The 215,098-nt window shown below is 43.5% G+C and overlaps 5 protein-coding genes and 1 non-coding gene across 12 annotated transcripts; 3 read left to right on the top strand and 3 right to left on the bottom strand.

Moving 5' to 3' along the window:
* Positions 1 to 12,921: 12,921 nt before the first annotated feature.
* On the top strand, positions 12,922 to 65,232 carry Limd1 (LIM domain containing 1). The gene is made up of 8 exons (XM_021646548.2): positions 12,922 to 14,807; positions 37,367 to 37,468; positions 55,191 to 55,258; positions 55,833 to 55,895; positions 60,006 to 60,136; positions 60,571 to 60,622; positions 61,253 to 61,321; positions 62,758 to 65,232. The coding sequence occupies exons 1-8, from the start codon at positions 13,430 to 13,432 to the stop codon at positions 62,893 to 62,895; spliced, it is 2,001 nt and encodes a 666-aa protein (XP_021502223.2). The 5' UTR covers positions 12,922 to 13,429; the 3' UTR covers positions 62,896 to 65,232.
* A 10,497-nt stretch (positions 65,233 to 75,729) lies between these two features.
* On the bottom strand, positions 75,730 to 75,802 carry Trnar-acg (transfer RNA arginine (anticodon ACG)). Its single transcript has one exon. It is a non-coding gene; the product is annotated as a tRNA-Arg (tRNA).
* A 212-nt stretch (positions 75,803 to 76,014) lies between these two features.
* On the top strand, positions 76,015 to 126,755 carry Sacm1l (SAC1 like phosphatidylinositide phosphatase). Of its 2 annotated transcripts, none has more exons than XM_060384992.1 (20): positions 76,015 to 76,182; positions 87,230 to 87,327; positions 88,366 to 88,440; positions 90,448 to 90,575; positions 94,988 to 95,137; positions 97,253 to 97,312; positions 98,998 to 99,031; positions 105,101 to 105,202; positions 106,689 to 106,774; positions 108,051 to 108,137; positions 108,603 to 108,671; positions 111,372 to 111,451; positions 113,284 to 113,382; positions 116,063 to 116,201; positions 119,021 to 119,090; positions 119,210 to 119,282; positions 120,235 to 120,328; positions 120,467 to 120,559; positions 121,223 to 121,280; positions 124,968 to 126,755. In XM_060384992.1, the coding sequence occupies exons 1-20, from the start codon at positions 76,151 to 76,153 to the stop codon at positions 125,102 to 125,104; spliced, it is 1,764 nt and encodes a 587-aa protein (XP_060240975.1). In that variant the 5' UTR covers positions 76,015 to 76,150; the 3' UTR covers positions 125,105 to 126,755. The 2 variants fall into 2 exon arrangements, with proteins under 2 accessions (XP_060240975.1, XP_060240976.1); XM_060384993.1 differs by lacking the exon at positions 76,015 to 76,182 and adding an exon at positions 76,354 to 76,535.
* On the top strand, positions 85,217 to 85,542 carry LOC110554133 (small ribosomal subunit protein eS28-like). Its single transcript, XM_060384994.1, has one exon. The coding sequence runs from the start codon at positions 85,257 to 85,259 to the stop codon at positions 85,464 to 85,466; it is 210 nt and encodes a 69-aa protein (XP_060240977.1). The 5' UTR covers positions 85,217 to 85,256; the 3' UTR covers positions 85,467 to 85,542.
* Positions 126,756 to 131,811: 5,056 nt separating the features above from the next.
* On the bottom strand, positions 131,812 to 167,745 carry LOC110554131 (sodium- and chloride-dependent transporter XTRP3B). Of its 4 annotated transcripts, XM_060384989.1 has the most exons (12): positions 166,857 to 167,275; positions 156,051 to 156,191; positions 154,383 to 154,474; positions 151,382 to 151,609; positions 149,965 to 150,075; positions 147,576 to 147,817; positions 146,586 to 146,748; positions 138,685 to 138,889; positions 137,507 to 137,666; positions 134,821 to 134,986; positions 133,815 to 134,000; positions 131,812 to 132,689 (listed from the first exon to the last, which is right to left on the bottom strand). In XM_060384989.1, the coding sequence occupies exons 1-11, from the start codon at positions 167,104 to 167,106 to the stop codon at positions 133,851 to 133,853; spliced, it is 1,908 nt and encodes a 635-aa protein (XP_060240972.1). In that variant the 5' UTR covers positions 167,107 to 167,275; the 3' UTR covers positions 131,812 to 132,689; positions 133,815 to 133,850. The 4 variants fall into 4 exon arrangements, with proteins under 4 accessions (XP_060240972.1, XP_060240973.1, XP_060240971.1 ...); XM_060384990.1 differs by lacking the exon at positions 166,857 to 167,275 and adding an exon at positions 167,729 to 167,745 and having other exon boundaries at positions 131,812 to 134,000; XM_060384988.1 differs by having other exon boundaries at positions 131,812 to 134,000.
* A 3,351-nt stretch (positions 167,746 to 171,096) lies between these two features.
* Positions 171,097 to 212,396, bottom strand: LOC110554132 (sodium- and chloride-dependent transporter XTRP3). 3 transcript variants are annotated; one of them, XM_060384985.1, is made up of 11 exons: positions 212,197 to 212,396; positions 196,176 to 196,316; positions 194,683 to 194,774; positions 192,138 to 192,365; positions 189,211 to 189,321; positions 187,941 to 188,182; positions 186,712 to 186,874; positions 176,657 to 176,861; positions 175,488 to 175,647; positions 172,742 to 172,907; positions 171,097 to 172,143 (listed from the first exon to the last, which is right to left on the bottom strand). In XM_060384985.1, exons 1-11 carry the CDS (start codon positions 212,315 to 212,317, stop codon positions 171,994 to 171,996), a joined length of 1,779 nt encoding a protein of 592 aa, XP_060240968.1. In that variant the 5' UTR covers positions 212,318 to 212,396; the 3' UTR covers positions 171,097 to 171,993. The 3 variants fall into 3 exon arrangements, with proteins under 3 accessions (XP_060240968.1, XP_060240969.1, XP_060240970.1); XM_060384986.1 differs by lacking the exon at positions 194,683 to 194,774 and having other exon boundaries at positions 212,197 to 212,370; XM_060384987.1 differs by lacking the exons at positions 194,683 to 194,774; positions 196,176 to 196,316 and having other exon boundaries at positions 212,197 to 212,370.
* Positions 212,397 to 215,098: the final 2,702 nt, after the last annotated feature.

Raw genomic sequence — 215,098 nt, 5'->3', positions numbered from 1 at the left:
CCAATAAAATCTGTAGGCTGCCGGGATGACACATTGGGCATTGAAGAATGTTCTCTCCATGGGGATGAAACTTGGAAATACAAGCTCATTGGTACTCTAGGAGACAGTTGAGATGACAGAACAATTGGACAGAAAATTGCTCCTGGGGGTGAGTACATGGGGTGGGGTGTGAGCTGAGTCAGAAACTCATTACCTCAGTTAGTTTCTACCAAAACCCTAGAGTAAGGAATTGTTTTCATGAATGTGAAGAAACCCCAGGCTTAGAGGCTCAGTAATTTGCCTAGATTTCAAAGCTAATGTGTGAAAGCGGCAGGGTGCACACTCACATCTGGCTTCTCTTAATGCTGTCCTGTGTCACCAGGCCTTCACCTAAATACCCATCTTGCTTGTTGTGTGACAACATGATGAGGTGCCAGCCTTTCCGGCAGCCTGGCTGGGGCTCTCCTTATGGGAAACTAGTCAGTCTCTAAGTCTGGGAAACCACAACAATGGTGCCTACTCTGCTGGATGGTTGGTGAGAGGCCGGGAGCCTGGGCTTGGTTCTATAGGGCTAGGATGAAGGTTGTTGCTAGCTTCAGAGAGATTCAGGCTCCAAATGGATGAAGGCTATTTGTGTTGGGGAAGCAGATGAAGAGAATTTGTTAGCAAGGAAAATTGTGCCCTAAATGGATCCTGCCAGAGTGGGCTTCTGCCAAAGAAAATGAAACTGACTCCAAGAAGAAAACATTAAGTAAGGTGGTAAACTGCCCAGGCATTCCTCATCCCAGCCAGAATACACTCCTTCAGAGAACAGGTCATTACAAATATGAGCATCCAGTCAGTGGAAGAAAAGGCAGCCAATGAAAGACAGTTTTTAAAATTGTGACATGGAAATTTTCTCATAACTAAAAGCAAGATACCCTAGATAATGCGATCCTAACCTTTTGTTTTGTGTCAGCCTCACTCCACAGCCCAAGTTGATATTCCTGCTTCATCCTCCTGAGTAGTGGGGTTTCAGACAAGCATCGCCATAATTTAACATATTTATGTGCATATGTGTGTGCTAGCTTGTCTGTATGTATACCATATGCATGTAGGTGGCTGTAGCATCCTGGAACTAGAGTTACAGGAGGTTGGGAGCCATCCTGTATGGGTGCTGGGAACTGAACCTGAGTCCTCTGTAAGAGCAGCAAGGTCTTTTAACTGCCGAGCTATCTCTTCCACCCCTACAAATCACTTGGTAAGGGTCTTTTTTTCTGCTTATGATTTTGCATTTCTTTCTCTTTTTTTGTCATCAAGTATTTCAATAATAGAGAAGATATAAATATGTGTAATGTCAGGTCAATGTGGTGGTATATACTTTTAATTTCAGCATTGGGAAGCCTAAGCAGGAAGGTGGTATGTCTGAAGCCTCCTGGGATAGTAAATGAATGAAGCAAAATAACAGTATGATATTGTGAAGATGCACATAAATTAGTAGCCTGGCCCCTTGCATTACGGGATCTTCTAGGTCAGGGTAACCCACTCTGAGAATATGGGTACAGGTGGGGAATGTTCCTTCCTTTGTGCGGAATCGAATCCAGAGTCACAGCAGTGCTTGAAGTCAGTGTTGCCCTAGGTACTGGGTCTGAAGAGAAAGGGAGCTTCTTGTAGGCCAGCCTTGTGGTGTTGTAGAAGACACTCCTGTTTTCATGGTGAACAAGGCCTCCTGCCCATCTGCTAGCAGTCAAGATTGCAGATGAGATCAGCTTCGCCTGTGTCAAGACCTGTTTCCATGTGTTGTGACTGGCTTGAGACCAGTCATAGTATGATGAGCTATCTTGAGCTCCTCGCTCCACAAATACCCCACTTATAGAGCCTTTTGCAGAAGCCTTGTGTTGCTTCAGGAGCATGAGTACAGTATTGTGAGTGGGAATTAGTCACGCCCTATAGCTCATGGGAAGGTGGAGGGGAGGGGAGTGAGAAGAGCAAGCTGAGAACAGCTACTTACTTTGTGGGAGGCTGAAGGCTTGTGTCCAAGCTGATGAGTTTGTAAAATGGAATCTGAGATGATCAGTGGACAAGTGCTGAGTCCCCATGGAGTATGGTGGGTGGGGATGACCCTGACCATACAGTTGAGGACAGGACAGGCCTAAGACAAAGATCCAGGCCTAAGAGCCAGGTCTGAGGCCACCTGGGAAGCAGGTGAGTTCCCAAAGTTGACCCTCCCCCTCATCTGGAGAAGAAAAGTAGGTACGGGAATAGGGAGGCCCGAGGGGAGAAGGCCAGACCTGCTGCAACTCAAAACCTGTGATTTACCTCCCTGACTGACACCCTGAACCTGAATTTCAGTGTTTTGTTTGGCCTCTGGAAGAGCACAGCTAAGCCAGTCAGCCTCAGTGTCAGGACGCTGTGGGCTGTGAACCCTGCTGATGGCAACAGCCGGGCTTTCTGTCTGTCACTGTGGCCTGTGGGCAAGGCTAATCCGTATACATAAGAGCCTTACTCAGGACCATAGAGAGAAGATCACAACTTGCTCCACTGCTTTATTGGAGGAAGCCCTGTACCTTCTGGATTTCCCAAGGCAGACCTGGTGTCTCTCAGGTCCCCAAATGACCCTAGGACCTGCTGAATGTACATTTCCCAACCTGTGAATGAAAAAGTTGGACAGTGTTGATAAACAGCCTAGCTTGGCACACCTGAACCAGAGACTATCCAATCTGAAGAGTCGTTACGCCTGGCAGGCAGAATTAGTCTACCCTGAGCACTGTCTCCAGGACTCAGACATCCGGAAGTCACCCTGGCTTGGCTGCACATACTACTGAAAAGTTTGTGGAAGGGGAAGCTGGAAAGTTGGATGGGGCTTGCTAGCAGTGTTTCTCGAAATTCCCATAGGACATCCTTTCCACAGACATTGAAGAGCCTGTCTGGGATTCCTAAGGCGTGGCCTGCCCCAGAGTCAGGAGATGGATCCTAGAAAGAAGTCCCCCTTCACAGGCACTGTGAGAAGGGTGAGCTTGTTATACCCAGTTCGCGAGCCCCCAAAAGATCTTCAGGAATTGACTCCGTTGCAAAACACATGAGGGTCTTTTTATTGTAAATTACAAGCTGCAGCTCGGGCCTACACAGCCCCACCGCCGAAGTGGTGGGAGCTGAGCGTGCCGCCCCAGGTTAGTTGGGTGATTTATAGATTCTGGTCCATCCCAGCATGCCCAAGGCAGGGGCAATTCCTTCCTGGCAAGCATCTATTGGTCAAGATGCTACATTTTGAATTGATTGGCTATAGGAAGGTTCCCAGACCATTAATGACCAGGTGTCCCTCCCTAGGGGGAGGGTCCAGTTTCCTAGCAACTGTATCTCTAGTGGGTGGGGAAAGAACACAGCGAGGTAGCTCTTCCCTCAGGGAATTTACTAACTGCTATACCGCACCTACTCTACATAGTTTTAACGATCGCTGCTTATCTTTTGGTCTCTCAGGCTGAGGGGGAAAGTGTGGGTGCCATTGCCCTGGGAAGGGGAGGCAGGCTCCCAGGTGATATCACTCCTGAACGTTAAGGGCAAGAACTTCCCAGAACAGGATTCCGGCTCTTGTATACAGGTGCTCCCACCATCGGACAGTGGCTGGCCCTGACCCTCACCACCGAGGTGCTTAGTTCTGGCTATCGGCTTAGGCCCTGAGTGTCTGAAGGTGACCTGGGACTCTATGAAAACTCATAGACCTGTGATGCATGAAGTTGTTTGTTTGATAACATTCACAGATACAGGAGAAGCCCGTGCCATGCATGCCGGAGCCCGCCAGCAGAGTCGAACGGTTCTTGAGTTGGGCGTGAGGGTTAAAATTTATAAGCTAACACACAACACCTTTCTGAGAGACTCTAGTGGAGAGTAGCCTGGCTTTATTTCAGACTGCTTTTAAGCCAGAGTAAAAACAGCTCAGCACAATGGGTTAAATTCACAAGGAGGTGAAACAAGAGGTATGATTTTGACAAGCTCTCCCACCTGCTGTCACAAACAAAAGGAGATGGACTTGGAAATTCTTCCCTGACTTCAGTGAAGGCCTGGTAAAACCAGTCTTTCCGCTGAGATTTAAATATCAAAGCAGCTGCTAGAACAGCGGCTCCCAACAGGTGCATATACCCCTATTGCACGAGAACCCTAACTCTGGCCAGTAGGGGCTGTTTGAGCAACTAATTGCTCTGTTCTAGCCATTTCATCCCTGGAAATGCCTCTGTTTCAGTTACCGTTATGTCACTGTACAATCTTTTATCTAGTAACACAAGAACTTGGAACTCCCCCCCACCTCCTTGGTTCTTTTCCTCAATTGAACCCCCACCTGCCTTGGTTCTTCCTTGTTTGTCCTCAGCACTCTCCAGATTTAAATGTCACCTCCGCTGAGTTCTTCAATTGTATACTTTCTCAGCCATGCCTGCCTCTCCCGCCTACTTCCCCTGAGAACTGTGTTCCTCGACACAGTCAGGGCGACACTTCATCCGCTCAGCAGTTTGATGTTCGCCTGCTTCTGTTAAGTGGGGGTGCCATGGGGCAGCATTGACCTGCCTTGCTGTGCAGCAGGTGTAACCCTATGGAGGTGCTGGGTAAATGCTTGGAAGTGAAATGCTGTCGTCTTCCCAGTTCTGCCTTCTGGGCCTCTAAATATTCACAGTGAGGCTAGTTAAAGCAGAACGAAAGCACTGCCAGGAACCAACTGACCACTGTGCTTGGATTTTGTATTATTATTATTTCTTTAAGGCTGCTTGAAAAAGTACCACAAACAAGGTGATTTAAAAAATAAACAGCCATCCTCTCCTCTCATACTGCTAGAGGCCATGAGTCCAAGCCAGGGTTTGGTGAGCCATCAGCTGTCCTGCTTTCTGGCCAGCTGGTGTGTTCCCTAGCTTGAAGCCACATCGCTCCAGTTCTTGAGCATCACCTCATGTACGAGTGAGGATGACTTTCCCTCGGAGATAAGCTAGACCTCAACCCATAGGGGGAAAAGTCACACTGCACAGCAGCTTGACTGTGTTCACAGAGCTGGCGGGACAGCATGTGGCCAACCACTGAAATGGAAAAACAAGATCATCCAGGAGCAGCTAGAGTCAGTGTGACCACCTGTTATACCCAGTTCGCGAGCCCCCAAAAGATCTCCAGGAATCGACTCCGTTACAAAACACATGAGAGTCTTTTTATTGTAAATTACAAGCTGCAGCTCAGGCCTACACAGCCCCACCACCAAAGCGGTGGGAGCTGAGCACCCCGCGCCCAGGTTAGTTGGGTGATTTATAGATTCTGGTCCATCCCAGCATGCCCAAGGCAGGGGCAATTCCTGCCTGGCAAGCATCTATTGGTCAAGGTGCTACATTTTGAATCGATTGGCTATAGGAAGGTTCCCAGACTATTAATGACCAGGTGTCCCTCCCTAGGGGGAGGGTCCAGTTTCGTAGCAACTGTATCTCTAGTGGGTGGGGAAAGGACACAACGAGGCGGTCCTTCCCCTCAGGGCATTACTAGCTTTACCGCGCCTACTCTACATAGTCCTAACAATCGCTGCTTATCTTTTGGTCTCTCACACCAAGAAGACCACCCACTGTCGTTTGCTTCATCACAGTGGCATTCCACATCTACCTTGCAGGATCGTCTGCTCTCATCATCATATACCGGACACCACAACACATCCAGAAAACTGGATGGAATGGGAAGAGGAGGTAAAGCTTCCCAGGTAACCTAGACCCACCCACTCCTGGAATACCCTGTCTTTCTTATGCTTGAACTCATAAAAAATTCTTCCTTGCCAGGTAAGCTATCCAAAATCTTGGGGGAGGTGGCCTTCTCTCTTGGTGTGCACTTTTTCGTGAGTGGGTACTTTTGTCCTGAAATAAAACTCCCCCATTTGTCTCAATTCTGAATTCTTTTTCAGCTGTATAACTTATTTCCAATAACTTATTTCCAATAACTCCCTCTTCTCCCCCTCCTCTTCTCTTTCCCCTCCCTCTCTCTCTAAAAAAGGCCTCACTTGCATTCCCTCCTGAACTCCACTTCCCATCCTTTTGCTTCTTCTACCTCCTAAGTGCAGGATTAAGTAAGATCCACCTGTTTAGCTAACCTTTCATACTGCTTTTTATTTTTGAGACAGGGTCTCTCTATATAGACTTGGTTGTCCTAGAACTGTGGAGACCTTCCGTAATTCTCTGTGTATAAGTGTTTTGCCTATGCCCATGGAAGTATAAAGAGGGCATTGGATCCCCCGGAACTGGACTTACAGGTGGTTGTGAGTCACCATAAGGATGCTTGGAATTTAACCTGGATCCTCTGTAAGAGCAACCAGTGTTCTTAACCATTTTTTTTTTAACTGGAACTTTCTAGAAGAAAAGTTAGATCAGAAGCCAAGTGTGGTAGATAATAGCTTTTGACCCAACACTCAGAAGGATCTCTATGAGTTCAAGGATAGCCTGGGTTCCAGGCCAGCCATCTAGCCTCGGACCTTGTAGCTCTCTACAGGGGTCAACTGTAGCATCCCCAAAGGAGCTGACTCAACACAGCTCTGGTGATAGGTCTGTAACCATCCTACCTGCATTCAAACCCCAGATTCACCACTTCCAGGCTGTGGACTTTAAGCAAACCCTTTTTCTCTCCACCACCTGTTTCCATATCAAAGAAGCGGCGCATGGGGCTTCTGGGCTGGGCTGGTTGAAGTACAGTAGGTGCCAATGGCCTGTTAGCAGTTAGAATCCATGGTTCTTCCACTGACCATGACTGGGATGGTAAGAGGGAAAACATGAAGTCCTGTGTGTTCAGGAAGATTGAATCCTTTCAGCTGCATTATGGAGCTGCTGAGAGAAAACAGTGTTCCTCTGCCAATGGTGGGATTACGTTCCTAACAAAGCCACGCTGTATGGAAAGAATCAGAAGTTGAAAATGTATTTACTACCCCAGTAAACAGCATGACCCAAAGCAAGCTGGGGAGGAAAGAGTTTATTTAGCTTAGGCTTCATGCTCCATCATTGAAGGAAGTCAGAAAAGGAACTCAAACAGGGTGGGAACCTGGAGGCAGGAGCTGATGCAGAGGCCATGGAGGGTGCTGCCCACTGGCTTACCCAGCATGGCCTACTCAGACTGCTTTATTATAGAACTCAGGACCAGCTCAGGGGTAACACTACCAACAGTGGGCTGGGCCTTCCCCTTCAATCACTAATTACGAAAATGCCAATCCTGTCTTGAAAAACAACCACCACCACCACCACCACCACCACCCCAAAAAAAGAAAGAAAGGAATGCCCCTACATTTTCTCAGTTGAGGGTCCCTCCTTTCGGATGATTGCATCTGTGTCAAGCTAATATGATATTCACCAGAACACCAGGAACTGTAGCTTCGTTTGCTACTTTGTGGGTTTTCTTTTTCCCACCCTTCTCCACCCTTTTTCTTCTTCCCTTTCAACCCCCTAACACTAGATATGGGGGGGGGTGGAGAACAGAAAGGAAACGGGGAGATGTTATCGTTAGACTTCTTGTATTAGGGCTATTGAGCTCCTTGGGGCGAGTTTGATCTTCGCCATCAGAACATCTAATTTCTTCTTCTTGCTTCTTCTTTGTGCATGACTACCTAACCAACAGCAACCCACCCATCAGGGCCCTAGGATTTATATATCCTCTGAAAGTCCCCAGAATTCCAGATGTCACCCAATCGCAGAAACTATCTGCAGCTGGCAAAGCCATGCCTCTGCTAGAGCCTGAGGCAAATCACAGCCAGTTGCTGCAAAGCAGCCCCACATCCCCACACCTGAGATTAAAACAAAACATATTCTTATACTATTTCTGTGTTTTTTAAAGAAACCAAAATTCCATAATTCTCACTGTTGGGACCAGTAAGCAGGCACTTCTATGGCCAGCCCCCAAGGGACCTAATAGACCGGTTATCAGGCATTTGTGAAGACACCCTGACCACCTGAAATTATCTTCGCATGCCCTGGATCACCCTATAAGAGAACTGGAGCCCTCCCCCCCTTCTTCCTCTTCCGCTCTCTGGCTCTGTCTCTCTCATTATCTCTCTTCCTCTCTCTTCTCCTCTCTCTCTTCCTTTCTCTGTCTCTGCTCCCCTCACCCCTTTCCCTTAATAAACCTCCCACGTGGAACGATCTCGTGGTGTGATTTGTGGACCCGCGTGTAACCTCCACAGGCGCACTGGCACATGTTTCCTAACACTCACTACAGGAACCATGTCTGTGAGGAGACTGTTGAGTGGCTCCTGAGTCAACCAAGGAGGGGAATGCCAGCTGCACAGGGAGCAAAGTGAGATTTCTGAAATAATTGTTCAGTGCAAAAAGCCATAAGCAGGGAACTTACAAACTTTTTGCTTAAAAAGAAGGATGAGCAAGGTGGTGGCGGTACACGCCTTTCATCCCAGCACTCGGAGACAGAAGCTGGGAGACAGAAGCAGGCAGATTTCTGAGTTAAAGGCCAAGCCTGGTCTCAGAGTGACCAGCTAAGGCTACACAGAGAAACTTTGTCTCAAAAAAACAAAGACAAAAAAGATGAGCATGTCTCCATGCGTGGGGGCGTGATTGTGCCAGGTTCTGCAGGGACACTGCTGGCTGAGGCTTGGGGTAGGAAGGACATTTTAGCTACTGAGTGCTCATTTGTACCTTTTGAATTGGAAGTCACACTGGTGCGTTATTTTGTGTGTTTATATGTGCATGTGGGTATGGAGGCCAGAGTTCAACCTTATGAGCCATCTGCCAGGCTTTTTTGAGGCAGTCTCGAATAGGCTAGAGCTCCCCAAATAGGCGAGGTTGGCTGGGCAAAGCCTTAGAGATCTACGGCTTCATAGTTGGGATCCCAAGAGTGTGCCACCATGACGGGCTTTTTACGTGGGTTTGGGAGTGAAAACTTAGGTCCTCATTCTAACCGAGTCAAACTGGCAGCTGTAGTGGGCCAACTCGGCCAGCTTACCGCGTCTCGTTCAGTACCTCCGTTGCTCTTGGCTGGTTGGTGTTAGACAGTGTGGCCAGGCACATGGATCCAGCCAGGCTGCTCATGGGCTGCGGTACTGGGGCACGAGGGGCTAGGAAGGAGAGGAGATTTTCTGGCCTGGCATAGGCCACACACAGAGAGCAAGGTCACAGTCCTAAATAATGCATCTAACCTGGCAGCATTCCAGGGCAGAAAATGATGAAATGAAAGTTCATTACAGGCAGCAGGAAAGGGCAGCTGCTTCTCGCCATTCATGGGATTGTTCCTCAGGGAGGCTTGGGGCCAGAGAGGCCTGAGGTTCAAGAAGCAGGTTTGGAGCAGCCAGCACTTCCTGGCCTGCTCTGGGCATCAGTGGGATGGAAAGAGCTCAAAGGAACCTTAGTGGCTAATTCTTTATCCATCTCCTTGGCTGAAATATAAAGATTCTATTCAGAGCTGTCCTTGCAGTGGAGCATACTTTGGGACACACATAGCATTGTGCACAGGGACATTTCCTATAGCCAAGAACAAGCCACAGAAAGGCCTTTTCAGTTCCCTGCAAAGTAAGCAGGACTCTATTCAAGCCAGAGGATCTTTGCCTCCTGGGTCTGGTAGCTCTGTGAACACAGAGACTACTGGACTTGAGTTTTCAGATAGCCCTAAGTCTATAGTTCTTTAAACATGCCTATATTAAAAACATGTATGTCTGCATGTAAGCAGGGGGGTTTTGTTGTTGTTGTTCTTTGTTGTTTTTTTCTGTGCAGGACTCAAACCAAGAGTTACACATGCCAGGCAACCACTCTTCCACTGAACTACATGCTGATCCTCTCTACACTTTGGAGACAGGGTCTTCCTCTAGCCCGGACTGACTGGAACTCACTGTCCAGCTCAGCTTAGCCTCAGACTAGATGGTTCTTCCCAGCTTTCTGAAATTACATACATTTGTAATTTCAATCTCAGTTTGGAAACAGAGATTCTTAAATATATTTTACATTTAAATGTACACACATACCTGTATGGAATCACACTATTTCTCATCCTTTCTTCTTTATTTCTCATCCTTTCTTCTTTGCTCTTACTTTTGTTTTGTAGGACAGAGTTTCATGGAGCCCAGGTAGGATTCAGACACTCTTATGCAGTAGGGGATGACCATTAAGCCTTGATCTTCTTGCTCCTCCCACATTCTAGGATTACAGGCATAGACCCCCCGCATCTGACTGGAGTCATCTTCCTGACTATGCATCATTAACATGCATGAACTATACTTTGGATCAAATATTTGGTTACAAGATAGTTAAGAGTTACAGGATTGCGGAGAAACAGGGATAACAATATGGCTTTTAGTTTGTATTTCTACAAGTTTGAGTCACCGATTAAGTTTTCTACCTGTAGGTGGCAACACCTGTAGCTCCATTTTCTACTGTGAGTACCAATTTTTTCACCTTTTTTGGTGGTGGTGTCACTGTCACATATCAGGTACTATTTTGAGTTCTTGGGTACAACAGTGAAGGAAACCATCAAAGAAAATGGTTTGGCATTTAGTGAGGAGGCTGATAAAAACAACCAACACAGAAAATGTTCCCTGTGTGTCAGGGAGAACTGTGATAGACAGGGGTGTTGGGAAGGGCTTGAATGGGACCTGGGCATTTTGTATCTTGGAAGGAAATGCCTACTCTTGGTATATTGCTCCTAGCTGGCCAAATGGGTCCTGGTTAGACGCAACTCCCCCTCTCTGCAATCCCTCCATGTGCTCAAATGGACGTGAACTAGAGATATACAACTATCATGGTGAACCCACTTGGTGACTCCAGGTGGGGCTGGGCAGCTCAGAGGACCTTCCTGTCTTCTGGGTCACTTACACTCTCACCCCACAAGATGGCCAGTTTCCAAAAGGCACTTCCTATTTCACTGAAAAAATCTCAGCCATTAGAATGGCTTCCATTCTGTTCATAAGGTCTCAAAAGTCACTAGCCTAAACACTGGCTAGTGTTTACTAGCCCATTGCTTGCTCAAAATCCTTCCTCTCTGTTACCACGCATGACAGTGCGTGGGAGCTCAGGCCCTGTCTCTGCGGGATGTCATGCCATATGATCCTCTTGCTTTCTCTCGATGCTTCTATTCATTGGATCATTCCTGTCAGCTTTGAAACAGACCATACTATCTCCAACATGTTTTCAATTTCTAATTTTTGGGGTGCTGATGTTCAAACTTTGGGCCTTGCTATGCTAGGCAAATAGTCTCCCACTGAGATAAATCTCCAGCCCTCTTTTTAGTTTTAATTTTGAGACAGGGTCTTACTAAACTGTCTGTGCTAGCTTTCAATTTACTTTTTAGCCCAAGCAGGCCTTGGCTGTATGACTCTCCTGCCTTACTCTCTTGAGTAACTGGGATCACACCACCAGATCTAACAGTATTTTGCTTTTTAAACAACTGATAGGCAAGAATGAAGACATCTTTAAAAAAATATCTACCCAGCCAGGTGTAGTGGCACACACCTGTAATCCCAGCACTTGGGGAGGCAGAGGCAGAGGCAGGCGGGTCTCTGTGAGTTGGAGGCCAGCCTGGTCTACAAAGCAAGTCCAGGACAGCCAAGGCTACACAGAGAAACCCTGCCTCGAAAAAAAAATCCACTCATTTATTCATCCATCAATTTATCCCTTCATTTAATGTATGTGTGTGCTGTAGGAGTTGGAGCTACCATAGAGTTTTTGGAAATAAAACTCTGGTCATCAGGTCAACAAGTGTCTTTAGCTACAAGGTACTTTTAGCTACCATCTCACTAGCCCTGAATACATCCTTGAAATACTAGTCAACAGAAGTTTCCAAGTACGTGAATCAGACAAACGTGGCCTCCATTAAATAATTGTGGCTGGGATTCTAAATGTTGTACACAGAATCAGAATTATCTTGGTCTCTTCAGTACTGAACAGCAGCACTAAAGCAGTCTCAGCCTCCTGACCATTTTGAACATTGTGTGTGGGTGTTTTGGTCACGCAGAGGAACGGCTGAACTTAGCCCTCCACATCCAGGGCTCCGCATCTGACCGACAAGAGTGAAAAATACTCAGAAAAAAAAAAAAGTTTTTGTGCTGAACACGTACTCATTTTATTTTCTTGTCATGATTCCTGAAGGGGTGGGGGGGACAAGCTAACAGCTATTTGCATACTATTTACATCTCATTAGGTAGCTTGCAGGTTAGTGGCTTCAGCGTCAGCAGGAAATGAAGGGGTTTGTGGGGTGGTGGTTACTTCAAGGGGAGGTGATTTTAGCTGGGAAGGAAAGGAGGGCCACCAGAAGTTCATCAGCAGTCTCTAGGCAGGCACTAGAAGGTTCCCTCGGCCAGAGTTCAGGGAGGGAAGACCCTAAGCCAGGGGAGGTAGACGGGGCGGCCAAGCCTGAGTGCAGCAAGTGAAGGCACGTTTTCAAACTAAGTCGTGAATAAGCCTTGAGGGTTGAAGTTTACGACTGACAAGCCTAGGGTTTGTTTGAGATCACTCTGATGGCCGTGTGGGAAAGTAAACTATCACAGGTCATCCGGGAGCTGTGTAGGGTGTCCACGGCACCTTGGAGTGGTAAGGACCAGCTTGGGTTTCAAGAGACCCCTAAGGGACGACAAGCCTCTCTGGGCACATGGAGGAGGTCAGGCACCACTTTAATGACCCCGGCTCCCTTCTCTTTCTTTCAGAGGCTCTGGAAGGGCCTCCTATGCTTTGCTGGTTGTATGGACCCCTGGGGCGCTTGTCCTTTCTTGCCCCCTCGTCTCTGTTAAAGAGAACCGGCCACGGCAACATCCTAGGTTTGCCGGAGTCGCGTGAGGGCACCCGCGGGAACCCCGGCGCGCCCTCGGCTCTCAGGAGGCGGCGGGAAGCTCCGCACAGCCCGCCGCCCCGCGGGCCTCTCTCGGGTGTCGGCGGGGGCCGCGGGGCGCGGCGTGCGCGTCTCGGCCTGCAGGGGGCGCCCGCCCCGTCCCGCCCTCCACGCCTCCGCCCGCTCCCCCGCGCACCGGGGCGGGCGCAGCCGGCCAGCCAGCTCCGGGCCGGACGAGTCGCGCGCTCACTTCCGCGTCCCGCCGCCGGCCGCCGCCATCGGACAATGGGCCGCGCGCCGCGGTGAGCCCTGCTGGAGCCGGCTGCCGGCCCCAGGCCAGCCTGATGCCCAGCAGGTCGGGTTGCCCGACGTGGATGTGAGTTTGCTGTTTCTGTTTCCGTTCTCTGTCTTCTTTGATCTGTTTTTGGTTTTCTGGCTTGGAGAAGAGAACTTTTCTGAGCAGGTCGGGCACCGCCGAAGGCTACTCTGCCCCCACGTGGACGCTCCTCAGGGGAAAAGAAGTCTGGAAGTAAACTTAGCCCCGCTGGCCTGAAGGCCTCAACTTTGGCCGGACTGTAAGTTTTGGAGTCATGACCTTCTCGCTGGGCAGGTGGGAGTCTTTATCTGCCTCGGGCTGGACCTGAGCCTCGGCCAGCACACAGATCTCCCCACCCCATTCACGTCTTGTACCAGGGCTAGGCCCCGGACACTGATCTGCAACATGGATAAATATGATGACCTGGGCCTTGAGGCCAGTAAGTTCATCGAGGACCTGAACATGTATGAGGCCTCCAAGGATGGGCTCTTCCGGGTGGACAAGGGTGCTGGCAACAACCCTGAATTTGAGGAAACTCGAAGGGTGTTCGCGACCAAGATGGCCAAAATCCACCTCCAGCAGCAGCAGCAGCAGCAGCTCCTACAGGAGGAAGCCCTACCTAGGGCAGGCAGAAGCCCTGTCAACGGTGGGAGCCGTCAGGGTGTGAGCGGCAAGCTGGCTGCGGATGACGCGGCCAAGCCCCCTCTAGCCGCGCCAGCACCTGGATTCGCTACCACCACTGTGGCTGTGCAGCCCTCATACCCTTCTCAAGAGCAGAGGACCAGGCCATCTGCCCACGGTACAAGGCCTGGCAGTCAGAATTGTGGTTCCAGGGAGGGGCCTGTGAGTTCCCAGAGGCCTGCTTTCCGCGGTCTGGGTCCCTGTGAAGACCCTTCCTGCCTCACTCATGGAGACTATTATGACAATTTCTCTTTGGCAAGCCCACAGTGGGGCGATAAACCAGAAGTGTCCCCCAGCATGGGTCTGAGTGTAGGGAGTGGGTGGCCTGCTTGCCCAGGGAATGATTCCACATTGCCCAGGTCCCTGAGTGGGGACAGTCAGCCTTACCAGCCACAGCTCTCTATGTGCTCTGGCAAGTCTTTTGAAAGTGGCATTAGTGGCCAGGATGGTGGCATTGGTGGCCACAGCAATGAGAAGCCAACAGGCCGTTGGTCCACAGCCTCCTCTCAGCGCGTGAACCTCGGCTTTTCTTCCCTGGGCTTGGAGAATGGGGCCCCAGCTCAACCCAGGAGCCCCACGGTTTCGGCACCCCTGGTCTCTAGCAGCACCAGCCAAGGGGGTTATCTGAGAAAGGATTCTGGTCTGGGATGTGAGGCTTCAGACAGGGTCTTCAAACCCACTGTGGATGCTCAGCCTTGGCTCCGGGATGAACCCAAGTCTTACCTCTCTGCTTCTGCTCCGTTATCCTCAACAACTGGCAAGGATGACAGTGTCCAGCCAGGTCTGACCCCTGGGCTAGTTCCTAAGCCTGGATGCGTGGAGTCTGGTTCCGGTCCCAAGCCCAGCCCCACCAGCCTTGTCCATCCCGTGATGACCACTCCGTCTGAGTTGTCTTGTAAAGAGAGTCCTCCCAGCTGGCCCACTGACAGTAGCCTGGGACCTGTGCTCCCAGAGAGCCCCACCCCCTCCAGGGTGAGGTTGCCCTGCCAGACCCTGGCACCAGGCCCTGAGCTTGGACCCTCCACTGCCGAGTTGAAATTAGAAGCCCTCACCCAGCGTCTGGAGAGAGAGATGGATGCTCACCCCAAAGCAGACTACTTCGGTAAGTGAGATGCTTTGGAGTTGCCCACGGTGAGGTGATGGTGCCTCCACCAGAATGTTACGGCTGATCTTGAAGTAGCCTGCTATTATTTTTTCCTTCCTCTTTCAACCGCTTCTGCGTGTGGAGAAACTTGAAAGCAGTTGTGGGCAGAAGTAGCCCTCATAAATGGGAGTTACCCATGTGTGCAGGGTGAAGCTGGGTGGAGCAGGGTGGGATTGCTCACAACTGCTCTCAAAAAAGGGAACTGAAGCCAGGTGGCGGTGGAGACTTTAATCCCAGCACTTGGGAGGCGGAGGCTCTGTGATTTGGAGGCCAGCCTGGTCTACAAATCAAACTCCAGGACAGCTGGGGCTACACAGAGAAATCCTGTCTTGAGAAACCAAAATGAAAAAAGAGGGAAATGCTGTGACTTTGGGTTTCAAGGGTTCAAGGTACCATTTCAGGCCTCTTGCTGTGATTGATTTGAGCTGGACTTGAACTGGAGCATTTTCCCCAGGGCCAGATATGTGGTCGCTGTACTCTCGGTCACCATGTGTGTAAGTGTGTGGAATGTGTGGCTGTTGGACTTGTCTGCTGTTCAGTGTGGTGGTTCTGCAGGTAGACCTGGACCAGCATCTTCTCTTTGCCTAGATGCTGGTTACAAATGGAAATCTGCTGCAGCAGGAACTCAGGGTAGGACCCAAGAAGAAGATTCTACAGATCACTAGAGCACTAGGTCGGGTGCCTCTTGACTCAGCCCATGCCCAGGTACTAGTCAAGCAGGTGATACCCACGGGTGTGGCTTGAAATAAGATGAAGGTTGCTTTTTGAAGTTTATACTCAAACTTGCAGAATTTCGTTCTCTCTTCTAGAAAATCACAAACTCTTTACAGACTGCTGGCTTCAATTTTTTTCTCTGCATGAGATTGGAAGCAACAAGAAAATAGCTGTATTCCTCTGATGAAAACAATTGCCCATCTTATGGGGGAGTGGCTTGGAAAGAAATCCTGTGCTTAGGATCTGTGGCTTTTTTCATGTTTTTAATTTTTTTATCTCCATTTTTGGTCTCTGAGTAATGGGTTCATGATTTCTCCAAAGGCCTACCAAGTATCTTCATCAATAGAGGAGGGCTGGGGGAGGGAAGGCCTTTTGAAGGAAAGATGTTGGCTTTCTCCCATTCTCTAAATGACCAAGTTTGTCCTGAGGCTACAGGAGGGTCAGGAGTCCAAGGAGCTGGGTATGGGCATATATGCAGTCTATAGCAGCACTGGTGGGGTTTGCTCATGGTGAGCAGCGCTGGGAACTAGTGCTCATGACACTCAGCAGTGAAAGAGTCACTGTGAACTGGTTTCTTCTTAGACTTATTTATTTTGTTATCCTATGTATATGAGTGGTTTTTTTCTTTGTGTATGTATGTGCACCATGTGTGTGTCTGATGCTAGCAAAAGTCAGAAGAGGGCATCAGGTTGCCTGGGACTGAAGTTACAGATGCTTATATGCCCCAATGTATATGATAGGAAATGAACCTTGGGCCTCTGCAACAGGTGCTCTTAACTGCTGAGCTACCTCTCCAGCTCCTGGTTTATTTTTTTAAAGCACAAAGTACTATCCTGCTATGAACGATGTCATCTTGTTTGCAAAGCATGGCCTTGAAAATTAATATTTAGCTGGAGATGCAGTGGATCTCTTAATTGAAACTTATTTATTTATCTATTATTTGGTGTTTTGAGACACGGTTTTTCTGTGTAGCCTTGGCTGTCCTGGACTTACTTTGTAGACCAGGCAGGCTAACCTTGAACTCAAAAAGATCCACCTTCCTGAGTGCTGGTATTAAAGGTGGGTCTACCATTCCCAGCTCTTACTTAGTTTTTAATTCAGAGCTTGTGGAACAAAAACGTTTATTCAGGGGAGCTAGTTTATGTTCATCCTTAAAGCAATGCTATTGACCCATACTGTTTATAGCTTCCACCTTGTGTGGGGTTGTGCCCTAGGCTTGGCCCTGGGAATACACAGTGGATACAGCCAACGCAGTACAAGCAGCAGGAAATGACCAAGTACTAGGGAGAGAAATATTAGAAATATCCCTAAATAGAGAATTAGGGATAAGCCTTGTCCTGTGGGTTCCATTTCTTGTTTTTGAATTGGGTCATAAAGTGAGATCTCAGCTGAGATGGCATTTAGGCAGAAGCTTGAAGGGAACAAGGGATGACAGGACCACTGTGTGCCTTCGCAAGGAAAGGGCTGAGTTTGTGGCGCTCCTGCTGGGGGAGAGTCTGCTCTGTGGCTGCTTTGATGGTGGAGTGTCTGCCTGTCTCCTCTGACTGGTCATGTGGCAGGAGAGTTCCTTCCTTTAGGACTCAGCAGGCACGGTTTAACAGACACTGTGCTTTCCTAGGCAGCACCTTCTTGCCTATAAACCTGTTGATTAGGCCTATCCCCCTCCCTAGGTCCCATAGCGCTTGCAAGATTCAGTATGTATTAAACCATGGTTAACTTTTACCTCCGGGTAGAATGGCACAGCATGAGGGGAGCTGAGGTGTTCTCCCCCTGTCAGTCAGTAGAACTCTAGTTAGAAGCAGAGAAGAGTGATACTTGGGTTGTTAGCCTAGTTCCTTTCCTGAGCCAGACTGAAGGTCTGCAATCAGCTTCTGACTCCTTCCCTCCATGGCCTGTGAATGCTGTTGGATTCTGAAGATGCCTGGTTTCTGGTCATTTAATGGTTTTTAAATTCTTATTAATGGGGGAGGCGTGGGTGGGTACTGCGTGTCATGATGGGGAGTGGGGGGGTCAGAGGAAAACTTGAAGGAATCAGTTCTCTCATTCTACCATGTGGACCCTGGGGGCAGGATTGGCATCAATGCCTTCGCCTTTTGAGCTATCTTGCTGGCCCTGGATTTTGGTTATTTGTTAGCTCAGCACTAAGGGTTACTTCTAGAACTTTGCATGGATTTTGTTGTGTATATGTGTGTGTCTTTTTTTTTTCTATCATCTATCTATCTATCTATCTATCTATCTATCTATCTATCTATCTAGAGATAAGGTCTCACTCTATAGCTTAGCCTGTAGCTCTCAATGACCTTCCATTCACAGCTTCCTGAGTGCTGGGACTATAGATGCCAGCTCCTGCACTGGCTTCTTTATGTGTCTACAAAGGCTACATTTTTTTCCCCACTCATCCCACTGTGCATCTGTGTTCTCTAGGACTCTCCTATGGCTCTTTCTTGTCCATAAGGAAAAATGTAGTGACCATTTTTGGTTTCGATCTGACACCCAATGATTGTGTATATTTATGATGTAATGAGCATACCATTTCAGTACAAAGTACAGGAAGCAGGTAGGGCACCTGGCATTGTCACACCTCCTGTCCAGCCCTAGCCTATCCTCTCTGCACCCTACCCAGTCCCTGCTCTGCTCTGGTAACCACTGGTCTAGTCTCTGCTTCTTTGAGATCAACCCTTAAACTCTTAGGGCTGAATGACGTAGGTGGTATTCCTGTTTCTCTGCCTGATTTACTTCATTTCACATGGTGAAAGAAGCTGTTAAGGCTATGTCAGAGATGCTTTTGGGCTCCCAGATTCCACGGTGCTTGATGCTCTGGGGAGATACCGGTCTTTCACTGCAGCTCCTGTTCTCATGGAGCTGCTCATGCCACAGAGAGGAGCTGGAGAGTCAGGGTGACACAGCCTTGTTTAGTTAGGCCCCGACTTTTCCTCCCCACTCTGGTCCTCTCCTCCCTTGGTAAGGAAAGGGGTCCAAATAAAACGCTCATCTCAGCCTGGCTTTCTTGGAAGCTAATCTGAGACTTTATTTTGCACAGTGGTGCTCTTGGGGTCTACATCTGACCCCACAGGGAGGTAGCAAAGTCCAACGTCATCCTGACCTGGCTTTCACACACTTCCTCCAGGGGTCAGCCACTGGATGTGGGCTTCCCTGGGAGTAGGGTGACCTTGGATGAAGTGTCTTGGTGCAGCTGGGGCAGTCCCCCTAGGACTGATGATAGGTGTAAGTTGCCTGCCAGTCTCACACTATCATCTTAGGCACTGCTCCATCAGTGAAGCCCCACCCCAGCCCCACTTCTGGTGTTGGAAAGAACAGGTGACCTTGGCAACCCTGGTTCTGATAGTAGCTGCTCTCTGCTGAAGGCCAGGCATTGGGTTAATTGCTTGGGGACACCATTGCCAGCTAATCCTCACATGGCACAGGTACCATTGTCCTCCCTTATGGCAAAAAGGTTCAGTAATTTGCCCCAGAGAGCCTTAGCTTTTTCTTCCAAGGGGGGTCTAGTTGGTCTGCCCCAGCTGGGAGAAGGCTCTGCCCCTCTGCTAGGAATTTGAGTGAGGGTCTGAAGGTGAGAATACATAGGTTTCAGAGGCTCTTTTCCCCAGAAGTAGAGAATGGACCCTTCCCCACCTGCAGACTCAGAGAGACTGACCCTCTCTTCAACTTCAACCCTGTCTTCAACTTTTCAGTGCTTGACCCAGAGTCATGCAGACACCAAGGACACAAGATGTGATTTCCCCTGGGAATGGTTCGGCCTGGGCCCAGCAAGCCCCACTGGTTTCATTTTAGTGGGAGGTGAATTGAGCAGTGTAAACAAGAAGCAGGCACAAGCTGTCCTGTTTGTTCCTCTGTGTGATATTTTTCTTGTTTTTCTTTCCTTTTTTGAGACAGGGTCTTATGTAGCCCAGGCTAGCCTTGAGCTCTCTAGGTAGCTGAGGATGACCTTGGACTGTTGATGTTCCTGCCTCCACCTGAGTGCTAGAATTACACACACACACACACACACACACACACACACACACGCCAATCTCTCTGTCTTATGACCTTTTAAACACATCTTATCTGACTTTGTTAGTGGCAGATATGAAGCATGGGGCTGAAATCCAGTCTAGGTGGAAATAATAGGCTAGATACGCAATAGAAGAGCATCTCCCGAATCCCAAATAAGGCAACTACTCACAGAACAGACATAACCTATCCTTAGCGTGAGGTGACTACGGAGCACAGCATTCCCCAGAAGCCTCTGGAGTCATTACAGTCATTGTGCTCTCTGGAATCCACAGCAGAAAGCATCTGATTTGAGAGTGTGGCATGACATGAAAAATGTGAAAACATATCCTAGGGTGTTTGGAGGTGAGGGAAAAATTCCATGGGTCATCTGAATGAAGTGAGGCCTTCGGATGGCCAGAAGTTGGTGACATTGGCACACAGAAAGCTCTGCTGCAGGCTCTGACGTGGGGAAGTGACAGAGGTGTCCTCTGTGTGGTCAGTGGTCAGGATGCAGACATTTTGGCCCTCTGTGTCTTCTGAAAGGCTGTGACTTCTCACCCACACTTCAGCCCTGTGCCTGCCAGCAGCAATATGATGGCATCTCCCTTCAGAAATGTCAGGGGTACATGACCAGGCAGCCTCCAGGCCTCACTTAGAGCTGTGTACCCCCCCATCAGTGCATAGGTATATGGGCACCTGTGGCAGTCCCTGATGGGCCCTCTGCACATGGCTGGTTTGTTTGGGAAGGACACAGGGCTCAGAGTCCGGTCTGGCGCCTGTGCTAAAGTCTGCACTTCCAAGCCCCTTTGCTCACTCTGCAACCTCACTCCCACCCTCACTGGTGTTCCCCAACCTGCCCCGGCTGCTCCCAACAGCTACCTGCCTGCTGATCACCTTTCAGGCAGCCTGGTTTTTCTGCAAACGAGCACTAACTGACCCGGGTTCCTCACCAGCAGCTGCCTGCCCTCATGCCTTCCCTCTGAGGTCCTCCCACTCCTTGGGAGAGCATATTCCTCTTTTTCCTTTGTGACCAGAAAAGAATACCACTTCCCCCATTTTCACGTTTCAGAGCATGAAGCTCATCTTTTGACATAACCATTCTTGCCAGAGCTTCTATTTGTTGCCTGCTTGCTGCTACGGAGGAGGCAGAACTGTGGAAAAGAGGTTGCACCTGGAAGTCAGAAAGCCAGGTGTTCTGGACTTATGCTCCAGCAGCCAGAGGCTGACGACAGGCAAGTCCTCATCTCTGTTGAGTGTCTTGTTCAGGCCTAGAAGCCTTGAGGTGTGGCACTGGGTTTGATCAACATCTGGATTTTAGCTGGTCAGTCAACAGAGTCTGAGCAATAGCATTCGTCCTTGCGGACAGTGGGAACCACCTGAAGAAATCTGGATTTGGATTCCTAGATCCATCTCCTTTCCAAACTGCTACTGAATTAGTAGAAGCTTTGTTTTTAGTTACATTTTCCATGACAAGTAGCAGCCATTTTTACTTTGTATATTCTGGAAAACACAATTAGTTTTGGTCTTTTTTTGAGACAGGTGCTCACTATGTGTCTCTGGCTGGCCTAGAACTCACTGTGTAGATCAGGCTGGCCTTGAACTCACAGAGATACACCTGTCTTTGCCTCTAGAGTGCTGGGATTAAAGCAGTGGTTCTCAACCTTCCTAATGCTGTGACCCTTTAATACAGTTCTTCATATTGTGGTAACCCCACCAACCATAAAACTTTCGTTGCTACTTTATAACTGTAATTTTGCTATTGTTATGAATCATAATGTAAGTATCTGATATTCGACCCCTTTGACCCACAGGTTGAGAACTAGTGGATCAAAGGAATTAGCCACTACCACCGGCTGGGAAAACAATTAAAAGGTGTGTGGGGGGATTACACACCTATAATCTCAGTATTTTGTAAGAGCATTACTCTAGGTTCAAGACCAGCCTGGGCTACGTCACGAGACCTTGCCTAAATAGATAAATAAATAAATAAAACAGAGCACAATTAAAAGTGCATTAGCTGTCACACAGATGGCTTAGTGGATACGGATGCTTGCTGCCATCCCTAATGACCCACATAGTGGAAATGGAGAGCTGACTCACATAAATTGTCTTTGCACCTTCATATGCATGCTGTGATATGAGCAAGTGTGTGTCTGTACATATTAATTAAATAATTAATTATTAAAAAGCAAACAAAAATAACTGCTTTAGAAAGAACTCGGAGTTTATCTTAAGAATAGTCCTTGGTTCAGGAACAACTGGGCCACAAGTTTGTGATACTTGCTGTCTTTTTTTTTTTTTTTTTTTTTTTTTTACTGGCATATTCCTGGCCACCTCACTGGATGCCTATGGCATTCTAGACAATGCTGGGCCTGAATAGATCCTCTGGTCCTGGGTAATGGCCTGGAGCCTCACACTGTCTACGCTGGTCTTTCCTTCTGTGTCCCAGTGCTTCACAGTGGATTGGGCTGTAGAAATGGAAGGATGCTTGTTAGGGTGGGAGGGAAAGGACTGGGTTAGCACACTTCATAGTTACATAAAATTTGTCAGGAAGTTACTTTTCATAGCATTCCACATGTATTGCTTTTTAATTCTCTCTGCAACCCTACTACCCCCCCCCCTTTTATAGATGGGGAAAGTGAGACACACAGGAGTTCAGTAATCTGCTTTAGTCCACTGACCCAGCATCTTTGCTGGGCCTGGATGCTGAGCTGCAGACCTTGACCTCCATCCAGTGTTCCTGGAAGTTCAAGGGCTTTCTGAACAAAATGCCTACTGGAGCCCCCCTCTTCACTGGCGCCCACACTGCCTAGAGCATCTGGATCTTTGTCTTGTAGCCCTGACCAGCATCTATGTCCTCTCCTGCCCAGGAGCCTGTTCCTCAGGAGTGCCTCCCTACCATGCTGTGATGGGGCCCCCAGTACAGGGAACATGGTACCCAATGCCCTGCCCGACTGCTCTTGTTCCACTCAGGCATGTGGGCCATGATGAGACCACACCACTGGGAGTGCTTAGGTGACCTCCCAGAGCACTGGAGGCAGAGCTGCAGTGTGGAAGCATTCTGTATACTCGTTTCCAGGCAGTGTCCAGAGGGACATGAACCAGACTTAGATGAAACTATGCTGAGTATATCTAGCAAACAACAGAAGCTTTACCCTGAAACAAAACAGGTCACCAGAGTTCCCAAAGCAGGGAGCATCGGCCAGGGAATATTATATCTACTCCAGAGTTTGTTTTTCATTTTATCTCTCATGGGGAAACCAGCTGAACGTGGGATCCGAGAACCACGCTGTGGAAGAGTTTCTACTTGACCATTTCAAGTGGATGACTTTAAAGCCCACAGCTGAGTTATTTTTAGGTTTTATAAGCTTTGAGTGTAGACTTGGTCAAGTTCCTTCTTCATATTTCCTGCTCTGTGTTGACTTATCTCTGTCTTGGTAGAGGGAGAACAGATTACTCTTGCTTATTGGAGATTTATGGAGAACATATCAGGAGCCTGTTGCACATAGAAAGTTCTGGAAGCCATGATGCTGCTTGTCTTTTAAGTGGTGAGAGTTATAGTGACCAAGGTCCTTGAGGACCTAGTGGACTACCCACTCCACCACGCAGACCCTGAGTCAGGGGTGACTGCATTACAGCAGCCCTGTGCTGCAAGACAGGTGGTGACCATTTCAGACAATGTCAGGAGTGGATTTGCCTCTGGTGCCTTCTGACCTGAACTGTAGCTTCCCCTTTCTCCTGAGCCTCCAGGCTTTCCTTTTTAGCAGGGTGGGACCATGTTGCCTCGCATAAATGGTCAGGGCACACCCTGAGGTTTTTGAATCTGCTGAAGTCTCTTACTCTTCTTCCACCGGTTTGTAATGTTTCCTGATGACTCAGTACAATGGCAATTTTAGAAAGAGCTGGACCGCAGGGGCAGCGGTGGTGGCTGGCTCCACAGAGTTTGCTGACAGCTGTCCTTGGTATTAACCAACTGCTTGGAGAGCAGAATCAGAGTGTGCTGCTTGTGGACTGTGTGAGCTTGAGCATTCTGCTTCCATTTTCTGCCCTTGGATTGCTCAACTTATGGGGACTAAATGACCTGAGGTTCTTAGGCTGTGAGGGTTTTTCCTACTTTGACTAGGAGGACATTCCCATCTCTGAGAAAGACAGTGGCTTAGGCAGACTCTTCAGATGATGATGGTATGTGTGTGTGTGTGTGCATTTGTTGGTTAACTTGGACAAAATTTTCTTTAGACACTGTGTGTATACATATATATTCATCACCTGGGATGGAGGAGCAAGTGTATGAGCTTGAGAACTTTCCCCTTCTGCTCACAGAGAAGCCAGCTAACAGTGCGGCGGCCTGCTAGGGAGGGTGTGAAACGTGTGCACACAGTGCTCCGATGAATTTGCTTATATCCATGAAATCACACAGGGTGTGGGGCTCCTTGTGAGGTGTGTTGTGTTTGTTTTGGCTCTGATCAGGCTCGCGTCACTGGCTGACGTACTAGGAGTCACATCTCTCACTTCTGGTTCCTTGGAGTGTCCTTCGGATGGTTGACATCTCATAGTGAGGCATTGCGTTCTGGAGAGACTTTGGGGATAAGCCAAGAGTCCTACAGTGAACTGGGAGATAGGGATGGGGTGAAGTGGAGAGCAGTTGAAGGGCCTCTCATGCTACCCTAAGGTGCTCTTTGTATCACCTCCAAAGTCTCCCAGCAGCCCAGGCCAGGACCCTAAGACTATGTGGGGGTTGGCTATCCAGAACAGATGTGATAGAAAGTAATTTCTAAAGACTGCTCTAGGGAGAAAGATTGGCTCAGGATGTGAGGTGACTGGACAGAGGAAGAAGTCAAGGAATCTACAGGCAGCTTAGGCAGTCACACAGGGTGGGGGTAGGGCAGCTTCCTCCTGGTCCTTTGGAGAATCCCTCAGATCCCCCAGGGACAAGCTCATCAAATCCCAGGCAGATTAGGGTGAAGCAGAGCTACATGATGGCTGGAACATGTAGTCCTCTCTGAAGAGACATTCCTATTACACCAAGTCAGGCTTGGATCTGTTTGTGGGAATGCAGACTCTCCCATGCGTGTGGCTCTTGCATCTGTCTGCTCTGCTGCTTCTGATTTCCCATAAGTAAAATGAGCATCTGGTTGTAGGCTAGTGTAGTGTAATTCTGAGCTATCCAGCATGGAAACTGAGGACAGGTAGCTGTTAAGTGTATCACAAGGTGGTTTGTCTGAGCTGAGATGTGCTTTAGGCATGACATGTACCCTGGGGTTTGAAGATCTGGTGCAAAGGAAGAGTACTTATTGGGACTTCTTTATGAGCTGGTTGTGGGTGGTGCTGTTTTCAAACTCTGCCTCATTTGGGGTTCCTTAAGCCTCTACCTCCCTTCCAACTCCCTGACCCTATGTGGGAGAGAAAGAAGGTTAATGGGGAGAGGGGCTGTAGTTCTCTTTGGCTGCTTCCTGCCTTTTAGGGTCTTTGGGTTCCTTGGGGCAAGTCCAATCTTTGTTTTAGAATAACTTCTCGTCAAACTGCATTAACAGCAACCAGGAACAGCAGAGGGGAGCATCAGCAGCCTTCTTCCTTCTCAGAGTTCCCCCCCTCTCTCTCTGTGCTCTGGCATTTATTCCCTCTCCAGAGTCTGCAGAATTACACTATCTACAGCTGGCAAAGCCCCTTTCAGAGCCCACGTGAGGCAAATAGTTTGCTGCTGTGGACAGTCTCACACCTGGCATTAAAAGAAAAACACATTTACAGTAATATAACTGAGTTTTTAATGACAACAAAACTTCCACTACAGGTTGTGGTGACTCAGACCTGTGATCCCAGCACTTGGGAGATAAAAGCAGGAAAATAACAGAGTTAAAAGGTCAGTTTGGGCTCAATCTGCTGTCAAATAGTGTGTGTGTGTGTGTGTGTGTGTGTGTGTGTGTGTGTTCTATGTTAAAGTGAGTCTGTGTTAAAGTGAGGCTTTTGGACATGACAGGCTAAGCAAAATGTTATTGAAAATAGTTTCACTCTTAAGTGTGGCTGTTTGAAAATGTGAGGTCATATCTAGCCTGTCTCAAATTTTGAAGCACTCAGAACAGAATATGGCAGATAGAGTGGATTCCTTGCTGTTTAAGATGCAGTACTGTATTTGCAAAAGTACCAAAGCATTGTTATCCCACCTGAAAGATGATGCCGATTGATGTGTTAAAGATTTCAGGGTTGCCACCCACCTCACAGCCTGTGAGTGCCTCTGTGGCACAGAGGCATTCAGATGGTGCCTCCCGGAGTGTGTTCCCTGGGGAAAGGTATAGAAGGTCTGAAGCTGCTGCCTGCATAGAGGAGCGTGGAGTAGTGGTGATGACTGCACAGATAACTTGCTGGTTCTTTAAATGTTCTCTTCTGTTTAGTGAGTGAAGGCAGAGCACCTAAGACTGATGGTCCCACAGGGTCTAGTATGACAAAAATAGCATTTCCTGTCCAGAAAAGAGGATGATTGGGAATTGGCTTACTGGAGACCGCAGGCTACCAGTCTGCTTGTGTATGCTTTACTGTGGAGCTCTGTATCCTTGCCTAGGCTTAAGCCTCCCAAGAGGCCTCGGGAGGGAAGGTGGCAGGCAGCCAAGTTGGGGCACAGGCTGGAAGGTGTTCCAGGCAGCTTCCATGCTTGGCCTGACAGAGCTGCGTCTGTGCTCTCAGGTGGCAGAGGTTTAACAGAGGCCCCTTGTTGACCAGCCAGAGGTCAGTGTGAGAAACTGTGAATAGACTGGAGCTGGCAGCAACCCCTCTTCTGCTTGTAGTCCTTGACTGCAGCTCTCTGTCTGGCCCGTGCTGGGAGGTGGGTGTCTGCTGTGTGGAAGAGACAGCTCTACCCAAGTTCACAGAGAGCAGAGAAAAAAAGGTGGGGGAAGGAAGGATGGAAATGGTACTTTGGGAGGTCTTTGCCTGCACTGAATGCTCAGGGTCAAGTATGTACCTTTACTCCCTTTTCTGGCCCAACTCTGGAGGTCATTTAGTTAAAGTTCACATCTGGTAGGCTGTGTCCACTCTTAGCAGTCACAGCCTCCCACACCCACCCTCATCAGAGGAAAGTCTAGGAATTTGTGACTGTGGCTTTTTTGTTTGTTCGGTTGGTTGGTTTTCTTTTGGTTTTTGAGACAGGGTTTCTCTGTGTATAGGTCATGGAACTTGCTTTTTTTGAGGCTGGCCCCAGACTCAGGTCTGCCTGCCTCTGCCTCCTAAATGAGTACTGGGACTAAAGGCATACGCCACCATGCCCAGCTGTGATTGTGGTTTTTAAGGACCTTGTTTCCATGCAGCAAAATGTGTAGGTTGGTATGTTTTTGACACTTGCACACTCCCAACAAGACAGAATAATTCTGTCCCTCAGAAAGTTACCTCTTGCCTTTTCCAAATTAGTGCCCATCCACAGGTAACCATTCATCACTTTTTATTTTAACATTATTTAAGAGTTAAGTTTTTAAAAATTACTTTAATTATATATGTGTGTCTGCATGTGGGTGTTTGCACATGAGTACAGATGCTCACGGAGGCTAGAGGCTAAACACACTGGATTCCCTGGACCTGGGGTGATAGGTAAGTGTGAGCTGCTTGATATGAGTGCTGGGAACTGACCTTGGGCCCTCTGAGAAAACAGTACATGCTCTTAACCATTGAGTCATCTCTCTAGCCCCATCTGAGAGGTTTGTTTGTGTGTGTGGAGGCACACATACTACAGCATGCCCTTGGAAGACACAGAACAACTTTCAGGCTTTATTGCTCTCCTTCTATCATATGGGTTCTGGGGATCATGTTCAGGTTGTCAGCTATATTAGTCAGGGTTCTAGAGAAGAACAGAACTGGTAAGAATGAATCCTATCTGTCTGTCTGTCTGTCTGTCTGTCTATCCGTCTATCCGTCTATCTATCTTCTAGCTATCAATCATTATCATCATCTATCCAGAGAGAGGACTTATTAGAATGGCTTACAGGCTGTGGTTCAGCTAGTCCAACAATGGTGTCTACCAATGGAAGGTCCAAGAATCCAGTAATTGTTCGGTCCATGAGGCTAGATGTCTCAGAAAGCACAAGGCAGGGTGAAGCAAAGCTAGCAGCTTATAAAATGTTTAGACAGAGAACTATTAGACTGGAGAGAGAGCAGTTTTGAATGTTTCCTGCTCTGGTAGAAGACCCAGGTGTGGATACTAGCATCCGCATCAGGCGGGTTACAATGACCTGCAACTCCAGCTCCAGGGCAGTCCACCAACGTCCTCTTCTGAGCCAAGGCCACTTGACTCATACATCTACATACTACACACATGATTAAAATAAATCTGCAGACTAGTTGTTCTGAACCTGTGGGTCTCAGCCCGTTTGGGGATTGAACAACCCTTTCACAGGAGTTGTATATTTACATTATAATTCATAACAGTAGCAAAATTACAGTTTTGAAGTAGCAAAGAAAATTATTTTATGGTTGGGGTCAGCATAACATGAGGAACTATATTAAAGGGTCTAGCATTAGGAAGGTTGGGAACCACTGCTTTAGCAAAGAGACGTGCAGGTAAAGGAGAGTGGACATTCAGAAAACATGGGTGTCAGCTTCTTGAAAGAGAACCACACTCAGGCGTCTTTCTAATTTAAATTGTTCAAAGGATCTAATTATAATAAAGTTTAGAGATTAAGGGAAGCTTAAATTTGAGTAAAGTTTTAAAAAAATAAATAAAAATCTATGAACTAGCTTACTTATTTCTCGGAAAGCATTTCCTTTTACAGGGCCAAGAATGGCTCAGTAGGTAATGGTGCTTGCTGTCTAGCGTGAACACCTGAGTTTTCTCCCTGGAATCCACATGGTGGAAGAAAATTGTCTACTGCAAGTTGTCCTCTGACCTCCACACGCAGCACACATGCTGCATAATCCATAAATAAATGTAACAAAAGAAAATTTTCCCTTATAAATGAAATCGAAAGGTGGCCTTATGAAGTACTTTTAAGGATGAGAGAGGAGTGCTAACAGTTAAATTAAGTGACAATTTAAATTCTGGCCCTAAGTGAACATAGTTCATATGTGTTTTTAGCATCCTTGTTTGAGATGTCTTCAGGAAAACAAGTACCATCACTATATGCTGTCTGAGCACTCTATGCCAGAAACACAGACAAAGTGAGAATTCAATAAGTAATAATGAACCCACAAGCTCTGGCCATTTTGTTTGTTACAATTTGCCAAATGTCCTGCTTTCTCCAGTAGCTGGTACTGGCAAACACAGACTCTTTCATTCCTTTTTAAATTACTGATATTAACTCTTAGGTCATACATTTCATACCTTCATGTAGTAATTCTCTCTCACTCTCCCTCTTGCGTGTGTGTGTGTGTGTGTGTGTGTGTGTGTGTGTGTGTGTGGTGTAGTGGAGAGTGGCTACAAAAGATTAAAGAGGCTGCATCAGAATTCAGTGTATTCAGTGGCTTCACTGGAGACAGGAAGAGCCAACACAGGTGCAGAGAGTTATTGCAAGGGTTAGGTAAGGTGTTAATGAGCCCAGTTTGAGGGGTTCTGGAGGCAGGCAGAGCTAAGCCACAGTGTTGCAGGGTTGAGCTGGCTTCAGAGGTAAGGTGTAGGATTTCAGGGACCATAGAGATGAGCTGCATCTGGGTGAATGGATGGAGAGACGACATTTTAAGTAGGCAGTGTCAGTGGTAGAGACTGAGCCGAACTGAAGCCCCTGAGTTCTCTCACCTGCCAGCCCCTTGACACCTCAGCTGGTCAGATGACAGGTCAGTGGATTGGTCGCTGCTGTTGTACTGTTAGATGTCCTTCTCTTTTGGGGTTCAGGTTCTCAGCTGGAATCCCATATTTGAAGTGGGTTTTATCTCCTGATACAAGGAGGACAACTTTTTTTAAAAAAGATTTTATTTAAAAAAATTTCATGTATGTGGATATATGTGTGTGTGTTTGTCTGGGTGTATGGTGTGTGTGAGAGTGCCTAAGAAGGCTACAAGAGAGCATCAGATCCCCTGGACCTGGAGTTACAGGTGGTTGTGTGGTTCCCGATATGGGTGTGGGAGATGACCTCAAGTCTTCTACCGAGCAACAGGGTTCTGAACCACGGAGCCATCTTTCTATCCCCAGGGAGGCCTCTTTTACAAGTGTTTCTTTTCCCTTTTTTCTCCATCCCTCTCTCTCTTTCTTCTCCCTCTCCCCCATCTGTGTGTGTGTGTTGGGGGTCACTCATGGCAGGTACCTGTGGAGGTCAGGAGATGATTTTGTAGAGTTGGTTCTCTCCTTCCACCTTTATGTGGATTCCGGGGGTGGAGCTCAGGTTGTCAGGCTTTCGTCATTGGCTTTCAAGTGCCTTTACCCACTGAGCCACTATGCCAGCCCCTTGACAGGTTTGGGTTTTGTTTGCTATGTTTTTTTTTTTTTAATGTTTTCTAACTGTGTGTGTGTGTGTGTGTGTGTGTGTGTGTGTGTGTGTTTCAGTGCCAAACTAGATAAACTAAACAAACATTGTGCCCCAGCGAAGCACATCTTCAGCTCCTATTTGTGTGCTTTCAAATGCCTTAACTCAGAATGATCCTGTATCAGAGGGACCTGTTTGAGGGAACACGCTCTTCTACCCTTCAGAAGACTTTTAAGGATAAAAACCAGAGTTGGAAGCCTGTGAATAAAGCGATGGTTGGAAAAGTCATTTCCATCTGGTTTCTGAGATTTCCTGGGACTCATTTGAGTTCCCTCCCCCACTCCCATAGCCAGATCCCCGTTTATGCAAGTAACTTTGAACTCAGACTTTAGAGTACAGTGTCTGACACCCCCTGCCCCAACAATGACATTCTCTTTGGGTACCTAGGACTACTGTCAGGCAGACACTTTCATTGTTAGGAAGAGTCCCCCTGTCCAGCCATCGGTCTTTCTAAAGCTCTGACAATCAGCAGTCAGATGCATCCTGTTAAAATCTGAAACAAGGTCTTCTACTGCCTTCAGCCCCACCCTCTTTCCTCCTGGGGCATTGGCACCTGGGAACCCATCTCTGTTCCAGTTTCCTTCCTCTGGACAGGGTTGTCTTCTGCTCTTCCTGAAAGATGGCATGACACTCATGTCTGTGCATGGTACACAGCTCGTTTACTCTACCAGTTTTAAGCTGGGCAGTCTTACTAAGCAAGATTTTCCTAGGAAAAAGATCCTTAATGATTTGCCCTGTATTCTACTCTAAGCTTTGTATAAAATTGATCTTAAAGTCTCATTTTGGGGCTGGGGAAATGTCTCAATGGTTGAAGTGTTTGTCCCATAAGCAAGCATGAGGAGTGGAGTTTGGTTTCCCACAACTCACGTAAATTCTGGGGAGATGTGGCAGTCTGCCTTTAAATTCCAGCTTTGGAAGGTGGAGACAGGGAATCTCCAGAGCCAGACTGGCCATATAGGCGATCTCTGGGTTTGATGAGGGACTTTATCACAATGAATAAGATGGAAGAAAGATGGAGTATGTACGGTTCTGGTATCAGCCGTGGCTCTCCGCGTGCATGTTCACAGAAACTGGTCCGAGCAGCAGAACTATTTGTTCTAAGAAGCTTGGGAAGAGACCTGTGCTTGTCACTGCTCTCCCTCATAGCATTGCTCTCCTGAGTCTACTTCTGTTTCTCTAATTTTTTAAAGAATTTCTTTTATTTTAAGTTGTATTTGTGTTGAGGATCCAGAAGTCGACAGTGGCTCCCCCTGGCACAGGAGTTATGGGAAGTTATGAAGTGCCAGATGTGGGTACTGGGAATGGAACTTTGGTCCTTTGCAAGAGCAGTACATGCTCTTAACCTCTGAGCTATCTCTCCAGCCTTGTTAGTATTGTTTTTATGAGCATATTGGATTTTTTTCCCCTTCAGGAAGAATTCACTGAAATTATTGGGTCACATAGTATGAGTTAAAAAAAAAAAAAAAAGTAATGGGTCAGATTGTCTCCTAAAAATGTGATTTATCCTTTTGGTTCCCTTAGAAGAGTATGTGCAGAAATTCAAGGCGTTGCCTAGTAGCGGGCTGCCAGTGGGTTTAGTGGAAGAAGTGAGGTGAGGTGTCTTAAACTCCCTCTTCCTTTGGGGGGGGGACGACATTAAGGCCAGAAGCTGGAGAGCAAGAACAAATTTACAGTGATTGGGAAATTGCCATCAGAACTTCCTTTCCCACTGAGTGAAGTGAGGCCTTTGCTAGCTTTGAGGCCATGTGTTTGGTGGCAGCTGAAGAAAGCAGGCTAGTGTAATGGCTGTAGCCCCAAGTGGCCTTAAGTACTTCCTTTGTGGGTTAGTGATGGCCTCACCAATTGACTCAGGAACTGCAGAGTTCATGGGAGAGGGTAGAAGCAGGGGTACCCAGAGAATCAGGCAGTGCTAGATTGTGTTGTCTGCATATTCAAGTCTCATTTTCCCTGTCTGGAAAAACTAAAACCAAACCAAAATAAGATCAAATATATGACCCTGTGGAGATCATTGCTATTCAAAGCACCACAGCATCTTTGACTGGGGGCCCGGACTCTCACAGTAGAGTCCACGGCTGTGATATCCAGTGGCAGGAATAGAGAGTGCAGCTCCAAGAGACTGCCCTTCTCACTGCTCAAGGAGCTAAGGTGGGGCAGGCTGGGAAGATGAACCTCTAGGTTTTTGTTTTTTTTTTTTTTTTTTTTTGGGGGGGGGGGTTGTTGTTGAGTTCAGATCCTCAGCCTTAGTCTCCTGATGGCATCAGAAGCCTTCACCTCACAGGTTGCCATCCGAGTTGGCCCTGAACTGGGCCAAAGGAACTTTTAGGGTCTGCTTAAGCCTTAAGTGATGGACAGAGAGGCAGTAAGGATTCTGTTCTAACTGAACTTCTTCTTGGTAGCTTTCACCTTTACACAGAGTAGGGAAGATGCCAGGGCCAGAAATTGAATTTTTTTTTCGGCTCTGAGAGTGTGGGAGATAATATCAATTTGAAGCAACTGCTTTCCCAAAGAATGTTGAAGATGAGGCTGGGTTGAATCTGCATTTGATCCATTCCACTGTGTGACTAGCTTTTTGTTATTCTTCCTGGAACTGCTTGCAGGGCCTGAAAAGGCTCCCTACCATAAACCATATCTATAACCTTTTGTCCATTAAGTATTTAAGAAATACTTATTTTACTTTCTGCATATGTGCTTAGTGTTTGTATACCACATGTATGCAAGAGTCCAAGGAGTTCAGAATAGGTATTAGATCCTTTGGAACTGGAGTTACAGATGGATGTGAGCTGCTCTGTGGGTACTGGAAGCCAAACCCAGGTCTTCTGCAAGAGCAGTATAGTGCTCTTAACTGCTGAGCTATCTTTCCAGCCCCAGTAATGCAATTATTTATTTTATGTGTATTGGTATGCATACAATGACCAGGAGGCCAGAAGAGGGCGTTGCATTTTCTGTAACTTAAGTTCCAGAGAAATGACTCAGAGACAGCTACATCACCAAAGCCCACCTCATCATGGGTGACAGCTCTCAAAGCTGGGAACCTGGAGCATACTGTACAGCCTGCATGCAGCCCAGCAGAGACTGGAACATCAGACTGGATTGATCTTTGGCCTAAAACAGCTCAAAATAAAAAAAAAAAAAAGAAAGAAAGAAAGAAAATAAAAGAAAGGAAAGGAAGGAAAGAAAGAAAGAAAGAAAGAAAGAAAGAAAGAAAGAAAGAAAGAAAGAAAGAAAGGTAAACAGAGCATAGGAACCAAAGGTTTTCCTGAGACTTGGGCACAACAGTAGTTGCTAGAAAAATGCAGCTAAGGCCACAGTGAGGTTCTACCATACCCCTGTTAGAACAGGTAGCATTACAAGTTAACTGTGCCAAGTGCTGGCATGTATGTGGAGAAACTAAGTCTCCTAAACTGCTGGTGGAATGTCAGATGACCTTCCTTCTTCAGAAGACAGTAGGGCATTTGATGGAGTACTTGCCTAGCATGGAGGATGTCCTGAGAAGCCCTGTGTTCCATCGCCAGCACATATATGTATTCTCAGTATGTGATGGTGAAAGGACCAGGCTTGACCCTTCCCCCCAAAAGTCATCAGTCTCAAGAACTAAGCCATAGGTCACCAATTCCAGGAATAAGAAAGCCATAAAATTCCCTAACCTAGGAATAGCCTGGAGGTAATCACAGGAATGGGAAGGTATCTTGTCTCAGGGTGGGCATCTGTGCTGGGCAGCCCACCAACCTAACATTCCTGAGGTCGATAGATAGCTTGCTCAGTGTTAGTTATGTTAGTTGGCAATCACTTTGTAACAAGCCTGCCCTTGCTGAATGTCATCCAACTGTGTGACTGCGAAGCTGGGAATTCGGGTTCTTGCTCAACCCCCAAATAAAAACCCTGCCATGTAGCTGCTCAGGGCTGTCCTCTCTGATCCACTGCATTGGTGATGAGGGAGAGACCAAGCTTAAGCCTGAATAAAGCTCTTTGCTCTTGCACACATGGTTCGGCCCCTGGTGGTCTTTGGGGACCTTAAGATCTGGGCACAGCGCCGGGACAGTGGAAGCAGGAGGTCCCAAGAGTCACAGCTATTCCTGGGTATTTGGACAGTTTGAGGCTCGCCTGGGTCATGCCAGACCTTGGGAGTTCTTTGTTTTGTTTGTTTTTGAGACAGGGTTTCTCTGTATAGCATTGGCTGGCCTGGAACTCACTCGCTCTGTAGACAAGGCTGGCTTTGAACTCAGAGATCCACCTGTCTCTGCCTCCCAAGTGATGGGAAAGGGTTGCTCCACCACTGCTCAGCTGAGATCCTGGTTTGTTTGTTTGTTTGTTTAAAAAAGTAAATGGTTGGATAGCTTCATAGGAAGTTAACCATACCATACACCAGCTGTGATACCCACCCATTCCACTTCTAGGACTTCATATGCAGACATTGATAGCAGCAGTGTGTAAGAGCGCTCAAGTGGAAACATCTTTGTGATTGGATGAGTGGGCAATTGCAGTGTAGTCTGTTTCTACCCCGAATACTCAGCAAACAGGAACAAACTGTTGATATCCTCCAGGACAAGAGTAGATCCCAAAATAATTATGCTGTGACAGAAGCCAGATAAAGAGGTATAGTCCAGGTCTGCTTATATAAACTCGTGACATAAACTAATCTGGGTTGATAATAAACAGATCCGTGGAAGGGAGTGCGAGAGTGGATTACAAAGGGAAAGTAGGACGTGGGACTCGCTAGGGTGGCTGGTATTCTTGCTTTTTTCATTGTGCGGATTATGTCGGTGTTTATCATTGTCGACATGTGTCAGTTCACACCTTTAAATGTAGATGACGAGGTGGCAAGATGCTCAGCGAGTAACAGCAGGTACTGCTAAGTCTGCTGACCTAACACTCTGTCCCTAAAACTCACATGATGAAGGTAGAGAACAGACTCCCAAAGTTCTTTTCTGACTTCCAAATGCAAACCATGCTCTGCACACACATAAACACAAATGCACACACACAGAATAAATGTGTAGACAATTCGCTGAATGTCACACCTCACAAAAGCTGTTCTTACACACCTGCACACCTTGCACTCAGGAGGCTGATAGGAGTTTTGCTAAGAGTTTGAGGTTAGCTCAGGCTGTAGAGTGAGATTTTGTCTCAAAAAAGCAAAAAATACATTAGTAAATTAATCAGTCTCTCAGTTAGGTGAATGGATTAAAGGGCAGCTAGTTTGCGGGGGGGGGGGGGGGAGGGGACACACCCATTTTCCCTCTCTTTATGCCTCCCTTATTTTCCTCTTGACTCAGTGATAGCTGTTGACATTTTCTTTCTTTTGGGATATTTGTTCAAATCTTGTGGCCTCAGGATTGTGTCTGAAGAAAGTCAACAGCTTTTTCTTTTCCTCTTGGATTGAGTGGATTGAGGCCACTTTGTAAGGCCTCATGCAGGACCCAGTAAAGTTGGGGAGCCCCTTTACCCACTGTGGGAGAACAGTTTCCCCCAGGGTAGTCTGAATCCAGTCACCTTTGCTCTTCATCCCATTGCAGCATCTGGAAAGTCTGACTCCAAGTGATAGAGAAATGTTTATATTGAACAAGTGCTGTCTAGACTACCGGGCAAAGGGACAGGGCACAGGACTGCAGCCATTTGCAGAAGGATACATTTTTATGGGAGGGAACATGTGGCTGTGGCTGAAGTTTTAGACGAATGGCTTTTGGTGTGGGCATGGGGGGCAACAAGACAAAATGGGAAGGTCGCACAGAGATAAGATGGGCCCAGATGTTGTCTTGCAGACCTACTAGTAGTATAACTTTTCCAGACTTTGGCTTGCAGGGGGCGGGGAGACAGTAGGGCCTCTTTTATGAAGGTCTGCATGATAGGCACATGTTTCCCAGAGATGAACTATGACTCACTTTTTTTTCTCCTACCTTTTCTCTCCAAGAGGAACTTTTCTATCCATTTACCACTCATCACCCACACCAAACATCTGTCCTGATGATACAGCTTTGCATGCAATGTTCCTTACTTCATGAACAACAGTTTGAACATGGAGCTTTCCTACTTGCTTTTTGTCTGTGCTTGGCTGTCCACATGGTAAGGAACAATGCTTGCAGCCCAAGGAAATGAATTCAAGATCTGAAAGGGAGACAGGAGGCTGGAGACAGTAGGTAACAGGCCTCAGATAAGGAAGAACTAGGAGGGAACATTGGCAGGGTTCAGAGAGTGGGGAAGGCTTGTTCCCTGGGTAGTCCTGGGAGGCTGGTGGCCATGAGGTTCCTTTTGGAGATGCCATCCATCTTTGCCCTAATCCTTATAGCAAGGTTTGATGGCTATCTGACCTTTTCTCCCCCTGAGCCTTAATGAGAGGCGTTCACCTCTTGGGTGTAGGCTGGCAGATGTATGTAATGTGCAGTGTATGTATATATGTGTTTTGTCTTTGCCTGAGTGGTTGATTTGGGGACATTTTATAAAGAGTGTAGTACCTAAGACCTTCTTAGTGGTGATTGGTTTGTCAATTTAAAATCAGCTGTGGCTGGGCATAGTGGTACATGCTTTTTATCCCAGCATGTATGAATTAGAGGCAGGCAGATTTCTATGAATTCAAGGCCAACCTCGTCTACATAGTGAGTTCCAGGACAATGCGCTACATAGAAAGACCCTGTCTTGAGAAGGGGTTAAAAAAAGGAACTCTGAGGCAGAGGCAAGTGGATCTCTTCAAGTTCTTCAGGATCTCTGAATTCAAGGTCAGCCTGGTCTACATAGCAAGTTCCAGGATAGCCAGGGGCTACATAGAGAGACTTTATCTCAACAAATCATCAATCAATCAATTAATAAAAAAAATAGGAGCTCTGGAACAATGCAATAAGTTGGTTACCTGCTTGAGTACTAGGAAAGCTCCAAAACATATACAAATAATTTATATAAAATTAAAATTCTAGCCAAGCATGCTGACACGTACCTGTAATCCTAGCACTCAGGAGACTGAGGTAGGAGAATTGTCATATATTTGTATATGTATATGTCATATATATATGATATATACATGCCATTGTGAGTTATATAAACAGTTCTAGGCAAGGCTGGGCTACAGAGTAAGACCTTGTCTCAATATGTTTAAGCATATTCAGATACTTTTGAGATTAGATCCTCCCAGCTATGTTATAGTCATAGTTTGGTTAGGGTTTGGTTTTCTGAATCGTGGGAGCCTTTGAAAGCTCTGGGCAGGTGTGGGGTCAGTGTGTGTGTATGTGGGGTATTGATGGTAGCTGTTTTTTCACTTGTAAGGACTGAGCACTGAAAAATTTGTAGATGTGGTATTGTGGTATGGGAGGGTGTTCTGCTTTGCTCATTGGCATTTTCATGACTTTTTAATCCCAGTTCTCTCCTGACTTGTATTTTCTTGCCTTTTAGGAGCCTGTGTGAAGTGCAGCAAAGGGGTGTTTGGAGCTGGCCAGGCCTGTCAGGCCATGGGGGACCTCTACCACGATGCATGCTTCACCTGTGCAGCCTGCAGTAAGTGTGCAGCAGCCGGGGTGGAAAGAGGGACTGAAGACCAAGAGGGAAGGCTGTAGGGATGGAGCCTCATGCTTCCTACATCCTAGACAGTTGCTCTACCGTGGAGTCACACTCCAGCTGGAGTATCGGTTAGAGCAAGGGTGCTTAACCCCCAGCACAAGGCTAATGAGGTGAGGTGACATCTCTAAATACTTAAGAGAGTCGTGGTAAGTTGAGTGGTTTCAAAGTCATCCTTAACAACATTAGGGAAGAGATGCTCAGTGCCCTGTCGCTTATCTCCCCTACTTTGGAGGCCACACAAGTAGAGACTGTTAATCAGTTACTATTCCTGGTGTGAGGTGATGGGTTGAACTGATGGCAGCTGCTTATTGTGGAGTCTGTCAGACATGATGTTTGCATGTCTGACTCAGTTGTGGATTATGTTGATGGTCTCTGCTGAAGAATAATATAAAGGAGGTTTTGTAAAAGTTCCTTTCTCCTCCCTCCCTTTTTCCTGCCCTTCCTTCCTGTTTTGAAAGTTATCTCTTAGCTTGAGCCCTGGTGCCACATATAATCCCAGAATTCAGCACTTGGGGTGGCGGGAGGGGGGTGGATTTCAGTTCAGCCAGTCTGGTCTACAGAGTGAGTTCTAAGACAGCCAGGGCTACACAGAGAAACCTTGACTCAGAGGTGGGGGGAAGTGGAGAGGGAGGGAAGAAGTCATCTCTTTACTGGGTCATAATGCCACACAAAAAACAATTTCTGCCATTCTGTCTTAATTCCCATAAGGAGCCTTCCTGTCAACTCAACCTTTTCTGTGCATATATTCTACTCCATGAGTGTGATCATTGGTTCCGGGCAATTTGGCAAAGTGAGCCAACTCTGTTGAAGTGGACGGTGGCAAGACACTGATGTGTCACCGTCTTTGCATGTGAACAATGAGAGCATAACACATAAGTGTCAGAGAAAAATTAGGAACAGCATGTAGATAACATATATATGAAATATGTTAGGCAAAGTTTCTTTGGTGGGGCTGAAGAGATGGTTGATAGTAACCCAGTGGCTACTTTTAGAGAAGGGCATGGGTTTCTTTCCCGGCACCTACAGAGTGGCTCAGAACTGCCTGCAACTCCAGCTCCAGGGAATCTGATGCCTCCTCTGGCCTCCATAGGGCCAGGAGTGTACATGGTGCGTAGACGTACATGCAGGCAAACACCCAGACATGTATAAAAAAATGAAATCATAACATATTTTTTGAAATGTCATTGGTGGCAGGGAGACACAGCCCAGGACTGCAGCCACAGCCCTAGGGACTTCCCACTCAGATTAAGCCAGGTCCTTGACCACATAAAAGGAAATTTAAGATGGATCAATGTGAAGTAAAGTTAGTGAATTTGTTAAGCAGAGATGAGATTAGTACATGCTTCAAGTTAAAGCATGATGGAGAGAGAAAAAAGGGGGAGGGAGGGAAGGAATCCTATAGACTAAATGGTAGAGTACTCGTGTAGCGTGCATTGAAGTCCTGGGCTCAGTTCCCAGTACCAGATAAATCAAGCATGATGGCGAACAGCTATAATCCCAGCGTGCAGATCCAGAGGTCAGGATCTCCTTTGCTACATAGCAAGTTCAAGGATAACCTGAGCAACGTGTGCAAAATAAAAATTATCTTTGATCTTTGGCTCTTACAACTGTTTTTCTTTTATTTTTGAGGTTATAATATAATTAAATCATTTTTCCTTTCCCTTTCCTCCAAATACTTCAATATACTCATTTACTCCTCCTTGCCGCCTTTCAAATTGATGTCCTTTTTTTTTTTTTCATTAAATGTTGTTACCTAGGTGTGTGAGTGTGAGAGTGTATTTCTAAATACAGCCTTCTGCAGCCTGTAGGAAGTTGCTTGTATGTTTGTTTTGAGGACTGACATTTGCCAATTAGTATGCTCTTCCCTGGGAAGACTAACAACTCTTCTTAATATTTGCTCTGTTTACCAGGAGAAAGGAAAGATATACCAAGGAGAGACTTTTTTCCTTTAAAAACAAAAATCTCAGGCAGTTGTTTGAACTGGGAAAGCTGTTGGCAGGTGGAAGCCTACTGATGATTATGGGACCCGCCGTAACAAAGTGCCATGGACCAAGTGGCTGGTGAACAGCTGCCTGGCTGTTCACAGGGAGGCCCTGGACAGCACCGGCATAGTTAGTGTTTGAGGGGGCCTGCTTCCTGGTTCATAGATGGCCTTTCTGAAGTCCTCACAGAAGGGGGATGGAAGCTCTCAGAAAGGGACTTCTCTGAGTGGTCCTAGAGCCCTGGCCTATTTCACAAAACTGTCTCCCAACACCTGACCTTTAGTATGAACACTTTGGAGCTTGGCATCTCATCATAAGAATATTAGGGAAACACAGACATTCAGTCCTGTGTAGATGCACCAACCATTTTTACCTGTGGTTGTGTGAATAGCATCTATTCCTTAATGAACTATTTAGACTGCCTCAAATGGTAGAACACAGACACTTATGGACTAAGGTGGAACCTGGGCTCTTCTAAGTTTTGAATATAACTTTCATTGTGTTTTTGCTTGAGGGCTTTTTTCCACTAAGGCCAGAGTCATTGCTGGTAGAATTTGGGTTTTGAGGCTGGAGCTCCCAATTGCTTTATAGTAAGATGGCAGACCTCTGTCGTTCTTAGGTGCCTTTATTGCCTTTGGCCTCAGCAAAGTCCCCTTTAGCAGATGTTGCCTTTCCACCTGGGACATTTAGAACTGTGAGCTGAATAACCTTTTATTCTTTATAACTACTCAGGCTGTGCTATTTAGTGATAGCATAGAAAACAGACCAAACTGAAAAGAGTATGGCATATGTGCCACCTTGCTGGGTCCTTATCCTAACGTTAAAGGAATGACACGTGCAGAAGAACTTGGAGGACACTGAGAAACAATCTCACACTGTGGCCAAGGAGGTCAGTGGACACTCTATTCTGGTCATTGGCCAGAAGGCCTCATATCTCTGTAAAAATGAGAGGATGGAAGCAAGCTCCCTCTTACCTTCTTTGTGTTTAGGAAGCTACATACAAGGCATTCTGCCAAGACTAAGGGCAGACCTTTGTCTCTCTAGGTATGGGCATGATGAGGGATTCCCATGCATAGATTTGCACATTCACCCAGGCCTTGATGAATAGCTGTGTTTATTTTTAGTAATGAGAACCACAAAGACCAAGTTAAAGACAGAATAAACCTATTGCTTTAGCCTTGTAGTGCATCTGTCTCCACTTTGGTGTTCCCCTTCAGTTTTTATCCAAATCTGTACACTTTTTATATTTGTGACCAGAATATAATCACGGTGCACCCTCTTATTTAGCAGCTGTAATTGCACCAGTACTCACATCATAACCCCTCTTAGTCACTCCACAGTCTATGGTATTCAGCTCCTTCTGGCTTATGAGTTATTAAATGTTTCGTTCAGTTTTTTCCTTCTACTGGGCTGTTTCCTTGGAGTTTCTTCCTGTAAGTAGGCTTTCTGGGAGTGGAAGTGTAAGCATTGGGTTGTTCTTGTTTCTTGATGAGCTCCTCAGCCCTTGAGTGTTTGGTTGCCATAGAGACATGTGCCATGGTCTTACTTCTGCGACTAATGTCCTATGAACCTGTGGTGGCTATGGCCCCAACAGGAGGCTTTTAGGAAGCTATTGGAAAAAACAGGAGCTCCTCGGCAATGCTGGCTTACACTATCAAGAAACTTGGCTAAGCATTCATCTCTGGTGGAAGTGGGTTTAGCATGAGAAGGAAGGAGTGTGCTGACTTGTGCGGGTCTTGTGGAGTTTCCTTTGGCACTTTCTAGGACAGGCTAAAAGGGAGAAAGTTGGCAAGGCCTTATATAATCCCAGGCAGTTTGTGTCAGGAAAAGTAAGATTGTTGTTGTTTGGGTCAGAATGTATGTGTGCATCTGTGGGAATAGTTGTAGAGGCCAGGGGGAAACTGTGGGTACTGGCTATCAGGAGCTGTCCATTTTGATTTTCTTCTTTTATTATGTTTCTTTTGTGTGGGTGAGTGAATTCAACAAGTACACTTGTAGACTTGGTTCTATTATACAATTTGTAGAGTTGGGTCTCTTGTAGGGTTAGTTCTCTTGTAGTGTTGGTTCTATTGTAGACTTGGTTCTTTTATACAACTTGGAGAGTTGTATGATAACTTAGAGAGTTGGCTCTCTCTCTCTTTTCTACCATGTGCCTTTTGAAGATCAAACTCAAGCTATCAGACGTGGTGACCAGCATTGTTTACCCACTGAGCCATTTTTTGGCCCATCTACCTTGTCTTTTGAGATGAGATTTCTCATTAGCCCAGGGGTCACCAATTAGGCTAGATTAGCTGGCCAGTGAGCCCATTGGATTGTCTGTCCCCAACTTCCCAGCAGTGGGATTATAACACACTCAACAATGCCTGTTTGTTTTTGTTTGTTTGTTTGTTTTTGTTTTTAATGTGGATTTAGAGACCAGGTCTTCAGGTTTACACAGCAAGTACTTTCCCAATTTAATATCTCCCCACCCCAAGCAGGTTCTAGTCAGCCATTTTGTTTTCCTTATCAAGTCTCAATCTGCCTCTGAGATCCAGAACCCTTTTCCTTGACTTTATTCATGACCTTACCAACCCAGCTTTGGAAACACTCATATATTCTGAATTAATGGAACTTGAACCAACAAATTTGTGGCAAGCCTGCTCTCTCAATAGAGGCACTGTAATACTGCAGGTAATGTGATGTTACATCTAGCTTACCATGGGTGTGATGCTCCAAGTGCCTCACTAAGTCCTTATTATGATCCAGGGAGTTCTGCTATTGCTCTCATTTTACAACCCAGCCTGGTATGTTGAGTCTGTCATCCCAAACAGCTTGATTCAGAATCTTGTGGATCCTCAGCCCTTCCTCATCACCCCTGAGCTCAACTCCCTTTACTGAGAGAGTATACTAGCCAGAGGAGGGAGCTGGTACTGAGTGGCCATCTTGCCTTGATGGTCAAGCTGCTGAGTTGGGCAGGGCCTTGTGATAACAGGCTTGGTGTACAGACCCTCTCAAGTGAGTGTGGAAGGTAGCCTAGACTAATGGTACTCAAGAGGAGACCCTCTTCCTGTAGGAAAGTGAAGGACTCATTTCCAATGGTGGTTTGAACTTTGTGGCCTTTGAGTTCCCAGCTGTCCCAGAATTCTTCACTGTGTTCAACACCTAAGTCTGAGTTGAGTGAGTTAGCTGAAGGTCAAGAATGTAAGAAAGGAAGGAGATGAAACAGTAAGGGGTGGGCCAGAAAGAACCCCAAACAGGCTGGAGCTGGGCAGAGAGTGGACAGGTCAGGAAACCCAAGAGAGGTGGCCAGAACATAGTGTGCGTTCAGAGTCCCTATGCTCCTCTCAAGGTTACACTAAACTAGATGACCATGCATGGTTTCCCAGGCTAGACTAAGATGTCCCAGGGACCATGAAGTCTTCAACTGGGAGAGGTCATCGGATTCTTCATGCTTCTTCCCAGGCTTGGCCAAGCCTGGGAAATGTATCCAGGAGGTATGCTTGGTGTGACCCCCCCTTACTGCTACATCCCCATTCAAAGCGCCTCTTGTTGCACAGTTGTGTGGAAATTGTCATCTTTTCCCTGTCAGCACCTTAGGTACCCCAGTGTCTCATCTGCCTCTCCAGCTTTAAGGGAAGCCTCTCATATCTCAGCTGTCACACCAGGTGCTGGGGTTCTACTCTTAGGTGTCCTTGGCTCTCCAGTTGTCCAAACTGTCCTTCTCCCTCTGTTTCTAAGATGTCCTCTTAAATATTTGTTTTCCCTCTGGCTCCCCCTCCCCTTTCTTGGTTCCTTCACCAACATCTCTGCACCTGCTGGTGGTGATGTCTGTCTCATTACCACTGTTGTAATGTGTGTCACCATGAAGCCCTCACTCCATCTTCTCATGCCTGTCTGTTGCCTTCCAGCCATATTCATGTCACACAATAGGACCTGGGGCCTCAATGTGAGCGGGGAGTTAGAAAATGATCAAGTCCACAGTTTGTCTTGTTACTCCTTATGGCATTTGTGTTCCTGACCTTCTTTGTGAGTGGCTTTCAGCCTCAAGGAGCCTGTTAGAGCAGAGGCTTCCTTGCTCCCTGCAGAGATGGGTCTTGACACATGGCCCAGGGCTCACACCCATGGCCAGCATCCTGAGGGCTCACCAAAGGCTGCTGGAATCTTGGTCTGTGTTCCTGGAGTTGACCTTACTTATCCCTCTATCTTGTGGCTTTCCAGCCCTCGGGCTCCTCCTCCTCTCTAGACCTACACTGTTCACAGCAGCAGCCACTGGCCACACGTATGCTAAGGTGACTGAGGTACTAAATATTTCATTTTACTTAATTAATTAGTCAAACTCGAGTTATGACATGTAGCTAGTGGCTACTGTTTGAACAGTGCATGTGAAACCTTTGATTTTGCATCTTTTCTAATCAGAGTTTATTCATTAGTGATAAATTATCAGTAAAATTTATTTTTGTGTTTTCTATGTCACAAATTTAGTATAGTCACATTGTATAAAACAAAAAATGACTGTGGATACACTCACATGTAGCTCAGTACCAGGAAAACATCAACTCACCTGTACTGTGGAGACAGTTTCCTACTGATATGATCTGTGTTTGCTTTTATGCCCATTTTTTTCCACTTAGGACATCCCACGTCTTTTCCCTCTTGCATCGTCATCTTCAGAACCACCTGCTACACAAGATTCTGTTGTTTATGACTTTGGTGAGCCCTTGGTTTGCTTTTTGGCAGATTAAAAAGTCGAGGGGGAGAGATCACCATGTGTACTCCAAACAGCAGGAGGGTCGAGGGTGGGTGTGGGCCCTGAGGCACAGTTTTCAGGAGCAAGACATGCTTTCAGGTCTCTGAACAGCCTGGGAGTCTGACAAATACAACTCCTGGACAGAGGCCATAGGCTTCTCAGTGGCCAGAGCAAAGCCACCCCACGTCAGCAACCCCTGCAGCAGACGCTGCCCAGCCGTGTACTGTGTGGACACTGAGAAGGGAGTAGAGAAGTAGTGGGGTATGTATGAGTGGTTTCCTCGGGTAGGTTTCTCTAAGCAGACGTATAGCCTAACAGGGTCTGGTACAATGCTAGGCTTTCCTGTCTGCCAGGATCCCTGCTTCTGTCATTTTCTAGAAATCTGCTAAGGAGTCCAGAGGCAAGAGGACTCCAGAGGAGGCCTGAGTGTTTCTACTTTCCGCCTTGTCCTGGGCCAGGCGAGCTTTCAAGGCCAGTGAGACTATGAAGTGCACTAAGATCCGCTCATTTTAGCTTCGTGGATGTTACTGATTTGTCAGGCATCATGGCGCACATTTGTTATCCTACCACTCAGAAGGCTGAGGCAAAAGGAGTGAGAGTTCCAGGCTAGCTGAGCTAGAGTGACATGCTGTCTCCAACAATAGCAGCAATAAAATAAATTATTTCTTCCTGTTTTACTTTGTGTTTAGCAGTACGCTGTAAGAGCAAACCTCTTCTGGAAAAGGCTGTTTATCAATCCCCCAGTCACAGCTGGTCACCAGGTCCTCAGAATATACTCATTCAGCCTAGAGCTCAACTAACGTTCTTTCATTTTTAGAGACAGGGTCTTCCTACTCTTAGCCCAGCCTGGGCTTGAATTGAGTGCTGTGTAAGTCTGCCCTTGATGTTGTGGTAATCCTGCTGTCTCAGCCTCCTGAATGCTAGGATTATAGACCATATTATTATACACCACACTTGTCCTGGAGCTGAATTGTTTTTATCCCTTGGAGTTGCAGTTAACAAGCAGTTGTGAGGTGCCTAGCTCCTTATGTGGGTTCTGGGATCTGAATTCTGGTCCTCATGATTGTGCAGTTGATGGCTTTAACCACTAGGCCATCTCTTTGGCCCAGAACTGGACTTTTTTATTTGCTTGTTTTTTTGTTTTGTTTTGTTTTGTTTTGAGACAGGATTTCTCTGTGTAGCCTTGACTGTCCTGGGCTTGCTTTGTAGACTAAGCTGGCCTTGAACTCACAAAGATCTGCCTGCCTCTGCCTCCCTGAGTGCTGGGATTAAAGGTGTGTACCACCATGCCCAGCTCAGAACTGAACTTTTACTATTACTATTAATTACATTTATATGTGAATTTACATTTACATTTATAGTCTCATGGGCCTGTTAGCCACTGTGGACAACACAAGACATAAACTAATCTAGATGACTGCTAATTTTTACTTCCTTTAATGATAAACTCATCTCCTTGCTGGGAAACCTTTGCAGTTTTAGCCGTCAAGAAAACATTTGTAGTGAAGTTAGCCAATAGCCAACTACTTTTTTTAGAATTTTTTTTCTCTCATTCCTATTTCTAGAAGAGAGGATGCTGTTATTGCTTGTCAGATAAAATGGCCTTTTTGTGCCCCCTCAGTGCTGCCCCTGTCACGTATCCACTGGTTTTATCTATTGAGGTACTCTGAAGGCTAATGTGAAATATTTATGTACTACATGTACAGGAAATGGTTTTGAATGGCTTTCTTGAACATTTATCAGTCGACATTTTATAAACTATGTGGTAATAGAAACATTAAGAATTTCTTTGACTTGTATTCCCCAACTCAGGGAAAATGTTATTTGGTACATAGCTAGTGTTCATACCTCCAGCTGTGTCCAACCTGGGGGGATTCCTCTTATGGAAACTTTTTTTTTTTTCTCTTTTAAGACAGGGTTTTATGTAGCCCAAGCTGACCTAAAACTTTTGAAGTAGAGAGACTGGTCTTGAACTCCTGAGTTTCCTGTTTCTGCCTCCTAAGTGCGTGGAATGTAGGAATGCATCTTCTTACCTAGCTGGAAAACAGGAGATTCCAAGTCTAGAATTCTAAAGTTACAGCACTGACTCCTATCCGGATGTATGTGTGCTTGATGCTTGTCATCCAGTGCTATGATTTGACCACAATGCATTGCACCAGATGAAATCCTGGTTCAGAGACAAGGCCAGAGGCATTCTCTGGCCCAGTGGTTTTCAGTGATCCCCGAATAAGTCTGTCATTGGTAGATGGAACTTACTAGGAACATGGGTTATCAGCATCTTCGCATCCATACTCGAACCAGGAACTCGGGGGTGGGCCAGCACTAACAGATCCACAGGTGGTGGCATGTGGGTGTGGAGAGTTGTGTGTTTACAGGTGTGACTCCATAAAGGACATTTGATGGCCTTACTGTTGTGCTCTGCCTGATTCTCTTGAGACAGGTCTCTCACTGAACTTGGAGCTAGGTTGGTAGCCACCAAGTCCCACTGTTCCTCCTGTCTTCCCTCTGCTTCAGCCCTTGTAGAGTCAGTGTTTGCATTGCAGCACCAGCTTTTACCCTGAGTTCTAGAGCTGGGGACTCATGTCTGCATACAGATGCAGCACATAGTCTTTCTCCCTGAGCCAGTGCCACAAGCCCACATATAGGTGGTTTCAAAACATGGATGAAACTTGCTCACCCTGCTGTTTGTTCTGTCCTGTCTGTGTTAGCAGTAGCAGCTCCTTGATGACATGCTATTAAGGATGAGCTTCTAGAAGAGGTAAAACAGTGTCATATCTCATGCCCAGATGAGCAGAGTGGGGATGAAATTTTGCAGGCAATAGCAAGAAATCCAACATCTTCCCTGGAATGGAATGAAGTATGTATTCTCCCAAATTTTGTGCTGACCTCAGTGTGATGGTGTTTTGAGGTAGGGGATTAGGGAGATGGTACCCTTTAATGAGAATAGAGAGATAGTAGTTTTCTTGGCACCACATGAGGACAAAGCAAGAAGATAGCCATCAACAAACTAGTGAAGGGTCCTTACTGGGAGCCCAACCCTCTCACCCCCAGCACTTGGGAAAAAGCCCCTGGCAAAGGCTGCTTGAAGAAGTAGCTCAGAGTCCAGACTGTATGACAACATAGATGTCCTACAGCCTTGTGGTCTCAGTGCCCATCAAGTACTTGGAAAACACTCTTAACCCTTAAAGTTACTTTAATTAAATTCACGTGTGGATAGCCGCCGATGGCAGTAGCTGCCTTCTCCTCCCCCATGTTCCCTATTCTGAGAGAGCGTCCTCAGAGAACAGAAACGAGAGAGGTTGTGTAGTGTGAAGAGACTGTTGCCCTGGGAAGACTCTAATTTCAACTCCAGCCTTTAAGTTTGACTTCTTTAGTATTTATTTACCCATCAGCAAAGGAGGACTCAGTAAAAATGCAGTTAAGTTAGGCTCAAATGCCTAAAGTGGAGAGTTGCATTTTTGCAAGATAAATGAAATCTATGCCACCTCCTTACACTCCTGCCAGTTTGGGGCTCTCAGGTAAATGGATTCTCTCAGTCTGTCCTGCTCCTGCCTGGGTTTAGCACCACCTAGTGGTAGCTGTGTGCTCTGGCCGTTAGCATCTGTGGTCGTGGCCCGATCTGGAGTGACGGATCCTGGATCAAGCCTTCTTTGCCTTCCTGCTCCCAAGACTGACTGACTGCTGTTTCCTGACGCCCTCCCTTCGTGTCTTCTTGCTCTAAACAGGTTGCCTACAAATATGATGTGGAGCTAGTCTTGCTCTGTGCAAATGTATACCATTGGAGAACTCTGATTACACTCACCAGCGACAGTGTAGTAAAGGCCCCAAGTGTGAAGAATGTTGTAAATAGTGATATCTTTTGCATTCACTGAGGAAAGGACAGTGTAGGTTTGTCTTCTACAAAAATTAGGACTGGGGGGTGGCCGAAAGAAGCAGCTCCTCAGGCACCTTTGGAACCAGATGAAACTGCCCACTTGTTACTTGGATGAGTGTAGGATTCCCCATTTGTGATGCTTTTGATGAGATTATAGTTCAGCAGCAGAGTACCTGCCTGTCACATACAAGGTTCTGGTTCCATACCATTACTGGGGTAATTACATTTTTGTGGGAAGAAAGGAAACCCCAAAGTTGAGAGTGCTCTGGAGATATGGTTCCATGTTACTCTGAGAAGTAATCAGTTCTGCACTGCTCTGCTCAGGGGTAGTAGCAGGCCTGTGCTTTATTTCTGCTTCATCTACTGAGTCATTTGCCCAATCTGAAGCCTAGAGTAGAAGATGATGTTGAGAAAATGACTGTAGAGTTCCTGAAAGGCCAGTGACAAGACAGAGTCAGCACTGGGTTTAAAACTGCTGCCTTAAAATGTACAAAGCCAGGGCTGGAGAGATGGTTAAAAGCACTGTCTGCTCTTCCAGGTCATGAGTTCTAGTCCCAGCGACCACGTGGTGGCTCACAACCATCTATAATGTGAACTGATTCCCTCTTCTGGCAGATGTAAATACAAATAGAACACTCATAGACATAAAATAAGTAAATCTTTAAAATATATATATACAAAGCACAGCCAGATGTGATTGCACATGCCTTGATCCCAGCACTCAGGGAGGCAGAGGCAGGCAGATCTCTGTGAGTTCAAAGCCAGCCTGGTCTACAAAGTGAGTCCAGGACAGCCAAGGCCATGCAGAGAAAACCTGTCTTGAAAAACCAATATATATGTATATATGTATGTATGTATGTATATATATATGTATATATTTGTGTGTGTGTATATATAAATACATACAAAGCCCCGACTAAAGAGGTGTATCAGGGGTAAAGAGCATACCCATGTTAAGCAGCTCACAACTGCCTGCCCCTCCAGCTCCAGGGGATCTAATATCCTTTGACCTCCCTGGGTATATATATACACATGGTACATATATACATAGACACATACATGTACATATAAACTTTAAAAATAAAAACAATTTTTAAACATTAGAAAGACTACAAAGACTCCAGACAAACCGTGAAGCATGAAGGACAATTAGCAGGTGGTATTTTGTCTTTTCTCACTCAGACGGAGTAAAGCAAATAAACAGTCTCTAGCCCGAAGTGAGGACTGGAGTTTAAGTTCTCTGGCGCAGACCCATTCCCACCGTCTTGGGTCTCTGCAGGTGGCTAGCGTGTAGACTGAGAACAGAGAGCAAGCAGATGTACCCTCTGAGCTTCTCCCTGACCTGTCCTGTCTGGGGAAAAAACCTCTCCACCCAGGGCTGGCAGCAAGAACACTTGTCAACCAGCTGGTGGTTTCTAAGATACCCGGATTTAATATTCAAGGCCATCCAAGGCTACATAGTGAGTTCAGGACCAACCTGGGCCATGTGGCAAGACACTGACTTAAAAAAAAAAAAAAAAGAAATCCCAGCAGTGCCTGCTTGTTGTTAAGCATTTGGTGACCCGTAGGAAAGAAGAAAAAAGCGAATCTGCCTCCATTCTGCAGGTGCTGTACCTATCTGCCCCTGGGCACCCTCACACAGGGACCGTCTCACGTGGTTGAGACATTTACATCTTACTTTTCTTTTTCTTTTCACATTATAATATTACATTTAAAAAATAGTAGCATAGCATTTTAAAATTAAATTAGTATTTTTATGTTATACATAATTCCAAAAAAACGTACAAAGTAAAAAAAATGAAAATTCTAATACCGTTTGTCAGGTATGTTAGAAGTAAATAAAGTGGACAGTCGCTTCTACCTATTACATTTTCACCATTGCTGGCCACTCTTCCTCTTCTCACTGCTTTGTATCAGTGCTGTGTTTGATATTTACCAAAACGGAACTGTGCTGTGAATACACGTGTCTGGCTTGCTTTCTTTACTCACTAATGTGTTCTGACAATCTTTTTAAAGCATAAGCATTTTATGGTACCATTAAAACATGATTCATGTGGTATTTTAAAAGACTGTGTAACAGTTCATCAGTTAGATGCACTGTTTTATGTAATCGTTTCTTTGAGTAAATATTTATCGACATTTTTTTAATTCTGTCCCAAAGCCAAGTCAGCCTCATGTCGAGATAAACATCTTAAAACTTCCTTTCCAGGAAGAGTCTGTCATTTTACACTTACTCAGTAGCTTAGGAAGATATGCAGTGACAGAGATCATGAACACCTCACAGTCCTTGGTGATGTTACAGATCTTTGTGTAACATTTGTGTGTGTTTATGTGCTTGGAGATTTAATATCTCTGCATGTTATTGGTCTTTGTGGGTTTTAGGATAGAGCTTTCTTTCCCCTATTAAGATTTTTTTTAGATGTGCATGGTGTTTTGCCAAGTGTTCCATGTGTACCCCCTCATGCAGGGTGCACACAGAGGCCAGAAGAGGGCGTTAGATTCCCTGGAACTAGGGTCACTGCTCACTGTGCACCAGCATGTGAGTCCTGGGAATGCAACCTATTGTCTTCTCCAAGAGCAGCAAATTCTTTCAGCTGCTGAGCCATCTCCCCAGCTCCTCTACCCTTATTAAAACCAAGCATTGGTTTTAGCTCAGGTTCCCTTTCACTTTCCATCCCATTCTGGAAGCAGAGCTGATGTTTGGTGTTTTTCATACATAAGATGAAGTTTCCTGGTGGCACCTTTGCTCCCTCTAGTGGTCCACCTGCAACCACACCCCCTATGGGGTTCAGTGTCTTAACTGGTTCATCCCCTGGGAAGTCTAAGGACAAATCAGGGAAATGTGGGTGCTCCATGGGTTAGATTGGACTAGAATTCAGTCATCAGTGTGTGACTTGATGGAAGGACAAGTGTCAAAGTCTGGATGTGAAATTAAACAATATGGATAGATCCAGTTCTTTAACTTTGGTCAGTGTTTAGTGTATCCATTGATGTTCTAGGATATTTGATTCCATTGTGAACTCTGAGACTGTGAGCTGAAAAAAACCATTTTTTTTTTTTTGTTGTTGTTGTGGCTCAGCCCTCACACACAACTTTAATTCAAGAACTTTCTGTTATTGAAAACAGGTGATTGTGGTATGGCTCAGCCCTAGCATAGGATTGATTTCTCTGTGTATGTACCCTTGGCTGTCCTGGACTCACTTTGTAGACCAGGCTGGCCTCAAACTCACAGAAATTCACCTGCTTCTGCCTCCTTGAGTGCTGGGATTACAGGCCTGTGCCACCATGCCTGGTTTGAATCTACTCTTAAACTATAGAGCTGCTAGAGCTAAAAAGCTTACATTAGTATAGATCTTTTTATGTTGTTACAAAATTATGGTTATATTTGTTCACACTGTTACAGATCTTTGTATATTGACACAAAGTTAGGTTTATATTTTGGTATTGTACCTATGTACTTAGAAATGCTATGTGAAGTTCTAGTCCTTTTGAAAGCTACTATCACAAACTGTTTAGGATAAGTAAGAAATGCAAGTTAATATTTCAGTCTATCAAACTTACGGTTTTGTTAGGTACTAGTTTAGTTAATCACAGGTGTTTTCTAAGTTAATCAGATAGTAAATAGCTAGAGAAGCAACATTTGCCTGTTCAAATATACTGAGATAGAGAGGTGGTCTTCAGAAGCCTCTGAGATCTATAGAATGTGGCATTTAAAGTTGTTTTATTAATTTAAGACTTTTTTGACAATAAGTCATGTCAGCTTTTGGCAGTACCCCCATTCCACTTTAAAGAGGATCAAACAACCTCCATGTGGGGTTTGCTTCATATGTAGTAAGCTAGCCACTGGACAAACTGTATGCAGGAAAGTGGACTGTTGAGCTTTGCAAGGACAAGGTAGGCAAGTCCTTCATAATATCTACTTCACAGAAAAGTCTGTCAGATATTCTGAGTTAGAAGGCTGAAGATGATGCTCCAACGTTATAGAGAAATTTTGGGGGACTGTCCAGGCAGCCAACCATCTGTCATTTCTATAGTTTTGGAAGCTGCTTGCTCTCCACTTCCTGCTTATTCAGAGAATATTTATCCTTCTCAGGTCTCTGATGGGGCTGAAGACTAGATAGTTTATAGGCTTGCAATAAGGCTTAGCTGTTTAGACTGTAAGATATTTTAGGTCTAAAAAGATGTTTTTTGATTGTAAGATATTTTAGGTCTAAAAAGATGTTTTTTGATTGATAATTCAAGTCATGATGGAAATTGAGTTAGGTAAAGAACTTTAAACACACCAAGATAAATAGTAGAGTACTTTCTTCCAGGTTGTTAAATACCTATGCACTGGACATTGTGAATGTAATTTTTACCTGATAGGATATAGTTTATTGATGTTAGAGAAAAAGTCTTTTTATTTAGACAAAAAAAAAAAAAAAAAAGTCGCAGGATATTTGATCTCATTTGAACCCTGAGATTGTGAATTGTAAAAACCTGTTTGTTGTTTGCTGTGGCACAGCTCTGGCACTCACCTGTAATCCTTTCTGTAAATAGGATTAAGTAAAGTTAACCCTCGGTCAAGAGATGGAGCAAGAAACCAGCTGACAGGGAGTAAACAGAAAGGAGGGGCATTGAGTTGAGGGGTGTTTAAGACTGTGGAGGAGAAGGGGCTTTTGGCTTTTTCCTTCTGGGTTGTCTTCTGAGTAGGGAGGTCAGCTGGGTGCTTTCTCTGCCTCTCCAAGCTAGTAGGTTTTTACCCCAATATCTGGCTCCTGAGTCTTTATTGGTAAAATCGAATGATTGGAATTCTCATTCTTTATAACAACACATTGAATATAATTCTATGTTCTTCATTGGCTTACCAGTTCTTCAGTCTCCAGGACATTGGAGATGCTTCTGTTTTGTCTGTAGACCATGTTGTGTCCTTTTGCACATGGATTTCAGTGCTTGTGGCTACTGACAGATGACTCCCAGGAAAGTTACTTCCTTGGATACTCCTCCAGTGTTCACCTGGATTAGTAAACTTTCTTGTGTTCCTGGGTATGCTGGCCCACATCTTTAATCCCAGCGCTCAGGAGGAAGATGCTGGAGAATCTCTGTGAGTTGGAGACCAGCCTAGTCTACAAACTAAATTGATGGCTAGCCAGGGCTACATGGGGAGGCCTTGTCTCTGCCTCCTGAGTACTGGAATTACTGGTGTGCACCACCATGCCCAGCCAGATTTACTACTTTGCCAATTATGAGAGGAATATAGAATTTTGTTGTGGTTCTGTATTACATACTCTCAATTACAGGTGGAATTAACATCTTTATATATTACCTGGTAGATATTAGGTTGCTATTAGTAACCCAGATTATTATGGAGATGATGTAACAGGCTTCTTCTGATGTTTCTCATCCTTCTCCTTCAAACTCATAATCCTCCTCCTTAGCCTTTTAAGTGCTGGGATAACAAGCCTGTGCCGCTGTGCTTTGTGACATCCCTGACATGGTGGTCAGGTTAGGTCCTTGACTCCAGGATCTTGACTTCATCCAGTGCCAAGAATTCATTAGGATTTTGGGACTTCTGGGGGGCCTGTGGGCTTTCTGCAGTTGGGTACCAAGAACACTAGGAGTCCAAGCACGGCAGAGCCTCGTCTGCGTGCTCCGGAGAGGTGCTGTGTTTGAATTTCCCAAGGGTGTGTCCTGGCTCTTTACTCATTTGTGTCAAAAGATGTTGATTACGTTTTTCTTTTTTCTTTCTTTCCTTTTTAGTTGTTATTGGTGTTGTTTGGCGTTTCGAGACAGGGTTTCTCTGGCTGTCCTGGAACTTGCTTAGTAGACCAGGCTGTCCTGGAGTTCACAGAGATCTGCCTGCCTATGCCTCCTAACCTTAGAGTGCTGGGATTAAAGGCATGTGCCACCACACTGAGAATGTTTTTCTGATCAGTGTATCAGCCTCATAGAATCAGAAATCTAAGAGTTCATGCTTTGAAGTCCCATACCCACACCATTTACATCAAGAGAAAAATACAACATATCCTTCCCTGTGGCTTTTTATAGTCACCATTTTGTAGCAAGCTGGTAGGTTGTCATGGGTGATTATCCGTAGTGCCTCAGGAGAGACTTCTGCCAGGGCCTTGTGCTGGCGTGCCTCCTCTAGCCTGTCACGGAGGTTCATTGATGGATCTCTAAGAAGGAGATGTATGGTGGACTCAAGCTGGCTTCAAATCTGCCTGTTAAACAGCACCAACCAAGAAACCTTCCTGGATTTGGTCTGTTCTTTGCTGAGGGCCGCACTGTCACTCACTGTATAGCCTAGGCTGACCTCAGACTTGTGGTGAGCCTCCTGTCTTTGCCTCTCAAATGCTAGGATTACAGGTGTCGAGCACCACACCCAGCTAATATCATCCTTTAATTAAAAAAAACCAAAACTGTCATTAACAGTTGACATTTCCACCAGTCCCTAACACTGTTAATGATACTCTGCTATGCTTGTGGACAGGAACCTTATCAGAGTTGTCCTCTTAGAGGCTACAGTGAGCAACAGTTCGAAACAGATGCTGAGACTCACAGCCAAACATTGGGTGAAGCATACAGAGTCTAGTGAAAGGGGGGGGGGGGTAAAAAGACCTAGAGGTGACAGGAGCACCACAAGAAGACCAACAGAGCCAACTAACCAGGGCCCAGATGGGCCTGTGGAGTCTGAAGCACCAAGCAAGGACCATGCATGGACTGGACCTAGGTCCTCTACATATTTTTAGCCGATGGGCAGCTCAGGCTTCATGTGGGTCCTCTAGTAAGCGGAGCGGGGACCGACTCTGACGTGGACTATGTTGCCTGCTTTTGACCACTTTCCCTACCAGGCCACAGGGGAGAAGATGAACTCAGTCCTCATGTGAACAGATGAGCAGGGTGGGGGGGGGGGTAGGGGGGCTCCCCTTTTCTGAGGAATCAGGGAGGAGGATGCAGGAGGGCGGGGATGGAAGTGAATAAATAATTTAAAATAATAATAATAAACCAGTTGGCATTTCCTATGTGTGGTTTCTTCAATGCTATCTTTATTATATAGTAACCTTTTCCTTTTACCCCATCTTCCTGTTTTTACTTCAGGCAGGAAGTTAAGAGGAAAAGCTTTCTATTTTGTCAATGGCAAAGTATTCTGTGAGGAAGACTTTTTGGTGAGTATATTATGCAGACTGCATAGGCAGGGTTGCCTAGGGCAGGCTCCTGAGAGGCCTGGAAACTGTTTTTCTGCACTCCTGGCCATTCCCTCCTTATGGACGCCTGGGTAACCTGATTCTTGGAAGAGAAGACAAGCCACGGCTTCATGCTTGTGTGCATGTGCCTCTCCCCCAGCACGTGGGGGGGGGGGGGGAGCGTGCGCGTTTGTGTACATGTGTGTCAGTGTGCATGCGCTTGTCAAGCTCCAGCCCTGCCTCCAGTTCAGTAAATCTGAGGTGGGACCTATAAACTTATATTTGTTTCAAGTTTCCAAATCTTAAGGATTTTGTGATTCAAAGATTCTCTGGGAGTCTTTGAGATGGGGATTAAAGTCTCTGTGTTTGTCACATAAAGCCTGACACAGAGACGGGCCCAGATGCAGCTGCTAGAATGGGGAGCCCAGCACTGTGCAGACTCAGCACACAGCTGCACACCCTCAGGGGAATCACACATTTCTCAGAAGTCCATCATTCTCTCTGTTGTGGGGAGGTAGCTGACTCGTCTTTTCTCTCTCTCTCTCTCTCTCAACAGTACTCTGGCTTTCAGCAGTCTGCAGATAGGTGCTTTCTTTGTGGACATCTGATCATGGACATGGTGAGTATTCAGCAAGATCATGGCACCTTGGAAGGAGGATAAAAAGTTAACAACTGAACACCATGTTTTCTTTCTGGTTGTGGTCACTGTTAGTTACATTTAAGTCCTTGCACAGTGCAGCCACTTCTAATAGGAGCTGCCATTGGCTTGACCACTGCAGTCTTAAGTGTGCATACTGCAGTGACTGCTCACACTGGCTGACCTCTGGTTTCTCCGTGATCCTTACCTTTCCCAGTGAGGTGCTAGGACCAGCTCATTTTACTTTCAGAAATCTCAGCTGCCTGGTTGTCAGGTGCAGTCAGAAGAATGCAGTTGTTTTTACTTCCAGCACAGACCATTCCTAAGAAAGCCTTTGGCGTTCATACAGACAGGGCCCAAGCGTGGCCCACTGTGCTCAGCCAGTGGCTCTTCTAGGTTGTCTGAGTCTTTGTTTCATAAGTGAGAATAAGGTTCCCTGGGGAATCAGGTACTAAGTTAAGGAATCTTTTATCATCGGAAACTAGCCTTTAAGAATTTAAGAGCTAAGCTGGGTGGTGGTGGCACATGCCTTTAATTCCAGCATTTGGAAGGCACAAGCAGGTAAATCTCTGAGTTCAAGACTAGCCTGGTCTACAGAGCTTGGCATTATGAGATTCATTGTTCCTGCTATTCGTTTTTGGTTTTTGTTTTTTTTAATTTCTGTTGTATGTCATATGAACTTGAGTGTTTGCCATTTTGAGCTACCTGTGCACAAAGCTTCAACCATTTCAGAGCACTCTTGTTCACATGGTTTTTGTTTTGTTTTGAGATGGTCTCAGACTTTCTAAGTGGTTGAGATTACCTTAAATTTCTGGCTTTTCCACCTCTGCCTCAGAATGGTAGGATTACAGGTGTGAATCACCACTGGTTGTATGTGGTGCTAGTTTTTTGTTTGTTTTGATTTTTTGAAACAAGGTCTCACTATGTTGTCTTGGCTTTGCTATGTAGACCAGCTTGGCTCAAACTTATAGAGATATACCTGTCTCTGTTTTCTCAGAGCTGGGATTAAAGAAATGTTCCACAATGCCTGGCCTAGTGCTGGGTATTGAACCCTGAACCTCATGCATGCTAGGCAAGATCTCTGCTAACTGAGCTACATTCTCAGTCCTTGTACATGTCTTTAATGGATGTGCTTTATTTCTGGTTCTATACTAACATTTACAAAGCAAGAGTGAACAGAACAACTGTTGTCATCTAGGCCTGGAATACAGCAGAGCTTAGCCCTAGGACAGCTGTGGCCTCACTACTAGCCAAAGCCTCCAGGAGTCTAAATTAATTTTTTATTATTGTAAAAAGACAGCATGACTAAGTTAACTTATAGAAGAAACAGTTTAGTGGGGCCTTACAATTCTAGAGGGTGAGTTCATGACTATCTTGGCAAGAAGCATAGCAGGCAGGCATGGTACTAGAGCAGTAACTAAGAGCTTACATCCTTGTCTAAAAGTAGGAGGCAGAAAGAGCTAACTGGGAACGATCTGGGCTTTTAACACCTTAAAGACCCAGTGACACACCTCCTAACTCCTCCCAAAACATCCTTCCAAAACAGTTCCATCAACTTCCAAAACATCCTTCCAAAACAGTTCCATCAGCTAGGGACCATGTATTCAAATATATGAGCCTATGAGGCCCATTCTAATTCACACTACCATATTGAGCAATGTAGCTTTTTGCCACATATTACCGGTGTGTGTGTGTGTGTGTGTGTGTGTGTGTGTACTTGTGGGTGTACAGCCATATCTCTTCACCTGTTTAAGAGTGATGTGACGCCAAGCTTTAAAAAAGAACTCTCACCTGCTGCCAAGAATTCTAAAAATGAAGAGTCCTTTTAAAAAATATATTTTAAATATTTTTCTTTTTTAAAAATTATGTGTATGCATGTGCGTTTGTGAAGTGATATGAACATCTGAATTTAGTTGTACTTGTATGCGTGTGTGCGTGTGTGCGTGTGTGTCTGTTCGTATGTGCACATGTATGTGAGTGCCCATAGAGGACAGAGGAAGGTGTCAGGACCCCTGGAGCTGGAGTTCCAGTGTCTGTGAGTCACCAGTTGTGGGTTCTGGAAACTGAACTCAGGTCCTCTGTCTTATCTGATGAGCAGACTCTCTTACCTCAGAAAGACTCTAGCCAACACCCACTTACTCTGTAGCAGAGCATGCTGTCCAACTGTATAAGCTGTCTGTTTGAATACACTGTTACTAAAGGGGTATCTTCTGAAATAAATCCTATTCCTCAATGCTAGAATTTAAGAATCTAGCCAGGGTGTAGCAAAATGGCATTTTCTGTCATATTGACTTGAGGCGCAGTGAAGATTAACTTAATCTAAGGATCTCTTTCTGCCTTTAAGAGGACATGCATTCCCGTTGCCAGGTAGACTTTGGGAGTTGTCCCTCCGTGGCAGTGTGCTGCAGTGGAGAGGGCCTTTAGAGGTAGTACAACCCAGTAGGGCACGAGGAAGTGAGATCCAGTCTGGGGTGGCAGATTAGTTGGCCTATGCCACAGTTGTTTACTCAAACCGTGGAAGGACCTGGGTCGCAGCATCTCCTCCACAGTCTCACAGTGTCCTGCAGAGCCTGCGGAAGTTCCAGGGCCCCTTCCTTAGGCCTGTTTGAAGGCTTTCTTCTTGGCTTAATACCCACCCGGTGTTTTCCCTGTGGACTGGTGTTGGGTGCTCCTGTTCATGGTGATGTCACAGTTCTGTTATTTTTGCTATTTCATGGCCCAGGTAATTGCAGAAGTAAATCTCCCACTGAATCAGCAAATATGCTTTCAACTACAAATGACAGAGGTCTCTGACTCTAATAGTATGCATCTAATTATCTTAAGCCATCAGCTGTTAAACATCATCCTGGTGATTCTGAATAAGGAGATCTGGGGTGGGGACTGGGGATGTGTGTTTTTGTTTTTGTTTTGTCTTTTTACCAAGTTCTCAGGTAGTACTAAAAGTTGCAGATTGAGGGGCTGCACTTTGAGATTAGGACTTCACAGCCATACCTGACAACATTGTGACCCACTGACTTCACCAAAGATATGCTGTTCTTGTTTCTTTTCCTTTCTTCTATTTTTCCCTTTCTTCACAATGCCTCTCCTTCTTCCCTTTCTCCCTCTCCCCTTCCTACCCTCTCCTCATTCTCTTCCTTCCCTCCCTTCCTCTCCCCTCTTCCCCCACTCTCTTAAACCTCCTCCCCTCTCTCCTCCTCCCTGTCTCCCTCCCTCTTCTCTTCTCTTTGCTCTCCTCCCCCTCCCTCTCCTTCATAACCCCTCTCATCTCCTTTCCCCTTCCCTTTCTATCTTCTTTCCCCTCAACACCCTCTCTTTTCTCCTTTCCCCTCCTCTCTCCTCAATTCCCTCTTTCTTCTCCTTTCCCCTCGCCCTCCCTTTTCTCTCTCCTCTCCTCCCCTTCCTTCCCCACTCCTCTCCTTCTTTCCTTTCCTCATTTTTGTTTGCCTCCTCTCCTCCCTCTGTTTCTTGGTTGTTTTTGTTTTGAAAGGGCCCTAGTAGTTCAAGTTACCACATCTAAATCAAATGACATTTAGAGCAAGGAGGCCTTTGGGGCTTTCCCTTCATTGTGTTTTAAAAAACGACAACAACAGAGATGTTTTTCTATTTTATTTGGATTTGAGATGATCAGGGCTCCAGCCATGCTTCTAGGTTGTCACGCTGCAGAATCAAAGCCGAATGGAAGGGATCTTAGGATGTGAGAAGGTTTTGTTTAAGTTCTAGCTCCATCTGGAATTTGCTTTCATTCTTTTATATACCTGCTGCTTTCCATATCAGGGTTAGATGCTTTTGTGACCAGACTTGACTGGTTTATTGCTTTTTCCCAAGGTTCTGGTCCCAGGACAGGCTCAGCCTTTCCTAGCATTGCTATAAAGAAGGGTTAGAGTCTCTTTATTTCCTCCCAGTCAGTAACTGAGAGTTTGCATAGGTCCCTGTTTGATCCTCTCCTGTTGATGTGTCTAAGCAGACTAGCCCTCTCTTGACCTTTGTCCAGGTTAAACTCTGAGCTGGGTGGAGCCTCTGCCAATATGTTCCTCTTTCTCCATGTCCCTTCCTTCCTTTCATCTTCATGAATAGTTTTCTTTGTGTCCTCAGATCCTGCAGGCCCTAGGGAAGTCCTATCACCCTGGCTGTTTCCGCTGTGTCATCTGTAATGAATGTCTGGACGGGGTGCCTTTCACTGTGGACTCAGAAAACAAGATCTACTGTGTCCGAGATTATCACAAGTAAGGAGAGGAGTTAGATGACAACCTGTGCCCAGGCCCCACTGAGCTCAGCAGAATGGAAAGTATGTAGAAATTGTTTAAAAACCTGTTTAGTGATAGAGCAGAACACAAAATGGTAATCAGAGGAATCCGACCACCCATATCTCCAGCTTTACCTACTTTCACCAGGCACCAAGTCAGTCTTAGCACCTACCATGCTCTCTACTTGTCAGACCAGACCAGCTAGCCATGAAGGGAGCAAACGAGCTTCTTATTCCTAGGGGAGCATGAGGCAGCCAGATGTCCCTGTAGCAGCCAGCAATAATGTTCATATTAAAGAGAGTGATCCTAGCTCTACATAAGCCTGAGGGCTGGCTCCCAGCAGGCCCTGGTTGCCATTTCTGTGCTGGTAACAACACAGCTATGTGCTATGTTCCCCCTTTGTTTCTCCCCAGAGTACTGGCCCCGAAGTGTGCAGCCTGTGGACTTCCCATCCTTCCCCCAGAGGTAAGATGCCTTTCTAGATCTGCCCTAGGTCTCTAAAGACTGGGCTCTCTTCCTTGAGTCACTCAGATGTGTAATCTGTTCTTACACCTTTCAGCATACCCTTCTAATGCCTGACATTGTCTCTTTTTCCTGGGCTGGCTTCCTAGCCCCATGTCCTTCTTATGCCTATTTGTCCCAATAGCCAGATCAAACTGTCTTAGATTAACAGAGGGCAGAAAGCTTTTTTTCCTTTATTCATCTTTAAAAATAAATATCTGTGAACCCTGCCTCAGTGAATAAAATAGAGGCTTTCATATGCATGTACATACCATGTGTGCCTGTCTACATCAAAGGCATGTACACACACGTGTGTGCCTGCCCACATATGGTCATGTGTATATTACACATGCAAAAAAAATTATAAAATTAAACAAAATGTTCCCACTGGTCCTTTTTTCAGTGTTGTCTTCGGCAGCCCAGAAGATCACCCTGCCCCCATCTCCTCTCACATCCACGGAATTCTTTTTTCTACAAGTGTTTAATATTGACTGTTAGTTGATTTATATTCCTCCCCCAAGGCCTCCTGTTGTTCCCACAGTCTCTTCCCACCCTGCCCCATTGTTGGCTGTATTTCCTTTTCTTTTGTCCCAGGGCTCAGATGAGACCATCCGTGTTGTGTCTATGGACAGAGACTACCACGTGGAATGCTACCACTGTGAGGTAGGCGCCTCCCCGCTAAGGCCTAACGCCTACTCCAGAAGGCCTCCTAGGCCTTGGGACTGAGGTGACCGAGAGACCAAGTTTTCTCTGAGGTCTGTCCGCAAGAGCTGATTGTATGGGGGTGATAACAGAGCTTGGTGTGACGGTCTGTGCCATTTTTTACAAATTCAAAATGAGAAAGTTCTGAAGCTTCCAACTGCTACCCTGAAGCTGCAGAGCTCAGAGGATTGTGTAGGGCCTGAGAGTCTCTGTCACTTAAGTGTGTAATGAGGGTTGAGGGAGGAGGTGTCCTTCCCTCCTGGGTGCAGAATGTTCTATCTGAAATGAGCCCTGGAAATCATGGAGAACCCCCTTTTGGAGACAGGCACATCAATTAGCAAGGTGTCGGGGGGCTTTTCTTCTCTGACCAACATTGAAGAAACCTTAAGTCCCTTATGACTGCCAGAAAAGCCAGCAGTCACTGCACTAATCTTCAATGCATACTGAGTATGCATAGAAATAGACAAGACTCACTTGTGATCTTGGAGATAGGGAGAGCAGAGAGTATGGGTTCCGTGAAGATCGATCTCACAGCCAGCACTGAGAGTGGGCATCATGGCTGACATCATGAGCCAGAAGAAGAGAGTGAAGACTTAACAAGCTTCTCTTCACATTTGTGACCCTGGATGGCCACTAAAAATAGGAGTGCCTTGCCAGGCAGTGGTAGTGCATGCCTTTGATCACAGCACTTGCAGAGGCAAAGGCAGGTGGATCTCTAAGTTCAAGGCCAGCCTAGTCTGCAGAATGAGTTCCAGGACAGCCAGGGATGTCTTGAAAAACAAACAAACAAACAGAACAACAAAATACAAGGGCCACAGTTGAAATTACGTGTGTCCTTCCTGCTTTTTTAGTAGCCACATTCGAACAGTTGAAAGAAACAGCTTGGGGCTGCTGGTGATGTGTTGGTAGAGTGCTTGCCTATGATGCAGAGAGTCCTGGGCTCAGTATGAAGCATCACAAAAACTATGAGTGGTAATGCACACCTGTAAGCTCAGCACTTATGCTGAGGCAGGAAGATCAAAAGTGACTACAGAGCATATCTGGCCTGGCTACATGAAACACTATCTCAAAAGAGGGGAGATGTGTGGGGTTAATTAACCAACCCAAAAGATGCACAATATTATCATTTCAACTTGTAATCCATATAAAAAATATTCATGATATTTTTCTATCTTCTTTGAGTCATGGAAGCCTGTTACGTATTTGTTCTGAAGCTACATCTTAGTTTTAACCAATCCCATTTGAAGAGCTTCATGGTGGCAGGTAGCCATTGGTTCTTTCACTGGACAGGAGCTGCCCACAACCACACAGCAGCCTTTGCTGACTGGGTGAATTGTGGTTTCATGTTGCTCTTGCAGTCTCTTTTGTCTTCATGGAACATTCTTGCCTCCTTGTAGGACTGTGGTCTGGAGCTCAATGATGAGGATGGCCGCCGCTGCTACCCACTGGAGGACCACCTGTTCTGTCACTCCTGCCATGTCAAGAGACTGGAGGAAGGGCCCTCACCTGCAGCCCTCCCCCAGCACCACTTCTAGCCAGAGACACAGTGGGGATGCGGGCCAGGGCTGCCCAGGGAGCTCTCTGCGCAGTACTTCTGGGCCCCCAGAACTGGTACACAGGAAGAAGAGGACCAGGAGGTCAAGTTCCTGTGTGTGTGTGGAGGGTAGCTTTCCTTTAACCACAGCAGTGTGCATGCCCCTCCAGTCCATGTATTTTTCAAGTGCTTTTCCCCATTGCCACACCCTCGACAAGTCACTCAGGAAGATGTCTTAGCTCAAACATGGCACATGACACTTGTGTAACTGTGTAACTGTAAATGTGTAACTGGACATTCTACTCCCTGGAAAAAGTTCATGTTTCACGGGGACAGGTTTTCAGATCCTGTTGAGCACACGTCACAGTGTCCTTAAGGAGAAACAGTGATGGAGATGAGCAGCACTTCCTTCCCCTAGGAAAAGGCCTGCTCCCAGGTAACTCTCACACACCCTATGGCGTGCTTTAACAGTTTCCACCTCAGAGCTTTAGTTCTTCTGAGAGTGCTGCAAACTCTTAGTTGCATTACAGCAAGAAAGAAGCATTGCACATACTTTGTACCCTTGGAGACTGCTTGGTAAACCAGAGCCAAGTTTAGACGTCTGGGAGGCTGGGTCTCCCTCTTGTGCCTTTCCTCCCAGCAGAGCTGTGGCAGAGGCCTGCCCCTCCTACTCCACCAGCTTTGAGAGAACTGGTGCAGGCACCAGGCTTCTTGCCCACTGCTTGGTGCTGTTTTCCTCATCACTTCCTCCAGTCTGTGGCATTGGAGTTGTGTCCTCAAGGTGACCTCAGAGTCACCCTGACCCTGACACCTTTTTTAGCTTATTTGCGCATGACCTTTGGGAATCACAGTCCATATCTTGGGAGAGAGCTCCTTCTGAAAGGAAAATTTCTGTGTATGAAATCTCAGAGCTAGCACCAGAAGGAGTGCCAAAGAGGTTGCCAAGCTGTTTCAGAGGTATCTCTCTTGCCCACTTCTCAGCAGAGACATGCATTCGGTTTGAAGAAACCAATATAAGGTACACTTTTTTGTCTCTTTTTTCCTCATTACTTCTCTACTTTTTTCTACACACAAAACATACCTCACAGATAGTTTTCACCAGATCACAGATCAAAGAGGAATTAACACATCATATTGGAGACTGTTGGTGTGTTAGCTGTGGCCAGTCTCCCACTCTTGACTGCAGCTAAGCAGTTGCAAAGCAAGGTCATCTGAGACCAGATGCAACTGAAATCATCACTCTGGCCCCATGGACCTCTACGCAGTAGCTCCTAGGGTAGCTGGGCTAAGAGAGAGATCACATGCTGACAAAATATCAAGACCACGTCTGAGCTGGGTATGTGGGCGCACCTGTCCTCTTAATATTTGAGAGGCTAAAGTTTGTGAAGTAGGAGTTTAAGGCAGTTCTCAACTATAGGAGACTCTGACCCACATAAAAATTTAGAATTAAGAAAAAGAAAGAGAGAAAAAACAACAAAAACCTACCCAGCACTGAAGAACATAATTAACTCTTCCTATCACTTCCTGAGGCCAAAGCTCATTGCCTCCTTGGTAGTTCCAATGGGTAAAACTGGAAAAACAAAAAACAAAATGGGTTTCTATCTGCCCTCTTATCTTCAGGGAGTGCCACCTGGCTCGTGGCAGGAAGTCGGGCTGGGTACCAGCAACTGGCCTAGGCGATGGAGCATGGTCAGTAGAGCCTACCGCACGTGAGTGTGGACCCCTGACTGGGCCCTGGCTCTACCTGTGGGCTGTTTAATCCTGCTGGCCTCCATTACCTGTGAGGTCAGAATTAGCACTGTGGACCAGGACCATCTTTTTCATTTTTGTAAGGTTCATTCTGTTGAGATCCTTTGGCCAGAGGTACTTCTTTGTTTCCTATTCTAGAGCCCCCTTTAAAAACCTATGAATACGTGGGGCTATGGAGCTAGACCCCGAGGCCAGTCCTGTTTCTTCCCTTCAAGTTATCTAGCTTGGCTTTGGCAAGGCTGGCAGGGAAAGAAAATCAGCCAGTATGTCTTTGCCATCTTTGATGTTCTGGTCTAGTCTTTGCCATCTTTGATGTTCTGGTCTAGTCTTTGCCATCTTTGATGTTCTGGTCTAGTCTCTGCCATCTTTGATGTTCTGGTCTAGTCTTAATTTTAAGTCAAGATGATTGAAGAAAATTGCAGTGGAATCCATGTCAGACGTAGAAAGGATTTGTTCGCAAACTAAATAATTTAAAACTCTGATTAATTTTTGAATGAAATTCCTGATGGAGGTGATTCAGATGTGTTTGCAAATACTACATTTTATATTATTGAAAAGAACAATAAAGGAATTTACAGACTTCCCAGAACCCCTAGGACTGTTTTCTCTGGCTGTTTTCTGGAGAAGTCACCACTAGGGGTCTCATATTTCTTGTTTCTCTCCATCTCAGGCCTGTGCACTAACAAGAAGACATGTGCACTTCTCTGGGATTTTACATCTACTATGAATTTTGGCCAGATAGAGCTGTAAGGAGATTATACTTATGGGCATGTGGGAAGAAAACCCAGGGACTTGGGAGGGACTGTTTTAAAAATTAAAACATAGCGTTTTCAAGATTCCTGTACAACTCTTGTACATTGGATAAAACAAAGGAGGTGACAGGTGATCCAGGGCTAGCCTCTGCCATCACCTTCCTCATTCTGTCCTGTAGGTTTCAGAAGAACTGCCAGCCTTAACAGAGTTATTGGCTACATGTTAAGCAAGACAGGACTTTCCATTCCCCTGGCTAGTGCCTCAGTGAACCACCTTTCAGCTGAGTCCTGTGAGGGTCCATGTTGGATCTGAGGTGGCTGAAAGAAGAATCAAAATGTTCTGAACACCCTCAAGTACTGCTGTGGCTTTGTTTGCATGGCCTTCAGTCATACAGAACACAAAACAGGATTGTTTAAGAAGATTCAGAACCAGTCCTTTGCAGACATTACTGTTCTGTAATACCTTTTTCTCACTTAGTAAAGTGTTGTCGACCAGTTAGATCCCTTTCAAAGAATAGTGTGAGACTTGACTCCAAATTGTGGTTGCACAATATACTTGTAAAAACCCAGGAAGAGAGATCTCAGTCAGCCAAGTGCTTCCATGAGGACTTCAGTTTGGCTCACCAGATGCAGTAGTGTGCTCTTTTAATACAGTTCTGGGGCTTGATGGCTAACTAGTTGAGCCCAATTAGTGAGCACTAGGCTGCAAGACCTTGTTTCCAAGGAGGTGGAAACCTGAGGTTGTCCTTTGGGTTCCATAGGCCTACATGCCTACACATACTTGGGCACACACATTAAGAAAACCTCCAAGAGACCAATTTTTTTTTTTTTTTTTTTTTGGTATTTTTCTTTGCCAAGAATCGGGCCTAATTTTGTTCTCGGCTAGCGCCTGAAGTAATTTTAACAGAAAAGAGTAAATAAAATATACTAAGCTATATTTTGTTCTGGGTACAAACAGGACAGATGGGACTCATCTCTCCAGTGTGTATGAAAATGTCACTGCATAGGGATATAATTTTCTTCTATCTCTTACAAAAAAGTTATTGAAAGTTTCACTCTTACATAAAAATTATTCCAGGTGGTGTGACAATAAAGCTACATGAGTTTGTAGGCTATGACAGTCTCTCTTCATGGCGGTTAGGGAGTATTTTGTGTCTAGGGTAAACAGACAGTATTTTTGCTGGTACGTAGCTGAGACTGGCCTTGAACTTATGATCCACCTGCCTCTACTTCATATGCTGAGAATACAGGTGTGCACCATCATGCCTAGCATGGAGCTCTAAAATCCATGGGTATTGTATTAGTTAGTTTTGAGTTGCTGTGGCCAAATTGCTGACAGAAACAAAGGAGGAAAGATTTATTTTGGCTCACAGTTTCAGGAGACTTAAGTCTGTCATAGCAGGGAGGCATGATGGAACAGTTTCATTCTTGGCAAAGGGGGCATGAAACAGCAGTTTTTATGTCATGGTAGACCAGGAAGCAGAGCAAGTAGACCAGAACCAGATGTCATGCCATAACCTTTTTAAAGGCTCCATAGCCTTTCAACAAGCAATCACAACAAGAGCCCTCGGAGTTTCAGAGTAAAATCACAGCAGGAGTTAAATGGGAAACATCTGGGATTTTGCTCTTTGTGGGGCTCTGCTGAATAAGGTTGAAGTCACCTCCAGATAGCCAATTATTTGCACTTGGTCTATGATAGACTCCCTTTTCTCAGTTCTGAAAGTCTCCCCTGATCTGGGTAACCTCAGGTCTTGTATGGAGCTAAAGAGCATCACATAGCCCTCAGGACAGATTACAGCCAGACCCTTCCTTGATAAGGAAACTGCTCTAGCATCTAGGAATTCCTAGGAATGCCCCACCCTGTTAAGGATCTTAGTCCAGCAGTGACCTTCAGTTGTACTTGGAGATTCCCCTACCCTATAGGATTACTGTATTTTCCTTCTTGTGATAGGACCCCTGTCCCCAGCAAATCAAACACATTCACCCTCAAAATCCCTTCCTCTGCCCAGGGTTTATATTGCCCTTGATTTCAAAGAATAAAGGTACGATTCAATATGGCTGAGACTCCTCTATTTGGAGGGAAGAATCGCAGCTGAACACCTGAACTTGGGCTGCCTGTGTGGACCACTCCCTGGCCACCGCCATAAGTTCCTTAACCACCCGAGTCTTGATTGCCCGTGCTGCCAGCTGCAGCGGTCAGCAGCTGTTGACTCGTGTCTCACCGGATCTGCCTTCAGGTTGGTCTTTGGCCTTTGTGGTGCTCAGCACAGCAGCTCAGCCAAGAGCTGTAACACTCTGGTATTGCCATAGGCTCTGGGACGCCCCAGATTCCATTGCAACTGGGGATCTCATTCTAAAAGAGCTTAAACTGTAACACTCAGCACATTCAGACCTCAACCTAAAGGCTCTAGCTTCCCCTAAGAGAAACCAAACCCCTGGTTCTCCATCCAAAGGCCAAGCTCCAGGACCCCCCTCAGAATGGAGAACGCCAGCTCTTAAGTATTGGCTTGTAAATTAGCATGCTGTGGTTTCATAGATCCTGGCAGCAGTTAGGGAACTCAGGTGGACAAAGAGCAGCTTTTTGCTAGTAATAACAGTAGCAGGCAGACTGTCAGCATTTCCACTGGTTCTCTGAAGAGAGCCAGTCAGTGCCGTTGCAGTGGGCTGCAGTAGGGTGTGATGGTGGGAGCCTCTAATCCTAGCACTCGGGAGCCAGAAGCAAGAGGATCTATGAGTTCAAGAATAGCTGGTCTACAAAGTGAGTTCCAGGAGAGGTTGGCCTTCATAGAGAAAACCTGTCTCAAAAAACAAAACAGAAGAATCTGGTCTTCCTAGTGTGCACTGTCTGCCTGGCTTGCTCTAAGTGAACAGACAAAACAACCCGCTACCAAGCGGGCTTCATTCCAGCTGACCCACCATTGGGCCAGTCTGACTACGCGACAGGCTTTAGTCTTAACTTTGCCTGACTAGTCTTGAGTTTTGGTTTTGGTTTCCAAAAAGAGAAATCAGAGGGAAAGGGCAGCCAATCAGATCATCCCCAATGTCTGGCTAGGCCAAAATTCATAGCTACTTGGGAAAGTCCCTAAGCCCCTGGCCAATCAGGATTGGCCCCGTACCCCTTGACTGGCTGCCCACCAATCAAGGTAAAGTTCGCCTACTCATCCCTGCAGTTCCCCTGACTGTCAATAAATAGGGCCTGTGTCAAGGTGGAGACCCCATCATGCTGGAGTTCTGCAGAAAGTAAAGGTTCTCTGCTGTTTGCATACTAGGTGAGTCTAGGATCAGGGAAATTCGGACCCTAACACTACCATCCAAGATTATTCACCATCCTGACATCCCTGAAGATGCAGGCATGTCCAACTGCCATCCTTGGGTATTGGTAAGAACAGCTATGGATTCTGCCAAACATAAAAACTGTAAACTTAAAATACTAAGAGCTTTGTGTTACAATTGATTTATTTGTAACTCAGTGCTCAGTCCGTTGCCGTGAACTTTGCAGTGGATGAGGTTGTGCTATGTCAGAAGGTTGGCTCTGGAATGAAGGTAGACATGCTCTATGCTCATGAGATAGAAGAAATCGTCTCAGGGATCCTATTCCAAGGATGGAAGCTTCCTTAACTAGTTCTTCCGTGCCTGTCAGCACGGTAGTCATTTTCTTTGTTGGGTTTGTTACTGCTAAGGTCTCAGCCAGATGAGCCTAGAGGTGAGTGACCCTTTGGTTTGAAGCAGCCACACTTCGGGGTGGGGGGGGGCGTGCAGTGATGGAGCCAAGTGGGTGACTACAGCCATTGGGGTACACAGGTGATACAGACACTTGTCATTCACTGTTCTCTGGTTTCTTCTCCATGACGGCCATGTCTGATGCTCTAAGGACACAAGATCCCTGCAAGTAAGGTGCTAAGCACAGTGCTGTGAGGAGAGCAGCTAGTCAGATTTCACACACAGGCTCCTCTTGATGGTGAGGATGGTGTTACAGGAAAGTGGGGACATGTGATGTACTGTCAGTCAGCTCTCTGGGGAGAAAAAAACTCTGATAGGAAGTGTGTGCTGGTTTCCATCTCATAAATGCTGCTACCACTGTCAATTCCACTCTGTGACATGACACCCTGGACCTTGGAAATACCAACCTCCCTCAGGCATTTGAACACCTTGGAGCCAAGACAGTAGGAAAATCCTGTTCAGTTCCATGATTGAAACAGTAGCATCAGTAACTGTGTCTCCTTCCAGATTATTCCACACACCCTATGTTCTTAATCAGTCATCATTCTGTAGACACCTAAGACATGAAAAGGAAAGCGAGCCCTCAAAAATGAGTGATCCGTAAACAGTGGGAACAAGACCAGGCCCGTTCCAGGCAGCCATCCAGATACCTATTGACTACTATGGCTTCTGGGGAGAAGGTCATGTTTTATGGTGTTTTTCATTAAAGCTTGTCTGTAAAACCTTATTAACCTCATTATGAGGCTGTGAGGAAGACCTAATCACTTTTCTCTGCTTGGGTTTGTATTGGTTTCCTATTCTGTTCTAGTCAGTTACTCAAACCTAATGGCTTAGAACACAAATGTATTCTAATTCTGGAGAAATGGCTCCTGTAGGAATGCTAGGTCCTTTCAGGGATGCTAGGGAAGACTCATTCTATCTCCAGCAGTACTTTTCTTGTTGCTGTGACAGAATGCTTGGCAGAAGGAAGGAATGAGAGGTTTGTTTGGGCTCAGGGTTTCAAGGGACACAGAGAAGGTGTGATGACTGGCCACTCAGCAGCAGTGGAATCATGAGGACAGAAGCTCTTTGCATCCTGACAGATCAGGAGGCAGAGTGTAGAGAGGAACCAGAAGTGGATGTCTTGAAGGCCTGCTCCCAAAGACCCACTTCCATTAGCTAAATCACAGACTTTCCACAACTTTCCCAAACAGCACTACCTTCTGGACACCAACTATTCAAACAAATGTGTTTTCAGCTCAGGGCAGGGTGTGGCTGGGTCTGTATCTCTCTGTGGCTCCTGTCATACCTCTGCCTCCTGTAATGAATTAATGACTTTTGGGATTACATTGAGCTCATCCAGATAATCTAGAATAATCTCCCTATTTCAGGATCCTTAATCTGAAATCCCCTTTTGTTTTGCACAATAATATATTCCTGGATCTTTGGATATTATACACATTTGGAAGGGACCACTGTTCAGCCTACTTTAGATTAAAACAAGTTTCTTGAGGGGCGAGGCTGCGGTGAAAATGAAGTAATATCCATGGGATGTTAGACGCCTTTTCTTCGTGTAGTGCTAAAAGTAGCTTCCTGAAACTGAAGGGATGTGTGCCCCTGCCCTCAAGCTCCGCTTCTTCCCCCATTTTGGTGCAGTTAGCCTGCAATGCCAACCAGCAGAACAGCCAGGAGCGAGACAGACTTCAGGCAGCCGTGAATGCCACAAGACCAGACTCTGAGGACACAGCTTCACTGAGACAGCTCATTTTACTGGGTGTGTGTTGGGGGGTATGACAAAGGCCACTTAAACCTGTGGAGTTGGGTAGGGGTTTGGAGACACCTCAACCCCACTCTTGCTCTGGCCAGCTTTCCCCAGTCCCATGGCTTCCTGTTCCCATATACTACACGTCAACATGAGTGGAATCACAGTGTAGAAAAAGGTCAGTGATCATATACTGACGGAAGGTCTGGGCCAGAAGGGCTCCAGTCTGTGATACTCCTAGAGAAGCCCTAGAAATGTGGTTTCCTCCAAGTGTGCCAGAGAGTCTGTCTCTGTCATTGCTAAATTACAGGTATCGCCTGCTAACAAAGCTTCAAAAACAAATGGCTGGGCACACTATGTCATGGAAGTGGAAGATGGAGTCTAAGTACTCAAACCCAACCCTAATGCTGCAGCACAAAATACAAAATGGGCAGCAGCAATGCTAGTAATCTAAGTTACACTATCTACCTGACCTGAGAGGGCAAATTACCTAAGAAGTTATGTTATGTGCACGTAAGTTACACACTATAGGGAAATTTGGATAAAGATGCCATTTGTATTTACTCCTCTTTAAGGATCTCTTACTCTGAACATGCTTGTTTTAAAACATGCTCTTTTTTTTTTTTTTTGTCTTTAAAAATCTCAGAAGAGGGCTGGAGAATGGCTTTGATACAAGATGAGGACCTGAGTCTGATCCCTAGAACTCATATTAAAACACTAGGGTGGTGGTGCACATTTGTAAGAGGAATGCTCTAAGAAAAATAAGAAAATCACCTGAAGCTGGGTGTGGTGGCTCATGCCTGTAATCCCAGCACTTGGCTTGAGTTCAAGGCCAGACAGCCAGAACTATTACACCGAGAAAACGATCTGGAAAAACCAAAACCAAAAGAGAAACAGAGAAGTCTCTGACCTTCATATGCATATGTACATGTGTACATGCCCACATAACACACATGTGAGAATGCCTAATTCTGTCTGGATTAGGCTCTGTTTTTCAGTCTCATTGGGTGTTCACAAAGGCCTTAGTTTGTATTCCTAACTGGTGAAGAAAGACCAAACTTTGAGTCTACCTGTTTAGAGATCCTGAGCAGGAACTCTCTGCAGACCGGTGGCTAATCACCTGGAAGCATTCTTTTACTAAAGCCTTATGAGACAGGCTACAAATTAAATCCCATTTTATTAAAGAGAGGAGCCAGTGAACCAAGAGCTGCTGCACTAAAGGATAATCAGGGATGGAAATGGGGGCATACTGAAAAGCATGTGACCACCTTCCTGCTCACTCTGGAGGTCCTCTGGGAACTCCCTCAGCCTCTGTCTGGCCTGCTTTGGAATAAAGAGCTCACGACTTAAGCAAGTTTAGTTTCCACTTCTGGAAAAATTGGATAACAACTGAATTTACCTAATGAAGTTGTATGGGTTGATTTATTTGTCTAAATAAAATGCTTAGGGAAGCATGAAGTAATGGATCAGTTTGACGAGTTTTAAGAATTGATATTTATGGGCTGGAGAAGAGGACCCTGTTGAACTCTTGGCACCCATGTGGCAGCTTATGCTGCCTGAAGTCCAGTTCCAGGGGATATGACAGCCCACACAGATGTATGTGCAGGCAAAGCACCAATGCACATAAAAAAAAAAAAAACAACTGAAGATGAAAAAGATATTTACATCAGGATAACCAACAGGATAACATATAATGGTATTAAGGTAAAAATACAAGCACAACACTGTTACAGGATTTTGGTGCCATTGTGAACCCCAAAATTGTGAACTGTAAAACACTATTTCTAGTTTGGTGTGGTTGAATCCTACCTCACACCTTTAATACAAGAACTTTCTATTTATTGTAAACAGGTGATTGGTGTGGTTCACCAGCTCTTGCACACACCTTTAACCCAAGATTTTTCTGTACACAGGATTTAATAAAGTTAACCCTAGGTCAAGAGGTGGAGCAAGAAGCCAGCTGACAGGGATTAAAGAGGAGGAGGGACTTAGAATTGAGGGGTAGTTAAGAAGGTGTGGAGAAGGGGCTTTTTGAGCTTTGGCCTGTTGGCTTTAGCTCTCTGGCTTTTCCAGACTTTGGGGCCTTGAGCTAGAGCCAGCAAGCCTCTGGCCTTGGGCTTTTTGGCCTTTCCGTCCTGGGTTGTCAGCTGAGCTAGTGAGACTTTTGGGCTTTTTCTGTCGTCTGGACATGAGCTGAGAAGGAAGGTCAGCTGGGTGCTTTCTTTGCCTCTCTGAGCTAGCAGGTTTTCACCCCAGCATCTGGCTCCTGTGTCCTTATTGGTAAAATAGAACGGTTGGGATTTTCATTTCTTTCAAACAGAACAGAACAAATTTTAAGAAGCACCTATATACTAATAGTAAATGTGAATATATAAGAGTGAAAATTAAGTTAAACTATTCTAAGGGTAAAGAACAAAGTCGTGTGTAACAAACAAAGAGCTAATATGCTCTTGCTGAGGACCTGAGTTCTGTCACAAGCACTCACTGTGGGTGTGCATACCCAGTTTCAGGGGAGCTCACACCTCTAGCCTCCTAAAGTGCCTGAACCCAAGTGCATGTGCACACACACACATACACAAAATGAAAAATAAATCTTTTTTTTAAAGGTCAAGTTTTTGAGAAAAAAATTGAATATACCAAGAGAAAATAATCAATAGGTCACGAAATAAAAGTAAAAAGGAAGTTGTGTTTTTCCTTTATGAAAAATGCCAAGAAACTACAATTTATTTCTATATTTGTATGTGGATGCCCTATTTATGTATTTATATACAGGGCCCCCAAATTAATGCTCGTCTCTACTTCTAGGATTATAGGTACACGCCACCGCGTGGATATCTAATCTATATGTATACATAAATGTCTAATGTCCTTTAGCATGTGTGGAAACATGCTGATGACAGAAGGTATATTGTTTTCATTCTTCCACAATTCAATTAACAACTTGAGCAGAGGGCAATTTGAAAATATGTATCAAAAATCGTCAAGATGTCCATGAAATGGATCTTTAAAAAATGTCCACTTAGTCTACAAAGTGAGTCTAGGACAGTCAAGGCTACACAGAGAAACTGTCTTGAAAAACAAAACAAAAAAGTCCACCTAGCCCAAACCATTTTATCCTTTTCCTTTTAAAATTTATTTACTCTTTGAAAGTCTCTCTCTCTCTCTCTCTCTCTCTCTCACACACACACACACCCTCATTGACCCCTCCAACTCCCTCTGAACCTCAATGTCTCCTTCCCTACTTCATGTTCTCGCCTTCAGTAACCCACAATTAGCGTCATCCATATGCACGTGAGTGTGAAGCACGCACAACCTACCAGTGACAATATCCCCAAAGAAAAACGACTCTTTCCTCATCAGCTGTCAGTTCTCAACAGCTTCTCTGCTAAGGTCTGGCCTCATGCACATTGTCCCTGTCCATTGTGGAATTCTGACTGACAAAGAGCTATGTCCTGAGAGCTCACTGCACTTCTTTAGACCAAGTCTTTTGACTGTGTCAGGCATATATATATATATATATATATATATATATATGTTTATATATGTTTATATATATATGTTTATATATATGTATATATATGTTTATATATATTTATATATATATAAATTTCAGTTTATTTGCTTTATATCCCAAGGGTGCTACCTCCCTTCTCTCCTCCCAGTCTTAAAGTAAGAACATTTGAGCCAGTTGTGGTGGTGTATGCTCATATCTTAGGAGAATCAAGAGTTTCAAGTCCACAGTCAAGTAAAGGCCCGCTGTCTTGTATAAACCATTTCTCCCTCCACTTCACCTCCCCTTCAAAAAAAATCAAACTATCATTTTTTAAGTGTTAAAACTGCCAACAGCTCATATTTCCAAGATAAAAGTTATGCTTAAAATACCTAGTTTTCTTATGTAGTATCTTCAAGGAATATTTAATTAATTGTTAAATTATTAATTATTAAAAATTAAAGGGCAAACAAAAGTACTGTAACTTAGTGGTGGCTCATGCCTTTGATCCCAGCAGGCAGGCAGAGGCAGGTAGATCTGAGTTCAAGGCCAGCGACTACACAGAGAAACCCTGTCTCAAAAAACCAAACCAAACTAAACCAAACCAACCAACCAACCAACCACAAACCCCCACCATAACTTCATTAAAAGCCTACAGAGCCGGGTACGGCGCCTTCAATTCCAGCACTGTGCAAGCCGAGGCAGGCAGATCTTTCCGCGTTCCAGACCAGCCTGGTCTGTAGCCAGCAGTCAGGACGGCGGGAGTGAGTCACGCCCCCTGCCCCGGCACCCCCTGCCCCGCTGATTCTGCCCCAGGACACATTGTTAATGAACTTGGGGAGTAAGCTATGCTACGAGGGACAACTCGATCACCGAGTGACCGGCCCTCTGTCACACCTGTTCCTGGTTTTCGCGGGTCTCACGTTAACGGCCGCACACTCGCTTTTCTGGACCTCGGAAGTCCGCGAGCTTTAAGGCTTCCTCGTGAAGAGGAGGCCAGGTCGGCCGTGCACACGGAGCTGCCGAGGCCGCCTGTTAGCGTTCCAGGTTCGCAGCCCGGTCACTCTTCTTCAGTGCCGCCGAGTTCCACCTGCGAGGGCCTTCGCCATCCTCGAGATTTTCCGACCCGGGCGGCGCACGTCCCTGGGTGCAAACCCCCGCTCTCGGGAGTGTAAACTCCACCGTTTACAGACCCTGCGCAGTTTAAGGACAGGGACGCTGGTAGATCTGTAAGCCGTTTTAGTCAACTAAGAAGTGCTATTTTGAGCAAAGCAACATTAAAATTAGGAAGTCGACCTTGACATTTAGCTATGACCCTTCTCAATTAGGCCTCTGCAACTTTCAACCCAACTGTAGCGGGAGAGCAAAAGGAAGTGCACACATCGAGCCAGCCAGGAGTCGAACCTAGAATCTTCTGATCCGTAGTCAGACGCGTTATCCATTGCGCCACTGGCCCAGTGCTGGCAAAGGGCTTTCCTCGATGGCTGATCTTCGAGCGCGCAGTTTCCGCGCTTCCTGCCCCAGTGCTACCTTCCTGCGGTTCGCGGCGCCTCAGGGCTCGGCGCGGCGCGGCCGGACTCCGCCCGCCGCCCGCGTCACACCGGTTCGCAGAGGCGACGTCACGGCGTCGGGGGCGCGGCCCGCAGCGGCGGGCGCCCTGGTTTGTCCGCCGCCGGCTCCCGTGCGCGGCTGAGAGGCGGTCCCGCGGGCCGGGCGGGGGCCTGGGCGACGGCACCCGGAGAGCGGCGGCGCGGCGGCCGCGGGCTCTGTGGGCGGAGCGGAAGGAAGGCGGTGTCGGTGCGCGATGGCGGCGGCGGCCTACGAGCAGCTCAAGCTGTGAGTCCGCTGGCAGGAGGGGCCGAGGGCGAGCGGGGGCCGGGCGCGTGCGGCCGCGCTCGCCGGCGGGGCTTCCCGTCCGGCCTGGCCGCCGCGAGGGCCCGCGTCCCGCAGCCTCGCCGGCCGCCGGGCCTGGCGCAGCGAGCGGTGCCGGAGCCCGGGGCCCCGGGAGACGCTGCGGCCAGCTTCCCCGGGGTGGCCTCTCGGAGAGGCCTTTCTGACTCGGCGGCCGCCGGCGGAGCAAACCTCCCTCTTGGTCTTGGGCTTTCTGGGCCCGGGAGCCGCTATGACGAGGCCTTCTTGGGGTGCAGCAGAAATTTAGGCAGTCGTCCGAAGGGCTGGTCGAATTTACTGTGCGTATTTCAGCAGACTGCGTTGACAGCGAGAGGCTCGCCTCTAATTTTGGCTCAGCAAAATTGGCTTTTTAAGGAGATCCCAGGTGCTGGGATTGGAGACCCAGCCTCTGGTTGTTTAGCGGGCATAAAATAGACATTTACAAGCTCTTTGGCTCGCCCTGGGTTAAAAGGCGGGGGGGCTATTTCTCTGCTGTAGCCCTCAACACCTTCGCTCTTTCTTGTCGGGGAATAACTTCTCCTTAATCGCTTTAATAATTTGCCTCGAGAGTGAAAGTCACGGACCACAGTTTGGGAATGCGTTTAGTAGAAGAAGCACATATAACTTTGAAAAGCTAAGTTAAAATATCCTGTTAACATCCCAATTCGTTTGCAGAGAAACAGATGTCGTTTGGATGTTCCTTGTGAATAACTGAAAAGTACAGTCCAGAATTAGAAGGGAGGCCATCTAAAGCGTTGGGTATTTCTTCAGTTCCTTTGTGCCTCTTCCACTGATTCAGTCCTTGAGAACCCCACCTGCACACTTGCCTCCACATTTCTTCCTTTAACCATTTTTCCTTTGCAAAGTGAGCAATCACCTCATTGGTGACAGTTGAAGCAAAAGTGTCTTGGTCTTTGTTGGGCCAGAGTCACGTGTGCTTTACTGGCAAATAGGTTATTGTCCACCTGATAGCTGTTGAAGGGCTGAATACGATCCTGTACTAGGTCTCAGGTGTGTTTAAGCGATTTGGAGTCTTGGCTTGAAACAGCTCCGCTTTAGGTTACCGTATGTCGTTGAGTTTTCCTTCAACGGAGAATGACTGAGATGGATAACTTGAGAATTAGAAAGATTTTTTTCAAAATATGAATGTTCATACTTCACCCTCACCGTCCTCTCCTGTCCAGGCTTCAATACAGGCAGACACCACTGTGAATGTGTACGTAAAAGAGAAGGGAAGTTTATCCTTAAGTGTGAAGATAGTATTTCATTGCAACTTTTTGTTTTTAAGCAAGGGATTTGTGAGTTAGAACCTGTTCTCGCCCCTTCTTTTTAGCCCTCCTATTTTAAACTTTTATATATAACCTTTGATCAGAGAATATTCTGTTTGAGGTCTTTGTAGGTTGAATTAGTTGCTGACTTATCTATGAATGGGGGGATATAGTAGCCACTTTTTAAAATGCCTAAAAGGAGCCATATGAAAAGTTACTTTCCTGGGCGGTGGTGGTGCTTACCTTTAACCCCAGTACTGAGGAGGCAGAGGCACTGGGAGAGGCAGGGGCAGAGGCCAGCCTGATCGACAGAGTGAATTCCAGGACAGCCAGGACTACGGAGAGAAACCCTGTCTTGGAGAGGAAAGAAAGAAAAGAAAGTTACTTTATTATAGATGTATTGGTATATAACTTATCTAAATATTGAAGTGCTTGGCTATTAAATAACCTTTGGACATTATGTCATACATCTCCAGAGTAAATGAACCTTTTAGTATAGACTGCCTCATGAAGAACCGAGTGGGATAATTTGGTATGTGTTCCTTTGAAGCATCAGAGGCCCAAGTCCCTTCATGTATATGTTGTCAGTGCCTCTGTGAAGTCATAGGTGGATATTTGGTCTGCTCTCGCTGAAGAATGTCGCGTGGTGTCCTGGTCAAAAAATTTACACACTAAGCCTGGCAGAGTCAACCTGGGAACCCAGTTGGCCAAGACTCTAAGTGATCTTTCCATTACAGTGCAGTATTCAAATGACCTCTTATCAGATTGCTCTCTCCTCAGTCTGTGGACAGCCAGGTGTAAAAACTGAGTTACTTCTAAGAGAAAATAGTGGACACATGCATATGGGCTTTCATATAGAAAACAGAATTTAGGTGCAGACAGAACACTGTATACATAATTAACAAATAATTCTTTTAAAAAAGCTGCTTTAAAAATGTACTATCTTAACTATCTTTATGTATTCAGTTCTTGGCAAAACTACAGCTCTACCCATTAACTGACTGTCTTCCTCCATCCCTTCCCATCCACCATTCTCCTGGTCCTGAGGATTTAACTTGTCGTTCCAGATGCCTCATTTAAATGGACCTAGGATTTTTCCTCTCGTGACTGATTTACTTCCTTCCTGTAGGCCTTCAGCGTTCAACCATCTTGTAGCAAGTGTCAGACTTTTATTTTTCAAGGCTGACTAACCATTAGTGATGGATAGTCCTGTCTTGCACTGCAGTGGGAACGCATTGTGTGAAATGCGTCCTTAGACAAGTTTCATCATTCTGTGAGTATCAGGGTGTGCTTTTTCCAGATGAAGTGGTATACCCTATTACACGCTTAGACCATAGGACCTGTACTAATGTACATATAATGCATGCTTAACCCGAGTGCTCTGCAGAATGCCCATGTGGCAGTGCTTGTCATCCCAGCACTTGGGAGGAGGGGAGGAAGAGAAGTATCAGCAAGTAGTCTGAGGCTAGCCTCAGTTGTTTACCCATGTTGAGATTCCATCTCAGAACGACAGTAAATAAAGTAAATAAATAAACATGTTACTTAGGGCCCGGCTGCGGTGTGCCACATTATCCAGTGATGGGCATTTAGATTAGTTGCACATTTTTGGCTATTGTGACTTAAGCTGTTTTAAATGTGGTGATTCTTCTTTTAGGTTTTTTGTTTGTTTTGTTTTGTTTTTTGAGGCAGGGTCTTTGTGTGTATTCTTGGCTGTCCTGGAACTCACTGTATAGACCAGGCTGACCTTGAATTCAAGAGTTCTGCCTCCTGAGTGCTGGGATTAACAGTATGCGCTACCACCACCTAACTTCTTTTAGATATTTTTTAATTAAATTTTTATTTTTTATATATTAATTACAGTTTATTCATTTTGTATCTCATCTTTTAGATATTTTTAAGACATACACAAACATAGAATTGCTGCCAGACATGGTGAGCATGCCTTTAATCCAGTACTAGTGAGGCAGAGGCAGACATATCTTTATAAGTTAGAGGCAAGCTTGGTCTACAGAGCAAGTTCCAGGAAGCCAGAGTGCCATAGTGAGACTACAAAAAAAAAAAAAAAAAAAAAGGTCAAATGACAATTCTAATTCTAGATTTTTGAAAAGCAGACATTGGCTGCACCATTTTATTGTGCCACTAGGAATTCACCAGGGTTCTAATTTTGTGACATTTTTTTCTCTTGGCAGTTACCATTTTAAGAGGTGAGAAATTGGCTGACAGTAATACATACACTACACATTAAAAAAAAAATTAACAGTTAAAAAAAGATGCAACAGAAAGAAACATTTACTTAGTGCACTAAGGGGCAGCAGATTGGGCAGTAACAAAAGCCTACAGCCTCATCGTGATTTGACAGGACTTTGAAGAGGTCAGTTGTGGCCTGAAATACAGTATGTATGTTGCACAGGGTTAGGATTATAATTTCAGACACTGGAAATTCAGAGTGGAAGAAAATGATGGTGTTTGATCTTATAATGTTATGTAATACATCATTTTTCTTTAACAAGAACAATACGTTTAACCTCTAAAGACTTTTTTTGCAATAAATTTTTCCATCAATTTTTGATCATGAAAAACTTTTACATTGCAACATTTTTACTTGACAACTTTGTAATCAAGGAGTTTTGGTTTTTTTTAATTGTTAAAAAAAATGTTAGTGTAAGTTAAGTTTACAGTCTTGTGTTGGGTCACTTAGTAGCTAGCTACCTTGAGATAGTGTGGGTCACAGACCTGATAGAATCTTTATCTTGGTTTCAATGAAGTCTATCAGTTCTATGTATTTGTTATTTGAGAGTGCAGTATAACCTGTTGATAGGTTAATTTTGAAAGTTTCCTGGTAGAAAGTGGCTTCAGCAATACTTTATTAAAATTAAATTTCTCATCTGAGAACATACTACTCTCCCTAAATCAGATTTGAAATTTGACCTGTCAAATTATGGTACCAAAAGGAAGAGAGGGAGATAGATAGAGGAAGGGGAAAGGAAGAGAAAAGAAAGAAAGAAAAAAGGAGTAGACTGTCTCAGATCTGGAGCTCACTGTCAGCTTTGTCCTAAATGTCCTAGAAGTCTGCTTTAGTTCACAATTTGATTTCTGAGTATATTAAATGATCATTGTTATATTACTTGTGACATTTTTCTTGGCTAGAATAAAAGAAAATAATATTTAAAATTGTTTACTCTGATCTGGAGAGATGGCTCAGAGGTTAAGAGCACTCACCGGCTGGCTGTTCTTCCAAAGGTCCTGAGTTCAATTCCCAGCAACCACATGATGGCTCAGAACCATCATATAATGAGATATAGTGACCTCTTCCGGTATGTAGACATATATGCAGGCAGAATGTTTATAAATAGAAAATAAATACAAAAAAACTAAAAAGAAATTGTTCACTGTCACTAAGACAATTGAAAACATCAGCAAGAACCTCATGAAAGATAATGCAGATTTTTGCTGACTAAACATCCCCTCCTCCCCCCAAAGGATTGAGCTTTCACTTCTTGTATGAGAAAAACCAAGGCAGATAGATTAAGGCCAATATCTCTGTCTACAGAGAGTGGCCACTGGTGAAGATTTAATTGCAGTAAAACCATGCACGTCAGCAAAAAATTGCATCACAGAATATAGTTATTTTTGACTATAAGTACTTTTTAAAAAATCTCATCAGCTTTTGAAATGAAGTCTAGGGAACATAAAAATTTACGTTACAAAATTTACTACGTGAGGCAGCTATAGTTCAGATCAGGGTTAAGGCCAGTTAATGAGTAGTAAGGAATGAACAGCTGAAAAGAGGACAGCAAGAGCAAATGACACTATCTTCTGTGAATAGTGTTCTCAGTCGTCGTTGCTGCCCTTAGAAATGTCAGCTGACATCATCGTTTTCAATCCAAGCCAAGAATAGTATTTTTAGTTAATCAAACTTTTATTGATACATTTCACTTGATTAAAGTCCAGCACCAATGAGAGAAATTATGGCACTGAAACTTTCTTTCCTCTCACATAGCAGAATAGATTACTGTTCATCCTTCAGTTTTTGTTGAGCTAGGCTTTTGTCTTACAAATTTGTGCAAGTATTCAATACTCTAATTCTATTGATCTCTAGGACCTGAGTGCTGGAAGGAGAGACTCACCTCTCACAAGTTGGCCTCTGGCCTTCCCATGCTCACCTTGACCTGCACACACACTCATACAATCAAGAAATGTTAAGAAGAAATACCCCCTTAAAAATTCTGATATTTATGAAACTATGAGTTTTGTTGTATTCTGATTTGAAGTGTTTCTTGGAAATATGTAGGTTTCTATTGGTAAAAGTTCTATCCAGGTAAGCTGGAGTATTTGGGGCCTTTCAGTATTAATTTGCTGTTAATGGGAATAGACAGATTGTTTTTTTTTTTTTTTTTTTTCACTCTAGAGTTAAAGTATGAGATGTAGGTATTTTTTCCTTTAGGAATATTACTGAAATAATACACATATAATAAAATCATGTAAACACAACTGGAGTTATTAAAGCTTAGCTAAGCAGCTAAGATTGTTCTTACATCTTATTTACCTGTTCAGATGATATGTTTAAATTAGATATAACTTGATTCCAGTGTTGTTCTATCAAAATTGCTTAGGTATTTTCTTTTCTTTTCTTTTTTTTTTAATGCTTAGGTATTTTCTATGGCAAAAAAAAAAAAAAACAGTATCTTCTATTTAGTATTTCTTTAAAACATTAATTGAATACCTTTTTTGTTTTTACGTTAGGAGTCCTATTATGAAAATGTGCAGTTTTTCTCCTGTGTTAAAGGATGTTATTTTGGGGCTTAAATAGGCTCAGTGGGGGCTCAGAGGTTAAGAGCACTGGTTGCTCTTCCAGAGGTCCTGAGTTTAGTTCCCAGCAACCACATGGTGGCTCACAATCATCTATAATAATATCTAGTACCCTCTTCTGACCTCCAAGCTTACATGCAGACAGAAAACTGTATACATAATAATCAATCTTAAAAAAAAATTGACTCAGTGGGTAAAGTGCTTGGTGTGGGTTCAGATTCCAAGAACCCATGAAAAGCCAAGCAAATGTATGCCTGTGATCCTAGTGCTCCTTCAGCGAAATGGGAGACAGAGACAAGAGAACTTCCAGAGGCTTACAGACCAGTTAACTGGCATGTGGACTGGCAACAATAGGAAATCCTGTCCTAAACAGTGTGGAAATCCAGGACTGACGTTTGAGGCTATCCTCTTACTTACACATTAATACTGTTGCACAGGTATAACTACATAAGAGTTTTAAAAGCCGTAGTAAGGATAAAAAGCTCCTCTAGGTGCTAGAGGATCAGATTCAAAGTCAGCCTGACCTATACAGCATACTGTCTCATCCCTATGAGTCAGCATTTATTATCCTAAACATGCCCATGTGACTGTTACTCTGTGAGGTAGATGTCAGCATAGTCATCCTCAGGCTTAAGAACATAAATGTATTTTCTTTGTGCCCCACAGCTTTTATATATAGTTTTGCTTAATCCTTAAACATATTGTCATATTGTTAACCTGTGTCACCAATTTCCCCAACCTACCTATATTTTCTTCACAGGGTTTTCTCCTCTCTAAAATTATTGAGTTACTTCTCTATGTAGTGTTTGCCTCCTACTAGAAAGTAAATTTTGTGGTCCAGGGACTTTTCAGATAAGCTCTGAGAAGATATTCAAAACCCAGCCAGCATTATGGAGCTAGCAAAGAGCATAGTCAAGAAAACATCTCTGTGTATTTTTGGTCACTCACCTCCAAGCCTTTTCAGGTTGACTACTTCTAAGACAGTGTTGAAATGTTTTGATGCTGTCTTACTTAGGGCTATTATTGCTCTGATTAAACGCTATAACCAAGAGCAATTTGGGAAGGAAATATTTCACTCAGTTCCATATAACAGTTTATCTTTACAAGCAGTGAGTAAAGGAAGACCTTGTGGCCTGGATGGACTCTAAATAATGAAGCTTCTCAAAATGCCATCTTTGTTTAGGGAGAACACTTTCAAAAAACTTTATAAAGAAGTCCATTTTTCAGGTTTGAGTTTACTTAAAATGTTTTGTGTGTTATATATTTTATTTATTACCTGTCTTCTAGTCCCCAGGCTGGTGTAATGCTTACCACATACTTTTTAAATGAACATTACTCAGTAAATGTTACACTAGGAATATAGCTAAGGCATACATAAAATGTCTTCCAATGTGGGATGAAATTGTGGGAGGTGAGCAGGCTCTTACAGTGGGGCTTAGGTGGGGCTTAAATGCAGTGATACTCTTGCCTCAGGCCCCAGCTGTTAGAACCACAGGCGTTTGCCACCTTGCCCTGGCTCTTGAAAACCAGTGTTTGAAGTGACTTGGGACTAGTTACAGTTAGCTGTCTGTGCTGGCTAGTTTTATGTCAGTTCAGTACAAGCTAGAATCATTTGGGGGATAGGGACTTTTAATCCCTGAATTTGGCCTCTTGCCAGGTCTGTAGTGTATTTTCTTAATTAGTGTTTGTCTGCGATGGCACCTCTGGGTGGTCCTGGGTGCTGTAAGGAAGCTAGGCTGGGCAAGCTAGGAAGGAAGACTCCTGCCATCCTCTGTGCTAGCTTCTACCTCCAGGTTCCTGACCTGTTTGAGTTCCGGCTCTGGCTTCCCTGGGTGATGATGGACGGTGAGCTGTCAGATGAAACAAACCCTTTTCTCCTCAAGTTTTTGGTCATGGTTATTTCATCAGAGTAATAAAAACCTTAACTCAGACACTTCCTATGATGAGATAGACAGGAAATCCTTTGTTTTTCTTTAGGACTTTTTTGTTTTCTTTTTATTAGAAATATTTATTGAATATTGACATTTAGTTCACACAGCTAATGGCACATATTTAAAAGTATACAGTTCGGTAAACATTGAGATTTTCTTACCGTCACTGCTGGTGTTCAGATAAGGAACACAGCTAGGCATGATGACACACACCTTTAATCCCAGCACTCAGGGAGGCAGAGGCAGGGGGATATCTGTGAGTTTGAGACCAGTCTGGTCTACAAAGTGAGTCTAGGACAGCCAAGGGTACACAGAAACCCTGTCTTCAAAAACCAAAACCCCCAAACACATCCACCACACCATAGAATTTTCTTGTGTACACAATCTCCCATTTTTCTCCCTCTTTAGCACAAGTTAAATACATTTACAGTCCTGGTTGGACCTGACCATGGCACTCTGGGAAGTTACTCAGTAGATAGGAGTACATTTGCTGAATGTTTGCAAGATTGTTCATGGCAGCACCTTCATTACTAATAACCCCAAAGCCAAAAGCCAGCTCAGATACCTATCAACAAGGAAATGAGAAATGGTGCTGTGTCCATTTAGTGGACTATGTCTGGTAACGAAAGGGAATGAACTATAAACACTAATAGTGACATCTGAAGCAGATCTACATTCTTTGTTGTACAGTGGTTTGCTTCATTTTCTAACATGCTCCTTAAAACGAAGGAGCCTTATTCTAATGTTAACAAGTTAGTTGCTATTAACCAATAAATGGATGTTAGTTATATTTGAATAATCGAGGATTGGGTGTTTCTCAGAAAACTCAGAAACAGTTAAGTATAAAAATTCTGCTATAAGACATTTCTGTAACACCAGATAATGTTCTAGGTCAATAGAAAATGATGTTCGTGATGGCTTTGTTGAACTGTGTAAGATTGCTCATAGACAAAGTGAGGCAGAATCATGGGAATAGAAAACCTAAGTGGCTCTCCGCCAGATTGCCGCCATCATGGACACGAGTCGCGTGCAGCCTATCAAGCTGGCCAGGGTAACCAAAGTGCTGGGCAGAACCGGTTCGCAGGGACAGTGCACGCAGGTGCGTGTGGAATTTATGGATGACACCAGCCGCTCTATCATCCGAAACGTCAAAGGCCCAGTTCGAGAGGGCGATGTGCTCACCCTATTGGAGTCAGAAAGAGAAGCTTGGAGGTTGCACTGATCTTGCTGGGTCCTGGATATCCACCACTTGACTCATGGGATCACCTGCAACTGTTAAATAAAGCATATTGTTTTAACTCTTAAAAAAAAAAAAAGAAAACCTAAGTGGGAAAAGAAGGGGAAGGCCTGAGGTTGCTATCACACACAAAACTTTGAAAGTCTGGTGCATCAGCAATAAAGATTAGTGGGGGCTTTGTGGGGGTGTGTGTCTGGGGAGGACTTTGAACCCCGCCTGTAGTGGCAGCAGCCTCAGTTCTCCAGGTGAGGTCTACTTCGTATGCACTGCTGGCCACCTTTTTCCTTCCTGTTTGTAATTCTTCACAGTTCTTCAGTTCCCAGCTATGCCGAGCTGCTTGGCACAGCTGTCCAGCTGATCTCTTCAGGAACCAACTATTTCATTGTTGGGTACCAAGTTATGTACTAAAGTGGGTTCCCATTTTCTGTCCCTTTTATTTTATTGTCTTTTTTATGAAATAGAAGTTTTTCAGGAAAAGATAGATAGGTGTGTGTGTGTGTATGTATGTATATACATACATACATATACAGTAATCAACAATCACATTTTTAAACAAAAAAGTAAGTATTTTAAACAATTTAATATTTTTAGCTAATGCTAATCTGTTTTAGATATGTATTTTAAAAATTTAGCCCTTGCCTGAAATTGGTGGCGCACACCCTTGATCCTGGCCCTTGGGAGGCAGAGGCAGGCGCCTCTCTCTGAGTTTAAAGTCATTCTGGTCTACAGAGTGAGTTCCAGGACAGGTAGGGATTACCCAGAGAAACCCTGTCTCAAAAAAAAAAAAATTTTTTTTTTAAGTCCTTGGGATTAAACAGAGGCCCTTGCACATGTAAGGGAAGTACTTGTCCACTGAACTATATCCCTAAACCTTAATATAACATCTTATTTAGTGTGTGCTTAATATGAGTACCAAAAATTGGTTTATTTAATTCATGCTGCAGCCAGAGTTTTGGCTTCTTTATTGGGTTCTTTTTCCTACTTCCCTACAGCACCCCATCCCTTCCAACTCCCAGCAACTAGGTAGAAGAGAAAGGTTAAGGGGGAAAGGGGCATCAACATCGTTGGCCTACTTCCTGCTGATTAGGGCTGATGAGTACTTTGGACAAGTTTAGTCTCTGTCGGCTGGCTACCTCCAAGCAGTAACAGCAGAAAGCAGCAGTATGGGGCTACCTCTCTCGAGGCTCTGGCATTTATAAGTTCCCAGAATTCCAAGTGTAAACTATCTGCAGCTGGCAGAATCATGCCCCTGCCAGAGACAAATCATAGTCAGCTGCTGTGGACAGTGTGAAGCAGCCCATGTCCTACACCTGGGATTAAAACAAACATTTCTGTGTCTTTAAAGAAAACAAAAATTCTCACTATACATACCGTACTTGTGGTAATTCCTCTATTATAAGGAATTGAAAAAGAACTGGAAAAAAAAGAAGATTACTTGTCTGAGGTCCACAGCACGTAGTCCAGCTCTGTCTGTTGTGCTGTTACTGTGCTGTGTTGCCTTTTCTGTGATGCTGAATGTGGTACATTAGAGAAGATGATTATTATAAGTGATTCAAATTGATGGCTTTATGGCAAATTAAAATCTTAAAAGCATTAAATACACAATGAAAAGAATTGAAGTGAATGTATAAGGATAGTGAATTTAGTACTATTTATTTAGAAGTAGAAAATTTGCTGCATTAAAACTGTTGTAATAATTTAAGTCTTGATTTTATTTGACTTGTCTATGTCTGCCAATTTCTTTTTAGGCATATTACACCTGAAAAGTTTTATGTGGAAGCTTGTGATGATGGAGCAGATGATGTACTCACCATTGACCGAGTGTCCACAGAGGTCACCCTTGCAGGTAGGTATAGCTAGTTTCAGAGTATCACGGAATGATTTAGTGCTGAGATTGTAGTGATTAAGACTGTCTATGGTACATTATTATGAGGCTCTTTGAGTGCCTTCTTATTAGAAAACTTAACTCTTGCTATCAGAATTAATTTAATTTTTTGAGAAAGGCTTTTGTTCTAGGCCAGTCCTGTCCTAGAATTCATTATGTAGTTTAGGCTGACCCAGAACTCTGGATCCTTCTGCATCTACTTCCTGATAGGTAGTCTCTAATGACAAAATGAGCCAGTTCAAGCCAAATTAAAGTATATAAAAGCAAGGAGAACCTTGTGTTAGAGAGTGACTGTTTTCTTTTACTGTCAGTCACTTGAGTGCTGTTCTCATGTGACTGTGTGAGAGATAAATAGTGGTATTTGAATTTGAATCAAGCAAAACAATCTTGTTTGAGCTGGAATTCTCCCACCTGCCTTTGGGGCATTATTTCTTAAACAAGAGTACCACAAAATGTGTTTTGTGAAACATACTGGCTGAGAGTTAACAATTCTGAAATGCAGTCTCTGGCATACAGTTTTATTGGTAACAGACATCACTGATAAAAATCAAAGTTAGTATGTTGCCTGCTTGTGTACACTGTTGCTAGACATAGGAGGAAGAAGGTTTTTTTTCCTTCACTTGAATCTCAGTCATGGATGGGCAGTTCTAGTTCTATATTTTGCTAGTAGTATGTGAATGTGAAACTCTTGTTTCAAATTCTTTCTTCTACTTACTCTTAAAGGGATAGATAGTATTTAGTCTGGCAACATTAGAAATTACCCATAGTTTGCCTGATGAAGAAACTGAAGTATGCTGTTTTTGACACCATCTTCTTTTAATAGCACATGGACTTTATTTTATGTTCTGCAAAAATGGAGTTCTGACAGTAATGAAAAAAATACTATTTTTTAGAATAAATTATGCAATTTTATTTACTTGAAGTTACTTAAGCTAAATTTCTATTTTGTTGGTAAGCTTTTCTTTTTCTTTCCTTTCTTTCTTTTTTTTTTTTTTTTAGTCAAAAAAGATATACCTCCTTCAGCTGTTACGAGACCAATATTTGGGATACTGGGCACAATCCATCTGGTGGCAGGTAAGAGAAAATAAACCAACATGGAAGAGAAAATAAACCAACATGGGCAAAGAAGGTAATTAAATTAGTAACATTAGATAATGAGAAAAAGTGTTCTCCCTGTCATTAACTCTCTGTTAGGTATTTGTCTTTAGTTTATAAAAATATTCCCTAAACAGTTAAATTTATCATCCTAAAGAATTCTTTTTTCCCCCTGAAGTATTCTTTTTAAGATGAAGGTTTCGTGTTTGATTTTATTCTAACTAGAGTTGAAAGCTCATAAATTTTCATAAATTCTGAAATCATTTAATTTTAGTTGTTTGTTTGAGACAGGGTTTCTCTGTATAGTCCTAGCTGTCCTAGAAGTAGCTATATAGATCAGGCTGATCTGTAACTCTCAGAGCTTCTCCTACCTCTGCCTTCCAAGTGCTGGAAGTAAAAGCATGTACCACCGTGCCTGGCCCTTTTTTGTGTGGGGGGGATGATTTTTGAGACAGGGTTTCTCTGTGTAGCTTGGCTGTCCTGGATGAGCTTTGTAGATCAGGCTGGCCTTGAACTTACAGCGATCCGCCTGCTTCTGTCTTCCTGAGTGCTGGGATTACAGGCATGCACCACCACTCCTGGCTCCATTTAAAAGTTTTTAAGATTTTATTTATTTTATGTATGAGTATTCTATCTGCATGTATGCCTAGATGCCAGAAGAGGGAATCAGATTACAGTGTAGATGGTTGTGAGGCACCATGTGGTTGTTGGGAGTTGAACTCAGGACTTCTGGAAGAACAGACAGTGCTTTTAACACCTGTGCCATCTCTCCAACACCATTTAAAAAATTTTAATACATTGATTTATCAGAATATTCTATATCTTAAGTTTAATCTAATATTACAGCATATGTTATAGTGTGATACTTGGTTTGAGTTATTAAGAAGATTCTTGTTTGAGATATGGTCTTAATCTAGAGCTTTAGCTGGTCTTGAGCTCAATATTCAAGGCTGGCTTTCAGCTCAGTATCCTGCCTCTGCCTCCCAAGGGCTGGGATTATAGGCATGTGCAAGAAGGTGGATTTTCACTTTAATTTCCTTTTAATTGAACGTTTAAAAAGTTTTTGCTTTGTTTTTATTTCAGTCACAGTGCTAGATGTTGAATTATAAAAGATTTCAAATGTTCCTCTTTTTTTGCAGTTCACAATCTAGTGATAGAGGTATACAATAATAAGATACTGTAGCACAGTGTGACAGCTTCTAGGAGAGATTTCGATACAGTAAAACCTCTAGGCAGGGCAGTTGGAGCTAGGACACTGAACAGATAGATCTTAAATATTAATATAATGAAAGCTGGGATTATAGGTTGATGGTAATATTTGTCTGTCCTGTGTAAGATCCCAGCTTCTCTCTTTAGTTTCACAGAAGAGTGAGGGAACTGTGTTTAGTGGTGAGGAAAGGGTAAAGACTGATATATTGTGCATGGGCTGTTATGGTGTTGATTTCTAACTGCTCCTTTGTCGGTTCACAGTATCTATATTTAGTTAGGTACACTGCTGCAGCACATTTAGAGCAATGAGAAGGACAAAGAAAGGCTGTAGAGGGGATTACTCTTTACTCTCCACCAGCTAAGCTCAATTTTTTGGTTATTAAAAGGTTTGCTTTTATCTTCTTGAAGAAAAAAATTGTCCTTTTAATAGGATTTTTTTTTCTAAATGATGTGTTATTCTTTGTAGTCATAAATTTAAAAAATGCTTAAAAACAAAAACCAGGCCTTTCACCAGAGTAGCTCAGTGCAGTCTCATTTTGTTAAGCTTTACAGTTTACAAATAAGGACAGTTAACTTTGTGCTTTCTGTTTTTTTGTGTTGTTTCTGTGATATGCTAGGACTCAAACCCAGGGTCTCATAGGTGCTGAACACAGGCTCTACCACTGACCTTAGTTCCCAGCCCCACCCTGCCATTATCTGTCTGTCTGTCTGTCTATCTATCTATCTAGTCTGTCTATCAGTCTGTCTATCTATTTATGTTTGGCTATTTTTTTTCAGGTAATTATCTTGTCGTCATTACCAAAAAGATGAAAGTAGGTGAATTTTTTAATCATGCAATCTGGAAAGCCACAGATTTTGATGTTCTTTCTTATAAGAAGACAATGTTGCACTTAACTGATATTCAGGTAAGATTTAGAAGCAGATATTAATTGCAAAACTCAACAATACCACTCAATAGAGGGTTGTAAAATGTAGATGGATTTCTTATAAGCCTATTTATTAAACAACTTGTAAATGAAGTTGTTCTACTACCTTTCTACCTGTTCATAAAAATATTTTTCAGGGGCTGGAGATATGGTTCAAAGGTTAAGAGCACTGGCTGCTCTTCCAGAGGACCCAGGTTCAAGTCTTAGAACCCACATGGCAATTCACAACTGCCTTTAACTCCAGGTCCAGGGGATCTGATATCTTCACAAAGACATACATGTAGGCAAACATCAATGCATATTTTAAAAAAAATCATTAAAAAGTAAAATTTTTAAGTGAATGTATTTTTTTGGTTTTATTTTCAAGTAATGAAAATTTTAAATTATGAAGTTTGTAGAGAAAAAAGGACAAATAGAATACTCAAGACTTCATATTTGCTGGGAAGTGGTAGCATATGCCTTTAATCCCAGGTGGATCTCTGAGTTTGAGGCCAATGTGGTCTACAAGTTCCAGGATAGCCAAGGCTACCACAAACAACCCTCCCCCCCCGACTTAATACTTGGCTTTAGCTTTAGCTGAATATTCTCTAAAGAAAAATAAAGTATTAAATACTTTTGAAATTGTTTTTTTTCTCCCAGAAGAAAGTTCTTTTCACTGTTAATCACATGGGACGGGGAGAAGGGTGGGGGAGAATCTTGGTATGTGTATGGAATGTGTGCATACTCTTTGCTTACTTCCTTTGTTCAGAGAGTTCAGTTACCTGGTTTAGTTAACACTAGACCCCTAACAACACACCAAATGTTAGTGACCATAGTATAGTAAGTAAAAGAGTAATTTAGCAAAGACGAAAGTCAGATAAACAAAAGTGATCCCTCTGAAAGTGATGTGATAATAACGAGCCGTGGAGTAGCTTGGCTGTGGGAGCACAGCAGTCATCATTCTAGAGACTGAGCGCCAGTTACCATCACAGTGAAGCGGCTGTGGCAGAAAGGGAGAGCAAGTGGTAACTGCAGCACACTTTTAGTAAAGAAACTGCTAGAAGTATGATCTGACACTCAAAGTGCAAAGGACAAAATGCCAGAAATTTGTTTAGACTTAGAGAAATTTGTAACATTTACCAGTGCCAGAGTAAATATTCCCAACTGTAAATTATGTGACAAGGAGCAGTGGGCAGGCACTGCTCAGGTTTCTTGGTTAAGGTATTTACAAAGTAAATGTTTTTAATTTTCATGTTTCTGATAGTTTTAATTATAATGTACCTACTACTTCATATAGTGGCACAGACTTGTAATTCTAGCACTTAGAGACTGAGGCAGGAGGATCAAGAGTTCAAGCCCAGCTGCTCTGTAATCGGACTCTGTGTCAGAGACCTGGACACATTCATTCGTTAAATAAAATGCTAATAGTTAGTTTCACTGCTCATTTATAACTTACCATTAGAACGTCTCCCCCTCCCCCACTTGGGTTTTTTGAGACAGGGCTTCTCTATACAGCCTTGACTGTCCTTGAACTCACTCTACAGACCAGGCTGGCCTCGTCCACTTCCCTCTGCTTCCTGAGTTCAGTGATTAATGGCATGCTCCCCCGTTGACTGGCTTATGGTTTGTTTTGTTAATGAGTATGGATGTTTTGACTATATGTATGTATGTGGACCACATGTGTGCTTGGTGGCTGCAGAGATCAGAAAAGGACACTGGGTCCCTTGGAACTAGAGTTACGGATTATTGTGAGCCACCATGTGGGTGCTGAGAACTGAACCCCAGTCCTTTGGAAGAGCAGTTGCTGCTCTTAACCACAGATCCATCTCTCCATCCCCAAGAACAATTTTAATATTTTCATAAAACCCTTAGAAGGCTATAGAACAATCAATTTTTCCAGTGGCTTATATAAAATAGTTTATGTTATTAAGGTTAAGATAGCATGATCACTTTTTACACTGTTACAAAGTAAAGACTTACAGTACGTATTTTCCAAATTTCACAAATTGCCTGCCCTGTTCTGATTTTTACATCTTTGTTTTGTGTGTTTGTATGCTTTTGTGATTTTATAGCCTGGCAGGCGTGTCCCATGGGCCACATGCAGTGGTCAGGGGACAATTGCAGATGTCGGTGCCCACTTCCCACTTTGTTTGAGACAGGTCTCTAGTTGTTTGTCTCCACAATCACTGGCCCATGATTTTTCAGATATTCTCCTGTTTCTCCTCCCACCTTACTGTAGGAGCACTGGGATTATGGATGGCACCATTGTGCCCAGGGTTAGGTGAGTTTTAAGGATCTGAACTCAGGTCCTAGTGCTTGCATGGCAAACATTGTGCCCACTGAGCAAATAATCTACCAACCACAAAAGTAAGTTTTTGAAACTTACTTTCTAGAAGTGATTGTTTGGTTTATAAAGTTACACCTCCAGAATGCTTGTTTCCGAAGTAATTTACAGTGTCTGTTCTTTAAAAATGCTCCACCACCCCTAATGTAGCTCTGGCTGTCCTGGAACTCACTGTGTAGACCAGGCTGGTCTGAAACCCACAGAGATTCTGCCTCAAATGCTAGGATTAAAGCATACACCTTTTTACCTGAGTTTTCTTTGTTTGCTTGTTTTGTTTTGTTGTTGTTTTTATAGTGAGACATTGCTTTACTATGTTTTTATGTAGCCATAGCAGGTGTGGAACTCAGGTCCACCTGCTTCTGCCTCCTGAGTGCTAGGATTGAAGGCATGTACCACCACTGTTCCGGCTACCAAGATTATTTTTAAAAGGGCTTTGATTTTTGTGTATCAATTTAGGAGCATAGGTAGCTTACCAGAAAATGTCTCTCCCACACCCAACAACCAGCCATCTTACCCTCAGGGAGGAAGCATGCCTTGTTTGTTTCTACCAGACTTGTTTTTCCAAAACATATGGCTTTCCTGTAAAAATGCCAAATCATAGCATTGTCTTACCAAGTAAAACTGTAAGACATGCTCTCTATACTTTAGTATGTTCTTTCTCCATGAGAAATAATATTTTAAATAAAAATGAAGCTGAGAGTTTAGCCTTTAAAGCACATGTCTTAACAACATGAGGCCTGAGTTTGATCCTTAGAACTCCCAACAAAACCCCAAATATGGTTACACTTGTCATCTCAGGGATGGTGGGGAGACAGACACAGATGACTTCCGAGGCCTGTTGGCCGGCCAGCCTTCACCAGTCTGTCAGTTTAGGGCTCTAAGAGATTCTGCCTCAACAAAACATCTGGTGGGAGCTGGAGAGACGTCCGAGTGGCTAAGAGTGCTATTGCTCTTGCAGAGGATATGGATTTGGTTTGTAACATCCACATGGTGGCTTATAACCATTCATAACTTCGGTTTCAGGGGATCTGATGCCACCTTCAGCCACTAGACACATGGCACACATACATATACGTATGTGTACACACACATACGTACACACATACGTATGTATAGGTGAATGTTTTGCCTCCATATATGCAGGCAAAACACTCATACACATAAATAAAGGTTATAAGAAAGGATAGTGTCCTGAGTAATAACACCCAAGGTTCTTCTCTGGCTTCTATACTCACCCCCCCATACAGTGTCATACATACAATACATATGTACATACACATGAAATAAAAGTAGCTGTATTCCTTATAACTGCTCAGGAGTATTTTCTTCGACAATTTCTTTGTGACTAGTATACTTCGTTGTCAAGCCATAAACTAATTTTTGTGCTATTTACTACACATTTTTTGTTTGTTTTTGCTAGTCTGTGCTCAAATGTGTAGTATATACATTTGTAATGTGTAAGTTTACATATTAATCGGTTGATGACTATTAAACATTTCCAACCGTGACTGGTTTTTTGTTTATTTATTTATTTTTTAAACAACAACAAAAAAGTATTTTTGACTAGGAAAGCCAGCTAAAATTATTATTCCAAAACAAAGGAAATATTGCTTTTACTAGGGTTTCTAATCTTTGTTTTAATGAAAAATGATTCTGGATCCTATCCAACCCAAACTAGTGAAATTTTTGAAAGTGAGAATAATGCTAATCTCTTGATTTTTGTGTTTCATCTGCTAATGAGTTTAGTACTGGTAAACCAGTCAGGGTAGTAAAGGACAGAGAGGGCCTGGGGGTGTGTGGCACACTGAAGTCTGTGCTGAAACCTAAGGTGATGGCGTTTTCTTAAAACAACTTTTTGCTTTAAGTAGTTGATACCAATGAGGGGAGGCTGGACCGATCCCATGTGTGTTTAATGACCTGCAGTGTTTATGGAGCATTCCCCGTCTCTGACTGGTGCTTATGTCAGTGATAGTTCATACATGTTTTTAAGTTTGCTGTCTTCTCATGCGGATAGATTTTTTTTCTCAACTGTGACCTGTATCGAACTCTCTTTTTTCTTTTTTCACAGTTGCAAGATAACAAAACTTTCCTAGCAATGCTAAACCAAGTCTTGAGTACAGATGGATTTTACTTTTCAACAACATATGATTTGACCCATACTTTGCAACGGCTATCTAACACCAGTCCAGAATTCCAAGAAATGAGTCTCTTGGAAAGGGTAAGCTGGATCTTCTTGTTTAGTTTCCCTTTAGTTGTCTTTTAAAATGGGCATATCTCTTTTACCTAAAATGTATGATTTTTTTCTTATGTCCCCCCACCTCCCGTCCTGGAAATAAACTTAGGGCCTCATGTGTACTAGGCAAGCACTCTCATTAAACCATACCCCTGCCCTGTTTTGATTTCCCTTACTCTTGTGGGACTTTGAAAACATACCATGTTTTAGATGTCTGTCAGAGGCCTCACTGCAGGTCCTTACTCTTGTATATACGCAGCCAAAATTGAGATAAATTGGCGTAGATACCAGGAATCTAGTAGAAACACATACGTGATCAGATGAAAGCCTTTCAGGATGTGTGTGCATGTTCACTTAATACAGTGTAGAAGATTGAACCCAGGGCTTTGCACGTACTGAGCATTCACCAGCAGAGATGATTGCCACCAAAGACAGGGGTCAAAACTTAGTGGGATCCTGTAGGAAGGAGAGTCTAATTCTGCGTAGGATTGCCAGAGGCAGTTGTACCAAGGAAGGTTGCTTTGGAGCTGAGGCTAATCAGGTGATAGTGGGAGAGAGGCTTTTGGCAAGGAAGTGATGATAGTACTCTTAAGTTTTAGGAACTAGAAGCTATTTCTTCTGTGACAGAAAGGAAAATTTTTTTAAATGTTTTTGTTTTGGACAGGATCTCATTATATAGTTCCTGGAACTCACTTTGTAGACCAGGCTGCTCTCATTATGTGTCTCTGACTGTCCTCAAGCTCACAGAGACCCACCTGTCTCTGCCTCCTGAGTTACTGGAGTTTTCCCAGCTAGGGGAAAGAATTTTTTTTTAGCTAAATAAAAATGTCACAGAGAACCATAAAACTGATGATTGAAACCTTAAAACAAACAAACAAACAAAAAATTACATTGAATGGTCAGTGTTTTTACATAGAATTAAGGACTTTCTTTGTTTTGGTTCCTTGATTATATTTTTCCAACTGTTATTTTATCCTTAAAGGTTTCCATTTTAGCATCTTAAAAACTTACAAAGCCATGAGGCAGAATCCTGTGACTTTTTTAGTTGCTGCTTCCACTTGTAATTCAACATTAATTTTGTTTTAGCACTGTGTTTTATTATCAAGTTGTATTCCAAATAATTCAACTTTTAAAAAATATTATTTATATAGTATTCTTACTGCCTGTGTGCCTGTGTGCCTGTGCACCAGAAGAAGGCACTAGATTTCGCTATAGATGGTTATGAACCACCATGTGGTTGCTGGGAATTGAACTCAGGACCTTTGGAAGAATAGCCAGTGTTCTTAACTGCTGAGCCATCTCTTCAGCCCCCTCAGCTTTTTGAAAACAGCAAGTTATTATTTACATTTCACTGACTTATAAAATAGTTATATAATCACCTCTTACGCAGTGATGGTGGTTAAGTATGGATAGCATAAACCAGTTGTGAATACACACTAAAAGACATGATACTCTGCTGTTGATGACCCCATAGGTCATTCCTTATGACCTTAAGTGTGAGAAAGGAGTATGGCTCAGTGAAGTGCTGTCTACTTAGTCCAAGTGTTGAATAAATTAGGTTTTCTATCTTTGTGATGGATTGTCAGGCTGCAGAAGGCATGGGGGGGTAGATCTTTAAGTAGCAGCTGTCAGAGCTCTAGGGAGACCAAGCAAAGATTTGGCTCTGAGGTGACTGTCACTGAAAAACCAACTGAGCAGATAGCAGAAAGAACATGTGGAGCATTCCTTTACCTTTGAGGGTGCCAGCAGGAGTGGGGTCAGAACGGAGGCCAAGTGGCTGTGGGATAGCTATGTTGGCTCAGCTGCTGTCCTTGGGCGGCAGTAGTGGACATGGAGAAACGAGTGTAGACTAGAGACCTAGTTCTTGGTCACTGATTACCTAGAAAGGTGGGAGAGGTACCCAGACTTTCTGTGTGTGCAGAGGCAGATAGGAACAGGGAGAGGAGGAGCAGATTTGAAGTGTGATGTCTTCAGTTGGGACATCAGAGAAACCCGTGTCAGCCACCAGGTGGAGGCATTGAAGGGTATGCTCTTCTGTCTGAGGGCACTTGCTCAGTTGGAGTTTGGAGTGTTTCATTAAGTTTCATAAACCTCTCTCAGGCAGATCAGCGGTTTGTGTGGAATGGGCATCTGCTCAGAGAACTGTCTGCTCAGCCAGAGGTAACGTACTCCAAATCTGCTTTCTTGTTGTAATACATGTTTGAATGTGCACTGTAAAATTATCTAATTATAACCACACACTTGACCGTGCTTGCCGTGTCGCACTGCTCTCTGTAGAGGCCTAATCTATTGTGTTAGCTTCCTGACACTGTGACAAAATGTCTGAGACAACTTAAAAGAAAGTGTGTAGGCTCAGGGCTTTCAAAACTTTCAGTCCGTTGTCTGATGACCCCTTCCTTTGCGTCTGGGCCTTTAGTTGGGAGAACATGCCAGGGAGTACATTGATGTAGCAAATTGTTCACCTTATGGTAGCCAGTCAGCAAAGGGGAATGAATAAATAGGCTAGGGGACAGGACTTTCATAAAGGCTAGGTTTTAATGAGTGCCCTTTCTTCCACCAGGCTGTACCTTCTAAATTCTAATAGCTCCTCTGGCCAGTTGCCAGACTTTTAAAACATAACCTTTTGGGGACACTTAAGGTATAAGCCATAATACTTAAGAATGGAAGCCTTAAATGAAAACCATTGTTTTCTCTAAGACAGCTAGAATGAGCTGTACTGGATGAATAATGTAGAAGGGAGGGTTCAGGGCTGTCTTTTCAGTGCAAAACCATAGCTGGCATTTAAAAGGGAATAAGAGATTTATTCTGGAGCCATTTTGATTGGCCATGGCCTGGAGACACAGATTTTAGTTACTCTAAATTCCATGTTTCAATGTGGAAGCAGTTTTATGAAGTTTTTAGTTTTATAGAAAGACATAAATCAAGCCAAGTTTAAAATACATTGGTGGGTACATTAAAGGGGCAGTTACAGCAAAATAGGAAGGAAGCTTTTCTATAGGCCCAAGATGCTGTCTGATGACATTCTTAGGTTTTAGTTAGTGGACACTAGTGATCTGCTAAGTTAATAGAGTTCTTTTTTTTTTTTTTTTTTTTTTTTTAAGTCAGAGTGTCAGTTCTGCCATAGAGCTGGGCAAGAAATGACTGTTCCAGAGGCTAGGTAGCTCAAGATAGTGTTCTGGACCTGCAACATTCCAGTCTCTCCACGGGACTGCAGTTCTAACCAGTTAGGCAAACTCAGCTTCTGTTCATAGTCCCTAGACCAGGCGGACATTCCCCTGACTCATGACCAGCCTTCATCCTGTGCTAAACAAATGAGGTGTGAGCCAAGGCACTTAGGTTTACAGAAGTGATTGGTTTTCTGCCATTTGCTATGCTTTAGTATTTTTTGGTAGTTGGGATTGACAAATGATTAGCGTGGTTGTTGTTTTCCACAAGTACATTAGTTATAGGCAAAGACTTAGGAGTTCAGACCTTAGTGATTACACTGCTTCCTGCCTGCAACATTACAGACATTTCCCTAACATTAGGAGTTACCTATGTTCTCACTGCATGGTTATGTTTGTGTATTATTGCCTGGATGTAAGTGTGTCGTACATGGTGCTGCTGGTTTATTATTTAGGGTGTGGTTTTTGTTGTTGTTGTTTGTTTGGGTTTTGTTTTGTTTTTCGAGACAGAATTTCTTTATGTAGCCGTGGCTGTCCTGGAACTAGCTCTGTAGACAAGGTGGTCTTAAATTTACAGAGATCCGCCTGCATTCTGCCTCCCAAGTGCTGGGATTAAAGGTGTGCACCACCACGGCACAGTTGGTTGGTTGATTCTAAATACATTGTTTGTCTTCTTTTTAGGTCCACCGGTTTGCTCTTCCAGTGTTACATGGCTGTATCCTTATCTTAGTTTCTACAGTCTCTCTTTAAATTTTATTTTCTTTCTTTAAATGTTTAAAATTTAAGACAGATGCAGAGGCTCATGTGATGTGAGATGACTATTTCAGTATTTTTCAGAATTGCTGTTAACATAAATGCAAAATCTTAGCACAGACTGTAAACAATCCCTTCCCCTTTTTAGATTTTATCCTCTGCAAAGGATATAATTACCGTTTTCTGTTTGTTTGCTTGCTTGCTCAAGAGTCTGGGACTGATAATTTTAAAAGAAACAGTTGTACTGCATCTTGCCCTTTTGGAATTACCTTGTAGCAGTGAACTACACAAGAGTAGAGTGGTCCTATTTAAGTGATGCCTTCCTTAGTGTTACAAGAGACCAGAGTAAGAACTGTAGTCATTACCAACTTGAAAAGCGAAATTTTAAATTATTTATCATTTAAATAAAAAACTAAAGCCTGGGGAAAATCAAAGTGTGATAAAAAACAAGTTTTGGTTATTTCACTGTAGATTCATGAGCACACAGTCTAATCAGAGCTATCACAATAACGTAGGAACTCAGGGTGAACGGGCTCCTGAAGGAAGGTGCAGCGTGTGCTAAGGAGTGGTGCCAGCAGGACCCTGTCTTATGAATTGGCACCTTTGTGCCAAGTACAGCAGTGAGGTTTATTATTTGTTCATTATGCTACTATAATTTTTTTTTCATTCATTCATTCATTTCATCTATATCTATCTGTTTGGGGGTGGGGTTTCAAGACTGGGTTTTTCTGTGTGTCCTGGCTGTCCTAGAACTCAATCTGTAGACCAAGCTGGCCTGGAACTCACAGGGACCCACCTGCCTCTGTCTCCTGAGTGCTGGGATTACAAAAACGTGCCTAGCATATTTTTTATATTATGAAGAAAAGTAACTGAGAAAATATTTTTCATAATTACAGGGAAATTTTAAAAAAAATCAGAAAAATCTCAGGGTAAAGCTCTTGTTTATTCTGTTGTATCCATTCCCTATTAAGCTCTCCTCCTCCCTACATCTCCCTTTCCTTTCCCTTTTCTTATATAGGTCTCATATATCCCAGACTGGTCCCAAAAACGTACCTACCCAAGTATGTATGACCTTGAACTTCTGATGTTTGTGCTTCTACCACCCAAGTGCTAGGATTAAAAGCCTTTTGCAAAAAAAAAAAAAAAAAAAAGTTTTTTGCATGCTAGACAAGTGTACTCTGTTTTAAGCCTTACTTCTTCCATACTTTCCATCACTTTAAAAATTTATCCTAAAAATAAGAACAAATGTGTTTTAAATTTTTTTTTCAAGGATTTGGGCCAATTGTTTCTACTTTGTTTTGTTTTTAAAATGATATTATGAATGGACAAATAATAATCTAAAGCTTGTTTTCTAGGCTGCTTTCCCATTTAGTGTTGAGTTTAAAGCATAAAATAGACTTTTTAAATGTAGTTTGTTAACTAGGAATGTGTTTCTAGCTTTCATATTTACAGAGATATCAAGTACATCTGAATGAAGTGGACTGCAGACAGGGAGAGTTGTGTTCACAAGTTACATAAGCCAGATTCCTCAGGGCTCTACAGGCCACGGAAGGACTGCAACTTCACATGTGCTGAGAAACTTCTCTGGGAGAGTAGAGGTTGCATAGAGGATTGGTATAAGACCTCCTCACTCTGTTATGTATACCAGTGTTTTATCTGCATGCATACCCGCATGCCAGAAGAGGGCCTTAGATCACATTATAGATGGTTATGAGCTGGGAATTGAACTCATGACCTCTGAAAGAATAGACAGTGCTCTTAACCACTGAGCCATCTCTCCAGCTCTCTCACTCTGTTATAGCATAGGCCAGGTGTGAACAAGGGAGGGGACAAGGTCATGCCCAGGAGAGTGGATTTTGCCAAGAACCAGGAGTGCGTCAATGGTTTCGGGGAGTTAACTTTGGAAAATTGAGACAACTAGCTTTTCTAATTATATATGGAGTATGAAAGATGCTGGTATAACGGTAAGGTTTTTGTTATGTTAAGTGGCAGGGGGCCATCCATTGGGATGGGGAAGTGTGAGAAGGCTTGTATAGCTCAATTGATAAGGCTTCTGAACCTGAATCTGAGAAGGGTAAGTCTGAAGGTAGGAGGGAAGGAGAAGAGCCATCCATTTGTTACTTCAGCATTTCTGTAGATGGTCAAATGATGCTGTGAGGGAGGAACCCACAGAGGGAGAATCCAAGTTGAGGGAAGAGCTCACACCAGAGATGTGATTTCTTGTTTTACTGACTGTGTGTATGTGAGGGTGCATTCACTGTGGTGCATGTCTAGAGTTCAAAGGACAACTTTAGAGACTAGGTTCTTCCCTTCCACCATGTGGGTCCTGGGGGTGAAGCTTATTTGTTTGGCTTGGTAGCAAGTACATTAATCCATTTAGATCTTACTGGCCTTACAGATAAAAATTTGTAGGTGGTCAGGGTAGATGGAATTCCTTTCTTCCTTTCCTTCAACATCTGTTTAGTTTGTGTGTACATGTGCACACTTGTGAAGGCCAGAGGACAACTTTCAGGAGTCTGTTCTCTCCTTCCACCTTTTGGGTTCCAGGGATTGATTGAATACAGGTCCTCAGGCTTGGTAACAGGTGCCTTTATTCTGTCCGAGGAGCCATCTCATCAGTCCTTAGATGGCATTTCAGTCCATGAAATGGGATAGATTATTAAAAGGAGAAATGTAGATAGAAAAATGGTCTGGTGGGGCTGGAGAGATGGCTCAGCAGTTAAGAGCATTATCTGCTCTTCCAGAGGTCCTGAGTTCAATTCTCAGCAACCACATGGTGGCTCACAACCATCTATACCCTTTAATACCCTCTTCTGGTATGTAGGTATAAATGCAGATACAACATTCATATACATAAAATAAATAAAATATTAAAAAAAAACAAACTTCAACTTAAAAAAAAGAAAAGTGGAGAAAGAGATTGTATTATTAGAAGAGTTTTTATATAGTGAGAAAACACTAGAGCCATGTACTGTAGGCCTCAGGATAAAGGACTTCTAAAAAAATGTACCACAGTGAGAGAACTGAAATTGCAGATTGTAGCATTGCTCCAAGCTTTGTGCAGATACCAGCATTAGACCAGTGAGGGAAAGGAAAAGCAAGTGAGAGTAATGTTCTAGAAGCAAGTGAAGACATTGTTTCCAGGAAGAGGGTGACAGCTGCTGAGACATGGTAATGATTAAATATGACTATTCAGGAAGAAGTTATATTTCTGTTCCTGTGCCCACTCTTCAAATGAGGAAATTAACAAATTCTGCTGGGAAAGGTTTTAGAGACTTTGGGAATGCTAAGGGTTCTTACTGGAGTAAGGCCTTGAGTGTGGGAGCAAAGAGAATTCTGGCATAGATGTGGGATCAGTGGGTAATATGTCACAGGAGCATATGGGCCTTTTATTCCAGTGAAATACGAAGCAGTGTTGTTAGCTATTGAGTGATGGAATTTGAATAGTGTTTGGAGTGGGCCTCCTGGGCAGTTGGGTAGGGGGTTTTGGATCTAACTCTTGATAAAGATTAGTGAGTTCATTCATTTTTCAACAGTTCTCTCATTTTGATGGTTGGTGTGTTTGTGCATACACACATACTGACTCATTTTTTGATCAGAGGAAAGTGAGTCATAAAACAGTCATATTTTCTGTTAATTTTAACATTCTAACAACAGGCTAATGTATTACTTTATCTTTGAGTTCTGCTTCAAAATAGTTTGGACAAACAAGTGGAATAATACTGCCTTGGGAATCTTCTCTGGTACTGTGCCTTTTAAAGGAGAGTAACTTGGGAGCTTGAGGAGCCATCAGTGAGTTTGGTGATGAGAGGCAGGAGGAATGAATCATTAGCAGTTTCCATTGATCTCTTAGAATTTGTGAAAACTTCTTGTATGTATTCCTAATGCATTCACAGTAGCATGTTATAACAAAACAGAGAGCCCCACAAAATAGAATTATGTCTCTATTGTCAGATTACACACACTCTGAAGAGGAATAAATTGCTCTGGGATGACTCTGGGAACTCATGGGGAGTGATGACAGGGTTAGAAGACTATGATGTAGTGTCATGTTGATAAGGCTTAAAAGCAAGGTTTTTTTTGTTTTTTGTTTTTTTAATTTGGTTTGGTTTTGGGTTTAAGTAGTGGTTATAGGTGCAGAACTAGAAAGATGAGAGAATGGTTGTTACAAACTTGTAAAAAGTTATTTCTTACATAAATTCAGCTGGCTAGAAAGAGAAAGAAATGGGTAAATTGAAATTTGGCTATATTCTGAAGTTGGATGGTAGGCTCACAGATTTTTATTATGCTCTATGATGAGTGAATCAAATTATATTAAAAATGGAGGGGCATAGAAGAAGAAGAGGAAGAGAGGGTGGGATTGGAGGGAATGGGGAGGGGGCTATAGCTGGGATACAAAGTGAATAAACTAATTAATAAAAATAAAATTAAAATTAAAAGGTAAATGAAAAAATGTTACATAAAGCACACAACAGTAGGACAAACCTAGACAAATAAGCGAAGATAAATGATACGGCCAGTGAAACAATGAAACATGTTATCTGCTAATGCCTCCATGAGTTGGATAAACTCAACAATATCAAGAGTTGGTAAAGAAGATAAGCTAAAGTAATTGTCAAGTCCATTGCCAATTTTGACAGTATCAGATGGTGGATATAATTTGATCCATGTCCACATGCTCACACAAAGATGTTTGTTGAAACTTTGGACCAGAATCAACTTCCATGTTTGTCAGCAGTACAACAGACAAACTAGTATATCCTTTCTGTTGTGCTTGTCATCTCAGCCCTGTGTAGACTGAGGAAGGAAGGTAACAGTGTAAAGCCATGCTGGGTTACATAGCAAAGCTTTTTCTCAAATAGAGACACCCCCTCAAACAAAACCAGCCAGTAGTATGTTTATGCAGAGGATAATTAAATGCTAGTAGTGAGTGAGCTTCAAAGACATACAGGGTGTGTAAGGCCACAGGGATATCTACCCTGCAGCGCCTTTCCTGCAAAGAAGTAAGAAGCTGTTCACACTGAATACATTGTTTAGTGGCGAAACGTGAAAGCCAAGCAAAGGAGTGAGGTGAGTGCTCCCTTCCTGCATGGCAGTGAGAGCCAGGTGAAGAGAGCGCAGCATGCTTCAGAGACACACTTGTATGCAAAGGGTTTGTTTTGATCAAACAGATTTGACTTAAAAGCTACCATTTTAATCAGTTTTAATTGTACAATTCTAGTGACTAGTGTTGAAGGTTTAGAGAAATCCCAGGCTGCCCTTGAGCTCTGTGCTTCTGAATATGATCTTGAACCTTCTACCTCCAAGTGCTGAAATCACATACATGCCTCATTATATCTAGCTTATATTGTGCTGGGCATCAGACCCAGGTCTTCAAGCATGCTGGAAGGCACTCTATCATTTTATATATTTTTACATTTTTTTCAATTTTAGGTTCACTTTTTACATTCTAGAGAAGGAGTTTAAAAAATTTGTTTCTGGATTAATATTTTGATCTGTAAATCTTCATATACCAACTATTATGATCAGTTTACATGTATGATAACTTTCATATTTTTCTTTAAGTAGTTTTCTTTATTTAATTTTTAACTTTTTTACTTTTTGCAGTGCAAGGGATCAAACCCAGGGATGAGCTATGGTCCTAGCTCCTACTCTTTTTCATTTCTTATTAGAAGATTAATTTCTTTCAGATTTTTGCTTTTATTCAGAAGAGGGTTTTGGTGATATCATTGACAGTTGTATATTTTTAGAAAGCAGTTGTGAAGATATCAGGGAAGGGAAAAACTTAAGAACACTAGCAGAGTTCTTAAATATTCTGTCAGCATGTCACTGTAGGAGAACTGACTCAACAAATTCCAAAGTCAGAAATGAGGATACTCAAGGTTTGGAAATAGTCATGAAGAACCAGAAAGACTTGCATATTCTGCCTCTTTTTTTTTCCTCCTAAAGATAATTCATTCCTATTAGAGTTAATAGATTTGTATTGATTTTAGAAATATTTCTATGTTACATTTTTCTTAATATAGTTAAGTTATTACTATGCACTCGTGTTCTATTAATGGAAAATACTTTGATTGGATTCTCATCTCCCGAAGAAGTTGTTTCAGGGCTGGTGTGCGTTATTATGTAAGAGGTAAGAATCATTTCATGTCAGCATGATTGGCCATTTCTCCCATTGATTAATTGCTGTCTTAAATGACTTACCTGTTACCTTTTATATATTGTGTTATTTGATACCTCAGTTAATGTCCTCTCATTATAATAAATTTGTACGTCTTCCCTGCTTTCCTCCAGATATTATAATTACTTTGCAAATGTTAACTTGGCATCATGGGCCATTAACTGTTTCAGAACAGTTGCATATTTATTGGGTGTCTAAAAGTGTGCTGAACTCATTGCATCATACCCTCATAGCAGATAGTATTTTCTTACTACTCTTGGTTTCTTTGCATGTACAAAGATAGACATTTTACTTCATGACTTCAGTTTATAAAATATTTATTTACATTTTGAACATTCTGGAGGCTCTGTACTAAAATATGCTAATTTTCTCAAATTGTTTAAGCTGTATATTAGAGTTATTGTGTTTATGAAGATTCCCAACATTTGTTTTGCTTTCAAGCCTAATTTGTCAGAATAAAATCCTATTGAACAAGTTATTATAATTAATCTGATTAATCTTAGTGGCTTTTTCCCAGTGCTACATAGCATCTGTAATATCTGCAGACAGCAGGAAGAAGAGAGACACTGGGACTTGCTTGGGCTTTTGAAACCCCAAGACCCCTCCTGTCCTCAAGTGCTGCACTTACCCCAACAAGGCCACACCTAATCCCTATCCAGTAGTGCCACTCCCTAACATGAGCCTATGGGGACACCATTCTCCTTCATTTTCTTTCAGAAAGAAACAAATGTAACCTATGCTTCTGAAAGTAATTTAGCATTGAGAAGCAATACCATTGCCAGTGTAGCTCAGTAAATTTGCCTCCTTCTGATTATCTACTAATGTATAGTTACAGATATACTGATAATAACTCAAAATGCTTTATTTGAGAAATATATCAGAGAAAAAGAATGTTTATAGGTAAGTTAAAAATCTGTCAATTTCTTTCTGTTAATTTGGTAATCTGGATCAGGGCTACCTTGAAAACTACTTTTGCTCAGTGGACTTTTTTAGTAACAGTAAATTATGTAAATAAGCTAGTAAGAATATTTCAGCTATCAGAAATACCTAAGCAATGTAGAGCCTCTGGTAATTAAACAGCTTTTCAAACTAGGTTTCATGGACATGTTCATGGTCATGGATATTTAGAATCATACACAATTCTTTATTTGATATTTAAATATCTTCTAGAGACTCTTTGCATTGCAAGTACTACTGATGCAGTAATTTTCATTATTGAGCCACATTTTTATTTAGTGTTACGTTATTCCCAAGTATAATCACAAAAAGATAGATTACTCTTTAAGCCTACTTAAGCAAGCTTTTAATTTTCTGAGAATGTATTATTCATTTGTTTAATTTTATAAGTACTTATCCACTAATGTGACCTTAGTTGATAATTCTAAAGTTATCTTGAGCTAATGATTTTTTACATATCTTTTTTTGTACCGAATGTTAGGAATTGATTCTGAAGGCCACGCAGCTAACTTTGTAGAGACAGAGCAGATTGTGCACTACAGCGGGAACAGGGCATCATTTGTACAGGCAAGTGCATGTGTCTGATGGCCGTCCAGTTGGTCTTTTCTACTTGGTCTTCATTTTCTGTCATGTTGAAACTTCTTTTCTTTCTTCCTTTCTTTCTTTCTCCCTTCCTTTCTCCCTTCCTTTCTCCCTTCCTTTCTCCCTTCCTTCCTTCCTTCCTTTCTCCCTTCCTTCCTTCCTTCCTTCCTTCCTTCCTGCCTGCCTGCCTGCCTGCCTGCCTTCCTTCCTTCCTTCCTTCCTTCCTTCCTTCCTTCCTTCCTTCCTTCCTTCCTTCCTTCCTTTTCTTTTTTCTTCCTCCTCCTCTTCAGGTTTTTTTGAAACAGGGTCTTGTGTGGCACTGGCTGGCCTTAAACTTACTGTATAATTTGTTATATGACTTTGAATTCTGGATTCTTTTGCCTCTGCATCTCCAATGCTAGGATTACATGTGTTTACTGACAGACCAATCTTCCTTTCTTCCTAAAGTACTATCTTCATGCACAATGTGGAAAAAGTTCAGCTAACAAAAGAGTTGGTTATTAATCTGGCATTGTCTTATAGATACTTCTTGCCTTTAAATTAAATCCCCCAAAAAGAAGAGAGAAGAAAGTGTCAGGTTTATGGCAGTTTAGCAGTTCCCTAGTGTAAGCCTTTAGACCGCTCTAGGGTGAGGATGATGGAACAAGCTGACAGTGTAGACTTGACACCTGCTGCCTCTGGCGGGCTTGTGGGGTTATTTCAGGTGCTCATAAATATATTTCTTTGAGAATGAATAAGCAATTTTCTGTTTTGTTTTTTTTCATATTGCTAAATGATAGATAGAAAGATAGATAGATAGATAGATAGAGTTAACTTTTACTGTAGATAAATCTGTTTTCTTTAGAACTTAAGGAATATATGGAACTTTCTTTTATACATGTGCCATGTATGAAACTATGCTTTTTAGGTATTTTCCTGTAACACCAGACTGTATGTATTATGTCTATATCCTGTCTCCATGTATTCTGTATGTATTGGGCAGGGTCTCTAGGTAGTCCTGGATGTCCTGGAATTCTCTGTATAGACCCGGCTGGCCACCACTACAGAGATCTGCCCGCCTCTGCCTCCTAGTGCTGGATTAAAGGTGTGTGCCACCACACCCAGCAAAACAGAGAATTAAGAGGGTGCATGTAGACTTTTATACCTGGTAGATTGTTTTGTTTTTCTTTGCAAAGTTGTTAATATCTGTACTGCTTACAATAATTGGGTTGAGAAAACTAGTTCATATATCTTTCTTTTCACATTTCCCTCTTTTCTTTAGACTCGAGGATCAATACCTGTTTTCTGGTCACAAAGACCAAATCTAAAGTATAAACCACAGCCACAGATCAACAAAGTAGCAAATCATGTATGTATCTTCCTGATTTTTTTACTGGTTAAATAGAACCTAAGTTCCTTTTTGATTTGCTTATAGAACATTGTTCCCCACAAGTCAGAATTTAGCATCCTCAAGTCCCTTCTCCTGGGCTGTAGAACAAACTGCCTCAAATAACATGTTACAAGTACTAGATCAAAGACTCACTGAGTGGCATGACAGATGGGCACTTGGGAGACATCAGTGGAGTTTATAGAATGTGGTGTGTGTGTCTGTCATAAATTGTACTCAGAATTCAAATAGTGTGATACTGTAGTGCAGCATAAAATGGCTGTAATAACTACTTACCTCATGGTGTTTCCAGCATCCAGAAAGCATTGTCCTCACCCTGACATTATCTTGAGTATAGAAATGGGATAGTTAAGGGGATATTTTTAAAAATATGGTAAATAATCATATAATATAGTCTAATAAACTTATACCTTTGTCTTCTTTTAGATGGATGGTTTCCAAAGGCATTTTGATTCACAAGTAATTATTTATGGAAAGCAGGTCATAATTAATCTGGTAGGTTTGAATGCTTTGGGGGTTCAGGCAACAAAACAAAAACTTTTTAATTAACAGGAAAATAAATTTTTAAATTAATGTTTCTATGACCTTTTTATCAGACCAAACAGAAACTCTGATCCTGGTAAACAGTCTTTCTTTTACCATCTTCCCCTAGTCCCTCATGATTCTGCTTACTTTACCCTCTGATTCTTCTGAATTTGTCCGTTTTTATGTTCCTCATGTTTGTAGAATTATACAGTATTTACCCTGTTTTACTTGTTTCATTTATTATAACATTTTAAAGATTCACCCATGTTTATCAGAATCACATTACTTTTAAAGACTGAATAATATTTTAAGAATATAAGACATCTTATTCATAATTGATAGACATTTGGTTTATTTCTACTTTTTGGTTATTATGAATGAGTTAAAGAGCATAGTGAAGGAGTTTAGAGAAAAGCAGTACTAATCCTTATTAAATCCTGAAACTTTTGGATTAGTGAAACTGATAGTGAAGCCACCTGGTCTGAGGCTTTTCTTTAACCCTGATGCAGTCTCCTTCCTACATACTAGTCAGTTTAGATTTTCCTTCTGTGGAGGGAGAAGGTGGTGAGGTCGGGCAAGGTCTCACTGTTAGCCCACGCTACTTTTGAACTCTTAGTGTCCCTTCCGTCCCAGCTTCCCAAGTGCCGGATTGCATGTGTGAGCCACCGTATCCAGCGTTCTACTTCAGTTTTCTATTTCTCTGCACAGCTCAGTTTTAGGAGAGTGTGTGTGTGTGTTTTCTTTTTTAGAAATTTGTTTAACTCTAATATGCCACATTTTTTGGTATATGAGTATCTATAGTATCCTCTTAAAATTCTTGTTTATTTCTCAAAAAGTTACTCACAGTGTCCTCATTACCATTATTACCATTATTGGTTTAGTAATTTGAAGCTTGCCTCTCTTTTTTTCTTATTCATTGTAGCTGAGCTTATCATTGCTATTGATCTTTTTAGCTTATTGTTACTGATCTTAATCAATGTTTATTTGGTTACAACATTCCTTTTTGTCTTTTTGGTTTTACTTTTTTTTTTAAGCTCCTTAATGTGTGAAGTTAGTATCCTCTGATTTGAAACTTTTTCTTCTTTCTTTCTTTTATTTTTAAATATTTACTTATTTTTATTTTCATTTGTGTAAGTATGTCACCTGTATTTATTTATGTATTCCATGTGTGTTCCTGGTGTCCACAGAGGATAGAAGCTATCATCAGATCCCCCATAACTGTAGTTATAGATGGTTGTGAGCCACTGTGTAGATGCTGAGAATTGAACCCACATCCTTCTTGAACTCAGAGAAATCTGCCTACTTCTGCCTCAAATGCTAGAATTAAAAGTATTTTGCTACCATATCCAACTAGTTTTTTGTTTATACACATTTACAGTAATAAAATTTCCTCTTATCACTGTTTTATCTCTTAAATTCTGGTCTGTTGGATAAGCCATTTTTTTCTGCTTGTATGACTGATTTTCCTTAAAATATATGTCTTTAATAATTATAATGTGGTAACACTGGAATCAGTTTTCTTTTTAGAGCTGGTTGTGCTTTGTTTGTTGTTTTAGTTTTTTGATTGTTAAAGATTATAGTGACCCATTTGTTGTGAGACTTTCTAGATTCTTTTGTAAAGATCTTTTTCATAATATGCGCTCACTGAAGACTTTCTTTTAGTATGTTCAGCTAATGTTTTGGTAGATTTCATTGAATTCTAGGAATTGAGAAAAGACAAAATAACAAAGTAAAACAAAAGAACAATCTGTCGGGCTGGAGAGATGGCTCAGCAGTTAAGAGCCTGTCTCCTCTTCCAGAGGTCCTGAGTTCAAAACCCAGGAACCACATGGTAGCTCACAGCCATCTGTAATGAGCTCTGCTGCCCTCTTCTGGCATGCAGGTGTACATGCAGGCAGGACACTGTATACATAATAAATAAATAAATCTTTTAAAACAACAACAACATGTCTTCTATTTGCAAACTGGCTCCGTCCTGAGACAGCCATTTGCTTACTTAGCCAGGCTTGTTTCAAGGCCGAAGAACAATGGGTGGTAATGTTTTCAGTATTGGGATTTTTCTAGACATGTTTCTTGCCTGAGTATGGCAAGTAGCTTTCTGAAGTCTTTGATATACATTACTACTTTTGAATGTCCTATTTTCTAAAGAGCATCACTTGGTTTGTCTAGACCTTAGGTGGTCTATTTTATGTCTCTATCCAGAAAGAAGCTCTTGCCCCAGGTAACCATTGGCTAATAATAGTGCAGTTGTAGCTTTTACAGTCAGTCCATTGTTTTTTGACCTTCGTTCACAGAGATAATTTAGTCTTTCGGGCGTGTACAGTTTTGTGCACATTGGCTCTGGTCTGCTTCTGGTTTGAAGAAGGGAGCTATAGTCAGTTGCTGTTGTTTACCACAAATTCATCACCCTGCATGGTGGAGGAGAAAGGACAGAATGCTGAAGACATACAGTATAGCTTGGAAGGTGGCTTTTTCTTGATAGACATTTTATTGGTTACTGTAAACTTTGATTGCTTTTCCATATGTCCTACAAAGTTGGTTCAGATGACTTCCTCTTCTTTTTAGTGTTTCTGTGCCAAAATAAAAGCTTAGAGTTTCCTGGAATCACTATTTAAATAGAAAGTCATACTGTTTTAATTTTTTTTTTTTTTTTTTTTTTTTTTTTTACAGGTGAACCACAAGGGATCAGAGAAACCACTTGAGCAAACATTTGCAAAAATGGTGTCATCCTTGGGTAGTGGGATGATCAGGTATCTCACTGGTGACTGTTGTAGATCCTGTCAAGTTACATGTGTACTTACATATATGAATACAAAAAGTATGCTGTTGTATTTAAACTTGCATTAAAAAGGAAGTGTATATGTGTGCATGTGGGGTGCCTATGGAGGCTGGATGTAAGCAGCTCACTATGGACACTGAACGTGGGTTTTCTGGAAGAGCAGCAAGTGCTCAAAACGGCTGAGCCATCTCTATCCCTCTGCTTGCATTCCAGTACCAGATCAAAGCATAATTTTCCTTTCTGTTGGTTTGAAATTTTCTCTGCAATACTTTATATTACAGAGTAATTTTACAGTCAAATTTGAGTTTGGTCCCTAGTTAAAAAATCTCATTACCAAGGTTTTGCAAAGCAGTGGCCTATTAGGTCATGAGTGTGGGTTTTTTTATTTTTCTTTTTAAAGATTTTTAAAGTTTTATATGTATGAGTGTTTTGCCTAGATGTATGTCTGCCTCACATGCATACTGTGCCCACTGAGACCAGAAGAGAGCACTGGATCCCATGGAATTGGAGTTATAGATGGTTGTGAGATGCCATGTGTATATTGGGAGTCAAACCTGGGTCTTCTAGAATAGCATCCAGTGCTCTTAACTGCTGCATTATCTCTTCAGCCTCCTCATTTCAGTTTTTTACTTGACGTGGTCTTTATCACTGCATGAGCTGGACCACTTTAACTTGTGTAGTTACCTCATCTGTAGCAGTATCTTTGGAGACTCGATGTGATGGTCTGCTTAAAGGAAAGCGATAGCTAATAATTCTGGTCAGAGTACTAAAATTATAGTGCTACTTTTATTGAAATGGCCTTTTAAGATGCCCTCTTGTTTCCTGTCATTGGCCCACATTTATTTTGTGCTAATTTCTGGGGGTTACCTTTCTCTTGAGAACCATTGAAGTGGTGGAGTCTCCTATATGCTAGAAGCCCACACTGTGTGGACAGAGCAAGGTAGTTAGACAGCAGTGGATGCTTTGTCTGCATTTTCTCTCTTCAGATGGGAACACAATATCCTTCCAGTTTCCCTGCTTGTGGTGATCCCTGAGTAACTGGGTATCTACCATTCTTGCTGTAGTCAGTCTTCCCCACTGACTGTCCGAGCTTGGCTAATGGTCCCCTCTGAAGGACCCTGACAAATGGTAGTAGAGCACCTTCACACCCCGCGTCTTCTCACTTTAGACTTGCACTTCCCAAACAGTGGGCAACTGTAACGATTAACAGATTCTTTTCTGCACATATGTGATGTGCAGATGATGGTAAAGGAAAGTAATTTGTGTGTATGGGGGGTTGGGTTGGGCAGTAGCTAACACTATAGGGACTGTCTAGCCTGTTTGCACTTCTTACAAGCCCTAGTACACAACCAACCTAATCCATCATATTCTGAGCTGAGTTTTAATACTTTCAACATATTGATCTGAAAATTGGTAAAAAGAAACCACATTGTTGGCATGTAGAAATAGAAAATAAATATATTATTCAGTTGGGTTGTACCTCTTGAAATGTACACCTCAATACTGTTAATTGGATCTGCTTCACTAGCATTTTCTGTGTTTCTCTACTTTTATCTGCAGGTCCCAAGAATAATGTGAAAATAAAATTGATCTTATAATTTTAATTAATTTGCCCTCCACCACAGATATGAGCATAGGAGGGGTTGTGAGTGTGTGTGGGTGTTAGTGGTAGTAGTAAATCCAGAATGAAGAAAAGAGGCTCTATATTCCTCAGCATTATGCATGCTCTGATATAAAAAAATCTCATAGGGGGGTTAGAATAGAAGAAAATACATAGCTTTTGTGTATGTGTTTTTTTGGTAGGTACATTGCCTTTGATTTTCATAAGGAGTGTAAAAATATGAGATGGGATCGACTCAGCATTTTATTGGATCAAGTAGCAGAAATGCAGGATGAATTAAGGTAAGCCATATTACTTTAAAACAGTAAAGGGGAGAGAGAGCTGTATATGTCAGTCTTGTTAATTATGCAGTCTTTAGCTGATTGTGAAGCTGTTTCACTGGGTTGTCAGTGCCTGTAGATGCTGTTTAATTATTTTTGTATTGGAAGAGTTGTTGATTGAAGAATAACTGAATTCTTACAAATGAGCCTATGTCAGGAATGTTCATAGTGTTTTCCAAATTATTACATAAATTGCAGTTGGTTTATTACTATTTTGTTCTTAGTGGTCTGTCATTTTATCACAGCATTCTGTTACGAGCCTCTGTAATGACATTTTCCAGTGTCCTCTGTAGCCTGTTAGGTCACAGCATAGCTGTAAAGTAGATGCTTCCTATCAGATGGAGTGTGTGGCTTCTTTCCTTATCTCTGAAAGAGTGTGCTGCAAGTGGTTCGCTTTGGATGAATACATGTGTGTCATTTTACTTGTATTAAAATTTTGGATTAGTGGAAAAAAATTTTTACATAATTTTGGTGGTTTTTTGTTTTTTTTTTTTTTTAATGTTTGCTACATGTTTTAGTGTATTGGTTCACAGGTTTATTGTTCTCTGTACATATGTCAGTTTTACTTATTTTAAAGCCAAAACAATCTAAACGCCATTCTATAATTTTCTTTCAGCTCTGTGACAGTTCTAACCTGGCACGCCACATGTACTTTTTTGTTTAATTTTTAAATTTTGATAGTTTTGTTACTTTTGTATACAGTATACCAAATGTACTTCTAAATTTCAGTTATCTCTCTGAGCATTCGTTTGGTTTTTAAGAATATATTAATATACATAGCTATCAGCTATACTTAAATTTTTCCCCCTCTGACATTTTGTCATGAACATAGCTAGAGAAGGATGATAGTCTTGTATTGTGGTTGGTTACTAGAGAAGAGACAGGCTGAGCTTGGCATTGTTGGTGCAAGGGATAGCTCCTTGGGTTCACCATTAATTGCTGTCATGGAAGAGTAGGGGTGGAGGACAGTGTAATGGCCCACACCTTTAATCCCAGCACTTGGAGGCCGAGGCAGCCAGGTCTCTATGGGTTTGAGGCCAGCCTCTTCTATATTGGCAGTCCAGGTCAGCCAGGCTATACAGATAAGTTGTCTCAAAAAGCAAAACAAAAGCAAGAAAAAGAATGTAAGGGAGAATATTCACTCCAGAACCTGTGTTGTTATTGCTGGCTGTTCTCCTCAGATAGGCTGAAGCATCTGCTACAGAAATTGAGCTGATCTCTCAAGACATTATCTTTTTCCAGGGGTTTTTAAGGTAGTAGAAGGAATATGTCCTCTCAGCTTTGTCATGTGTCTCAGATCATTTCTAATTAGCCATATGATCTAGAGGCCTGATGGTTATCCTTAAACTTTTGTTTTTGCATTTGTAGAGACTTTTGTAGTGATATTTGTAGACTACCTGCATGTTTACGAGGGACACACCCTTGTGTGCACTCACACACACGCATGCACATGCCCTCGCTGCTTGTACTGCAAAGACATTAGGTAAAGTGGCTATAAACACCTTCAAGGCCCCTATTCCTAATAATAGGATGAGTTAGATTTAGCTTTTAATGAAACTGTTGCATTTTAATTTTAATTTCTAGTTTTCAAACTAAGCCATGCATACTTTGCTAGATACTTGGTTTGTATGTTATATTTTCTCCCATTTAGACCTTAGAGAAGCTTAATAGTTGTACTGTTACCTCTGTTTTGAGTATGAAAAAAACCTGCTACTTAAAGTTATACATCTGGGAAGTTGATCAGGGTGCTAAGGCTGGCAACAGATTGTTCGTTGCCAGGGTCCATGTTCTTTTCTTTTTTTTTTAATATATAATTTATTTAACTTTATTTTATGTGCATTGGTGTGAGGGTGTCAGATCACCTGGAACTGGAGGTACAGACAGTTGTGAGCTGCCATGTGGGTGCTGGGAATTGAACCTGGGTCCTTTGGAAGAACCGACAGTACTCTTAACCACTGAGCCATCTCTCCAGCCCCAAGTTCTTAACCAATTGAACGCTGTAAAGTTTTTTAATTCATAGTGTTATCTGAAGAGCTTGTTAAAAATGAAAACATCATAGAGGTTTGTCATCATGCTTGGCTACTGTACACATATTTGAGTGATCAAGGGGAGAGGAAAATTGAATTTTCAAAAATGTACTTTTCCTATCACCTTGCATGGTGATCCATTTTAAAAGAGAATAAAACATTTTAAGTACATTTTCCAGCCATTGCTTTAAAGGTTCTGATTCTATTGATCGTCAAGGCTAAGATTTTTTATTTGTAACTGAAGATTCTGATTGGGATTTTGCAGAGACCATTAAGCCATGATATGTTGGGACATGGCTGAAGTAATCATGTTAGAGAGACCTGAGGAAATATGGTTGGTTTCTATAGCAGTAGTTTCTTTCACTGTTTTCCCCGGGCTTCTCTATGTGTGATGACTTCTGAGAAAGCTGTGTTTTGGAAAAGGGGCTGTGTTGCCTCAGCCTCATATTCCCATTTGGTCTAGAAAAATGAAATGTGCCTGACTGTGCACTCCATCTGACCTTGTAATTTATGTGTTTTACTAAGGTCACCCATGAGACCTGTGTCCTCAGGGCTGTGTCACTGGTGTGTTTAGTGTACATCGGTATAGGAGTGCTCACACAAATGTGTTTCAGTTATTTTTTAGTAGACTCTGACGGCAAGGTCGTGACGAACCAGGAAGGCGTTTTCCGCAGCAACTGCATGGATTGTCTAGACAGAACAAATGTGATACAGAGTTTATTAGCTCGGCGTTCCCTTCAGGCCCAGCTGCAGGTGAACATTGCTTTCTTGAATCTTTTATTGAAAAACAATGTAGTTTTAAAAAGGTGAAGGACCTTTACTTTTGAAACTGGCAACAAAAAGTACTGCACCCTAACCTGACCTTTTATTTTTGTGCCTTGCCATTATTGGTGTACAAGTTTTCCATAACTACCATCAGAGCACAGATGTGGTCTTTAGTTTGCCATTTTCCATTAGTATTTATGTAATCATAGTTTTAATAGTCTATATTAAACTATAATTTATTAAACCATTTATGCTACTCTATTTTGGGGCTTTAAATAATACTGTAGAAAATGTATCTGATTTTAATATTACTAACTTGTATTATTTCCTTTGGGTTTTAGTTTTCTTTCCAATTACTTAAGCTGACAAAGTCAATTTAGGGAGCAAGGATTTATTCTAGCTCACAGTTCCGGGTTGGAATTCATCACTATGAAGTGTTTTATGAGAGTATTCCTGGGGAGACATGAACAACTGTATATTCATTTCAGATAGGGAATCCACAACAGACCAAAGTAAGGATAGCCATTGGGCTTACTTACAAGAGTGTGAATGAGGGTTACTTACAGGGGCAAAAATAACTCAAATTCAGCTGTAGTCCCTAAAGCCCACCCTAACACCAGGTGACGGCTCATGAAACTGCAAGCCTGGGTGGTATTGCAGACTGAAGTCTCTTCCAGCCATCTTGGTGGTCTTGGGGGCGTCTCCGTAGTCCTTACTATTTACATAAATTGGGGAGGGAGGGTCAGGTTACACCTACTGTATCTGGTCAGTTTCAGGGACTTGCTGAAGCTTCTAAATTGTTTACTTCCTTAGTCATAATGAGCTTCCCTGTAAGATGCAGTGTTTTATCTTGGAGGAAATTTCATTTGTAAACAACACAGGGGTATCAAAGCATCAGGAGCCTGAAGCAGTTAGTCACAGCCATAGTCAGGTGCAGAGAGACAGAATGAGTGTTTGCATCTTTGCTAGTATTTAGCTCACTTTCCCCTATTTGTAGTTCAGGACCCGAAGGAGTGGTGTCCCTCACTGTCAAGGTGGACTGCGCGTCTCAGTAGTGTGATCAGTCAGTCTACCTGCAGATTGGCCCACAGGGTATCTTCATCCAGACAACCCCTCACTGAGACTCTTCCCAGGTCACTCTAGATTGTGTCAGGTTGGTGATTAAGCTACCCTTAGGTTAATTTCCAGAAGTGGAATTACAGAATTAAAGAGAATAAATACACTATTCCTTTCTAAGAGGGTCCATATCAGTTTGTGTTGATGTCAGCAGTCAATAAGAGAATCCAGTCCATTGAACTCTAGCTGCATTAGATGTTTTTGAGACAAGCTTTTTCTTTTGTTTTGTTTTGCTTTTTGTTTCTGAGGCAGGGTCAATCTGTAGCACATGTAGGCTTCTAACTCCTGATTGTCCTGCCTCAGCTTCCTGAATTCTGAGCTTACAGACCTGTGCTACCACGTCTGATTTAGTGTATTAAATCTGTTTTGGAGGAGTAGGTCAGTTGGTAGATGAGTGCAGCTCTAGATTTGAGCGTGCATAAAGTGGGTATTGTGGTACGTAGCTGGCTACGTGAGACCCTATCTCCTCCCCCCAAAAAAGACAAAAAATTGTTTTTGTTTGAATCTCTTCTTCTAAAAAGGAACATTGGCTTCTTGATTAAAAGTTTCTCATATAATTGCTTTACTGTTAAGATTGTGCTAAGGAGAAAAAAAATAAATGCAAACAGCTTCTTCTATGTATATTCAAATTTAAATATAAATTTAAAATAGCCTAGATTTCTAAATCACATGGGCATTTATTGTGAGGGACAAAGTATGTTCCAAATGTCTAGATAGTTTTTAAGTATTCAAATGATAGAATAAAAAAATGACAATTTTCTGATACTCAGGAAATTTTGGTTTCTGCTTTAGAATGAATTATTCTTGAGTTATAAAGTAACTGTGCCAAAGGAGTGATGAGCAGTCTCTAGTTTGTGCTGTACTTTATCAGTCTATTGAAGACACTTCAGCTGTTCCTTTCAGTAGAAAAGGGTTAGGAATGGTTCGATTCCATGGCTGATTAAACAGAGCCTGCTGAGTAAGGTGCTATAATCTATTTCACATGGTAGACAGTTTGATGGAGCATAATGAACTTCAGAGCATCTTTGGGCAGAAGTCTTTGAGCCATCCTTGTCAGCTAGTGTGGAAACTCTCCCCAGTAGGGGCAGTTTTTGCCCAGTAAAAGCCACTGAGGGTGTTCTGACTCATACAGAGCAAGAGATAGTGAGGTGTTATCTGAAGTGGTTCAGGGGTTGAAGCCTTGAAACAAAATCCAAGATAGGGCTTCCCAGTAAGTGGTTGATAGATCCCAAAGAGGAGTCATTTTATAAAAAGCTATGTGTGTGTGTGTGCAGTTTGGGCATAATGGGTATGTAGCATTCATCAGACTCTTAGAGGTTGTTGGGTGGAAAGGTGTCAGTGACTCGGATATGGAAGCCTGGACTGTTAAGTGGTGAGGGGGGCAGAGGGTAAATGGTGTGGAAGGGAAGAAGGGAGTAACAAGTTAAGTCTTACGGCAGCTTTCACTTTCCTTCTTCTGCCCTTGTGAATACTGCCTAGACACTGTCGCTCTCCTTCTGGGGCTTAAGTGTGGGTAGAGTAGCTTCCAGTAGTCTGTAGTGGGGGGACAAGCACTCTAACATGCTGAGGCACACCTGTGTTTTGCATCAGCAGAAAAAGAACCCGAAGGGTAGGATTTGGGGACTATAACCTTTTCCTAAGTCAGGTCTGCTAAAGTCTTATCATAAATATGAGTGTGATTCTTATTCTAGAGACTAGGAGTTTTGCATGTGGGACAAAAGCTTGAAGAACAAGATGAATTTGAGAAGATTTACAAAAATGGTAGGTAATTTAATAGGAGCAAAGTTGTTCAAATTTTGAAATTAATATTTTGCTTTAGAACTTTAATTGACACCTTAATCATTATCAGCTCTTTGTTTTTTGTTTTGTTTTCTCCAAAGCCTGGGCTGATAATGCTAATGCTTGTGCCAAACAGTATGCAGGCACTGGTGCCTTGAAGACTGACTTTACCAGGTAAGCCACACTTTTAGCTTGTATTCCGTGTCAGTGGCTGGTAGTCCCAGTGCTTTCTGGAGTTCTGTGGTTTTGTGGTCAGCTTTCAGGAGAGTTTTGCAAGCCACGCACCTGGGCCTCACTAGAGCTGTCATGTCAGGATTGCTGGAAGATGAAGCTTGGGCACTGGGGGGGCTCCTAGCCTCCTTGGGGAAGTCTGATGCACAGAGAGGGTTGAGGGCTCTATGGTCTGATCCCACAGGTGGGATCCAGCCTGGGAGCTGCACTTCTGCAGAGCTCCCAGACTGTTCCCGCTCCTTTCCTGTGCTCTAAGTGATTTTGGATCTTTAACACACTGTAGAGATTCCCAGGGAGCAAGTGTGGTTCCTAGTTGCTGTGTTGTTTATACCTCCTCACAAAGGCTGTACTTTTCATAGTTGTTTGTTTTGTTTTGTTTTTAGTTAAAACTGTTTCACTCTTTTGTGTCTACTCCGGCAGTGTTTTAGAGAGCAAATACAATTGACTGACCCTCTTGTCCATGGGTTGTATCTGTGGATTCAGCCAACCACTAACCAATGTGTTCATGAAAAAATATTTATGACTGTACTGAGCATGTGCAGATTTTTTTCAATATCATTTTCTCAATAATATAGGCTGATAGCTATTTGCTTCACACTTGCAATGTTAGAAATGATAAGAGGGTGTGAATAGGATAAGTGGAAACACTACATTTCTTATATGAGGGACTTGAACATCTGTAGACTAGTGTTTAGTACGGGTCTTTGTAGATACAAGGGGACAACTGTATATGTTTCTTGGGCCTACTAGTGATTTTTTTTCTGTGAAGTGTCTATTTTCAGGGATAAATTTTTATATATTTGTTGTTCATGTATTTTTATAACAAAGTTACTGTTTATAAAACTGAGGATTTAGTATACATATATATAATTTAAACTGGACCTTTTTAAACCAGAACTGGAAAAAGAACTCAGTTGGGACTTTTAATGGATGGCTGTAACTCATTATTACGGTATTACAAGAACAACTTTTCGGATGGATTTAGACAAGTAAGTTTGCATTTGATGTTTTTTTGTTGTTGTTTGTTTTTTGTTTTGTTTTTTAGCATTGAATGGTTATATCTTTGCGTTGTTGCTCAATGTAGTCAAATCAAGTTTGGAAAGTTCACAGTTCCCTTTCTTTTCCAGGATTCCATAGACTTATTTCTTGGAAACTATTCAGTGGATGAATTAGAATCTCATAGTCCTTTAAGTGTTCCAAGGGACTGGAAATTCCTGGCGGTAAGAGACTATGATTTTCAAGATTGGAAGTATTGTGTCTGAAGGTGTAAAAAACCACCTCTGTTGAAAACATTGCATACTGTTGTAAATGGAATACATTCTTTTATTTCCCTCCCAAAGAGAAGACCAGAGTACAGAGAAAATAACTTTGAGTATTTTCCTTCCTTTCATGACCACCAAAAATCCTTTTTGTGTAAGAACACATGAGGGACTCTGGAGGAATTCTTTCTAGAAGAGAACTTCAATCTTTGTGTGATCAGAGAATTGCTGGAGATACATTGGTAAATGAAAAGCAGAATGTGTCTGGGGTGCCTTGCTTCTCTTTTCTCCTGTTTGCACAATTCTTTGCGGCCTCTCTGGGGCCTCATGCCAGATGGCAAAAGTGCCCTGGACAGAAGAGAGGTCTGTTTTCCTGGATGATCATTTGGCCAGGTTTGGAGCAGAAGCAGCCTTCCTTAGATCCATAACTTTTATCAGTAAGAAGACCTAGGTCACTCTGATTGAACCCATAAATAGTGGTGTTTGATTTAAAAACAAAACCAAAAAACCCAAAAACTTATGTATCTGAGCCTGCAGAAGTTTTCTTTTCCAGGCTAGGTGGACATGGATGGTTTTGTAACCCTGATTACTCCTAATCAGCTGCCTTTCAATTATGCTTTTCAGCTGCCCGTCATCATGGTTGTTGCCTTTTCAATGTGCATCATCTGCTTGCTTATGGCTGGTAAGTGTACTCCTGCCTCATTTCTTTCTTCATTCTTTCTCTCTCTCTTGCTTTCCTTCTCTTCTCTTTGTCTCTTTCTCTTCCTCTCTCTTTCTTTCTCTTTCTCTCTCTCTCTCTCTCTCTCTCTCTCTCTCTCTCTCTTCCTCTCTGTCTCTTTCTTTTCCTTTCTCTCTTCTCTCTCTTTCCTGGAATTCTCTATGTAGACCAAGCTGGCCTTGAACTAAGAAAGTTCTGCCTACCTCTGCCCCCTGAGTGCTGGGATTAAAGGTGTGTGCCACTCTTTCAGAGTGATGTTGTAAATCTTGAGTTTTGAGGTCACTCAACCTGTGATGTTTACAGTTACTTAGTGTAATGAGTACCCTGGTAATTGGGTTTTATTTTGTCCATGTGGGTTGTGCTAAGCATCACTCTGCACTAAGACATCTCTAATTCATAGTAGTTTTCTGTTGTTGTTGTTGTTATTAGTGGTAGTGGTGCTTCTTTGTTTAGAATCTCATTTTCTTTTTTATGTTAAATTAGCATACAGGCTATTTGATAACATTATGGCATTTTCAGACAAGGTGTTTTAGTGATTCTCCTCACTTCTCCCCCACCACCTTCTTCTTTAATTGCTATTATCACATGTAGAAGTCAGAGGATAATGTTGTGGAATTAGCTCTCCTTCCGCTTTTATATCCAGGGATCAAACTTAGGTTGCCAGGCTTACAAAACTAGTACCTTTACCCACTAAACCACCTGGCTTGCCCTGTTTTTTTAACTTAAGGCTTTAATAATGTTTTTTCTTGTTGCCAAAATAACACATAATAGAGAAAATAATTAGGCAGAAATGAAAAAAAAATTGTCATTCTACCTTCTAGAAATAAGCTAACCCTTTTAATTATTATGTGTGTATATGAGCATGTCGCTTTTGTAAGGCAGTGTGTGTGGTGGGCCATATGCAGAGATTAGAGAACAACTTTGTGACATTGGGTCTCTCCTTGCTCTGTGGGTTCTAGGGATCACATTGAGATTACCATGCCTGTGTGACAAATGCTTTTACCCACGGAGCTATTTTGCTGGTCCCCATTTATAATATTTTGCTGTTTATTTTGTTTCTTGAGACAGGATCTCTCCGTTTAGCCTTGGCTATCCTGAAACGTCTGTGTAGACCACCATCTTGGTAGCACCTTGCAGGGGCTCCTCCCTCACCTCCCATGCCCTTTTGTCCCTTTTTATAGCAGCCTGGCTTTCCACAGCACTCTCTGTACTTTTCTTCTAGCATGTCCCTCATTGAAGTCATGAATGTGCAGAAGTTTATTGTTTAGAGGTACAATACTTTCCTGCTGCACCTGGTATTTATCTGCACAGAATGACTTTCTCACATGTCTTTACCACCCAGTCATGATATTTTTGAGGCAGAGACTATTTTGTTTATTGTTTTGTCTGCTATGTGTGGGCTATAGTAAGCCCTCAGATGTTTTCTGAATTAGGGATTGGTATCCCACCACCACCACCATCCTAGTCAATGCCTAGTCATGCCTCATCAGAGTTTAGCACTGTAAACAATCACCAACCATACAGTATGATAAAATAATAAAATGTTGAGTAGAGGGAAAAAGCCATAGTAGCTTGCCATCCTAGTTAGCAAACTTCTTTAAAGAGCCAGATAGTAGAAAGTTTGGTCTTTATTTCAGGTAGTCTCTGTAGTACATTCTTTGACCTTCTAAAAATGCAAAATCCATTCTTACCTACAGTAAAAACAGGAAATGCATAGGAATTGCTTGTGGTATGATTGTGAGTCTGTGTCATGTTTTAAGGAAGGAAGGAAAGGGGACAAACCCAGTCAGCATATTTTGTTGCTCAGAGGCCAACAGCTGGTTTCAGTCACTTTCCGGATTCTCCAACTTATGTCTTAAAAACACTGCGAAGTGGGTGCTCGTCTCCTGGGAGCCACTCCCTATTAGATGGGCGGTGGTTATTGTTTTTGTATGTGTATGTATGTGTGCTCACCATTAGTTAAAGATCTTTTGCAGGGATGACGCAAGGAATCCCAAGATCACAGACCGAGTGAATCGAGGGTTCCTCTCAGAGGTGCCCGATAGCTTATAGGAAGCTCCTTTCTTGGTCTGGAAGAAGCATGTGACACAGAACTTGCTGAGAATGCTTGCCGTCCTGGTTAAGTTTTTTCCCTGCAACTTAAGCTAAAATCATCTGGGAAGAGGGAATGTCTCTTGAGAAAATGCCTTCACTAAGATTGGCCTGTTGGCCAGTTTGTAAGGCAATTACGGATGAATGATTGATGTGAGATGATGGACTAGCACTGTGGGCTGTGCCACCCCTGTGCACGTGGTCCTGGTTATGTAATGATGCAAACTGAGCAAGCCATGGAGAGCTGCTCATGGCACTTCTCCATGGTCTCTCCTTCAGTCCTGCCTTGAGTTTTTGTCCTGTCTTCCTTAAGTGATGGACTGTAGAGTGTAGGCCAAGTAAAGCCTTTCCTCTCCCACGTTACTTTTGGATATGATATTTATCACAATAATAGAAACCAAACCAAGACAAATCCCCAAACAAACAATTCTTTGCCTTCTTTACACAACAACTTTTAAAACTTGTAGCTTTAAAAATTGATAATGTTGAAGATTTAGGGATAATTTTGAGTAAAAAAAATACTGAATGTTATGGATAGTATCCTGTCAGGTAACACATAGGGAGAGGGATGGCTGATTTCCAGCCCTTGCCTTGGTTTTTATTTTTTTTTTTATTTTCTTATGTTAATTACAGTTTATTCACTTTGTATCCCAGCTGTAGCCCTCTCCCTTGTTCCCTCCCAATCCCACCCTTCCTCTTCTTCCCCTATGCCCCTCCCCCAGTCAACTGTTAGGGGAGGTCCTCCTCCCCTTCCATCTGACCCTAGCTTATCAAGTCTCAGCAGGACTGGCTGCCCTGTCTTCCTCTGTGGCCTGGTAAGGCTGCTCCCCCATCAGGGGGAGGTGATCAAAGAGCCTTGCTGTGGATTTTGAGAAGGAACATAAACTACTACAACCTCCGATGTGGTCTGGCTTCCATCCCTTGAATGATCTTACTGGCCATTTGACTCACCATGTGTTTCTCTACAGTTGAGTTCAGCAGATGAAGGAGAAAAGGGAGCCAAGGGTTAGCTCTTTGAAGAGAAAAACAAAATAGGTTTTTGCTCCATGGGTGCTGCTAACCGTCATAAACTCAGCCAGCAGAGTTGTGTTAAATGCTGTTACAATATGCTATGATCTGTCCAGTTAACTTTAATGTGTAACTTTACTAAAACACACATTCTGTAAAGTTTGTTTTATATAGGTATTTAGATACTAATGCATTGGTCATAGAACTATGATTAAGTTGTTAGTAGTAGTTTCTTGTGTGCTACTAAAGCATTTAATCTCAATGATAATTATGATGTGTGTGGTAGTTTGAAAGAGAGTAGTCCAGTTCTCACAGTGTGGCCTCTGGTCACTAGGGTCAGTATCGCTGGAAACTTGTAATGGAGGCAACAAATTCTTAGGGTCCCACAGCTGATGGTTTATTGAGCCTTGCAGAATTGAGACCCCTTAAAGAGGTATTTGTATTTTTCCTGTGGACATGCTAGTAAACTTCAGTGTGAAGTTATGCTAGACAACTGACCATTAGCTATGGTATCAATAAGTGATGCATAATCCTTGTTTTTAATATCAACAGGTGACACATGGACAGAAACACTGGCTTATGTCCTCTTCTGGGGAGTTGCAAGCATCGGAACATTTTTTATTATTCTTTACAACGGCAAAGATTTTGTTGACGCTCCTAGATTGGTACAGAAAGAAAAGATAGACTGAATTTGTGTTTGTGGAAAGCGGCTTGGCTTGGAAGACTCCATGATGCAGAACTGGAGTCTTTACTGACCTGCTTTCCACATCAACCCCAAGGTCATCTTCAGGCTTTTATCCAGAAGCACCTCTTGTGGTCTGGGCTGGGTATGTCTTAGAATTAATCTGATATTACTGCTTGATGATCTCTTTACAGTTGGGATGGTTATATTTATAATTTGAAGCTATACTGTAATTGAAATGTAACTTAAATTCAGCTCACAAATCAGAAGTCTATCCACTGTCAAGTTAATCAGAAGTTCACAGATAAGTAATATATTTTAAAAATTTAACTTCTTTCATTATTTAAGACAAATTTATTTTTCTAGCTGTTTCATTATTGTCATTGTAAAGCAGTCACTATTAGCTAGCATATTTTCCATGTATCTTTGGACTTTTCTTAAAAAGTGTAATATATGCTAATTCTACTATGTTTATAGAATGTCTCAAAGTTACCATAGTTGTGGTTTCACAGGAAGGAAGAGGACAGTGGGATCTGAAGTTGTTTTAGTTTCTAGTAGCTGCCCTTGACTTCAGCAGCTGGAGCTGCTGTCGTGCCCTAGCAGCTTAAATGTCGTGAAAAGTTGAGATATATTTTATCTTTTTTAGAAGGTATAAATGAAATCAAATGAAATGTAAAGTCTGTCTCTTCTGCTAAAGGTCCAAAGTTGCCTCTTTTTAAGAACTGCTCCATTATGGAAAATACACTAGACTGGACAGTTTCTTCCTCCCATATCTTGTAGGACTGTTTTTTTGTTTGTTTGTTTTTTCCTTTTGGGTACTCATTGAGACATGCAGGCCTCAGAGAGGGTCTTATGCTAGATTCTATTCACATTTGGGGGAAGCAACTGCTTTTTTGTGCATGCTTTATCACTCTGTCAATAAGTGTCTGAAATTTAGTGCTTCCAGGTAGCCATAGTTCTCCAAATCAAGGACCAACTTTAATTTATGCATAAATCAGACTGAAAACTACGCTTCAGAAGCTGTGCATAGTTGTAATTGTAATTCAGGTTATATATTAAAATTGTAATTATGAGGTTTAGCTATTACAACAGTATATAAGGTAGTGTCATTGCACTACCTTAAAACAATCGGTTAAACACTGCTGAGGCACGTCGGTGTTTGGCTTGAAAATAGGTAGTTGGTTTTTTTTTTCTAATTATAGTACCTTATGTTGTCCTTAAGTATTTCTATAAAGCGCCTTTATTTCAACATTACTTTCTTTCAACATTACCTTTTATACACAATAAGAGTTATTGCTTTTAGAAACTCTGGGAAAATCTTGTGTAGCTTAATCAGTCATTAAAATTCACAATAGGGTAAGTAAATAGCACCACCTGTTCTGACATGTAAATAGGTATAATTTGTTCCAAAGATGGAATATTGCCCAGCCCATGTCTGCAGTAATATATTATTAGCTACTGGGCATTTCACAGTAAGCACTTCATGTCAACAGCTACAGCAAACGTCAAATCTGAACCACTAATATGGCTGCTTTGCAAGGACTAATGTCAGAGGGTTAGGTTGAGAGTGATCAGTGTTTCAAAGCCCTGCAGTAATTTTGTTTAATTCATTTACTGTACATCTATATGCAAAAATAAAATGGCATATTCTTTTCTAACCACTGTTGGTATTGTTTCTGTGTTTTTATCATGGGTGGCATTTTTTTTTACCTTAAAGCAATAATTGTTCATTATAGAAATACTAGTTACTATAAGTAAACAAGAAAACCATTAGCTTCCAACCTGTTTTCCAGTAATCACCTAAGACATGTTTTATCTTTATCTGTTATAGGTAGAGCTAGGACATTTAGTAATTATAATATTAAGTGATGTTTAATGTTCATGAAGTATCTCTACTTCCAAATTATAATTTGTTTCAAAGTGATATAGGTTGCAGAATGATGAGGAAATATCATTTCTTTAGGTAAGATTGCAACTGATAAATGGGAAAACAGTATGTACTGAAAAATATTTGCAGATGTAGAATACTTACCTAACATGGACAGAACCCTGGGCATGATCCCCAGAACTCTATAAACCTGATATGGTGGCCCACACCTGTAATCCCAGCACTTGGGAGGAAAGCAGGAAAATCATCTCAGAGTCATCCCCAATTACATAGTAAGCTTGTGATACATGAGATTCTGTCTTAAAAAAAAAAAAAAGTTTTCATAGAAAACAGAAAATTATCAGTGAGCTTGAGGGAAATACTGAGTAAACACCTTGCTGCAGGAAGCCCTTGCCTCTGTGGGAAATGAGATGAAATTCCTTGAAAATGGCATCCAAGACACACACTGTTACAGACAATGATGAAAATCCCAACAGTTCTATTTTACCAATAACAACTCAGGAGCCAGATGCTGTGGTGAAAACCTGCTATCTCAGAGAGGTGGAGAAGGGTAACCAGCTAACCTTCCTTCTCAGCTCAGATCTGGATGGAAAAAAACCCAAAAAGGCTCACCAGTACAACTGACAGCCCAGGAAGAAAAAGCCAAAAAACAACAAACAAAACCAAAACCCAAGGCCAAAGCCTTGCTAGTTCAAAGCCCAAAAAAGCCAGAGAGCTGAGGTGCTAAAGCCTAAGCCAAAGACAGAGCTTGAGCTAAAGCTCCTTAGCTCTCTGGCTTTTTAGGCTTTGAACTAGCAAGCCTTTGGCCTTGAGGGTTTTTTGGCTTTTTTTTTTCCTAGGCTGTCAGTTGTAGTGAGCCTTTGGGTTTTTTCCATGCAGACCTGAGCTGAGAAGGAAGGTTAGTTCACCCCAGCATTTGGCTCCTGAATCTTAATTGGTAAAATAAAACAGTTGGGATTTTTCATTATTGTTTATAACAACATTTGGTGCCCAATGTGAGATTCAATCCCACAACCTGGTGGCACATGCCTGTAATCCCAGCACTCTGGGAGGCAGAGGCAGGTGGATCTCTGAGTTCGAGGCCAGCCTGGTCTACAGAGGTATTCCAAGACAGCCAAAGCTCCACACAGAGAAGCCCTTTCTCTGCCTCCCAAATGCTGGGATCAAAGGCATGTACCTTCACCTTAGAATTTAGAAGGCAACTAAGTTGTAGGGATCTGCCTGTCTCTGCTAGGATTAAAGGCATGGGCTACCAGCACTCTGCTCAGATTTTTTTTTTTATCTTAGCTCCAAATTGTTACTCAATACTTCAAATCTCTTATTTTTTAAATACCAAACAACAGAAGTATATGTATTTTTTATATAAGAAGAAAACTCAAGCCTTTATACATTAGTTTGAACTGAATTACCAAGCTATCTGATGAACTATATCACCTCTTTATTCTGGAGATCTCTGTTGTTCAAATCTAATCTTTATCAATTTAGATGGTATCCATAGTCTTTCTTCTGTAGAAACAAAGGCAAAACCCCTTCCCCAACATAACACATATCCTGGTTTCCATTCTGAGGTCAACACATCTTTAAAATATATAGGCTAGTTTTTTGTTTGTTTTGGTTTTTATAATTTTTATTTTTTTAATATTAATCACAGGCTATTTACTTTGTATCCCAGCCATAGCCTCCTCCCTCATTCCCTTCCAATCCCTCCCTTATCTCCTCCCTGTCCCTTTCCAAGTCCACTGCTAGGGGAGGTCCTCCTCCCCTTCCATCTTATCAGGTATCTTGAAGACTGGCTGCAATGTCCTCTTCTGTGGCCTAGCAAGGCTTATCAGGTATCTTGAAGACTGGCTGCAATGTCCTCCTCTGTGGCCTAGCAAGGCTGTTCCTCCCTCGGGGGCCGAGGGGGTTAAAGGGGCCAGTCCTTGAGTTCATGTCAGAAATAGTTCCTGTTCCCCTTACTAGGGAAACCCCACTTGGATACTACGCTACTATGGGCTACATCCGAGCAGGGGTTCTAGGTTATATCCATATGTGGTCCTTGGTTGGAGAAACAGTCTCATAGAGGACCCCCGTGCCCTGATATATTTTGTCCTTGTGGAGCTCCTGTCCTCTCCCAGTCATATTAACTCCCCCTTTTATCGAATGATTCCCTGCACTCTACCAAAGATTTGGTTATGAGTCTCAGCATCTGCTTTGATATAGGCTGGTTTAATTCAGCATTTTTTTCCTGTTATCCAATGTTTGTCTGCAGCTGTTGTTCTTTTCATTAGCATTTTAAAAAGTAAAACATAATAAAGCACTGTGTAATCTCTCTCTGGGGGTCTTTAACATACAATGAACATATGTTTATGCATCTGCGTATGTATGTATGCTTTGTACATATGTACAGTGTTTTCATATTTAATTTTGTGTGGGTAAATGCTTTAAAGATTTATTTCCATATTTCCTTAATTCATTTCCCTGGGTTTTTAGTGAAGTAACTTCAGCAAAATGTGATAGGTGATTTGAATGTATTGTTCGCTCACCGTGAGAGAAGGTAGACCAGCTCTTAATGCCCTCACCATGTTAGATAACCTATCAATGTAATGTTGTTTTCACACTTAGCACTTAAAGCAACCCATGCTTGCTTGTCTTTATTGTCTCAGTTTCTCTGATTCAGGGCATTCCTCGAGACCACAGTTAAGATTCTAGTGGAAGCAGGCAGGGTCCCTTTCACTGTCGCCAAGATTCAGGTCCTCCCATGCTTGTTGGGTTGACCTTGCTGACTAGACCGAAAGCCATTCATTCTCTTCAGACAGTTTTATCACAGCCAGCAGTTTTAAGTCTGCAATCAAGATGGAAGTGTTGCCCATTACTTTGCCTGTATCCTTTGCACAAAAGTCGGTAGCTGTAGTTCATTCAAGGGGAACGATACACAAAAGCACCAGGACCAGGAGATGGGGATCTTTTGGGAGGTATAGGAAGCATATCTCCTGTTGTCATTAGAGAACAGTAGAGAGGTAGAGGGCTAGTATATTAGAATTGGAGCTTCTTGGAGGATGTGGAACTTAACCAGGACAGAGGTAAACCAACCTCATGCAGCATATAGCAGGTAAGTTCAAAAGGAAAGATGTGCTTCTGACCTTGACTTGCCATGGCCTTCTCACTGAAATTAGCACTAGTGTTCTTGCCCCTTCCCACCAAGATTTATTTTTGTGTGTTGCCTGCATGTATGTATGTGCTCTACGTGCATGTCTGGTGCCTCTAGAGTCCAAATGTGTGTTCAATGACCTGGAGTTATTGACAGTTGTGAACTACCTGGTTCTTTGCATGACTAGCAGGTACCCTTAATCACCGAGTCGTCTGCCTGGCTCTAGCATTCATGCGCGCCTTATGCACGGCCACACTGGCTTTTTTCATGGATGCTGATACCCACCGGGACCCTCACGCATGTACAGAGCTCGCCCCTCTTCCCAACTTCTTTTCTTTTGTAGTTACACACTGTCTTACTGTGTAACCCAGATTGTCTCCAGACTCAGGGTCCTCCTGCCTTTGCCCCTCAGTGCTGGGATTATAAGTCTATTCCAGCATGCCTGTTCCCCACCCCCTTTTTGTTGGTGGTGGTATTTAATTTTATAAAAATTGTTCTTATGTATCTCTATCCTTTGAACTCAGTCTTCAGTGGTTTTCTCTGGAGTTCATAATCAGTCTCTTAACTATTGCTTGTGTGACGGGGCATGTGTTCCTGGAATACTGTCACACTTTTTGTTGGTGCAGTATGAACTAGCATCTCATTCTGCCACTCTAAGCATTGAACAGCTTTTCATAGTTGTGGTTTTAATTGTCTGTGGGCCTTGTTTGGAGTATATTATGGTCTTTTACTTGTTTCCTTATAGATTTTGAAATTCTCTGTGTTCTGGACGGGAATGATATGTTAAAGTGAATAACCATATTGCTTTCCTAGCACCTTTTGTGCTTACTTCCTAGGACAGCTTTTGACAGCGATCACTTTTAGGTTATAGTGTTATGTCAGGTGGTCCTTAAACCTCAGTGGCTTGGTTTTTTTTTTTTGTTTTGTTTTGTTTTTTAATTTAAAAGGTTTATTTCTCCTCCATCCTGTGCACCCTGCAGGTTTGGCTCTGCTCCCTGGCTGTACATTGGCTCTCACAGTGACAAAGCTAGCTTCTAACCAGACATCTTCAGTGGTCCTGACAGAAATGCTAGCCTCTTGCTCACATTTCATTGGTTAAAGCTGATAACATGACCAAACTAAAAGTTACTAAGGCCTGGGGGATCTCCTGCCCTTGGGGCAGTGTGGGATGTCATTAAGCAAGTTGCTTACTGAGAATGTTGGAGCCCTGCCGTGCTGATTTGAAGGCCAGGTTTTCCTCTGTATTTAAGGTCTTTTCTTTTGTCCCTGTGTGTTGTCATTGCTGAGAGCCCTTCTTGGGCCTCTCATATGCCCTGAGTCCTCCAACCTCCTCAGTCTGTTCAGCAAAACCCTTTTTAGAATGTACTTTTTCTAAGTGTGCTGGCTTAATATGAGCTTTCTTTTTAAAATTTTTTATTTTAAAGGTTTATTATATATACAGTACTCTGTCTGCATGTACACCTGCACTCCAGAAGGCGACACTCGATCTTATTATAGATGGTCGTGAGCCACCATATAGTTGCTGGGAATGCTCTTAACCTCTGAGCCACCTCTCTGGCCCTAATATGAGCTTTCTTACACATTATTTTATTTTAAACCCAGGGATCAGTGATAAGAACTGTCAGAAACAGTGGTTTAAACACAGTGTTGTGTAAACGATAGGACTTTGAGAGAGGTTTGAAAAGTGACTCCTAGAGCGGGTATATCCAAGCATTTTAATCTCAAGTCATCAAACATCACAGATTTTTCTGTGGAATTCATTCTGGGCAAGGCTAGGGTAGTATGAGTACTTTGGCCTTGCAGCTGTAATCTGTTCAGTTCTCGGTCACAAGTTGAACTTGTGCACATCCATCACTGCATGTGCGTGACGAATCCCAGGTATGACAAGGAACAAAGTTTAATTTCCTCCTGACATTTTCATATATCACCTCATATACTAAAAACTTAAACTGATCCAAAAGCAGTCACCCTGTAACATGTGGGTATCCTGTTGGCAAGCAGCAGATTGCACAGACTTGGTCTCCTAAGAAGTACAGTGAAATTGAAGGCTACAAAGTGCCAGTCTTCTAAGACTTACAGAATCAATTATTATCTTCAAAACTGAGCTTGAAAGCCAGTGTCCATTGATGGAAAGAAAGTTTCAGATGACCCTCAGGGCTGGCACAGGAAGGAAAGTCCTGGTGAGAGATGTATATGTTTCCAAGGGTTTCATCTTCCTCACACCTAGTTTTCAATAAAATATACTGTACTTGAGGTTCACAACATAGTTGGGGTATGCAGTTAATGTGTAGTAGACTAGAGCACACAAATGTACTGTCTCACAGTTTTTAGTAACAGTAAAATCAGATTTAGTAAAAAAAAAATCTCAATACATTTTCATTGTGTTGCATACAACACTCTAGATTTTCATCTTTTACTTCTGTTTTGTATCATTTGATCTATAAATACCTCACAAAGTATCTTCCTTCTTGTGCCAGCCTCAGGAGTCATCTTCAGACTTCTTTCCTTCAGTGGATACTAGCTTTAAAGCTCAATTTTGAGGATAGTTGATTCTGCTCATTATTTCCCCCTTCTCTGCCACAAAGAAGCAAGAGTCAAGTCACATATAAGAGAATATCCATTAGACTATAAAAAATTTATCAGTACATTAAAACTACTAAAAGAAAGAAACCTGCCAGTCAAGAATACCACCAGTAAAGTTACACTTCGGTGATGAAACAAAACACTTTCCCAGACAAGAAAAAACAGGAAATTGGTCATCATTAAAACAGCCTTTAAGAAATACTGAAAGTTAGCCAGGCACGGTGGCACACACCTGTAATCCCAGCACTCAGGGAGGCAGAGGTGAGTGGATCTTTCTGAGTTCAAGGCCAGCCTGGTCTATAAAGTGAGTCCAGGACAGGCAAGGCTACATAGGGAAACCCTGTTTTGGGAAAACAAAAAGAACTAAAATCAAACAAAAAAATACTGAAAGTTAAGGTATGGTGGTCCATGTTTGTAATCCAAGCCACTAGAGGGAGTGAAGTAAAAGGGCTATATGTTTGCAATGGCTACTCCCTTCTCGCCCACCCACTCTGCAAAGGAATGAGTTAAAAACAAAAGGATGATTATTGTTATAAAAAAGTGTATGCCTGGCGGCACATGACCTATTGTGCCAGTATGGGGAGGCTGTGGCAGGAGGGTCATAGATTCTAGCCTAACCTAGGATACATAGTTCCAGACCAACCTGGGGTCCACATATACCAAGACTTCACCTCAACAAGAAAGCAGTGTTACAGGTAAATTTGTAATCCAACATTAACATTATTGTAATGGTATGTAAAGAATGAAAGCTAAGGGTCAAAAATTTTATCTACTATGAGCTGAATATATAATACAAAAGGGTACACATTTTTGCAACAAAAGTATAATGGAAGATAAAGAGTAAAAGCTGCTAGCAGGTGCCTTCAATCCCAGCAGTTGGGGAGCAGGTGGATCTGTGAGGTGAGGCCAGTCTGGTCTACAGAGTGAGTTTCAGAACAACCAGTGTTACATAGACCTTATCTCAAAAAACAAAAAAGTAAAAATCCTAAAGTATTTATGGTCAGAGTTAGGTTTCTGTCAGTCTCTGATATAGAGAATTAAATTTTCTTTGCAGATTCAGGAAGCAGAAAATACTGGCTTTAAGAAGCAGCTGCAGAACTTCCATTGTTAACATACAGAAACTAGCTGTGAAACAGCAAGTGATGATAGTTCTCAGGCCACAGGAAACTTCTCTCTGCTCTTGAAGTGGCGTGTGACAAAAGTCCCCAGGGCTACCAGAGGGATGCACATGGTAGAGGAGGCTACCAGGAGCCCAATGACAGCGAGTGCCTGTGTGGAGTAGTCCTTAGTCACCATATGGCCCTGCAGAGAGAGGCAGGAGAAACGTTTGCTAGTCCTGCTAAGACTGCTCCACCGCTGTTCCAGAAGTGGAAGAGATGGTGTGAAATACTCCCTCTTCCCCCAGACTTGGGCCCACTTCTCTATGGCTGGTAGTTGTTCTTCGAAAGGTTCTGGGTATGTTAGGAAGTAGGTAATTGGGGACTACTCCTTGGGTTATCCAGTCTCTGGAGGCTTCCCCTCTGTTCTCTGTCAGGGAGTGGAGAAAAAAAATGTCTTCCTCACACTCTTGTTGCCGTGATACTCCAACTCAAGTCAGTAAAGCCCCTAGGAAACTATGACCCAAGTCTTTCCTCCCTGCATTTATTATATCAGGATTTTGTCCAGTGTGATAATAAAAGTAAAAGAGTCTTGGGTAGGAATGGGCCTACAGGCCAGCTCTTCACAGAACCCCAGCATCCCCCGGACTTAACAGCAAGCCTGCACAGAAACATTCTCATCTTTTCTTGTTTACCCACAGAGCAAGCTATTTCGACATGTAAAGCTCTTAGATGGGGCTCCTATGAAGGAAGAAGCTGTGTTGTCACCATCTAGGGAAAGGTCTGCTGGGATGCTGTGGAGGTGACTCTTACTGTCTCCACACATCATAGTTAAACACCTCACAGTCCAGTTCTGCTGTACTAAACTGAGCATCTGTGAAACATCTCAACGAAGTTCCCATGCTACCATCTGTAACCTCCCCAAACCATAGCCATGGTTCCGTGTGTTGGAAAACTGAAGGCGTGTGCTCTGAATGACACCATGGGCTCTGCCGTGTCCCCAGCCCTGCAGGAATGTCAGGTACCTGAGTAGCATCCCAGGCTTGGTACTGCAGCGTTCCCATGAGGATATAGTCACTCAGGTAGAAGACAAAGAGGCTAATGATGAGCAGTGGGCTCACAAACGCCCACATGGCCTTCCAGTACCAGTTGAGGGTGTGGCCAGTCATGGCCTGAAGGTCACCTTCAAATCTGGACCACAGGAAGAGAACCTGGGTTATTTTGTGCTCTTTAAGGAGGGACTCCACTTTGCACACTTTCTGCACTTAGGAAGATGCTATTCTGGTTTCAATGATGTTTGAACATGACCTCAAACCCATCTGGATCCTTTCCTTTCCTGGGGAGGTGTTGAGGTGAAGAGAAAAGGGCTGAGGCTGCCTGGGGGGGGGGTGATCAATAAGGAAGGGGTCATAGGGCATCTCTCTGGTCTTGGCCTTCAGAGAAAGGCTACTGGTGTGGACCAGAGGCTAGTATCAAGAGAAGGTGGGACCAGGGTGCATAAGGGAAGGGGAAGGAAGTCCTCTCAGTGTAGAGGCCTAGGGTGACATTGCCTCTCTGCCCACCTACTCTGTCTATAAGTGATGGGTTCAAGTATTCTGTACTGCCCTTAGAGATGGTCTCAGAACAGTCACTTTGTGCTGGGAAGGGCCTGGCCTTGGCACACAAGAGCAGGTGGAGCGGTGCAAGAGCAGAACTTCTAGACTGCAGCTCAAAGAGCACCCTCTGCATTCTCATCTTGACCATAATCTGCCTTTCTCCTTTTCTTACTTGGCCTCTTGCCTACATGTAACAACAGCACTGCAGTATGAACTATGAACTTACCATGGCCTCAAGGTCATCAATGGGTCAGTCGTGCAGGTCTGGATATTCATTAAGTGTCTGTTTAAAGGTGCTTCGACACTTCAGGACCTAAGCAACCTCTCTATTTTTTGGGGGGAGGCTGGAGGCCAGGGCTCTTAGAGCCTGTTAGCCTCTGACCAGGGCCCTGCAATCGGCTCCTAGGCAGGCGGACTGAGGCCAGATAAGATACCACTGTCAACAGCTGCAGCCACAACCACCTGCTTCCTTGTACCTGTCTGTCCTGTTGTGTCCATGTGTGGTTGGACACAGAGCAGGAGCTCTGCCTGCTCCTACTGCTGACTGAACTGCACTCAAGCTTCCCACCATGGATGTGCAGTGCAAACACCAGGACAAAGGTCAGAAAGTGCTGTCCACCTCTTGCTTCTCCCCTATTCACTTCTGAGTAGAGAAGGGAGGGGAGCTGGCTGCAGCAGTAAGGAGGAGTCAGTCATGAGGCCACTAGATGGCGACGTCTCCTGAGTGAATAGAGGCTCCTCCTGTCCATTGACTGCAACACAGACAAGGCTCCCTTTGTTTCTCCTCCTCCCATCACTGTGCACTACTTCCTGGGATATAACTGTTTCCCTCTTCAGGGAGCTGAAGGTCAGACTGCTCTTGAACCCCCTTCTACTCTGAAACACTTCTCTGTGAGCAGTCCCTTTCTCCCTGAAAATGTCTGGGTGGGTCCTAGGAGAAAGCCCCCTACCTCATTTTACCTCACTTTACTGAGACAGCTGGTCGCTGGAGCTGCGTCATCATGTCATGGAGCCTGGCTCTTCAGTAGACCATGGGGATGCTTTTCAGTGGGCAGCCTGCCTTTTAGGGAGTCATGGCTGGTTCTGCCCAAGCCAAAACAGCCTCACAGAAGTCTGAGGAAGAGGAAGGGATGGCACGTCCCAGCTCTTTGACCCAGACCACGCTCAAACAGTACACAGTAGTATGCCCCTGAATCCCCTTATATGGTCTCACTCAGCAGGGCTGGGTAGCTTGAGGTTCTCAAGCGTTCCTTGTTGTTGCTACTGCTTAATGCAGAAGGGAAAAACCAAACTCTATGCTAGTAGGTCTAAGCATGTAGGCCTCAGAAAGCCAAGGAACATCTGTGTTCTAGGACTTCAAGCCAGACAGATCTCCTCAACCAGAACCTCTTGCAGGCAGTGTTTTCACAAGACTGCCCCCCCATGTGCTGTGATGTTGCCCAGGTTTGTACATTCCATCACCTGAGAGGCCAAAAACACCCCAGTGCTGGGCAGGACACCAGGGTAGAAAGCTGACCGTATTCACAGGCTGTTTCTTTCCTTCCTTTCTTCCTTCTTTCTTTTCTTTCTTTCTTTCTCTCTTTCTTTCTCTCTTTCTCCCTCCCTTCCTCCTCCTTTCCTTCCTTCCTCTTTTGGATTTTTGACACAGAATTTTACTCTGTAGCCTGGTCATCCTGAAGCTCATTCTGTAGACTAGGCTGGCCTTGAACTCAGAGATCCACCTGTGCTGAGATGAAAGGCATGCACCACTGTGCCCAGCTTAAGCTGTTTTCTAAATGAACTCTGATCAGAGCTCTTGAAAAGTTCTGATGGTGGTGGAAGATTAAGGAGTCCTGGAGGCAGAGTCCCTGCCCCGCCCGGGTACACATGAGTACAGCAGGGCCAACAGGGCAACATGATATGATACAACATGAAAAACAGGTGATCAAAAGAAGCTGTTAATTGCAGGCAAACTGGGGAAGCAAGAGATAGCTGAGATCTGATCTGAGGACAAAGAACAGCCTGGCAGTTCTGGTATCTAAAACGGTATGCCCACTGAGGAAAGATGACTTTCCCATGAGGGTGGCCCTGCAGCTTATCTACTCCCTATAGAAGGCAAGGTCTGGGGTCTCCTTACCTCTTGAGCCCATACACATAGCACACAGCTATGGTCTCCACCAGCACAATGAGCAGCAGGGACAGTGTGGCTGCATAGTCATTGAATATGTCAAACCAGTAGTTCCCAGCCTCCATGGTGAACAGCATGCCGATGGCACAGTTGACGAGGCACACCAGACCTGGAACACAGGACCACTGCTCATCTCCGAGTCTCTCTACTCTCATCCCAGGTTATATGGCAGCAGGAGCCACAGGTCCCTAAGAGTTCTGGGGAGGGGAGGTTCATCCACATGAGCTGTAGGAGCTGCTCTGCAGGGGATGTGAGCCCATGGAAAAAGCATGGGGGCTGCAGAGACCCAGTCCCAGGAAGAATGCCAAGTCTAGGAGGTTCTGAGTAAAGAGAGGGTAGCTGCTGGTGGGTGGTCAGAACATGAAGGTTGAATGGAGCGATGTTCTACCCATCCTGGATGTGGAGTTATGGACTCATCAGAGGCAGGGTAGCTTGTTACAGAGCCCTCATGACGTGGTTGGGCAGGATGACAGTGATGTTAATGGATAGCCATCATGGGAAAGGCTAGAGCCTCACTAACAAGCTCAGTCAAAATGTATGAAGAAGCGGTATTGCCCTTACAGTGATGTATTAGACAGGAGCAGGGACTGACGTTTGCTGCTAACAGCAGATACTGCAGCTCACTGACAGGTTTTGAGTGCCGGTGGCTGGCCTAGAGTGTCTTTTTAGAGACTGTCAAGAGCAGAGACAAAAACTAGTAGCATTAGAAGTCAGAACAGGGTGGTCTGTTCTGGTTGGGTGCTTATTGCCTGGAGTGTGTGGAAGGAGCTCCTCCTGTGTGCCAACAGGCCTTACACTCACCTTAGGAAATGGACAGTTGATGGTTGATAGCCTTCAATTTAAACAAAAACAGAGGTAGCCTCTCAAAGCCTGGAGACCTTTGAGTGCAGGCTGGGGAGTTAGCCTTTCCTCAAGGGCAGGCTGACCTCCTCACTTTCCTGGGCTGTGGCGAATTCTTAGTCCATCTCCCAGAGTTGAGCAGCACACAGTAGCAGAAGCACAGCTAGACTCCTGCAGCCCTTCTGGAGTTGGCTTGGAAGCACATGACTCCTGAGGTAAACCCTCTACTGGTTGTCTAGCTTTTCCCATCCCACCCATGCCCTGCCTCCTCTGCATGGAGTTCTGACCTGAAATGGCCTCCTTGGGCAGGTAACTGGAGATGAGCTTGCTGTCAGTCAGAGGGGTGAGGATCGCTGTTCCTGTCCCTACCATGCTTCCCATCCCCAGCATGAGCAGCATGAAGAAGTAGAGCACTGACCACAGCTGCGACACCTCCATGTTTTTGATGGCCTCAGTGTAGACGATGAAGGCCAGGCCTGTGCCCTGGACGGCCTGAGTGTGGTAAAATGATAGCAGTTACATGCTTTGATAGGCTTTTTACAAACATGATCAGTGCTGGGACCTTGGGGCTGGCCATATAATGAACCTGTTGTTTACCTCAGCCCTGGTTCTGAGGCTCAATTGGACTGGCTAGAAATAGCTGGCCAACACACACACACACACACACATAGTATGTGATGAACCCTCCCCAACCCTGCATTCTGCTTCCAACGCCAACTTACATTTTAGATAAAATACTACACAATTCTTTTTGGATCTTTGTTTCTATGCCATGACTGAGGAAATGTGGCGGGCCCTACTGTGTAGTGAGGGTGACCTGCAGGGTTGCTTGGTGGTCACACTCTTGTGCTTGTGACCTGCTGAGCCTACCACTTCTGTGAATGGTCCAGAGTGGGTAGAGACCAACCACAGGACCTCTAGAAATTAAGCTATTAATTCACACAGAGAAGTTTACAAAGCCACAGGAGGGTGAACCCCACGAGTAAGAATGACGAACATCTAGGACGTCCCACCCTTCAAGGATGACAGATTCAGAAGTGCTAAGGACTGAATTCTAAATGTTGAAATTCTACCCTCAAAGTGACTGCATTCATACAAGACCTTTAGAGGGAATCACTACCGTTAGGCAGGGCTTAAAGTGTGCAGTCCTAGTCCAATAAGAACACAAAGAGAAACTTGACTGATCTTGGAAGCAAACTTTCACCTGAAAGCAGTCTCCAGAAATATGAGAAACATCTGTTGGTTTAGCCACCCAATTTCTGATAATCTGTTGTGGTAATATGATTGGCTAATGTAAGAACATGGGTCAGCTTAATGACACCAATGGTACTGATTATGAGGATGCCTACAATTGTAAAGTAATAAAATCTGTTAAAACTTTATATATGTATCATTCTTACTACTATTGCTGTGTAAAGTTTTTGAGAGTGAGGAGACCTTTTCACACAATTAGGATTTACCCAGGGTCCTAGGATGCTAGACACCCAAAATCTTAAAGATTGGTAGGAAGGCCAGGTGCTGTGGTGCACACCTATAATCCAAGCATTTAGGGAGGCAGAGACAGGTGGATCACTGTGAGTTTGAGGCCAGCCTGGTCCACAAAGCAAGTCTAGGACAGCCAAGGCCACAGCAAGAAACCCTGTCTTGAAAAACCAAAAATAAATAAATAAATAAATAAATAAATAAATAGGAGTCACTGGCTAGAAGCAGTGACTTTGAGTTCATTGTCTCTTTCAAATGAAAACTAAAGGTGCAACCTTTATTAAGAATTATTTCAGCCATGAGACCCAGGCCATAAGACAGAGCCCACCCCTGACACTATTAATGCTACTCTCCTCTGTGCAGACAGGAGGCTAGCATAACTGCCTCTGAGAGGATTCACCCAGCAGCTGATGGAAACAGATACAGAGACCCACAGCAAAACACTAGGCAGTACTCAGAGAACCTTGTGGAAGGGAGGAGGAAGGATGGAAGGAGCCAGAGAATTCAAGGACACTACAAGAAAACCAACAGAATCAACTAACCTTGGGCCCTTAGGAGCTCACAGATACTAAACCACCAACCAGAGAGCATGCATGGGATGAACCTAGGCCCCTACACATGTACAGATGTACAGCTTAGTCACCATGTGGGGCCCCTAATACCAGGAGCAGGGGCTGTCTCTGACTGTTGCCTGCCTTTGGGTCACTTTCCCCTAATGGGCTGCCTTGTCTAGACTCAACAGAAGATACACCGAGTCCTACTGCAACTTGATATGACAGGGGAGTTGATATCCATGGGAGGCCTCTTCTCTAAGGAGAAAGGAAGGGGGTAGGGAAAGGGTAGGTGAGAGGAAGGGAAAGCTCCAATCACGATGTAATGAAAAGTAAATAATTAATGAAAAAAATTATTTCAGAGAGCCAGGCATGATGACGTGTGCTCTTAATACCAGTATTCAAAGGGATCAGAGACAGGCAGATCTCTTGAGTTTTCTCTTGAGTTTGAGGCCAGCCTTGTCTACAAACAAGTTTATGGGACAGCCATGGCTACACAGAGAAACCCTGCCACTAAAACAAACAAAAACAAGCAAAATATAGAAAAGAAACTAAGTTAAAGTGAGAGAAACTCAAGAGTGGAAAGGGTTTCCAATAGGAAAAGGCAGTTTAATTTCTGTTGTCCAGTCTTTTATTTGTCTACCTCAATGGCAGGAGACGGATAAAGTCTATCTGTTGACACTGGTTAATTCTCTGGGCTACCATGAGTCCACATACTATATGCACACCCTCCTGGTCCAACCAGGGAGGTGATCATGCAATTCATATACTATCCACCAAGTTAAGAGTGGTTCAAGCCCCTGTATGTCCATTTCTAGCTCCAGCATTGTTACTGACCTTGACTTTGTGCTATTTGTAGAGGAATTTTAATTTAGAACATGGCTGCTCTGGCAAGAGAGCTCATCCAAAGACCTTCTAGGTCTGTGTGATCGGCCAGAATACAGACATGCCTTTAATCCCAGGAGACAGAGGCAAGCAGATTTCTGATCAAGGCGAACTTGGTATAGAGCAAGTCAGGTAAAGAAAAGCTTAGGTCCAGGCATAGTGATACACACCTTCAATCCCAGAACTCGGGAGACATAGGCATGCAGATCTCTGAATTCTATTCAGTTTTGCTGAGGCAGTTCCGTTGAGTTAGTGAATTGAAAGACAGAGCAGTTTGGTTGAGTTTGTGGTAGGTCAGTTCATGGAATTCAGAGGCTATTTTTACCCAGGGAGGTTGAAGAGATATGCCAGAGAATGAGAACGAGCCAGAAGATTAGAACAAATTGCCAAAGTTAGTATGAGACTTAGCAGAACAATTCAGTCAGAAGCCAAGAAAGAAGCAAGTTTCAATCAGTCAGCTAGGTGAGGAGTTTGAGCCACAACAGTTGAGCTGAACTAGCCAGCAAGAGTTTAGAAAAAGCTAGAAATAGTGAGCTTATTCAGTAGTAAGTCTCAGAAGCTGAGAACATTCTTGGCCTAGATTACACTGTATAGAGGCTGGAAGCTTCTAGGAGTAGGCCTAGGTCAGCAGACAGGCTGTAAGCCTCAAGACAACAATTATATCAGGTGAATAAAAGTTATGTTAATGGATATTGGTATTAGTTTGTTTGGCTGACTGATTTTGCAGGTGTGGCAAGTGCTGTTAATTAGACCAGGCTGTGTTCTCACAGCCTCATGACAACTTGTAGTTTTACGATGGCAGAGTCAACTGTCAAAGCAACTTAGATGGAATCTTGTTGTGAGAAGCCATCTGCGCTTGTAACTTAGTTGTAATTAGGTTCATTAGAAGAATACATGAAAAGACAATAGTGCTTTATCTGTGCTCCTCCAGGACTTTGGAACGGGCAGCCTACCTGCTGCCACTGGTTCAGAGCCCTCTTTTCTGTACCTCAGTATCTCATACCATCTATAAACTCTCCTATTCGCCATAATGTCCCAGAATTTACTGTCTTAACCCCTAATCTTTATTTAACTCCACCCTCTGTTCTCACTACAACACAAATGGCAAACTAGGGTCCCTTTCCCTACTGTCTTCAAAGAGCTAGCTTCTGCATCATGAGTCAGTATTTCTAACAGGGTCAGGGGTAGAATAGTCTTCTAAAGAGCAGGCTCTCCTTTTCCTGTCTATGGCTACCATTGTAACAGCTATATCTGTGGGGTGTGATATCACACACCTTTAATCCCAGGTCTCTGAGTTCAAGGCTAGCCTGGTGTACAAAGCCAGTTCTAGGACAGCCAGGGCTACACAGAGAACCCCTGTCCTGAAAAAAAAAAATTAACAGCTAAGCCTAACGTGTTTAAAGAGACAAAAATTATTCATAAATGTAAATAGAATGGGCATCATTGAAGGAAAATAGTGTTATAAATGACAATGTGAAATTGCTGAAATATTTGAGAGTTTACTACCAAATTTGATGCTGTTGAAGAGAGAAATAGTGAATTGGGAGATACATATTATCTAAGTTGTGTCTAAGACAAATTCAGGAAATTAAATCTATATCAGCACAAAGAAAAGTCAATACAACCAAACTGAAAAGGCAGATCAAAATAACAAAGATAAGAGGCAGTTGGGCACAGCAGTACACACTTGTAATCCCAGCACTCAGAGAGGCAGAGGCAAATGGTTCACTGTGAGTTTGAGGCCAGACTGCTCTACAGTCAAGAACAGTCAAGGCTACACAGAAAAGCCCTGTCTCAAAAACAAACAAACAAAAAGATAAGCGGCTTATATAATAGTATACGATTTCTAAGAAGTTCCAAAGAAAGAAAAAAAGGAATAAGAAGGAATGCTTAAGAGATATGCTTAAGGTTTGAGTTTTCAAATTTTTAAGAAACATGTTCCATAGATCAGAACACCAAACATCATTTAAGCTTAGATTAGATAAATAAAGGTACATCCATACCATTGAGAAGGCCAAAGACAGAGAGAAGACCATGACAGGACTCAGAACTGCTTACTAACAAAAAAGGAAAGAATTTCAACAATAATGGAAGTCAGAAGGCAAATACTGGTAATGCTGAGAGAAAACAATTGTTAACTTGAATTTTTTTTTTGCAAATTCAGATATTTACATATACAAATATAGATTTTACATATAAACTAAACATGAGAATATGTATGGATGAGAAAGCATCTCTAAAGGAAGATAGTTTAAGGGAGGTGCCCCAAACCCTATAGGCTGCAATGTAAGAAATGATAAATAAAATAGTAAACATGCAGGTATAAACTGCATAAAGTAACAACAAGGTCCATCTTGTGGGCTATAAATTGTGTACAGATTATCCTTGTCCTCTTTGGGAAGTCAAATATTGTCCAACTTTAGAGTTAGCATGGAAGTTTCTCAAGAAAAGAAATCTGGGCCAGATTAGTGGGTAAAGGTTTCTGCTACCAAGCCTGACAACCCGAGTTCAATCCGTGGAGTCCTTGGTGGGAAAGGCTCAAGCCCTAAGCATATCCTTTGACCCTGCTTTGTGGGCATGTGCACTACACTCCCCAGAAATGTAATTAATAAAATATAAATTCAAAATGAGATGCAAAAAGGGGGCTGTAAAGGGAAGGAAAGGAAGTCAAAGACTCAACTTTCAAAAGCAAAAACTATCTTGGAGAGAACAGTGAGCACAGAAGATTGAGGCCTTGAAGACTAGAGGCTGAGCCTGTGATGCTGTGCTTTGGGCTGATGCAGGGTCTGAACCACTGTAAGAAAGTGTTGCCTTCCCCATGCAATGACCTGGAATGTCTCCACAGATTAAACGGAAGTCACTAAAAATCCCACCCAATCAAATGCAAAACCAATTTTCAAATTGTTTTTGTTGTTATTTTTTGGCAACCAGAGCCACAGGCCTTTCCTAGCCCCTATTCTTAAAGAGTATTCTCTTAGAAAATCTAAGAATGCATTTAAAATATAAAAATGACACAAATAGGCCCACTTTCATTTCCACCTCCATTGTTGTTGGAGTTTTAGTGCAATGAAGAAAAGGAAATGAGGTATAAATATTTAAAAGAAAAATAATTGTTATCCAGATTAGCGAATGCCTGTATTCCTACCATTTGAAAGATGGAGGCAGGAAGATCATGAGTACAGGATGTGCTGGGCTGCGAGAGCCTTCTCAAAATGAAAATAATAATGAAAGGGGCAGGGAGAGAGAATGGGGAGAGGAGAGGCATGCCAGTCTAATGTGATGAGTGGATCAGCAAGTGTTGCTATCCTAATAGCTGACAAAACAGACTTCAAACTAGTACTAGCCAAGAGAGAAGGACACTTCATTCTAATTAAGTGAACAATTAACCAAGAACACATTACTATTCCAAATATATGTGCACCAAACTTAGGTAAACTCAGTTTCACAAAAAGTATACTAAAATTAAAGACAGAATAAACAGAATAACATCAAACCATTAATAGTAGCTGATTTCAGTACCCCACTTTCTACAATAGATAGGTCATCTGGACAAAGAATAAGCAAAGAAACATCAGAATTAAATGTTAGAATAGAACACATCCTGGGACACAAAACAAATCTCACCAAATTCAGGAAAACTGAATGGACTGCATATCTTATCTTACCATTATACAATAAAACTTAACATTGACAGCAAACAAGTCTCTAGTAACTACACAAATTCATGGGGATTATATAACTCATTTCTCAATGGTGAATAGTTCAAAGAAAAAATCAAAGAATAAAATTAAGTGGTCATATGGGAGAAAAAAAAGCTCTAAGTGCCCGTATTAAAGCACAAATAAATGACAATGATAAAACTCAAAAAATTTGAAAAATGTCTTAGTTACATTTTCTTTTCTTTCTTTCTTTTTTCTTTTTTAATCATGAAAAGACATAGTGACCAAAGCAACTTATAAAGGAAAGTGTTTAATCTGGGGTTCACAGCTGCAATGGGTTAGAATCCACGGCCATCACGAGGGAACCACGGCAGCAGGCACCATGGCACTGAAGCAGTAGCTGAGTGTTTACATCTTGATCCACAAGTATTCAGCAGACTTAGCTAACTGAGAATGGCATGGAGTTTTGAAACCTCAAAATCCTGCCTGCCCCCAGTAACCCACCCTTCCAACAAGATCAAACCTTCTTCCCAAGCAATTCAACCACCTGAAGCCAAGAATTCAACTTTGTGAGCCTGTGAGAGCCATTCTCATTCAAACCAGCACATTGTGAATATGTTTTGTTGCTTCTATTTTTTTTTTTTTTTATGGAGACTGCTGTGTTAGTTACTTTTCTCAGTGTGAGCAAAATCACTGACAAAACAACCGAAGGGAGGGAAGGTTTACTTTGCCTCACAGATTAGGAGTCAGTCGTGGTTACTTGGGCCCCATGCTGTTGGGCAGAACACACCTTTGGAACAGTTCCCTTATCTCCTGACGTGAGGGGAGGAGAGAAATGGGAATACAGAATTAATTAGAACAACCGCATAGGCTCATATACTTGAATGTTTGGTTCCCAGTTGGTGGAATCTTTGTGATGAACTGGGAGATGTGGCTTCATTGGAGGTGTGTCGCTGTGGGCAGGCTTTGAGCTTTCAAAAGCCCTGTTAGTGTAGTGTGCTCACTGTGGCGCTGGCTTGCTCAGTGCTCGCTCTCGCGCTCTGCCTTGTGCCTGTGGATCAAGATGTAAGCTCTCAGCTCCTGTGCCATGCCTGCCTGCTACCATCTTCCCTGCCATTATAATCATGGACTCTAACTCTGTGGAATTGTGAGCTTCAATAAACCTCATGTCTAAATTGGTCATGGTGTTTCTTCACAGCAAAAGAAAGTTAACTAAGACACATAACAGATACGGGAAATAATTAGGAAATCTAAGCTAATAAAAATAGATTTATTTTTCATACCCTCAGATTTAGTTGGAGGGTATGAAAGGACATTTAGATATATAAAAACAGTTTAGTCAAGAACTCCATTACACACAAGGCTCCACCTGATAATCAGAACCCAGTGACATCACTTAGGATTACCAGACACGTGACTAACTCAGCCTGCAGGAGAGCTTTCCAATGAGAAGATTGCTAGCAGCAGCTGGAGAGCAGGAGTCCAGTGTCTGCTTTCGCAGTTGCAGGAACACAATCCTGTTTCCTGTCATCACAGACCGTGTGGAGGCTCTTGCAGGTCCTTAGGCGCTGTTTGGAGAGAGACAGTCCCCACCCTCCCCAGGCCTCTTACCGTGTTTAGCTCGGATTCCAGGCTGCAGTTTCTAATGCTCGGGAACACTTCACTGAACTTGTTTGGGTAGGTAGAGGCCAGGTAGCCCTTCACTTCCTCTAGGTTGTTGGCTGTCAGAAAGCCATCTTCAAGGTCGAAAGAATTGGTCAGCAGCAGGATCACCCTGGAGAGCAGACCATCATATCTTGACCTTCATGACTAAGAGGCCAATGGTCCTAACACCTCTGAGAATCTCAGTGAGGAGAGGGGCTCTGAACTAATGACCCTTTGAAAGGAAGGAAAACTGTGAGGGTCTGTGCAGAAGCTTCCAATCTGAGCAGAGATGAGGACAGGAGCCCTGAACCTAAAATGAGGCTATTTAGGATCTGGGCCAGTGATGTCTGATGAAACTGGATGGGGTAGAAAAAATGTAACATCACTTGAATCTGGCTAGTGCTGCTGAGTAACCAGTTAACCTTAGAAGCACTTAAATCCATATCAGTATCAAGTTATTTGCATGTACACTGACTTCCATTAATTTTAGTCCTAGTGTAGAGATAGCTACTTATGGTAAGTGGCCACCCTACTGGACATCTTAGCATCTGAAAGATGGCCCTCAGTTTGAGAGAAGGCATAGGCAGTAAACTGTGCAGTTTCTGAGACTTGGCTAGGGAGGTCTTGGTTACTCTTAAGATGGGAAATGGGGCTGAAGACAGCAGCATTGTTTGCTGCTTTTCTGCTGAGGGCAATGAGCACCTTAAACTGCCTCTTCCTGCATGGCTGACCTTAGCTTTATGCCTGCTCAGCTTCTGGTGCCGAGGGAAGGCAGGCATTGGTAATTGAGGAAGGAGAGCTGAACTGCACAGTGTAGACCCCAGCTCTGGTTGGTGTCTTTTGTCTACCCCTTGATTTCTGGGAACCTAGCCCTTCCCAGTCACCCTTTCAGCTCAGAGCTTTGGAGTCTTGCCTTCCCACTTGAGGCTCAAGACTGTGAGGGCAGCTTAGACTCACTTGCTTAAGCAGTTTTCATAGTTGAAGGTAGCCTTGAAGCCATAGATGGAGAAGGTCACAATGCTGGCAAATATGGCAGTAGTACTATTGATGATGGATACAATGATGGCATGCTTCTGGCAGTTGTTGGAGGGTTCATTGTAGCTGGCAAAAGCAATCAGACCACCACACCCTAAGCCCAGTGAGAAGAAGATCTGTGTGGCTGCATTGATCCAGGCCTTGGGGTTAGCTAGCTGCTCCATCTGGAAGGCCAATGGGGATAGGACTGAGGATACCTGGGTCCCAATCTGAGACTCCCCCTCCCAAGAGAAGTAGGCTCAGAGAGGGGAAAAATTTACCTCCCAACCTCCCCAACTTCACAAGGTATCCAGACCCTGTCTATGTTCAGCATATTTCTTGGCAGTGAAGCCACATTACTAAATCTCAGGTAAAGTAATTCCTGATTTAAAAGACACTAGGCACTTCCCAAATGCATCACTCTCTTCAGCAGAGATTATCAGCCAAGCCAGACTGCCCTCATGCTGGCCCAGCTGCTGTGTACCCTCTGAGGAAGCCTTGAAGACACTACACAGCCTCAAAACTATTTGCAGCCAAAGCGTATCACTAATCTATAGGCACTTTTTTAAGCCTTGACTGTTTCAAACGGCTTCCAATGAAAAGTTTTCCATAACAACCCTGGCTGAATTCTAACAACAATTTTCATCTATGCCAGAGAGAAAACACTTTCCCTATTGGCCAAGAAGGTGGCCTGTTGAGACTGGAGACATGGCTCAGCAGTTAAGAGCACTGGGTGCTCTTCCCAGAGGACCTGGGTTCAATTCCCAACACTCACAGGGCAGTTCATAACTGTCTGTAACTCCAGTGTCAGGGGATCTGACACCTCCACACAGACACATGCAGGGAATGCACATAATGTAAAAATTGATTGTTAAAAAATTATTCCTTTGTCAGGGGAGGCTGTTTTTGTAAAGAAAAAAATCCCAATCATTTTATTTTACCAAAGACTCAGGAGCCAAATGCAGGGTGAAAGCCTGCTAGCTCAGAGAGGCAGAAAAAGCTCCCAGCTGAACTTCCTACTCAGCCAACAAGCCCAGAAGGAAAAAGCCCTTCCTGTTTCTCCATGCTGTCTTCACTTCACTCACTGTTCCTCCTTTCTGTTTAATCCCTGTCAGCAGGTTCCTTGCTCTGTCTCTTGATTTAGAGTTAACTTTATTTAATCCTGTTTACAGAGGTGTGTGCTCTAGCACACACAAGTACTTGTTTACAGCAAACAGAAAGCTCTAGGATCAAAGACTGAGCCATACCACAACTAGAATCAGTTTTTTACAGCTCACAATCTTAGGGTTTATAATCTGTTATTGATGCAAGCACAGTATTTCAATTGCACAATAACTGTCATGACTGATGCAAACATAGACTCTTCTCTGGCACTGTCCTTGGCTCAGGTTTGAGTAAGGTTATTCTCCGGCTGTGCAGCACCAGACCTCATGAAAGCCTCATGAAAGCCTCCTGTGTGAAGTTTTCTTGCTGATTGTTGTATAGCTATTCTCTCCCAACCAAAACACTTCTTCCTGGAAGGGGGGCTCCTTAAGATTCAGGAAGTAAGTGAAACTGACAGGTCTCAAGAGGCCCCTGAAATTTACCAGATTCACAAGGCCACTCCCCAAGATTATTAAAGTGAGAGTAATTGCAGGAGAGAAGAGACAAGTTGTGCAGGATGCTCTGGGAATGTGGCTTTTGAGTCATTGCTTTGCTGGGATGGGCTTTTCTGTGATACAGCCACCCCTGTATCACAACCTTAATAATATCACACCCCTGTAAGCAACCTTAATAAACTCACTGGTTCACTAAGCTAAGTTTGGACAGACTTGTTTCTTCGGTGTGTTGCTGGTGCCCTGCCTAGGATAAACAGAATTTGCTCAGTCTTTACAGAAAAGGTCATGCAGCACCTGCTTTTCACCATCATTATTGAAGAACACTGGCCTGAAAAGAGATAAGGAAGGGATCATTGCAACCTGGAGGAAAGGGTCTAAGGAAGCCTGGGGATAGAGAGAGAAGGGAAATGATTGGAGTGGCATTTGCGATCAGCTCAGTGGAGCATCTAGACAGGTGAGACCTGGAACAGGAAGGGCAGAAGGGAGGCACTGGCATCAGTCGTTAGGGGTAGGGAAAGTGTAGGAGGTGATGGAAAGGGGATTTAATGTTCTGGAGTCACAGGGTTGAGAATGAGCTGTCTGAGGAAGCGATACAGTTCATAGAGCATCCACAGCCTGAGTGAGCCTTGGGCTCACACCATCCTCCTTGGTTATAACTCTTCCTTCCCCAGGCATACCAAAAGGGACCAAAATAGAAAGCAGCACCCTTAGGACTTCTTCCCTGCAGCTCATACCTTGGGTGTAAACATATATGCCAGGCCATTGGTGGCTCCATGGAGTGTGAGGCCTCGAACCAGGTAAATGATGAGTACAAAGTAGGGCATTGATGCAGTGAAATAGACCACCTGTGGAAACCCAGGAGCAGGTCAGCCTCAATTTGGAGGAAATAGTTATGCAACATTAGGCAAAAAAAGTTCACTCAACATTATCAATATATATCATTAAAATGAAGATACTGTTTTAACAGAATGTTTAATTGAAATTGAAATTAAAGTAATATAAATTCTGTGTGCTCTAAAAAATTAAGAGATAAAAGAACATCTCATTCCAGGGAAGCTTTTTATGGAGCCTAATGCTATCCCTACCAGAGAACTTGGAAATAGAGCCGAGCCTCTGCTTATGTCACCAGGAAGATGGCGTTTGCATGGATCACGGCACAATCTTTGGATCAAATGTTTTAGGAGTTTGCCTACAGCTGTCAAGAGCTGGAAAAGGTAGTAAGATTCTTTTATGTGGTCTGATAGTTTTCAGGAGAAATATGAAGTCACCTGTATTAACGCTAATATAAAAAAGTAAATAAATCCAGGAAGGAGACTAAGAAGGGTTCTTATTTATCACTGCCACAAGGCACCAGAAAAAAAGGTCCATGAAAGTTGTCAAGATGGGCTGCCTAGCAACTATGTTCAGACTGAGATTAAGGTGTCAGTCCTTCTGCTCAGGATTTTAAGTTTTTTTAAACATCTTACATAATACTCCCCATATTTGCCTTTATAAATTTCCCTTCAGCCTCTGAAAGTACATCATTAGTCCAGTATAGCATCTGTTTCTTCACGGCTGTGAATAGCATAGTTTATTTTGGCTCCATTCTAGTGTCCTTTTTGTGTTGAAACAAAACACTTTAAGAAAAAGCAACTTAGGGGAGGTAAGGGTTTATTTGGTGGGCACTTTTAGGTCACAGTACATCCCTGATGGAAGTCAGGGCAGGAACTCAAGGAATCTGAGGCAGAAGTCAGTAAGAAATACTGCTTGCTGGTTTGTTCACAGGCTTATGCATGACTAGCTTTCTTATACAACACCTACCCAGGAAATGCTGCCACCCACAGTGGGCTGGGCCCTCTTACATCAATTAAAAAGATCATTATCAGTTTGTTGATATGATGTTATATAAATCAGAGAGTTTGGACACTAGCTGATGATATAATAATGATAAAATAATCAATTGAGTAAACCTGATCAAAATGAATATAATAATAATCAAATCCTCTGTAGACATGCCCACAAGTCAATCTGATCTGGGCAACCCCTCAGCTGTGACTCTCTTAGGTGATTCTGGGCTGTGTCTGGTTGACAGTTAAAGCTAGCTAGGACAGGCACCCATCTCTCCATGGCTCAATCCATCCTGGCACAGCACCATCATGCTCCCCAGCCTACCTTGCCAGTTGACTCAGTGCCTCTCAGGATGCACAGATACACAATCAGCCAGGCCAGGGTAAGGCACAGCGCTGGCTCCCACTGAACCCCTCCATTCTCCTGGATGGACGGTGAGATGTTGAGTGTTTTCCTGTACCAGAAGTACTGTGTCGATGAAGCCTTCTCACACTCCTCATCATAGCCTGTGCGGTTACCATTCAGTGGACAGACAGACCATGGCAGGGGTTCCTTTGGAATAAAGTGAGAATCAATGGAGAGTAAGGGAAAAGTCAAAGGCCTGGTAGGATGATGGGATGAAGCCTTGGCAGACAGATCTTGGAAGAGAAAGAAGCTGGTCCCCAAAGGGCAAATGGTTGCAGCCTTTGATCCTGATGAGGGATTGGGTTATCAGGGGATTTGGATAGCATGGAGGATGACTGGTTTGGATTGGACATTAAACATTCCCCAAAGGTCCACACCCAGCGGCTGTGTCTCCTGGGTGGGGAGGTGCTATGGATCTTTAGGAGGTGGGGCCAAGTAAGATGTCATTGGAGTGTGCTTTCCAAGGAGCCAAGGACTCTCGATTTCTTTTTTTTTCAAGGAGAAAGTAAAATTTATTTGAAAAATAAATATATGAAAATAGAAACACAAAATCTTCATCATATTCCAACGTAGGATGAATAATACATTGAACCCCAGGTGCATTCAACACCCACCTGGAATTCTAATTATTAGTTTTTTTTTTAATAGTTACATTTTATTAACTCTGTATCCCAGCTGTATCCCGCTCCCTCATTCCCTCCCAATCCCTCCCTCTCTCCCTCCCTCCCTCATCTCCTCCCTGCCTCTTTCCAAGTCCACTGATTGGGGAGGACCTCTCCCCTTTCATCTGACCCTGTTTTATCAGGTATCTTCAGGACTGGGTGCAAAGTCCTCCTCTGTGGCCTAGCAGGACAGCTCCTCCCTTGGGGGGGGGGTGAGGTCAAAGAACCTGCCATTGAGTTCCTGTCAGAAATAGTCCCTGTTCCCCTTACTATGGGAAACCAATTGGTTACTGAGCTACCATGGGCTACATCCAAGCAGAGGTTCTAGGTTATATCCATACATGGTCCTTGGTAGAGTGTCAGTCTCAGAAAAGACCCCTGTGCCCAGATATATTTGGTCCTTGTGGAGCTCCTATCCTTTCCACGTCATACTAACTCCCCCTTCTTTCATTTGATTCCCTGCACTCTGCTGAAGGTTTGGTTATGAGTCTTAGTATCTGCTTTGATACACTGCTAGGTAGAGTCTTTCAGAGGCTGTCTGCAGTAGGCTCCTGTCCTGTTACTTGTTTTCTCCTACATCCAATGCACCTCCCATTTGTCTTTCTAAGTGAGAATTGATCATCTTACCCCGGGTCCTCTTTCTTGTTTGTCTTCTTTAGGTGTATAAATTTCATTATGTTTATCATATCTTATAGGACTTATATCTTATAGGACTATATGAGTGAGTATATACCATGTGTGGGACTTTCGATTTCTATTCTGGTTCCATTGTGGCTATTTCCTCCTATATGTTTCTAGGCCATGATGTTCTGCTAAACTTTATCTTAACCAAAGGCCAAGTTGCAAGTTAACAAACCTTTTCTCTTTATAAGTTGGTATCTAGGATATTTGAGCTCTTGAAGCTGACTAATAAGGGTTGCTACTTATTTCACTTCTGCAGATGGTTCTTGAGGACTACTACACTTTCTTATAGGTCTAGAAGATGCTGTTACTAGTATCTGGACAATGAACAGACCATTTACAACAAGTGAACTCTGCCCGCATTGCTGCAGCACTCTAACCAGAAGCTTACACTCCAAGCTCTTGCAGCATTGTTGAGATGGTCAGAACTTGTTAATGATGAATCTGGAGAGATGGCTCAGCAGTTAAGAGCTGGCTGCTCTTCCAGAGGACCCAAGTTCAATTCCCAGCACCCATATGGAACTTACAAACATTTGTAAGTCGAGTTACAGGAAATCTGATACCTTTTTCTGACCTCCACAGGCACCGCTTGAATGTAGTACACAGATATACATACAGGCAAAACACTGCTAGAGAAATTTTAACAACAATAACAAAAAAACCTTCATAGATTCTCTCTTCTCAACTTAGAATAAGCCACAGAAAGCAATAGTCAGCTCACTTGCAGCTTCCACAAGTCAACTCACTAGGACACCCTGAGAGTACAGACAGATGTTTCATCCTACGGTCTTTGGGTGTGGAACAAAAGGGAGGTGAGGTCCAGCGCTTTGAAGTGATTGAGGCCTCTGGGCAGATATGCTGGCACTAGTGACTTCGTTTGAGTAGAGATCAGCAGGACCCAAACTTAGCAGTTAGACTCTAAACTTGGCAGTGAAACCCTCTTCTGCTTTCAGTGATTTGAACATGGTTCTTTGGAACCTAAAAGCAAATTGACTTAAATGAAGTCTGCCCAATGATCATAATTCCAGGCTCAGGTACTGAAGGGAACTGATCAGAGTTGTGTGGATAGCATGGGAGTAAGCCTGCTCTAAGATAGATGCCTTGTTGGGTAGGTTTTGAGGTCATATTTATAAGACAAAAAGGTTCCACTAATAGAAGCAAGCCTGAGAAACCTCTTGGCTTCAAGGCTACATTTCATAGGAAACAGCCCAGGGCCCACTGGCGTCTGCTCATGGCCAAGGCTGCTTTATATAACAGCAGGGAACCAGGGCTGCACTCTAGGTATTCATTCCACTAAGACCCTGGCTCCAAGCAGGCCTTCTAGTGGAGTTAGTGTTTATTTGCATCTCTGACCTGGATGCTAGACAATTACCAACTGACCCCAACTCTTTTGTTTTTAGAGCAGTTTTTCTCCCTTTAGTGTGAAACATCAGGATCAAAAGTCCAGGGGTAACTGAAGTATGCCTTTCCCCCAGGCTCTCTTCAGGTTATAATCCACAAACTTTTCCATTCCTCCCAGAGGGGAGGCCTGCACCCTCTCCCATTATTGTTCCTGGTGTAGCTAGGCCTCTGCTCACCTGGAAGGAGTGGAAGAGGTACCAGATGGCCCAGGAGTTGATGACATTGTAGTACACAGAGACAAAGAAGGAGACCACCAAGCTAGCAATGCCTGAAAAGAGTAAGAATGCCATGCTTAAAAGTAGGTGTGGGTAGCCCATCATGTAAGCATCCCCGATGGGACTACCCAGGGCAGGAACACTTCCCTGCCAGGGTCACTAGAAACACGACCTCACATCTGTGACCTACTTCCAAGGCTTCTTCCCCCAGCTAAGTGTTAGGTCCTGGGTTCTGTCCTTGATGTAGGCCTTAGGCAGTGTTCTGTTGCTGCAAAGAGACACTGTGACCACAGCAACTCTTATAAAAGGATACATTTAATTGGGGCTTGTGCATAGTTTCAGAGGGATTGTTCAGTATCATTCTGGCAGAAAGCATTATGGCATACAGGCAGACATGGTAGCTGAAAGTTCTACACCTGGATTTGAAGATATTAGGAAGAGAGACACTGGACTGTCTTGGGCTTTTGAAACCCTAAAGGCTACAGCCAATAATATGCTTTTTCCTAACCCTTTCAAACAGTACCCCTGTGAGGTACTATGAGCCTGTGGGGGACATTTTTCATTCAAACCGCCACAATGTGCCTTTGATTTTTCACAATAGCATTATTTCCGTCTCACAGAAGAGAAAACCGAGACAAAGACCACCGAGCAGAACCAGAGTATAAACCTCGTGAGAGAAGCGTCACCTACTGCCTGATAGGACAATTACTCCCTGTAGACTAGGTTGAGTCACTGGGGCCAAAAACTCCTCTTCGTTATTAAGAGGAATGAAGAGTAGCAGAGGCATGAAATGTGGAGGAGACCAGCCCCACCACCTTAGACTTGTGACAAGCTTAGCTCTGTAAACAGAGAGACAGTGTGCTGACAGTTTGCTTTGGAGTAGCCTGACATTGGCCTCTAGCAGCACTGTTCCCAGCTTTTGCCATCTCACAAGTATTCTGGACTATTTTTAAGTCACTAACCTTGGTCTCGGTGGGAATACCATCAGTATCACCACCACCCCAGGGAAATTTGGCCAGTAAGCTGGTGTCAGTGCCCCTTAGGGACTCAAGTGTTTTCCTTCCTATGCTAAGGTGCTGACCCCTCCTTGCTCCTGAACAATTGTTCCCTTTCTGGGTTGTGAAGGTACTCAGAATAACTGTGGCCATTGATGGATTTTACAGTGGAGGGGATCCATATCTTCTTGGAGGTATCAGAGGATAGCAAGTGGAGGTCACTCTGAAAAGGAATGGTGGGAATTGAAGCTACCCAAGTGGCATAGATGTCTTGGCTTCTGCACACAAGCATCGCTGACAGTGCCCCAAAGCCCCTAAGTGGTGAGACGAGGATGAAATGAGCTCACATGCTCACATGCCGTGTTCAACATCAGGCACATTAAGCAGGGACAGTGGTAATTCTCAGATCATAGGTGGCTGAACTGAATGAATGTTCCTGTGTCAGGAAGCGATGTCAAACCATTGACAGAATCTCAGCTAAGGTCGAGAGAGAGGCTCAGAGGTGGGAGTTTCCCTGGGCTGTCAGTCCGCACAGTCTCGGGCCCTGCGCATGGAGGGCAACCTGAAACCTCGATTCCAGATTCATGCCCAGGAACACGGGTCTGCCAGGGGAACTGAAAAGGACGCCACATACCGACACCACTGAGGTAGGGGCTGATGGTCCTCCAGGCCCCGATACTGCCCTGCCGCATGCGCTGCCCCACGGCCAGCTCCAGGTACAGGAGTGGCATCCCCTCCACGATGAGCATGATGATGTAGGGCACCAGGAAACTCCCTGTGGGGCGCCAGAGCGTCAGGTCAGTGTGGATGGACGGCTTTACCCTGCCCCACCTCCGCGCAGCTGTGCTTCTATTACCCTGATCTTCCCCGTCCTCCTTCCAATGGGGCCAATGGCAGTTTGCCTCCCAGGATGCAAATATTCAAAGATTTAAACAACTGACGTGGCTGCATGTCATCCATGGATGTATGAACAGAAACTTGAATGGATGGAGAGACCTGGGCGCTTGAACTGATGAATTTGAGGTTGGATTGGTAGGACGGATAGAAGATAGAGAGATGACAAAGGGATGGACATGTAGAAGGTAGAAGAAATGGACAGAAAAAATAGATTCGAGTGGAAAGGTCTGAGGCTTTTTTAGTGGAAGACAGCCATTACTAGACTATCTGGATCACAGTCTGTAAGCTACTATAATAATTCTATACCCCTCCACACAGATACACAGACATAGGCACACACATATACTCTTACTATTGTTGTTTCTTAGAGAACTGTAAAAGACAGTTATAGCTAGAAAGTTGACATGAGACTCAGATCCCGGACACTCTCCTTAGATGCACCACAAAATAAGGTGCATCATTTAAACATTTAAACTTTGACTAGACATATATTTTTTTTCTTTAAGTCAGTCATTGCATTTGCCATGGAGTGTAGACTAGTAACTTCATTTCTTCAAGGTTTGGTGTCGGTATATTGAACTTTGACCTTTTGTATACCTTATATAATGTGTCAGACCTCTGTAACATGCTTAAGCTTTCTTGCTTTCTTTTTCATTCTAGAGAAATGTTGCAGGATGTTTTTGTGCATTGTGTATTCAGTTGCTGATTCTGTATCCAGACATCTGGTTGCAGTCTGGACTTTGGCATTGTCATTATTATGAAGCATCTCTGGTGCTGGTAGTTTGTAAACATTGCTCTCCATTACCTTCTGATTGGTCAAATAAAGAGCTGGACAGTCAATAACTAGGTTGGAGAGTTAAGGTAGTACTTCTGATGCCAGTGAGGGAGTCCCAGGTGGGACCAGAGAGAGAGAGAGGGAGAGAGAGAGAGGCAGAGTCGCCACAGAGACATGAATGAAGGAGGAGGAGCCAGGGCAAGACTAAGATGGCAGGTAATAGCCCCATGGTTGGGAAGCAGGCCAGGCCAGTATTGTCAGGGTAGGGTAGCTGAAGCTTTTAATAAATATAATGTCTCCATATCATTATTAAGAGCAAGGGAGGGCATAGAAAAAAACCTTGCATATTATAGAAAAATATCCAGCTGTCTTATGAGATAGTATAACACATTAACAGTCACAAACCTAGGTATGACAATCTTCTGCAAGGAGGTCAGCTGATGTCATGAAGGTGGCAAGGGTTAGGCTTGGAAGACAGTGCTGTATACCACCGTGTTAATAAAGGAAGCTGAAGCCAAGCTGCATGTATGACCTTTAGTACATTCTGTTAGACAGTGGGGGTCGGCAAACTCCTACGTAGACCCAAAAACACAGGGCGTCCCCATACTGTACATAGGTCCACCACAGCCACACTTTCAGTTTCGAATGAGTGTAAGTCGCTTATATTTTGAAATAATGCCTTTAATCTTTGTTGTGCTGTTCTTTGCCCTTGTCACAGTGTCAGATGGTTATCTTGCCTCAGGAAAGGGACCTTTGGAGGATATTTTGAGGCAAACATGGCTGGGTTTGAAGTGGAAGGGCCAAATCCCATCTCCAGAGCCAGTTTCTTAATGTTCTCAAACACCATATGACAATTTACACAAAATTGCCAAGAATAAAACTCTATAAAACTGAATACAGTGGCTTACAACAGACAGGAGACTGGTTGTTGAATCCTGTGACAAGTGGCTGAACCCAAAGTATTTCTTTTCCTTATAACTAGTACAGAATTATCTAGATGAGTCTTACGTACGGGGTCCTGACTGGGGAACAGACTGACAAGCTATCCTTTTAGAGTTTTTAAACTTTATAAAAACTCATGGGTGAGTGGCAGTGACCCTCCATAATAAGTGAGGTTCTCTGCCTCTCTTATGACTTACCTGCTGCCTCCCTGTCTAGACTTGGGGGCGACCGACTTCTTGGAAAAGTCTCCCCACAAGCAATTCACATGTGTCTACAAATTGAGGCAGACAACTTGTAAGACTTAATAGGTTCTGTTTTTTTTGTTTTTTTTTTTTTTTAGTGACTGCCAGAGAAGGCTCTGTGAAAATAAAGCCTCCTGCAAAGGAAACACTCTGTCTTACCTGGGCCATTCCTCTTGACTAAAACCAAACAACAATAACAAACCAAAAACCAAACCAAACTAAAACAGTCTTTTGTTTGTTTTAATGTCTGATTCTGTTCAGTGTTTGAGAAGGCAGCTGGGTAGTGACTTTGGAAGAACCTTGGAACTAGTTTGTATTGAGTTTCAGACTTGGGACGAGAGGCTGAGGTCCCTATTCAATAGGCAGACCTGGCCTCAGGGTCCTCCAGCATCTCTCAGTCCCTTTCTGTGACAGGGTATGGCTGACACACCCTGCCCTCTGCCTTGAACTTTTCAGCCCATGGGCTGGTTTTCCCCTCCCCCAGAGACTCCTTCTTGACCTCTATCTCCCTGTCTGCATGGCAACTTCCTGGCCTTTTTCTTGGGAACCGTGAATCTACCTGAGAGCTGCCACTTTTTGACCTGATTTCATACTCTTAATTCAGCTTGAATTGGCTTATTTCGTGGGTGGAGAAAACCTATTACCTTGGTGATGTGACTTGTACAATGTGTCCATGTACAAAAACGTACCTTGCTGATAGCCAAATTTTATAACTGGTTTTAAAGATGTTACTGTTGGGACCAGTAAGCAGGCACTTCTACGGCCAGCTCCGAGGGACCTAACCAGTTATCAGGCATTTGTGAAGACACCCTGACCACCTGGAATTAGCCGCGCATGCCCTGGATCACCCTATAAGAGAACTAAAGCCCTCCCCTCCCCCTCTCTCTTCCTCTTCCGCTCTCTGGCTCTGTCTCTCCCTCTCTCCCTCTCTGTAACCCCCTTCCCCTAATAAGCCTCCCACGTGGAACGATCTCGTGGTGTGATTTGTGAACCTGCGTGTAACCTCCACAGGTGCACGTTTCCTAACACTTACACTACTGTTAGAACTTGGTTTTGCCTTCTGAAAATTATGGTTCTATGTCTTCACTTAAAAAAATACTTTAATATTACAAAAACACAACTGGGATTTTAAACTTATTTTTTAAAAATTTAGGCCTTCTGGTGTTGGTCTCCTTGGTTTGCCTGTGGTATATATGCAAGATTAGAGTCTCACAACAGTGTGATGCAGCCATGATCATTCAGGCCTTTACAGCCATTGAAGCAGGACATTCTCCCCAAGCATGGTTGGATACCATAAAAAGCTAAAATGATACGCTCAGGATGCGAGGCTAAGCACTGCACTCAGGGTCAGCCGCTTTGGACCCAGAGAAGAGCATGTCTGATTGCATGCGGGTTGATGCCCCAGGTCCCGCCTCTGAGAAAAAGGTATCGGACGGGTCTGATGCTCTTTGGGTGGATGACACCTAAATGAACATCTGTACAAAGTCCCAATTTATTTCTAATATCAGAGATCAGACCTCTACTCTTGCCTGATGCGTCTAAAACAAAAAGGGGGAACTGTAGAGAGCTGCGGAATGCTATGCCTTAAAGATGGAGCTGGTTTCCGCCTTCCACCTTCCCGATGGTGAGTGCTCTCTGTCACGAACAACTCCACATTTGGCTAAGGCCGAGGATCTGGCTTGCTTCCATGTATGTGGACCTATCTGCATTGCCCCCGTGGCACGCCTGGGTTGGCTACCCAGAGGCTATTTAAGCTGTGGGCTGGCTTTCCCCGGGGTCCGAGGATTGTTCAATGTTCCTGAATAAACTGCATTGAAAAAAAAATTTTTAAAGAATTACAACATTAAAAAAGGTTAAAAATTACTGGCTTAAAATATTTTAGCCTAATTTTTGCTAACATTATTCAGCTAACATTATTCAGAATTTTCCTATAATTTTTATGTAACTTCTCTGTCTTTTAAGCTTTAGCTGTTCAGATGAACTAAGCCACACAGAAAACTACAATGGGTTACAGTGATGCAATACAGCAGGATCAGCAAAGCTGCCAGTCTTTCTATAAGCTGTATCTATGATTAAAAGTTTTATTTTGACCCTAGAAGAGCTTCAATTTAAAATTGTGAAGGGATTTAAATAAGACCTAACAGGGATGGCCTTATTTAGCCTCCTGTATATGTTTTCAAGTTTAAGCCTAGGACAGATTATTGGAAACAAGCAAAGTTGTTTATTTAGATAGACAGGTGGTTCTCAGGCACTTCAGAGATCTGTAGAATATGGCATTTAAAATGTTTAATAAGAAGTATTTTGTGATAGACATGCCAGCTCCTGACAGCACTCCTAATCTCTTCCTCCGAAGGATATGGGCTCGGAACAACCTCCATCTGAAGCTTTCTAGAAAGGTGGCAACACTGACCACTGGGCAGAATACTGCCCTTTGCCTCAGCTGCTGACAGCACACTGTCCAAACTGTGGACAGGCTGGACATGGAGAACTGACTTCCTTACTTTGCCTAGACAAAGATAGGACAGGCTTCTCAGGTTCTTGCTGCACAGAGAAGTCTGTCAGGGCCTGGCAGTTGACTGCAGAAGAACCTGGGCACCAGGTAAGCATCTGCCATGTCTTCACTTCTTGCTTACTCAGATAAAGTGTATCCTTCTCAGGTCTCTGGTGGGCTTGAGGACTAGACTAAGTGAAAGAAGTAACTTTTTCTCATTCTTTAACTAAAGAACTTGCTTTCCGAGTGATTGCTCCCAGTAATCAATCACCTGTGTCTCACGGTGAATAAATAATTGGAAAAAGTGTAAAGTTTATGTAAGAGCTGAGGCTTCAGATGCTTAAGTTATGAGGATCTAAGTGTTTTAGCATCTAAGAAAGCGATTTAAGGTATATAAAAAGAATGAAAAAATGCTTCAGATTTCTTCCCCTCAGTATCCCACTGATCTATTAAGACTTTAAAGTGTTAGCATATAGGCAGCCTGCGTCTGGGTTGCCTACAAACCTCTGCTGTCGTCTTGTAGTTCAGCTGTGCACGTACAAGTTCTAAAAGGACCAACCTGCCGCTTTCTCTCTCTCTCTCTCTCTCTCGCTCTCTTTCTCTCTCCTTTCTCTGTCGGGGGTGCCTCCTCCTCCCACCATGTTTTTCTCTCTCTCCTTTTCCTTCTCTTTCCATCTCCATACAATAAATATCTTTCATGCCAGATATGTCATTGCACGGCATATTTTTAAATACATCCTAACACAAAGTTCAAAGCTTTAATATTAATCAGTGGAGTTCTGGTAAATTATTAGTCTAACTTTGGTAAACCGGTCCACTAATATAGTCACAAGCTCAAGATTTTAGATTTCTTTATTATAGACTAAAAAAGTGATTCTCATTGTAAAAGAGACATCTAGATACTATATATATATATATATATATATGTTCCAGCACCTTGCCAAGTTGCCAAGTCCAAGTGTTTCCTCAAAATTTGTACCAGTCCAAGACAGCTTCAAAGTGGCTAGTCCCAGGCAGTCTGGTCCAGTCTCACAAACTGCTTCGACTGGGCCTTCACATCTTAGCCCCAGATGGTCATGCAGGGCCTGGACAGTGAGTGACATAACCTGCTTTTCCCGGACTTGGCCAACATTCCAGCTTTTGGGGCCCCCATAACTGAGGGAGCAGTCTCTGTCCAGGTGGTGTCTCTAAGAAATGGGGAATGTGAGAAGCACAAACTGCTCTTGCGGCTGCTTGAGCAGACCTGAGTCTCAGCATACTAGACACATGATGGGGTTCTGGTGCACTGGAGACCTGCAAAATGGTGCCAAGCCCAGGGCGTTGTCTGCAGCCTGCCCTCTTGTCCACAGACATACTACCAGGACAGGCTGTTTCTCACATATACCCTCACATGACTTAGGTTCTGGGCCATTTGGGCTCACTGGATGATTGCATGACGTGTCCTTAGCTGATAGGATGACATATGTGTGTGTGTATGTATATATGTGTGTATGTATGTATATATATGTATATATATGTGTGTGTGTGTATATATGTGTGTGTGTGTGTGTGTGTGTGTGTGTGTGTGTATGCCAGTCAACTTCCACATTAAACTAGCTCTGCACCCCATGCTGGTCTCCAGAGTCTGTTTTCTGGGTAACTCATACATTGTGACTCCATCACCCCCCCCCTCGCCCCCCCCCCCCGCCAAGCTGCCAGGACAACACCCCACAAATAACAACTTCACAGTGTCAGCAGAAAGTAGTCACAGATGATTGTGTCATCCATTATTCATTTCTCATCAACAAAAGGACCCAGGACAAGTGGGTGAGAGGCCTATTTAACATGTCCTCTAGTTTCTCCCAGCATCCCTCCTTAGTCCTGACCTGTTACATGGATGGCATGCCTGCCCTCTACCCGGAACTTTCCAGCCCAGAGGCTGGCCTTCCTCTTCCTAAGAGGCTCTTTCCTATCTAATCTAGACATTTTGATCTCTCCCTTTCTCTCCATGCACACACTCTCTTTCTCTCTTGACCCACCTCCTTGTCTGCATTGTGATTTCCCTGGTCCGGTTCCTTGAGACTGGTGAACCTGCCTTAGAACTGCCCCCAATAAAGCTGACTTTATACTTTAATTCAGCTTGAATTGATTTATTTTGTCGGTGGAGAAAACCTATTAGTTTATCTCATCTACAATGAGATAGAATTAAAAAGAGAAGTCTTGGATCAGAATTGCCCTTTTTCTACCTACACTTCCTAGTCCATCTTGATGGGCATCTCCAGCTTGTCAACAATCAGCAGCCAGTACAGGCCCTGGAAGAGGCTGGGCCATCTAATCATGGCTCAGGTCCCTGACATCTCCCACTTTCTTCTTTCAGTCTTTCTTAGTGCAATATTGCTGTTTTGTCTCTGGCCACAGGGAGCGAGACCCAGGTCCCCTAGAGCTCTATTTGTATCCAAAATATTTAATGCCATCATTCCTCAAAACACCTGATTTGCCATAAAAAGTCACTTTCTGTGTAAGTCACACAAGCTCTGGGAACAGTGCTGGTTGCCACACCTACTGAGTTCATGGAGCACATGCTGTGCCATTAGTGGCTTCTCTGCTCCATCCTCACATGATCACAAAATCCAAGATTAAGTGTTTCCAGTGATGAGCAATCCACACAAGTTTACAGAGATGGAGAGATAGAGACAGGCAGGTCTCCTTTGGCCAACTGTCACACATGTTTGCAATTATAAATGGCCAAGAGTGTACTAGGGAGAGTCCGGAACCAAGATTGACCATGGCTAGCTTCTAAAAAGTTCAGAGTTTAGGCGTTATCTCCTTTTGTGACATATCCACCTACCAATTCAGAAAGTCTCTGGCAATCGCCATTTGCATAAACCTCAGGAAAACGATTAGAATCACCAGCCTATTACCAGCATTGGCTGGCAAATAGTTGCTCACAGTCCCTGCATGAGCGGGCCATTAGGGAGACAACTCCCAGTTATGCAGGCTTCATGACTGTGACTTTGCCCCGAGTCTAGTGTCACCAAACTGGACCAGATTCACGCGTCCTTTCACCTTGGCCAGTAAGGTTTCTGAAATGTATTAGGCGTGTCTGCTGTTGCCAACAACTCTGCTCATTTTCAACAGGCTCTGGCTATTCGTCTCTATCCTGCTCCCTACTACATCTCACTATTCAACTGTGAGGCTGCATAAGTGGTGTGTTACACAGAAGCATTTGCAGAGCAGGTGGATCCCTAATGAAGAGGGCTTAATGCCATCCCTGATGGGAATGGCGTATCTAATTGGGAAGAAGAGTGATCATAGTCCCAACGATCATCAATATAAAAAGAGCAGATCTCTGTGAGTTTGAGGCCAGCCTAGTCTATAGAGCTAGTTCCAGGACAAGCAAGGCTACACAAAGAAACTCTGTCCCCCCCAAAAAATTTAAAGTGTTTACAGCACAACAGTTGGACATCTGCAAGGACACTCATGGCTACTGGGTAACAATATCTTTCAGCCTCTGAAGATCTCCCTAGCACAGCATCTCTAGACTAAGGAGGCGGTCTCCCAGGTGGGAAAACAGAACTGTATACTGCACCCCTGTTAACGATGCAAACCAGGAACCTAGAGGAGAATCACCTTAGGTGCCCAGAATACTGCTCTTCAGAGTCCCAGAGCTTAACCCCTTCTTATTCTCTTGACCCTATAACAGTGAATGGTTTCTGCCATGCCTAACCCATCCCTGTGTTGCTTCCGAGAGTATTCCTGAAGGTGCTTTCCTTATTGACAACACTTGGAAGAAACTGTGAAGCACTAGGAAATGCAGGGGCCTGAAATAGCCTCTTAAACTTCACCCAGCAAGAAACCAGCCCAGGGAGTTCTAACACCCACAACAGGATCTGCTCATAGCTGTGGAGACCTCCTGCCCTTTTGGATTTTGTATCTGATAGTTCCCATTACACACTTTAAAAACTGTGTCAGGTGTTCGTTACTTAAGGCCAGTAGTTAAAAGAGATCCAATGGTAAGGGAGCGGCTCTAGGGGAGCCCCTGCCAATTGTGCTGATTGGCCTCCCGACACAGAGCATCTGTATCTCTTTCTCTGTCTCTATCTCTGCGGTTTTTGTTTGTTTTGAGACAGGGTTTCTCTGTGTAGCCCTGGCTGTTCTGGAACTCACTCTGTAGACCAGGCTGGCCTCAAACTCAAGATTATCTGCCTGCCTCTGCCTCCTGAGTGCTGGGCTTAAAAGTGTATTCCACCACACCTAACATATTATGTGCTCTTAGAATTGACTAATATCTTGTGACCCTAATAAATACCTAATCTTATAAGATCCACCATTCAAAACAATCTGAAGTAAATGTTTTCCTTTCCCCATTCAACTTAATAGTCTGTAAGCAAATACCCTAAGCACTCAGAGTACAGAACTTACATGTATCCATAACGAGATAACACTGGGCCCCAGGCTGCTGAAAATTCCCTTGAGCGTCCTGTGTCTCTTGGCTTGGGAGTTGTGGTGTAACCCTCTACCCTAGTTCTCACATGGGTAGCCAGATGAGATCAAGTCACCATGTCAGAGTCCAAGGCCTCTAGTCTCCTTACTCCCCAAGGAAATTAGTGGGCGCTGTCTGGGTTTCTGCCAGGCTAGTTGTGGTTGAAGAGTGTGCCTCACATGGAAGGGGCCCTCTGGGCCACACAGCCACAGCCACTTTCAAGTCCTTCTCCATGAATTCCAGTCAGGTATGTGACCCTACACAGACTTCTCAAATCATGGATGAAAGATGCCAAGAAATGTAATTGGGGTGCTGCCAGGCATCTAGGGGGTCATGGAATTCAGTCCCCAGGGACAGAAGACCAAGCCACAGGGAAAGGGAAAGGAACAGCTCTATTCCTTTGGGATGGGAATGGCCCCAAGGCTGCCAGTTTTCATTCACCTGGCTATTTCATAGGGTTCCTGGTGTCTTCCCCCTTTCTGTCCTGTTTAGATACCCTCCCATGCCTACCTGTCATTTCTTCTCACAATATCTTCCAGAAACAAGAAGCACTGTCTCAGAGCGGACTTTGCAGAGGGACCCTAGCGCCGTCTTAAGCTGCTGTAAGACACTCTGCTCTTACTGCATTGCTCAGTCTATTCAGTCGTGGGCACTTCCGTTATGTCCACGGTCCTTTCCTAAATCAAGCCATGGAATTCAGGCAGCCCACAGACCCCAGAAGTGGAATGGATAGCACAGAGTTGTGCAGCGCTCTGTGGCCACACATGGGGGGAAAGAAGAAAGCCTTGCCAGGGCACAGCACATGCCCACGTGCTCCAAGCCTGCCCAGCTTGTCTTTGTGTGCTCCACCTTCACACTCAGGAGGCTTTTCTAGGCTAACTGCCCTCCTTACTGGGGAAAAGCTGGATCTTTACCCTTTACCAGCTTGATGTCAAAGGAGGCTGAGGCCTGTGTGGTTTACGCTCAGCAGACACCTGGCAGTAGAGGCCATATTGCTGCAGCTGTTTGCAGTTATGCTCCAACACTCAAAGGTCATAAGATAGTCTAATTTTAACCCAAAGTATCAAGCAGTAACTACAGCAAATCAGGTGTAGCCTATGTCCAGCTTGTTTCTGTGACAGAGCCTGCTTATTTATCCGCTGCCCAGGGTCAGAAGAAAACTCAAAGCTTGTACCTAGGTGGGAGTGTAGGGACCTTTAGCTGTGCCCAGCAATCATTTCCATCACTTCCTCAACTCAAGCAGATGAGCTCTGCAATCCTTTTGTCAAAAAAGCAACAATTGAATATAATGAGTTTTAGTTGGTACCACATTTTACACACACACACACACACACACACACACACACACACAAAAAAAAAGGAAGGAAGAAGATCGTAGCTCCATATGCACAACCCAGAGGTTAAAAGCTTAGAGAAGGAACAATGAAAACCTTTATGAGTTAAGGTTAGGCAAAGATATTTTCGATAGCAGAGCAAAAGCACTGTCCATGGACACAACGGCCAAACCTTCCTTCTCTGGATGGTGGGTCAGCTCTTCGGATGTGACACCCAGCAGTCCTATACTTCCTGCAGGTTCCAGGAAGGTGAAAGTTTTAGACATGAAGCTTTTCAGACGCGCTCACCGCACTCACCTCCGCCGTACATCTGGCACAGGTAGGGGAAACGCCACACATTGCCCAGGCCCACGGCGTAGGAGACGCAGGCGAGTAAAAACTGCAGGGGGTTGCCCCACCGAGGCCGCGCTTTCTCCACAACCCCGGGCTGGGCACACTCTGTTGACCCCAGTCTTCCTGGGTGTTGCCCAGAGCATCCAGGGCCTCCCGAGGGATGTAGCTCCTCACCCTCTGACAGGGAGACCGCATTTGCTGAAGGTGACGCCATCTTCTCAGACAACTCTCCGTGTAGAATGGGCAACTCCTGTGCTCTCTTCTGGTTCCCAAGCCCCTAATTTTTACTGCTGTTGTCTCCACGACTCTGAAATCAGCCTTCTGCCTTACCCTGCGCTGGTGTGGGTCTTCCCTGCTTGACCTCTCTCTCTGCCCCAACCTCACAGGTGGCCACTTCATACCCTCCCACTGACCTTTGGCCACATTCCTTTCTCTGTCCCATGTTTCTCAAACTCCAGGATTTCTGGGCTCCTTGGGCTGTTGTTAAGGGTGTCTGCAAAAACAAACTCACAAAGATATGGCTGTATCTGCTGGGGGCTGATGGTGAGCTGGAAAGTGTTTAGCCTCAAACTGCAGAAAAGCTCTGATCTATGTGCTTGTCAATTTCAATAGTACAAATCCTCCCACTACGGCACATCATGAACTACAATTCATTAAATGCAACATGACACCAGTATGTTGGGTTTCCTACCTTGTATGTACAGTGATACAGCTAGGCTCAAGACAGAACTGACAGTTAAAGCAATCAGAAATGGTGAGTTTTGAGTATTAGCTCAGATTCATAATTTACGTATCACTAAGACCTCAGTAACAATTGTATTTAACAATCACCTTACCAAAGGGGATGAAGCTCAGTTCTCTGGGCTGTCCTGATCCCCAGCACAAGTGATTCAGTCCAGCTAACCCCCACCTGACTGTTCCCAGGAAGCTGCACTGGCTAATGGAGAACGTCACCGTGCCTGCCAGACAGAGGGTACAAATGACCATCAAACTGTTTCACCTGAATCCTGGAGGGGGGGAGTTCTTGTCAGTGTTTTATAGTCTTACTCTACCAACTAAGAAAGTTATGTAATTTTTAATCATTTGCTCAACCTGGTGAGTCCACTGTTAATTAATCATCAAAGTTTCTAATTTCCCCATATGAGAAAGGCCAAACTCCTTAGCTGTTTGCAAGGCCTTGAGGACTTTTTTAGTTGGTGTTACAGTTTTAATAAAAAATATTTATTTTGTGTTTTGCCTTCATACAGGTGTATGTCTATATCTAGCTATCATTCATAAATATATCTACATCTATATGGATATATATATCTGGAGTTATGGATTATTTGGGTGCTAGAAGCTGAACCCAGGTTCTCTGCAGAAACAACCAGAGCTTTTAACTGCCTGGGCAGCACTCCAGCCCCCCTTTTGAGGTGGGGACTCACTAGGCTGCTTGCTTAGGCTGGGCTGGGTCTCCAGTCTTCCTGCTTCAGCCTCTCTAGGATGTGAGGTCACAGGTGTATGCCACCACACCTGGCTCATGTTGACTTCTAATTACAGTGATATCAGTTGAGCGTTGTTTTGTGCACTAAGGTATGGTCTATTTGAGGGGAGGTTCAATGTGCGATGAGAATGTATATTCTCTGGCTGTTGTGTGAATAAACTGTCTTTTAAAAATGACAATTGACCCTTTATCATTATCCAATGATCTTCCTGTCTCTTTTTACAGGTTTTTTTTTTTTTTTTTTTTTTTTAACAGGTTCCCACTATGTAGCCTACTCCTGGAATTCATAGAGCTATTACTTATTTGGCTCAGCCTCCCAAACAGTGGGAATTCAGGCACACACTGGTCCCACAAATGGTGCTTTTATTGTTTTTGATGGGAATTCTGTTTAATATTTTTTCATTTTCTGTATTAGTCCATTACATAGTGAGGAGGAGTCTTGTATAGTGAGAGGCCTGTAATTTCAAGCAGAAAATGAGGGAAAAGCCCAACTATAGATACTTGCTTTGAGTTTATCTACAGTGACAACTGGTAAAAATCAAATATCTCCCCATTTTATGTTTCAGATCTGAGTCAAGGGGAGCTGTGTTTCTGCAACAAACAGCAAGTCTCATAGTTAATGTCAAGTGTACAAAGATGGAATGTCCCTTTTCTCTCCAGCCTATTGGTGGGAAAGTGGACAAATTCCATAATCACCAGTGTTGTGCTTAGAAAAAGCAAAGCCTTTGTCTGAAATATGACTTAGTACCAGCTCAAGAGAATTATTGAGAAATGTCTTGCTCTACATGAGATCCACAGGGACCAAAGCAAAGCTGTCAGCATGGAGAAACTGTCACTTGACTGTACTGTGGACAGCTCCCAGACTGACCTGATTCAGCTTAGGGTCTTTTGACTTTACAGAGATGTGAAAGCAAAATGAATTCTGGAGAAGCTCTAGTCTGAGTTTCAACATTTTGCAAGGAAGCGATCTGAAGCAGGATGCCCTCTGGAGATGTGGCCACATGGCCTCTGATGACCATTTGATGGTGAACTGCTGCCCTGACTGTGGTGGTCAGAAAGGCATGTGTAACAAACTTCAACTTAGAGTGCTCTTCAGTTACAGAGGGTTCAGAAGGATGTAATCACAGTGTGTGTGTGGAGGAGTGTGGGAACACAGTCCAAGAATGGAGTCATGTGAAAATTCTGAGTGCTTGTGAGAAAATGCCAAGAAAACAAGACCCTGTGACCTCAGTTTCTTCAAAACCCAGAACTCTTCTTGGAATGTTTTTGTGCCCCTCCCAGGTGAAGTAGATAGGAGTGAGTTTACCTCAGATTATTCAGTACAACTGAGTTGTTATTTGTTTATATGCTTCTATGGAAAAACATGTTTTTGCCATGTGTGGCTTGTCTTTGTGATTGTAAACAGCTTGAACTAGTGAAAACTTTTCCTCATGTGACCTTTCCTAGCCCTCAGGGTATAAATTGCCCGAGGCTCTGAGTACAGTCGGCTATTGCACAAGACTTTAGTCTGCCTCATTTTTAGGTCCATTCTCCCAGGTTACACTGCCTTTGGAGTGGTAAACAGAGGAGCACCAGTATTTTATGATAGCAAGACTGCACCTGTCTGTTTCCATAAGAAAAGCTGTTCTACAGATGTGACTTCCCTTGTAACTGGAAATGCCCAATAATGTATTTAATATTTTTACAAGTACTGGATATAAATATTTCTAAAGATACATGTACTTTTCTCCCTTCTTAAATAGGTTCTGCCCTGGCTCTCAGATCAGAAAGCACATTGGATTCACCTAAGAAATTTAAAAATCAATGCAAGCTTGGTCTCATGCCCAAGATTTTCTCATGGATGCTGCCTGGATCCAGTAGCTTGGACACTGGGAGTTTTCAATGCTCCCCAGTGTTTGGAATGGCACAGATGTTGAGCACACTGAAATAGTAATAGAATAATGATATAGGACAACCTTCTTTTACCTCCGAGGGTACATGATATTGAGACCTTGACCATTATTGTCCCCAGGAAGGCATAACAAGTGCAGAAAGACAATGACTATGCTTGGTAGTTGAGAAAAGGGGACAGATACTTTAGGAACTCAGAGATAGCCTCTGTTTTGGGCCCACTCTTCAAGCCTAAAAGCTATCTGATGAGAAAACAGGAGTAAACATTTAGGTAGATAAGTGTGCTTCTTACATCTTAGGGACAGAGATCATTTTGAAACTAGGGAAAAAGTGGAAGTGTTGGTAAGATGGCAGTTAAGATAGTGAAAGATTTTTTTTTTTAATGAGTTACAGGCCTATACTAAAAGATTCACTTTGGGAAAGACATCTTTATTCACGTTTTTACATTTATATATATTAATTTATGAGTGTGTGTTTTTGTCTGTACATGTACTAGTGAGTGACAAGAACAGAAAAGGGTGCTGGATCCCCTGGAGTTGTTGGAGGTTGTAGGTGTTCCAACATGGATGCTAGGAACAAAACTTTGGTCCTCTCCAAGTACAGCAAGGATTTAGCCAGACACTTTCTCTTCAGCCCCTCAAAAGGCCTTTCTCATGCCTACTTTTGCTATTGAGGAAAAGAGGCAGAAATAAAAGACATCTCTGGTTGATGTTCCAAGTGATGCCTAAGCATCTTCAAAGCTGTCTGCATAGTTAGACCCAAAGAAATCCTTTAATCCCATGAGCTCAACAGAGCAAAGACTGTTAGTACAGGAAGAACTCTCAGTCTAGATAACTTTGATCCACTTTATTATGATAAAAAAAGAAAAAGACAAATTCACAAAGAGGATGAATAACAGCCATAAATATGGAGTGTTTTCAGCTATAAACTGCTCTGTGTGGTTTATATACATTTTAGAAAACATTATGTAGAGGTGAATGAAGGTGATTGTAAGTGATGTTTGTAGAAAAGTTAGAATTACTTTTATCCTTATAGACCCATCTGACACTGAAACCTTAGGGATGGGAGTGTCTGTTCAGATTTCTTGTACAGTCTAGAGTTGTAGAGAGGTTGGTCCTGGCGCCCTGTGAGGAACCTTGGATTCTGAGAAAGGTGACTTCTTTTGGAGCCCCATCAAAACTCTCTCTTAGTTGCCATTATATCCTGGTGGCCTTTAGAAAATAGTCAGGGAACACAGAAATAACATTTTGTGACTTTAAAAGAATTAGAATTAATTCTAATGCATCACCTTACACGCTTCAAAACCTCTGACACTGGGTTGGAAAGCAGTTGCCCTGTAGTATTTTGATTTTTTTTTAATTTTTAAGTTTTTGATTAAGGAAAAAAAAAAGACAATTGCTTCTTTGGCTCCTTAGAGTTACAGTCAAGTTTCTAAAGACAGTTTACCTTAAATTCTAGGACGTTCTAGAATCAAGGAAACAACGATCTTCAATAATGGCCTTAACTCTTGATGACAAGGAGGCGACAGGGAATGAGCTTCAGTTTGCAAAGGATGAAGGGCCCCTCCTAAGGAATATGGTCTGCTCCCTAAGGCAGTCTTCTTCCTAAGCTCCCTGATTCACTTCACAAACTGAGGGGGCCCCAGAGCAGCACTCCAACCAAGGTGTTCCCACCAGCAGGCAGTGACTGTGAAACAGTGGCTGACTTCAGTCTCTGGGAGGTCCATTCTTAGGCCACTGGGGCAGAGCGTCCCCTCTTGAGGCGATTCCTGATGAAAGTCCCCAGGGCCACCATGGGGATGCACATGGTAGATGAAGCCACCAGCAAACCGATGACAGCAAGTGCGTATGGGGGGTAATCCTTGGTCACCAGCTGCCCCTGGGAGAAGAAACTGAGCATCAGGGGAAGGTCCCTCCTATTAAGTCCAAGTCTTCTGTGAAGGGAAAGATGCTGAATGGAGAGAAGAGGCTTGTGGTACTACATGATTCTGCAATTCACAACAAGCCTCTATATTCTATAAAGAAACTCAATTCTGACATTTTCAAGTGTATGTGAGGTTGTAAGTGAAACTCTCCAAAAGAATGGAATAGCAACTCTCTACTGAGTACCTTACTCTGAGGCCCTAAATACAAGGTACCTTTAGCATAGACTGGAACCCTCTGTGGTGGTGGAAATGCTCTGTCTAAATCTATCCAGTGTATAACACCAGAAGAACCAGCACTTGTAGGGAAAGTCTGCTGGGATGCTGTGGAGGTGACTCTTACTGTCTCCACACATCATAGTTAAACACCTCACAGTCCAGTTCTGCTGTACTAAACTGAGCATCTGTGAAACATCTCAACGAAGTTCCCATGCTACCATCTGTAACCTCCCCAAACCATAGCCATGGTTCCATGTGTTGGAAAACTGAAGGCGTGTGCTCTGAATGACACCATGGGCTCTGCCGTGTCCCCAGCCCTGCAGGAATGTCAGGTACCTGAGTAGCATCCCAGGCTTGGTACTGCAGCGTTCCCATGAGGATATAGTCACTCAGGTAGAAGACAAAGAGGCTAATGATGAGCAGTGGGCTCACAAACGCCCACATGGCCTTCCAGTACCAGTTGAGGGTGTGGCCAGTCATGGCCTGAAGGTCACCTTCAAATCTGGACCACAGGAAGAGAACCTGGGTTATTTTGTGCTCTTTAAGGAGGGACTCCACTTTGCACACTTTCTGCACTTAGGAAGATGCTATTCTGGTTTCAATGATGTTTGAACATGACCTCAAACCCATCTGGATCCTTTCCTTTCCTGGGGAGGTGTTGAGGTGAAGAGAAAAGGGCTGAGGCTGCCTGGGGGGGGGGTGATCAATAAGGAAGGGGTCATAGGGCATCTCTCTGGTCTTGGCCTTCAGAGAAAGGCTACTGGTGTGGACCAGAGGCTAGTATCAAGAGAAGGTGGGACCAGGGTGCATAAGGGAAGGGGAAGGAAGTCCTCTCAGTGTAGAGGCCTAGGGTGACATTGCCTCTCTGCCCACCTACTCTGTCTATAAGTGATGGGTTCAAGTATTCTGTACTGCCCTTAGAGATGGTCTCAGAACAGTCACTTTGTGCTGGGAAGGGCCTGGCCTTGGCACACAAGAGCAGGTGGAGCGGTGCAAGAGCAGAACTTCTAGACTGCAGCTCAAAGAGCACCCTCTGCATTCTCATCTTGACCATAATCTGCCTTTCTCCTTTTCTTACTTGGCCTCTTGCCTACATGTAACAACAGCACTGCAGTATGAACTATGAACTGTGAACTTACCATGGCCTTGATGGGTCAGTCGTGCAGGTCTGGATATTCATTAAGTGTCTGTTTAAAGGTGCTTCGACACTTCAGGACCTAAGCAACCTCTCTATTTTTTTTGGGGGGGGGCTGGAGGCCAGGGCTCTTAGAGCCTGGGTGGCCTGTTAGCCTCTGACCAGGGCCCTGCAATCGGCTCCTAGGCAGGCGGACTGAGGCCAGATAAGATACCACTGTCAACAGCTGCAGCCACAACCACCTGCTTCCTTGTACCTGTCTGTCCTGTTGTGTCCATGTGTGGTTGGACACAGAGCAGGAGCTCTGCCTGCTCCTACTGCTGACTGAACTGCACTCAAGCTTCCCACCATGGATGTGCAGTGCAAACACCAGGACAAAGGTCAGAAAGTGCTGTCCACCTCTTGCTTCTCCCCTATTCACTTCTGAGTAGAGAAGGGAGGAGAGCTGGCTGCAGCAGTAAGGAGGAGTCAGTCATGAGGCCACTAGATGGCGACGTCTCCTGAGTGAATAGAGGCTCCTCCTGTCCATTGACTGCAACACAGACAAGGCTCCCTTTGTTTCTCCTCCTCCCATCACTGTGCACTACTTCCTGGGATATAACTGTTTCCCTCTTCAGGGAGCTGAAGGTCAGACTGCTCTTGAACCCCCTTCTACTCTGAAACACTTCTCTGTGAGCAGTCCCTTTCTCCCTGAAAATGTCTGGGTGGGTCCTAGGAGAAAGCCCCCTACCTCATTTTACCTCACTTTACTGAGACAGCTGGTCGCTGGAGCTGCGTCATCATGTCATGGAGCCTGGCTCTTCAGTAGACCATGGGGATGCTTTTCAGTGGGCAGCCTGCCTTTTAGGGAGTCATGGCTGGTTCTGCCCAAGCCAAAACAGCCTCACAGAAGTCTGAGGAAGAGGAAGGGATGGCACGTCCCAGCTCTTTGACCCAGACCACGCTCAAACAGTACACAGTAGTATGCCCCTGAATCCCCTTATATGGTCTCACTCAGCAGGGCTGGGTAGCTTGAGGTTCTCAAGCGTTCCTTGTTGTTGCTACTGCTTAATGCAGAAGGGAAAAACCAAACTCTATGCTAGTAGGTCTAAGCATGTAGGCCTCAGAAAGCCAAGGAACATCTGTGTTCTAGGACTTCAAGCCAGACAGATCTCCTCAACCAGAACCTCTTGCAGGCAGTGTTTTCACAAGACTGCCCCCCCCCATGTGCTGTGATGTTGCCCAGGTTTGTACATTCTATCACCTGGGAGGCCAAAAACACCCCAGTGCTGGGCAGGACACCAGGGTAGAAAGCTGACCATATTCATAGGCTGTTTCTTTCCTCCCTTTCTTCCTTTCTTTCTTCTTTCTTTTCTTTTTTCTTTTTCTTTCTTTCTTTCTTTCTTTCCTTCTTTCTTTCTCTCTTTCTCTCTTTCTTTCTCCCTCCCTTCCTCCCTCCTTCTTTCCTTTCTTCCTACCTCTCTTGGATTTTTGACACAGAATTTTACTGTGTAGCCTGGTCATCCTGAAGCTCATTCTGTAGACTAGGCTGGCCTTGAACTCAGAGATCCACCTGTGCTGAGATGAAAGGCATGCACCATCGTGCCCAGCTTAAGCTGTTTTCTAAATGAACTCTGGTCAGAGCTCTTGAAAAGTTCTGATGGTGGTGGAAGATTAAGGAGTCCTGGAGGCAGAGTCCCTGCCCCGCCCGGGTACACATGAGTACAGCAGGGCCAACAGGGCAACATGATATGATACAACATGAAAAACAGGTGATTGAAAGAAGCTGTTAATTGCAGGCAAACTGGGGAAGCAAGAGATAGCTGAGATCTGATCTGAGGACAAAGAACAGCCTGGCAGTTCTGGTATCTAAAACGGTATGCCCACTGAGGAAAGATGACTTTCCCATGAGGGTGGCCCTGCAGCTTATCTATCCCCTATAGAAGGCAAGGTCTGGGGTCTCCTTACCTCTTGAGCCCATACACATAGCACACAGCTATGGTCTCCACCAGCACAATGAGCAGCAGGGACAGTGTGGCTGCATAGTCATTGAATATGTCAAACCAGTAGTTCCCAGCATCCATGGTGAACAGCATGCCGATGGCACAGTTGACGAGGCACACCAGACCTGGAACACAGGACCACTGCTCATCTCCGAGTCTCCCTACTCTCATCCCAGGTTATATGGCAGCAGGAGCCACAGGTCCCTAAGAGTTCTGGGGAGGGGAGGTTCATCCACAGGAGCTGCTCTGCAGGGGATGTGAGCCCATGGAAAAAGCATGGGGGCTGCAGAGACCCAGTCCCAGGAAGCATGCCAAGTCTAGGAGGTTCTGAGTAAAGAGAGGGTAGCTGCTGGTGGGTGGTCAGAACATGAAGGTTGAATGGAGCGATGTTCTACCCATCCTGGATGTGGAGTTATGGACTCATCAGAGGCAGGGTAGCTGGCTACAGAGCCCTCATGACGTGGTTGGGCAGGATGACAGTGATGTTAATGGATAGCCATCATGGGAAAGGCTAGAGCCTCACTAACAAGCTCAGTCAAAATGTATGAAGAAGCGGTATTGCCCTTACAGTGATGTATCAGACAGGAGCAGGGACTGACGTTTGCTGCTAACAGCAGATACTGCAGCTCACTGACAGGTTTTGAGTGCCGGTGGCTGGCCTAGAGTGTCTTTTTAGAGACTGTCAAGAGCAGAGACAAAAACTAGTAGCATTAGAAGTCAGAACAGGGTGGTCTGTTCTGGTTGGGTGCTTATTGCCTGGAGTGTGTGGAAGGAGCTCCTCCTGTGTGCCAACAGGCCTTACACTCACCTTAGGAAATGGACAGTTGATGGTTGATAGCCTTCAATTTAAACAAAAACAGAGGTAGCCTCTCAAAGCCTGGAGACCTTTGAGTGCAGGCTGGGGAGTTAGCCTTTCCTCAAGGGCAGGCTGACCTCCTCACTTTCCTGGGCTGTGGCGAATTCTTAGTCCATCTCCCAGAGTTGAGCAGCACACAGTAGCAGAAGCACAGCTAGACTCCTGCAGCCCTTCTGGAGTTGGCTTGGAAGCACATGACTCCTGAGGTAAACCCTCTACTGGTTGTCTAGCTTTTCCCATCCCACCCATGCCCTGCCTCCTGTGCATGGAGTTCTGACCTGAAATGGCCTCCTTGGGCAGGTAGCTGGAGATGAACTTGCTGTCAGTCAGAGGGGTGAGGATGGCTGCTGTATTTCCAAGCATGCTTCCCATCCCCAGCATGAGCAGCATGAAGAAGTAGAGCACTGACCACAGCTGTGACACCTCCATGTTTTTGATGGCCTCAGTGTAGACGATGAAGGCCAGGCCTGTGCCCTGGACGGCCTGAGAGTAATTAAGACACTAATTACACACCTGATCCAAGGGTGACAAAAGTTGGAATGTCATAGTTTGAATGTGTTTGAACAGTATGTGCTTGTCTGTTGACTTTTGGAATGTGTATAGCTTTTTTGTTTTTTTTTTGTGTTTTTTTGAGACAGGGTTTCTCTGTATAACAGCCCTGGTAGCCTTGGAACTCACTTTGTAGATTCTGTCGGCCTTGAACTTACAGTGATCAGCCTGCTTCTCCCTCTGGAGTGCTGAGATTAAAGGCATGTACCACCACACCTTGATAGAAATGTGTGTAATTTTTAGGAGTTGTACTCTCACTGGAGAAAGTAGTTCATTGGTAAATCTCTTGATGTTTTATTGCTTTCTGTTCTCTGCTTTCTTTTTCATCAATATTTAAGAGTCTCGGCCTCAAGTTTCTATTGTCATGAACTTTGAAATCCTTCTCTACTATGATAGATTGTACCTTCTTACTCTGGGAAGCCAAATAAATCCCCACCCACATTAGTTTCTTCTTGTCAGGTATTTAGTTACAGCAACAAAAATTCTGCATTAACTAATACAAAAATATAGGTAAGCTCAATGTCATAAGCACAGCCAGAACAGTCAAGCTGAGGAACAGATAAGGATATAGTAACACTTGTGGAAAATTTTTAATGAATATTAAAATATTACAAAGCAATGATTTCATTATTATTACAAGGAGTCATCAATTCCAAGCAATGTCAGTGTTAAAATACTCCCTTCTGGAATGGTCTGATCTCACTTCTATGCCTATGGCTACCACTGAAGCACCATGTCATAAACACCAACTGAAATAATTAATTAACTTTGGAAAAATAGTGTCTTTAGTAATAAATATAATTATTGGGTTAAAAAATCAATATAATGTTAATACCCATCTTCACCAACCCTACATCTGACAGAGGGCTAATATCCAGAATATATAAAGAACTCAAGAGGTTAAACACGAACAAACCAAGCAATCGAGTTAAAAAATGGTTTACAGAGCTAAACAGAGGATTCTCAACAGAGGAATATCGAATGGCAGAGAAACAGTAAAGGAAAAAAATGCAAACCAAAACAACCCTGAGATTCCACCTCACACCAAACAGAATGGCTAAGATCAAAAACTCAAGGGATGACACACACTCTAGAGACTCACTCCAAAGAATGTGTCACCCTTAGGGGAACCCTCCTCCACTGCTGGAGGGAATGTAACCTTGTACAACCACTTTGGAAATCAACCTGGTGCTTTCTTAGAAAGTTAGGAAGATCCAGCTATACCACTCCTAGGCATATGTCTGAAAGATGCTCAAACATGTAGCAAGGACATTTGCTCAATTATGTTCATAGCCACTTTATTCGTAATAGCCAGAATCTGGAAACAACCTAGATGTCCCTCAACTGAAAATGGATACAGAAATTACAGTACATTTACACAATGGAATACTACTCAGCAATTAAAAACAAGGAAATCACGAAATTTTCAGGCAAATGACTGGAGAAAATCATCCTGAGTGAGGTAACCCAGAAGCAGAAAGACACATATGGTATATGCTCACTTATAAGTGGATATTAGCCATATAATATAGGATAAACATACTAGAATCTATAGTGCTAAAGAAGCTAAACAACAAGGAGGACCCTAGGGAAGAGGCTTAAACCTCATTCAGAAAGACAAACAGGATAGATATCGGAAGGAAGAGAAGACAGGGAACAGGACAGGAGCATTCCACAGGGGGCTTCTGAAAGATTCTGCCATCAGTGTATCAAAGCAGATGCTGAAACTCACAGCCAAACTATGGGCAGAGTGCAGGGAATCTTATGGAAGAAGGGGACACAGAAAGACCTGGAGGGGATAGGAGCGCCACAAGGAGACCAACAGAGCCAAAAACATGGTCCCGGGGCGGGGGGCCTGTAGAGACCAATAGTTCAACCAACAAACAAGCATGAAGAGGACATAGACCCCCTGCTCAGCTGAAGCCCATAGGCTGCTCAATTTCCAAGTGGGTTCCCTAGAAAGGGGATCAGGGACTGTCTCTGACATGATCTCAGTGGCTGGCTCTTTGATCACCTCTCTCTAGGGGGTGCAGTCTTGCTAGGCTGCAGAGGAAGATGATGCAGCCAGCCCTGATGAGACCTGATAGGCTAGGGTCAGACAGAAGGGGAGGAGGTTCTTCCCTATCAGTGGACTAGGGGGAGAAGAGGGAGGCTGGGTGGGACTGGGAGGAGGGGGGAGGAAAACCAGGATACAAAGTGATTAAAATTTAACAACCAACCAACCAACCAACAAACACACAAATAATGTTAATATTTGATTAAATATGGCTAAAAAGAGAATCAGTGAACAGGGAAGTATATCTCAGGGTAAATTCTACTCAACTGAATGTAGTTTTGACCTAAAGATGCACTAAAGTTGGTCTAATGGTGTCTTTGCATATAGTAAGCTGTAACATAACTTAATGTGTAATAGACTCCAATTTTTATAACAAGCTGCTTCATCTCAGACAAGCACAACAGCCCAGCTTTAGCAAACCACAGACAGCCAACTGTCTAAAACAAGGACCAAATAAGGCAAATAGAAATTTTATCCAATGAGCTGTCACTACATTTTACTTACATTTTCTTTTTTTTTTAAATTTATTTTATGTACATTGGTGTTTTACCTGCATGTATGTCCATATGAGGGTGTCAAATTCCCTGTGACTAGAGTTATAGACAAATGTGAATTGCCATATATAGGTGCTGGAAATTGAAGCTGGGTCCTCTGGAAGAGAAGCCGGTGCTCTTAACTGCTGAACCATCTCTCCAGCCACCTCACTTCCATTTTCGATATATTATTTTCTTTTCTTTTGCTATATGTATAGCCTATACATGTGAGGGTGGAGCATTCTGAACTTTTTTTTTTTGCCCAGTATCTTTCCAACTACAGAATCAAGCCAAATAAGATCTATAAAAGTGATTTGCTATTAGATTCTGTCTTACTTACTTTTCTGTTAAAGCCATGGACAACATAAAAGAAAGTGCTTAATTTGGGGCTCATGTCTGCAGAAGGTTAGAATCCATGACCATTATGGAGGAAGTATGGCAGAAGGCAGTAGGCATAGTAGTGTGGAGCAATAGCTGAGAGCTGATGTCCCTTTCTGCAAGTAGGAGGCAGAGGGGCTAACTGGGCACAATGCCCCAGTAGCTCCCATATTCCTCCAAAAGCAGCATGGTCAGGCCTATCCCAGCAACAGCCCCTTCCTTAATACCAACTTTTGTCTTACTTTTCTGTTGTCATGACAAAGCACCATATCCAAGGCAATTTATAAAAAGAAAAACATTTAATTTGGGGCTCATGGTTACAGAGGGTTAGAGTCCATGACCATCATGGGGAAGCATGGCAGCAGGCAGCAGGCAGCAGGCAGGGAGGCATAGTGTTGGAGCAGCAGTGAGACCTTACATACTCATCCTCAAGTAGGGAGCAGAGAGAACTAATGAGAATGGCTCGGGCTCTTCAAACCTCAAAGCCCACACTCAGTGACATATTGCCTCCAACAAGGCCACAATTTTTTTTTTTTTAAGATTTATTTATTTATTATTTATACAGTGTTCTGCCTGCAGGCCAGAAGAGGACACCAGATCTAACTATAGATGGTTTTGAGCCACCGTATGGTTGTTGGGAATTGAACTCTGAGCCATCTCTCCAGCCTTCAAGGCCACACCTTTTAATCCTTCCACCACCTGTGGACCAAATATTCAAACCTATGAGCTTGTGGGGACATTCTCATTAAACCACCACTGATTCCCTTTTAACAACCTAGAAGAAAGCAGAAAGAAAACCAACCAGTCCTACAAATAAAATGATGATATGGAGATTAGAATATATAAGAGGCAGAGTTATGAGACCTGCAGAACAGAAAGGAAAAGATTAACAGAGATCTAAATGAAAATCTTCAAAGAGAAAAGACAGAAACAGGAGAAACAATTAAGAAATAATATATGTGGACTTGCCCAAACTGAGAAGAAAAATGGATACATAAAACCAGCAGGTTCAATATTACTTAGGCTCAGGCCTAGATTAGATAATAAAAACACATCCATACTAAATTTACCAAAGATGCCAAAGACAAAAGGACATATTTAGTGAGGTCCCAGAAAGAACTGTTCATGTATGAGATAAAAGGGCAGACACAGTTCAGCCAGTGCTGGCACTTGCAGTGCCTGTCTGGTAACTCATATTCAGTTTCTGCAACCCATGTAGAGGCAGAAAAAGAGAACTTATTCCACAGAGTGGTCCTCTGACCTCCATACATGTGCAGTGACATGCACACACAGGTAATCACACACATGCACATGCATGAGTGTGCATGCACACACACATACATACAAGTAATTAATTTAAAATAAAATAATAAAAGAAAAATTCAGCAGCAACAATTGAAACTAGAATTATAAGGCAAATATTATCAAAGTGTTGGGAGAATATAAATGTTAGCCTGAAAAACTTTACTCTGGGGAATAGTTCCTTAAGAAATGGGGCCAGGGACTGGAGAGGTGGCTTGGTGGTTAAGAACACTGGTTGCTCTTCCAAAGGACCTAGGTTCAATTTCCAGCACCCCCGTGGTGGCTCACAAATGTTTATAACTCCAGGTCCAGGGGTCAAACACCCTCTTCTGACCTCCACGGATGCTGGCACGCACATGTGTATATATATACATATATATACACACACACACACGGAAAAAATACACATAAAACAAGATAACACAATCATATCTTGCTGGGCAGTGGTGGTACCTGTCTTTAATCCCAGCACTCAGGAGGTGAGGCAGGTGGATCTCTGAGTTCAAGGCCAGCCTGGTCTACAGAGTGAGTTCCAGGATATCCAGGGGTACACAGAGAAACTTGTCTTAAAAAAAGAAAAAAGAAAAGAAAGAAAGAGGGCCAAATAAATGTTTTGAACAGATATAATGGAGCGTGTGTGTGTCCATCCATTCCTAGAGCTAGGAACTGAACTCAGGGCCTACAATCCTAAGTATGCAGTGTTTGGTAAGTTACAGGTTTATAAGGACTGAACTGCATAATAATCATATTTAAAACCAGAGAAAGGAATCAGGTCTGGCATATATCTGTAACCCCAGCACTTGGGAGGCAAAGGCATTAAGATCAGGATTTTAATATTGTTCCTATGTCTTTATAAAAACAAAAACAAGAAAGAAAAGAGAAAGTGTTTTAAAGTTCTTGCATTGTTTGAAAGGGAAGATGCTCTATCACTAAGCTGTATTAAGTTAAATATTAATGAGATTTCAGGAAGAAGACATAAAAGTACAAATTTCAAATAGTAGAGAATATGATGAAAAGAAGAGAGAATGGAAGGAACAGAGGAAAGCCAGTCTAAAAAATCAGTAATTATATCATTCTTGGACATAGAGCCAAGCTCAGAAGTAACTGAGGAAAAACTAAGTGCCGGAAACAGAACAAGGGAACTGAATGTCAAAGCTCAGAATGGGCATCACAGGTGTCCAAATAGGACCTAGATCCTGAAGCCTGGGTTTCAGGATCTTGATGTATGACCTGTTCAGGGAGGGAGGGTCAGGCCATAGGCCCTGTAGGCAGACAGCTGGGCTGAGCAACTGTCCTGGCTAGTTTATGTCAACTTGGCACGAGCTAGAGTTATCTGAGGGGAGGGAGCCTCAATTGAGAAAATGTCTCCATAAGATCTAGCTGATTGACATTTCCTTAATTACCAGTGGGGGGAGCACAGCCCACTGTGAGTGGCACCATCCCTAGCCTGGTGGTTCTGGGTTCTATACCAAAGCTGAACATGCCAGGAAGAACATGCAGGTTAATGCCAATGCATTAATTCCTGCCTCCAGCTTCTACCTTGTTTGAATTCCCGACTTCCTTCAATGATGAATAGTAATACAGAAGTGTGAGCCAAATAAATCCTTTCCTTCCCTACTTGTTGTGTCATGGTGTTTCATCAAAGCATTCTTAACCCTACCTAGAACAGCAAGCAACAGGAAGAAAGTATTATGTCTTTCCACGAACTGACTCAGAATGGTACACCCAGGAAACAAAATACTCAAACCAACCAAATGCTCCCCAACCTCACTGATAAACCAGTGCATAGGACCTCCATCCTCGTCTTGAAAGTATTTCCTAGAAGCAGTCAGATACTAAATCTAAGAACTAGTCAGTGTGTTCCCCAAGTACAGAAAAACAATTGTGCTTGAGATCCTCCTGAAAACAGTAATCCTGAAAACAACAGAAGGACTAAGATGCAAATATTAAAAAGATATGTGTAAAATTGTATCTGTAGGTAATAGAATAATTTATAAAGAAAACAGAAGCAATCTGTAGATGTAAGAATTGGTTGGGGAATTTATCAAGGTTTCTAGGTATAAGATTAACATTCAAAAAAATTTTGTTTCTTTTGCAACCAACATAAACAATGACAGAAATAAGGAGAAAGACAGTATTCATAATAGCAATCTAACAGAAGATATGCCAAGACATTCATGAAGAAAATTAGCTGACAAACAGAATGAGAGAAAGCATGTTACTAAATCAAAACCCAACCCCAAACAGCTGAAGATGGAGGGATAGAGAATAGACAGTGCTCTGTAACTGAAGAGTGAGATGGCAAGAGAAAGCCACAGTCAACAATAGAGAGTAAGAAGATAGAATCTAGAAATACTGAATGTTAGAGTTACAAAAGCAATGACAGACTTTACCTCAGAGGATTGGCCAGAGCAGCAGGAAAAGAGGTGGGGAGGCATAGGTTACGGGAACAGAACTGCAACAAAACCCAAACAAACAATAAAAAAAACAAACAAACAAAACTTAGAGCAGATTTGTTTTGCTGGTGAGCCTCCTCTCAGGCTGGAACAGTGAATGGAACCATTCCTCAGAGAAAACAAACAAACAAACAAACAAACAAAAGCCCTCAGCCAGAAGAACAGAAAATTAATAATAAATCTCTAAATCCCAGAGAGCCCATCTCCTCTACCAATGCGGCAAGCAGTGACCCTGACAACCACAAAGAACACCAGGACTGAACTGACTCAGAGGTAAATGTGCTCAGTGGAACTGTGGTTCACATGCAAAAATTCTCCCATCCTGGTGGGAGTGACCCAGCAGCAAACGGGGTGCCCCTATCCCCACTCCCTGAACCTAGGACACTGAAAACAACACACAGAAAATGTGGTCCCACAGCACACCAGGGAAGGCTTGTAGCTAGCAGTTCAGGCGAAGGTACTAACTGTGGTAGCCTCCAAGGCTGAGAAGAACTTGATCCAGTGTTGGAACCTAGCAGGAAGACAACCTGGTCTAATCTGTTTTGAGTTACAGCCTGCCACCCTCCTATACCCCCCGCAGAGGAGGCCAACAACAGAGGGCTTAGGGGGAATCACATTCACCCCAGAAGAAAAAATGGATTTGCTGATGACATAATTTTTTATTACACTATTATGTCTATCAGTGTTTATAGCATGTATGACTATATGTGCCCCGCGTGTGTGCCTAGGCCTTGAGGGTCAGATCCCCTGGGACTGGAGTGCTCTTAGCCACCCCTGACATCATGTTTTTTGTTATAATTTATTTCATATGTACTTTTAAGTACTACTTTTGTGTTTTACTATTGGTTTTGTTTTGGCTTTCAACAAGTTTTTCTTTTTCTTTCTGCATGTTATAGTATTTCCTCTATTGCTTTTCATACCTCCAACATGTACTTTTCCTCTCAAATCTACAAGAAAGGAGGAATCAAGAGAAGAGGGGGAAACAGAAAGGAGGCAAATAAGAGTAAGAAGCAATGAAACATATGTATTAAAATGTCATAATGAAATCTGTTTTTGTATATTAACTGTAAAAATTGCTCTTATTTACAGAGTTAAAAGTAAAAAACACTCAATTAAAAAGAGACTCATTCTTCCCAAATTGCAGTATAAAATCAATGAAATTTTAATAAATATTCCCTTTGGGAATTTTCTCTCCAATGAAACTTCTCAGTTGACAAGAAAATGACACAACTAGTTTAGCAGAGGCAAGGCCCTGGACTCCATCCCCAGCTTTACAAAAGTAAGTTCCTTCACAAGGCCCACAAGTCGCGTAGATCACAAACAGAGAGCGCTTTCAAAGTGAAAATTAGAAAAACACCCACATGGCCATTAGCAGGGAATAAACAAAATAGCATAGTATGGTTTCTGTGTTGAAATAAATACAGCACTTAAAATGAGTGGGTGAAGTTCCAAGTGCATTATAATGGACAGGTCTCAGAATGAAACTCTTGAATGGGAAACATTATCGTCCAGGAACACTTAAATATGTATCTACAACTGCTAACAAAACAGTATCATTTAAGTCTTCCCCCTACTCTGTGTATGTGTGTGTTTCCAAATGTTTTCTTCATGCTATTGACTGTTTCTTGTGTTACACAGAAAGTTCTTTCTTTGATATAATCCTACTTGTTTTTACTTCTGTTGCCATTTGAGTCTTATCCCATAATATCCTCACACAAACCAGTATTTTCGAGTGTGTCTCCTTTTCCTCTCAGTCTTTTTATAGCTTTGAGCTGACTTTTTTATACAGCATGAAGAGATGGGGATCTAGCACCATTTATTGAGAAGACTATCCTTTCTGCAATATATTCTCTTGGCATATTTGACAGAAATCACATAGTTGCAAATATATGATTTTTTTGATTTCCCTATTATGTTCTGTCAGTCTTTTGAAAAAAGACAATAGCTTTTTCAAGCCAATACCAGGGATACACAGAAAAACCCTGCCTAGAGAAACCCAACCAACCAACCAAACTATAAAAGTAAAATAATCATTACTGTCTGAGGGGACAGAAATGCTAATGGCACTGGTTTGGTTGCTATGTGTTTCATAGTTGTATCAAATCATCATAAGGCCCACCATAAGTATACATGAATATTATGTCAATATAAATACATATATTTATATTTTTAAACTACAAATAAATTTTTAAAAGAATGTATACAGGGGCACAAAAATGTAACAATTTTATCTACCATAAGTAGGGAAAACTTAATATTAAATTCAGGACCTTTAATTGTGTCCTTAAAATTTTTGTTTGCTCTATATAAAAAAATCTACACATTAAATGACAGAAGGTCTTCAGTGTTCATTTGAGAAATGGAAATGTCAGTGTTTGTGTGCTGGATAGTTTTATGTCAACTTGACAAGCTAGAGTTATCTGAAGGGAGGGATCCTCAACTGAGAAAACACCTCCATGAGATCCAGTAGTGGGACATTGCCTTAGTTAGTGATTGCTGGGGGAGGGCCCAGCCCATTGTGGGTGGCACCATCCCTGGGCCGGTGGTCCTGGGTTTTAGAAAAAAGCAGGTTGAGCAAGTTATGATGACTATGCCAGGAAGCAGCACCCCTCCATGGTCTCTGCATCAGCTCCTGCCTCCAGGTTCCTGCCCTGTTTGAATTCCTGCCCAGACCTCCTTCCACAATGAATGGTAATAGAGGGTAATAGAGAAGTGGAAGCCAAGTAACCCTTTCCTTCCCAAGTTGCTTTGGTCATGATGGTTCAATACAGTAATAGTAACCCTGAGACCCTGTGATAAGGCAAACCTTATCCTCTGCCGTTTCTGAGTTTTTGAAACTTGCAAAGAGATGAGGGAAAGGAGGGAAAAACTCAGGCTGTAGGAGAGCTTTCCAATGAGAAGATTGCTCGCAGCAGCTGGAGAGCAGGAGTCCAGTGTCTGCTTTCGCAGGTGCAGGAACACAATCCTGTCTCCTGTTGTCACGGACCGTGTGGAGGCTCTTGCAGGTCCTTAGGCGCTGTTTGGAGAGAGACAGTCCCCACCCTCCCCAGGCCTCTTACCGTGTTTAGCTCGGATTCCAGGCTGCAGTTTCTAATGCTCGGGAACACTTCACTGAACTTGTTTGGGTAGGTAGAGGCCAGGTAGTCCTTCACCTCCTCTAGGTTGCTGGCTGTCAGAAAGCCATCTTCAAGGTCGAAAGAATTGGTCAGCAGCAGGATCACCCTGGAGAGCAGACCATCATCTTGACCTTCATGACTAAGAGGCTCCAAAACCTGGGAAGAATGTGGGCACAGGGCTGCCCTCCAGGTATCCTCTTCCCTCCTGCCCAGCGGGGAGGGGCCCTCCAGACACTCTTTGAAGGAAGAACAACTTTGGATGCCTGTGAAGAAGCCTCAGATCTGAGCAGAGATAAGGACAGAAACTACCTCCTAACAGCTGTTTAACATCTGAATAAGAGGTGTCTGATGGACCTGGGTGAGACGGTGGAAGTGTTCTATGCTCCATAACCAGATTAGTACCCACTGGTGGTGACAGCACTCAAAAGGGGCTAATATCCTTGAATAACTGCTTAGAAATAAACCTAGAAAGACCTCAATATATTTACTTGTTTTCAGACAGGGCCTCATTCTGCAGCCTTGGCTGACCGTGAGCTTGTTCTGTCGACAAGGCTGGTTTCAAATTCAGAGATCTACCTGCCTTGCCTTCACAATGGTGAGATTGAAAGCATGCTCTACTACATCTGCATTAGAGCTCTTAAGCTTAATCTTATATCACTGTAAAATCAAGTTATTTGCATGTACACTGACTTCCATTAATTTTAGTCCTAGTGTAGAGATAGCTACTTATGGTAAGTGGCCACCCTACTGGACATCTTAGCATCTGAAAGATGGCCCTCAGTTTGAGAGAAGCCATAGGCAGTAAACTGTGCAGTTTCTGAGACTTGGCTAGGGAGGTCTTGGTTACTCTTAAGATGGGAAATGGGGCTGAAGACAGCGGCATTGTTTGCTGCTTTTCTGCTGAGGGCAATGAGCACCTTAAACTGCCTCTTCCTGCATGGCTGACCTTAGCTTTATGCCTGCTCAGCTTCTGGTGCCGAGGGAAGGCAGGCATTGGTAATTGAGGAAGGAGAGCTGAACTGCACAGTGTAGACCCCAGCTCTGGTTGGTGTCTTTTGTCTACCCCTTGATTTCTGGGAACCTAGCCCTTCCCAGTCACCCTTTCAGCTCAGAGCTTTGGAGTCTTGCCTTCCCACTTGAGGCTCAAGACTGTGAGGGCAGCTTAGACTCACTTGTTTAAGCAGTTTTCATAGTTGAAGGTAGCCTTGAAGCCATAGATGGAGAAGGTCACAATGCTGGCAAATATGGAGGTGGAGCTGTTGATGATGGATACAATGATGGCATGCTTCTGGCAGTTGTTGGAAGGTTCATTGTAGCTGGCAAAAGCAATCAGGCTGCCAAAACCCAAGCCCAGTGAGAAGAAGATCTGTGTGGCTGCATTGATCCAGGCCTTGGGGTTGGCTAGCTGCTCCATCTAGAAGGCCAGTAGGGACAGGACTGAGAAATTCTGGACTCTATTTGCAAACTCTTCCTCCCAGAAGAGGAAGGCTCAGAGAGGAGAAGAAATTACATCTAACACACAGGCAGTCAGGATGGCCTGGGGCTGAAGCCCAGGTCTCTGTCTTGGACTGTCTCCAGTGCATTCCCCGGCAGGCAAAATACTCAGCAATCTTCCTAACACCCCACCCGTGTGTGGGCTAATAGTGAAAAACACATGGAATCTCTGATTCTCTAGTCAGGCATCACACTTGTCAATACACAGACATTGAGGTGATATGGTCTGGATGTGGAGTCCAGCCTGAGGCACCAGCACTGACACTTAAGGCATTTGGAACAAGGGTGTGCTTGAAGGGTGCTACAATCATCTGTTTTCAACCACAAGATTTGTTTTTTAATTTTTTTTTTTTTTTGAGACAGGGTTTCTCTGTGTGTACCCCTGGCTGTCCTAGATCTCACTTTGTAGACCAGGCTGGTCTCAAACTCACAAAAATCTGCCTGCCTCTGCCTCCCAAGTGCTGGGATTAAAGGTGGGCTCTACCATGCCCAGCTTTGGGATTTGTCAAGAAAGAATGTGCCCTGCTACAAATGCAGCATCCCCCTTAAGAATGCTGGCTATGGTGACTGGGAAGGAAAGAGTTAAAGAGGGAATCATGACAACCTAGAGGAAAAGGGTCTAAGAAGATACAGACAAAGAGCAGATAAGGGAGATGACTTGGAATGATGCCTGTGGCCCCAGCACAGTACAAAGTATGGGCAGGGCTTTGGTTAAATCTGGACTAGGGAGGCCAGAATGAAGGCACAGGCACTACTCATTAGGGGTAGTGAGGGCAGCAGGAGGAGATGGACAGAGGATTTAATATCTAGAATGCACAGTTTAGGAGGAAGTCTAGGCCCCCAGGATACCCACAGTTTGGCCCAATCGTGGACTCATACCAGCCCTACTGACTACAAATCTTACACCCTTCCTCTTTCCTCCCACGCATCTTCCCTTGTAGCCCTTACCTTTGGTGTGAACATGTACATCAGGCCATTGGAGGCTCCATGGAGTGTAAGGCCACGGACCAAGTAGATAATAAGTACACAGTAAGGCATCAATGCAGTGAAGTAGACCACCTGCGGGCATCCAGAAACGGAAGAAAACTGCTGGAGTGGTAGGGATGGCAGGGCAGACAACCATCCCCACCCACAACTGCTGAGAGCTGCAGATGCACCAGCCCTGATTAGGATATAGGGTCTGAGTATGGTCTGGAGGAAGGAAGTGTGGACATGGCTGCCCATATCTGTTGCCAACATGAAATTTCTTCTTCAGTGGATTAGGTACTCAGGGTTCTTCTTTCCACACCCTTCCAGCCCCGCAGTCTCTAAAAAATGCTAGAAAAGCCTGCATAACATATGTCAGTCTCTTTGTTCAGTATTTGAGCCAAATTTGCTCTGAGCATTCTGGGATCCTAAGAAAAGCAGGAAGACCAATCGTTTACAAGATCTATGCTGTATCTAAAAGAGAAGTTAATCCAGTGGCTTGGGCAAAGCCAGCTTTCCAGGATGGGATCTGAGAGACCTGGCCAGGCATGCCCATAGTGGAAAGCAGGGCATGGAACAGTCCCCACAACAAACACAATAGGTAGGACTGATGGGAATTTGTGGCATCTTTCATAAAAGATCTTGTCCTCTATTGACATGCATCATAATTTAATAATGTGTTCTTGGTTGCTTTGGCAGGGGCAGATCAGACTTGGGGTTACCCTGACTTTTGAAAAGCTTCAAAGAAAGGAGTTTGAGATGCATGTCTGCCTAGCCTGAGTGGGAAATTTTGTGTAAATTGCTTCTTATGTATATCATAGATTCACTGGTAAAGCAAAACATCCTTTTTTGTTTGTTTGTTTTGTTTTTGGCAAGGTTGTTTTTAGTTTACCAATCTTCTTTTAAGAAACACAGCTGATGACCCATCTTGATGTATTTTAATTATGCTGTCTTTCATTTCCTCCTTGGTGGCACCATAATTCATGAATTTCTAAGACTGCCAGAGGGACTCCAGGCAGAATGTGGGATACGTGTTTACTATGGCTTCTTCGATATTTAGGGGACTAATACACACCCCCAAGTATCTAATACATCAAACCAGATAGAGATGCAAATGGATAAGGACCCTCAGGATCCAGTGATGTGAGAGAAATTCAGGGACATAGGGGAGGATTGATCCAGGTCCATAACACTGGACGCTTAGAGGACACTCAGAAGAGCTCTGGAATTTTCTTCCCCTACCCAGTGGACCATGTTTCTTACAGGCTTTCTGGAGTCCTCACCAAAATGGCTACCTTCTTTGCCCATAGGAGAGATGGCTGGACTTGTGATCCAGCCTAACCTATCAGCAGAAATAACTTCCGTCCTATAAGTAAAGATTCAGAGAAGAATAAAAGATAATTCAACCGAAAAGGAAAAGGCAGTATCTTTAACAAGCCCAGTGCCCTATATATGGAGCTGCTAGGGCATTTCTGTCAGGCAGAGTGTCATAGCATGAGCAGAGAAAATAGACGGTGAGGATTGATGCATCATGCCCAGGCAATGCTGAATTCCACAAATATAAGAGGCCTGGACAGGAAAGGTCTGCTTTAATCTTGAAGGGCACAGATCTTTGGACCATGCTTAGCCTAGGTTGGGACAGAGCAGTTGCTGAGCTCAGTTGAGAAAGAGTACCTGGGCTCCCTGATTCTTCTGCCCAGCTGTGGGCAAGCGCTTTGGGGCTAAGATGCTGGCCACCATCGGGACTAAGAAACCAATTTACAAAGTCACATCAGGAACAACACTGGGATTGTCATGTAATATCTGAATGGCATATGTTGTTCTGAGCTTTAAGCCTCATAAAACCATGTCAGTGCTAGAAGAAGGTAGCTCATGTGATCAGGGGAGTGGGAAATAGGGGCTCATGGGATTCTCAGAAGAAGAAGATCAGAAGTGATTAAGTCACAAAAGACACGGGGCATGTCCCCAATATGATGGGAAGTCCTTGGAGTAAAGGTGGGCTCTGTCCTGACTCTGTTGTCTCTGGCTGTGATCTTGGGTAGATCACTCTACCTAGCTCAGCCTTTTGGGGGCTGTCATCCCATATGTACTCTGAAGGCCATTGTGGGCATGTGGCTAACTATGGATTTGCTTTGCAGAGTATTTGAGTACAGAGCATTCATTCCAGCCTGAGACAGGTGAAGGTGATAGAAACATGGCAGATATATTAGCTCTAAGAGGAGTAGAAGCCTGGGCATCTGACAGGGATCAAGGCCTAAGCCAGGCATTACGGTACATCTGTAATCCTAGCACTCAGAAGACTGAGGCAGGAGGATCACTATGAGTCTGAGGCCAGTTTGGGCTGTGAATAGTGAATTTCAGGCCAGCCTGGACTAAATAAGGAGATACCTTCAAAATAAAAAGCCAATATAAAAATTAAATCCCAAACCACATAACAACAAAGCAAAATATAAACCAAGGAAGAATAATTCAACAGTTCTATGTGTTACTGAAGTCACTGAAAGTACTTGGAGATGGGATCCCAAATCCAACCGTACAATAAGCTTACTGGAAGTTAGCTCATCTGTCCATGTTGAGGTCTCTCCCCAGAATAGTAGCTTTGGCATTTGAGGGGAACAGACTGAATTGTCAGATGTTTAAAGCTCTCCATAAAAAGCCCTGGTATAGCTGAGTTTGAGAGCTGGTTGGGGCCTCTCACTTCAGATTCAGTGTTACAAGTTCATCCACTTCTGACAACCTTCACTGTCAGCCAGGAGAGGAATGTGCCAATAACATCATCCATGCCTTCTGATCCAGCAAGCCTCTACTTCTGGACCTCAGGAGGCAGCACCTGGCATTGACCAAGGCCAGTGTTATGACAATTTTCATCCACCCACCCAGATGCAGCACCATTATGCTTCCCAGCCTACCTTGCCAGTTGACTCGGTGCCTCTCAGGATGCACAGATACACCATCAGCCAGGCCAGGATAAGGCACAGCGCTGGCTCCCACTGCACCCCTCCATTCTCCTGGATGGACGGTGAGATGTTGAGTGTTTTCCTGTACCAGAAGTACTGTGTCGATGAAGCCTTCTCACACTCCTCATCATAGCCTGTGCGGTTACCATTCAGTGGACAGACAGACCATGGCAGGGGATCCTTTGGAATAAAGTGAGAATCAATGGAGAGGTAAGGGGAAGGCCAAGGTTTGGGTAGGATGGTAGGAAGTGGCTTTGACAGGAGGCTTTATCCCTTGTTCTGTGCATATGGGCTAAACTTGTCCTGTAGGTATGGGCTAGCCTATTTGCTTTGAACGACAGAGTACAGTGGAGTGGAGGCTTCCTGGCCTAGGCCTTCAGGGTCCTTGTAGCTACCTTTTGGCTCAAAACCAGTTGTAGGGCTGGGGAGATGTCTCACTGGCTGTTCTTCCAGAGGACCCAGGTTAAAGTCTCAGCACCTATGTGATGGCTCACAATCATCTGTAACTCTAGTCTAGGGGACCTAACACTCTCTCCTGCCTCTGCAGGCACCAGGCATGCATGTAGTATGCAGATATACATATAGACAAAGCACCCATACACATAAGACAAGATTTAAAAAAAAAAAGCAAAAAACAAACAAACAAAATTCAAGCTGTGAAGGTACTTAGAGGAGATTCTTGGAATGATGAGTGTTTGGATGGAGAGGACACAGGAAGGAGATGTTGGTGAAAACCAGCAGCCAAGTAACCGAAGCCCTTACAGACTGAAGCTCAGTTGCCTTGCTGAGCCAGCAGAATGTGCAGTCCATTCTCTGGACCCTCCACTGAGGACACTCTAACCCATTCTGTTTCACATATTTGGCTGCAAGCCTGAAACCACCTCAGCTGTACCCAGGATCTCAGGGATCTTTTGCTTGAGAACATCAGGTTTTTTAATGTTCCTGCCAATATACACGAAGAAGCTCTAGGGCATGTAAGAACTGGTTCAATGGAACAACTGAGAAATTGACAGTCCTCTCCCCTCATCTGCATCAGAAGGTAAAGATAGGGTCCCTATATCTCCATGGCTGCCTGCTGAGACACCCCCACCCCGCCACCATGAAATTGAGCCTGTAGAGTGGCTTGTAGAATTGGACAGAAGCTCTCTGTAAAGGGAACTTTTATTCATCTGTTTCCGTTGTTATCTCCGAGGCTTCCTGCCCCCTTACAACCTAACCCGGGCCTACGACATTTCCAGCCTCTGAGACTCACTGCTGAATAAGCTCACCCTTCCTAGTTCTTACTGACCTCATAGCTGGCTGGTTCAACCCAGCTGTTCTGGCTCAAACTCCTTTCCCAGATGACTTATTCAATCTGGATTTTCTCTTGGCCCCTGAATTGCTCTGTTTGGCCTTCAACTAATCAGCAATCTTTTCTAATCTTCCGGCTCCTTCTCATCCTTTGGCTCCTTCAGTCTTCACCTGAGTTCTTTCTGCAACAAAGTCTCGCTATTACTGTCCCAGTTAAAATGCCCAGGAGAATAAAAGTTACTTTTACTCACAGCTCCTCTCAGAAGTGAGGAGTGTGTGAGTGTAGACTTATATGTACCAGGGACATGCTGGCCCCTAGCAAGTATAAGTGAAAGTCTGCTATGTCATTTTTCTGTGACCTTGGAATCGGGCTCAATGCGGGGGGGGAAGGGGAAGTCCACCATCCTGTGAAATATGGAATACATGGATATTAAAGTGGTATTTCCTAGAGCCTTTTCATTTTTTCCACCTGTGAGAAGGCTGAGATGGAGGCAGTTGCTAGAAGGAGAGGTAGGGCAGTGGGATCAGAGCCACTGATTGTGACAAGGTTGATGATAGGGAGAATAGAACATGAATGGTGGAGAGAGAGATTCCTTATCTTTGTACAAACTCCCACTGTGGGACTGCAGTCTTTCTATTTATTTTCCATAATACCTAGACCCTTATAGAGTATCAGAGACAAGAATTTGGGTAATGCACTGTTCAAAATATTTGTCACTGAAAATAATTCTTATAATGTTAAAGAGTAGCATTGTCCCTTCTGGGTGAACTTTTGGGATCTTCAGGGTCAGCCTAGAGTCAGAATGATGGAAGGACAAATGGCAATGGCAAGGGGGAAGAGACAGGAACAGGACAGGAGGATGAATAACCATTTCAGATTTACTGGAATGGTGAAGTCATCCCTGTAAGTCCTTGCCACAGATTTTCTCCTGAGTCTGTCATGAGATGGTCTGTAATATTTTCAGGACACTTCCTGTAGATATTCCAATGAGAGCTGTGGACTTGCTCCCCAGAAATGTGCACACACACACAGTGGCATGGTTTTATATTATGACAGGTGGATCAGGTTCTGGTGTCCCCACTCTCTCCCGTTCACTGAGAGGGCTCCTGCAGGCTGGCGTTCTCATCCTCAACCAACTCCCCACCTGGTGAGTGGACACAAACTTTCTACCCTTTTTGGTTTTGCTTTGGCCAGATGTTGGCTCACCTGGAAGGAGTGGAAGAGGTACCAGAAGCCCCAGGCATTGATGACATTGTAGTACATGGAGAGGAAGAAAGAGACCACCACACTGGCAACACCTGTGAGCAAGCAGAGGCCTCTGCTAAAGACTGGATGTCTGGGAGTTAACAGTGGCACTTGAACAACAGAACATGGCGACATCTAAGACAAGGGCATTTTTTCTTCAGGTTTTCATTAGACCTGATATTATACCTATGACCTCTCCCTTGGAGTTACTCCCCTAACCTCTGATCATTGGAGATGGGAGACTAATGACAGTTTTCTGACATCTAAGTGTCAGGCCCTGGGTTCAGTACTTTGTGTGCCTTCGGTTCTCTCAACAGTATTATCCTCATTTTGAAGAGCAAACTGAAGCTAACAGCTTGCCCCAAACTACCAAGGAGAGCTATGGAGAAGTGCCAACTACATGCCTGCTCCTTTTGGAGGTTAAGTCACTGAAGCCAACCCTGTCCATCTGACAGGAGTGAGAGGTATGGAGGGGACAACCCTGCCTCCTGTCTTGTCTGACCTATGAGGGTCCCTCAGTAGCACTGTGAGCAAAGGGAAAGTTTGTTCTTAGGTTACTCTGAAGTCTACTCAGGAGAACTGGCCCTCAGGAGAACTGTCCCCAGTCTTTGCCATCCCACGTGTAGCCAGGACAGTATACGTTGTTGACCTTGAGTGTGGACTATACCAGTATCTATGTCATTACACAGCACTTCTCTCCGCCTTACTAAGAGCTCTGACCAGTTAGTGGGTGTCAGTGCCCAGGAGGCCAGCCTCCACTGTCCCTGCAATGTACAACAAAGGTTGCTGCCTCAGCATACTCTGTGATAGCCTTCAAGCTATCACAGTGAGCAGGCAGTTTGAAGATGACCCCTAACACCCCTGACACATTTCTTCTAAAGCTGCACCAGGTCACATAAAATCAACCCTTCTCCATTTCTGAATTACTGTTCAGCCTTCCTACCAGCTCCCTTTTCTGGAGCATGAAGTCACACAGAACATCTATGGCCCCTGAAGGCCGTGGATCCAGGAGAATCACATCCTGGAGGTAGCAGGGGACAGTGACTGAAAGTCACTCTGGAAGGGCGCAGTGGGCCATGCCTGGTGTGCCTTGGCTTCTGCACACAAGCATCGCTGACAGTGCCCCAAAGCCCCTAAAGTGGTGTGACAGGGATGAAATGGGCTCACATGCTTACATGCCGTGTTCAGCATCAGGCACATTAAGCAGGGACAGTGGTAATTCTCAGATCATAGGTGGCTGAACTGAATGAATGTTCCTGTGTCAGGAAGCGATGTCAAACCATTGACAGAATCTCAGCTAAGGTCGAGAGAGAGGCTCAGAGGTGGGAGTTTCCCTGGGCTGTCAGTCCACCCAGTCTCGGGCCCTGCGCATGGAGGGCAACCTGAAACCTCGATTCCAGATTCATGCCCAGGAACACGGGTCTGCCAGGGGAACTGAAAAGGACGCCACATACCGACACCACTGAGGTAGGGGCTGATGGTCCTCCAGGCCCCGATACTGCCCTGCCGCATGCGCTGCCCCACGGCCAGCTCCAGGTACAGGAGTGGCATCCCCTCCACGATGAGCATGATGATATAGGGCACCAGGAAACTCCCTGTGGGGCGCCAGAGCGTCAGGTCAGTGTGGATGGACGGCTTTACCCTGCCCCACCTCCGCGCAGCTGTGCTTCTATCACCCTGATCTTCCCGTCCTCCTTCCACCATCCATCTAGCCTCAGACCTTTCCACTGAACCCCCATCATTCTGCCTTCCTCCTTCCACACACCCATCCTTCTACAGTTCCTCTCACCATACATCAGTCCACCTGTATATCTGACCATCCTTTGATTCATTTATCCATCCATCCATCCATCCCTCCCTCCATCCATCCATGCTTCTATTCTTTCTTCTGTCCCTCATTTTTTACCCAAAATGTCAAACAGTCACCATACACGCCTAGTGAGCACCATGGTCAGATTGTCTCTGTGACAGGACCTACTTACTTGACTACTGTTTGGGGTCAGGTGGAAATCCAAGGCCTGGTGCCAAGTTGGAATGGGAACATTTTTAGCACTGCCCAGCAATTATTACCATCACTCTCCCAGCCCCCAATAAAACAATCCAGGTAAATGAGCTCTGTAATCCTTTTGACAAGGACATTAAAACAATTGAAAATTCATGTACAGAAACAAAGTGCAATCCATATTACAAATTTTATACAAACAAATGAAAGTGGATCATAGACCTGTATTTACTATCTAGAACTTAAAACTTAAAGAAGCAACAGGGGAAATCTTTAAAACTTCAGGTTAGGGCTGGAGAGATGGCTCACTGGTTAAGAGCGCCAACTGCTCTTTCAAAGGACCCAGGTTCAATTCCCAGCACCCACATGGCAGCTCACAACTCTCTGTAACAGATCTGACACCTTTACCCTAATGCACATAAAATAAAAATTTAATAAATAAATTAAATAAATTATTAAATAATAATTTATTATTTAAACATTAAATAAATTATTAAAAAAAACCTTAGGTTAGGCAAGGATGTTTTAGATACAAAAGCAAAAGCACCATCTTTGGAAGAAAATATTGATAAATTGAACTACATTACTTTTTTTTTCCTTGAAAAATACTTAACAGAGCAAAAGACCAACTTCAGGCTTGGAAAAAAGTATATAAAACACATACCTGCGAAAGTGTTATAAGAGGCATTTATAGAGGAATCTCAAAACTGACAGACGTTCCACTGATAACACATTTTGGTGCACTTATGTTGCATCTCAGAATATAAGAGACTGGGTCTTTGCTAGAGAATGAACATGCTCTGGCTCTTGGTGGAGGAAGCGTCACAGCAGATCACAGTGCTGGCTCTGAGTTAGTACCTTCTTAGTGAAGGGAAGTGCAGCAGAGGGCAGGAGTGAGATGTGAGCTCAACTTCTGTAACAAAGTTCCCTTTTGTGACTACAACAATGTACCCTGCAGGCAGAACCTTAATCACCTAATCACCTTTGAAATAGGTGATTAGTCTATCTCTAAATAGGTGAAATAGTCTATCTCTAAATACTATTGAGTGGGGGCCAAAAAGGTTCTAACACACGAACAGAACATTATCTGTAAGTGGCAAATAGCCTTATCAGGAGATATTAAAAACTGGGACTCATCAGTACATTTACTCATTATGTAACAATGAGTAAATGTACTACATGTTAATGTAAAATATTTTGCAACTGCTTTGAAATAAGTCTCCTAACCAATCCACTTCCAAATAAGCTAATCCCATGCCTCTTTGATTTAAAAATTCAGACATCAGAGGGAAAGAGCCTGGATGGAGCATACTTGATGGATTAAATAAGTCACTCTTCATCAATGCTCTTCCTATAAAAATGGGAGTTCTCTCCCCCATCCTGTGAGTTTAGGCTGGTCTTAGAAAGAACTTTGCCCATCCAAATGTGGTTTTGAAAAGCCATGTATGTCCCAGAGGAGTGCAGCTTTTTCATCCTCATGGAGTATGGCCAGTGGACATCATGGAGGGAAGTTTTTCCAGGATGAGACACACACGCTGGAGACTGGATGTGTAGGGCCTGTAGCCACATGAGCAGTGAACAGACGAAGCTGTAGAGCAACTAGTTAGGTGCCCCATCGTATGAAGAGACTGTCGTCATAAGTCACTACTTTTCCCCCTTTACTTCTCAGCACTTCCAGGTGGGCTCCATAAAAGCAATGGAACTCCCAATGTAATTAACAAAACCAGGGCATTTACTATAGAGACTTACTGAAATTTAACCTGTTTCCCAGAGTAGGATTTGGCATAGAGTCAGATCTTCAGATCTGGCCTTAAAGTCTTCTTAGTCTATTCATCTATCTATCTATCTATCTATCTATCTATCTATCTATCTATCTATCTATCTATCTACCTATCTTAATGAATTTGGCACTTCAGAAATTTACCAGAGAGTTATTTGTGGAATGCCTCTCATCTGAGGTTCTGGCAGAAAGACAAGAGTGTGCAGATGACCTCCTTCAGAGGTACAAGGGGTCTGTTTGCTCCTTCTTGGCAATGTTGACTTTACTCATGTGGCTTACGTGATGTTTGCTAGATTTCTCTGCTGAAAATTAACTCTTCCCTTTGAGACAATAAAGCACATTGGAGGGGATACTTTTCGCTTGTTTTTGTTCTAGAACTGGTCTCACTGTAGCTTAGGCTGACGTCTGCCTGCCTCAGCCTCCTGAATACCACATCACAGGCACTGCACCTGACCTGAAGGATTCTGAGACCTGCTACATTCTCATTCTTTTGTGTGGTGGTTTTACATGAACAAATAATTCTTACCTAAAATGGTGATTTCTGCACTAGTTGTATTTTATAATTCCTCTGCCCGTCTTACGTTCTATCATTTTCAAGCGGCTTGTCATGCACAACAGATAACTGGAACACATATGAGTGTTTTTTGTTAGCCTCCCTGCCACCTGTATGTCTGTTACCTTGAGTGGGTGGAACACTTAGTAACATTCTTTTCCTTGCCGAGTACAGCCGAGTACAGAGTACAGCTTCCATCCCTTTTTCCTTGCTTCCTTGGAACCTGCCAATCTATCTTTACCAGAATCATACCATGCACACACCGCACCTTCCCACTGGCTTTCTGGCTCCCAGCTTATAGGTGTCCCCCTTGTTTTGTCAGCGACTGTGGTGCTCTGCATATTTTACCCCCATCTCATACCTGGGCAAACCCTCTTTTCTTGCTCCTTGCAGTTGAGATAAAATTTGTGCTCCCTCCTTGATCCCTAAGGACGCATTTCTTTCTGTGGTACTGGAGGATAATGGTGGAAACGTCTTGAAGTTACTTATGTTGCTAATAAAAAATTCACATAGGGGCAGTAAGAGGCTTAGCAGGTGAAGGAGCTTTTGACCAATACTGATGATCTAAGTTTGATTCCTCCGACACATATGGTAGAAGGAGAAAACTGATTCTCAAAAGTTGTCCTCTGAATTCGACATAAACAAAATAAATAGATTTTAAGAAAACAGCTTAAAATTTAGATAGAACTATTTTATCGTCCTTTGACTTTCCTTGTGTGTGCATTAGATAAGTCCCCGTGAAGTCTACCCGTAGGGATGGGCAGTCAGGCACTCTCTGAACTTATGATAAGAAACTGTTTATCAACACAGAAGACCAGAATGTTAGAACAAATGTCATCCTTTGAAATAGACTTGCTGTGAGAAAGAGAAGAAAACAGGGAGGATTTATGGTTATTGGATATCATCAGGCAATGAAGAACAGCGCAGGAAAAAAAGTTTTCATAAAGATTAAAAAGTAGCTAGGTAGTAATGGCACATGCCTTTAATCCCAGAACTCAGGTAAAAGAAACAGGCAGATCTCTGTGAGCTAGAGACTGAGTTCCAGGAGGACAACCAGGGCTACACAGAGAAACCCTGTCTCAAGCCTCCCCCGCCCTCCTAAAAAAGAAAAAAAAAACAAAAAACAAAACCCAAAACCTGTTGATTTCATTGGAATAATGTAACAATATAATATAAAAGAATATATATAAAGATAAAAGGAATTCATGCATATGAAAATGTGTTATTAACAGTAAAATCATTGCTATTACACATATGAATACCAGACTATATTTTTAAAATGTGCTAAGTAGAATGGGGTAAGGAAAGGAGAAAAAAGGAAAAGTATGCTGTGTTTGAAAGTGTCCCTCAAGGTTCATGTGTTGGAAACTTAAGTCCTTAACTCACATGGTAATGATATGTAGAAGTGGCACCTAGGAGAGATGATTGGGTCATGGGGGCTCTGGATTAATGAATTAATGGAACATATGGATAAAGTTGCTTTGAAAGAAAGCAAATTTTTCTGGGCACAATTGCTCTGTTTTAACACACAAGCTCCTTTGTCATGTTATAGCAACATGATGCCTCACCAGATGCTGAGTGAACCACACTATGATGCTCGGTCTTCATTGTTAATGTGATTACATTTAGAGTCATTGTAGGAGCACACCTCTGTGCCAGTGAGGATGTTTCCAAAATATTTAATTTGGAAGGGAAGACATACCTTAAATATGGGGGTACCATTCAGTGAGCTAGAGTTTTGGGATGAGGGTTAGTGAGTCAGTTAAGTTCTTGTCCTTCAAATATGAAGACCTGGGTTTTGATCCCAACACCATCCCTGTACTGAGACAGAAGACTGTAACTCCTGGGGCTTGCTGGCCAGATCGTCTGACGGGATTGATGAGCTTCAGGCTCAGTAAGCTCAGTCCGAAAAAATAAGTTATATGGGCTGGAGATATGACTCAGGGTTAAGAGCACTGGCTGCTCTTGCAAGGTAGCTAACAACTATCTGTAACTCCTGTTTCAGGGAATTCAACACCCTCTTCTGCCCTTCTTGGGTACCAGGCATATACACGGTACACAGGCATACGTGTAGACAAAACTCTCATACACATAAAGTTAAAATAAGTGTTTTTAAAAATTAAAATATAGGGTAAGGAGCAATCGAGTGTGTGTGTGTGTGTGTGTGTGTGTGTGTGTGTAGAGATGAAAATAGATGTGAGAGTGGTGGTGGTAGCAGGGAAAACAGCAGCTTTCATGCTCTGCTGCTGTCACTGCTAGGACAGATTGTACCTAAAGCTGTGAGCCAAACGAACTCTTCTTTCCTAAAGTTATCTTTGTGTTGAAATAGCAATGCAAAAAGAAGCCTATAGAGGCATCATAGTCAAAGTGTCCAGCCTTCAGATTCATGAGCTAAACACGCACTTATGCTTTATAAATCACTCACTTGGTAATATTCAGTTATAACAATATAAAATGGAATGTCAATGTGTTAAAAATATAAATTCCATAGGATGATATCAAACATAGCATTTCATTTCTGATACTGATGGAGGAAATAAATATTTTTTCAAACATTTGAATTAACTATTAGTAGAGCAATATCAGAATTTAATTGTAATCATTTAAGAGAAAAAAGAATATGTATATATATATATATATATATATATATATACATACATATAAATTTTTTGAGACAGGGTTTCTCTGTGTAACCTTGGCTGTCCTGGACTTACTTTGTAGACTAGGCTGGCCTCGATCTCATAGAGTTTGCCTGCCTCTGCTTCCCCCAGTGCTGGGATTATAGGTGTGCATCACAGCACACAGCTGCAAATATATTTCATAAGAGAATAAAATAAACAGCAATGTAGCATAAAACATGAATAAAATAATAGCTAATATAGTCTGATAGTGATTATAAATGGACCAACTCCTCCGCTATTGAGTCAATTATTTTGACTCAATAATAAAGGGTCAAACTTTAAAGCAATTAGGTTCCGCAGATGGAAAATGGTAAATGTGTTACCTCTATAAATGGAGTGCTATAAAGCTATTTTTTTAAGAATATGACATGACTTTGATAATGATTATAATAGATTTTCCCTTCATTGTTTCTTCCTTTCTTTCCTTTTTCTTCCTTTTTTCTTTTTCTTCTTCCTCTTCTTCCTCTACTGGATTTCACTACATATCATAGGCTGGTCTTGAACTCAAAATTTCTCTGCCTTAACTACCTGTGTGCTGTCATTTGTCATGTCTGGCTAGGTGCTCTCTCTCTCTCTCTCTGTGTCTATCTCTCTCTCTCTCCTGTCTCTGTCTCTCTATGTTTCTGTATGATAGGAGCACTCACATATGCCAAGACGTGTATAGAAGTCACATGCAAAGGTCAGAGGATAATGTGCGGGAATTGGCTCTCTCTTTCCATCATGCGGTTCTGGAGATTGAACTCAAGTCGTCAGGCTTGGAAGCAAGAGCCTTTACTCACTGAACCATTTTGCTGGCCCCTAGGCTAGATTAATTTTAAGAGCAAAACATCAAATGACATTAAAATGTGGTTCTAATTTTTTAAATAAAAATACTTATTATCTCTGGGTGGTGGAATTTCAGGGGTTTTGTTACTATTGTTTGTTTTTTTGTTTTTGTACTAAGGATTCAACCTAGGGTCTTATTTTTGCTAGGTAAATGTCTTACTACTAAGGCTATATATCTAAACCCCAATTTTCTATTTTATTGCTCACATATTTCTCTATTTTTCAGAATTTCTACTCATACAATAAGTTATTCTGGAACATGCAATTATTATCTGTATAATTATCACAGCATTATCCTATCTGCTAAACCCAAGAATCTCACTGGAAGATTCTTTTATGTGTGACATTTATCCCTAGGGCCAAGCCATTTGTGTTCTACCTCTTTGAGACTCAAAAAAAGAGATAGAAAACCCAAAGCTAACAACTGACAGGCTCTTGGTCTCCCTCCACTCACATACCTGTGTCCTCTACAAAACCCACAAAGCAAGCATCCAGGAACCTGATCTCCTTCTTGAGGCATGAACTTTCTTGATTTCAGAAGCATATGCTATTGAGAATTCTCTGTTTAGCTCTGTACCCCATTTTTAAATTGGATTACTTGATTTTTTTTGCTGTTTAACTTCAGTTCTTTATATATACTGGATATGAGTCCTCTGTCAGATAAAGGGTTGGTGAAGATCTTTTCCCAATCTGTAGGATGTCGTTTTGTACTGAGGACAGTGTCCTTTGCTTTACAGAAGCTTTTCAGTTTCATGAGGTCCCATTTATTGATTGTTGCTCTTAGAGCCTGTGCTGTTGGTGTTCTGTTCAGGAAGTTGTCTTCTGTGCCAATGAGTTCAAGGGTATTCCCCACTTTTTCTTCTAAGCGGTTTAGTGTGTCTAGTTTTATGTTGAGGTCTTTGATCCACTTGGACTTTAGTTTTGTGCAGGGTGATAAGTATGGATCTATTTGCATTTTTCTACATGTAGACTTCCAGTTAGACCAGCACCATTTGTTGAAGGTGCTGTCTTTTTTCCATTGAATGGATTTGGCATCTTTGTCAAAAATTGAATGGCAGAGAAACACTTAAAGAAATGCTCAACCTCATTAGCCATCAGAAAAATGCAAATCAAAATGACCCTAAGATTTCACTTTACACCCATCAGAATGGCTAAGATCAAAAACTCAAGAGACAATACACACTGGAGAGGTTGTGGAGAAAGGGGAACCCTCCTACACTGTTGGTGGGAATGTAAACTTGTATAACCACTCTGGAAAGCAATCTGGTGCTTTCTCAGACAACTAGGAATAGCGCTTCCTCAAGATCCAGCTATACCACTCCTAGGCATATATCCAAAAGATTCTCAAGTACACAAAAAGGACATTTGCTCAACCATGTTCATAGCAGCCTTATTTGTAATAGCCAGAAGCTGGAAACAGCCCAGATGCCCTTCAGTGGAGGAATGGATGCACAAATTGTGGTATATCTACACAGTGGAATATTACTCAGCAATAAAAAACAAGGAAATCATGAAATTTGCAGGTAAATGGTGGGATCTGGAAAAGATCATCCTGAGTGAGCTATCCCAGAAGCAGAAAGATGCACACAGTATATACTCACTCATATAGACATATAATATAGGATAAACATACTAAAATCTGTACACCTAAAGAAACTAATCAAGAGGGAGGACTCTTGCTAAAATGCTCAATTCCTATCCAGAAAGGCAAAGAGGCTTTGCCATCCATCAAAAGAAGGAGAAAAGAGGGAACAAATCAGGAGCCTGACACAGAGGGCCTCTGAAAAGCTCTGCCCTGTAGACTATCACTGTAGATACTGAGACTTATGGGCAACCTTTGGGCAGAGTGCAGGGAATCTTAGGAAAGAAGTGGGAAACAGTAAGATCTGGAGAGGACAGGAACTCCACAAGGAGAGCAACAGAATAAAAAACAAAAACAAAAACTGAGCACAGGGGTCTTTCCTGAGACTGCTATTCCAACCAGGGACTATGCATGGAGATAACCTAGAACCCCTGCACAAATGTAGCCATGGCAGTTCAGTATCCGAGTGGGTTCCATTGTAATAGGAACAGGGACTGTCTCTGACATGAACTGATTGGCCTGCTCTTTAATTACCTCCCCCTGAGGGGGAAGTAGCATTACCAGGCCACAGAAGAAGACAATGCAGCCACTCCTGATGAGACCTAATTCACTAGGATCAGAAGGAAGGAAAAGAAGACCTCCCCTATCAGTGGACTTGGGGAGGGGCATGTATGCAGAGGGTGGAGGAAGGGAGGGATTGGGACGGGAGGAGGGAGGGAACCACGGGGGGGATACAAAGTGAGTAAAGTGTAATTAATGAAAAAAAAAAAAAGAAGCATATGCTAGATGACCCTGCAGCTTGCTGTGATGGGGACCACTTGAAGAACCACTGTTCTGCTCAATGACCCCGTCCTACTTCTTCATTCTCTTTCCCTTTCCTACTTCACTTTACTCTAGAAATTTCCATTGGGGTTGACTCAGGTCCATGTTTTAGAAACTAAGAGCAAAAGCACAGGTGAGGGAAATTGAAGACACTCTTATTCTCCATGACCACCTTATCTAAAGCTTCCAGAATCTCTCCTAGTCCTTTTTATATACCTCTCTGGCAACATCCTCCCCTTCATCCACTACACAGTATATCCCTGGCCACCATCCTGGTCATAGTGATGACCGCACCATTCTCTGGCTTAGCTCTGGCCTTGCCCTCGAGTGAAAAGTGAAGTTCTTCTTCAGCCTGTGGACCAGGGCCGTTGAGGGCCCTGACTGCTGACTGCTTCTTCACCCCCTCTCACCTTTCCTACCATTGCCTTGGTCTCTGCTTCATGTATCACAGCCACCTGGAGTTTATGATCATTCCCCTCAGATGTATGCTCTCTGTGCCTTTTGCACAGTTTAGTCTGCTTGGAGTAGTTTATCCTTCACTCTCTCTCATTTAATGATGCCATTGCTAGAGGCTTTCTAGACTTCCTCATGCATCAAGTCCTTCTTCGGTTTTTTCAGTAAACAGCCTCTGTGACAGCTCCACCTGCTCTGTGCATAGGATGGTTCACATTTGCTCCCTTCCTGCCCCAGTGTAGTCTCCATCACTGCTGGTTCCCCCATAATGTAAGTTCTACTTTGTGGCTGATAATCAATGACTATGGAATGGCCTAAGTGAATAGGTTTATATTTTTCATTTTTAATTGTTTTATGCCCCTTACTGCTTAAAACAAAATATAAGACAGTGCTTACAGGCTGTAAAGAATGGAGTGGGGAAGTTTTAAAACTCTTTAGGCTCATACCTAGTCTAACTCAGTCTGGGGTAGGACACTGGGAATGCATGCATGCACATATATATGTACATATACATATTTACAGCTGATAATGATTCATGCAATGAATGGAGGTTTTTCTACCAACACATGGACACTGAGTCTTTTCATTTATCCTCTCCTGTCAGAGGCTGTGCAGGAGGAACAGCAAGCACTCTAGAGTGGTTAGCACGGCGTACCTCTGGAGGCAGAGCCCAAGGACTACGTGTCCTGAGGACTTTATGCTGTTATGGAGCATCACCCTGCTGTGGCCCTTCAGTCACCCCTTCCCTCATATCTGAGTTGCATGAACACGCTACGGGGCTCCAGCCTCTCACTGGGCAGCATCACTGGCACTCATTGTTGCCGAACATATTCATGACTCAGGCACCACCCTTGGAAAGAACTTAAGAGATGTAGATTGTCAGCAATGACCACTACCTTTAGGAAACATTTGGAAAAATAGATTGTTTAGGAAGGTTAGGTAACGATGTTTTTGCTAGTGGCTCTGAGGTAGAAAATCTTTGGGAACAATTTGAAGTTCAGAAAAGCACCATCTTCATAGCTGATCTAGAGGCTTTTGAGCCCCAATTAGCACTAGCTGATGAGACTCTCTCACTGAAGCTGGGCTTCAAGGTGATTAATTTCTTGTACCCATTTTTGTCCTCAGCTTCCTGATTTAATAAAATTATTAATTAGCAGATGTTCACCTAGAGGATTTAAAGTAGAAATGACTGTTTTTTATATAAAAGTTCAGAGATGTGATTCTTTTAAAATCTTTATAAGATTACATCTTAAGATAATTGAGTATTTCTTTGTAACCGCAAACTGAGAGCTGCCAGTAAAGAGAAACTGGCTGAAAATTTACCTTGCTTGTTTACACTTTGCTAATCTGTAACAAGTTGCTTAGTTATAAATGTTTCTGGGTTCTTGGGAATAATTTATTTTTTATATTTTTCTCACCCATAATATATAAAACATTTGATCACATGAAGGTATTGGAAACATGTTTTTCTTACACATACTCATTGTAATTGTTCACTTAAAGAAAAATAGAATGTAATCACATTGTAATTTTTATACTGCTTGAAAGATTTTGCTGGGATATATAAGCTGTGGGAGAAAAAAAAAGTTGTTAGAGCCTGTTGAAGTTTGGTCCACCCACCCAGTATGCACAATTGTATATGTGTATGTATGTAAATTGGCTGGAGCCCCTTTGAAGTTTGCTCCATCCATCCAATAACAGTTGAAGCTTGTTGGACTTGTTCATTGGAGCTTGTTTTGCTTTGCATGCACACACGTATGTGTGTGTACATACATGCATGAGCAAGGTCTATTTTCTCCTTCTTTTCTTTTCTCTAGTTACTAACATCAGTAGCATCCCATGCCAGGAGTCATCAACTCTGGCCCTCTGCCATTTACAATCAGTTCTGGCCTATGATTGCCACCATCAGTGGAAGTCCCCTTCAGTAACAATCCATTCCAGCCTGGAGAATCAACCTTTTTACCTTCAGAGAAAGTCTGCTGGGTGATAGCAGCTAGCTGCCTATCTGTGTCCTGCCTCAGTTTACTCTGCGATATGGAAGCTGGTCTTTGGCACTTTCCACTGTGGCGTGAGATCCATCGCCACAGAGAAGGGATGACTTAGTAGGGCTAAGCCTAGGAGGGCTGCCTGGAATGTTTAGATTTGAGGAGGAGGTTTGCAGGGAAGGATGAGAAAGTGAAGTACAGAGAAGAGGAGGACATCAGACATTGTTGTGTGTACTCAGAGAAGGACAGAAATAGAGAAGAAACTGGAATGAAAGGGACATGGGACTCTTAAAAGGAGAACACAGATAACCAAGTTCTTGGCCAGGCTCCTCCGATGTCCATCTGAAGCCCTGACTGAAAGAACAACAGCAAGTTCTGTGTTTATACAGAAGCTACAGAGTGCTAGAGAAAGTCCCATTTGGAGATTGGGATCGTTTGAGTCTCAGTTATTTCTCCTGAAGCTACCTTTGCTTCTCTGGGAATGTTTTTCCTCTGTAACAAACAGGGTCAAGCTTAGGAGTGCTGTGAAGCCTGATCTGAACATCTGTAGAAAACATTCTACAGCATGGCTGACAGACGTGTGCCAGAAACCCAGTGGAGTAGGCTGTCACTAAGACTGACGCTGGAAACATGGTGAAGGGCAGCTGAGGGGTCCTCTATGGCCCAGAAGACAACTTTTAGGGCCTACCACATGAAGCTCATTTTGGAAATTGTAGGTGCTAGCAACAGGCTTAATGCCCGTCCTCTGACACCCAGGTCCTGTTCCACTGAGAACTATAGAAACAGTACAAGACACAGCCAGAATGTGCATGCACCTACTCTAAGTGTGCACCGTCCACTTCTGGACACTTCGGTGTGCACCATGCCCAGGCTGGATGTTGGTTTGAGCCATGATCACCATAATCCCTGACTCCAGTAGACAGGCGCTCCCAGAGCAGCTCACACAGCTAGCAGTCTTCACCTCTTTTCAGGCTTGCATCCTGGGACTATGTGGCATTCTGGAGCCAGCCACAGTGGGGTGTTTATACCAGGATGGAAAGCAAATGCTATGACTTAGGACCCAGCATGGTAGGCCAAGTCCCTAGCCCCAGATATAATGGGGGCATTTGAATGACCCTGACCTTTCTTCCAATGTATGGTCTGTAGACTGGCAGTATCAGTCTCAGGCTTGTTTATAAAATGTCAGATTTTGGGTCTCTGAGGGGAAATCCATGTAACATTTTGAGTAATTCGGGTTAGCAGAATTAAGGGGGCTAAAACACTTCACTTCCTGTTCTGGAGGGAAATGAGGGCTTGAAGAGGAATGGAACATTAACTTTGAGAATGACATTGACCCTCTAAAGAGTCAGATGGGCTCTGATTTTCCCCTTTCTTTAAAAAAAATATCTAGAGAATAATTAAGAGGGGAACCCATATTCCTTTCTCTAGCCACACAATTGTTCTCTTGCATGCATTTTTACATGCATTTGAACACACACACATTCATATAAGCTGCTGTTAGGTATATGTTTTTGAATATTGGTATTCAGTATATTTGCATTTCAGAAGGAATCAACACCTTAGACTTTGGTCTGCTGACTTTTTTGAAAATGGGATTTTTTCAAGTTTCTATATCATCTTTTTTTTTGTCTTTTTTGTCTTTGGTGCAGGGGTTGGGGTGGCAGGTAGAGTTGTGCAGAGAAAAGTGACACCTGGGACATAATCCTCAGAATTAACATTCTTTGTTTAGGGCCGCCTGAAGGGAACAGTCACAACAGAACTCCTTACAAAGGATTCTAAACTGTTTGATTCTGGGAGGTATTTTGGCAGTTTATAGACAAGCTTATTGACTGCTGTGATTATATCTGTGTCTCTAGGTTCTAGAGCAGTGGTTCTCAACTTTCATATAGTTCCTCATGTTGTAGGGACCCCCAACCATAACAATTACTTTGTTGCTACTTCATACTGTAATTCTGATATTGATTCAAATCATAACATAAATACCTTGGGAGATAGCAGTTTGTTAAAAACCTGCGACCCACAGGTTGAGAAGCACTTCTCTGGAGTTCACCCTTACCATGGAAGCTAAGACTGAGTTTAAACCATTTGGTTTGGGGGTGATGTTAATAACTTGTTGGCAGTCGACTACTACAGATCCAAAGTGAGGTGGGGGTGCTACCAGCATCCCCCTCTGTGTGTGGGCGTGTTCATTAGTGCGAGTCTGAAGTTGATGATGGATATTTTCCTTCTTCGGTCTCCACTTTATTTACTGAGATAAGGTCTCTTACTTGAACTCAGAGTTTGCTGATAGGCTAGTCCAGCTACCCAGCTGGCTCTAAGGACCTTGTCTTTGCTTCCTGAGTACAGACCCTTATCTGCAAGATGTTTACCTGGGTTCTGAGGATCCAAACTTTGTCCTCAGGGCTGCACAGCAAGTGCTTTATCGACTAAGCTATCTTCTCAGCTTGAAATTAGGGCTCTTTATTGAAGGTCTTGCTTATTCATTCAGTAAGTTTCATGGAGCACTTTCTCTGGCTTCACTGCACTGGGAGACAGGGTGAGCAGGGTAAGAGAAAAATTCTAAAGCTCCCAGTGTTTGTGACCAAGTGCTCATTTGACTTCACAGGTAAAGAAAGTCAGAAAGGCCAGCACGGTGGCACACCCCTGTAATCCCAGGACTTGGGAGGCAGAGGCAGGTGGATCTCTGTGAGTTTGAGGCCAGCCTGGTCTAGAAAGCCATGCCTACACACATGGAAACCCTGGCTTGAAAAACAAAAATGAGAGAGAGAGAAAAAGAGAGAGAGAGAGAGAGTCAGTCAAACCAGCAGGGGAGAGGAACACGGAAGCTCTCCAAGTAAATAGCAGCACAAGGCAGAGAGGAGCTACCTAGTAGGTAGTTGGATGTGAACTTGTGGCTAGTTGAGGCATGGAAGAGCTTAGGGACTGGGCCAAAGATGAACTGCACAGAACGAAGTGGAAACATCAGCCAAGAAATGGCCAAATGTCTACTGTGCCAGGAAAAACAGTTTAGATTTTGTTCTGGACACATTTGCTATTTGTCTAACTTGCAGTTACCCCCTCCCACTTGCTCCACACTAATCCATTCATCTGCTCCACCCTCAGCCCCAGCCCCTAGCCACCTGCCTTCCCAGCTCAGCAACTGCACCAGGCCCAGGATCCCCTCTGGCTCCTTCTAGTATCTTGAAGGTCTCCCCACGCATATTCAACTTCAAAACCACGGAGCCTCGCTTGTGCCACTTGAAGGCTGTTCAGGTGATGGCGCCTCTATAAACAGGGATTAAGCAGTTATGTGACGGTGTGGTTTACCTGGCCTGGTGGTTGGGAACTGTGAACCCAGGATAAAGGTATGAAGGCAGGTATAGCAAGCACACAAAGATGTGACAATCTGCCTCTAACAAATAATTATTTCCAAAGCCAGTTATGAAGGATTAGAAGTATGTGATGGCACATGTCCTCTCCACATAGAGCACTTGAACACTTCAAATTAAAATAAAGGAGCCAGAGAATTCAGAATGCACTGTTTTTTCTTTAAAGCTATAGATTAACCTTTTGTTGAGTTGATTTTGATCTGGCTAGAGTGACTGGAGGAGGGAGGGTTGGATTTTCTTAAACAGGTTAAATTCTGTAATATACTAATTTAATGTCTTTCACTGTCTTGGTGGTGAGAAAAAAGTGCTGAATAGATCGCTCTCTCTTCCCCCATGTACATGTACACACACACACACACACACACACACACACACACACACGCTATTAGGTAAACAAGAGCCCCAAAGAGAACTATTGTTAACACTTTAAAATATTTTTCTTCTCTTTTCTCTGTACAGTTTTAAGCACAACTGCTTAAAAATGTTGCACAGTTTTGAATCTGACTTCTTTCATTTATCATAGGACAAAAACAATAAGCTAAAATCTTATTAAAACCTTACCTTTATGGCTGTCAAGCACACCAGTAAGTGGGTGCTCTACAATTTATTGAACCAATTCCCTTTTTGAAGACTTAGAAAGTTTCTAACATTTTGATCTTATTAAGAGATTTTGAACATATTTTCTGTCTCTGTTGGCATACTGATTTTTCCTTTAGATGAGGTTTTAGAAAGCAGAATTGAAAAGGGATTTTTTTTTAATGCCAAGGCTTACTTCCTTCATGCCATTCTGCCCCCAGAAGGGTGGTTGGACTTCGGAAGGAGTCCCAGGAGTTCCCAGCTCTTGGCACCGTTAAGTGAGTGCAGAGTGAGGTGCTCTGTCCCACCCTAGCTTCCCCTCTGGCTCAGAGGAAACACTTATAAAAACAACAGCAGAACCAAGAAACAAATTCTCCAGACATAGAATTTTTTTTTCCTTCTGTGATTCCAAGCCCAAAAGAAGTCTTCACAGCTACAAACCGATCTTTTTTTATTAAGAAAATTTCAAGAAATAGCTCACGATCCTTTTGACTTGTGTTCCAACTTGTGGTCAGAGACTTAAATTTCGGATCTGCAAGTTGCATGGCAAGTTCTGTTAAGCAATGCACTTCTTACTTTTGTACCTCTGTGGGTGACGCACCTGTCCTCCCAAGGGACGCAGGCTCCTCGCCGCTTCCCAGCGCCTGCTGGAGCCACAGCTCCGGCTCAGAACCGCCAGGCAGAATCATAGGAAAAGCCCCGTGCCTTGGCGTTCTGGACTGTCGTAAGGACCACTCGCCTTTGCAGCGTGTGAGACCACGCACTTTCCTGAGCTGGGGCGCTCGGGACAGAGCCTCGCCACCACTCTGCTGCCAGGCACCTTCTGCTACCCGCGCGTCCGCACTCACCTCCGCCGTACATCTGGCACAGGTAGGGGAAACGCCACACATTGCCCAGGCCCACGGCGTAGGAGACGCAGGCGAGTAAGAACTGCAGGGGGTTGCCCCACTGAGGCCGCGCTTTCTCCATGTCCGGCTGCTGGCCCTCTGTCAGGGCCTGGCCTCTGGCCACCACCGCTTGCCCGCCTTTTAATTGCTAATCTCATTAACGTGCGCCAGAGGGGCGAGGCTGGTGAGTGGGGAAAGGCGAGCCCCACCCTACCGAGCCTCGGCAGGGAAGGCGCCCCTCCTTGGCCCCGGGTGTGGACTTCAGAGCTCGGGGAAAGGATCACGTTTCCTCTTCCTCAAACCCTTACTGATGATAATACTATATGCGTGGCACTGCTGTGCAACGGGAAAACACAACACCTCCACCCTTCCAGAGCTGACACTCAGGTGGCGGGAATGTTGAAATGCCACGGGCTGACTTGTTCTTCTTTTGACCCACTGGGGCAATTTCATTTGGTTTATAACACCTAGCTCACCCAAATCAGACATGCAGGGACAATTTAGGCAAAGCAAAGAGATACATCCTGGAGACAAACAGACAGGGACCCAGAGCAGAGGTGATTTTTGCAGAGAAGTGGGTGGAGAGGCTCAGTGGCAGAACACTCCGTTAGCGTTCTGAGGTCCTAGCACACATGCATCTACCGGCGCTTGCCTGCACCTGTAGTGTGGGCAGACTCAGGTTTTGAACAACTGCTGTGAGGCAACAGGGCGCTAGAGAATCTCATTCCCTAGACTAGGTGGAAACCTAAGATTCTCATGCTTTTTCCAGTCCAACAAGGAGGCTGAACCGGACTCCACAAAGCTGGGTGCAGTGATGTAGTCTCTTGTTTGTGGCTCTACCACTGACTAAGCTGTGACTTAGCAGGTCATTTAATATCTTTGACCCTGCTTCATCTGTACTAGAAAAAAAAAAAAAATTCCTGCCTGCCAACCCCCATCCTCTGAACAAGCTCAAACAATTTATCCTAGAACTTTTAACCTTAAAACGGTAAAGAAGAAAACAAAGTCACAATACAGCCACAGGGACTTTCCATACTCAGGCTTCAGATTATAGATTTTTCTTTCCTTTCCTGCTTTCTCCCCTGTCTAGTTCCAGTCTTGGACATTTGTGTTTTCTCAGTTTGTGGCTCCTATGAACAGAACTAGTGTGAGCATTCTAATAGATTCCTCTGCTGGATGAGTGTTTGGACTTTGGGACTACGGGCAGCATTAGGAAGAGTTTGCCTTCTCACTAGTCCCAGCTGCTCGCAGCCTCACCATCACTCCCCAGCTTTCTGTTTTTAAAACGATAAACCCCAGCATTTATTGGGGACAGGTGGCACAGCATGAGTGGAAGTCAGAGGGCAATTTAGGGGATCAGAGCAAGGGACTTCCCTGACAACTGACAAGTTTGCTACCTTTCCATATGCTCACTGAACCTCTTTTCTGAAATTTCTGTACAAGCCTTTGGTTAGTTTTTACTGGGTTGTCTTTTTCTACTGATTTGCACGTTTCCCTGCTCTGGTTATGGTTATGTCTGCTTTACATGCCAACAGTTTAATTCCTTACCCTGTGGCCTTTCTGGCCCATCCCAAGTGTCTGCGCTGAAGATGTGCTTGCCTAACAAACCCGAGACCTTGTGCTCTATCCTAGCTTTCCATAAATGGGTGTGTATGGTGTGTGTGCCTGCAGTCCCAGCACTTGGGAGGTAGAGGCAGAAGGACAAGAAGTTCAAGGTCATCCTCACCTACCTAGCAAGTTCAAGGCCGCCTGCTATAGGAGACCCTATCTCAAAAACAAGTAAGTAGGCTGGAGTATCGAGCTCAGCTTCCAGCACCTGTGGGGTTAGCTCACTACCACCTGTAACTTCAGCTCGAGGGGATCTGATGCCCTCTTTTGGTTGTGGAGGGCACCTACGTACATCTGCATATATAAATACATATAATAAAAATACATATTAAAAATCCAAACAAATCCATTAATCTTTTTTAAAAAGTTATCTTCATGGTCTTTTTCCCCCTTGTGCCTTATTTTAAACAACCTTTTTCTGCCAGGAGTGATGGTGAATGCTTTAATCCTAGCACTTGAGAGGCAGGAGGATCTCTTTGAGTTCAAGGCCAGCCTGGTTTACATGTCCAGGATAGCCAGGGCTACAGAGACAAAACAAACAAACAAACAAACAAACCAAATAAAAAAAAAAACAACAAGAAGCAGCCTCTTCTTTTAATCAACTCCAAGGTCATGAAGTAATCCCTGAGCATTCAGCTCCTTAGCAAAGCAAGTTTCAGCAGTGAACGGATAGTTTCAGCCTCCTGAGACCCACCAATCCTGGATTTCATGATTCTGCTAAGCTTGCTGGTCAATGCCCTCCAGGTACCCTCCTTTCTCTGCGTCCCCAGTATCTGGAGAAGTACTCATGTGCCACTGTTCCTGGATTTTATGTGGGTCCTGGAGACTGAAACTCAGATCCTCATGCCTATAAGCAGACCCTTTGCCAAAAGAGCCATCTTCCCAACCCCAGCAGTCCCGGCAAAGGGTCTGCCTATAGGCACAGCGGAGAATAGTTGACAAAAAGCTGTTGCTGCCTCTAGCTATATACATATACATGTTTTTGGTATCATAAATCAGTTTTTTTTTTTTTTTTTTTTTTTTTTACAGGGCACTTGGCTTCACAGTGACATCTGGGAATTAGAAACCTCAGAATGATACCCAGAACAGTTATCAGCCTCTAGAAATATGAGTTAACATGAAATTTGTTGGTGTAATGCAGGAAATGTATTTTTATTCCCTACCCCAACATCTGGTCTTATTTGCCTTGGGAAGCTGTGCCAATATAGAAGGCTCAGTGTGTGTGAATCTCTGTTTCTCTCTGTGGTGTGTGTGT

Source organism: Meriones unguiculatus, chromosome 6 (genome assembly GCF_030254825.1).
Source record: "Meriones unguiculatus strain TT.TT164.6M chromosome 6, Bangor_MerUng_6.1, whole genome shotgun sequence".
In the NCBI taxonomy this organism is placed as follows: domain Eukaryota; kingdom Metazoa; phylum Chordata; class Mammalia; order Rodentia; family Muridae; genus Meriones; species Meriones unguiculatus.
Note: the sequence above shows the minus strand (reverse complement) of the source record. Positions and strands in the feature narration are given on the sequence as shown.

Bases quoted from the DNA above. Each gene is read 5' to 3' on its own strand.
- LOC110554133 (XM_060384994.1), top strand. From the start codon at position 85,257: ATGGACACGAGTCGCGTGCAGCCTATCAAGCTGGCCAGGGTAACCAAA.
- Sacm1l (XM_060384992.1), top strand. From the start codon at position 76,151: ATGGCGGCGGCGGCCTACGAGCAGCTCAAGCT. The intron at 106,775-108,050 runs GCAAGTGCATGT...TCTTTTCTTTAG, and splicing joins ACAGGGCATCATTTGTACAG to ACTCGAGGATCAATACCTGT. The intron at 113,383-116,062 runs GTAAGCCATATT...AATGTGTTTCAG, and splicing joins GAAATGCAGGATGAATTAAG to TTATTTTTTAGTAGACTCTG.
- LOC110554132 (XM_060384985.1), bottom strand. From the start codon at position 212,317: ATGGAGAAAGCGCGGCCTCAGTGGGGCAACCCCCTGCAGTTCTTACTC. The intron at 196,317-212,196 runs GTGAGTGCGGAC...GGCGCCCCACAG, and splicing joins GTGCCAGATGTACGGCGGAG to GGAGTTTCCTGGTGCCCTAT. The intron at 172,144-172,741 runs GTACCTGACATT...TTCTTCTCCCAG, and splicing joins AAGCCTGGGATGCTACTCAG to GGGCAGCTGGTGACCAAGGA.
- Limd1 (XM_021646548.2), top strand. From the start codon at position 13,430: ATGGATAAATATGATGACCTGGGCCTTGAGGCCAGTAAGTTCATCGAG. The intron at 55,259-55,832 runs GTGAGTATATTA...CTCTCTCAACAG, and splicing joins TCTGTGAGGAAGACTTTTTG to TACTCTGGCTTTCAGCAGTC. The intron at 60,623-61,252 runs GTAAGATGCCTT...CTTTTGTCCCAG, and splicing joins TTCCCATCCTTCCCCCAGAG to GGCTCAGATGAGACCATCCG.
- LOC110554131 (XM_060384988.1), bottom strand. From the start codon at position 167,106: ATGGCGTCACCTTCAGCAAATGCGGTCTCCCTGTCAGAGGGTGAGGAG. The intron at 154,475-156,050 runs GTATGTGGCGTC...TACTCTTTTCAG, and splicing joins CCCCTACCTCAGTGGTGTCG to GCATTGCTAGCTTGGTGGTC. The intron at 134,987-137,506 runs GTAAGGAGACCC...CCTGTGGTCCAG, and splicing joins TATGTGTATGGGCTCAAGAG to ATTTGAAGGTGACCTTCAGG.